We start from the raw sequence: 243,793 nt of genomic DNA on the forward strand, positions 1-243,793 counted from the left end.
ACACATACTGTAGATCCTGGAACATTAATGGGTTTACTATACCAGACATTTAGTGGAATTCAGGTGTTCACAGTAATTAGAATGGCTTGTTAATTTCTGTGGTTGAAAGTGTTCACCTTCAGCTCCAAGATTGAACAAAATCAAGGAGGAGGAGTTTCTGGAATGGACATAAGATGTCTGTGAGCATCAAAGGGTGTTCCTTTTGTCTATACCCTGAGCCTCACAATTGTACATACCATTAAGATATTTGTAATCCATTCTTACACTAACTACCCTCCTGCTCTTTCTGATCAATTGCTTAATAATTGGCCATGGAGGCAAGCTAGTCTGCCTCATAATACTGAGTCATTCAAACTTTTAGATATGTAATGTTTCAAAGTAACAAACAACTTTAAAGTTCCAAGCTTGTTTGTGGAAAGTTTCAAGGTACCTGCAGATGTACTGTATATGCAATACTCCTTGACTCTCTGATAATTGACTTATCTATACTAATAAAAGACAAAGCCCTCACTGACTGACTGACTCATCACTAATTCTCCAACTTCCCATGTAGGTAGAAGGCTGACCCCTTCTTCACGAAATTTGGTAGGCAGCTTCCCTGCGCTAACCGAAACCAATGTATGTACTTATTTTGACGGTATGACGCCACTGTTGGCCGCCATATTGAACTTTCCAACGTCACTAATTCTCCAACTTCCTGTGTAGGTAGAAGGCTGAAATTTGGCAGGCTCATTCCTTACAGCTTACTTACAAAAGTTAAGCAGGTTTCATTTCGAAATTCTACGCATAACGGTCATAACGGTCGACAAAGTCCGCCATGTTGAACTTTCTTATTTATGGCCCCATCTTCATGAAATTTGGTAGGCGGCTTCCCTGCGCTAACCGAAACCAATGTACGTATTTATTTCGGTGGTATGACGCCACTGTCGGCCGCCATATTGAACTTTCCAACGGTCTTTGTTACTTATGGGCCCATCTTTAAGAAATTTTGTATTCGGGTTCCCAACGCTAACTGAATCCTACTTATGTACATATATACGTCCATAGCCTGCAGCTCGGTCACCATGTGAGGCAGTGTTGGATCCTCCATCCCAACGCCTCCCACGTTATTGGCTGCCTGCCTATATAAGGGCGTCCATCGCTTCGGTCTCTACATTCCCTTCCTTGCTTCGCCACAGGATTCACATCTCCCTGCTGATAACTACAGCCTTTTTATTTAATCCACGGCTTCTCTGCTGTTTTAATGTTCGTTTATTATGATTATAGTTATTGTGTAGGTATTTTAGACTTCCTTTACATTGTTCATGTACCCATTTCCTTTATCATTCCAACCGTACATCCATTAACATGTCTATCAAGGTGATCATTATCGATCAAAGAACTGTCACTTACCGAGTGGTCTCCATGCTCAGAGATGGCACCTGCCTTTTCCATTCTTTTTTTTTTGTATCAGTATACTGCTGCTGGATTATTTGAATATCCCTTTGGGATTAATAAAGTATCTATCTATCTATCTATCTATCTCTTTGTTACATATTGCACGGACATATCAGGCTCACTCTTGATATCCGGAGGAACATTGTGTCGTATGTATTGAATGACTGGGACAGGTTCAAGGTGTGGACTGATGACGGTACAGGAGATAATTATACTACACAGGAGCACTATAAGAGTGAAATGCTTAAGCCCTTCACCTATGGTTCTGCATGCGAGTTGATGGCTGTCGCTGAATTGTTCGGTTGTCGCTTTCAAGTGTATTGAAATGGCCAAATATTTTACACCTTTTAATAACCGCCAATGCCTCTTACTGGCCAACTGTAAGTTGCATGCTCAAGAGTAAGCTCAGCGCACAGCTTGGTCATATTACAACCGGAGGGCCGAAATGACAATGTGGTACACAAAGAGATCCTTAACAAGTAATTATTGGCATATTTTCCCTCAGTTTAAAAAGGTTTAATTTTCTTCTTAATAAAAATTTTAAGGCAGTACTTTTCCGCTGCGAATAATATATAAAGCTGTCATAACACTGACAGAATTTTACCTCTTTGTTCTTGAGGCTTTAGATTCATCACAAAGATACAAAGTTTTAATCTGAAATACACAACGAGATAAGTTTTCTGGTGAGGTGGCAGAGTGGTACCATATTTATTGTTGCTTCCTAGCTGGATTCTGACGTGGTCATTGTCTGTGTATGGTCTGTAGGTTGAAGTGTTTTCTCAGAGTGATGCACAGCTTTTTGCCTTCATTGAAATGCTGTCCATGTTAGGTTAATTTGTAAATTCGAAATTGGCTCAGTATGAGTGTATTGGCTGTGTATTCAATTGCGTATGCTCTGTGATGAATTGGCTTCCCTTCCTGGATTGGTACCTGATGCACACTCTGTGCTACTGGGACTGGTTCCAGCTCCCTGCAATCCACCAATGCAAAACCAGTTTCAGAAAATAGATAGATGGAATTTCCCTGAATATGAACTCTTGCTTTTGTTCATGCTTAACCTTGACCAGATAATTTGCTGCTAAATTACTGAGATAGCCTGCATGTGTGAAAGTCTCAGTCTTTCTTGTTCTGCGTCTCATGCCATGGTTCATGCTTTGTGAACACTCACGTCAAATGGTGCCAGGGAGTGACATGTTGCACCTTGGCTAGACATGCAAATAAGAATTTCACGGTATGTTGTACATGTGACAATACACTTGAACCTGAACTTGAATAACATACCATGAGAGACTACAAATTATTCATTCAATGCACATTATGAAAGAAAAAAATGTTCAGTTCTTGTTAAAAGAGGCTTAATAACCTGATGTTTTAGTATTTGTCCAGTGCTATAGGTAACTTCTCACTTTAATATAAAAATAGCAACATCCTAGAATAATCAACACGATTCTTAATTTAACTGTTTATCCTTGTTTTTTCATCTTCATTTATAATTCAATATTAATTAGTGAGCTATTAAGATGAATAGAGCTCTAAGGTTGCTCCCAATAAACAGTTGCAAGAAAGAATTTGATTGTGCCTTAAAAGTTTTATTAACACACACAAATGAAACATACAGTACTGACTTCTGAAGTGAAAACGTATGCACTGTGTACTAGGAAATTAATAATAGAAGCTCCTTAGTAGTGTTTTTCAACTAAACATTGGTGTAAAGATGTAAAAGCGATGTTTGCATATGTGAGTAGTTGTGAAGTTGTGAGTATTTGATGATCTGTGTGTTTATCTGCCTACATTTCTCTGTTGTTGTTGTTCTTGCATTCTGTAGCATAGAGAATGTCCGTCATTTGGATGAGTCAAAGTATTAACAAGGTGCTGAATGGCTCTGTATTCAGGCTTACCTTTATCTTTGTTATATGCTTCAGTGTTTTTTTTTTATTGTTTTCTTGTTCTTTGTCACTGATGCACCTCCTGTACTTGGCTTGACGGTCAGGAAATGTCGCCACTGGAGTTCTTCGATGTGTAGTACTGTATTTTGTGATTATAATGATCACTTTTGTGTGAGGACATGAGTACAGGTCAGTTTGCACAGACATTTGTCTGTCTTTGTAATGCATTTATTCTGTTCTCCTGTACTTGATGTTCAGTAGACACCCATTTTATTCTTTTTTTTTCCTCAGTCCATGAGCAGCTTCAGCAATGCATTTCGCGCTCAGAAGATGTTGCCACTGTTCTTTTACTTTTCTATCATGCCACCCTTGTCAGCAGTTTGCTATAAGAAAGACACAAAACCCTGATCATTTCATGGAGGTTGCCACTAGCCACATTTTTTGCTTTGCCGGCATACTGTATATCACATCATATTCATTTGACTAAGACCAAGATCAAAATTTTGGTTCATGAGTAATTGTGTGACAAATGAACACAACCCTTAGAATATTATATATATAGATACTAGCTGACAATAATGTAAAGTATTGCACTAGTACACAAAGTACCAAAAATGTGTACAAATGTACAAGCAAAAAGAAAAAAATAAGAAAGCAATGCAAAATTGATAGACCCTTCCAAAATACCTTAAACTAGCTCTCAGTAATACCATGTTTCCATGGCCACTGTGCTGAAACATTTTTAACTAAATTTGGTGCTTCTCAAATTTGTAAAAAAAAAATAAAAAAAAAATAGGGTAACAGCTTGAAGAGTTACTTAAAGAGAAGTTTCTTTTATAGTAATTGTCTTTTACTGGGTGTAGAGGAGAAAACACTCAGAAGAACAATTAGAACAATTAGAACAATCTAGACGAGAACAGGCCATTCAGCCCAACAAAGCTCGCCAGTCCTATTCACTTGCTTCCTCCAAGAAAACATCAAGTCGAGTTTTGAAAGTCCCTAACGTCTTACTGTCTACCACACTACTTGGTAACTTATTCCAAGTGTCTATCGTTCTTTGTGTAAAGAAAAACTTCCTAATGTTTGTGCGAAATTTACCCTTAACAAGTTTCCAACTGTGTCCCGTGTTCTTGATGAGCTCATTTTAAAATACAAGTCTCGATCCACTGTACTAATTCCCTTCATAATTTTAAACACTTCAATCATGTCACCTCTTAATCTTCTTTTGCTTAAACTGTAAAGGCCCAGCTCTTTTAATCTTTCCTCATAATTCAACCCCTGTAGACCTGGAATCAGCCTAGTCGCTCTTCTCTGGACCTTTTCTAGTGCTGCTATGTCCTTTTTGTAGCCTGGAGACCAAAACTGCACACAGTACTCAAGATGAGGCCTCACCAGTGCATTATAAAGGTTGAGCATAACCTCCTTGGACTTGTACTCCACAGATCGTGCTATATAACCTAACATTCTGTTAGCCTTCTTAATGGCTTCTGAACACTGTTTGGAAGTTGATAGCTTGGAGTCCACTATGACTCCTAAATCCTTCTCATAAGGTGTACTCTCGATTTTTCGACCGCCCATTGTGTATTCAAACCTAATATTTTTACTTCCTATGTGTAATACTTTACATTTACTGACATTAAATTTCATCTGCCACAAATCTGCCCAAGCCTGTATGCTATCCAAGTCCTTCTGTAATGATATAACGGATTCCAAATTATCTGCTAATCCACCTATCTTGGTATCATCTGCAAACTTAACCAGCTTGTTACTTATATTCCTATCTAAATCATTTATATATATTAAAAATAGCAGCGGCCCTAGCACTGACCCCTGTGGAACACCACTCTTAACATCGCCAGTTCTGATGAGGTTCCTCGCACCATCACCCTCTGCTTCCTGTGTCTGAGCCAATTCTGCACCCATCTAAAAACATCACCCTGAATTCCCACTTCTTTTAACTTGATGCCCAACCTCTCATGTGGCACCTTATCAAATGCTTTCTGAAAGTCCAGATAAATAATATCATAAGCTCCACTTTGATCGTATCCTTTTGTTGCCTCCTCATAGAATTCCAACATGTTAGTAAAACACGACCTCCCCCTTCTGAACCCATGCTGACTGTTCAGAATAACTCCTGTCCTTGTCATGTGTTGCTCAATCTTATCCTTAATAATTCCTTCCATTAATTTTCCTGTGATGCTTGTTAAGCTTACTGGCCTATAGTTGCTTGGATCTGCCCTGTCACCCTTTTTATATAATGGGATGATATTTGCCATTTTCCAGTCCTTTGGAATCTCTCCAGTGCACAGTGACTTCCTAAAAATATGTGTCAAGGGTTTATATATGTACTCACTAGCCTCCTTAAGAACACGAGGATAAATATTATCTGGGCCTGGTGATTTGTTTGATTTCATCTTATTTAATCTGAGCAGCACTTCTCCCTCTACAATTTCCAAATCCCTCAGTACCTCCTTAGTAGTTGTGTTTACCTCTGGCAGGTTATCCACTTGCTCACTTGTAAACACCTCAGAAAAATGTAAGTTTAGGGCATCTGCTATTTCATTGTCTGTATCTTTTAATTCCCTTTACTATTCCTGATGAACTTGACCTCCTCCTTAACTGTTCTTTTACTACTAAAATACTGAAAGAATCTCTTGGGGTCTTCTTTCGCCTTATCTGCTATATTCCTCTCCAACTGTCTTTTAGCCTCTCTGATATCCTTCTTAATGGTTGCCCTCATGTTCTCATACGCTACGGTTCTCTTTGCAGTCATTAGTCTTATATGCCTTATACAGCAGTTTTTCCTTTGCAACTTCTTTTTAAATCTTTATTAATCCATCGTGGAGATTTTTTAGTTTCCTATTACTTCCAAATTTAGGTATGTATCTGTCCTGCATTACATGTAAAACATTTTAAACCTGTTCCACTGCTCCTCGACTGTCTCCACATTTAAAAGCTTATCCCAGTCTATCCTACTTAGACTTTGTCGCATCTGCTCAAAATTAGCCCTACTAAAGTTCAACTTAACAATTTTAGTCTTTGCATCTGTACTCTTACAAAATACTGAGAATTGTATTACATTATGGTCACTTGACCCTAGTGGTTCAATCACCTCTACACCCTCAATTCTATCCTGATTATTACAGAATACTAAATCCAGATAGGCTTCACCCCTTGTTGGTGCTTTAACATGCTGTGTTAAAAACAGTCGCGATTACTTCTAAAACTCCTGCTCTTGTGCTCCTCCATCTGTAAGGTTATCCCAGTTAATATTTGGATAATTAAAGTCCCCATGACTATAATATCCCCTGTAAACTTGCCTTTTGATATTACTAAAAGATGTGTGTTGAAATTACTGTCTGAATTGGGTGGTCTATAACACACTCCTAAAATGAGACCTTTTCCCTAATATTTTCCAGGCGAAGCCACATGTCCTCACTAAGATGGGGCTCATCATCCAACTGAAGATGACTTACATTTAATTCCTGTTTGGCATAAACAGCAACCCCACCTCCTTTTCTGTTCTGTCTATCCTTCCTAAAAATGTGTATCCCTCTATGTTACACTCATCCCCATCTTTGTTATTTAGCCAGGTTTCCGTTATTGCTATAATATCATAATTGTGCTCTGCTACATACAACTCCAACTCACTTACCTTATTTTTGATACTTCTAGCATTAAGGCAAGCTATTTTTAATGTGTTAATCCTTCTATCTTTACGTGTTTGCTTAAAATTTACATTACTATGCATTTTTATTTCTACACCATTGTTTGTTCTTCCATGTATAGATCTAAATCTGGCCTGTCCTAAACTCCCTGCCCCCATTCCCTAGTTTAAACAATCCTCGACTAGCCTACACATACGCCTCCCCAATACATTGGTGCCCCTCCGGTTCAGATGTAACCCGTCACGCGGAACAGGTCCCATCTGTTCCAAAAGGAGTCCCAATGCCCCATAAACCTATACCCTTCTACCCTGCACCAAGATTTGAGCCACGCGTTAAGCCTTCTAATCTCCTCAATCTTACCTGGACTGGCGTGGCACAGGCAGAACTTCGGAGAAGACTACCTTGTCAGTTCTGCTCCTCAGCTTGGTACCTAACTCTTTGAATTTGGATCGCAGAACTGACAGACTACCCTTATGTATGTCATTTGTTCCAACGTGGACAATGACAACTGGATCCACCCGCTCTGGCCAAGAGCCTATCCACCCTTCCAGGAGGTCTCCCACCTGTGCTCCCGGAAGGCAACACACCGTCGAGACTCTCTCTCTCTGAAGCACACATGCGCTTCAATCCCCCTAATGATTGAGTCCCCAACTATCACTACCTCTCTCTTTTTGGGAACTGGTTTTGAGGTGGCCCGTTGGGGCTCCTCAACCCTGCCTACCACCTCAGAATTATCAGAGTCACCGTCCAGCTCCGCCAGGACATGATAACGGTTAGACACTTCTAATTCTGGGGTTGATGCCGGACAGTGTGCACCCTTTACCTTACGCCTTGCGACCGTGACCCACCTATTCCTACCTGTCTGGTCTGGAATCTCCTCAGCGCCACCTTAGGGGTGCACACTATCTCTAAAGGACACCTGGGCCAAGTCCGCCAATTCTCTATTACAACGCAGGTCAGCCAACTCCTCCTCCAGTTCAGCGACCCTGAGCTCGAGGTGCTGGATCAGCTGGCATCTCTTGCAGATGTAGCCCTCATAGACAACTGGCTCTTCCAAACCATCATCTAAAAGTCCAACATCCAACAGGACTTGCATTGCACTGGCCTCATTATTAAAATTTGATTTGGGATTACTAAGCTGCCTTAACTATATATTTTTTTTTCTTAAAATTAAATTTCTTCTTCTTTCAGCTGCTCCTTAACTTAAATGGTAACACTAAGATCTGCTACAGATATTTTACACCTTTTCCCCCTTAAGCTCCTGTACTGTTCTCCCTCTCAGCTGCCTGCCTTTCTATGAGGTTAACTTTACTTTTCTCTGTCTCTTCTAGCTTTGCGCTCTTCTTACTTATAAGCTCTTCACTCGCACTGTTTGTATTCCCCCGTATTAATGAACCAATACACTGTCGCCCACTTAACTGTTCTGCCTCTGGACCGCTAAGGACTGTTTAATCTAAAATAAACAAATAAATAAAACTTTACTACCTTATTTGCTCCTACTGCTCCTTGTGCCTGAACGGTGTCTTAACGCAGGCCGCTTACCTGCGCACTACTAAGTTTCCACCTTTTACTGCTTTGAAGTCAGCCGCGGCCTTTTTTTCTTTTCCTTTAAACTAAGGAATCGCTGTTACGACGACGCGGTTATTTATTTACAAATGCCGATATCAGTTACTGCTGCTTTCTACCCTGCCGCCTCGATGCTAATTCAAATACAGATAACAAGAAAAAGAACAAGTACAAATAACTTTTCCAAGCGCACTTCCAAACACCCAGCTACTTTTGCTCTTGTGCGGCGAAAAAAGCAAAAAACCCTTCTAAAGGGAAAAAGCTTTAAAAATTCCCACACGGTTCCTTAGAGGCAACCAAAACCCAAGTTTTTAAGAGCAAAATGTATTTTTTTAATGTAAATCTCACACCACAGAACAAACCAACACTCTCAACAGACTCTAGCGTTTGCAAAGCACACGTCAGCACAAAGCACACGTGACTCTCAGCTCTGAGAAGAGGGGGACTTTCAATTTAAGATGAATAATGTCAGTGTAATGGACAAAGAGCTTTGAAGATAATCTGTCTCCATGTCGTATCTATCTGAGGAAGGGATCTATGCAACCACATTGTCCCAAACATATATTTCTTTAGATAAGTTTTTAGTGCTTATATTCTAAAATGTACGTTGCAATTACAAAATGCAGGCCTTCTTCGATCTGTCCTTTTAGATTTAGGTCTGCTGCCCAAGTTTGTCATGTTGTTCAAACAGCTTTTTATTATTTTAGAAATATTGACAAGATTCACCCTTTTCTTTGTCAGTCTGCATGTTTTTATATTTAGGAGGCTTGACTGGTGCAGTTCTTTCCTGGTTGGCCTATCCAGGAAAGTTAAACTGCAAGTTGTTCAGAATTTTGCTGATCACCTGCTTGTTAGGTCTTCTAAGATGGACCATACACTGGTATTAAAGTTGGCACTTTGGTAATTCTTTATTGGATCCTTTTTAGTGTTTTCAAATCTTTAAAAAGGCTTGCTCCTGGTTATATTTCAGACCTGTCTTTAAGGTGCACCCCTAAAAGATCTCTCAGATCTGCTGCTTTGGGCCTTTTGTCTGTTCATAGGGACAGGACTAAAATTTAAGACAGGCAACTTTAAGTTTTTATACTGTCCGTTTCTGGATGAACACCTGAAGGAAACACAATCAGTGAACATTTTTAAAAGCAATCTCAAAACATACCTAATTAATCTTTCATTTTTTACTGGCATTTACTGTTTTTGTGATTTTATTGTTTTGGTTATTGTTGTTATTAACAATATTTCTAAATGTTTTATTGATTATACTTTTGCTTACTTTACTAATATATTGTTCGTTTCAAATGTATTTTATTATAAAGCACAATGAATTGCAAGCTCTGTATGAAGGGTGCTTTATAAATAGAGTTTGATTTGATTTTGATTTAATTCTTACAAAATCAGTATTAAATGAAACTGCTATAAAAGGAACAGCCTTTTAGTACAAAGCTCCAAAATTTTGAATGATCCTTTATTAATTATCCAAAGCAACTTACAAACACATGTGTGTGTCTTTCTAAATGATGTCCAATAAATTCCATTTGCATAGGTGGACTCCAATCAAGTTCTAAACGCATCGCAAGGATAATTATAGCTAACAGGTGAGCCACAGCAAAGGGCCTGAATACTTAAATAAATTAAAGATTTCAGTTTTTGAATTTTAATAAATTTTCAGACCTTTCTAAAAAAAATGCTGTCACTTTGCCATTGTGGGTTTATTGAGTGTATATTGATGAGCAAGGATGGCAAATGTATCCATTCAAAATGAAATGTACTTGTTTGGCTGATGCATTTGTTTGGAACAGCATTTGAGATACAATGGGTTATGTTTCTTTTTGTTTTTCCAAATGGAGCACAGGCAGGTGAAGTGACTTGCTTGTGGTCGCAGAGTGTCAATAGCTGAATTTGAACCCAAAGCCTCAGGGCAATCGTTTTGCCAGTACTGGAGATGTGCTGTTGGATTTAACATATAAAACAAGGAAAAGGATTCCTTACTTTACTTACTTTAATACAGTTAAATGTGCTGCTGAGGCTATAGTTATAGTAATTATTTGTTCTTAATTGTAATTATAGCAATCAAGTCTCTTCAATTCTATTTCACTTCTTGGTGACCCGTGGTTGTTCTTTGACCAGCTTACTTCCTCCACCACTCTAAAGACCCTATCACAGTTCTCCAATGATTTCTTTTACATAACTTTAGCGAGTTAGGGGACAGTCACATCATACTCCCATGAACACAGTCATGTAGCCTGATATAAGTCGGGGCTTGAAACACGAAAAATCGATCATAAAATCATACCCCGACTTATACGCCTTTCAAAAACGCAACACCTATTTTTTTTTTTATTTACATCTTGCCTCCTCCAAACTCGCATCCGTTTCTCAGATGCATCGAATTTTGTTGCAGCAGCTCAGTTACCAATTTCTTTCGCTACTTCAACGACGTTTAATTTAAAATCATCTATATATCTTCTTCTGATTGAACGCTCCATCATAGATAAGACATGCTCTTAAGATAAAGGTGTATGAGGATGTGAGATACAAAAAACACAAAACAGAGCAAACGTCACTTTGGCATAGTTCGAGTATTACCGTGTGGTCATGTATGCACAATAGAAGAGAGAGAGAGAGAGGTTAGGAGCACACGCTGATACAGCGCATTGCTGCACCCACATAGAAAAAATGGCGGTGTGCTCCGTGGTTACTCTGTCAAGTGGGCACTAGCATATCATAATCTCTTGTACCAATAGCAGGAGTTTTCCACATTCAACGTATATGACCGACATTATAAAATACCGGGAGAACTTATCCGTGAGTATATACGGTAATACAGCTGTATACAAAATAGGAATTTTGGGTGAGAAATTGGTGTTTTCAGCCTCACAAACAGAAGAGAGGCTTGTCTGCCTGATATCTTGAGTTTTATGTACCATGACAGAATGGAAAAAAAAACTCGCCATACCTGTAAAACCTTTGTACAACACCAGCTCTGTCAGGCAGAATGTTATTAAATAATTTGGAAATATGAAACTTCACTGGAAATTTGTCACAGAGCATTAATTTGTCATGCCTTATGATATCTTCTTGTGTAATCTGACATCCTTAGGTGACGAGATCAGCAGCTGCATTCTTAAAGTTCAACATCCCTTCTGACTTGAAGTCATGTATTGTGACCTCGGCATAAGGTGAATGGAAACAATGGCATCACTAGGTCCAAAACTGCTGTCTAGTAATCTATAGAAGAAATGGACTCTACATTTTATGAGTGAACCAACACTGAAGGAATGCCAGATTCAGAAAATGTATAATTTATTCCAAAACAGCTGTTTATGTGAGGCTAGTTTGTTTAAAGTGTAACCAATTACACAATATTAGAATGCATGTGCAGTATAAGCAACTGCTGTTTTCATCTCATGCAGGGCAGTCTTGCTTTATATTATTATTATGCCAAATGATGACTGCATGGTGAGCTGACTTTCATTAAGTCTACTGGATGTTTATTTTATGTAAGAAATAGGGATAGGGGTTTGTCTGTCTTCTGGGCTTGTACTATTCTAACATTTTCCGTTTGCTTGACTAAATTGCCACTTGAGTTTTGCCATATGATGTGCGCTCACAAACCGATACTTTTATGTGTGACTGGGACTTTCATTTGTGCTGCAGTGTTTAATCATCTAACAATGTTAAAAGAGCCATTTAAAACTGAAAGACTTATTTTTGTTGTTCTTCCTAGTTTGATCTCAGCATAAACTCATTTGTACAGTCCCATATATTCTTGTATTATAGTTTTGTAGCATTTTTCTCTGCAGGATATCACATCACTGGACTTATTTGACACACCATGAGCCTTTCTGAGCATTTTGCCTTCAATTTCCCTTAAGAATGACAGAACTAGAACACTTGCGCATTGAGGAGAGCCAGATTAGAGATGTGTAGCTAATGCTTTGTCTTTGTGGGTGTTTTGCCTATAAAAGAATTACAAATGAGCAAACCCTAAGCTCAATGCCTCTTTAAACCAGAAACAGGTCTTTGCATGTGAGAAGTGAGCTAGATGGGGTGGTCATGTACTGACAGAATGGCTTGTCACTTTAATAACAAGCTGATTAATCTTAATATTCTCTAATGCATTTTATACTGCTGTTTAAGGAACCTTTAACAAAGCTGCGGTGAATAAATGCCTAATTTGTAATGATTAAACAATCCACACCCTCTTGTAAGAATTGTGTCAGTTGCATTAATATACTGAGTATTGAATGATTTGATAGATACTTTTGTTGCTCACCTAAAGCGTTAGATTTTACAGGCCAGTACTAAAGTGTGGATAGTTCTGGTACCTTTCAAGGCACCATCTCCACACTTCCTTTCTTGTGGACTGCTGCAGAGATGCCCATGGAGAAGCCTTCAAATAATGGTCCTCTAGATATTTAAACTGCTTCTGGCAATCATAAGTGCAAAGTGAGCTTGGAACACCCAGAAAGGCCAGCAATTAGAGGAGGTGAGTGGTCTTTTGGGGTGACTCCTGCCCTGAGATGTTACTCTACAATGGAGTCAATGACCACTTATTATATGAGATACACATACGCACTTGGAGAAAGCTGATAGCTCCTTAATATTTAGAAGAGAGACCACAGAAGACAGAGAGTTACAAAAACAGTGAGAAAAGATTAAAGGGAGTAAGGGCAAAGCAGCATCATTTGTTCCAGATTTAGACATATTCTTCTACAATTACAATTGCCACAAAGGTTTAATTACTTTTACTTAACTATGTATATTTAAATACTACTGTAGTGTGGATAAGAGGGAGTACTCCTTAGCCATACCGAAACCCAGAATAGTGTTAAGGAGGTCAAAAAAATCCAAAATTAAATTATTATTTGATCAGTAATATGAGGGATAGATAAACACATGGAATATATACAAAACAAGAAAAAATACCTGCTTTCTAGTCCTAACTAAGCATTTAACCCTTGTCTTCTTATTGGAATGCCTGCTTGCATATCCAAATTATGATCTCTCAATATCACCTTCATCTTTTTCTTTCCAAATTCTGTTTACTCCTCCACACTCCAGAGCTCTTGAATAAATTCAACTCCTGACTTATATTCAGCTCCAAAATAACTGTAAGGAGAGTTTTAGCCTGATATTTATTGGCACATATATATAAACTGCTCAAAAAAATTAAAGGAACACTTTGAAAACACATCAGATCTCAATGGGAAAAAGAAATCCTCCTGGATATCTATACTGACATAGACTGGGTAATGTGTTAGGAACGAAAGGATGCCACATTGTTTGATGGAAATGAAATGATCAACCTACAGAGCCCTGAATTCAAAGACGCCCCAAAAATCAGAGTGAAAAAATGATGTGGCAGGCTAGTCCATTTTGCCAAAATTTAATTGCAGCAACTCAAAATTGTACGCAGCACTTTGTATGGCCCCTGTGTTCTTGTATACATGCCTGACAAAATCGGTGCATGCTTCTAATGAGATGACAGATGGTGTTGTGGGGGATCTCCTCCCAGATCTGGACCAGGGCATCACTGAGCTCCTGGACAGTCTGAGGTGCAACCTGGTGGCATTGGATGGACCAAAACATAATGTCCCAGAGGTGTTCTATTGGATTTAGGTCAGGAAAGTGTGGTGGCCAGTCAATGGTATCAATTCCTTCATCCTCCAGGAACTGCCTGCATACTCTCACCACATGAGGCCAGGAATTGTCGTGCACCAGGAGCCACTGTACCAGCATAGGGTCTGACAATGGGTCCAAGGATTTCATCCTGATACCTAATGGCAGCCAAGGTGCCTTTGTCAAGCCTGTAGCGGTCTGTGTGACCCTCCATGGATATGCCTCCCCAGACAATCATTAACCCACCACCAAACTGCTCATGCTGAATGATGTTACAGGCAGCATAATGTTCTCCATGGCTTCTCCAGACCCTTTCACTTCTGTCACGTGCTCAGGGTGAACCTGCTGTCATCTGTGAAAAGCACAGGGCACCAGTGGTGCATCTGCCAATTCTGGTATTCTATGGCGAATGCCAATCGAGCTGCATGCTGCTGGGCAGTGAGCTCAGGGCCCATTAGAGGACATGGGGCCCTTGGGTCACCCTCATGAAGTCTTTCTGGTTGTTTGGTCAGAGACATTCACACCAGTGGCCTGCTGGAGGTCATTTTGTAGGGCTCTGGCAGTGCTCATCCTGTTCCACCTTGCCCAAAGGAGCAGATACTGGTCCTGCTGATGGGTTATGGACCTTCTATGGCCCTCTCCAGCTCTCCTAGAGTAACTTGCTTGTCTCCTAGAATCTCCTCCATGCCCTTGAGACTGTGCAGGGAGACACAGCAAACCTTCTGGCAATGACACGTATTGATGTGCCATCCTGGAGAAGTTGGACTACCTGTGCAACCTCTGTAGGGTCCAGGTATCGCCTCATGCTACCAGTAGTGACACTGACTGTAGCCAAATGCAAAACTAGTGAAGAAACAGTCAGAAAAGATGAGGAGGGAAAAATGTCAGTGGCCTCCACCTGTTAAACCATTCCTGTTTTGGGGGTCATCTCATTGTTGCCCCTCTAGTGCATCTGTTGTTAATTTCATTAACACCACAGCAGCTGAAACTGATTAACAACCCCCTCTGCTACTTAACTGACCAGATTAATATCCCATAAGTTTCATTGACTTTATGCTATACTCTGATTAAAAAGTGTTCCTTTAATTCTTTTGAGCAGTATATGTGTATTTTATTGTTTATTGTTTGCATTTGTTAATGTTGAGTTATTATTTTTCGTGTCTTTATATTACATCTGTTGGTTTAATTTTTAAATTCTATGATTATGTTCGGTCTCTTAAAATGTTCTGCTGTTTCTTGTTCTTTGTGGGTGAAGCTCCAGGAGGCAGGGCTACCCTAATGTCACTGCACCTGTGCCCTCAATTTGGGTGTAAACATGTGAGCTAAGAAGGCTCCAGAGCAATAGATCATTCATTTATAAGGCAGGTCATTGCTAATTTCATTGGATATGCTTATTTATGTTAGTTTTTGTGACTGTTTTTAGGATTCAGATTTTTGGGTTGTGTAATTCAACTTGTTTGCTACAGAAATGTCTTTTTAAGCATTTTTTTTTATTATTATTTTTTAGCACTTCCCTGCATTTTTCTGTTTTTGATAAATAAGTATTCAATTTTAAAGTTCCTTTATTTACCCTTTTATTAACAAGCTGGGGGTTGATGGTCACAATCCCTCTTATGGGGCATTTTAACTATTTTTAGGGCCTGCTCTGGTTTGATTTTGTCTTAAATCGTAGGGATGGGCTCATTTATATGTGAGCGGACTACAAATAAGCATTTATCCAAAAGTTGAATGTAGTCCCAAGGAAAGAAGGAAAGCTGTTGTTTTGAATTGCAAAAACAGAAAAGAAGTCTCATCTACCTGATGTCTCATGTTTTTCACACCACAACAGAATTGCAAAAGATTGTGGCTGAAGTCGCCATAATTGCAAAGCCTTCACCGAGCCACAACCACTGTCAGGCAGTAAGTTATTGAAAGCTTTGGAAATTTGAATCTGTATTGAAATCTGATCACACAGAAATATAATTTGTCAACCCCTATGATTCCTAGTCATGCAATCCAACATCATCAAGGTGACAAAATCCAGAAACTGCAGTCATTAAGCAATGCAGTGAACTTACCATATTTACTTAATCACCATTTATCAAAAAATCATTTGAAAATGTAATATCTCTGGCTCTGTGCTTTACACGTATTTTACACCTTATGGTTATTAACACCTGATTGCTGTGAGATACCTATGTATTGAAATAACTGTCCATCCATTTTGCAAACTGCTATTTTGGAAAATATCCTATATATACATATATATACTTTCTGGAGATTTGCCCAGCATTGTCTTTCCTACCAGATGGTAGAGCCTAGTGTTCTGATAAATATAAACATCAAAAGCCTGAAATACCAAGGGAATTCCCTCCATCTGAGTACAGCGCAGTCGCTTAATTACTGATCCTCTGTTTAATCATCACTCAAACAGGCACACCAGTCTGGAATGTGTCTTTGCTGTGATAAGGTTTGACAGGCAGTTCACACTCCAAAATAAAAGACAACTGGCGTACATTACAAAACCTCTGAACTATTTTCGACAATATCAGGTAGGATTTTAGGATTAGAGGAGTCAGAGGATTTAGATGATGGGTCATCTCTCTTTTATTATGTGCCTAAAAAGCAAAGAAGGAAAGAAAACAGCCTACCACAATTATTATATAGACAGACATTTAAAGAGCCATTATGCTTGAAGTAATTTTAGCAAACACTGCTTATGTACCATTTTTGAAGGCATGTAAAATTATTGTAGCTGTCAATATGAGGAGTCAAATAGTAAGTAATTTAATATATGGCTTTAATATATGGCTAAAGTTATTACATTCTTATATATAAAAAAATCTACTTGGATTCTTGTTATTCTAGAAAATATCCTATATCATAACGGATAATAGATTAGGTGTTTTGTAGCCATGCATCTCTTTTGCTCATTCAGACTACACTGGAGAATAGGTTGCTTTAACATAAGTCTCCAAAAAAGAGAGAAATGTCTATCATAGTGGGAATCAACACATGATGATGTTCTCCACAAGAACAGCCTTGTCATGCTTGGCACTATACTCTACTTTATTTGCATTTAGGGTATTTTAGGAGCAGTAATTTTAGGAGGTTTATTGAATTGTACTTTTGTGCTGAATAATGGATTCTTGTTGCCTCTTCTTTTTTAAACAAAGTTCCGCAACTTTATTCAACCCTTGCACACACTTTCTTAGTAGCTCCATGCAGGTATCCTTTCAAATCACCATCTATTTACGTTTAGCATGATAAACTATCTTCTGAGAATATTTTGATTGAACAATGGTCTCTTTCATATACACATACACTATGGAATGACTAAAAAGGAAGACAATTTAAAAAGAAAGAAAACTTCTGACTTGGCAGTCACAGTCAAAGTGAGGCATTATACAGGCATATTGTTTTTTGGTAAAAAGTATGTTGAAATACTGGCAGACCCAAGCTCATGGTCAGCAACATGTCTTCATTTTTAAGACCTGGTTAAACTGTCCTCCATTCAAAAAATAACAAGTCTTTGAAAATCATAGAACTACAAAGATCTGACTAGGAAGTTTTACCTTCTATTTGGTCTTGTTCACAATAACTCATGATGTCAAATGGAGAGTTAGTTATTTGAAGGTAACTTTCATAGCAGCATTGATTTTTAATTAATTTTTTTTTAATTAATTTTTAATTACTGAAACAAATTTCAGTGCTGTGATTTCTGCACAGAAGTACAAAATATGAGACCTAACCTCTTAAATAGACACTTAGGCTTTCCTGCTTGCAAACTCTAAACTCAAAAAAGGTCAGAATGAGGCCTTGCCTCCAAAATTAGCTCCAAGCTTTACTGATGCCTGTTTCTATATATAGGCTTCTCCAAAAATTAATGCACAAAAATGGGAAGCCCAAATTTAACACAATCCTTAAGAATCTTCTGTTTCAGAAACATTTTCAATGTAGCAGTTTGCAGAAAATTTAAGCTTTTATTAACAAAAAAAAAAGAAGATCAAAAGAAACACAAATGCAATGTCCAGGGATGTGGAAATCAAATTTTTTTCTACTTGTCCACGGACAAGTAAACTTAGAAAATCCACTTGTCCGCCAGTTAAATTCATGTGCCCATAAGTAAATAACAAAAGTGAAAAATAGTTTATTTTTTCTTATCTCTTTTACTGATACCAAAACTGCCTTCCATTTTAAAACTGAAGAAAGTTCTTTCAGGGAGTAGTATTTTGCCACCTTGCTCTAGAATATTAAACTGCACAAATTGTAGGAGATGCTGAATCATATTACTCTGTTATAAATTTTCAGAACACTTTTCATTTTCCAGAGTATACTCAGCTCTCTGCATTCTGACAGTCAATTAAAATGTTGTCTGACTGCACCAATGCCTGTCCAAATGATTTCCAAGTATGGAGAGTTCAGCCACAATCTCAGCCCTTTTTCTTTTTCTATTCTGTGATGGTATGACAAACATGAGACATCAGACAGACAAGGCTCTTTTCTTTTGCGCATTGTATGTGTTGTATTTCCAGCCGAGCGCTTATTGCTTGTCAGCTATCACACACATAAAACCTGCCTGTAGGACAAAGGTTTGACTTTGTGGGGGTCAAGCTGCAGACCAGTCTCATTGTGTTGTTGCTCTGCCAAGGATTTTTACCTGGTTTAAATTTATATTTAGTTATGTTATATTAGTTATGTGTTTAAAATATATATTTTGAACTTCCGAAGCCAAATCACCTTTTTAGGGCCTGCTTAGGCCAAAGCCTGACTGTTGAGTTTGGATGGGTTTTGATTTTCTCAAATCATAACATGCTGGGGATGTCAAACTAACTGACCAGTTGTCACGGGAGCACATTCCAACCCCCACCTAACTCTCTAAGATTATGGCAAGTGAAGTCAACGACTGAAAGACGCTGTGAAGACATGTAGTAGAACACCGGCTTAATGAAAAGCAGAGTAGACACTAACAGGGCAAACAACACTGAATACTAAATGACAGCAGCTACAGAACTTCAGCAGGGTTATTAGTAAATACAAATGTAAATACCTATAATATTAAAAACAAAAGAAAATATTGAAAAGCAAAGTAAAAGAATAAATTCTTACACATGATATATATATATATAGTTTGGTAAAAAGAAACTAGCATAGCCAGTGTAAGGATTGCTGCAGCACCCAAATGAAGAGACCTTCAAAAATGCAGGCCAGAATCTTAACTGGACACCCCACAAACAGGTCACACCTATGGAAAGCCTGATCCTAGGAAATTGGGAGGGTTCAGGCCTGTCTAGGCCTCAAAATGGAAAACAGGCTTTTAAAGTTCAAAATGCAAAAGACAGTTTTAAACCATCTCAAAATATGTCTCATAAAAGAAAGTAGAAAAGACACTCGCAAGTCTTACTCTGTAAAAATGAAAATTTATTAACAAAAATTGCAAAAATAACAAAATACTCACAAATATGAAAAATGGACATAAAAGGATACTGTCTAAATTGCAATCCTCAGCGAAGAAGTCCCAACACAAAAACCATAAATTAGAATCTTTAAAACAGTAGCCGCAGTCACAAAAAACAGTAAATACAAAGAAGCAAATAATGAAAATTAGAGCTCACCAAACCACTACGCACATTCACAACGAACAACCACATTTCTCATAAGGCTTTTTAAGGCCAGAAGCAGCTCCTCAGTGATGTGTGGCCTCACCTCTTGGGGAAACACCTACAAAAGACAAGAAACATCAGGGAACATATTCACACACATGTAAACTGCAAAAAAAAAAAGCTAAATGGAATAAAATTAACAGATATTACATAAATGGCCAAGTAATGAACGAACAGAACAATATTATATAACAAAACAGAAAGAAATAAAGAATAAGGAAAATTATACAAATGAGAAAAAAAGCAGGAGCCAGTGAGAAAACCCTGTCTTGAATATAACAATTAGTTGGTAATTTCTAGTTTGACACAAGAAAACATAAAAACTAGGAAATAACAGCTTGCTTAATTAAGACAAGTTAAATCAACAGAAGAAATTGAATAGGGGCCCTGGGACGGAACTGAGAACCACTGGGATAATCTAAAGAGGGCAATTAATATCACCAAAACATGTGTTAAGTGCAGATGAAATAAGGCAATTTGATTTTACATCTGGTAAAAAGTAGAGTTTAAAATTGGAACCCAAGCACAGAAGTTTGGCACCCTTTCCCTGGCCTCTGTAAAATTACAGGCATGACCAGACACACTCACATGTTGGCACTGTACAACTTAAGAGAGTACAACATCTCATTAGATGTTTTTTTTAACTTTTGCTTATATTCACAATATAAACTGCAGAGAGTTCTTGACTGATCCATTAGGATGTGCAGTTCCTTATGTTATTCACTGGAAGGAACCTAGTCTAGAGGAATTACAGTCTTTGCCTTGCATTAGCCAGTTTTCTATTACAGTTTTATAGGCCGTTTCTTGACAAATCTGATTGACATGGCGAAGACTTAGAGGTTTAGTAAGGAGCTACTACATCAATGAGCAGCATGTAGAATGGCTTGTTATGTGTTACAATGATAAGTTTGCATTTTTTTACTTAAAAAATTATTGAACACTGAGCATTATCATAATTTATTAAATAATGGGTAAAGGAAAAAAAAGCAAGGGAGAAGAGGAGAATAAACCTAAAGATAAAGGTACTGTGCATAATCACAGAATATCATCTTAAATATGTTTATGGTAGGTTTTTGGCTTAGTATTGACTAGTTATCATTATCTAATGTTAGATAAGATATTATTACATATAATACAGCTGAACTATATTTCTTTTAAAACATTATCAGACGGCTGCCTCAAAAGGGCTAAGCTATAAAGTTATTGGTTTTGTTTGTTTCCATCTTGATTACCTTGATCCAACAGATGAAATCAGTTTGATGTCTATAGGCACATAGCTAATTTACCTGATTTACCTCCGATTCCAGATTAGGGTGATATGTTTCATTATTCACATGAAAGATTGGCTGGCATGATAAAGTTATGCAATTACCTAAGTGCTGGCTGAAGCAACTATGCCAACTGAAAAGAGATTGTCTTTTCATATAAATTCTGATGCACTTCTTCTTAAATGTTCTTAGTTATTTGAGAGCTACCACTTCAGTACTTTTTCTTTCTGATCACCTTCTCTTTTTAGTCTCCTGTGACACTAGTATAAATATCATCCTTTACTCCAATATGTTGGATCTTTCCTCCTAACAATGAAATAAATAATGAAGGTACTACAGTGGACCAATTGTGACTCTAAAAATCCAATCTGTAAAAAGTCTCATCGACTTAAAAGCCATTTGTTTAAGAAGGCATTCGGCTTACACCGGATATTCTGACCCTCTTTGCTACCTTTACTTTCTCTGATCAGGTCTTTGTCATCCCATGTTATACCTAAAACTGTGATTTTATCTTTTTTAAGAATATTTTACAGATTTATGCTTGTGAAGTAATTGTTTATTGGATCATGTACCATTATTTCAATTTTTATTACTCTAAGATGAATAATCTATTAAAAACTTTAGAGATAGAAGACACACTTTGTAAATAAAATGTATTTTTATTAATATAATGTTAGCAAGTGGACATCAGAAAATATTTTAACTTATGCTACTAGAAGGCAGTTGAGCCTCCCTTCTATGGTCACGTTTAGCTAATAACAAAGGAGTTGCAGCCAAACAGCAGTCTAGACATTGGCAGGAAATTATTGGAAAATTTGGACATTTTTCTTCAGTGTAAGCAGTTCAAGAAGAGATCTATACCTTTTTTAAATAAGTTAATCATTCTTTTCTTTTTGCGACCAAATTAGTCACACTAGGCCTTGAATTAGTGCTCAGATTTTGCATCTGATCATTGGTTTCTGCATGTTGGTAATAAATAAAAATTATTGAAAGGGAAGTTCATGGCCCTGCTTCTGGCTAAGTTCCTTTTCAGCAGCGTGACTTGGAGAAGTCAGTTAACCTGTTTAATGTCAAAACAAAAACCTCTTGTGTGTGTCTTTAGATGTTATTTTGTGTAAGATTTTCTGCTAGAAATGGCATACAAATGCCATTTATCTTTGATAATGTCAGTAGAATGTTTTTGTAATTCTAATAACACTACATATTTTATTTATGCTTTATGACCATGTTTACACCAACCAGCACCCAAATTCTATAAATACATCTATCTACTATGTAATAAAATGCTACTATCTGTTGTGTGGTTTTGATGTCTCAGTGGCAGGGATGATGGCATGTTATGTAAGGAATGCAAAGATCCATTCCTGATTGTGGCATTTTTTAAATTTTTTTACAAAAAAGGATTTAAAATTGAGAATTTTAACATCTGAAAAAGATATAACAAACTGAGAGATGTTCAATAAAAACTAACAGGATTCGCCTTCAAAGGACGGAAGTATTCTCAAGAATATGAATAATGTTTTCACAGTGGGTAATGGTGGCCCATCTATCCTTGGTGGCAGTCAAAAAACAGTCAGGAGGCAAGCAGGGTGCCTTGAAATGACAGAGTCTGAGAAACAGGTTTTATAGGAATGTAATTGAGAGAAGAAGTGCAGACAAGAGAGACTGAGACACATAAGGATACAGAGGAAAGATGTAGAAGGAACACTGAGTGCACACATAGGGCATAGAGGTTGAGGCATGCTTGAGACACACAAGGATACAGAGAAGAGGTACAGAAGGAATGCTGTTTTTCTTAATTTACTCTATTATCTGCATTGCTGAATAAGTATAATTAGTATGTGCAAGACAGCCCGTCTTCTAGGTTTTACCAGAATCCCAGACCTTTGTCTGTTAGCCCATACAGCAGCCCTCTCAGGTCAATAATGATTTCCTTGTTTTTTCTTTGATTTTTTCTTCTTCAGTGTTAGTTGTCGGGGATAGGAAATCTCTGTTGGGCACCCAGTATGGTTTAGGATGTACATCTTCTAGCTTGTGGTGCAAGAAAGTATAATGCTGAACCTTTGAGCTGAGCTCATTTTATATGCAATGAGGGAGTTACCTGACCAGAGGTGACAGTCTATTCTTTTATTGATCTTCTTGGGCCAGACAACATCTTGTATAGTTCCTTTGACTACACTGGGTGTAGGAATGGAATACTATGTGTGTTTGGGTTCAACTGAATTGTAATTACCACAATGCAATATCTGGAATTCTGTGACTGGCTCCCTTCAAAAAGTGATGGTTCTCTTGTTTTTATACATTTTCTGGTAATGTTTTGTCAAAAGCTATCTGACTTCCAAATTCTGCTTTGTTTATAAATCATCAAGAAATACAGGAATATTAGACTAACAGGCAGCTCTAACTTAGCCCCATATGAGTAAGTATGAGAGCGTACATGTAATCAATCTGAGCACCATTCATTGTGCATTCCTAGTTTGTTTTGGACATTGTCAGAATGGGTTTAGACTCCAATACTGACTGAAGTTGCCCAGCAGACAAAGCAAGGCATGATACTGTAGATTGGCACAAGGCAGAGATAGGGCCAAAAAGGTAACATTGAGGCAAATATGTACTGGCAGTTGTGAACACACAACTCCCCAGCACAAAAAGAAGGCCATTACAATAGGGCAGTAGCTGCTGTAGATTTGCTAAGATTCCTAGAAAAGCAACAGTCCATAGTGAATTATTTTCATCTAGTCCATTAGGAGGCATCAAACAATCTTCAAGTTATATTTTTAAGGAGAACGTTAAGAAGCCACCTAAGGCTACAGAATGCTCAGTATTGCAGTGGTGTCAAAGGCTACCAGGGGGCAATGTAGCTCGTTAATTCGGGTGCCTGGCTCTTTCAAACGTACTAATGCCCAATTACTGTCCTTCCTTTTCTTTCTCCAAGTAACCAATTGCCACACAATCAGCTCAGTAATAGACGTCAAGCCATCTGTAAGTTTAGAACTCAGATTCTTCAAAACTTTTAAGGAACATTGAAATATACAATAGTACATGTTTAATTATTCTATCCATCTATCCTTCCAGTGTTGCGCCAGCCCCAGCAAGAATACAACGCAAGGCAGGAACAATCCCTGAACTAGTTAGCTCTGCAACACCGTGTCCTCACATGTTTAATTATTAAAAATACAGATTATTTAAATGAGGTTAACATTTTATCTGTATAATGTAATAAACATGTTTTGTTGCATTTCATCTTTAAAATGATATTGTCATCATATGTAAATACGCGCTTTATAAAGTGCCTCAGGTTGTGCAATATTATAACTGTATCGCAAGTTTACAGTGAGGTAATTGTATGTATCAGTACAAACAGTTCTACAAGGAGCACTTGATGGACTGATTAATTGCATTTATAATTCTTGGGATGAAACTGTTTTTGAACCACAAAGTCCATACAGGAAAGCCTCTGAAGCGTTTCTCACATAAGAGCAGTTCAAATAGGCAGCATGGCTGAGGCAGCGTGCTTTAGATGCTGTATACCAATAATTCTCTTTCCGATCAGCTGCTGTAGAGCTGTGATTCCACATTCAGATACAGTGATATAAATACTCAGAGTGGTGCAGTGAGAGTAATATGGAAAAAGATGATCCTCTGTGGCAACCACTAACGGGAGCAGCTGAAAGAAGAAGAAGAAGGTGCAGTGAGAGTAACAACGCTAAAGCAGCTATGGTATTTGAAATAGTTTGGCAATTCTGTGGACCATTATATTGTTACAGGTTAATTACAATCAGATGCCTTAAACTAATAAACAATATGCTGTTAATTTCAGTGTATTTGATAAAGCCGTGTCAGGGATGTGGAGTTTAAAAAGAAAGGGAAACCACACTGGAACAAAAGCACTGCTTTGACGCTGGGTGCCGCCAGTTTACAAAACCGAGTGGAGTACTTGCGTATGCCAAGCATTTAGCTGGCGTGAAAATGTGAGAGGCTATATGCCAAGTTTAGGTTTTATACATTGCGATGTGAGTGTGGAAACGGGAGTACGCAACATTTATACATGAGGCCCCAGGTGAAGTATTGTAAACTATGACCAATGTCCACCTCCTTTATGTTCTGCTCATGTGGGACTCCTTTACTGAGTCTTGCAAGTATTTAAATTGACCAAGGCAATTTACGACGCTTGCGACTTGTGCTGTACCCAGGGCTTGAAGTGTACTGGTATGCTGTACTGGCAGTTCTCTGCTTTGAGAACTGGAGCATAACAGCGTATAGCTGTCTGACCTTGAAGTGGACACCCCAGTCCTCTGTAATATTGCACTTATAACAATAAGGGTGCCCCTCAACTTCCAATAAATAAAATAATCTTTGAAGTTTATATATGCTGTATGTAAATACACTTGACAATACAATTCAGCTTGAATTTGTATGTATTTTATACTGTATCATGTGGAGTAAGAAGAATCTGACGGTCTACAGCATTATTACCAAGAAATATCAACAAAGAAAAAAACATGGGTCTGCTTCTCTTCACTTTTTTCTATGACATCACCAATTTTCAATCAAATCAGTAAAAGCATTTTGAAATTTTGGGCTATTTAGTTTTACTGTTGGGGTGGAGGGTTACCCCTAAATATTGATATATTGAAATGTTCTTTCTTAGCAAATACCTACGGGCCTACATGTACCATCCCGCCAAATGTCAGCTTTTTAACTAGATGGGAAAAAGTGTTTTTGTTGATAAGTGACTGACTGAGTTCTTCAATCAGTCTTCATTTTTAAATCAAGCCAGTGGTATGAACTACACTTCTGTTTTATTTCTTATGTGTAATCCTACACCTTTTTGTGAGGTTTGGACTTGATTTAATCACCTTGATCACAAATTTGTCAGTTTGATGACTGGTGGCATGATTTTGACGGGAAAAATGGACATGGACTGAGAGGAGCAAAACACTTCCGGGTCAAGGACTATAAAGGACTCGGAAATCCCAGACAAACAAGCTGAGCTGGGTGAAAGGGTGGCAACGCGTCTGGGAGAGAGGAGGATTATTGATTATTGGGAATTGTGTTTATTTGTATGAGTATTGTGGAGAGGAGGGTGCTTTGTGTACATTATTATTATAATAAATCCAAATTTTGGACTTTTACCTGGTGTCTGACGTTTTGTTTGAGGGTTTAAGGGAGCAATACCGCCCCCTATCTGTCACTGCTCTGCTGGAGACTTGGTTTAGTTTTATTTAATTAGGAAAGTTTATTTAATTTATTTGCTAATCTATCATTTAATTGACAGTAGTTGCTATACTTTGTCATTATCTGCCAGTGTTTCGTTTTTGTTTGTTTTAACTATATATAATACATCAGTGTTTATCTGGCAGCTGACTACCTGCCTTCTCCAGATGGAAACTTTCCACAATGTGGATTAACATACTGCTTCTTTGGAGCATGTTTACCTGGATTATCCTTTTTTTATACTTCATCCAGTAACATTCATAGTCCAATACACTCCAGCAAAATTTCTTCAATTTGGGTGTCACCCCTCTAAGCCACCGTTGGCACTGTATCAGCACTGGGAAATTCTCTGTCATTCTTACTGGAAATATTTTCACTGCAGGTCTCGATGGAATTTCAACTATCATGGCCAAAAGCCAATGCAATCTTTTTGGTCTACTTTTCTTCATCCTTCATGGAGATCTGGATGGACTACTGACCATAGTATGCTAGCAAACCTGGTGAGGTCTGCTACCACAACACATGGGAAAAGCTTACTTTTGGTCTATTTAACATCCATTCCCTCACTAGTAACAGTCCTATACTTTATGATCAGCTAACTGACCGTAAGTTAGATTTTCTTAGTTAGACTGAACCCCGGCAGCAACCCAATGATTTTTTACAGCTAAATTAATCTATCCTTCCTGGTTTTGTTTACATCTTCCAACCCTGTTCCTCTGGTTGGGGTGGCAGCCTCACGATACTACAATGCAAAGTGGTAAACTATCCCTCAGGATGCTTACTTTGAGTCTATTGTATTACAAATCAATGGACCTACTCCCACTATACTTGCTACTGTTTTATCAATCACCCAAACTGAATAAGGATGTTTTACATGAGTTGTCTGAATTTACAAATGCACTTTATTCTATGTCCTCTAATGTAATTTTGCTGGGTGATTCTAATATACATATGGACACTGTTATTAATACTTTTATGAGGGATTTTTACATCATGTCTTGATAGTATTTGATCTGCAGCAATTTATAGATTTTCCTACTCACAGTAAGGCCATATTTTTCATCTTATCTGCTCCTCTGTTGTTATTCCCCATAATTGTACAGCATTTGATCTGTCTATATCTGACCACAAACTAGTGTCCTTTAAGTATGAACAAAAAATCCAGATGCATAAATCTGTGTGTACGCCAACTTCAACGTTCTTCCACTACATAAATCTTGGTCAGCGTGAAATGTAATGCATGTGCACACGCCTGCTGCCCCACCCAAACTCCTCACAGAATTATACCTCTTTGAATATGCAAATAAATATAAATAGCTTCTTAAGTTCAGTGTTCTGTGAAAAGATGATGGCAAAAGCACAGGAAAAAAAAGAATTTCAGTGAATACCAAGTGGAGGCATGGAAAAATATACTATTTGTTGGTTTAAGCAGTGGTATAAGCGACAAAAGAAAGTTGATTGAGTGACAAAGAGTGACGGTGAAACTTGAAAAACACAAGTTGTAGTGCACTGTAAGAGTGTCATATGGAAGTGTATTAGGGTACAGAAAAAAGAAAAAAAAATAGGGACACAGGGACACAGTGGAAAAAAAGTTCGAAATTTCGACTTTAATCACATAGTTTATTTTGTCATTAAAATAGAACATCATAAACTTCATCTGAAAATCATTTACTAGTTTCTCAAATCCCATCATAATTAAGGCAACACATTAAATGCTACATATTCTATGTGTTCTTCTATGTGCTCTATGTGTGTGTGAATCACTATGTGCTTCTTAAATGGGCTTTCTCTTATGCCGAAAGGACACAGAATATATTACATTCATGATATTACAGCTCTCTGAACAATTTTAATACTAAGATGTATACTTGATATCATTTTCATGATGAAATGAATTAAAGTATGTATTAAACATGGGGACACATTAGTGCAGTGGTAGAGACGAGCTGGCGCCCCATCCAGAGATTGTTCCTGCCTCCCGCAAGATGCTTGCTGCACTGTGCATGACCCTGTGCATGTGGGTTAAAATAGTCTGAGTGGTGCACTGAAAGCAGCTGTGTTATTTGGAATAGTTTGACCATTCTTTGCACCATTTTGTGGTTACAGGTTGATTACAATCAGATACCTTAAATTAAAAAATGATAAGCAGTTAATTTCAGTGTATTTGATAAAGCTGTGTCAGGGATGTGAATCTAAAAAATAAAGGGTAATCACACAGGAACAGTAGCACTGCTTTGACGCTGGGTGCTGTCAGTTTGCAGAACCGAGCCGTAAATTTGCATACACAATGGTTTGAGCTGGTGTGAGAATTTGCATGGCTTTACACTGTTTAGTTTTTATACATTGCGATGTGAGCGTGCAAATGGGCTTACGCAACGTTTTTGTGTGTACACACCATTTATACATGAGGACTGTCTCTTTCAGCCACTCTGCTCTCTTGTTTCCCTTGAATGATGCCAACTTAAAGTTAAAGATCGCCGCTTGGAATGCCTTTTTACAAAGATGAGCCTGGTTGTTCATAAGAATATGTATGATGAACACATGTGCTATTATAAGGATGCTTTGTCTGTAGCAAAAACTACATACTGTATTATGCAACACTAATTAGATCGAGTAAATTAAATAGTAGGTTTTTATTTTCTACTGCAAACAACATCCTACGGCCACCTGACAATCTTCCACTTCAATTTTACTGCACTGAACAATGTAACTTTTTTATGACCTTTTTAAAAATAAAGTTGGAAATATCCACCAGCAGCTGACCTCTTTAGGAAACTCTGCACATGGAAAATTTTATGATCTCCCTCTTCTTTTCTTTCTAGTTTTAAACTCCCAACTGTGGAGGAATATCTGCTATTATTAGAAAATCGAAACTCTCTATCTGTCAATTGACCGACTTTCTATTCATTTGGTTAAATCCTGTTTGCCTTCTCTTTCTTCTTTAATTAACATTGTACATTCTTCCATTATCTCTGGTCGTGTTCCTTTATCTTTCAAAACAGCCATGATAATTCTGATTCTTAAGAAATCTGGTGCAGATCCCAACAACCTAAATAATTATCTGAATTGAAATTACCATTTTAAAAATACTTGAAAAAACTGTTGCCATGCAGGTTCACACTCATCTTACTGAAAACCATTTGTTTGAACAGTTTCAGTCCGTTTTTTTCCGTTTCACACTACAGAAACGGCCCTTGTTAAAATCACCAAAGACCTGCCAATGGCAGATGATTCTGAGCTGTTAACAGGGCTAGCGCCACCATTAAGCCGAATTAGGCATTTGCCTAGAGGGAAGGGAAAACCTTGCCACATACCGGTATGTTAGTTACCGAACAGTCAGTTGCTGCTTTAATAACCTTGTCCTAGTGTGCAAAATAACCTAGCACCAGTACTGGCTATTAATCATACTTGTGATCCTTGATCTCAGCTCTGCCTTTGACACAATCTCTTACAATATTCTCCTACAGAAATTAAAATCAATTGGTATCTTTGGAATTCACCATGCCGGTATAAATCTCATCTCTCAGATCATACTCATTTTGTACAGTTAAAAAATTCCAGATCACAAGTTTGCCCAGTGGTCTTCCCCAGGGCTCTGTTTTAGGCCCCATTCTATTTATTATTTATCTTCTGCCTCTTGGTCATATTTTTAGGAAATCTGATAATCATTTCAACTGTTATCCTGATGACACCCAGCTTTATCTGTCTATTAAGCCCGATTCCACTCTTCTACCCTCTTCCCTCACTGACTGCATGAAGGAAGTTAAATCATGGCTGCCTGCTAACTTTCTCAGATTAAACAATGATAGAACAGAGGTTCTTCTGGTAGGTACCAAAACTGTTTTGTCCAAATGTGGTAATATTTCTTTAACTATTATTAATTCTTTAATCACTTCTTCCTCTCAGTTTAAGAGTTTAATTGTTATTTTCAATAGTATCTTAAAGTTTGAAGCTCATATTAATAATATAATTCAGTCTGCAAATTTCAATCTACGTAACATTAGCCATCTACGCCCATTTCTTACAGCTAATAGAACTTATTGTTGCACATGATCTGGTTACATCTTGCATTGATTATTGTAATTCTGTCCTTTCTAGTCTTCCTCACAAATTCCTCCACAAACTCCAAATGGTTCAGAAGTCTGCTGGTTGTATCATTACCAGAACCCCTTCCAAAGAACATATTACTCCTGTCCTTTAGGAGCCTCAATGGCTCCCTGTTAAATACCACATTGTTTTTAAGATTTTGTTGTTACTTTGAAGACCATCCACAATTTGGCACCTCCATATCCCTTTGATCTTCTTCATATCTCTAATCTTCCTGTATTCTAAGGTCCCCCCCATTAATCATATTATACCTCCTGCTTGCCTAACTATTATGGGGTTTAGACCCGAGTCACCCCTTGTCTCTGGAACTCTCTCCCACAAGACATCTGTAACTTTGACTTTCTTGACGCCATGATACTAAGTCTGAACAGCATTAAATCTCAGTCTAGACTTTGCATACTTTAAGCTGTAAGGGCTAATGTCACAGTGCCTGAAGATGATTTAATTATCCCTCAGGTAACTGCTATCCTAATGACTATAACACTTAAGCATTTTGTCCTAGTTGGTGAAATGAGGTGCTCACCTTCATTTGTCATCCAAACTGATGCTTACTCAATTAGGTTGACCTCTGTTGTAATTTGCTTTAAATAAAAACATCTGCTAAGCCAATAAATGCAAATGCAAATACAATGTGTTTCCTACTGTACTGGGTGCTCCTCAACCTATTCCTAGTGATGGTGTGATATTGTCAGTGATGAACATAAGCTCATCCACAGAAAGCTTCAAAACATCATGTGGACAGGGATGCAATGTACAAGGGACATTAGCAAGGGGTGGTTTGGTTCTTGTATGCGAAGAGTGTGTCACATATGAAAGACTGGAAGTTCTTTATCTAATTAAAGGTGTGATTCAATCACTCAAACTAAATCTGTTATATCCTAGTAAATATCAGAAAGTGCTTTATAAAAACGAAGTCGCAGCTGTACCAGGCCAAAAGTTTTAACTGAACTCTTTTTTTTGGTACAATGGGAGCTGGAATCTTCACTAGTAGCATTAGGCCGACTATGGGACCCATTAATTTCTACTGGACCCTGCATGTCCAATCACTCATTGTCTAGCTCTTGTGTTTTTTCTTGCACCACATTTGCAGATTTACTTTGTTTATTCCTCAGACCCTTGGTGACAACATTTCAGATTTACTCTACTCATGAGACTCTATTAAACCCATATCTGCCTCGCATCTTGCTGACAATCAAATTTTCAACACATAATGACCACATTGTACCAGCAGCTGGTTAGCTTCTTTCAAAATTTCTAGAAGTGACTGGCATGGTGCTTAGGTGTTGGTGAGACTGAAGTTGTACAAGTTAAAAGTAATCAACAATATCATAGATTTGTAGCAATAGTCCTTGTTACTTGTATATTCTTATGCTTGAGTTAAGGAATAAATAATTTAAACTCTTATCTTTTATTTTGCTCACAGCATGCAGGGGTGTTAAAATTTCCATGCTTATAGTAAGCCCTAAACATTTTGAAATAAAGTTTTTCCTTTTAGCATTTTGTGACATCCCCAAGTGATTACATTTATGTTCTTTCTCTATGAATGATCATTCCAATCTAAAAACACTTAAAAAATGGCTAAGTAAAACATGTGCCTGATATTATCCATATTAAAGGAGGTTTATTTTCAAAAAACAAAATTTCAACATTATTATTACTTCAATCTTCAGTGCATGCAATTTTTAATTCAATACAATAAGAAAAGTTTTGAAAATGTAATTGTCTGCAGATGTAGCAAACAATATTCTAAAGCAGTTCTTAAACTTGCCAGCTAATTCTATCTGATTGTAGTCGCTGCCAACAGACAGCCGCCAGCCACAATCACATTTAGATATTTTCCATGTGACAAATGAGAAAACTAATGAAAGCAGCTGCAGGAGCCATTCTAAGGAACTGTGATTCAAGGCCTCTTCTCAGGCTATGACATTTAATCCTGGTGAAGTACAGGGGACATGTATGTTGTTTATTTATATAAATATACATATAAGTATACATACTTATATTTATGGTAAAAGATCTTTGGTAAATTTAAAAGGGTATTTCAAATATGACTAGTTATTGTTTCTCAAATACATAAACACTTCATAATAGTTAGATGCATGAAATTATAGTACTTACCAATGCTTTGAATTTGTTCACAAATTTTCACAGTTTATTTTTATTACAATATTAAATATTAATAACCAGTGGATTCAAAAAGTATTCAGGCCCATTCACTTTCTAGATTTAATATTAAATTGATGCATAGGCCATTTTTGGCCAGCAATCTACACACAATAACCCATAATGATAAAGTAAAAACATGCTTTCAGAAAGGTTTGCAAATTTATTAAAAATCAAAAACTGAAATCTCTTATTTATATAAGTACTTAGACCCTTTACTATGGCACTACAAATTGTGGTCAGATGTATCCTGTTTGATTTAATTATCCTTCAGATGTGTCTAGAACTTGAGTGGAGCCCACCTGTGGCAAACTGAATTGATTGGACATCGTTTAGAAAGGCACACACTTTTGTATATGAGGTCCCTCAATTCACTCTACACGTCAAGACAAAGACCAAGCCATGAAGTCCAAGGAAATCTCTGTAGACCTTTGTGATCAAACTGTGGTGAGGCAAGGGTATTAAACCATTTTGAAAGCCCTGAGTGTTCCCAGAAGCATTTTGGTTCTCAATAATTATGAAATAGAAGAAGTTCTGAACTACAAGGACTATTCCTAAAGTTAGCCATCTGGACAAATTGAGTAACTGGGCAAGAAATTCCATGGTCAGGGATGTGTCCAAGAACCCAATGGTCACTTTAACAGAACCTCAGAAGTCATCTGCTGAGATAGTAGAACCTATCAGAAAGACAACCATTTATCACATATTTATGGTAGCTAACTCCTGGTTGGCATTTCCCAAATGGCATTTAAAAGACTCTGAGAACATAAGGAAAATGATTCTGTGGTCTGATGAGGCAAAAACTGAACTCTTTAAACACAATTTCAAGCACTATTTTTGACAAAGACCAGGCACTGCTCATCACCTGCCTAATACCATCACGATGATGAAGTATGGTGTTGGGAACATCATGCTAATGGTGGTGCTTCTCTGCAGCAAGAACAGGGAGATTGGTCAGAATAGAGGGAAAAATGAATGCAGTCAAATACAGAAAGGTCCTTAAAGAAACTTGCTCCACAGTGCATGCAACCTCAGACTAGGGTGATGTTTCACTTGAAGCACACGGCCAAGATAATGCTGGAGTAGCTTTGTAATAAGTCCATTGCTGTCCTTGAATAGCTCAGGCAAAGCCCAAGTTGTAACCCCATAGAGCATCTATGGAGAGATGTATGGATGGCACTTTACAGACAGTTCCCATCTAGTCTAGCATAGCTTGAGATGACCTGCCAGGAAGAATTGGATAAACTGCCCAAATCCAAGTGTGCAAAGCTTACAAAGACTTAGCCAGGAAGACTGAAAGTTGTAATTGCTGCCAAAAGTGCTTCTACAAAGTACTGAATTAAGGATCTTAAGACTTATGTGAATGAGAGGTTTTCAGAGTTTGATTTTTTGCAAACCTTTTTCACTTTGCAACTGTTTTCATTTTGTCTTTATGGGTTGAACGTAGATTGATGGGCAAAAATGGTAAATGTGTCCATTAAAAATGAAATCTACAATACCATAAAGTGTGCAGAAAGTGAAGGAGTCAGAATACTTTCTAACTCCACCGTATACTGTATACAGTGATTAGGATTTTTTTCACTGATCAACACCAAATAGTATAACATCTAAGTAAAAAAAATCTAAAGACCCTTATAAATTAATTAATATATAAAAAAAACTACTTAAATAATGTTTCCACATCTTTTTCTTATTTGTTTGTAGCACTTCTGCAAAAACAATTATGGCCATGACTCATTTTAAACAAGTCTCTATAAGCTTTATGTTATGTTTTGTGTCATTGCAATTCATTTGACCATTCTTTATCTTTTGTTAAACTGGCCAGACTTTGTGAACTCTGATGAGAACTACTGGTGACTAGTGTTGCTTGGCAAAATTCGTCAAAGTGTTTTTTTCAGAGAATATGCTGTATTTGCCACTACCCTTCTTCGCCTAAAATTTTCCTAGAAATTCACTGTGCAGCCGGCTTAGATGAACATTGTTTTTCCATCGCCCCATGATGTTTTGCAAGGCCAGCGTGATATCAAATAGTTGTATGAGCTATGTGTAGAACTTTCATATGTGCATACTGTGAGATTGTTGCCACTCTGCTTCAGGCACAAATGTCAGGACCTACTCAATTCTCCAGCTTTCCACACAGCATGCATTAAAAAAAAAGAAAAAAAAAACTTGCAGTATTTTAATTTGATGGGTACATTAGCTGACTATAATGAGAATATTTTGAGTACAGGTATCCATCGACTTGTGTACGGGTTTTGTTTTGTCACTGGGAACAGAACTCAATGTGGGCTTATCTCAGTAACAGGGGAAAGGTCAAATATGCTGTACAGCATAAGATACAAAAATATCACTCGTTTTTAAGTAAACCTCTTTGTTTTTCAAAATTGTTATCATAGAGTAGGACTAGTCAAAGTTTCATGTGATAACACTGACTGCTTTGCTACTTTCATATTGTTTGATAACTTTTAAGCTTGTGTTGCAAGTTGACCTGTGTTGCAGGTATAAGTCTCTGCAGAGGCCATGTGGTGTGAAAACTCATGGTGACAGCGAACCCTCCCTGAAGACGAAGAAGATGAGCAGTGGACTGACACAACGACATGCTGTTAAGCAGCTGTTTAATGGTCCTTGAAAGGTCAATTAATTGTCTCATTAAGAAAGGAACCTGGTCATCTGTTAACTTTGCCGCTCATCCTCTTTGTCTTCAAGGGGGGAATGAGTGTACTCATGAGTCATCACACCACTTTCTTTCTTTTGCCAGCCTGGCGTGCTGTTCATCGCATCTCTTTTTAAGTTTAAGGCATTTAAGGGCCATGATGCACTTGTTTTTTTTTTATGGAAATATAGCAGCTACAAAATACAATATGGACACAGGAGATGCAAGTGGACAAGATTGACACAAGGAACTGGTCCCTAAAACAGGTAGCAAAAATGTGTACAGTAGAGTGTTCTGTTTTCTTTGTAAATTGAGAAAGTACAAATTAACATATTATAATAAGAAGTACATGCATATATATCTGTAAATTACTTGTTTATCATAGATGTTAAATATGTATACAGGGGTGAGCAAAAGTAGGTATACAGTAGGTTTACATACACATAGTTTATGAATATTACAATATCTTTATTAACACAATAGCTTTAAGAAGAAGATAAATAATATGAATACATAATATAATAATTAATGAATACATTATAATACAAGAGTAAACTCTGTGTTTCGGTACTTACAACTGTAAACCTACTTTTGCCCTGTATGTATTATGAGTTAGATATGTATTGCACCTTTTGGTGCTGGGCGATATGACGATATATATCGTGGGGACGATAGAAAAGTGTCTATCGTCCTATTTCTCTTCTATCGTTTCTATCGTTTCTAACCTAATTTTATCAATTACTAAAGAAAATATTGCATTAAATAGGCTATGACAAATGAATGATAATGTCTTGTCGCTATGCAATGCATACTCTATTCATCTCTTATATAAGTGATAATCAAGAATAAAAATGAACTTCAAAATAAAGTTGCAAAAAAAAGTATGCAATGATATTTTTGTCAAACTTTTCAGAGAATAACTGGAAACGTACTTTATTGTGGGTGGTATATCGTGATATATATCGTTATTGTGATATAAAATAATCCATATCGTGATATATGATTTTTCCATATTGCCCAGCACTAGCACCTTTATAGAGCTGGTAACATAATCGATTTTGTTTGGATTACACGTGATGTGTTAGGGCAGAAATAAGATAAGACAGCAGCTATAGAGAATGGACATAAGTAAGAATTGGACGTTACAAGTCATCCGTTGATTGATACCTATGCTGCCACTGAATATATAATTCTGATTTCTGTGCACTGGTAGCTCAGCTCTACATGGCTAATATATGTAATTATTAATATATATTATTAATATATATAATAATTATTAATATGGGTAATTAGCCTTGTGCTGTAGCTGCCATACAAAACAAGCCTTAAAGGAGCCCTTCCACTCTCCCTCTCCTGATCACAAAATACAGGACATGCTGTGAAATAATAAAAAGTAAAGATTTATTACTATTTATAAGGTGTTTATTTCTTCCTGATGGAAGAAGAAAATGCAAAGTACTTCCACAGACACAAGAGAAACAAAAAAGACGTGCCCGCTTCACAGAGTCAAACAATGAAATGACACAGTCCCAGCCCACTGTTTCGTTGCATGGCCAAAGTGTGCACCCCAGATTCTATATTGTGATTTTTTGTTATAAGTTATTCTATGTGTGACTTTGGATGAATGTTTTATGTCACTAAGATACAACAAGATTTGGATTCTCATAACTGTCTGCTCTTTTTTTTGCATTTTGATGCCTTAACCTTGCCTGCTGGTTACTTCCTATATTTCCTGCCACAATCCCTTACTTTGTAGTAGCACCAATTTAGGATTACTTTTGGAAAATGTATTTCTCCCTTATTTTAGGTTCTACATTTTTTTTATTACAGACAGTCTGCATGTTTAATCACTAATTAAATCAGTTCTATTCAAAACTGTGATTCTGAAGCTCATATTAAAGCATTTTCCAGCATGATAAGGATGCTTTAGTCATGTAAAATATTACTTCAAGCAAAAAATGCAGCTCTCAGACAGCGTTCAAGCAGCCTAGCACCTCTGGTTGTGGTTTAGTGGATTGCGTTCTGTAAAGTTGCATTTTTCTTTTTGTTATTGTTAGTTTGACATATTCATTTGTTGGCAGTACACTAATAAAGTAGTATGTATGATTTCAGCAGCTGTATAGGTCCTCCTTCTAATTTCCAGGAATTTCCATATGTGACAGCAATATTAACACTGGAAAATGATACTGGTGCGCTTTAGCAATGCTGGCACTGAACTAGAAATCTTTAAAAAATGCATTAAAACATATGAGTCAATATTTTTAATCCTGATGGTAAGGGTAAATAAATTTTATGACGTCACCAGGAAAAGAAATAAGGTTGTTATACCAAGCTAAAGTGTAAACTCAAAATTACTCACTCCTATCTTTCAACAAAACCCAAAGGATAAATAAAATCATGGAAAGAAAAATAAAGCTTAATGCACCAACAAGATAACCAGGAAGTGTGTAGTGCTGATTTCATAATGTCACAGAACTTACAAAATAGTGGCTCACATGAAAAATAAAATAGTGTTGGAACAAATTAAATTATTGCAAAAAAGCAATTTACCTAACTTTAGTTTGTAACAAAATTATTTTGTGGACACCAGGGGGCGCTGCAGCACCCCAAACACCCAATACAAACAGGCACGGGCACCAGGTAAAATCACAAAGAGTCCTTTATTCTGGGTAAACTCTTTCAACCAAACGTTTCCCTCCACCACTGCAACAAGTACAATTTTATCTTCTTTTTCTAGATCTCTCTTCCACTGACTCCTCCACTCCTCCTCACAAGCTTTGTCCACTTTCCACCTGACTCTGGCTCGTCGTTGTGAGGCAGGCAGCTTCTTTTATTTTCCGCCTGGAAATACTTCCGGTCTTTCATATGCATGGTCCAAAAGCACTTCTGGTTGAAGTGAAGTTGGCCTCCCTAGTCCCTGCAACACTCATTGGCAGCACCAAATCCAATGATGCCCTGTGAATCACAGGGGGGTGTCATCTTATCATTATGGGGGAGGTACAGTCTGGAAGAGAACAAGGTGATGAAACAAAGTCAAAACTGTAATCAAAGTCAGAGGGAAAAACAGTAAGATCAGAAACCAGAAACTAGAGTATATTTGCACTACGTTTCAATTGTGTTTATATCCAAATATGGATACCGAATGAATTGTTGCACCAGTATTTAATAGGTTGTGCTGATGAGATAAGATGCAGCCACATCCAAAACCACATTCTTTGGTAACTGAGGACAATATACTGAATATACTGGTAAGAGAAACCATAACATGGTGGCAATCAAATGCAAAACAAAATAATGATCTGGCACTGAGAAATAAATACCCACAATTCTCTAGAAGCACTGTAATGCAAAGTAACCATGCAGACATGTTCTCAAGACACAGAAATCCATATTTGCATGATCTTAGAAAAATGTATTCTAAAACAAATACATTTTTAAAGTGAACAACTCATAACAAGGGGTGGTTGATCAATATACGAGATGGGACATATCAGTCTTCCCCAGTGAAGTGGAAATTATTGTTGTTCAGATATTATAATCGTTAATGAGGATTTTTTTCTACAGGAACTGTGGGATAATAACTTTAATAAGGTGGACTTTTATGGAGACATAACTCTTTAGCATCTGTGGTACCAGGTTAACAAATGCTGAAGAGATAGAAGTCACATCTTCTTCAGGGATTATCCCTCAAACAGCCAGCCAATCAGACTATCCTACAATCACATCTTGCAAAACCCCCCGGTAGAATTTTATAAAAAATATGCCTCATCTGAAGAGCGACATAGGAGGCAGGAAGAAGAGACAAAGACATCAGGAGAAGAGAACAGGGCGACATCAGAAGAGGGCACCGGCAACATGCTGCCGTTTCCATCTGATCTTTAGAAATGCATATAATGAACAACTACGAGTGCTAGATCACAAGCCGCCTGTGATATTCATCCTTGTCATCTTTACTTTTTCGTAAGCTTTTTCTAAAGACTATATATATCCAGACTTTACTATCAGTACAATTTTCTATTATTCTTTATTCTACAGGTATTATTATTATTCCTGTAATAAATACCATGCTCCTTTTAACTTTCTATGCTTTGTCTTAATGTCTAGAGTGATTGAAGTAATAAGGTAGATTTCTTTGAGCACCTAGTGCAGCTGGAGATTTTCCATTACCTCCGAGCCTCGAGGTTTATTAAGGGCCAAGGGTGAGAGCTTCACCCAAAAGTAGGGAACAGTACGTAAAGTAAGGCATTCTTGGCTGATAAATGGCCTATAGTCAAGAATGCTGAGCCTTTGTATGTTTAAATGTATTCTTGCATACCAAAAGTAATATTTAATTTAATTAATATTATATTAAATTATATTTTATTTAAGTAATATTCTGAGATATCTTTAAAACATTTTATGTTGTTCATGCTGATAATAAGTAAGTCTCTTGAAGTGCTGAGAGAGTGACAGGCTGTGTTATTCCTAAGGCACTTGTGTGGTTTAAAGTGCCAGAGGTTAACCAGCTGTGTGTTTGTCATTCATAGTGCACTGTTGTGATTAGGGTCTGTGTGTATGCAAGTCTCATGAAGTCCTAGGAGAGTGACAAGTTGTGTTATTCATAAGGCACTTGTGTGGTTTAAAGTGCTAGTGATTAACCAGCTGTGTATTTGTCATTCATAGGGTACTGTTGAGTTTCTGTGTGTATGCGTACAGCTATGTATGCTTGTGTTAATCTTAAGGTGTAACTGTAGATCAACCGGTAACAAATCTGATGAGTACACTTAGGTAAAGGATATGTAGAGGAGAATATCATGATAATACACTGTGTAAAAGTGTATTTTTCCTTTTCTGTGGCAGAGGATGGTGACTAGCCAGGATTGTATGAAATAAAGTCAGCTCTGTACCTTTTTTAGGCATCTTTTTTGAGTCTTTTTCTGTAGTGACTGGGAGTTGGGATCATTACAAGTTTTTAATTCTGAAAGCTCTGTAACTTGATTACTTGAACCTAAATGTTGTAGTTTGTAATCACTATAGTTGGACAATATTCTCAAACTCACTTAATCAAATTGCTGTAGCCTATTCCAGCAACACAAGTTGGGAAGCAACCATGAACAGGGAATCCATACCTTGCAGCTACCAAATACACACAATAACAATTTAGAATCACCAATTAACCTTATTTGTCAATGTTGGACTACAATACACACAGCTACATTTATAATAATAACTCCCAACAGCTTAAATGGACTAAGTTCTTCTGATGATGGACGGGTGGATTTTGTATTTACAAGATTTGTTTGTCTTTTACCATTTAACAGTTTTGAAAAGATTACACAGTTTATCTTTAAAATTTTCTTAGATCACATTGACTTCCACTGAGCTTGACTTATTTCTCTCAGGTGTTTTTGCTTTTGATAATGCATTATCAATTCTGAGTTCATGTCTTTATTATACGTACTTTGTTTCTGGTGAAGCTATTTCATTGTATCTAACTACACCATGTAACCAAATTCCATCAATATATCTTTTCTGTACCTATTAGTACTTACTATGAATGCATTTGAAGTACCATGCATCTCTTCTCACAATTCATTGAACCATTTAATTTCTCAACCTGCTTTTAATTTCCGAGATTAAAAAGAGTTTTGAATAAACAACAGGAGCCAATACCAAAGGTAATGCCAGCCACTCATTTGCAGGGCACATTTACATTCACAAATTTCCAGCCAGTTAACTTGTAGCCAACAAAAGATGAAAATATACAAAAACATAGATTATACTTTAATCTATACTAATAAAAGGCAACGCCCTCACTGACTGACTGACTCACTGATTGACTGACTGACTGACTCGCTCATCACTAATTATCCAACTACCCGTGTAAGTAGAAGGCTGAAATTTGTTAGGCTCATTCCTTACAGGTTACTTACAAAAGTTAAGCAGGTTTCATTTCGAAATTCTACGCGTAACGGTCATAACTGAGTCCTACTTACAAACATATATACAGTACATCCATAGCCTGCAGCTCGGTCGCCGTGTGAGGCGGCGTTATGTCCCCCATCACCATGCCCCCCACGTAGTTGGCTGCCTGCCTATATTGCGTCCCCCATCCCCACGCCTCCCACGTAATTGAATGCCTACCCATATAAGGCCATCCTTCGCTCGTCTCTCTCCATTTCCTTCCTTGGTTCGCCACGATATTCACGTCTCCCTGCTGATAACTGCAGCCTTTTTATTTAATCTACAGCTTCTCCGCTGTTTTAATGTTCGTTTATTACAATTTTAGTTATTGTGTAGGTATTTTAGACTTAGTTTACTGTTCAGGTACCCATTTCCTTTATCGTTCCAACCGTACCCCCATTAACATGTCTATTGAGGCCATTAACATGTCTATCGAGGTGATCACCATCGATCAAAGGACTATCACTCACTGAGTGGTTTCCATGCCTGGAGATGGCGCCTGCCTTTTCCATTCCGCGTGTTACATATTGCACGGACATATCAGGCTCACTCTTGATATCCGGAGGAACATTGTGTCTTATGTATTGAATGACTGGGACAGGTTCAAAGTGTGGGCTGATGATGGTACAGGAGATAATTATACTACACATGAGCACTATAAGAGTGAAATGCTTAAGCCCTTCACCTATGGTTCTGCATGTGAGTTGATGGCTGCCGCTGAATTGTTCAGTTGTCGCTTTCAAGTGTACCGAAATGGCCAAATATTTTACACCTTTGGAGAACCGCCAATGCCTGTTAAACATCTTAGATTCACAGGTGACAATTTGAGTAGTGGACACTTTGATGTTTATGAATGTTTCAACTCTCAAAAGTTGGATAGGAAGTTATTGATAAAACCGGTTGTATGCTTACATTGCTTGACAGATGCCTCAATTACAACTAATGTAATTGAAACAAACCATGAAACTCAAACCGATTATGACAGCAGCAATCCAAGCTGTGAGAAAACAGTAAAAAGGAGGCGTGTCAGACGTTGTGGTGCATTTTCTGATGCAGCTAGACGGAAACAACTTCGTGCCACTGCCGCCAAATACTTACAGAAAAATCCACAAGTTAATAGACACGCTGTTGCGAAATACTCACAGGCAAATCCACAAGTTCATAGATATGCTGTCGCTATATACTTGCAGGCAAATTCACAAGTTCATAGAGACGCTGCCACTAAATACTCGCAGCGAAATCCACAAGTTCATAGAGACGCTGTCGCTAAATATTCCCAGGCAAATCCACAAGGTAATAGAGCTTCTGTTTCTAGGTACGATCCCAATAATGAAAAGCGGCTCAAACGAAAACAAGCAAACGTTTGAGAATAGGGATATTGTCTTTAAAAGCAGAGACAATAAACTGCAACGCATTAAGGAAACCCACAGATCCTATTATGCACTTCAATATCCCCTCATGTTCTGCTATGGTGAAGACGGCTATTCTGTGTCTATACCTCAAGTTCATGCTGCCAGTAAGTTACCTATGAAGAAAACCGTCTCTGCAGCAAACTTCTATTCATACCGGCATATGATCAGACAACATCATAATAATACTATCCTTTTCTTCCGAACTTTATTAAATAAGTTTTTAGTTGATATGTACACAAAAATTGAATCCGAAAGACTAAATTATATCAGACTAAATCAGAAGAAACTACGAGCTGAAAATTACGTCCACTTGAAAGATGCTATTGACAAAAACGACACTCATTTAAGGGAACTTGGTCAAGCTTTGATATTACCATTTTCGTTCACTGGAGGACCTTGCTATATGCACGAGTGTACACAAGACGCAATGACATATGTATGTCAAGACTGAACTTCTCCTTCCATGTCAAAAACCTCACGATCGCCACGACCTTATCAGTCGTGTATTTCATCTCAAGATTCGCAAAATGATAGACTTGCTCATGAACACCATAGAGTGGCAAAAGTGAGGTATTCCCATGCACACATTCTGTTGTGGCTAAAGGATAGGATTAAACCAGCTGTCATCGATCAAGTCATCCGTGCGGAAATTCCTGATCCACAAACTGACCCTGCCCTCCACAAAATAGTAAAATCCACCATGATTCATGGCCCATGTGGACCTCATAATATCAACTCACCCTGCATGATCAACGGAATATGCAGTAGGAAGTACCCGCGTCCCTTCATCTCAGAAACTCAGACCGGAGAAGATGGTTACCCTCAGTACAGCCGGCGCGCACCTGCTGATGGAGGTCATACAATTAACATCAAAGGAGTACATATCGACAACAGATGGGTGGTCCCTTATAGTCCTGTGCTGTCCCGCTTCTTCAATGCTCACATCAATGTTGAATTTTGCAATTCAGTAAAGTCGATCAAATACATCTGCAAGTATGTTAACAAGGGAAGTGACCAGGCAGTATTTACAATACAAAATCAAAATGACAAAGTATCTTGATACGAAGCTGGGCGTTACATTAGTAGCTCTGAAACAGCATGGCGCATTTTCTGTTTTCCCATTAACGAACGTTACCCTCCGGTCGTTCATCTTGCTGTGCATCTTGAGAACGGATAAAGAATTTATTTCACAGAAGGCAAAGTTGCCGATAAAGTACATAATCCACCACAGACGACCCTTTGCAAAACAACTTCATTATAATGAAATTACATCATATTATGTGTGAGCAAACAACATGTTTCCTCGGAGGAAACAGTGGAACCCTGTACTAGGACATTCGGGAGTGAAAAAAGATAATGTGCTGGGACGGGTCTACACTGTGCACCCGAATAACTGTGAATGCTACTATCTTCGACTGCTGCTCAATGAAATCACAGGTCCCACGTCTTTCAAATCTCTCAGAACAGTTGATGGTGTCCTACATCCAACGTATAAGTTGGCCTGCAGGGCACTTGGTTTTTTACAGGACGATATCAACTGGGGTGAGACTCTACAGCAAGGCAATTCAAATGGCGGCCCGCAGGCCACATGCTGCCCAGAAGCAACCTCCAAGTGGCCCAGTCCATGGTTCTTCCATGGCTCCAGACTACAACTAAAATGCAACCAAAAATAAGCTTTGGCGGTTATCATTTACACTTAGTTCATCAGTCATCATCGAAACTTTAAACTAATTATATCGTTAAGCGGATGTGCTGTTAACAATGTGTCAGTACAGGCTCCACCTTGCATATATCTGAGCAGTATAAAGGCTAGTTTATATCCCGCACTGGGTGCGAGGAAGTCCCGGTGAAAATGACATCAGACTTGGAGACGTGCACGGGAAAATATTTCTAAGTACATGGTGCTGCTGAGGGGTCGGCTGTGAATTTCAACGACAGGCTGGTTATGCTTGTGCCGGAATAATAAATAAATGGATAAATATGATGCAACCAGTCATCAAAACAAAAGATAGCCATGCAGAACATTTGAAATTCATCTGCCCACCACATAGGCCCCCTGTTATGAATATCTGTGCTCTGTGGAATTCAGTTGTCGTTCTGATTTGGTGCAGCACAATAAGGTATGATTGTCCCAATCACCTTGTGTTTGCACATCTTTGCATGCTGTTTTTTTTTTTGATTAAACCTTACTCCATGCAAAATGCTGGCCTGTCTGTTAGTAAACATGTACGAGCAGTTGCCTGCCCGCTGTTTCTTCACCCACAGATGTGATGAAGTCTGCATTTTAAGGTTAAAGGTGTATTAAAGTCGTTTTATCAGGATGCTCTGTGATTGATGGCAGACAGTAGACTTTGTTAAAATTCCACTTTTTTAGTTGTTACTTCAGTCATTTTGGCAACAAATTCTTCAACGGGAGCTCTTCAACAAAGAAACAGGGAAAATAAGATTTATTAAAAAAACAATACTACCAATAATTATAATTAACCTGTAACGGCACACTGCATGATAGCATGCAGTGAATACACTTGACTTGACTTGCCCGCTGCCAAGAGTTGATTCTACAATAAAATAAAATAAAAATATAAAGAGTAATAATTCCAAAGCCCTTTGTTTTTAAAATAAAGCTATAGTGCAGAGTTTCAGAGTAGTATATGTGTGCCAGATTTCAGGCTACAGGTTATTTAATTTTGACCTTGACCTTCCTGGGTTGATCTTTGACGTTGGAGGTCAATCATCACCCCAAAAGTAGACAGCAGACATCACGTAGTATATGTGTACCAAATTTCACGTCAATAGGTCAAACAGTTTGCAAGCTACAGGTGATTTAAAATCCTGGACAGAAAAACGGACAGCCATGGTACCATATTATATAAGAAGATAATGCATTACTTTACACCCAAGAACTCTGCACAAAGACATTTTAAAGACAAATTATTAAAATAAATGTACTAATCTATTTTCATGTCATATGTGGTGCCTTGCATTTACTGAGGTAGTTTTATTCTGGGGGGTGTGGAAACAATTTCAACAGGAAAGGCTTTGTGATGGAACTTAAATTTAATCTCTGTCATATGACTGATTAAAACTGTGTGAATGAAATAGTTCTATGAAAAAAAGAAAAAACCCTTGCCTGTCATGACCACCCATTTAATACTAGAATTCCTGAAGCCAACGAAAAAACTTGTAATCCCGGCCCACCTTAAATCCATTTGCAAATCTCCATCAGCATCTTTTATTTTGTAAATATGTCTATCAGCACAAGCAGCAAACCATCCCATCCCCCCACCGCTGGAGATCATCTTGGGCAAAAAGTTCTCCCAGCTCAAGTCAAGGCTCCTTATATGCGCGTGTGGTGCCTGGAGTTGTATAGGGTAAATAAGATATCGTCATTTGGAATGCATACATTTCATGTGTGTTCCATGTCTACAATGATCTGTGTAAATTGTAGGATGAACTGCAAGGCAGGAATAATTGAACACATGGCTAAAAGAGAAACGGTTTTCATATTTTAGTAATAATTGACAAAATGTACACATGAAGTGTATAATGTGTGAAGACTGAAGTCCAAATATCAAATAAACAATTTCACAACAGGTACAAATATAGTAAAACAAGTGCACTTTTACTCAAGAATATTACCGTAGAAAAAGAAATTGGTTTAGGGTACAACACTGACATAATATAGCTTTGTTGACACAGTGGTAAGAACTGCTGAATGGCAATCAAAAGGTCGCTGGTTCGATTCAGAGTGCACCCATTTTGAGTAGTGAGCTGCTCTTATTCTTACTGGTATACAATAAAAACATACATTTGATTTGTGACCAAATGTAAAAGGGAAACAATGAATAAACAATACTAGTTTTTAAATACATTTATTTGTGTTGATTTAAAATTTGTCATTAACTGCTGCTGAAAATTTCTTGGTTTGAAAATCTGGCCCAACTTAAATTATAATTAAATAGCCCTGCTCTACAGGAAGCTGCTCTGTCTCGGTCATCTCAAAAGATCCTCTCTTTGCTGTCATGCTGGTGTTCTGCCAAATGGCAAACCCCTTAAACCTATGGGAAAAACATAAAGATAGCACAGCAGAAGATTTTAGGAGACAGACTGAAAGAGATCATATACGAACAGAGGTCCACCAGTGGTTACATTTGATCAATAACAAGTGTCTACAGTTGCTTGAAAACTACATAATTGCTATTGGAGGTCAATCTCTTGATCATTACGGTTTGCCTTCACCTTTCAGAGAACTGGCAGAACTTATGTCAAATCCTGTGTACTTGAAAGAGACATCCTACAACACCTCACAATTGGCCAATATAGTTACAAATAACAAGCTGTTGCTAAATAGTGACCAAAAGTCCGTTTATGAGCAAGTCATGAGGAGCGTTGTCTTGGCCAGTCTTGACACAGTGTTTTTTCTTGATGCTCCAGGAGGAACTGGTAAGACATTCCTCATAAACCTTCTCCTTATGAAAATCCAAGCAAAAGGTAACATTGCCATAGCTGTGCCTTCTTCTAGCATTGCTGCAACTCTTCTTGAGAGTGGCAGAACTGCCACTGCCACAAGCTGCCTCTGAACCTCAGCCATACTGAATCCCCCATGTGTAACATATCAAAGCAGAGCAACATGGCTGAAGTGCTGCGACATTGTCAGCTTATTGTCTGGGATGAATGCACTATGGCATACAGAGGAGGTGTTGAGGCTTTAGACAGGACCCTCCAAGACATGCGAAACACCAACAAACTTATGGGAGGCTTGACAGTGTTACTGGCTGGAGACTTCCAGCAAGCCCTACCAGTCCTGCCCAGAGGAACGCACGCTTGCGAAATTAAAGCATGTCTGAATTCTTCATACCTATGGCCAAAATCAATGTTGTTACCTTAAGAATAAACATGAGGGTTCATTTGAAAGGCGACAAAAAAGCCAGGGAGTTCTATGCTCTTCTGATGAGTATAGGTGATGGCACCCTCATTCAAGAAAATTGTAAAATAAATATTCCTACAAAGCTCTGTCTCCTCGTGAATACCTTACAAAGCCTTCTTCAAAATGTTTATCCCAATCTACAAAATCTCCACGAAAACAACGTGTCATGGTTGAGGGAGAGAGCTATCCTGACACCAAGAAATACTAGTTTCTCCACACTCTGAATCCTCCAGGCACTCTTGAGCATAATCTAATTTTGAAGGTTGGGACACCAATAATGTTACTGAGAAACTTACAGCCACCGAAACTTTTTAACGGCACGAGACTTCAGGTCACGTGTCTGCAAAAGAACCTAATTGAGGCAACTATTTTTACTGGCAGTGGCTCAGGTGAGAGAGTTTTTATTCCTCGCATCCCCGTTATACCCTCTGATCTCCCATTTCAATTCAAATGCCTTCAATTTCCAGTAAGGCTCTGCTTCGCAGTGACAATTAATAAGTCTCAGGGACAGACCCTACAAAAGGTTGCCATTGATTTGAGACAGGATTGCTTTTCACATGGCCAACTGTATGTTGCGTGCTCAAGAGTAAGCTCAGGGCACAGCTTGGTCATATTACAACTGGAGGGCCGAACTGACAACGTGGTATACAAAGAGATCCTTAACAAATAATTATTTGTATATTTTCCCTCAGTTTAAAAATGTTTACTTTTTTTCTTAATAAAAATTTTAAGGCAGTACTTCGCTGCTGCAAAGTGCAGGTATTTTGCTAGTATCCTTTATATAAGTGTATACAGTCATATGAAAAACTTTGGGAACCCCTCTCAGCCTTCATAATAATTTACTCTACTTTCAACAAAAAGATAACAGTGGTAAGTGTTTAATTTCCTAGGAACATCTGAGTACTGGGGTGTTTTCCAAACAAAGATTTTTAGCGAAGCAGTATTTAGTTGTATGAAATTAAATCAAATGTGAAAAACTGGCTGTGCAAAAATTTATGTCCCCTTGTAATTTTGCTGATTTGAATACATGTAACTGCTCAATACTGATTACTTGCAACACCAAATTGGTTGGATTAGCTTGTTAATACTTGAACTTCATAGACAGGTGTGTCCAATCATAAGAAAAGCTATTTAAGGTGGTCAATTAAAGGAAAATTAATGGAAGGAATTATTAAGGATAAGATTGAGCAACACATGACAAGGACAGGAGTTATTCTGAACAGTCAGCATGGGTTGAGAAGGGGGAGGTCGTGTTTTACTAACATGTTGGAATTCTATGAGGAGGCAACAAAAGGATACGATCAAAGTGGAGCTTATGATATTATTTATCTGGACTTTCAGAAAGCATTTGATAAGGTGCCACATGAGAGGTTGGGCATCAAGTTAAAAGAAGTGGGAATTCAGGGTGATGTTTTTAGATGGGTGCAGAATTGGCTCAGACACAGGAAGCAGAGGGTGATGGTGCGAGGAACCTCATCAGAACTGGCTGATGTTAAGAGTGGTGTTCCACAGGGGTCAGTGCTAGGGCCGCTGCTATTTTTAATATATATAAATGATTTAGATAGGAATATAAGTAACAAGCTGGTTAAGTTTGCAGATGATACCAAGATAGGTGGATTAGCAGATAATTTGGAATCCGTTATATCATTACAGAAGGACTTGGATAGCATACAGGCTTGGGCAGATCTGTGGCAGATGAAATTTAATGTCAGTAAATGTAAAGTATTACACATAGGAAGTAAAAATATTAGGTTTGAATACACAATGGGCGGTCGAAAAATCGAGAGTACACCTTATGAGAAGGATTTAGGAGTCATAGTGGACTCCAAGCTATCAACTTCCAAACAGTGTTCAGAAGCCATTAAGAAGGCTAACAGAATGTTAGGTTATATAGCACGATCTGTGGAGTACAAGTCCAAGGAGGTTATGCTCAACCTTTATAATGCACTGGTGAGGCCTCATCTTGAGTACTGTGTGCAGTTTTGGTCTCCAGGCTACAAAAGGACATAGCAGCACTAGAAAAGGTCCAGAGAAGAGCGACTAGGCTGATTCCAGGTCTACAGGGGTTGAATTATGAGGAAAGATTAAAAGACCTGGGCCTTTACAGTTTAAGCAAAAGAAGATTAAGAGGTGACATGATTGAAGTGTTTAAAATTATGAAGGGAATTAGTACAGTGGATCGAGACTTGTATTTTAAAATGAGCTCATCAAGAACACGGGGACACAGTTGGAAACTTGTTAAGGGTAAATTTCGCACAAACATTAGGAAGTTTTTCTTTACACAAAGAACGATAGACACTTGGAATAAGTTACCAAGTAGTGTGGTAGACAGTAAGACGTTAGGGACTTTCAAAACTCGACTTGATGTTTTCTTGGAGGAAGCAAGTGGATAGGACTGGCGAGCTTTGTTGGGCTGAATGGCCTGTTCTCGTCTAGATTGTTCTAATTGTTCTAATTGTTCTAATTCTAATTGTAAGTTGTGCTTCCCTTTGACTCCCCACTGAAGAGTGACAGCAAAGGATCCTCAAAGTAACTCTCAAAAGATCTGAAAACAAAGATTGTTCAGTATCATGGGTTAGGAGAAGGCTTCAAAAAGCTATCTCAGAGGTTTAAACTGTCAGTTTCAACTGTAAGGAATGGAATCAGTAAATGGAAGGCCACAGGCACTGTTGCTGTTAAACCCAGGTCTGGCAGGCCAAGAAAAATACAGGAGTGGCATATGCGCAGGATTGTGAGAATGGTTACAGACAACCCACAGATCACCTCCAAAGACCTGTAAGATCATCTTGCTGCAGATGGTGTTTCTGTACATCGTTCTACAATTCAGCACAATTTGCACAAAGAACATCTGTATGGCAGAGTGATGAGAAAGAAGCCCTTTCTGAACATTCACACCACAAACAGAGTCGCTTGTTGTATGCAAATGCTCATTTAGACAAGCCAGATTCATTCTGGAACAAAGTACTTTGGACTGATGAAACAAAAATTGAGTTATTTGGTCATAACAAAAAGCACTTTGCATGGCGGAAGAAGAACACTACATTCCAAGAAAAACACCTGATACCTACTGTCAAATTTGGTTTAGTTTCCATCATCCTGTGGGGCTGTGTGGCTAGTTCAGGGACTGGGGCCCTTGTTAAAGTTGAGGGTCGGATGAGTTCAACCAAATATCAACAAATTCTTCAGGATAATGTTCAAGCATCAGTCACAGTTAAGTTACGCAGGGGTTAGATATTCCAACAAGACAATGACCCAAAACACAGTTCAAAATCTACAAAGGCATTCATGCAGAGGGAGAAGTACAATGTCCTGGAATGGCCATCACAATCCCCTGACTTGAATATCATTGAAAATCTATGGGATGATTTGAAGCAGGCTGTCTATGGTCGGCAGCCATCAAACTTAACTGAACTGGAGAGATTTTGTATGGATGAATGGTAACAAAATACCTCCATCCAGAATCCAGACACTCATCAAAGGCTATAGGAGGCATCTAGAGGCTGTTATATTAGCAAAAGGTGGCTCAACTAAGTATTGATGTAATATCTCTTTGGGGTGCCGAAATTTATTCACCTGTCTAATTTTGTTATGATGCATATTGCATATTTTCTGTTAATCCAATAAACTTAATGTCACTGCTGAAATACTACTGTTTACATAAGGCATGTCATATATTTAAAGGAAGTTGCTACTTTGAAAGCTCAGCCAATGATAAACAAAACTACCAAAGAATTAAGAGGGCTTCTCAAACATTTTCATATGACTGTAAATAACTTCAATATACTAAAGATTTCAACACGAAAGGAGGGCAGGACAACAGCAAAATAAAACAACAAAAGAGCAGAACTGTGGGAGCCAAGCATTAAATATTCCTTTAAAAAGTTATTTTGTAAATGTGCTGTGATCCTGTTGAATTTTAAATGCCAAAGTAAACGTTTTCTTTTCTGCTGCCAACAAAATCACACTTGAGTCTTTAGAACAGGAACCATTATTTGAAAAGCAAAGGAGCAAGATATTGAGCATTGGTATCTCAATTTAAATTATGTGTGAGGTTTGAAATTGTAGTACTATGGTCATCAAGATGATTTTGTTGATGGGAAATGAAAATGTTACATAACTTCATAAATGACTGCAAACATGGACAGTAAAATATGGGTGTGTTGCGAAGGGTACAATTTGAATGTGGACAGGTCAGGTCGTGGAGCTTGCTCACCACATGACAAAACATCCTGGGATCCTGGTTGGCAACCCCTCAGGCAGATACACGGTCCAGTCCCACCAGGAAAAAATCACAATCTAATTATCTATCTGCTGCAGCCAGGTGTTGTGCGGGCATCCCCTTGGCCTGGTCCAGCCACTCAGGTTCACAACAATGAGGATCTTGTGAACCGGATCACCATCTGGGAATAATGCCACATGGCCATAGTGCTGTAAATGATGCTCCCTCACAATGAAGGCAATGAGCATCATTTGGAACTCTGTGAGCAACCATTTTTTGACACAAAGTCAAACCAGCAGTACTAATGGATTTTCCAAAGAAATACAGTACCAAATGATTGCAAAACAGGCAACATCAGGACTCTAAAAACTTGGACATTCATTCTTTTGCAGAGATATCTGGAGCGCAGCACACTCCTTTCCAGCAACCTGATGACCAAAGCTGCCCCAGTCCATCTACTTACTTTTTAGGAAGAGTCACCAGAGACATGAATGTCACTGCTGATGCAAGTAAAGCTTTCAACAAGGTCAACGTTCCCTCCGTAGACAGACACACTGCTGGCGGCTGTGCCCAAGAAGACATTAAAGGCATGGAAGTTGGTTTTTATCCAGGATGCTTGCAAGTCCAGACACTCAGACTCCTCACTCAGTTTCTCAACAGCCCAGATCAAAGCCTCCATTGACTCTGCAAAAATCATAGCATCATCGGCAAAGTCAAGATCAGTGAATCTCTCTTCACCAATAGATGTCCCCCAGCTGCTGGAATTCATGATCCTGCCCAACATCCAGTCCATGCAAGCACTGAACAGATTCCCAAAATTAACTTAAATTAAAGGCTGGCCATAATATCCAGCAACTTTGGGGGGGGGATCCTTCGAAGTCTCAGGATGTCCCACAGGGCAGTTTGATCAACTGAGTCAAATGCTTTATGAAAATCAACAAAGGCTGCAAAGAAACTCTGCCAATATTTGCATTTGCACTTGATAAGAACCCTCAGTGCCAAGATATGGTCAATGGTAGACTTCTTAGGCGTAAAACCAGACTGCTTTGATTGCTGGTAGGTGAGTAGGTGATCACGGATTCTATTGAAGATGACCTTAGCAAGAACCTTACCAGAGCAGTGTTATTCCCCGGATCTTCAAAGTAGCAACAACAAGTCTGCATTCAGAAATATCAAACTGGGCACTTCTGTAGACACTGCAGTTCTGTAGGAGCCTCCAGGATCTGCCCACGAGGATGTGATCGATCTCCATCACCACATCACCAGTATTGAAGTACCAAGTCCAATGGTGTTGCTCAGAGCACTGGAACCAGGATCTAGTGATCTGCAGGCCCTGACCTTTTGCAAAGTCAAGGAACATGGAGCCACTTTCACCATGGTTACCAGACCCATGGAGACCGACACAATCCTCATAGTCACACTGAAGTCACACTTGACCAGAGGAGTGTCACCTTGCAGACACCCATCAACCACCAAGTGAAGTTGCAAATAAAAACTGATTGTGCATAGCTACGTTGTTAACTAAAGGTGATACATTCACTGTTGTGTGAAAGCATTAAGATTCTGTGGTCTTTATCTTGGTAAGTTTTACACATTCTTATTGTGTGAATAAAATATTTGTTAAAGGGGTCTGAATGAAGTATATGTGCATTGTTACAATTTAAGATTTGAGTAAAATATTATAACAGTACATTAGAACATTAGAACACTCTAAATGAGAACAAGCCATTCAGCCCAACAAAGTTCGCCAGTCCTATCTACTTATTTCTTCCAAGAAAACATCAAGTCGAGTTTTGAAAGTCCCTAACGTCTTACTGTCTACCACACTATTTGATAGCTTATTCCAAGTGTCTATCGTTCTTTGTGTAAAGAAAAACTTCCTAATGTTTGTGTGAAATTTACCCTTAACAAGTTTCCAACTGTGTCCCCGTGTTCTTGATGAACTCATTTTAAAATAACAGTCTCGATCCACTGTACTAATTCCCTTCATAATTTTAAACACTTCAATCATGTCACCTCTTAATCTTCTTTTGCTTAAACTGTAAAGGCTTAGCTCTTTTAATCTTTCCTCATAATTCAACCCCTGTAGCCCTGGAATCAGCCTAGTCGCTCTTCTCTGGACCTTTTCTAGCGCTCCTATATAGGAACACATATGAATAACCTTCCATTCCACACCCAGAATGGAAGCAATGAAAATAAATATACAGTATTAGAGTTTAATATACTGTATATATAAGGTGATAAACATGAAAGTGAGAATAAATTAGAAATGAAATCATAAGTCAAACAAAATCAAACAAAAAACTGTATAGCCACCTAAACTGGTGGTAAAGAGTCTATAATTTCTGTGGACTGGCCTCCCTACTTGTCCACCTCAAAATGAACAGAAGATAGTGGCCAGGAAATGAAAAGACAAAAGTAGTAAACAGAGGCATAGTCACAAAACAGGTGAAGGTCATACAACAACAACAACATTTATTTATATAGCACATTTTCATACAAACAGTAGCTCAAAGTGCTTTACATAATAAAGAATCTATATAATAAAAGCCCAACGTGGTGTCCGTGTCCGGAACCGCGTTCCTTTTGGCTGTATAGCCGCCCTGTAGAAAAGCCCCAGTCCGTCCCCTCTCAGAATTCCTGCTTACCCCACTCCGGTCTTTCCCCTTTGCTTTTATTTTTCCTGTTCCCGAAAATCTTTTCAAAACAAAAGTAAAGAAATAGACAGAGCGTCACAGTAACGTCTTCTCCCCTCTACCTATTAAATAATCAATAAAATAAAATAAAAAAATCAAGAAAGAAACAGAAACCACAACCTACCCTTACAGCGTCCACCTTACTTCTGGCGTTACAGCCAAACACATGGTGTATGCAGGTTATGAGGTGTGACGCTAATTAACGCCCGTACTACAACAGATTATATTGTTCATATACTATTAACTATTTACAGGGATCAACTCTTTTGGGGAAGTTCATAACAAAAAAAAAATTAAATTATAAATAACATGTGCACTTGAGTATTTCGAGCCCCGCGTCTGAGTCGGATGGTTCCCCTGGTCACCAATTCGTGTGTTTCACTATGCCCACTATGCCACACCATGTGCACTTGTACAGAGGAGACCTTACGGAACAATGCCGAAATGAAATGCAACTAAACCTGCTGCTGCGAGAGAAGACACATTACAGCGTGATCACGAAGCAAAGAGGCAAAGGCGTGACAGTCGCTCGCAAGAAACGGAAACTCAGCATTCACACAGATTAGCTCAACGATGCGTCTCTGCCGCAGGCCACCACCACAAAGAAACCGGAAAAAGAAACAGAAGAGAGAGTAAGGGTCAGTACGGATTTTAGAGCCACCATGAATAGTTTATTATGAAGAATTGAACATACAGAGTATCAGGATTAAGTTATAGAAAGGCCATGTTAAAGTAATATGTTTTCAGCAGTGTTTTAAAGTGCTCTACTGTATCAGTCTGGCAAATTCCTATTGGCAGGCTATTCTAGATTTTAGGTGCATAGCAGCAGAAGGCTGCCTCACCACTTCTTTTAAGTTTTGTTCTTGGAATTCTAAGGAGACACTCATTTGAGGATCTGAGGTTACGATTTGGAATATAAGGTGTCAGACTTCCGATATATAAGATTATTTAAGGCTTTATAAATCATTAGCAGAATTTTAAATTCAATTCTGAGTGACACAGGTAACCAGTGTAGTGACATTAAAACTGGAGAAATGTGTTCGGATTTTCTTTTCCTAGTTAGGATTCTAGCAGCTGCATTCTGCACTCGTTGCAAACGATTTATGTCTTTTTTGGGTAGTCCTGAGAGGAGTGCGTTACAGTAATCTAGTCGACTGAAAACAAATGCGTGAACTAATTTCTCATCATCTTTCAAAGATATAAGAGGTCTAAATTTTGCTATGTTTCTTAAGTGGAAAAAATGCTATCCTAGTGATCTGATTAATATGCGATTTAAAATTCAGACAATCAAAAGCAGTCACAGAATCACTTGTCTAGCCCCAAAATTGAAAACAAGAATCACAGTCAAAAAAGATTAACAGAAAGTCCTAACACTCATATCTTCTTTAAGGTGCATTTTATCTTCAACTAACACTAACAAGAAAATATTGAGAAAGGGAACCAATCATGGAAATCAAAAGGTTTGCACTACCATCTTTTATAGGTGGCACAAGATGACACAATTTGTAGTGTGACCCGAGGCCACACAAAGACACAAAATGAAGGCAACCACCCAAAAAACAGAACATAAAATATCTCAGTGTGGAAAATTATATGTAAATGTAAAATTTACAAAAAAATGACAAGTATCGATGATGTTCAACACTTCAAATTCCTATTCCCCATCAACAGTTGAGCTAGCTGTTTGCTTTAATTTACTGTAGGGAATTGGTTTCAAATATGGAAAGTTGGTTGATGACTCAGAACACCAAAACTGAAAGAAACTGAACCTACATGTTTGAAGTTAGCATTAGGTCCTACAAAGGAGATAGCATACAGATGGAATTCTCTGCCTCACATTATATTGAGGAGTCACTTTTATACTGCATTTAATCTCTACCAATCTCTACTCCAATGTAAGTGTGATAGGCATTGTGTCAAACTAGAAGCTTAATTAGTGACATGATCACCCATGAATGAAAATAGTTAAAACCCATGTACACATTCAAATCGTGACATCTCAATAGATAAATTAAACAAAATGTTTCTAGGTAGTTAAGCAAGAGGAAATAGTTTGTTTCAATTTGCCTGGAAAGCATTTATTGTGTATCTTTGAAACATTTCCAATTCCTGACATGTTCCGTCTGTTTTTTACTCTTAGAGGGTTGTCTTTATCCCATTACCCCAACTTTATGGCAAAACACCCGGATAGTCTGGAAGTAAACTAAGAAATATGCTCCAAAATATGAGTTAAGGGTTATATAGAGGGGAGTTTCTTTAGGGGAATGAAATGACCAGGATTATTACATTAACTAGTACTATAGTGAAAACCTGTGATAGTGGAAGGTATGATACAAGGTCTGTGCTACTTTACTCCTTTACACAGTCTGCTAAGTTGTGGGCTGTACATTAAGGAACTATCAGAACCAGCCTTAGCCTAAACATGTACCTTATTAACCAAATTCACTTGTGTCTTTCAAAAATAACATTTTGTTAGTTTCAGGATAAATGCTGTCCCACAGATAAAGAAAAGCCCCAAGGCAAAAGTTCATTTCTATGTAGTCTGGAGACAAAAAGAACACCTTTAGTCACTGCATCTGTGCTGAGGAATGCTCAGTATGCAACAGCCTAAGTAGTTCTACTAAGTCAGTGGGTGGCTGCTCACAGGAAATGGCAGCTAAAAAACAATCTTAAAGCAGAATGTTTTCTTGTTCAGTTCATATGTAATACACTATAAACTGTGGAAGGAAGACAGTGCATATAAAGTGTTGGAGTCCACAGAGGATACCTTGTTTAATTTAACTAATTAAAAAAGATAATGTTAGAACTCCAAATATAAGATTGTTTAGTTGTAGCATTGTGATTTCCTGAGGAAGGTATTGTTTCTCTTGGGTAGCTGGGTCCCGATTGAACACCTCCTCCCACAGATTTACTTCTAAAGTAGTGGATCGGGCAGAAAAGGTGGGTCTCCAGGAGGTGGGGTGGCAGTGATAATAATGGTCCACCAAGACGTTCTCCTCCACTTAAGGGGGGTGTAAATGAAAGATGTTACTGAATGTGTGACACCTAAACTCTTCACCCTAGTTGATTAATAATAATAAATAATAATTATTTACATTTATATACAGTAGACACTCTCTAAGCCCTCATGTGTAACAATATCATATATAATATGTATAGTGTATATCAGGAAACTACTACTTAACAATACAGTACAAATTATGAAAGTAAAGTACAAGGTGACCTGAGTATATATAATCAGCAAAAAAAGAAACGTTCCTTTTTCAGGACTGTGTATTTCAACAATAATGTTTTAAAAATCCAAATAACTTTACAGATCTTCATTGTAAAGGGTTTAAACAAAGTTTTCCATGCATGTTCAATTAACCATAATCAATTAATTAACATGCACCTGTGGAATGGTCGTTAAGACCTTAACAGCTTACAGAAAGTAGGCATTTAAGGTCACAGTTCTAAAAAGGCAGGCCACTAAAGAGACTTGTCTACCGACTGTGAAAAACACCCAAAGAAAGATGCCCAGGGTCCCTGCTCATCTGTGTGAACGTGCATTAGGCATGCTGCAGAGAGGCATGAGGACTGCTGATGTGGCTAGGGCATAAATTGCCATGTCCACACTGTGAGACGCCTAAGACAGCGCTACAGGGAGACAGGAAGGACAGCTGATCATCCTCGCAGTGGAAGACCACGTGTAATAACACCTGCACAGGGTCGGTACATCCGAATATCACACCTGCGTGACAGGTACAGGATGGCCACAACAATTGCCTGAGTCACACCAGGAACACACAATCCCTCCATCAGTGCTCAGACTGTCCGCAATAGGCTGAGAGAGGCTGGACTGAGGGCTTGTAAGCCTGTTGTAAGGCAGGTCCTTACCAGACATCACCAGCAACAACGCCACTTATGGGCACAAACCCACCTTCGCTGGACGAGACAGGAGTGGCAAAAAGTGCTCTTCACTGATGAGTCACGGTTTTGTCTCACCAGGGGTGATGGACGGATTTGTGTTTATCGTCGAAGGAATGAGCGTTACACCGAGGCCTGTACCCTGGAGCGGGATCGATTTGGATCGATGTCTAGGGCCATTCCGTCCAGAAATGTCCAGGAACTTGCAGGTGCCTTGGTGGAAGAGTGGGGTAACATCTCACAGCAAGAACTGACAAATCTGGTCCAGTCCATGAGGAGGAGATGCACTGCAGTACTTCAAGCAGCTGGTGGCCACACCAGATACTGACTGGTACTTTTGATTTTGAGCCTCCCTTCATTCAGGGACACATTGTGAAACATTTTTAGTTTATATCTTATGGTGTTGACTCTTTTAGTGTTCATACAAATATTTACACATTAAGTTTACTGAAAGTAAAAACAGTTGAAAGTCAGAGGACGTTTCTTATTATTTTTATATTGTGCGTCATTTTTTTAGACAATGAGTGTAAAGTCAATAGCCAGCTGTGGCGCAGACTACATGTGAAACAGCAGGTTGGCTGAGCTAACTAGAATGAGTATTGTTGATATTGAAAAGGATCTTCAAAATGGTGCTTTTATAGCTATTATAATAACAATAATAAAAAAATCCTTAACTTGATATAATGGATGATTAACAGTTCAAGTATAAAACTGTAGTAAGTCATGGATCACATGTTCAACAGTAACTTTGAAGGTAATACAGAATTGTAAAAAAATTTGTCATTTCTACAAGTATAGACACAAGAACTGAGAACAAAGATAGAAAAATCTGTTCCAAAATGTGTTGTGAAGGTTTTTTTTTGTTTTTTTTTTTTTTAATGAGCCTGTCTGTTTTAGTAATTATACAAGTTTAAAAAATATGAATAGGCGGAGCAAAACCAGACCTGCAAGATACTTAATACTGTATAGCATGTCTGGAGTAACACAGATGGAAGATTTAGTACAAGGTAAAACAAACACCCATTTGCTTACATTCTAATTTCAGTTATTTCCTTCGAATACAGTTTTTTAAAACAACTGAATTATATCTAAATAGTGCCATCTGATCATAAAGCCCAACAAGAAATGACATGCATCACAGAGAAAGGTAAGCACCAATATCAAAATAACAGGAAATATGAAATACTGTAAGAATAGCTGAGATTCTGAAAACTGGAACTAAAAGATAAGCCAATGTCAAGCAATAAGTATTAGAATTTTGGTCTTTTAAAGCATGAAGAATTTGGTTTGGCGCATATTTAGTTATTTTCTGTTCATTTATAGTCGAAGACAGTGTTCATAGGTCTTATAGCGTCATTATTGTCATATGTACAGAATATTGTGAAATTCTTACTTACATGTGCTAATCAACATGCAACTTGTTGCCACTCTAAAATGTGTTATTAATTTTTAACATTTAATTATTTAGTTTTCTTTTTGCTATTTATGTTTAGTTTCATTTACAGTCACTGGCATTTTATTTGTTTTTCTGCATCATTGGCACAACATAGCAGCCAAAAGTTGTGACAACCACTATTTAAGATAGTGACACACAATAAGCATCATAAGTTTCTGATTATTCAAAAACTATTTTGTGTGAGGTTGATATTTCAGATCTAATTAAGGAATTTCTGAGTGTTTATTTTTCCCCATTGATTTTTTGTTAACACTTTGGGCATTGCCAATCCATATTTTTTGTCTATCTAGCTTTTGAGACGCGCTTCGTTTTTTGACTATGTTTTTTTTTCTGCCTCTCTTGTCTCCTGTTCTGAAATTATTTTGCTACTTCTTTCTTGTGTTATGTCCACCAATCAGTAGGATGTGTAAGTGAAAAAAGCTTAGTGACACCATCAGCTAAGCTAGCAAGCCCTGCACCTCCATACTGGGAAGACAAAGGAAATCCCAAAGTGGGACTTTGGAAGGTGTTGCCTTGTAAAATATGCTGTCATCATTGTCACAACCAGGTTAAACAAATTTGTTACAATATAAAGAAAATAAATGGACACTTTCATGTATAATTCCTAATGCTATGGTCATTTGTGTTATTTACTGTACAATTATGAACTTCCGCCAAATTAGTTCAAGTTTGCATTTTATACCTTTACCAAAAATGAGATAAAGGAAAAATAAAGATTTTGTATATTATACAGTATACTGTATATAGTAAGGTAGTATGTTATACATTATATAACATTCTCAAAACTGCTTAATCCAATTAAGGGGTGCATGGAGTAAGGCCAAATCTGGCAGTGTTGAGCATAAGGCAGCAGTCCATTGCAATAAATGAGCATTTGCTCTTGGATAGCATTGACATTACAACTTTGCTTTTTTAGCTTTCTAAAACAATCAACTTTTATTATTTTTCATAGGCAGTATTATCCCAAAGCATTTAAAAGAAGAATACAATATTCAATGCAATCTCTCACTCTCTTTTTATTAAAAAATAATGAAAAATAATCCAGCCAAAACTTTAATGTAAACTCAGAACCAGGATACAGAGTGCACTGCTTCCTCCAGAAGCCAAAGTGAAAATGCTTAACAGTAATATGCATGTCTCTGGGGTCGCTAAACATATTCAAAGAAAGAAAATCTGTAATCTCTGAGGCACTGAGCAACGTCAGCTGGAAGGCCAGAGTGTGGTGGTGATGAGTGCCAATTTGTTTTGCTGGAGTATATTTAGCTTTAAACCATAAAGGGGCCGTGGGCCACCTTTAGATACCAGATGCAGGTCAAGAAGTGGCATTTAAAGATGGCACATTGTTACTGTTCTTAAATACCAAAAATGGCAAATGGCAAGTTTATCAGTTGTTGAAGATCCAGTGCTGAGTGTCTGGATATGTATGTTGCCAAGCTTCTCGCTTATGTGGCTTTGGTTGCCCAGGTTAAAGTTTAATTTTCTACAGCAATTATCTACCTAATAGACGGTGCCTACTACTGAACATCTGGTTCCATTTTACACTCTTTTGGGAGGCAAAACAAATAATAGCAATATTCAGAAACTAGAAAAGTTGCACATCACATAAAAATATATGCAGTGTCAGAAATCACAAATATAAATACAGTTAAATATGTAAATAGCTAGGCACAAGCAGGAAGACAGAATGGAAAAATGAGATATAAATGTAGAAATCAAAGAACAAATATAGTGCTACTTTGACGACACATGCATAAAGCCTTATGTGACTCATGAAGCTTCCAGATTTGGATTAAGCAGGTCTGAGCATATTTTATTGACCTTAACGTTACAGCCATGACCAACATCTTTACATATTTGTTTCAACACTTGGACTACTGAGTACAGAATAGTCTATTCTTGCTGACAAACATCTAAGTTCTTAATTGAACTAAAATGAAAATGAAAGATTTTGTACCCAAATTATGCCAATTTACATTAAATTTGGTGTTATTTGAAACCAGAGTATACTCACATTTTTCCATTTAAAAGAATGTTAACTATTTTTCTCATTTTGAAACTAACCTTATGAAAGGGGTTTCAGGAATGGATTAGCATTGCAAAGTATGCACAATAAACTTCACAGGACAATACAATCATACTACAAATTGCCTTGGTAAAACAAACAACAGGTCCTCCTCATGTGTGGACAGTTGCTCAGATGTTTTGTACAGTCAGTTTGAACTGAACATTTCACTTTGACATTCTAATATATTAATAAACAAGCACACATATGTTTACTGATAATGCATATTTCTATAGTACACTGCGTAAAAAGAAAATTAATTGAAAAGTAGTTTTGCTGCTTCTACAAATGCCACATTGATGTCTAAAGAAACTGTTATTATTTTGTATATAATATTAATGTAATGTCCTGACCTTCTGTAGTCATTAAAACTTCTATGTTCAAAAAGAGTAGGGTGTTTTTCCCAGGTGTACTACCTAAATTCCCCATTGGCCCACCTAACAGTATCTTCTATCATTCATCTGCCTTTGTAACTACTTAAAAGTGCTTTGTAGTCATTTGCAGTCATGCCTTTGGTGGCTGCCCCGGTTCATTACAAATATATAAAAAGGTGAAAAGTATCTTATTGGCAAATCAAATAAATTTACTATATTGAGGGTGCACTGTTGTTACATCTTTTTATTTTCTAAACTACTAGACTACAGTCCTAGGACCCAGTGTGGCTGCAGGTTTTTGTTTCACCCTGCTTCTGTTTTTCATTGGACTCCTGGGCTAATTAACTGAACTGTTATTGCCCAGATTCTGTGTTTTTGGAAAAATACAGAAATTATAAATTTATGTTTTTAAAATATATATATATATTTTGAAATGTACCAAGCAGTCATGGGAATAATGTTTTTTTTAACAATATTTTCATCTTGCTTTTCATTCTACTTTTCCAGGTTTTCTAATTGTTTAATTAATTCATTATTTACTAATTAGTGAGTCTGATGCTATAGTAGTTGCAGTCTTTGATTATTCAGTGTTGTTTGTCCGGGTGTCTGCTCTGCTAACTTTTTAATTGTCCATAAATAAGATATGATGAAGTGGGAAAACTGCACAGAGAAAGGGCAAACTACTGTATAATGAAATCAACACAAGATAGTTAAGCATCGCCAAAGCAGAAATATATCTAAATGTCTTAGAAATGTAAAAATGATGCCGCTGTGCTTTTCTGAATTTAGAATAAGTAAAAAAAAAAACCAGCTAATTAAATGAGCTCAGTGTTATCAGGTGTTGTCAATGATTATGAATCTGATTGAAACAAAAACCTGCAGCCACAGTGGGTCCCCAGGATCGAGTTTGGAAAGCACTGTACTAGACCACACTACCTAGAGATAGTCTGACCTGCTATGTGTAGTAAAAGTTCAAACTCTAAGGAAAACGGAATCATTTTACATGTCAGGTTGGATGCCATGATTAGTACTTTTTTTAAAAAAGTCAGTTCTAACCTGGGTTGTCTAAAGTGTTGTGTTTGCTAGTTTTCTTTCTGTTTATCTAAGTTTTCTCCAGGAACTCCAAGGTTTAAATCCAAGACAAAATCATATTAACTGTTGAGTGCCTTGGGGCTGTCAGTCATAACCATTAGCCACTAACTGCCTAAGATCAATGGAGTCATGAAAATCTGAGAAGTGATTTTCCTGCACAATTATGTTTATGAATGAATCAAAAGGATCCCTACTAATATTATTAATACATCAGGAAGTCCTGGGTAGTGAGATTTCCCAAAAGTACAGATCTTTTAAATCTGCAAAAAAAAAAAGCATATAGGCGGCAAACCTTATGAACAAACATCTTGCCTAAACAATGAGAGCAAAGTTTTGGCTAAAGCCACCCATTTTAAAAAGCATCACATTTTATTATTTCATAGGAATGGACCAGGCTCATCAAGAGCAGATACTCATTTTCCAGTCTTCAACACTTTTGATAGACAGATATGAAAGGCACTATATGATAGATGGATACCTTATTAATCATTCAAAATTTATTAACAAGGTACAGATAAATGAACAAAATGTTGACATTTACTAAGAATAAAGTGATTAAATTACCCATACTTGCCAGTTAGACTTTTACAGTACAGGATGTCAGTCATTACCACAGTATATTGGTAGATAGTACCATATGGTAGATATGCATGTGAGCAAAAATAATGCAAATGAGCATCGTTACCATCAAAGAGCAGTATTTCCACCACACATAATAAGTAGCCTGTATGGATAGGAAGCACTCACCAGTCAATAAAATAGAGATTTATGACATATAGGAAACAAGCATTTAATAGTTTGCTTTGAAGTCAGGGGTCAGGTAACTTGACACAGTAGAATGTTGAACTCATTTAAAGTTCCCACACAAGCAGAGCTCCAGTGACTGTGAAGTTGAGTGGAGAGAGAAGAGCAAACAATTAATTGGCAGATGAAGAAAACACCAGCATGTATACAGTGAGAGAGGAAGGAGAGGTGAGATAAAGGAGTTTTAGGTAGGGAAATGGACAAGCTACTCCACTTATAAAAAGGGGTTCAACATCAATAAAGGCAGGCCAAGAGAGGCTACAAGGTTATTATTTCCTTCTATTTGTGATGTTTCCACTTTCCTATTTTGCATCTGTTTTATTTGACTAATGAACATCCCCTTTTTACATTTCTGCATCCTTTCTTTTATTTATTTTACCCATCTGATTAACAGCACTTACTTATGTTAGAGGACATCAGCTGACAAAGAAAAAATGCTTGATAGAAGAATTATTTTACTATATTGTGTAGATTTCAGGTTAGTAGTTTATTGTTCGGAATAAATGTTCATGAATGTTATTTTCAAAATGAACAGCTTCTTTACCTGTTTCACACCAGCTCTAATAGTATATTAATACTAGCTGTCTCCTGCGGCTCTGCCCATGTAGTAGTGAAACAGGACAAACTTTAAAAATCAATTAAAAAAAAATTTAATTCTGGTCAAATGGAAGGTAGGAACGCTGCAACGCCAAATGTTGGCACTGTATCTGATTGTGGAGAAAAGCACGTGGCCGTGATATCTGTGGCAATCAGCAGCTACCCTCTAAAACAACAACATTTATTTATATAGCACATTTTCATACAAAAAAATGTAGCTCAAAGTGCATTACATAATGAATAGAAGAATAAAAGACACAGTAAGAAAATAAAATAAGTCAACATTAATTAACATAGAATAAAAGTAAGGTCCGATGGCCAGAGTGGGGAGAAAAAACAAAAAAAACTCCAGACTGCTGGAGAAAAAAAATAAAATCTGTAGTGATTCCAGACCATTAGACTGCCCAGTCCCCTCTGAACATTCTACCTAACATAAATTAAATATTCCTCTTTGGATTTAGGGTTCTCACGGAAGGACTTGATGATGATGGTCACGTAAAACACATGTAGCTCTGATCTCTCTCTCAAAAACGTCAAACGTTACTCCTTAACAATCTGTAGATGATAATGCCTGTTGAACAAACAGCTAAGTGGAGGCAAGGTACGCTTCAATATGTGGCAAGAGGTAGATCGACTTGAACGAAGGATGGCGCATAAGTTAGGAGGGCCCTGTCCCACTCCCTTTGGCCTGTAGCCGCTCTCTTGGATTCGCGCAAATAAATCAATACTGCAAGCGAACTATGATACTTGGTGCGATGAGAGAAGTTGCAAAATCAATCGGAATGTTCAAGCAAATTATAGAAAAAACCTGCCTGATCTAAAGCTGTTCAGCACTTCTCTTGTGAAAGCGGACAGACAGACAGACAGACAGCCATTGGTTTTTACATATATACAACTGAGTACCCAAAAATAACTGGAATCTGTACCTGGTGCAGAATTTCGCTGCTAGGTGTAGCATACTTACAGTAATCTGTGGCAGTCTGCCAAGTGGCCATGTTGATTTTTCTTAGTGCTTATTGCACATGTTCTGTGATTTTTGTGATGGGCGATCATAAAGGACAGCGAGTCTATGTTAAATTTTGTTTCTCTAAGGGAAAACAGCTGCTGACACTGTAGTGATGCTTGAAACTGCTTTTAATGAGGAAGCTTTAAGTAAAACATAGGTCTTCGAATAGTTTTCGCGTTGAGGGGAAATGTCTTTTTCTTTTTCCCGCATATGAAAAAAGAATTCAAAGGAAAGCGTTTTTGTACCATGGAGGTAGTCAAAGAAAAATCACTGCAGGCCTTGGACAACGTTCCTCTTCAGCAATTCCAAAAATGTTTCCACCAGTGGGAAAACCGTTGGGACAAGTGCATTCATGAAGAGTACTTTGAAGGAAACTAAAGTTTTAGTAAGTAAAAATTATTAAAACTTTTTTTTCAATTATGGTTATTTTTGGGTACCCCCTCGTATACAGATATAGTGTAGCAGCCTTTCTTTAAGATAGCTGTAACAGCAAAACGCTTACAAAAATGTGTTTTGCCTTATGACCCAATGGCATTTTTGGATAATGGTCATGAATGTACTTTAAACAGAACATTCATCGATTTTATGCCTTCCATACTGTTAATCCCTTAGTTTATTATTTAACTAGCAAAATACCTGCGATTCACAGCGGCGAAGTACTGCCTTAAAATTTTTATTAAGAAGGAAAGTAAACCTTTTTAAACTGAGGGAAAATATACCAATAATTATTTGTTAAGGAACTCTTTGTATACCACATTGTGAGTTCGGCCCTCCGGTTGTAATATGACCAAGCTGTGCGCTGAGCTTACTCTTGAGCATGCAACTTACAGTTGGCCATGTGAACAGTAATCTTGTTTCAAATCTCACAGCTTGGATTGCTGCTGTCATAATCGGTTTGAGTTTCATGGTTTGTTTCAATTACAACAGTATTTGTAGGACTTGTGTTGAAGTGACGTTCGTCATCTATCAAGCATTGTAAGTATACAACCAGTTTCATCGAGAACTTCAAATCCAGCTTTTGAGAGTTTAAACATTCATAAACATTAAAGTGTCCACTACTGAAATCGTCACCTGTGAATCTAAGATGTTTAAGAGGCATTGGCAGTTGTCCAAAGGTGTAAAATATTTGGCCATTTCGGTACACTTGAAAGCGACAAACGAACAAATCAGCAGCAGCCATCAACTCACATGCAGAACGATAGGTGAAGGGCTTAAGCATATCACTCTTATAATACTCCTGTGTAGTATAATTATCTCCTGTACCGTCATCAGTCCACACCTTGAACCTGTCCCAGTCATTCAATACATACGACACAATGTTTCTCCAGATATCAAGAGTGAGCCTGATATGGTCGTGCAATATGTAACAAAGAGAATGATAAAGGTAGGTGCCATCTCTGGGCATGGAAACCACTCGGTAAGAGACAGTTCTTTGATCGATGGTGATCACCTCGATAGATATGTTAATGGGGGTACGGTTGGAATGATAAAGGAAATGGGTACCTGAACAATGTAAAGTAAGTCTAAAATACCTACACAATAACTATAATCGTAATAAATGAACAATAAAACAGCGGAGAAGCCGTGGATTAAATAAAAAGGCTGCAGTTATCAGCAGGGAGACATGAATCCTGTGGCGAAGCAATGAAGGGAATGAAGAGACTGGAGAGACGGACGACCTTATACAGGCAGGCAGCCAACAACGTGGGAGGCATGGGGGACCCAACGCCGCCTCACACGGCGACCGAGCTGCAGGCTATGGACGTATATATGTACATAAATAGGATTCAGTTAGCGTTGGGAACCCGCGTACCAAATTTCTTGAAGATGGGCCCATAAGTAACAAAGACAGTTTGAAAGTTCAATATGGCAGCTGAAAGTGGCGTCATACCACCGAAATAAGTATGTACATCGGTTTCGGTTAGCCGCCTACCAAATTTCGTGAAGATGGGGCCAAAAATAAGAAAGTTCAACATGGCGGACGTTGTCGACTGTTATGAGCGTTACGCGTAGAATTTTGAAATGAAACCTGCTTAACTTTTGTAAGTAAGCTGTAAGGAATGAGCCTGCCAAATTTCAGCCTTCTACCTTCATGGGAAGTTGGAGAATTAGTGATGAGTCAGTGAGTCAGTCAGTCAGTCAGTCAGTGAGGGCTTTGCCTTTTATTAGTATAGATTTAATTTATTTGAATTGACATTATTTCAATCTTTTATGTTCATGGGTAATGCAGTATATAAGTGTGTTCAAGAAAACTTTCAGTATGAATTTACAAAGTAACTCTGACTCTGCCTACCTGTACCATTTGTACGTAGCACATTACAAAGGGAATGATAAGATAACAATACTTTTTATGTAGTTCTTTAGAGGTGTGCTAAAAACCTTTAACCTATTTAACTATTTTGGAACTTTTAGATATACAAAGCAGATACAGTAAGTGTGTTAAAGATTATACAATTTATCTGTATGTTGATTGATTTAAACTGTTACATCTTTGGACTGTGTTAAGCAAATGAACCTAACTTACTTAAGACCATTGCTTTGTTATATTCTTATCATGCTGAACTGATTGGTGCTCTTGGCAGGCTCCCTTAAGCATGTTGTAATAAAGGACGTGATCTTTGGTATTCTTTATTTACAGGGTTATTCCCTAACAAAGGGGAAAATGTTATTTGTTCTTATTCTTATCATAAAGTGTGTTTAAGGTGTTCAATGTGAAAAGAACTCTTCATGTTGCCTCTCCTATTAGTTCCCTTTTCACTACAGATTATAACTCATTTTTACCCATTTGCATTCTGGCATTTGGTATAAATACATCTGATGAAGCTGTAGTGCATGTGAGAAGCTTGCATCACCAACCATTTCCTTCTTAACTCTAAAATGTTTTATTGTGAAGTCTACGGTTCAGATCAGAGAAAGACATGTTGTTCAAGTATCCGTGGACTATCAGAATAGCTGGAACAACCTGGACAATGCAGCCATAAAAGTAGCCTCTGCATGGTGTGGAAAGTGGAGTTCAGATAAATAGTACTTACCCACAAGAACTGTTGATGTATTTCTCCACTGTTACAGTCCACTGGCCTTGGTGTGTAGCTTGATGACTCCTAAGTAAATTCCTCAATTTGAATCAGCTCGTGGAGTTCCGGAAAGTGTGCTGGAAGGTGTTGCTTCTGACCCCACGTAAGCACTGCGAGATGGAGCTGGTGGCATTAATGTGCAAGCACTGGATAAGACAGCCAAGAGCCATGAAGCCACATGGAAGAAAATAAGAAAGATTGGAGGCATGCATGTGACTGAAGAAAGAGTTGGAAAGGGGGAAGCAGATAGACAGCACTGCAAGCAAGTTGGAGGTGTTTCTGTCCTACTAAAGTCCTTTGTCTTGGATACAGGGCCACTGGACACGTGCAGGATCCTTGCATTGGGTTAGCTCTTGTTTGGAAAAGTATGCCAGATGATGTTGCCTCTGACAGAAGAGCTCAGGACAATTTGGATTACCACGGAAGGAGACAGCAGCATCTATCCTAAAGTGCTCATTCCATTCCTCTGTCTTTACAATATGATGTTTCTTATGTGGTGTCAGCATGTTTTACCAGGAAAGACTTTTGCATGCACACAATGCAATGCTAGATCAGTATCTGGTAAAAATCAAGGTGTGATTAAAGGCTTAGCATGTCTAGAATAAACATGTGCAATAAATGTGACTGCTATTAATGAGAAACTGTCATATTATCCACAGTTTATTATACAATTACGGTATCTAAATCATACAAATAGCTATAATAGCCATCGGCCTTTTGTACATCTTAAGTGCATGTGATTTTATACATCTTGAACATAGTCAGGAAGAGGAGATGACAAAATTTGATAGCTCCTCAAATTGTTTTATTATGCAAATTATAAACAGAAGAAATGTGTTTACATGTGAGAGCCTTCTTCCCTGTTTAAATTCTCATTTCTCAGACTAAACAAGTCCTCGAAAGCCTATTATTTGGCTCAAAATGCTGTGGCATTTTAAAAGAAATGTTTCAAAACATGAAACAAAGAAGCAGAAAATTTTGATTTAATCCTATGTAGTTGCATGGTTATTATTGATGAACGTCAGAAAATGAATACAGCATATTGCAATGTTTAATACTACATGCCACAAAATACTACATGTCTGGCATGGTATATATGCTCTTTGATTAACAAACATGTCTATCATTATTACTTTTTTTATATCATTAATCATGTGACTGCAATTCAATATATCTATCAAGCCAACGTGCTCAAAGGGTTCAGTTGATGTTTGGACAAACACCTTTAATCTTAGTGACTTTCACTGTGATTTCATGAAAAGTGCTCAAACTGGCACAGCAGTCCTCTTGGGATTTTCACACGCTACATTCTATAATGTATAAAGAGGATGTGGAGATGAATAGAAAACATCCAGTTTTCAAAACAAACTTATAAATGAGAGAGGTCAGCAGCCAATGGTCAGACTTGTTTATGTTAACATTAATGCCACAAATATTCAAATAACTGCGGTTTACAACAGTGGTGTGGAGAGGAGCATTTTCGAACACAACACTTTAAACCTTGAAACAGCTGACCTGCAGCAGCTAGAAACTATACTAGGTTAATTTATATAGTGCACTCCCATTAATAAGACCAGTGCACTGAACATATTTATAATTATGTTATAACTAAAATAAACAATTACAAATATGTACATAGTACATGGGTGTTGTACCGTGTTACCCATTATGAACGTAGAGAAAAGAAAAGCAAAATGTCACCTTTTATTGGCTAACTAAAAAGATTACAATATGCAAGCTTTCGAGGCAACTCAGGCCTCTTCTTCAGGCAAGATCTTTGCTTGGCTCTAAATATGTACATAGAAATATGGAAATATATATATATATATATGTATTTCTATATATATAAAAGTTTTTCATGCAACTAAATATTATTAAATAAATGGCAAACAACGAATATATTCTGATAAGACTACAAAATGTATAAAGGAAACACAAGTGCAATGTTCACTGATTAGGTATCTGGTCCCCCAGCACCTTCCTGGCCTTCCACAAAGTAATACAGTACTAGGAAACACTGATGAGAATAGAAAATTCTACAATGACTACAATTCTGCATATTGGATCCACTCACAAAGCACACAAGATTTAAAATTTGGTATCAATATATACTGTATTCTATTCAGTACAGAAATAAAAAATAATAGATAGAGATGCAAATAAGCACAGAAAACCTATGAAGGTAGTCAAAGAATACGAACCCCACAGATGAACGAGCATTTGCCATGAACAATGCAAAATGATAAAAATAGTGAAACAGGGCCTTGGAAAGACCTGAAACAATAGGAGGGTAAGTATCAGAATATATTAATGGTTTAATTGGTATAGCAATCATTTTTATAAGTCAGTAGACGATCTGATATGTGAAAATAACCAAATGTCGATGAGCTAAGTTAAGGGCTAATGTGGGCAGAACATTTGGTTTAAGTTAACAATCAGATTTCAGCATTTTGAACCTTTTGTAACCTGACAATACTCTGCACTAGAAGACAGGTAAAAAAAGGACAATGTGTAGTTTAAACAAAAACAGATAAAAGTATGAAAAATGATTTAAAACTACAACTCAGTGAGGTAGTGCCAGACTCTGTGACTTGTAGGTCAAAAAAATGAATCTTTACTGCATTAGAGATATACGATTTGTAGATAAAGCTACCGTTTGACTCCAAAGATGGTCACAGAAGAAGACGGGTTAATTTAATCAACCAATCAGACAGCACACTGTTACTTGACATTTTATTCATAATGAACAATTTTAAAGTGAGTAAGAACTCATTTAAACATTTTATATCAAATCTCAAAATTAACTGGTTTTGTTTTATTTCTTTTCCTTGAATACGACTGTAAAAATCTTACCTTTACAAATGAATTAAAAGACAGCTTTTAAAGTAGCATTAATTAAAAGCATGTGCTTCAGCACTATTTGGAGTGTCAATGGATCAACTAGAACTACACAGTGACGCCACCACGTAACGTGCAAAACTCCTGACAAATAGTCAAACGAAAACTTTGAGTTCAAGGCAGTGAGAGCAGACCCATACAGTTCTTACTGCCCAGTACCCTGATTGGAATGTTTACACCCCTGCATATTGAAAGAAATGGGGCAGAATATGCTCAGATGTAGGACTGCTCACCAGTGATGTTGTTTACTCCATATATATATGCCCTTCTCTTAAAAATGCAAAAAGTATGTATTAACAGACAAAAGAGAGGATTTTCTAATCCTGTTCTCATCATTTACTCAAAGATAACATAACTGCAAAGAGTTAATGGCTACATTCAGGATTAATAGACAAGTTAATTTTTTATATGTGCCTGAATATGTTTAGATGCTTAAAAATGTACTTATCCCTAGATGCCATTTTTTGTCTTAAATTTTTAAGTAGTATTGTCCTGTGTATCTCTCAAAGACCACATGTCAGGCAAAAAATGCAATGTGCTGCTGATCAACCATTATTCATTTGGTTTATTTAGATATTAATTATACATTTTAATTAGTAGTTTTTGTTTTACATCAGCATTTTGATGAAGCAGACCTTGTATAATAAATGGATCAAAAAATAAAATTAGCTTTCCTCATTTCTATATAAAGGCAGGATACAGAAAGCAAACACTGAATATCTTGCTCTCCTTGTCATTTGTATTCTATAACCTACATAATTAAGGAGGTTACCAGATGTATAAAAGCAATGAGCCAACCCATTAATAACCAACCATTTTCTTTTTTTTTTTTTGAAATTTTATTAATTTTATTACAATCATTCCATACAAATCAATCAATTTTTACAAGAAGTAAAAGAGAGAGCAAGGCAAACGGCGTAAAATTTAAGGCTTGTTAACATACCTAAATTAATAAGTTTGATAAGCCAATAGAAATGAATGCAGAAGACAATGAAATACATAAATAATTTCTTCCTCTGTGCTTTAAGAGCTTATTTTAAAATATTACTGATCAGATTCTGCCATGTTTTGAAAAAAGTCTGTACGGATCCTCTAACTGAGTATTTGATTTTTTCCAATTTCAAATTATATAACACATTGGTTTCCCACTGACTTAAAAGAGGAGAGTTTGGGTTCTTCCAGTTTATCAGAATAAGTCTGCGTGCCAAAAGTGTAGTGAATGCAATCACAGTTTGTTTGTCTTTCTCCACTTTAAGACCCTCTGGAAGAACACCAAACACAGCTGTTAATGGGTTAGGAGGGATTGTGAGTCCAAGGCTGTCTGAGAGGTAATTAAGAATTTTGTCCAGAATAATGTTAATTTGGAGCAGGCCCAGAACATGTGACCTAGTGAGGCTGGGGCTTGGTTGCAACGTTCGCAGGTTAGATCATGCCCTGGAAACATTTTGGAGAGTTTTAGTCGAGACAGATGTGCTCGATATATAATTTTGAGTTGTATAATTGTATGCTTTGCGCATATGGAGCTTGAGTGAATTCTCTGCATTGCTACTTTCCACTCCTTTTCTGATATATTAATTGAGAGATCTTTTTCCCAGTGTCCTCTTGGATCTTTCAAAGGGAGGGACTGTAAAATGATTTTATATATTGCAGAGGTGGTGTCTGTGTCCTTGAGATTGAGCAATATTTTTTACAGCATGGATGAGGGTGCAAGATGAGGAAAATCGGGAAGGTTCTGTTTAACAAAGTTCCTGATTTGAAGATAGTGAAAGAAATTTGTAGCTGGAATGTTAAATTTGGATTGTAATTGTTCATAGGATGCAAAGACGTTGTCTATATAAAGATCTCTAAGCAAGTTAATCCCAAATTTTTTCCAGATATTAAAAAACTGCATATGTTCGCGAAGGTTGAAAGAGGTGGTTCTCTTGCAGGGGTGCCACAGATAAAAACTTCTCCGTCTTAAAATGCTTTCTACATTGGTTCCAGATTTTAAGTGAGCGGAGCACAATTGGGTTATTTGTGTATTGCCGATAACGTGTGTTTATTGGAGCACAGAGCAGGGAATATAAAGAAGTACTGCAGGATTTTACTTCTATTGCGGTCCAAGCCTGTGTATGTTCTTCTATTTGTGTCCAGGTTCTTATCGCCTGTATATATGCCGCCCAGTAATAAAACTGGAAGTTAGGTAGAGCCATGCCGCCTTCTGCCTTTTGTCTTTGTAGGGTCGCTCTTTTGATGCGTGGATGTTTTGAGTTCCAAATAAATGAGGTTATTGTTGAATCCAATTGCTTAAAGAATGATTTATCAATGTATATTGGGATGTTTTGAAATAAAAAAGGAGTTTAGGAAGAATATTCATCTTAACGGTGTTAATTCTTCCAGCTAGATTGAGATGAAGAGTTGACCATCTATGCAAGTCTTGCTTAATTTTTTCCATGCAGATGGAGAAATTTTGTTGATAAAGAGCTTCATGTTTACTTGTGATGTTTGCCCCGAGGTATTTAAACTGTTCTGCAATGATAAAAGGAAGGGTGTCTAATCTAATATTATATGCTTGAGAATTCACTAGAAAGAATACACTTTTATTCAAATTAATTCTGAGACCAGAGATCTTTTGAAATTCTGTAAGTGCTGTTAAGACTGCAGGCACAGAATTTTCTGGGTCCGATATATACAGTACCATGTCATCTGCATATAGTGCAATTTTCTGTTCCAGTCCTTCTCTGGTAATCCCCTTTATCTGATCAGTGACCAACCAATTTGGAATTTTCCAAATTCAGTTTTTAAATACAGGACTGTACAGAGCTGAAGGCTACTCTAAGGCAAAAGGAACTGAACCTGGGAATAGCGCCAATCCATAGCAGAACAGACTCACACACGCATTCATATTCTAACTCATACCAAGCCAACTAAAGAATATGTGAGTATCTCATGCTGACATGGGAAGACAGTTTTAACAAGATATTGCTGCTATTAATTTACTTTAGCTTTTAGTAAATTTACATTACTCAGATAGAGGCACTGCAAAGTATACTGTATCATAATATTCTCATTTCCACTTAATGCAATTCAAGGTAATGAAGGGCCTTAGCTTATACTGGTAGCACTGGATGGAAGGCAAGAATGAACTCTGTATAGGTCACTAGTCCATCACAGGGCCCACTCATACTCTAACAGAGGACCAAGTAACTTAATGCATACAACTTTGAGAAGTGAGATAGATGGATAGATAGATAGATAACCTAGAAAAAATCCTCTCACTTGTCTATTAATACATACTTTTTGCATTTTTAGAGGAAAACTGAGAAAATTCCCTGCAGACCAGATGAGAATATGGATGGGAAGGATGTGGGATTTGAAACCACACCTGTGAGACAACACTGTTAACCACTGTGCCACCTTATACTTTATCAACAACGAATAGTGATAATTCTAGGCTGCTTAAAAATACTTGCATTCTGATATAGATAAAAAAAAAACAATTTGTAATAATTGATGGGTGATATCTTATATGCATTTTTTGTTAGTGGTATTGTATAGCAATTTAAAAATCTGATATTATAAATGTACACTTCTCCAGTACCACAGAAAAAGCTTATTTACAGTCATAATATACTGTATGGGGGTAATAATGGAAGCCAGCTGGCTATCTAGTATTGTCTGACAGTTTAACATTTACAACAGTTCTGCTTTTAAACCATTAGTCTAGATGTCCTTGAAGTCCAAGAACAGGAGGATATGGTTTCTGGGATGAGGCTAAAGACTTTCCATTCATGGTTTGCTTGGACTACAATGTGAAGCCTTAAAAGGCCACTTGTGCAGAGTGAGAGTGGTCTTATCTCTGCTGGATGACGGGTGCTTTAGAGCTATTGTATTTATAGCTCAGGGGGATAAAGAATGCCTGTCCATCCAATTACCAGATTCATAGGTTCAGTAATCCAATAAAGCAATAAGTAAGCCAGCAGCTCTCTCGTGGTGTCATTCTCTGACTGGGAGTCAGAGGCAACACAGCTCTCAGCTAAGAAGGTAAGTGCTTCCTGTCTACTTCTGAAGACACTGGCTTTGCTTTCATGAACGTCTTGTACTATACTGTCAGAAAAAGTACCATGTATAACTAAAAGCAAACTTATTTGTAAAATGATGTACACAGTAATTTAACTCTCCTAATGTCTTCAGTATCTATGGAGGTTCATTAATCTGTATTTAAATTTGCACTTAGACATAAGTATACTGTTAGGCACAGGTTTTTAATACTAATAATAAATAAAAAATAGATGATGCATTTTTTAATATTTTGATAACTTAAATTTTGAATGAATGAATTTGCTGTTTCCTGTTTACTCTTAAAATGTTTAAAGTGTGCTAATTAAAAGTGGCTCTTTGAAACAAAATAGTACTGTATAACTATTTTAACTATTGCATTGTTAATGAGAGTCAATAGCATACTCCGTGAAATTAAATTTAGACCATTAGATTTTTTTTTTTTTAAATTAATTATCATTACATAAATGTCATACCAACAACTTGTTATCGAGTAAAGACAGAGATACAGCAGGGACTTTAAAAGTTGTGATTAATATTTGGATTGGGGTTAATGGAATCCTACAACATAGCTCATCAACTCTGACATTTTCTTTCTAGAATAGCAAAAAGCTGTTGCAACACATTTAAGCAACACATGTGTGTATATTGTATTGTATTGTAATAACAAAGTATGAAAATCTGAAACACTTCAGTGGTTAAATAGTTTTTTTTCCACATTTACTGGAACTGTGGCTCTTGCACAAGTCCGATTTAATACACCACTTTCTACTTTTTAAATGTTCCCTCTCTTTCCTGAAATAAAGCTCTATGGTTTTTAAGTTCAAAAAAGTAAAAACGATATTCTGTTCTTAATTGGGAGCACATTTCTTTTAAAGTAAAATTGCTTTAAATTTCAGGAGCAGAACCATGTGATGTAAATGAAATACATTTTTCTTTCTTGCTTTAAATGAAAAAAATCATGCGCATTATCTTTTCAAACAAGTGCATTTATTAAGTTGTCTGAGTTACGTTTAAGTAGCTGCTCTCACCAGTATGCTCAACACAGGCATTTATCTTTATTAGAATGAATCCTGGGTCCCACTCACATATGTTGCATAGCCTTCTGTCTCATCTTTTTGGCAGGCGCCATGTCAGTCATAAAACAAGCATTCTCTGGAGACAACACAAAAAGTCAGACTGTTTTTCCCCATTTGAAACAACTGTTATTGTTCAACTTGGCTTGTCTTCTCAGATCATTTTTTTGGAAGGAACTTAAATAAGGTAGTCTTGCATTGGTTTTACAATAGATAGATAGATAGATAGATAGATATTGCTATAAAATTATAATATGAATGTTACATTAAGAATTCTAAATATTTTTTTATAAATGCTATGATGTATTACAATTAATGGAAACTTTAAGACTGGGCAAAGAGGCAGACTGGGAGGTGTTGCTGTCAAATGAGCATAGATTATGCAGTGCCCCAATTAATTAATTAATTACACAGATTTTGTATCAATCCTCTGACATCTTCTGACATCAAAAATGGATTGGTGTAAATGAGCTTGTGTCCAAAAGGGAGTGCCCTGAAATGGGCAGACATCCCAACCAGGTTTCCACCTAATGCTTCTGCATAGGCTTCTCCTCGTAACCATGTGCTTAAAATAGATTTAGAAACAATATATTGATAGACTTATTTAGGGCAGTGAAGCTCTTCGAATGATATTTGATGCCTAGTTAACTTGTGGTTGAATATTAGTGCCCAACATTATGCTTCCATTTCATAACAAGCTGATTCATGCCTTGTTTTTATTGTTGGTGGTTTAGACTCCTTGAAATAATCACTAGGAAAACAAAGGTATGGATAATGGTAAAAAGACATGTATGGTATGTATATTCTGTGTAACACTTCTTAATAAAATAATACTATCAAAATATATATTCAATAATTGTTTTCCAGTTTCACTTGGGGTTGCTGGATACCTAAAGCATATAATTACTCAAGAACTGGAAAAGTGCATTTGACTTTAAGGTTGACATAGAGACCTCTGAAGCTATTCAATACATCTTATTTATAATCTTCATAATTTATTCTGTAAAAGTATTCTCAGACAAATGCACCTATAAACCGATGGTTAACTACGTTTATTTAGGAAAAATTTATGAAAACAAGAAAAAACAGTATACATAGACAACACTTATTTTACACTTCCAAAGACATCTGGTTTCTGAACTCATGGCTGCTCATATGAAATCCAGGTGCTTTAGTGTCTTCACACTGCTCAAACATGTGAATAGTAGGTTGATCAGTGACTCTTAACAGGTCCAGCAGGGGTGTGTATACCCTGGAATGGAATTTCTTCAATACAAGGATTATTCTCGCTTTGCGCTTAGGATAGTGCTGTAACCCTTTTATATGCTGGTTGTACATCCATCCATTTTCTAACCCGCATACAGGGTCACGGGGGTCTGCTGGAGCTAATCCCAGCCAACACAGGAACCAATCCTGGGCAGGGTGCCAACCCACCGCAGGACACACACAAACACCAAGCACACACTAGGTAACCTAACCTGCATGTCTTTGGATTGTGGGAGGAAACGGAGCACCCGGAGGAAACCCACGCAAACACGGGGAGAACATGCAAACTCCACGCAGGGAGGACCCGGGAAGCGAACCCGGGTCTCCTAACTGCGAGGCAGCAGCGCTACCACTGCGCCACCCCTGGTTGTACATGTTACTGAGAAAACTGAGTTCTTTTGGAGATAATTGCCAGAAGAGACAAGCACGGGTGGTGAAAGGTCTTTTTTGAGGCTTAAGCAAAAGCTACCCACAGCTGTTAATAAAGTTTATACAGGGTGCAGACATGTAGACTGAGGTGTTTGATTTCAGAGATTTATTTGTGACAACTTGGTTTTTGCAGAGGATTCTGATAATATAGTTGAACAAATGTGAAATTAACTTAAGAAAACCACTTACATAATAAATATGGCAGTTAAGTCAAGTTTATAAAAAAAAAGTTGTCACTCACAAGAGATGACTAAAATTGTTAATGTTCATATCCTGAAAAAAATTTAAATGAGGATTATTTTTAGGGTGGTATGGCAGGGTAAAATGATGCTTTACCACTTGTAGTACTAATTCCAATCATATGAGATGTATTTTGCTTGGAATTTTCATGTTCACGTGGGTTTCCTTCCACATACCAAAAACTTACCTTTAAATGGGCTGGCGAGTATAAATTGGCCCATTGTGAGTAATTGTGCAGAATATTTTTCTACACAACAGTATGTGTGATACATTTGGATAGTTTACTATTCAGAGATGACACTTCTAGTTTGATACAACTGTTCAAAAAGACATATATGCACATTAAATCATATCCATTTACTAAATCTTCTTAATTCAGTTTTCGAGTTGCAGGAAGCTGAAGCCTTTTTCAGCAGTATCACATCTGTTTGCAAGATGAGAACCAAACCTGTTCAGCTGCCAGTCCATCATAGGGCAGACTTACATACACCTATGCTCACTTATGCCATGCCATTTTAATATTTCTAAATAACTTAACACATACTGTATGTCTTTGGTATGTGGGGAAAAAAATTAAGGACCTCAAATAAAACTGGGAAAACCCAAAAGAAAACTAATTCATGCACAAGGAAAACAAAGGAGTGTGCAGGAACCATTCATGCAGACATATATACTCACGTAAGGTCAATTTAGAAAATATCATTTAACCCACTCATGTGTATAGTCAGTAACATGGTAAGCAAACTGGAAGGCTGGAAAACAAGTTCATGAAAGTACAAAGAGAATATGCAAACTCCACAGAAAGAAAACGGGGTGCAAGATCTCTAAGCCAGTAGTGCTAACCTCTGCACCCCATATCACCACTCCCAGTGCATAAAATAAAAAAAAAGATTTTCATTTTCCAAAGCAAACCAGAAAAAAGACTGGAACTTTCAGTAACCTTGGGTCTCTTAGCCAAAATACCTCACAATTCTGCATCCAGTAACTGATGAGTTCTAACTGGCACAATTTTATATAAATTGATGTTAGGATATAGCGGGTGGGACAATGACTGACTGATGTGTCCCTTTTAATTTGCAGAGCAAATTTAAAATGCCTGCGATACCTCGTGCTCTGACCCCCCAAAGGTCATACAAAAAGACAATTTCACCTTGGGGATTAACAAAGTATATCCAAAAAACAAAATCAAAATACTTAAACTAAGAGAATTCATCCAATATAAAAGTGATATACACAACACTTTAAAGAAGCTGGAAAGTGTTAATGGTAAGTAGAAATCCAGCAAACCTGCCTTCTGGTGTCTGGTGTGTATTTAATTTGATGATAAACTAGGGTTACTATTGACACAACCCCCAGATGACTTCAGTCATCTGTTATCATTAGTTATTCATATTTTATCATTTGTCATTAGTTAACCTATTTTTAAGCCATCAAATACTATACAGTACTCCTAGCTGGCGTACTGCTGGGCAAATATAATCCACCCCAGCATCTGGAGTTAGGAGTCTGGTCTGGTCCTTAGTATGGGATATGCCAGCAGTTCCCCATGGCTATAATGACTCTATCATTACAATAATAATTATGATTGCACATTGTAATACCTACTTACTTAGAAGTAAAAGACAAAGAAGCTGAGCACTTTATTGCCTGGGAAGCTACAGTCACTCTTCTTCAGTGCCGAATGGTAAATTCAATATGGAGTACTGCCTAAATCACCACCTAACTCTGTTAGACTATAAACCACCTATTAAGTACAGTTCAATGTGCATATTTAAGAGGAACCCTTCAATTATTTATCTTCCATTTATTGCTTCCATTTCCTTCAGAAATTAAAATGATTCAGTATATGTTCCCACATTCTTCCATTTTAGGTTTGCATTATGTACCACCCTAGATGAGATTCCAGTCCATCACAGGGCATATTTACATACTCCTCCCTAAACTCATTCAAACTAGCATAATTTAAAGATTTAACATAACTGTGTCTTTGAGATTAAGAATATCAGATAACACAGATAACAACTAACAAATTAAGGTTGTAATTCTAGTTCCTGGTGCCATGATTCAACAGTACTACCTACTACACTACATTCATCTTGGGTTTTCCTAATGCCTTTAAAGGGAGATATTTTAACAGCCTTGTGTTTTGTTCTTACTGTGAATATAGAAATGTGAAAACTATAATTAAATATGTTATTTTATTTATTACTTTAACTCAAATTCACTAGATGAACTGTTCAACTAAACCAACTCCTTTTTAATTATAATTCTTTCAAAACTAGGGTTGTTCAAATGTGCCCTTGTTTTTTCATACAATATTTGTTATCACACACAGGCCTTTTTTGTGCCTTTCATATGTGACATACATTTAAAATCCTCTTTTTTTGCCTCCAGTTAAGGATGAATTAAAAAGCTTTCAGAGTACTATTTCACAAATTCAGTGAAATAGAGTCAATGGAGGTTCCGATCGGGGCTCTTTAGAAACCAAGCGAGGAGTTGGAATGTCTGGGGTTGTGAGTGTCCTGGATAAAAATCAAGATTCAGGCCTTTAATGACCTCTTGGGCACAGCCACCAGCAGTGTGTCTGTCTGCGGAGAGAATGTTGACTGTGTTGAGAGGTTAACTTACCTCGGCAGCAACATTCATGTCTCTGATGACTATTCGTATGAAGTCAGTATACTTTGGGAGAGCATGGGAGGTTGTGGTGTCGCTGGAAAGGGGCGTGTGGCACTCTTGATATCTCTGCAAAAGGACGAAGGTCCAAGTCTTTAGAGTCCTGGTGCTTCCTGTTTTGCTACATGGTTGCGAGACATGGACACTATCCAGTGACCTGAGATGAAGACTGGAGTCCTCCAGTCAATGAATCCTTGGGAATTACTGGTTTGAATTTGTGTCAAATGAGCGGTTGCTCACATTACCTGCATTGAGATAGAGCATCAGTGACAGAACTATGGCCATTTGGCACAATTCCCTGAGGGTGACTGTGGCTGGACCAGGCTGCGGCAGGTTGATGTTCAATTCCGGAAGGTGGGACTGGACCACATGTCTGCCTGGGTGTTGCAAACCAGAATCCTAAGCTGTTTCTTCGTGTTGTGGGTGTGGCAAGGCACTATATAAATGCATGCTGCCCAAACTGACCTGAATTTTCATCATTTACTCATAAAATTAGAATCTATTAATAAAGTCATAAATCTAAACTCACAAATGATAGTTTTTTTTAAATTCACAACCTTATAATAATAAATGATTTTAAGTATGGTCTCTTGTCCTGTTTTAAATAAAAAGTACCACTTTTTTTCCAGGATTATAGAATGCAACTGTGTAATATAATACAGCAGCTCCAGTAGACATTACTTTACAAAATGTGGCTTCTATTGTATTGCTTTCTGTACCCACTTTTAAAGTTTAGTGCCATGGAAGTTGAAACATCAGCAGTATTAAATCACAAGGCAGGAGACCAACCATGGACAGGGTAGTCAGTCCACTGCAGACAATGGTTTTATTATTATAATACTTTATTACACATTTTTTTGTTTTATTTAACAAATTGTTATAAATTCTTAAAATAAAAGGATAAAAGGGAATGGTATGTGTTCTATATCAGAAAACAGTGAGATTAACTGTGGAGTTTACTGATGCAGTCAGAAATCTGCTTTTTTGATTAACAATTTCCTGTAATGCTACAGTCTATGTGGTAGGCTTACACCTTCATTGGGTAGCTTACTATGGGGACACTACCACTGCCTCATTTGCAGGATGTTAAATGTCATAAATTGCTTTTATATCGGGTCATGTGAGTCCTGCTGCTTTACGAAGTGTCTGGTCTTCTCTAATACATGCAATGTCATACTTTCTTAGAGGAGCACAAATAACTGCTGTCTACACCGACAGATCCTGAACTTCTCTGATAACTGTGCGCTTTGGTCACATGGGGTTCACGGAGTCATGGTGAAAACAGGAAAAAGTCATCTAACGATCTAAGGATATCAAGAAATATTAAAAAGCTAGAGAATATTCATCACATTGAGATCGCTTGCATAGCTAGGTTGTCCCTATACAGAATCTGCACCAGGTTCCCTTTCATCTACCTGACTTATTAGTTTTTGGACGGATTCCGAAAATCCCATTGTTGGCAGACGTGACTGGACTGGCAGTTCACTTTTTGTTTCTGTGTGCGCAGGGTCTGACAGAGGGTCCAAGAGTGTGTGTCTGCAGCTAGACCGCCTTGGACAGGTGTGAAAATTAGATAGGTGAAAACTCCGGTAAACAGAAAAAGGAAGAAAACAAGTCAAAAAGGTACCTGCGACACAAGGTGTGACTAAAATGCAAACCTAACGTGTGTTAAAATATGTAAATTATAAAAACGATAGAAAACACTTCGCATTTTTTCATGGTGAAAAAGGTTGAAATGTCTCAATCATGCCTTACCTTATATAGTATAATAATGAATTGGGTGGCGACTATAAACAATCCGATGAGCGTTCTCTCTCTACCCCCTCTCCCCCCAGACCCCCCTTCCCCATTTAGTCGGGGCTCCATCCTCCTCCTCCTCCCTCCCTCCTACCGTTGCCGTCTGCTGCCCAGCGCAGGCTACACATGTGGATTGTGCAGGAAGACAAAGTCAAGTGAGTCATATTTCACGTAGCCTCTCTATTTAAAGCAATCGTTATGACAGAAAGCGACACTCAGCAGTACCCCCGAATAGCTAGACTGGACAACTCAGTCAGTGAAGGCGCGTTTACCGACGCAGCTTTTTTTATTACAGGTCGGCGCGCGTGTCCGCGGAGGCGCGTTACCACAAGGCGCTTTTTTCGAGCCGCTGAACAAAACGAAGGGACTTTATACGTTATATAGTAGTCAAGTGTGCATATTCGTGATTCGTGTTTTAAATGAGATCTTAAAAACTGCAACACTCTTCTAAAACAGAAAAAGACGGCAACACGGTGGACGAACAGCCAGGTGATTGCGCACGCGTCAGGTAACGGAGTGTTTTTTTAAGCTGAATAAATTAATTTACGTCAGATTCGGTCAGGTATGTTAGAGTGCGGGTGTACAGTAAACCACAGGCATTCATGCCGTCAGCTTTGCCCCATTCTGGATTGCTTTAAGAGAAATGAACTGATGGATGGATGAATGGATGGATAAATCATCTTGTACCACGCACAGTATAAAATAACTGAAAGGAAAATAATTCGTCTTTTATTTGTCATATTCTAAAAGTATGAGAAGCATAATGAAATAAATCTGAGCTTCATTTTATCTGTTCAAAGGGTCATTATTCTTTACCATGTTGCAATGTATAAATGTATCATACTGTCAGTTCGTGTCTTAAAATATTCCGCGTCAGGTTTGTAAGAATTAAAAGGTTCGGCTTTCGACGACAGCGCGACAAGATCAAGAACAACTTGCTCATATATGGGGTACTTAGCATTATGGGTGAAAGAGCCAAACGCAGCCCGATTTTGCAGATGGTTGAGCCACTTGTTCTGTCATTAAAACATACTGAATTGCATAGCCATTTTGCAAACTAGAATATTATGATTCAGGGTCTTAAGGAGATACAACTACATCTCAGAAGCTCAGGGCAAGGATACAGCCCTGGACTGGATGGAAGTCTACAACAACAAATATACGGGGCAAAATGAGATTTACCAATCATCCTAATTTGCAAGACTTTGCTAATACTTATATATTTATGAGAACGGCTTCCAATTGTGTGTGTATATATATATGTATATACACACATATACACACACACAATTGCAAACCATTCTCACCTTTGCATACAGTATAATATGTTTATCTTGTATAGAAGAATTTCTTTTAAATTTTACAGATGAACGTAATTTTGATGCTTCAAGCAATGTCTTAAACTCTGCGTCCTCTTATGTGACATGTCGCTATTTTATTTATTTATTTACTTATTTGACTGGCAATTTTAACCAACATGACTTACACTGGAGGTACAAATGGTTATATTTCTTTATTGTTATTCCAGTTGGAGCATAGGCTGGTCAAGTGACTTGCTTATGGTCACACAGTATTAGCAGCAGGATCTGAAGCCACAAACTCAGGATTTGAAGTTCTAAGCCTTAACTACAATGTAAAAAGTAACAATACAAGAGAAATCAGTTTAATTATTTTCTAGCATTTTGGCATTAAATAAAGTTTATGGTGCTGCAGAATCTAAGGCACTAGCCTGCTACTACCACTAATATTAAACTACAAGGTTAAGGGTTCAGTTTCTGTCTCCATCTCTCTGTTTGTCCTTAAGTCTGCATGTCACTTAACTCACCTCCAGTTATAAAAATTAATGTAAACAGTCAAGTGTTTTCTGGTTATGTAGGTTACCTTACATAAAAACACCAGTAAAAATGTACTGTACATAAAAAATAATAATACATTTTGCTAGCAGATAGACTGGCACTCGTTCCAGGGGTTGTCTCTGCTTTGCCCCCAGTGATTGCTGAGAAATGCTCCAATTGCCCCGTGACCCTGCCCTAGATAAGTGGGGTAAGGTAATGGATAGATGGATGGAAATTCAAATGTTTTATAGAGTTTATGTTTAACGTTTTAACATTTACAACCAAAAAAAAAAAAAACACCATTGGTACAGATAGTTAGTCATGATACAAGGTGAAAAATAAGGTATTTATTAAAGTACTTTTTTAAATCTCCACCTAAGATAAAATTCAGCAAATATAAGTTCTCTATTCACTTTCTATTTACTGAAATTAGAAAAATGTCACTTTCCAATTCGCTTAACAGCTACATCCAGGGATAGGCAACAGAAGATGAATGACAAAGTTCATTAATGTCTCAAAGGTCAATGAAATATCTGCTTAGCTTCACAGCAGCCAAAAGGTATGAACTGAATTTGTTTTCAAAAAATCCTATGACCTAAAAGGAGTAAACAGCTGACAGTGTCATCCTTTCATCCACTTTCTACACACATCTTTTGTATTACAGGTTTGGTAGTAGCTAAGGCAGCTTGAGACTGAAGGCAGAAAGTTTGATTTGGTTTTGTGTATGTCCTGATTATCTGAGTTTTCCTGTGAAAACCACATGCTTAGTTTTTCTAACTTTCTTATCAGGTGAGAGATAACTCGCAGCAGCCAAAATGAATGAGCGTTTTGATTGCCACTACTGTAAAGAGTCCCTGTTTGGGAAGAAGTACATCCTGAGGGAGGAGAACCCCTATTGTGTCAAGTGCTATGAGAGCCTTTACTCCAACGCCTGTGAAGAGTGCAAAAAGCCTATTGGGTGTAATAGTAAAGTAAGTTGTGACCCCCCACCCCTGTAGCAGCAATTGTACCTTTTTAAAATAATTTTGCTTGGACATGTTACATTATATTGAAATTGTTACAATGTTAAGAAAAGCCAAGCAAAATTACACCTTTTATTGGCTAACTAAAAAGATTGCAATATGCAAGCTTTCGAGGCAACTCAGGCCCCTTCTTCAGGCAAGATTACATTGCCTGAAGAAGGGGCCTGAGTTGCCTCGAAAACTTGCATATTGCAATCTTTTTAGTTAGCCAATAAAAGGTGTCATTTTGCTTGGATTTTCTCTACATTCATAATGGCTAACACGGTACAACAACCTAGTACTACAATGTTAATAAATTGATTAATTTGTGCTGCTGTGAAGACCACACCATCTGATACATCTGAATGATCAGAATTACAGCCATTCAAGTCATTTAAATTTTGTATGGAATTGAAAATTTCAGAGACCATGAGGAACAGATTGTTAAATGAGGTTGATTAATTTTTTTTTTAACAAGGAGTTCAAATAATTAATAATGAAAATAATTAAATTACTTTTTATTTTTTGTATTAATTACCATATTTTTTCCTGAATAAATTAGTGATGTAAAAAGAAACTGCTTTCTAAATTTAATACACCTCTTAATTAAAAATGACATGTGACACAATATATGATTTCAGTGAATAAACTATCTTTTCGACTGTTTTAAACCAGTCTAAACACTATCTTGTAGGTATAAACCTTGTGTATGCTATAAATATTTATTGCTTTAAAATTTTTGCATTTTTGATGTCTGTATTACTTATAGATTGTTGTGGAAAATATTTTTGGATTAGCCATAAAAGGTTTTGAGTGGCAGAATGCTTCTGCTTCATGGATCCAGCATCCTGTATTTGAATCCTTGTCGTTGACTGTGCGGAGGTTAGATGTTCTTTTCGTGTTTTTCCTTTCAACTTCACCAATGATATATATTTATGTAGGTTAATTATCAACGCTAAATTGTCCAAGTATGTGTACCTTGTATTGGGCTGGCACCATGTCGTTTACTATTGTTTTCTGCCTTGTACCAAGTGTTGCCAGAATCTGCTTTGGCCCCCACAATTAAATTAAGAAGATTTGACCATGTATGCAAGTATATAGGTAACATTTTTCTTAACAGTTTTCAATGCATATATATATATGCTGACGACTGCCGAATTTATTTCTCCCTCAAGCCAACTGACTCCACCAAACCTCTTCTTGACTGCCTATCTGACATTAAGGACTGGCTGGCTGTAAACTTTCTTCACCTGAACGATTCAAAAACCGAGGTCATTGTTTTTAGCCCCAACTGCAAACGGACCTCACCCCTTGGCCTCGACTCTCTTCCCATTCCAGTAACTTCGTCTGTCTCCAATCTTGGAATCAAAATGGATACGGTCCTGAAAATGGATGCTCAAGTCAACAGCACAGTAAAATCCTGCTTTTTCCATCTCAGGCGAATCGCCAAACTCAAGCCTATTCTGTCTAACCACCTCCTGGAATCAGTAATCCATGCATTCATTACGTCCCGGCTCGACTACTCAAATTCCTGCCTTTATGGTATCAGTAAAGCCACTCTTTCTAGACTCCAACTGGCTCAGAATGCGGCTGCAAGGCTTCTAACTGGAAGTAGCAGAAGCCAACACATTACACCGATTTTAAAAACCCTACACTGGCTGCCGATTAGATTCAGAATCGATTTTAAGATATTCCTCTTAACCTATAAGGCACTAAACGGTCTAGCCCCTGAATATTAATAAAGTATCTATCTATCTATCTATCTATCTATCTATCTATCTATCTATCTATCTATCTATCTATCTATCTATCTATTTGAGTGTCTTGCTCCATCGTCACAATCCTCTTCGTGCTCTTAGATCCGCAGATCAGCTGCTCCTAACCGTTCCCAAGGCACGTTTTAAAGCTCGTGGTGAAAGGGCTTTTTCCGTCTGTGCCCCCAGGCTCTGGAACTCCCTGCCCTTAGTGGTTAGGCAAGCCGCTTCAGTCGCCACATTTAAATCATGCCTAAAAACGCACTTCTTCACATTGGCTTTTAATTCTTAACCTGTCTCATTTCCACTTGCTTCTTCCTATTTCTCAATTTTATTGGGTTCTCTGACCTGTTTTTAGTATCTCTGTTTTAATTCTCTCTTTAATGTTTGTTTTTAATATTTTGTTTTTAGTCCTGCTTCTTTTTTAACTGTACAGCGCTTCGGTCAGTTGTAATGCTGTGCTTTTAAGCGCTCAACAAATAAAATGTATGGTATGGTATGGTAATATAAATGATGAGATTTCTAGTTATTTTTCCTTAAGAGAATGGCCAGAGTATAAAAGGTATCAAAATGGATTTTGTTTTTTGTAAGAGTACCACTCAGCTGCAGTAAGAAGATTACCAGTAAGCCAATGTAAAGAAGATCCTCTTATTGAGGCTGTTGTGCAGATTGAACACATTAAGATTAAAGAAATCATTAAAGCTAATAGTCCTATTAAAATTGCAGCTCAGAGGAATGCACTATGCCAATTGTTAAAAGAAAATGGACTTGAAGTCTTGCACTCTATTTTGAATATATGGTGCTTTCTCAATGCTGACCATATATCCTATAGGCAGAGTGGTGGCTCTGAGTATAGGGATCTGCACTGGCAATTGGAAGGTTGCTGGTTCGAATCCTGTAAATGCCAAAAGGGACTCTGCTCTGATGGGCCCTTGAGCAAGACCCTTAACCTGCAATTGCTGAGCGCTTTGAGTAGTGAGAAAAGCGCTATATAAATGCAAAGAATTATTATCTTGGGTATTCCATTTCTCTCCTTTCAAGCCTAAGAAGTTATTCATCTACAGAGGTTAAGACAACAACATAAGGAGAGAGACCTTTAACCCTGTTTAGAAATAAATAACACATATGACTAATAGAATAAATGTATCCATTCATCCACTTTTATGAACATACTTTATTCAGTGCAAGGCAAAAGTGATTATCGTTATGATCCGAATACACTGCTGATTTTTCACCACACTTAACCGATTAATATTTTTTTTCCTGAGATCATTAAGAAAAAATAAAGCTATGAGGTAGCCATCAAAACTCACCTAAACTTGACGTTTGTTTATTTGAGATAGCAGTAGCAAGCATGACGACCCACTGAAGTTAACTGCTTCTTTGCCGCCATGAGGTGGCATTAAACCTTCAGCTGTCTTTTGGATGGTGAGGTACCCAGTTAGCAGGTATTGCAGAACAGAAGACAGAAAAAATATTTATGCATTTAGGAAATTTTCCATATGGTAAATAAGCCTTCCTGCTGGATAGCTGAGTCATCATAATGGAATTTAAAACAAATCAAGTCTGTGTAACTGTTCCAGGAACATATCACAGCTTAAATGCATCTGCTTAGATTCTAAAAAAAATAATTGTAACACATGGTGTTAATCATAGTATTGGCTTTCACTGGGTAATTCATTGTAAACCTTGTTTAAAGGGTCTGCTTATGAACTTCTTTGCTGGGTTTCTGGTTTCATGTAGATAAATAACAGCAGAGTCTGTCTTTTTAACATAAATAGTTTTCTCTCTGCCAATTTAGTCTTGTCTAAGGCCTCTTAAACCACACAATATTTTCTTGTTTTATTAAACCTCTTGAATCATCTAATATCGTTGTCTCCCTGCTCAGGGACAGTTTAGGCTGGGCACTTAATGCTGGCAAGAAAGGTTTAGGGTACCAGTGAAAATGTTCTAGAATAATCAGGGTCGACACTAAGTGGATATATAATCACTTGTTGTACAATTTAATTCCAAAAAGGGGATTAGAGAGCTGAATTTTGGATGTTAGTGGGCTACCAAAAGGTGTCTTGACTTCTGTACTGCAGTCTTTTTCTTATTCCCTTTTCTTAACTTATCATCCTTCAGATTTCAAAGTTCCATCTTGGTTTTCTTGCAGGCAAATGTGATGTGAAGCCATTGAATTAATTTGGCATTCTGAGATGTCACTGCACAGTAGAAGGACACCTGCATTCGTTGGCAGACATTTCTTCAGTGTTACTTATGCACAAATACAAAGAGTGAATGAGTGTATTCACAATGACTCATCCTTTGTGACGTTACCAATTGATACCCCTAGTATCTGAATAAAATGGTGAAATTAGAAATTCTACCAGATCAAACAAGACAGTTGGTAGAAAAGGAGAAACTGGGCATAGGCATTCTTGCCCCCTATATGAAGTTTAATCCTCTCATTTCCTTTAGGATTTCCTACTTTGTGCCAAAGAACTACTGCTCCTTTCTCCCACTTTCAGCATGTACAGTGCGTATGGCTTTGATGGAATGTTGATATTTTATACCACTTGCTGGAATCGCTCCTTAAACTGCCAGCATTACCTCCTGGCAACTCCTGGGCTTATTACACCCCAGCTAGATTAACTCTCTTTCTATGTGCAAGAAGATATGGTGTCAGCGTCAGTGACTGATTCTTATACGTGTGTCACAATAATGTATCTTATGCACACCCATTAAAAAGTTTATGCAGGGTGTGCAAAAATAGAAACAATCAGCATATAAAGACAGATCCACACAAAATGCAACAGTTTACAAAAAGTGCTTGTGTATTAAGTTGTAATATATTTCTTATAGTATTGTGATAGTTTTTTAAAAGATATCTGTCAATTTAAATTTTTCTTTTTAAGATGAACATTTCTGTTTTAGCTTCTTTGGTTTTTGAAAATGGACAAAGAGTGCAAATTGTAGAGCTTTTAAAAAACAAAACTATTTTCAGTCCTCTCCAAGATACATAATAAAAGGAGTAAAAATGAGGTGAAGTGATTTCCTGGAAGTCTGTCAGTAATGGTGCTAGAGTGCCAGGACTGCAATGAGAACCTTCTGTTTGTAACTTTTGCATTCCTCTAGAATACAGAGATCAAATAGAATTACTGAGCCCACCAAGACTTCTTAATGGCCTGCCAGCTCTAACCATAACTTGTAAATAAATACAAGGATTACTTAGGAAGAAATCAGATTTTCACTGATACTGATTTACTTGCAATAAGAAATGTCAAAGAATATTTGCAGAAATAAAGACAATTTCTCATAAGATAAACACATTTCCTTTTGGAGGAAAAGGGAAATGAAGAAGGTGACAGCACTAAATGACTTATGCTAGCTAAAAGAATACATTGTAGAAACACATATAACAGCTCCAAAGCAAACAAAACAATAAAGTTAATAAAAATCATTAATACGTCCATTTTCTGAGCACACTTTTTCAAATAAAGAGTTGTGATGATCGGCAATGGGCAAAAGACATGAACCTGTCCTTGAGATGTGGGGAATAGTCACATGTGCATCCCTAGAAATAAATTGTGATTCAACCTACAACTCTGCTTTATGTCCAATTCTGCAATATTATCTGACTCTAAAATCATATTAGAAAGATTTGACAAAAGAGGAATTTACTATCTCCTATATTATCTACTCAATGGAATGATGTAATATAACAAGTTTGTATGCTGAGGAAGTTATATTCAGTGATAGGTTTTGCCAAGCTATCTTTCCTAGGTCTGTGATGGTTTTGTAGGACGCAGGAGTCCATAGTGATATAAAATGGCACAAGGCAGAAATAAGCTCTGAAAAAAAACACCATTTAAAGTCATTTAAAAAAATGTTCAACCACCCACAAAAATTCACTCCCACAGTATACTGTACCTGAGTTATTAACTGTGTATTTTATCCGGATTTTGATTGGGGCCATTGATCACAAACATATTCAAGTTGACCATGTCTGTTAGTTTTTTGGAATACTAAATGCTGCCTCTCAGGCTCACTAGAAGGCAAAAGATGGTGTCGTTTTCAGCATGTCATCTGGGCCTGCTAATACTTGTCATGGTCACCGATAGATCTGATTAACATGTATAGTAGGTACACAACTTATTTGGAACTCATATCTTAACCCATTATTTGACTATACAGTACTTGCAGCATCAGTGATTGTGATGTGTTTCTTTTATATTTCATGAATCTTCACTAACTTTATGATAGTTGATAGTCAAGATGTATGGTTCTTTGTCATACAAACATGTGTATAGTGCTTTTGCTTGAAAACAATCAGTTACAGTGCATCCGGAAAGTATTCACAGTGCAACACTTTTTCCACATTTTGATATGTTACAGCCTTATTCCAAAATGGATTAAATTCATTTTTTTCCTCAGAATTCTACACACAACACCCCGTAATGACAACATGAAAAGTTTACTTGAGGTTTTTGCAAATGTATTAAAAATAGAAAAACTGAGAAATCACATGTACGTAAGTATTCACAGCCTTTGCTCAATACTTTGTTGATGCACCTTTGGCAGCAATTACAGCCTCAAGTCTTTTTGAATATGATGCCACAAGCTTGGCACACCTATCCTTGGCCAATTTCGCCCATTCCTCTTTGCAGCACCTCTCTAGCTCCATCAGATTGGATGGGAAGCGTCGGTGCACAGCCATTTTAAGATCTCTCCAGAGATGTTCAATCCGATTCAAGTCTGGGCTCTGGCTGGGCCACTCAAGGACATTCACAAAGTTGTCCTGAAGCCACTCCTTTGATATCTTGGCTGTGTGCTTAGGGTCGTTGTCCTGCTGGAAGATGAACTGTCGCCCCAGTCTGAGGTCAAGAGCGCTCTGGAGCAGGTTTTCATCCAGGATGTCTCTGTACATTGCTGTAGTCATCTTTCCCTTTATCCTGACTAGTCTCCCAGTTCCTGCTGCTGACAAACATCCCCACAGCATGATGCTGCCACCACCATGCTTCACTGTAGGGATGGTATTGGCCTGGTGATGAGCGGTGCCTCGTTTCCTCCAAATGTGACGCCTGGCATTTACACCAAAGAGTTCAATCTTTGTCTCTGTGACCAGAGAATTTTGTTTCTCATGGTCTGAGAGTCCTTCAGGTGCCTTTTGGGAAACTCCAGACGGGCTGTCATGTGCCTTTTACTAAGGAGTGGCTTCCGTCTGGCCACTCTACCATACAGGCATGATTGGTGGATTGCTGCAGAGATGGCTGTCCTTCTGGAAGGTTCTCCTCTCTCCACAGAGGACCTCTGGAGCTCTGACAAAGTGACCATCGGGTTCTTGGTCACCTCCCTGACTAAGGACCTTCTCCCCCGATCGCTCAGTTTAGATGGCCGGCTAGCTCTAGGAAGAGTCCTGGTGGTTTCGAACTTCTTCCACTTACAGATGATGGAGGCCACTGTGCTCATTGGGACCTTCAAAGCAGCAGAAATTTTTCTGTAACCTTCCCCAGATTTGTGCCTCAAGACAATTCTGTCTCGGAGGTCTACAGACAATTCCTTTGACTTCATGCTTGGTTTGTGCTCTGACATGAACTGTCAACTGTGGGACCTTATATAGACAGGTGTGTGCCTTTCCAAATCATGTCCAGTCAACTGAATTTACCACAGGTGGACTCCAATTAAGCTGCAGAAACATCTCAAGGATGATCAGGGGAAACAGGATGCACCTGAGCTCAATTTTGAGCTTCATGGCCAAGGCTGTGAATACTTATGTACATGTGCTTTCTCAATTTTTTTATTTTTAATAAATTTGCAAAAATCTCAAGTAAACTTTTTTCACGTTGTCATTATGAGGTGTTGTGTGTAGAATTCTGAGGGAAAAAATTAATTTAATCCATTTTGGAATAAGGCTGTAACATAACAAAATGTGGAAAAAGTGATGCGCTGTGAATACTTTCCGGATGCACTGTAGTTGAAAGGTACTGATATGTTAATGTTTGGAATCCATGGGAATGATGAAAAGGTGTGTTAATATACAGTATTCGTTAACTCTGCAGCCAAGCCTAGGATTCCAGAGTATATCTGTGCAACTACTCCATTTTAGCACACATAGTCACAATTTTGAGTCTTCAATCCAAAATTCCTTTGGGCAAAATGTACTGACTTTACATAGAAGAAACACTCAGGCCCATAATCTTAATGGGCACCAAGTGCTATCAGAGGACTGACTGCTGTTCTCCCCAATTTTTCAAATTATATACTGTATGTATACTATTTATATAGTACATTCTCAAATATGCTTAAATCAATTTAGGGCTGCAGGGGACCATTACCTATCCCAGCAGCATTAAGTGCATGACAACAAAACCTATTGTCCATCATAGGACACACATTAATACACACACCATTGAGACAACTTACAGTGGTTAATAAACTTCCTCTGTCAATCTTTGAAATATGGGACCAATCCAGAGCTTACAGGGATAACCATCATAGACATGGGGAGAATGTGTAAACTCCACACAGACCGTTTTGGATATCTGATATCAGGACATAGGAGCTGTGAGTCAACAGAAGTATTTACTGAACCACATTACCATCCCATCACAAACATTTGGTTATATAGTTCCATTGACTCCGTTTGTTAGATTTTTAATGTCTGTATTGTTTTGTTAACAAATATTCAAAGTTACATTATTTTTGACATTAACCTCTGTTTTTGGTAACACTTGATGGACAGGCTCAATTTTCAGGAAAGTATAAACAGCTGGTTACAGTTGATTTCACAGATATTTGGCTCAAAGACCAAAAGACATCTGTTACAGTATGAGGGTGGTCACTTAATGTCATTTTATTTGTGGCTTGTCATCACATCACTTGTAACATGTCAAACCTGTCTGCTACATTTACAGTAGTTAAATATCATTGCACTGCTACTCACTTTAGGCTTGGATGCAAAGTCTTCTGAACATTTGGAGAATTGTATTGCATGCATGGTTGGCATGAATCTGTTGTGCCAAGACTATATATAAAAAGCAGAATTCAGGAGCTTGAACAATGTGCAGTATGCTTTTATTAGATGTCTTTTGTCATCTGCCTTTCCTGTAGCACTGTGCAGCTGTCCACTGTAGAAGGACACACCCGCTATTAATTCATTGTTTGATCATGAAGTGAAGACAGCCTTTGACATCACGCCAAAAGTCATTCAAAGCAGCCCTACATTATTTTGGCACATTCCTACAGTGTACAGTTTCATTTGATTTTTCATTATTTTCCATCCATCTGTCCATGAATCCAAAGCAAAATGGGTCAGAATGAGCTGGGTGAAAACAAGGTGAAGACTGCCTACTGTTGGCAAGCAACACACAGTAAAATGGGCTTGTAAACAGCAAAACTTGCTCATTTCCAGACATGTGCCTTTAAGACGTTATACAGTAGTGCCTTGTTTCCTTTTTGCTGAGACTATACTCAAAAACAACATACCTATATTTCATCTCTAGTTCCAGCTAGTGTACATTATGTTGCTGCTGGAATATGTGTATTTCCTATGCAGATTAATAAAATATGAATCTATCTATATGTATACATATACAGTATACTGTATATCTTCATAGTAGGCACCATCACATCACACATTAAATTATATAAGAAAACACGTCCTCTCAGGATGAATGTTCCAGATCCAGTAGGTTGTCATTCTTCTCCTTCCCATCACATAGTTGACTTCTGCAATTTATCTGTCCTTTCTCTTCTTTTTCTCTCTGCCATGTCACCTTCTTGAACAGTTTGCCTATGCAGTTTGTTGTAAGAAAGATGCAAACCCTGATAACTTTTACAGAGGTTGCCTCCATCCATATCATGTCATAGGCTTTTAGTTAAGACCAAGATCAAGGTTCTAGCCCAAGTGGTTCATGAATAATCACATGACAGAAGGCAGACACAATCCTTAGTATTTTATACGTACAGATGTATTGCATGTACTACAATCCATTTATTTTTGAAACTGCTTAATCTAGTTCAGCAAATTCCGTTATGATTGAACAGAACTTAGAAACCAAAATAATTGTTGTGTTAGTCCAAAGCATACTCAACAACCACACCACTCAACCCTCACCTGCACGCTTTTGCATGGTGGGAAGAAAGCCACACAAAATACAAAGAGAATGGACAAACTGAACATGGTGAATGGGGTGGGATTCAAACCCATGCTTTTGAAGCTCAGTTTAGGAGAAATTATTCATGGCACCACCCACATTAAGTTATAGCACATGTCAAATCAAAGCTCATATTGTGTCTGTGTAATAGTGGACACACAAAACACGGTATACAGAAAATTAAATGCAAGTGGTGAAGGAGACTAATCCTTCAATTTTCTGAACACATACATTCTGTTATAGGATGATGATGAACTGCAGCCTATCACAAAAGCATCAAGCTTAAGGCAGTCTCATGATAGGACATATTCACAGTCAGAAAAAAACACTGACACCAAGTCCTAACAATATTGGATGTAGAATAAAACCAACATTATCTTAAATAATCCATCTGTCCATTTTGTTAATCCACTTACTTTGTTGCTGGCTTATATGCAGCCAAGCAAGACAGGACGCCAGTCCATCATAGGACATTCTCATATTGAATCATTCTGAGCTGTAATTTAAAACCAAATTATTGAGATTTTTAACAGTTAAGAGATCTGAGAAATGTTTAGGCAGTCTCTGGTAAGACCAGTGGCTTGTTACACAAAATATTTGGTAGGCCACAGAGTGGTCAGAGTATGAATTTCCGCAGTGTGATTCTAAAATCCATGTCCAAAACATGAGAAGGGCAGCCTCCTTATCACAAAGGCCTCTTGTTATTAGTGTCTCACTATACTGCTCAAGGGTTATTCACGTTCTATAATTTTGCAGTATCCATGACAGATGTACCTTCCCTCTGGCACCCTTTTCAGCAGCTAAGGGAAGCCATGGTAAGTGGCTTGACCAGCCTGGCTCCAATGGCTTTTTAGGATTGTTGTCTGTGGTGTTCATGAAGGTGGAAGACCTGTCCTGTGCATACCAGTTTTAGGCTCACAAAGTGTCTGAAGATGTGCTTAATTGAGCTTTCTCTTTCCAAGGATCTGCAAGTCTGCTTGATCATAAAACTCAATGTGCACAGTTCACACAAATGTCAGCTCATCTGCTCTGTTTGATGTATGAATTATTTTAGGAGAAAGCTCATGTACATTTCTAAGTAACTGATGAGGTTTCTTTCTGTTTCAAGTAAAAATTCTCCTTTTTCTGTTTTTTTCCAGGATCTCTCCTATAAAGACCGGCACTGGCATGAAGACTGTTTCCACTGCTTCCAATGCAAGCGTTCCCTTGTGGACAAGCCTTTTTCTGCTAAAGAAGACCAGCTGCTGTGCACTGAGTGCTATTCTAATGAGTATTCCTCAAAATGCCATGAGTGCAAGAAGACAATCATGCCTGGTATGCACTTGTATAACAGACATGCCTGGGTGGTTTTAGACATTTATGTTTGAGTGAAAGGAAAAATTGAGTGGCAGGTAGAATGGCCTATTGTAGGTGGTGTGGTGTAATGTCTACTGGTCACTCAAAATGAAAGGTTGCTAGTTCCATTTCTATCTCTGACCCATTATGTGACCCAGAGAAAATACTCACCTATAAAAAATTAACATACAAATATAGTTAAATAATTTATCTGTACTTGCAAAGTGCCTTGAGATGGTAATTCTTATAGAGGAGCACTACAAATAATAAAGGCTGACTATGTGTTAATAGCTGATATAAAAGATAGCTCGGCCACAGTCAAACACGACACCAGATGTCTACAACACACACGGTTTATTTACAATATTTACAGTGCACAATCCAGTTCCGCTAACTCTCACACAGTACTCAGCCCTTTCTTTCAGCCACCTCCACTCCTCTCTGGCAAGTTCCATCCTCTTCCACCCGACTCCGGCTCCCCGAAAGGTGTGAGGTGGCCCCTTTTATAACGCACCCAGATGTGCTCCAGGTGCTCCCGATGATGTCCCTGCAGCACTTCCTTGCATGCATCATCCAGTTCTATAATCACAAGTTATTTTCTGCCTTCAGTGAATATATTTACCTAGTCAAATTAGGTATTGTTTCTGCATCTTATGTTCTCCATATCTGCATGTGCTTTCCTCGCAGTTTTACCACATCTCAGTGATGTGTTTGGTTAATTGGTGAGACTTGATCAGGGTTGGATGCTGCCATTTCACTTGATACTGCTGATAGACTCCACCATTTAGAATCACTTATTGGGCTTGGAAATGTTATATTTCTGTGCCTACATTTAATTTTGAAATTCAGAGAATACACAAATTATTTACTTTGCTTTTCTGGGAAAGAGAAGTCTATAATTATTTCACTTAATTTAATTAGGTTTTGATCCCCTTAACTGTTGTGGAATTGTTTATCTGCACTGCAAACTAACCACTCCATAAATACAACCATTCTGCTATGCTCGGAACACTGACTTTTGAAATTGAGCTAGCTTTAGCATAGAGCATATCTAAGTGCTTACATTTCTGAACCTCAATGTTAGCTATTTTCTTGCAAACATGAATGTATTTTGGATCATATAAGTGAAAAAAAAATCCAAATTATTCAGTTAAATTCATCACTTTTCTTTTTACAAGACTTCTACTTCAAAGGTATCTTAAGTTGTTTGTTGTGAACTACAAAAAAAACTTCAAAGGCTCAAATAAAATTATGAATGATAATAAACATGTCAAAAAATCTTGATAAAAATGTAGCTATCTATCAGATAGTGAGTGATTAATCAATCACTAAAATTACTTCAGTATTAAATGTTCAGTATTCAGTTGAGAACAGATATGAAGTCCACATGTATATTCATTTTCAAGGGTGTTTAATCTCATTCAGAGTTGGAGCTGGATTGTGTCAATCTATTACAGGGAACACTCATTCATACGGAGCATAATAAGAAGTTGCAGCTAACTTAAAATGTACATTTTTGTAATGTGGGAGCAAAATCTGCACACGTTTCACAAAGAGAGCTTTGATGCATCATTAGCCACTGTCCCACATACAACAGATACAAAAGAAAGAACAATTGTGTTCGCAAAGAGGTGAAGATGTAAATGTGAAAATAATAAAAATGTTTAATGTTTTTTTTGTCAGATTCAGGGGATGAAAAGAATCCTTAATTTCCATATGTTATTTTCAATTTCCTGTACAGGTACACGTAAGATGGAACACAAGGGCAATAGCTGGCATGAGACTTGCTTCACCTGTCACCGCTGTCAGCAGCCTATAGGAACAAAGAGCTTCATCCCAAAAGATAACCAGAACTACTGTGTACCCTGTTATGAGAAGCAGTTTGCTATGCAATGTGTGCAGTGCAAGAAGGTAAGTCACTTCATCTTCTACAGCTTGGGTAATGTCATCTAACAACATACAACTCTTAATGTGCTTATTTATTTCACTATACTATGTACCATTTAAATGTGTCCATCATATGACCTTTATTCTGCCTTTCATGATGATAGAAATTTTTTTATGGTGTAATTAAACAAGAAACACATCAAAATATCTCATACTAAGTTTATTTATACATCTGATGCTTTTATATTCCACAATTTGGCCGCTGCCAGACTGAATAACTTGATCAGTCAGGGAGTGGTAGTAATTGAACCAGAAATATTAAAGTTACCTTAGTCAGTAGCCTATACTCAGTGTCTACAGGTAATCACATAAAAAAAAGCATTTTTCAACAAGCCACTGGGTATGTTACACTATTTACTGTTAACTGTAAGAAAAATGTGTTTTGGAATTAAAAAAAAAAAGAATAAAAACATAACTCTATTATAGCATAGCAGCTAATACTGTTACCGCATAGGGTCTGGACCCTAGTTTTACATATTCAGTGTTCTACCCATGCTTGTGTGTCCATTTGTAACACAAAGCAGCAATATTATTTTTTATATGCTGTAGAGCACTTGATGATATTCTTTTTCAAAAGCACAATAATGGTTGGCTGATACATATTAAGAAGATTATACACACTGCCTTATCACTTTGGTCTTGCTGCAGACTGTAGACCTTAACTGCATCGGACATTTTCTTAAAAGCCTTAACTGGTACATAATGTGATGCTATGCAATTATGACTGCTTCCAACCAATAAACAATTATTACACAGGATATTGCAATAATGTTGGGTAAAACAATTTCAGCAATCTATCCGTCATGTGAAACTGCTTGAGCTAATGTCAGGTTGATCACATCCCAAAAGAGCTCCAATATGGTCATTTTATTAGAATTAAATTGCAGATTAATAACTGCAGCTCTAGAAGTGGCAAATGTAATACTAACCTAAGTAAATCAAATGACCCCTAGTACTTCTTGAAGACTTTCATTTTTCCTTTATTTTAGTAATTGCTAAATGAAATAAGTACAAATTACCAAAAATTTTCACATCTTGTGATGCACAGTTTGTATACCAATTATCAGAAGCTGATGATAATAATACAATTTCAGACTCCTGTGAAAGCTCAGAATTTGGCCAATAGAGAGATAATTTCTAAGAATTCCTTCCGTATTATCCTCATATTCCAGAAGTTATGTTTCTGGAAGTATCTCATCGCTGATAGAGAGGGCATGGTTTAAGGCCAGATATAGTATCCCCAACTAGCCATCACATCTGCAGTGCTACTTCGGCACAGGCAAAGACAGAGTCAGGAAACGCAATTGGATATGCAGAGGAATTCAGCAGATTTATACAATTTTTGAGTTGTGATTAATTTAAAGATTATACCTTGTTTTAGAGGTCTTAATGTAGAAACTGCTTTAATACATTCACTTAAAAAAGAATAAGTCCTTATTACATAGAATTAATAACACCGCATACATGGCTTTATAGTAGCATATGTATTACACTTACCAGATGTTCTGCCCTTCAAATAACATACTCCATAGCTTCTAGAACTCAGGAATATGTTTGACAACAAGTGTTAGTGGCACAGTGTTATTCCTATTTCTAAAAATGGTTATAATATAATGAATACATTTCCTACTGTCCCTTGGTTTACCAGCCATTTTACAGGTTCATCAAGGCTGTCCAACTGCCTTTCAAATCCTAGGGGTATTTGAGCAGATACTTTTGCAGTTGGATATTCTTCATGATACCAATGTCCTGTACTCACCTTTTATGACATGCAAGAGGGACAGTGACCTTATTCTGACCCAGGTCACAGGGTGGTCAACAATCTCAACAAATAAATTCCAACAATATTATATCAAAATATAAAATTATTTTATTGTCATTATATTTTTAAAAATTTGGCAATTGAGAAATAATTATAAACTATTATCAATACCAAAATGTGTCCAGTCATGTGCTACAGATATACACTACTTTATGGATATGATACAACCTGCAAGAAACAAAACAATGAGGAGAAGAAGACCTATTCAGCAGGAGATAAAGTGAGCAGGGCGGTCCTCCCAGTATTTATTTTTTACATTTTATTCTAAGAAACACCAGAAGTTCAGGTGCCAAAGAGTTTATTGTTTTTAGCCCATGTGTATCTCATTTTGGCAGTCTCACTCCTCTTTCAGGGTTTAATGCAGATGCTTCAGTCATCTCTAGCAGACTCTAAGGGACGATTTATACTTCACGCTCAGAACACGTATGCACCCGCATCATGGCTGCCACGCGCTCCCAGCGTTCATTTCACGCGTTCTCTGAGCAGGTCCTCAGAAATTAACGCGACGCGTGCGCGAGTTGCAGTACCAGCAAAAAGTCGGGGGGCACAGTGTGCTAAAAGTCGGAACGTGACGTCAGTGTCTCTGTTTACTATCTACATGTGACAGAAAGCCTCTATGCAGATCCTACGGGATGAATGCTTCGATGTGGTAAAGCAAAATGCCGACATACAGATGTATTCGTGGTGCTTTTATATTCAAGCGTCGCATATTCCCGAACGTAATGATATGATACATTTTAAAAGTCACACATACCATCTTTTGTGCCTTCTTTTTTATTTTTTTATTTTGGCAACTAAAAAACAGCAACATAATGTATAGCATTATATTTGAGCCACTGATAAAAAAATAAAGGACACAGTGAAAACGTGTATTTTGTGATTAAAGTGGAAATTTCGGCTTTAATCTTGAAATGTCCACTTTAACCTCGTAGTTTACTTTATCATTAATGCAGACCATCGAAAACATCATCCCAGTTTTTAATTGCTACGAGCTTCTTGGACCTGACAGCAGCGGAAAGCAGCAATAGATCGCCACACAGAACAAATTAAATGTATGATATTCCAACTCTCTGCACATTTAGAATCTTTAGATTTATACTTGATATCACTTTCATGATGAAATGCATTAAAGTGTGTATGTTACATTTTACATATAATTTCGTTTAAATAATGAATACTGTTAATAATTACACACATGGGGGTGTCACGGTGGTGGAACGCAGCACTGCTGTCTCGCAGGGAGTTATGTTGCTGGTATTTCCTGCTTGTATTCCACACTGTGCTCCAGTTTCCTTCCAAAGATATGCAGATTTGGGGATTTGGTGCCGCTAAAATGACGCTAGTGTATGTGAGTGCTTGTATTCACCTTGCGATGAGCTGAGGCCTTGTCAAGGGACTGTATCTCAATCGTGCCCAATGCTTGCTAGAATGGGCACATCCCTGGATTTATGGATTTAATCAATAAACATCCTTTTCAGAGATATTGCGGTAAGGTGTCATCGGAATTTAATAGGCATTCTAGGCAGTTCACAACACAAAGAACTCGAACATGTTCTCACCGTGATAATATCTCACACTGCCACCTGGTGGATTCCTCCAGATTTACGTAAAATTTGCGCGCAAGTATTAACACTACAATGCTTGCGTAGCAGGAGCGTCCGCTGCAGCATGCGTAGCATCGCGTGAAGTATAACTCCGGCCTTAGAATACATAGCTGTCTATTGACCTCCCACTATAACTAGTCTGACATCTCAGAACATTTATGTAACATCAAATGTGGTTACAAACTAGACAATTCTGCATGAAAACAGGATAATATAATAAATATACTTTATTAGGAAAACACTTTAGCTGGTATCAACAATGATAGAGCACCCGAAAGAGAGAAACAGCATCTGTTGCAGATGCCAAGTATCAAACAAACGAATAACATAGCAATGAAAAGTGCATCTCTTGAAGTCAAAATATTATGAATACACTATATTATTTCATATTATACATTTAGAATTATCACATTTTATTTATACTTTGAAATACAAGATTGAAGCTCAGGTTTATATACACTGCTTAAGCGACATAAAGGAATTAATGATAGTGTATAACATTATTCACCAATCAGAAAAATGCTATCTTGAGATTTGCTCCACTCACTCATGTTTAATTAAGAAAGATGTGGCCAGGGTTTCTTGTGTGGAAAGTCCATGTTAGCCCATTCACTCCAAAAAATGAGTGTTTCTTCACATTTGCTTCAATAACATAATTTTATACATGCACTGCTAGTGTAGCTTAATAATAATAATAATAATAATAATAATAATAATTAGATTTATATAGTGCTTTTCTTGCTACCCCATCAATGCCAAAAAGGAACTCTGCTCTGTTGGGCCCTTGAGCAAGGCCCTTGACCTGCAATTGCTCCATCCTGGGTATGATGTTAATCTCCATCCATCCCTGCATGAAGGCCCTCCAACCTGCAGGGAAAACACCTGGGGGTTGGTGGCAGAATTAACACTCCAGCCACCATAATAAAACCTCACACTGTTCCCACTCCATTTGAACTGGTGTGGTGGTGAGGTGTCACCCATTGCATGGCTGCACTCAGGTCCCAATCTGGGATCCTGAGATGGTTTGTCATGTGGTGGGTGCATCAATGCACTGTATCAGTGCATGCTTCTAACCTCTCTCTCTCTCTGTCTTTCTCACTACTCAAAGTGCTCTCCATGCAGGGAGGACCCAGGAGGCGAATGCACAATCTCCTTACTGCAAAGCAGCAGCACTACCACAGCTGGCATTTATGTGAAGTATAAACATGCTTTAAGAGAGACTGAATAAAGGCCTGAAATCACAGAGCACCTGAAGTCATTAGATATTTGGTAGACGGACCCAGCCTTGTGGCTATAACTGATATTCTCCTGGTTAGCAGTATAACTGTGATTATCCTCATATATGCATACAGTACAGGAGGCTCCACTAATTCTGGTTTTGTAAATGGTTAACACCTAACATGATTCAGCATGTAAAAAATACCAAATAAAACGGTCTCAAAAATACAACATACCGCTTTTTCCTTAAGCAGTGTAGAAGCCACACAGAGGTGAAGACAAAAAGGAGAACACCGCATGGCATTAATAAAAAGAAACTTGTAATAAGCCCTGAAAGATACAATTTTAAAAGATTACTTACAGGTAAATGCAGTTCCTATAGTTTAGACTACAATAGCTTCTTTGTCTACCTATTACTATGTAGATAGGATCTGCCCAGTACTGTATAACTAAAGCTGATATTAGTCAGATATCAGGCTTGACGACAGCAATTGCTGGACTTGTCATATTACATAACCAGAAATCACAGGGTATGTCAACTGTGTAATGAAATATAATTAATTGGGAAATGTACTCCTACTTAGACTAACAAGTGTACTTTGAAAACTATATGTGCAGGATTCTTTACATTCTGTATATTTTGACAGAAGTGCTTTCCCTTGTTAACAAAACAAAGTGACTGCTTGATATAGGAGTGCACCATGACTGCCCTCAACTTATTAAAACTATGTAAATGAAGTCTATGACTGAAAATTGCTTTATAACATAATGTGACATGTTCTTATCTTCTGCTGAGCACAAAAACACCACAGTGCTAAAACAAAAGGAAACAAACAAAAATAGACCAGAAAAATAAATAAAAAATACCAAAACACAGTGTGCAACAGCACAACCAAAACATGTTTTTTTTTTTTTACCTAGCATAAAAATGATGGCTGACTGTTTTCAAAAGTCAAACAATATCTGAAGAGCGTAAGCATGGCTAATGGCATGGTTTTTTTTTTTTTTGGGAAAACACTACAGCCATTTCGGATCCTAGAATGACAGTGGGAAATAAACATATTTAAAAGCACAAATCTTTGAAAACACACCCACAGAGCTAACAGCATGCTTGGTAATTGTTGAATGAAGAATGAATAGATGCAGGGTTATGCTGCTGCTATTAGTATATAAAATAACACACTTAAATCCAGAACCATACTGTACATGTTCATCTGCCATCTTTAAGAAGCAGGTTTGTCTATTACAGGGCTACAAGCACATAATATGGGGATCAAGGCTGGAACCAACTCCCAACACCATGCTAGTCCATCTCAGGGCTACACATTGAGTTGCTGTTTTTCAGCAGACCAATTCTAGCTTTATACCTGTGGTAACATTCAATGGCATTCTTGGGGGAATTACGGATCATACATCACAAGATTTTGTTTCTTGCTTTAGGCAAAAATGACTTGCTGATGTTGTCTTTTCTCGCAGTCTATCACTACAGGAGGAGTCACTTATCGTGATCAACCTTGGCACAAGGATTGTTTCCTCTGCACCGGATGCAAGAAGCAGCTATCTGGCCAGCGCTTTACTTCTCGGGATGAGTTCCCTTACTGCCTAAACTGCTTCTGCAGTCTGTATGCCAAAAAATGTGCAGGATGCACAAATCCTATCAGTGGTACGTGCACTTTGGTTTATTTGCTTCAAGGAAGAGAGAGAGAGAGAGAGAAACAACAGCTTTGATGTTTATCTTCAGAAACTCATTTTTAGAACAGGGTTGAGAATCGTGAAAAGGCAATGCCATACTTAGAATGTGGCAACATGCATTAGATAGAAAAATTACATATGAAATAAAAAGAGCCTATGATTATTTTAAAGCAGACAGCTTGTATTTGGAGCCATGTGCAAACAACACACCACAGCAACAAGGCTGTAATGCTGCATTTTTCATATTTATTTTTAATTTAAAAAGGTCAGAAAAAATTACGGTGTTTGTTAGTGATAAAGTTTCTGGGGATATCTAATCTAATCTAAATTCCATACATTAATGACTATGCAAACTTCAAAAGGACATGGATGATATTCTTCCTCTTAGATTGCTAAAAATAGCAGAGAAATGTGAAATGTAACAGCTGGTACATGCCTTGTTGCTTACACACATAAACTGTTACTGACAGAGGAGTAAAAGACTTACATTAATTAAAAATTAATTTAGTGTAGGGCAAGGCAGGACAAGACAGTGAGCGAAGTCAAACCCTCATCTTCACAATGATACCCCACTAAAAATGTACGAGGGCATATTTGTGTTTTTTTTCTCTTTCCCATTGGAATGCCACATTTCTTATATTTCTCATTGTCTCAACAGGACTGGGAGGAAGTAAATATATCTCTTTTGAGGAACGCCAATGGCATAATGATTGCTTCAATTGCAAGAAATGTTCAGTTTCCCTTGTGGGCCGAGGATTCCTCACAGAAAGAGATGACATCCTTTGCCCTGAATGTGGAAAAGATATTTGAAAGGCATTTTCTTACTGAGAGAGGGAGGGGGTGACAACAGTGAAACATAAATCATTGACAAATGTACTACTAGTTAGACTAACAAGTGTACTTTGAAATGCATATGTGCTAGATTTTTTTATATTAACCCTTTAAGTCCAGATGCTGTCAGGGTGCATGCACTGATTCAGGATTTTCTGTGTGAGTTTAGTTGGTAGTTAGGAGATGGACGTTTCATAACCAAACATTATACTGATGCAGCTCTCTTGGTTTCTTTTAAAGCAAGCTTAGAAAAATCAAGATGTTTTGACAGAAGTGCTTTGTGCTTTCACTTGTTCACATAGCATAAAGTGGATCATGCAAAGAAAATAGCTAAAAAGTGTTCATTGGTATGAGACAAGAAACACCCAACTCCATTTCTTTCTTTTATTTTTTTTTTTTACAAAACTGGTTGAAAGAGTACCTCACCAGCCATACTGCTCTTGAAGAAATCTGTTGTGGCACACCAGATCCAGTGAAGTAAGATGGTTTTGGTGACCCTCTTTGTTCCGTCTTCTTTCTTCCTCCAGACCATATGAAACAACAGATGCAGCATTAAAAATTCCATCCTATGATTTTGTGTCTTTTGGCATCCCAGACAAATATTTCCCTGCAACAAAACCTTGTTGAACACTTCTATGAAGACAGATAAAAAAAGGAAAGAAAATTAGGCATGTGTCTCATAGTCAGACAGATCTAAGAAAAAAAAATAATCAATTGGTATTACCATTTGATCATTAGCCTTATGAGTATAGTCACAAGTCAAGTCACATTTATATCTATATTTTTGTATGATTATATATATATCCATTAAGACATTGTCAAACTTGTTTAATATACTTCTGGGTGAGACAGATGGGAATTTATCTTGTTACAAGTCAGGAAGTTCAATAATTCCTCGAAGAGCATATTCATTCATGCACCGATACACATGTACACGTATACTGGGCCAATTTAGAGACTCCATTTAACTTGACACATCTTTTGGATGTGGCCACATACCCAGTGTGGTTGTATACACAGTATGTTACATGCATTCATTTCACACTCATATGAAGCTGAACCAATCAATTCTATGAAGTGTAATGATGAATGTATCACTAAAAACATCTAGAGAAACGTCTTCCTTGGTCAATTTCATGAACCGGCAATTTCTTTTACAAGGGCACAGGAAGACAAAGCCTATGACTAGATTAGATGAGAAAAGAATAAGTCCTGGAAATGACACCAAGTCATCATTCATTCTAGATCCATTTACAATGGAACAAGTGCGCAGTAGACCAGACTGCAGTAAAACAGTCTTTGTGGCGACATTGAGGGCTGAACCAGATGAGTAGTATTTGTAGTGATCAAGAAACTGATTTGGAATTCTGGGTGAAAAGGCTTTCTAAGTCAGTAAATATAATGCTCTTCACTGTGAGGCCGCATACAGTGCACATGAGATATGTTTCCTCAAAATCGATGGGGAGAAAAAATATTACAATACAGTCCTGCTTTGGACCCAGTGCTGTCAGGATGTTTATCTGTCTGCTACCATAAAATGGTAGAAAACAATTTGCAGTAAATACCCAAACAATAAATGCTTGTAAATAAGTCAATAACTAAATAAGATAATATACTTCAGTTTACTTTAATAACCAAAAACATTATCTTTTTAATGAAAATTCTTTTAGGTCAAACTTCACGGATGGTGATTGTTCATGTAAATGTGAGTAAAAAGTAACAAAATAATGAGAACTATGGTTTTTATCCATATTGTAAACAGTTTACTCCCCAAACTAACAATATATGTTCTTTAACAGTAGGGCAAAGTGCTAATATAAGGAGAAATAAAATATTAAAATAAGAAAAAAGCAATGTAGTGAGAAATGACGTACTTTATCTGAATGACAAGCTACAAAGGATGAACCGGCATTATGGCAGTAGGACATTTTTCATTTGTATTTAACTATATGTATTACTGCTTTAATTATTATTATCAATAAAATGAAATGCTGTGCTACAACTATGTTACACTATACTTGTTATAATTTATTTATGTTTGAATTTAAAAATGCCTCTTTATTGAATTGTTGATGAATCACTTAGCTTCACACTTCACTATGTTGCAGGCAGATTGTTTTAACAACACTACAAAATATTGTCACACTTTGTTCAGGTGAATTTATTGCACGGTGGTCCTAGTTTTTTTTTTTTTTTTTCTTAATTCAGATGTTGGAAGTTTCTTTCAAAATTCCCAGTGTATCAAATGCTTACCCATTACTTGACTTCCACCACTGTTGGCTCCTCATATATGTTAACTGCCTTTCCGTGATCCATATTTTTCTCTTGTGTAAAAGTAGCCTTTCATTCTTTATCTGTTTAAGTGAAGATATGTGCTGAGTAAAGTCTTGCAGGGGATCAAGCAGTTCATTCCTGGTGGTGAACATAAAAAACTTTGGGATTTTTGAAACAAAAGACTTTGTAAGGCTGTGTTGTTATGATTTTGATTGGGTCACAGCAGTGGCCTCTTCTTGCTTTTTTCCCCCTGCTAACTATCCACCCGCTTATCAGAGATCAGTCTTCTGTGGTTTTCATTTCACCAGGGCACCAGACACTTCTGTAAGCACTCGCACAGGTGCACCTTTTGGACTTCCCATCCTGAATCAGCATCTACATACACAAACACACTACACCCAGGAGAGAACAATGCCAGCTGTCATGTACTGTAACTATGGTGTTATTAAGCACTACAGATCTTATACAATGCAAAAGTGCTCTAAACATCACCAGCAAGGACACACACGAGTGTATGACGACATCTTCAATGCTTTACTGAGGCAAAAACACCACTCAACCATGGTGAGGTAACGTAGTTGTGAACTCCCCCGCCCATCTACAGAACTGAAAAGGAGGCACGACAGGACATCTGACGTCACTTTCAGGAGAAGCTTGGTGGTCCTCCACCCTCTCACTCAACAAGTATTTAGGACTGAAATCTGGCGGTCACTCATGTCTTGCTGCAGTGGGCTGGCGCCCTGCCCAGGGTTTGTTTCCTGCCTTGCGCCCTGTGTTGGCTGGGATTGGTTCCAGCAGACCCCCGTGACCCTGTAGTTAGGATATAGCGGGTTGGATAATGGATGGATGGACTCATGTCTTAGCAGATCTAACTTAATACCCTCACAAACACTTTTGCTAGACACATAGCAAAAACAAAGGAAGAATGATACCATTTAAGCTTTTCATTTTGCCTTAGGTATTAAAGAGTGTAACAGGGTGGTTCCCCAGCACTCCACTTTTAAGGTTATTTTCTTGAAGGAAAACCACAAGAAACACTGGCTCCAGGTAGCACCACATATGCACCAGATCTTGGCTGACATTGGACACAGGATACATTTTTTCCATTAAATCATTTTCGGCATCTGGTGATTAAGCTGACAGAGTAGTTGACGTTGATCAGGTAAACTGTCGTCTTATGCTTATTATGCATTTTACTTCGTTCTTGGTCAATCATGGCTGATTACAGGACTGTTTAGGATGAGTTATAAGGAAAGTTTAAAAGTGCTGAGCCTTTTCAATTTTAAACAAAATAAGATTCAGAGGAGACAGGATTGAAGCGTTTAAAATTTATGAAGGGAATTACTGCAGTGGATCAAGACTGTTACTTTAATATCAGTTTAACAAGAACACAGGGACAAAGTTGGAAAATTGTTAAGGGTAAATATTGCACAAACACTAGGAAGTTTTTCTTTACAAGAAAACAACAGACACATGGAATAAGTTACCAAGTAGTGGGGTAGACAGTAAGACTTTAGGGACCATCAAAAGTTAATTTTAATGTTTTTTAGAAGAATTAAGTGGACAGGACCGGTGGGTTTTGGTTTAGCCTGTTCTAGTCTAAAGTCTTCTCATATTGTAACAATCAATTTAGAGTTTTGGCAAAGCAAACAAGTTCAGTTTGTATTACTTTATTGTCCTATCACAACAAAGGCACACTGAATACTGTGCTTTTCAAAGTGACACTAGATAAATTCTACATTTTTGTGTTTCTAAAGCTGGAGCTCAGTTAGAGAGGGAGATTGGACTACCAGTTTCACACCTTAAAATTTTCTTTGTCACTAAGCTATGAAGTAGCTATTTAAAAGGACATGTACATTTATGCTGCTAGGTTCATACTGAAATTGTGTGAACTGTTCCAAAGTTTGGTACAATTGGGGACGGAAAGTCCACTGCAATGCAGTAGCCAATGTTTCAATGCAAAACAAACACATTCTGACTTGGGACGGATCTCCCGCCATAGTACAAGAAGATCCAGTGGGTCCATTTTGGTAGCCCTTGTTCAGTCTTATATGCTCAAGCTGAACCGACTCGCTATACTTAATAAAGGTCCAGAAGACTACACTCTTCACATCTGTTCACACAGCAGTGATTGTACAGCATATCACTGGTCTTCATAAAATAATTAGACTTAAAAAAAATTCTGACAGCTATAAACATGCCAATAAGCCACTTAGGTTAATTAGTAATGCAGAGTCTAAGAAAAAAAAACAGCCCAAGGTGGAGCCTTTAGATGAATCTACAAAGTCTTAACTTCACTCACTTGATGTTGTGCAGTCCATGCAAGGATCTGCCTATTGAAATTAACTGATAAAGCATACTAAACAAAAATAAAACATAAATAAATTATGGTAGAGGCACTACATGCAAAAAATAGAATCACCAAGCTAACAAGAAAATGGTTAAAAAAACCCTCAAATAGTATGATAAGAAGAGCTGAACCCTATCCCGGCCACCTTTTCACAGGGGGAAAAATCAGTAGCATAGCATACATGTCCACTTCATTACACAACATTGCAACCATTTTGGATCCTGAAATGGGTTAGTGCCCCACCTGGGGTTGTTCAACGCTGCTAGGAGAGGCTCCAGTTTCCATAACCATGGATAGGACTGAGTAGGTCTGAGGAGATTAGAATTCTCCACACATGTATGATTCTCTGAAGTCTTGTGTTGATTCTTTTCTTTTGGCTTTTTGCTTTAGTAAAATTGTGTAGGCCTTATAATTAATGTTACTATTTATTAAATATGTTACTTACCCCATGTAGTTTGTAGTGGTGACTAAGTTTTTCATCTCATGTTTTCATGAAGGACAAAGTTTCTGATAAAATGGTGACCAACGCTAGACCAATATCAAAAATGGCCATGAAAAAAAATCTCATGTTACCCATGTCACATAATCTAAATGTCCAGTTATATGCTCACAGCGTGTAAAAATACATACAGTACATTTTGCTAAAATATTGCTTAATAATTTTGAAAAAAAAAGTTAACAAAACCTTTAACACAGAGTTTCCCCCCCTTTTTCACTGTGCAAGAGTCCTGTCTTCGGTTCAAAAACATGACACAGTGTGGAGTTTGCAAATTCTTGGCATCTCTGAATGGGCCCTCCACCCATGTGTGATATTGTAACTAGTGACACTGTACTGCCCCAGGAATCACTTGGGAGAGGCTGAAATATGAGGATTAGAAAATTCAAATGATGCCACCACAAACCTTGCTGAGTACAAAACAATAAATGGACAAAAAACGAGTTGCAAGACAACCTAGCTAAGAAGTGGCAGCACATGATTAATTCAAGGCAAACTCGGTAAGAATCTGACAGGAGGACAGGACTCTTCCATCCAACCATTATTGTCCACTTCAGCTGGGCAAGGGAAATAAGAGTTCTTTACTTTATGCTGATAGCATTGTACCAAAATGTTTTTGTGAAAGCTCCTTAATCAAGTGATTTAGTGGCACTGACCTTTTGACCACCTTTAGGTTCTGCTTCTATCAGGTGTTTCAGGAATTCTCAACCTTTACTTCACCCAGGTCCCCCAGTGAATAACGAGAAAATGAAAGGACCCTCAGAGTCCATGATATTTACACTCTTATACTTGCACTGTGGTCTTGACAGAGATACTTGCTTTCGAACCTATATTTATTAACAAAATCATATTTATTGCTAGTGCTATTGCATGGAAGGTGTTTGTTTTTGGTTCGTCTTACACATAATACAAAATTAAGAAGCTATTTCAAAAACAGCCCGTGTGTTTTTATTAAACAAAAGTTAGTTTTACTAGGACATGGAATTATTAATCGTAAAATGAGTTGACAATTTTTTAGGAAAAAATAATAGGTAAATAGGAAAATGCAAAATTTGTCACGCCAGATCATTTTGGTAACAAATCTGTTAATTTGGCTTAAGTACTCCTTTTAAAAATTATGAATAAAATAATTATGTATTTCAAAAAATAAAAAGTAATTTTTAAAATACACAATTAATCGTTGCAGATTTTTTTATAATTCGATTGCAGAAGCTACTTTTTAATCCTCTGGATTCTGCAATGGAGCATTTCCATTATTGATAGCCACACTAAACATCAATGCAAAAGCTTTTTTTCCTCCACATACAATAATCAAGTCAGCAGAAAAGACAAATGCATTGTGCAGGATGGAAGAGGTGGGTGCAACCAGCTAAGCTGTGGAAAGGTGCCCAGCTTTAAAAAGTAAGGCCACTGGGTGAAATTAGAGTTCCCATCTCCTTTGTCAGACTGTCACGTCTTTGCCATCATACTGACACTCTATTCCTTTATGGCAGTGTGGCATGTCTCCTTTTCATTTTATCTAGTTGGGTCATCACAAGTATGAAATTTGCATCCTAACTACAAACTACTAAGCTGTGGTCCACGTGCTGCAAATATTAATTTGAGCAAACACTGGAGATACATTTTAATAGCAGGTGTAAATGTACAGACTAGATACGGTCAATGGTAGACTTCTTAGATGTAAAACCAGACTTTTCCGGTCGCTGGCAGATGAGCAAGTGATCACGGATCCTATTGAGGACGACCCTAGCAAGGACCTTACCCGGCACTGAGAGCAGTGTTATCACCCTGTACTTGTTGCAATCCAGGCGATCACCCTTCCCTTTCCAGATAGGGACAAGAAGTCCCATTTTCCAGTCAGCTGGGATGACACCCTCCCAAATGGAAGCAAAGATTGTTTGAAATGCCAGAAACACAGCTTTACCATCAGCTTGGAGAAGTTCACCCCGGATATCACAGATCCCTGCAGCCTTTCAACCGAGCTGGTTCACCACCTGTGCAATCTCAGTGAGATTGGGTGGTTCACAACTAATTGGAGGATCAGCCTCAAGAATCGTGGACCCAGAGATATCCAACATCCTAGCCGGAGGATCAGCTTTGAACAACTGCTCAAAGTAGCCAGCCCAGCGGGTCACAACTGCAGTGTCATCCGTAAGGACCATTCAATCGTGGAGTCAATGAAGGCTCAGATTGGGGATCTTGAGAGCCTAAGTGTCTGGGCTTGCAAGGTTCAGGCCTTTACTGACCTCTTAGGCACAGCCATCAGCAGTGTGTCTGTGCGGAGAGAACTTTGACCTTGTCTAGAGGTTTACATACCTTGGCAGTGATATTCATGTCTCTGGTGACTCTTCCTATGAAGTCAGTAGACACATTGGGAGAGCATGGGGGTCATGAGGTCGCTGGAAAGGGGTGTGTGGCACTCCTGATATCTCTGCAAAAGGACGAAGGTCCAAGTCATTCGAGTCCTGGTACTTACTGTCTTGGTATATGGTTGGGAGACATGGACGTTATCCAGTGACCTGAAATGAAGATGGGACTCCTTTGGTACTGCGTCTCTCCAGAGACTCCTAGGGTACCACTCATTTGACTTTATGTCAAATGAATGGTTGCTCATGGACTCCAGAATGAGGCACATTACCTGCATCGTGAGGTAGTGTCAGTTACGGCACTATGGCCGTGTGGCGCAATTCCCTGAGGGTGATCCAGCTTGTAGGATCCTCATTGTTGGGGACCAGAGTGGCTGGAGCAGGCAAAGGGGTCACCCACGTAATACCTGGCTGCGGCAGATAGATGGTCATTTCTGGAGAGTGGGACTAATTGTCTGCCTGGGGTTGTTGCTAAATGGGATCCCGAGTGGTTTCATCGTGTGGTGGGTGCAGCAACGCATTGTACCAGTGCATGCTCCCCAACTTGACCTGATTTGGTGTAAAATGTATTCGGGCTCAATCATATACAGATAAAACCTCTGAAACAGATGTCAAATGGAGTCTTTGAGAAAACAGATTGTCCTTGTATTTAACATTCTGGATATTTATGCAGCTCTCCGCTTTAAGAAGATCAGTTTGACACCCTTACTGTAGCATAATTTGTAGTGACCTAAGTACTTTGCTGCAATTATGTAATTATTTTCAGTCATGTTGTAGGTCCCCCTAGACATATACCAAGGCCCCTACTGTTTTGACCAAGTCACACAGATAGTGTAGCTTTATCTCATCACATTCATCAATCAACATATGCTAGGGGCATCTTTGGCATACATTCAAATTCAAGCATTTTATAGGTTTCTGTTTTTTTGTTTTTGAGCAAGAGAAAATTGGTAAATTAAATCAAGTTGAATCATGGACCTGCTGTCAACCATGACTTAATCATCAAAATAGGGCCTTTCCACTTGCTGATAGTATGCGCTGGTAGACACACACCGAGCCATGCAGCTAACAGTTCTTAACAGAACAAGGCTGTAACAAGAGAACATCCAGACAGAGACAGTAACAAGGTCAGGGTTCTACCATTGGGAAGCTATAAGAAGTTTGGCTACTACTGTAGCTATTGAAATAATGTGCTGGAGAAAGAGTAGAGAAAACTAAAAGCAGTAGAGTAATAAGAGAGCAAGGAAGATAGATAAAATGGAGGAGAGTGCAAAAGCAATTGAGACCCAAAGAACAGCAACAGAAGAACATTCCCAGAATTCTGAATATACTGTATACACATTTTTAGTTTTAATGATCAACAATGAACAAAATTTCCAGCTTATGTCACAGTTTCCCAACTGGATTTGGACTCATGATTTGACCTGACAATTCCTAAATATTGACCTTACTTGTTTTAAACCCCAATACTGAAATTCTTCCAGACTATAGCATGTTTTCTTCCATGAGTCCACTTTGTCACATCCACTTTTTCCTGGTGTTTTCATTATTATCTACACTTCAATACAGATGTTAATTCCAAAAGTATGTTGCCCTTGAAACAATTTACATAAGGCAAGATGTTCTTGGAAATATGCTACACTTGCATCAAATAAAGTGATTGTATTAAGGTCCAATGAGACCATTTTGATCTCAAACAATCAAATTTTCTTCCACTGCATTTAAGACACTCTTGGCCTGCTCTCAGACAGATTTGTTACATGTTTCACCTGTGTCTTACATTTTTCATGTCTCAAATAAAGCTCAAATCTGTTAAACATCTAGTCAGTGGCTGCTGAATACACCATTTCTCCAAGCTCAGTCATGTGAAGACTCCATAACATGTAGTTGCTATAAGCCTCTTGGATGGCCTCCTTAACTAGTGTCCCTCTTTGCCCCAATCCAGTGTTGGAGGCTGCCCAATTATACACAGATTTACACTGGACTTTTCCTTGAACTTTAATAACAGACTGTGGACTTACCAAATATATCCTAAGTGTAATTAACCTGTACAGATGACAAAGACACTACTGCACACAAATGATTCATTTCAAAGAATTGGTGACACTGAGACACTTAGATGCATCAGAGACAGTGTTGTGTCACTGCAAAGAGATGAGAACTTACAAAGTCAGTCTGTTTTTGGTTTTTCCTCCCATAACTGTATTAGATCAGACTGAAAAGAACTTTTTCATATTTACGTTAGTTTTTTTTTGCTCTGATGTCTTCATATATATTGAATAATAATTCTATACTGTAAAACAAACAAAATAAACATTTTGATTATTTGCTAAAACACAATAAAATGTCCTCAGGGTGAGGCATTTTTCATTTTTTAAAAACTCACTGTACACACTACCTGCTACCAAGATGTTTTGGAAACCAACTCTAAACTACCTTGTATCTAACAACATGTCTAGCAAAAAGTTTGTTCCAAATATATGCTATGACACAGGTATATTGAAAGCTATTTTTTCTGCGATTCTAAATATATATACTCATCAATAATTGGTGTGACATATGACTGAGGCTCATTTCCAGCCAGGAGGCCGTCATAAAGGAAGGACCAGGGGAGCAGATGTGCATAGCGCACTGCACCCAGCCCTGCCGGAGAGCTAGATGGCATCTCCCTAAGTTGCAGGGAGACCTCAGATTCTTGCAGGGTCCATGGGAGTTGGAGTTTGGCACAGCCCTGCTGGGCTCTGTGGGGGCTGCAATGTCCTACTTCCACCACACCTGGGAGTACATTCAGATAATGCTGATGGGCCACCTGAAGTGCTCCCAGGTGCAACATAAAAGGGGCTGTCTCACTTTACTAGTCGGGAGGAATGGAGACTAAGCTTGCTGGAGGGGTAGTGGAGGCAGAAGCGACAAAGACGAAGAGGAAAAAAGTGCCTTTGTTGTGCTTCAGTGTGCTTGGTGCTTGTGCACTGTGCTGTGCAGCTGAAGAATGAAGGAAAGGGCTTCTCAAAGTGAAAAAATAAAACGTGTGCTGCTGGACTTGTGCCCAGTGTCTGTAACAGGTTTGGGGAGCTGGTTTGCCCCCTGGTGGCCACATTAATTTTCTTGGCACTGTTCAGTATAAGCATTAAACGTAATGCAACATAACATTCTCAGATCTACTTAAACCAGTTCAACACAAGGATTTCATATATGAAATTGTAAATCATTCATACAGTATTAAATTGCTGCCATTTTCAAAACATGATGAAATGGAAAGAGGGTCAGGGTGTAAATAGCCTCTTGAAAAAGTCTACCTGGGAATTAGAAATATTTAAGTGGCTGACAATCTCCAACTGCTGCACAGTCAGCTGTGAACACATCTCTGATCACTCAAATGGACAAATAGCAGCACAATGAGCAATAACAGAACTTCAGAAGCATAGCACCCCTTTATTTGTTAATAAAGTGAATCAAGTTGCACATTACGGTTTCTAATTTGCAAAGGATAATTTGTTACAACAAAACATATGATGTGGCTTTATTTGAAATTGCCACCTCTTATAAAGAATAAAAGGAAATGTTATTTTAATGTGAAATATAAAATTATAATTTGTTTTGGTTGACCAAAATACTTAGCATTATTCCATTTTCTGAATATCTCCCTAGCAGTGCTGGTAGGCAATGAAGCCTAACCCACAACATTACTAGAACTAACTAACTTTTAAATTAACATTTTAAACTGAATAAGAGGCTCACACAACTCTCAGTGCAGACCCATCAAAATGAAATGCCTAAGTGACTTCAGCCCCATCTGCAACTATAGCCATATCGTGTGTGTGTGTGTGTGTGCAACAAAGTATGATACACACCAATATATATATATATATATATATATATATATACACAGTATATAAAAGGATTTTAAGATTTACTATGTGGCAACTCTGAAAGCACTAGGTATTACTTGCACTTCAAAAATTTGTTGAGAGAAATTTCAAATATATTGTACTTTTATTGAAATAATTAACCAATCTGTAAAAAAGTGACAATTTTTGTTCTTCAAAAAAAGAACACTGATCACTTTAAAAAATATGCAACACTTTAAAAAGTGAATATACATGATCACAATAAAAGTGTCCTACAGCCAGTAATTATTTCATGTATTAAAACTTCTCTGCACCAAAACAAAAAACATTCCTTTAAAATGTAGAGAATTTAAAAACAACATTTGATTAGTTCTCTGCTATACAGGTGTAAAGTACACATAGACAAAAACTGCTGCTCTTTGTCTGTCTGAGGCAAATACACCCTTAGTGACACAGTAAATCATTAATTTGGAAAGAACTCCAAAACAAAAATCCTCAGTGCACATTTTATTACTACTACTCGATTAGTAATAGCAAGAATTTGATTTAATAAATCAAAATGATGATATTCTATGCATTTTCACACGTAACTATTAGAAATGATAGGTTTATAACATAATATTTATTAAGTTGGGGATAAAAAACTAAAGTTACATGACTGAATGTCCTAGATCTATGAATATGCATAAAAGTAAAATAATCTAACAAATCCAAAACGGTAGCATGATTATGGTAATCACCACTAGAAATAGCAACAACGTATGAACAGAGAAAATAATCTTTCAGCAAATCTTTAAGGAATGGCACATCCAGTGTGTGGACAGGCAATTGAAGGCAGCTGAATGTTAAAAGGTGTGTATGCTTAAAAAAAAAAATGCATATTTCATTACATGTTCATTCTGAATTAAAACTCAACCAGGACAAATGAGGCGTTTTGCAGTGACCAGAACTATAAAATGCAAATAGTACAGCAGTTCATCATAGAAAAATATTGAGAAAATGACCAGTTTATGATAATAAAAACACACATACACACACAAACACATTAGAATGAACACTATTATTATACATCTTAGTGTACAAAAAATAGCAATTTACATACAGTCTGATAATAAATACTATATACTTTATAAAGACTTTACTGAAAAATGAGTTTAAAACATTCTGCTGATAATATACTAAAATTCATCAACAATAAGGTTTCATGGATTTACACGTGTGCAAGTTAATTGCATCTTGTGCTACTGCAGAAGCCAAATGGTTCTACTATTACCTATGTCTGTTTTGTGCGAAGACTGGTTGTATTGAACCTGGTTAAAAACATGGGATGGTCAAATTTCTGTAACTTCATTAGATTCTCCATCTCTTTAAAATTCTTATTTTCATGGCCAGGTAACATGCTGAATTCTCTTCTTGGGCTCCAGAGATTTTATTTCACCCTAAAAAAAATAAAATAAAAATTGAATACATGCATTTGTCTTTCAACAAGCTCCTTAGAATCCATAAGCTGCATAGACAACTTGCATTCAACTTTATATTCATCATCTAAGGCTGTTAAATGTATCCCAGTAATTTATAAAGATGCATGTATTAGGGAACAAACTTGGGTGAGTAATCAGAGGAAAGTTAATTAATAAAAATCCTAGGCACATACCTACTTTAATTTGGAAATTACACAAGTTGATACATGTGAACAAAGCCAGGCAGAGTATGTAAGCCATCATGACTCTTGTGCGTGCTGATATTCATGTGAGCAAATTAATCATACAAGACTTGTGTGTTAATTTTTTTTAACATACTATTAGGTAATTCATTTAAAAGGTGCCTGGGAATTGGACAGTTTTTGAACTATGAGTTTTCTCTTTTTTTTTTTTTTAAGAGAATGATTGCTAGGCCCAGGAATCACCAGATGTAGCTATTTGCTTAATCTTTTACAGACACTTTTTCCTTTAGCAAAATGAGCAGCATTCTTCACTAGCAGCAAAGCATAGCTTCTCACAAATTCAATGCTTTCTTTTGTTGATATGAATACAAATGATATTATTTTGCAAATAGCTAAATAATGTAAATGGACAAAATTTATTCCATTTATCTGTGGCTGACCATGTAAAGAAAAAAAATTGTAAATTCAGTGAAAAATGTATAACTAATAGGCAGTGCTCCTGTATTTAAGTACTGCAATCCTACTGGTCTTAATTTTAAACACTTCTATTGTCATCCTCACATTATTTAAACTAAAAATATTCAGTCATTCTTCCAACCTCATGTCCTGGAATCAACCTATTAGCTCTTGTCTAGATTCCTGGCTAGAGCTAGAGACCCAAACCATACACAGTATTATACCAAAATCCTACTGGCATATTTATTCATTCTCTACACCTTCCAAGACTGTCTGTCGTTTATGCAAATCTGCGTTTCTATCCCCCTAACAGCTCCTCTCTTCCTTCTGGGATTTTATTTAGAGTTTATCTAATGGTGTGCTCCTACAGATTTTATTTTATTTTCTCCAGCCTTTGAAGTTTTTTTTTTTTGTTTTTTCTGTCCATCCTGGCCATCGGACCTTACTTATTCTATGTTAATTAATGTTGACTTATGTTTATTTTTTATTGTGTCTTCTATTTTTCTATTCATTTTGTAAAGCACTTTGAGCTAATTTTTTTGTATGAATATGTGCTATATAAATAAATATTGATTGATTTCTGGAGAGAAACTTAAATTACCAATTCAAAATAAAGAAAATTTAAATACAAGTTTAAAAGAAGTGTTTGTTTTACCTTCATAGACCCAATGAAGTGCTGTTAACCTATATATATATATATATATATATATATATATATATATATATATATATATATATATATATATGGTTTTGATCCACTTTTAGTCTGCTGAAAAAAACGGGTCTAGACCGATCTGTTATGTCAAACTTTAAGCTTATTTCCAAAATACCTTTTTTGTCCAAACTCTTGGAAAAAATCATCTACACCCAATTGAAGTCCTTACTGGATGAATATGCAATTCTGGAAGTGTTCAAGTCTGGGTTTAAACCTCACCAAAGCGCTATGTCCACTCTGTTAAGTGTTTTTAATATTCTTTTAATAGTGGACTCTGTTGACTGTGTACTACTTATGCTTCTGGATTCAATAGCTTCCTTTGACACTATAGACCAGGAGATCCGCATCTCCAGGCTGGAGCAGTGGGTGGGCATCAAAGGTTCTGCTCTCCAATGGTTTAGACCTATCTCTCAGATAGGTTTTGTATCAGCATTGATGATTTTACCTCCACCTCCATTGCCCTCCCCTGGGGGGTACCACAGGGCTCCATCTTGGGACCTCTTCTGTTCTCCTTGTACCTCCTGCTTCTCTGCGCCATTTTCTGGAAACACAGTATTTCCTTTCATCTTTATGTGGACATCTGTCTGGTTTATTTCCATCTGACGTGCCCTGGTCCATGCTCTGTCCAGCCCCTGCTTGATTGCCTTATTGACATGAGTTGGCTGGCATTAAATTTTCAAAATTTTAATGAGAACAAGACAGAAGTCATTCTATTTAGACCCAATGGCACCAGCAGGACCCCCTGCATCGACCTGCACTGTGGCTCAATATGAGAAATCCATGATCACAAATTTAGGTGTGAAAATGGATTCTACTTTAAAACTTGATAGCCATGTGAACGCAGTGGCAAAATCTTGATTTTTCCAGTTGAGGTGGCTGTCAAAAATCAAGCCTGTTTTGTCTAAACGCAACCTTGAAACAGTGATACAAGCTTTTATAACCTCTTGTCTAGATTACTACAATGCGGTTCTTTTTGGAATTAGCCAGGTCTCCATTGCTCACCTACAGCTGATGCAAAATGCTGCTGCTCGATTTTTGGCTGGTACACGCAAGCATAAATATGTTACCCCGATTTTGGCTTCCAGTTCATTTTCGAAATCATTTAAGATCCTTGTATTTGTTTTTAAATCCTTTAATGGTTGTGCTCCATTTTATTTGTCAGAACTGCTGCACCCTTATATACCATCTCGCTCTCTTTGGTCAGCAGACCAAATGCTTTTATGTGTTCCTAAGACATGATGCAAACTCAGAGGTGATTGGACTTCTTCAGTTGCAGCTCCAAAACTCTGGAACGATTTGCCATTGCACATTAGGCAGGCTCCTTCACTTGCTGTCTTTAAATCCTATTTAAAAACACACTTTTACTCCACAGCCTTTAACCCAGTATGGTATGTTGACTATCTGTGTACTTTTTATGCGTTTTGTGTGTTTCTGTTTCTTTTACCCTTTGGTTACTGTGTGTCTGATATGTTGGGTTTTAATGTACAGCACTTTGGTCAGCCTTGATGTTGTTTTTAAAGTCCTTTATAAACAAATATGCGTAATTGCTGCCTGGAGTGTGACCATTTAAGTAGATTTGAAATGCCTCTTGTTCCTTTTGCCAGCATGTTTCTCTATATCACTGTTTCTTCAGACCCAATATTTTCTTCTGTTGTGTTTTTTTTCTAGATTATATGGAAACTATTTTGTTCATGAATTAAAACATGTTCTGTTCTCAATCCCACTCAGAGCAATATTAAACTGATTAAACTGGTGGCACGCTTTCTTATAAACTATTCTTTCCAGTGTGTGTGCGGTTTTACTTTAGAGCAAATAGCCAACTACTTAATATATAGTCTCTCCTGTCATCTCTGCCAATTACCGCACATATTTCTTAGTAGTCACAGGCACCTTTATTTGTTCAACCCTAGATAAAAGATGAAACAGCAGCAAAATTCCTTTTGGTAAGAAGGGAAAAGCTATAAAAGTGTTGTACTGCACTACCCCCAACTTCAGGAAAAAACACTAAAAATAAAACTATGCTTGTATACCAATGAAACAATCATGCTTCATCAAAAAGAAAGAGTAACATCTGCAAATCAAAAAACTGGATAACTGGATTTGATTGTAATTTGGTAACATTTTAGAAAAAGAAAATTAGCCAGCCTATGTTTTATTATTTATGAATAATTCTCTGTAATAATGTTGTGGACTAGTGGGAAAATTATAGGCACCACATCCTTTTTTTGACTCCGCACTGAAAAGGAAAAATCAGGTTTGAAGTTAATATGAAAGAATTTCACAAGCAGAAGAGCATCACTGAAGTGCTACTAACTGCGTAGAGAAATGCGGCTGCAAGCAAATCAACGAGGGCAAGTGACAACAACTTGGCATTCTGTATGGAAAATGAGATGTGAAGTGGCTGTAGGAAAGTAAGGCAAAGCTCAAAGACGAAGTGCTTAGTAAGTGTCCTCCTTTGCTACACACAGTACTCCTTCTTATTCCTCAGAATGTGGTATAAGATACATAAATTGATACTCAAACTGGACAGGACTGTCATGTACTTATATACATACACTTCAAAGAATGGGTTTGGGGGAAGTGGGTCTTGGTGGTGACAGACTGCATTGTGCTTCTATGCTTTGCTTCACAAAGTTCAACTTCAAGTCCTGAGTACAACACAAACCACATGCCTTGGTCACTTTAAACACTTGCACAGGTCAGTTACAGGGTTCACTAATGGGCAGAAAAATGAGGAGATGGTCATTTTTTTTGTAGTTCACTATATTAACGCAAGGAACTTTATTTTGCCTTCATGACCTAATCAGACAGCTGATGAACTGTTTGCTGCCCTCCAGAGCAAAATGGGATGCATACACAAGCTACTAGTGTGTTCATTTTGTTCACTCAAGTCTTTTGTTAATGCTGACACAAATGATATGTGCAAATGCGTGAATGACTGATTTTGCGTTAGTTAGAGGTTACTTTTACTGTACTGTACATAAGAATGTGAACCGTCAAGATAGGAAAACATGATATGAGCAAAAAAAAAAAAAAAATTTGAGCAATGAGACTTGTGATATGAACATAACTTGGGAAAAACAAAAATTCATCTACAGCAGAAAAGTTTTACTCATAGGCAAAATGAATGTAACACGTTCAACAGTAATAGACTCCAGTGAACTATTATCCTCTGTATTAAAAAAAAAAAAAAAAGAAATGAAAAGTATACAGAAAAGTACTTCACTACTTACAGCTCTTCTGACACACAGCTAGTAAATAAATCGGTAATAATGATTTGAAAAATTAATAAATAAAATTGCTAGAAGAAACAATAATGTCAGAAGAGTCAAGATCTAGCTTAGTTAAATCAGCAACCTGTTAATATAACCAAAATGTGATTCCAACTTTGCATCATTTGGATTATTTGCAATCTCTTATCTGTTATGAAAATGTTATGTATCTCTACTATTTATATTTTAAGCAAGGGATGCATTTCAAAACTATATTGTAATTATACTTCATAAACCCACTTAATCATCGTCATGTTGTTTGTGCAGTCTCTTTCCTTTAGTTATTTATTATGTATGTGCTACTAATATAGCAGTTGCCCTACTAAATACAGTACATTTAACAAATTTGGGCAAGCTACTTTGAATAATAAGGACCATAATATATAAATGCTACAAATGGAACAATAAAAATCATTACAATGCAACATTTCCTATATTGTTTCTTTTCCCATTAGTAAAACAGGTAAAGATAATGCTATAATTAACAGTAAAAATAAGTATGGAAAACTATGTTGTCTGGCCTCAAGGAGCCAAAAGAATAGCTGGTTAAAAGAAAACTGATTAACTGAATTCAATGTGTTTGAGCAATCTCAAGTCACTTTTTCTTAGTTTATGATGTGCATTACACATTTTATTTGTACAGCCCTGATTTTTCTTTGGTTTCATCACTTTGCACTCAGTGAACCCAGTATTTATGAAGGACTGTGTTTTCAAGTGTTGCATTCATTCAAAGGCTGCAGTTTACACATGAATCATTTAATAAATTGTGGATTAAAAGCATTTTAGGCTTTATAGATGCACACTAAAAAAATAAAGCTAATAATAAAATTAACAACACAGTACATACAATACAAATGTACACGTAATACCCAGAATTAAACTACATTTGAATAGAAAACCATTTGCTTTGCACCCTCCACCTCCATAACTTATCGTTTATGGGGGAGGAGCAAAAGCTTTAAATTTGTCAAAAATTGCGATCTTCGGTTTCAAAGGAGGGTTCCCTGACACTGAAAACTTCGATATCTTGATGATGGATATGTCTGTGTGTCAGTTTCTTGAGGACGTCTAAAGCTAAAACGGCTGGATGGAAAAATATCAAACTTAAGCCTGGTTACTTTTTGAGTCAGATCATGCATAAGAAAGAGGCACTCAAATACCACAATTCTACAATTAATTATGAATACTTATCATCAATTGCTATCATGATGACCTATTTTATGATCAGAAAGATCAGCATTATAGTAGTAAATAATTACTGAAATGTTATAGAATAGTTCAGGTAACCTGTTTCCTAAGGAACAAAACCTAATGATGGTCTCATCCGATTTTTTTTTTTTTTAATCAGAATATTTAAACCTATATTTCTGGCTAATTTGACTGCATTAATGAGCATACAAAAAAAATAAAATAAACCAAGATCTTTGAGTCGCAAGTCCTTCATCCATTGGATACCACTTTGTATGTCTGTCATTGCCCTCCTTATAATGAAATCCATGACAAGGAGGAACAGAAACGGGGAAATAATGTAGCCTTGCTGTACACCGGTTTCGAATGGCAAAGTCATAGGTAAAATCACATACTCACATACATACATACTCACATACACACATACATACATAAAAAATGTCCAAATTGTGCCCAATTAGCCATTTTCCCTCCCTGGTGTCATGTGATTCGTTAGTGTTACAAGGTCTCAGGTGTGAATGGGGAGCAGGTGTGTTAAATTTGGTGTTATCGCTCTCACACTCTCTCATACTGGTCACTGGAAGTTCACATGATAATGACCCCAAACACACCTCCAAGAAGACCACTGCCTTGCTAAAGAAACTGAGGGTTAAGGTGCTGGACTGGGCAAGTATGTCTCCAGACCTAAATCCTATTGAGCATCTGTGGGGCATCCTCAAATGGAAGGTGGAGGAGTGCCATGCATGCATACAGTATATACATACATACAGTATATACACATATACATACACACACACACAACCCAACTCATTTTTATTTTTTTAATGTTTGTACAGTTTGTACTTTTAGATTTTTTTAAAGTAATGTCCAGTAAAATTAATTATAATGTTATTTAGTGAGTTTATTACAATGACATTAAATACTAAGAATATCTCAAATTAAATAAAAGCAAATTCTCTTTCTGGAAATCATTTTTTGTCTGGTTCAATTTTGAAATAGTGTGTAGAGTTTCTATAACATCTTGACAGAGTACTGGTGCTCTGTAAGCACAGTTGTATTATCTTTATTAACATACTGTATATATTTATATAGATGAACATTCTGATATCGTGATATACTGTACTGGGTAAATACTGTGATGCAGAATTTTGTCAATATCACCCAGTACTTCTCACAGCTATAAATAACTGAACACAGGTAACGACAGCACAGGTAATTTTCTAATTTTGGATCGATACACAAGTAACAAGAAAACAAATGTGATCGCTCATGTAATACATATTGAAAACAGCACAACAAAAGTTGTTATACAGTAATTCTCAAATAATGGAGAATGTAAAACCGACAAGTCTGATTTCACACTGGAAATTTTAAAATTGGGACAAATGTAAAAAAGGAGGGAAATTAAAGCACCAGGGGCCTCATTTATAAAACTTTGCATGGATTCAGCTAACAGTGTCATTCTCTGACAACCACATTTTTAAGGCTATTTTTGCAGCAATATGCTTTAAGTTTTTTGTTTAAATGGAAATAATCTGAATTATCTTGGAATTCAAAAAATTCAACAGTATAGACATAACAGTTGTTATTTTTAGTGCTGATGCCAAGCAGTATGTTTCAGTGACTTAAGAGAAAATGTCATAGAATAAAATAAATCAGTTAGTTCATGATGATATTATTCTCTATAAATCCTATGCTGAAATCCCACCAAGATAATAAAACACCCATTTATTATTACACTGAGGGATCCCCATCTCTACTACACATTAAAGTTAAACTCTGCATAATATTTTGATAATTGTGAATGCCAACACTAGTCTACTTAAATGACAGTTGGGTAACTACTTTAATGAATATACCAGTAAGCTACTAGTGCTGCTAGTATTCATATATTTTATATGTTATCACATAAAAGGGCTTGAAACGGAGAAACTTTAATAAAAAGCCACTGAACAGAAATTCTATTTTGCCATGATACATGTTACTGGTATTAGTACCAAATACAAAAATTCTGGTATTGTGATATCCTCTGAACCCCAACTCTTTATTTGCTCACATTATTTGTTTTATGCTTGCGTGTGTATTTTATTTATATATAACAATGCAAGCAATTATACAAGCCAATTTGGAATTAGCACTTAAAATACTCTGGTTTTCAATCTGTAACATAAAAAAGAAAACCAAAGCTGGACTTTAATATCTTCATAATATAGGATGAGATGATGATGGAAACAACAATATAGGCAAAGCAGCACACTGAAAAATTTTAACTTCCATATACCACCATACTTTCATTAGAAGATCACTATGCTTTTCATTTTCAAATAAGCAGGGGTAACTTGTTTATAGCAAGAAGGAAAAAAAAAAACTCTCATGCAAGGAAACTTAAGTGGTAATTTTAAACATGAATGTCTGTTTATGAAAGGCATCAAGTAAAAATTCTTTCTTTTAAAGCATGCACAATCAGTTCCTACATCCTTATAGTCAAGAGTTCATTCCCTTTAGTGAAATACTATGTGATATACAAAGATCTACCAAGTTAAGTACTCCGATTAAAAAGAAGGGAAATTTACCACTTGAGTTAGTGTGGCAGTGTCAAAGTGCCCTCAGCAAAAGTTTAAATAAAATCATACTTACGGCAACATCAGATTCACCATCTTTGGGAGCAGCTCGTTTTAATTTCACACAGCCAGTTCCTACTGTGGCTGGGGGAGACTTGCAGTTACCAGATAAGTTCTGATTATTAGGGACCACATTTTTGTCCAATTCTCCATCCCTGTGGATTGTTGAATTGCTTTGTACACTTGGAGAAGAACAACTTAATGGGCTAGACAACCTACGAATGGTGTTGGTTAGGTTTCCTGAAGGTGGAGGCTTTAAACGATTTGATTCTCCAAGCTCAGTTTTCTTAATTTTTATTGTGGTACTTGTGGAGCTGCCATCAAATACAATCAGAGGCCTCTTTCTTGATCCATCAGCAACACAACTAGAGAAAAAAAGGAAAAACAAAATAGGTATGGCAACACAGAAAACAGTATTTTAGTCCCTATTGACATTAACATTAGGTTAGCATGTTGCCTTACATTGGATTAAACAGTGAACAGTCTGCATTTTTTTAAACATAAAAAAAGTTAAGTTAAATGGTATGAAGTAAGGTTTCAAAGAATTCTGGGAGGATGCCTCTACAAGTGCAAACTGAAGGGTATGTTTAAATATAACAAAGTAAAGCTCTCCAACAACCATGTTTTATCTGCTTTCAAATAAAAGTTGCATAAATAAGTAATTAAAACAGTTCTTATAGTCCAACCTTCATATCCCCCTACTATGCCAATGTCTGGGTTATACATTAGCAACATGCCCTCTTTGTAAAATACACAAAGTAATAGGCAAAAACTATCCCCTGCCATAATCAATCAAGTAACCCGCAAACCGCAAAACAAACCTACAGCTTCTGTGGATTATTATTTCAGTTAGTTAAAACCAAATATAAAATCTCTGGGAATGTCCTTATGTTTTTCACACACACTGAGTAATCAGCACACAGCATACAGTTTCAACATGGCGAACACAGAGTGGAAAGAACAAGCTGTGAGTGACAAGCATTGGATGGCAGCACATTTACACCATTTTCAAAGACACAGGATCTGTACGTGATTAAGTATAAGTGACAATATTACACATGAAAAATTGAGTACTCCAGCTATGAATAGGTACAGTCACAATGGTCTGGTGGCAGAAGCACATTCATATCAGATATTGCATGAAATATTGTCACTGTATCACTTGGTACACACTTGTGCAGAACACAACCACTGATGAAAAATAATTGGAGAAACAAAAAAGGAAAGTTATGCAGCCAGTTGGTGAATGGTGTTGCACTTGTGATAAATGTGAAAACTCCACCAGCAATGGCTACTGTAAGCAGATAAGCCAACAGGAAACATATCCAACCTCAGTAAAAAATAACACCAAATTTCTGTGACAAATTGTATTACTTTTAGTTTCCTTTTATTGTTGCAAACATGCCTCAGAAATGCAGAAGTCATGTTTCCTTAAATCAAAACATTTTGCTTCTTCAAAATGGGCATATTCAGTAAGATTTAAGGCTTTTGTTTTCACGTTTGGACAGGTGTCCCTTAATGCCAGTTTAAACTGAAAGAGTAAATGAAAAGAAACATTTAAAATGTGAAAAAAAGAACACAGACACTGAATGGTGGACTTCAGGGTTTTTCCAAACTTTACACATTTTAACATTTCCTTTTGTTTGCTATTTTTAGATAATGGATTTTTCTTTGAAACTCTGCCTGTAAGGCCAACATTCCAAAGCCATCTTTTCACTGTTGCAGATGACATTAATGTTAACTGTGTATTCTTTAATAAAGCAGTCAACTGAGGACCTTAAGGCATCTGTTCCTCAAATTACAGACTCTAATATACTAGCCTATTGTGCAGTTGTGCATCTGAGGCCTCCAATTCTTTTTCTGTCTTGGTTAGATCCAGCTTGCCATATAACTTTGTATAAAATCTTTAGTTTTTGGTAATCTGCCATGTAGAATAGCCTTCATTTCACAAATCAGCTTTTTTCAAGAAAACTGTTTTTTTGCCACTTCAAAACTTAACTTTAGGAATGCGAGTACCATGAAACCTATGGAAAGACAATTTACTTGCTTTACTAGACAGAATACAAGTAGAAACGCATTGTACTGAAATTCATTGGACTATATAATTTTGTTATAATGATTATGGGGAAAATATGTATACTATTGTGACTGGGGTTGCCGCTGATTCACCATCTCTAATGGCAGCGGCGCCAGGACAGATGCTCTCCTGCATCTGGTAAACACTAAACCAAGAGCAAAGTAATTGGTTGTCCTCTGCAGTTTCAGGCTTACCATGTAACAAGCTTGACACACAATGTTTAGAACCAGGCTTTGACCTGCCTTTCCTCACACTTTCCTGGTGTGCCATAGCAGTGATTCCGAGCCACTGGTGTTCTTCTAATCTAAAGATGAGAGCTAAAGTATGATGACTGCATGTGTCACAGCTCCTATCTTGACTACTGAAGTAACAGCTCCTAATTTAAATAAAGTCTTGAGACGGTACCCGTCTTTTCTATATAGTAATAAGAACCTGTACTTTCCTTGGAAACCTGGACTCACCTTCCTGTCTCTCGTGCAACTCTGTGCCCCAAGCTTGAAAATACCTGCATAAAAAAATAGCGCTTCTTAAACTACAAAAAATATTTTATTTGTAAATGAGACATTTTTTTTTGTAATTAAAATACAGTTATGAATATAGAACAGCACTGACTCAGAATTCGGCTATAAATATGACATTACGCCTACTCTTTCACTGAAACTGCCTAAGATCAGAAAATTTGCAACAGACTGTCGCCTTCTTTTGGACTAACAAGAAAGATACAGCCTGGTGCAGGGTTCCTGGGACTCTTGGGGGGTGGAGCAGGGGTGGGGTTGGGGGTTTGGGGTGAAGAATAGGTGCGGCATTAAGTATTTTTTTTTTACATCATCTTATTATATATGGCAGCCATTTAATTTAAAGGGGTTTTGCAGTCATATGTGAATATGTCAAAATATCAGTAAATATTAGATTTTAACATTATCAAAATTGTTTCAATACTCGTTTTCATGTTAATGATTCTACAGGCTACGTTATGAATGTATGTATTTCTAAATTGCAGAACCATTAATAAGCATGCACCTGTTTAATTTGAAGCAGGGATGTGATGCTTGTTTTTTTTTTCTCTCTACAGGTCAAAATATTGTTTTGCAATCAGATAAACCTTTTAATGCATTAAGATAGGGGTCTACAATAATTTTACCTGTGGGTCAGTTTAATTCTACACTGTTTTCTCAGGGGCAACACTAGGGGTCCATCACTCCTTTGATTTTTAAACCCTCAAAGGGCTTTGATGTAAGACATTACTTTCTTTAATTTTATTGCATGCATATTTTTCTTTAACATTTTATTAAACTTATTAAAAATCTAATTAATTCCATAAAAGCAAGTCAACTTTAATAAAACTAGGTTTAAACAAACCAAACCCCACCCATGAGAAAAAGAGAGCTGGGCTAGCAGAGTAAAACTTTAATAATAGTAAACATATGAAAATAAATAAATGAATCAAAAGAAATAGAATAAAAAAAAGAGGGGAGAGGATCTGCTTCCTCAATTTAAATGCTTATTCTAAAATGTTATTGATCATATCCTTCAAAGTCTGGAAAACATTTTGTACAGATTCTCTAAGTGAGAATTAGATTTTTTCCAATTTTAGATAATATATAGCATCAGTTACCCACTGACTTAAAGCATTCTTTCAGTTGAGCAAGATACGTCTATATGCCAATAGTGAAGAAAAGGCAATTACAGTTTTTGCTTCTCCACTTTAAGCCCATCTGGAAGTACACCAAACACAGCTGTTTAGTGGATTAGGAGGGTTTGAGACACCAAGGCTGTATGAAATGCATTTTAAGATTTTGGTCGAAAACAAAGTTAATTTGGTGAAGGCCCAAAACATACAGCCCAATGAGGCTGGAACTTGACTGCAATGTTAGCAGGATGGATGTTGCCCTGGAAACATTTTGGAAAATTTTAATGAGATAGAGGCGCTCAATATAATATTTTAAGTTGAATTATTGTATGCTTTGCGTACATGGAGCTCAAGTGAATTCTTTGCATTGTTACCTTTCACTCCTTTTCTGAGAGGTTGAGTGAGAGGTCCTTTTCCCACTGTACTTGGGATCTTTGAAAAGGAGGAACTTTAAAATGTTTCTATACATTACAGAAATGCTGTCCGAGTCCTCAAGACTGATCAATACTTTTTCCGGCATAGAGGTTGGTGGGAGGCGAGGGAAATTGGGCAAGTTTTGGTTAGCAAAGTTTCTAATTTGAAGGTAGTGAAAGAAATGGGCTGCTGGAAAGTTACATTTGGAATGTAATTGTTCGTAGGATGCGTTAGTATATCGGCGATGACTTGTACTTATTGGGGTACAAAGCAAGGCATATAAACAAATACTACGCGATTTTATTTCTATTGCAGACCAAGCCTGTGTCTGTTCATCTATCTGTGTCAATGCCCAGGTTTTTACAGCTTGTATAATCGCCGCCCAGTAATAAAACTAAAAGTAAGGTAGAGCTATGCCACCGTCTACCTTAGGTCTTTGTAGGGTCGCCCTTTGGATACATGGATGTTTTGAATTTCAAATAAATAAGGTTATGGTTGAATCCAATTTCTTAAAAAAATATTTATTGATGTATATTGGAATGTTTTGAAATAGAAAAAGCAATTACGAAGAACATTCATCTTGACGATGTTGATTGTTCCAGGTAAAGTGAGATGAGGGGTAGACCATCTATGCAGGTCTTACTTATTTTTTTCCATGCAGACAACAAAATTTTGTTGATAAAGAACTTTATGTTTATTTGTGATATTTACCCCTAGGTATTTAAACTGATCTGCGATGATAAAGGGAAGGTGTCCAGTCTAATATTGTGCGCTTGAGAATTCAGTGGAAAGAGCACACTTTTGCTCAAATTAATTCTGAGACCAGAAATTTTTTTAAATTCTGTTAGTGCTATTAGGACTGCAGGCACAGTATTTTGTGGACCAGATATATACAGTACCATATCATCTGCATATAGATACATTTTCTGTTCCATTTCTTCTCTGATAATCCCCTTTATGTCATAAGCATTTCAGCAGTGAGCTGCCAGTGGCTCAATGGCGATTGCAAAAAGCAGTGGTGACAAGGGACATCCTTGTCTAGTACCACATTCTAGTTTGAAGTAGTCTGAATTAATGTTGTTAATACAAACTGAAGCTTCTGGATTGGTATGCAGTAGTTTGATCCATGCACAAATGTTCTGGCCAAACCCAAATTTCTCCAATATGGTGAAAAGGTAGTTCCATTCAACAATATCAAATGCTTCATGCATCATCTCTAGGGTGTTAGACTTTGTGGGTGAATATATTACATTTAACAGGCATCGAAGTTTGAAAGCCAAGTGTCTGCCTTTAATAAATCCAGTTTGGTCTTGTGATACTACTGAAGGAAGCACTTTCTTAATCTTTCCAGCTAGGACTAGTAGAGTATCTTAACATCATTATTCAAAAGTGAGATTGGTCTGTATGATGCAGACTGTAATAAGTCCTTATTTTGCTTAGGAAAGATGGTAATTATAGCTTGGCTAAAATTTTAAGGTACATTTTTACTGTCTCTAGCTTCTGTAAATATTGCTAATAAAAGGTGAGCTAGCTTAATTGAGAATTTGTTTTATAAAATTTGGCAGGGTAGCCATCAGGGCCTGCTGATTTCCCACTCTGAAGTCAGTTTCTAGCATCTAGTAATTCTCATAGTACTAGAGGTTTATCCAAATTCTCTGCACCGAGATTATCTAATTGTGGAATCTGTAATGCATCCAGAAATGCATTAGGTTGTGTCTTGTCTTCTTTAAACTCAGTAGAATATAAGGACTTATAGCAGTCTCTAAATATGTGCATTATATTTTCATGGTCAATGATTTTTGTCTATGTTGGTAATTGCTGGGATTGCATTGTGAACTTTCTGCTTGTAGATTTGTTAATCTAAAACTTTATTAACTTTCTCTCTGTGTTCATAGTAATGTCTTGTTTTAAAAATGAGTTGTTTGTTTCTTTAGTTGTCAAGAGGTTGAGTTCTGAATGCAAAGCCTGTCTTTTCCTATGAAGTGCTTCATTTGGACACCTGGCATGTTCTTGATCTACTCTTGTAATTTCACTGATTAGCTCTAATACCTTCTTGGTTTCCAATTTATTTTTGTGGGTAAAATATGGGATAATCTGTGCTCATAAGAAAGCCTTCAGAGTTTCATAGAGTATTCCTGCAGAAACCTCTCAGGATGTATTTGTCTCTTTGTAAAGCTAGAATGGAATACTTGGCCAGTCCAGTGTCTGTGAAGCCAGGGCCGTTTGAAGGAATTTGGGGGCCCCAAGCAAAATGGACATGGAGGCCCCCCGCACACAAAGGAACCACAGCATAGCCATACAGTTTAAATTCGCTCACACTTTATATAAATAAAAAAGGTTTACAGTGCAAATACTGCTGTTGCATATACTGTGCATAAATAAAAAAATGTTTAGAGTGCAAATACTGCTGTTGCATATAAAGTGCATAAAATTTGAACATTTTCAACAATTGAACATTTGCAAAAAACACCACTGTACAAATAAACAATCATTAATAGAAGGTAAATTGACATTTAATTAATCTTTAGTCTTTAGCTATGCATTTACTGAATGAGCACTGTGCAGCTGTTCGTCCGACTGTACTGTATTTTATTTTATTTTTCTAAACTGTTTTAATTATTCTTATTCCTTTTTATTATTTTAATTTCTTCTATGTAAAGCACTTTGAATTGCCATTGTGTATGAAATGTGCTATATAAATAAACTTTTTACTGTTAACAAACAGTGAAATTATAATTAAATGTTTACTAATTATTAGTAGTGCTGTGAGTCGACTACCAATGCTTAAAAACATCCCAAGCTAATGTTTGATGCACAGAATTTATTGTGTTGTTTTCCTAAATAGATTATCACAGACGTGGAATAGTTAGTATAGCATGCTATGCCACTTTCATCAAAACCTATTACAAAGCTATAGCTATGTCATGTCATTTATGTATGATACATACAGTAATCCCTCGCTATATCGCGCTTCGACTTTCACGGCTTCACTCTATCGCGGATTTTAAATGTAAGAATATCTAAATACATATGACGGATTTTTCGCTGGTTCGCGGATTTCTGCGGACAATGGGTCTTTTAATTTATGGTACATGCTTCCTCGGTTTGCTTGCCCTGTTGATTTCATACAAGGGACACTATTGGCGGATGGCTTAGAAGCTACCAAATCAGAACATGTATTACATATTAAATAAAACTCCTCAATGCTATAAGATATGCTTCCCGCGCGGAACTTGATTGTTTGCTTGTCTCTGCCTCTCTCTCACCCTCTCTGACATTCTCTGCGCCTGACGGAGGGGCTGCTTGCACAGAAGCTGTTTGCCTAGTGGATACGAAGGCACCTCTAAGAAATGCTGCTTTATCACGGTGCTTCCAAAAACACACTTATTGATTTTTGGATTGTTTGCTTTAATCTCGCTCTCTCTCTCTCTCTCTCTGACCTTCTCTGCGCCTGACGGAGGAGATGTGAGCAGAGAGGCTAAAGGCAAACTTTAAAGCACAAGTATTGATTTTTGATTGTTTGCTTTTCTTTGCGAGCTCTCTCTCTCCCTCTGAAATTCTCTGCTCCTAAAGAGAAGATCTATTTGCATTCTTTTAATTGTGAGAAAAAACTGTCATCTCTGTGTTGTCATGGAGGACAGTTTAAACTTTTGACTAAAATGTGTTATTTCATGTCTAGAGGGCTCTAATAATGTTAACAGTGTGGGAGAGTTTCTAAGGGCTTAAAATATATAAAAATAACCATACAAACATATGGTTTGTACTTCACGGATTTTCATCTATCGCGGGGGGTTCTGGAACGCAAACCCCGATCGAGGAGGATTACTGTAAACATATTTCTGCTAGCCTACCTGCTGCAAAATTGCACCATTTGTACAAGACAAGTAGAGCTATTTTATGTGTGTAATTTATCACTTACCACTGTCTTGTTTTTTCTTATCCTCCTCTTCCTTTCTCTTCTTTCTTTTTTGGCTTCCTGAAGCATAATTCCGCTTCATGACTGCCGAGGAAGTTTTGTATTTTGCCGGCAGCAGAGATCGCGTGGTTGGCTGGCTGCTGTCAGCGAGGGGCCCCCTTGAGGGGGATCCTGATAACAGTGTCATTGCACTTTACTGCATTCACTATCAATGGGGCGCTCACACAGTTTGTCGCTGCATTTTATTCTTAACCAGTCGTTGTCTTGGGGCCCCAGGCCAGCTCGGGGCCCCAAGCAATTGCTTGGTTTGCCTGCCTTGTCGTGACGGGCCTGTGTGCAGCTAAGACTGATCCTTGCTTAATAAGTCTCCTGTAAAAATACTATTTTAGCATTTAGACCTGTGAGGTGAGAGAATACTTTCTCTTTAATTCAGCCCTTTAACATTCCAGCTGACAAAGTTAACTGTTTGGTCATGAAGATATTGCTTTTAAACTTTTATTGTCATTTTGTAGCCTTAACTTAAGATAAGACGGCTTTGAGTTGAAATTAAAGTTTTCCCAGGAGTTAAAGTCAAATATTACACTGGGACGCAAGAGTTAAAAGGATAGATTAGAAATAACCTGGGGCCTCATGTATAATGCCGTGCGTAGAACTCGCACTATAACATGGCGTAAGCACAAAAGCCGAAATGTGCTTACGCACAGAAAAATCCAGATGCAGGAATCTGTGCGTACTCCAACTTCCACGTTCTTCCGCTACATAAATCCCGATCAGCGTGAAAACTATCGCTCGTGCACGCGCATTATGTAACGCCCCAACTCCTCCCAGAATTATGCCTCTTTGAATATGCAAATCAATATAAATCGCCCTTAAGCTCAGCCTTCTGTGAAAAGACAATGGGACAAGCACGGGGGAAAATATAAGAATTTCAGCGAATACCAAGTGGAGGCAAAGGAAAAACATACTATTTGTTCAAATAAGCCGTGGTATAATCAACAAAAGGAAGTTGATCGAGTGACATAGCGTGTTGGAGAAACTTGAAAGCTCACATTCACAAAATCGCACAGTGCCGGAAATAAAAAGAAGTCACATATCAAAGTCGCCGTGAGAAGCCGAGTTGTAAGCCTACTGTCTGATGTCACTGTCATATGAAAGCTTATTAGGGTACAGAGAAAAAAGGCACACGGTGGGGAAAAAGCACGAAATGTCAACTTCAATCTCAACATTTCCACTTTAATCACGTAGTTTATTTTGTCATTAAAGTAGAACATCATAAACTTAATCTTAAAATCGTTTAATTAACCAGTTTCTCAAATCACATCGTAATTAAAGTAGCACGTAAATGCTTTGTTTTGTATTTGATCTTCTATGTGCTCTGTGTGTGTGAATCACTACTTGCTTCTTAAACCGGCTCTCTTCCTTCAACTGGACACAGAGTCCATTACATTCGTGATATTACAGCTCTCTGAATAACTAAAATACTGAGATGTATACGTGATGTCATTTTCATGATGATAGGAGTTAAAGCACGTTATTAAACATGTGTTTCACTTCGATTAAATAATTTATTGCAGCAGTACTCAGGGGCGGCTCATGGCTTGTGGTGACACTGGGCAGAGAAAGAATCGGTGGCTCCTTCGTCCGTCAGTGTCAGTAAGGCAGCATATGCACGGTGGATGGCCAAGTCCATTGCAGACACTGCATAGCCACCTCGTGCTCATGACACAAGCATTTAACGTTTGCCGAAATATGTCGCTGCGTTTTTAGCTATGTTGTTATTTTCTCTTTATGTTTTATATTCAATATATATTGAGTGGCCGTCACTGCAGTCAGTGCTTTTCTTTCCCCAAGTAACCGATCGCCACACAATCAGCTCTGTAATAGAAGTTGAGCCACCTGTAAGCTTAGCGCCGATTCTTCAAAACGTTTAAAAAACATTGAAATATCTTCGTAGTACATGTTTAATTATTCTATCCTTAACGACACGCCCAGTGAAGAATATAGATTATTTAAACGAAGTTAAAGTTTTATCTGTATAATTTAACAAACATATTTTGCTGCATTTCACCTTAAAAATGATATCGTCATCATATGTAAATACATTATAATTATAACTATAGTGCAAGTTTATAGTGGGGTGATTGTACTTATAAGTACAAACAGTTCTACAAGGAGCAATTGATTGAGTACATTTAAAGTTCTTGGGATTAAACTGTTTCTGAACCGCGAGGTCCGTACAGGAAAGGCTTTAAAACGTTTTGCAGTGGCTGAGACAGCGTGTCCTTGAAGCTGTATACCGATAATTCTCTTTCCGATCAGTTGCTGCTGTGATTCACACTCAGATACCGTGATATAAATACTCCGAGTCGTGCAGTGAGAGTAATATGGAAAAAGATGATCCGCTGTGGCAACTCCTAACGGGAGCAGTTGAAAGAAGAGTGAGAGTAACAATGCTAAATCAGTTATGGTATTTGGAATACTATGGCTGTTCCCTGGACCATTATATTGTTAAGAGTTAATTACAATCAGATGCGTTACACTAATAAACAATATGCTGTTAGTTTTGGTGTATTTATAAAGCTGCGTCATGAAAATAATGAGTAACCACACAGGAACAGTAGCACTGCTTTGACGCTGGGTGCCGCCAGTCTGCAAAACCGAGCGGACAACTTGCGTACGACAAGGCATGAGGTACCGTGGAAAAGTGCGTGGCTTTACGCCAAGTGTAGGTTTTATACATCGCGATTTGAACGTGGAAAAGTTCTTACGCAACATTTCTGTGCGTACGCACCATTTATACATGAGGCCCCTGGTCTTTTCTCTCCCCAGTCCCCACACCCCCCATACTTCAAAGTCCCAGTCCTATGACATACCTAGAGACACAGCATGTCCAAAACACCACAAGCTCCCCAGCAGCAGCATACAAGGATTAAAATAGAGATATCTATTTACAATACAGTCCAAATACTATAAGCATAAAATATAATCTTGAACAATCTTAAGTAATCCCCGGGAATGATGTTAAACAGTGGCCCTGGATAAGCATAGTAAGCCTTAATACAATAAACCAAGAGTATGATGTTAAACAGCCTCCTTAAAAAAAACAAACAAAAAAAAAAAACACACATAAATATATGCATATAATTGTAATTAAAACATAAACAAAGAGTGGCCGAGAAGTAAATAGGATATATAATTATGGTACCAGTATCATTGTAAGCGGATCCAACGATCGTCTTTGCCATGCCACGACAGAATGTGACCTACGATTGTATTTCAAAAAAGTCTCAGGATCAGTGTTTTTTAGCTCTTTTTCTGCTTAGTCCATAAAAATAAAAATGTAGAGCTTGCCTTGAATGTCCACTTCAGTTTGGCAGGATACGAGAGGCTGTATTTATGCTTTCTGTAAGCGCTGTTAAATATTGTAAAATGCGGCATGTTTAGCAGCTGTTGAGGATGAAAAAAATCAGGGAAAATACGAATGTGGTTATTTTCAAATATAATCATGTTTCTGTATGAGAAGTAACATTATGTATAATTTAAATTGTAATTTTTCAAAACGTACGATCAGAGTCCTAGGTTTAGAGGTATTTGATCCCCATATGTGGTAAACTGTCTGATTTGAAGTCCTTTCCAATTATTTTAGAGAATAGTTCAGCTACGAATTTCCCTGCGTTTGGACTTTCACGATTCTTAGGGAGACCTTCAATTCTAATATTATTCCTTCTGCACCCATCTTCCAGTGCAGCTAGTCTGTCTCCGAGTGCTTTGCATTCAGAATTTGCAGCAGCTGCTTTTCCATCAGTGGTAGATCCCAGTTGTTCAACTGTTTCAATACGAGTTGTGAATGTCTGCTTAAAGTCCTCCTTGAGTGCTGAGTACTCTAAGTTAATTCTCAAATTTGGATGCATTTTTTTGTATTTGTTCATCATTTTTTCTAGCATACCTTTTAAAGTTACCTCAAAGTGATTATTTAAACGTTTTTCTTGGTTTTTAATATCCTGAAGCAGCTTCTTGTTTGTCTTGTATATGTCCTTTATTTCTCTCCTTATATCATTTGTTTGCTCCTTTATGTCTTGAGTAGTGGCCACTGCAGTGATCATTACCTTCAGCTTGGACAGACCATTTTGGTTTTCTCTGTACTCTGCTTATGAAGTGCTAAGCCCAGTTGAAGTCAATGTTTTCCGGCTCGTGAGGAATAGTTCACACTGCAGAAGGTAAGGCCATTTTCAGTTTCAGTGAATCATCTGGAATCAACAAGCTATCTTGGCCCAATTCACTTGTACAATCGCTTCCAGTTTTGCTCTCGAATGGAGATGACGCCGCAGCGTCAGGTCCCAGGAAATCTGTGCTTTCGCCTATCTGTTCCAGGTCAGTCTCTGAAAGGCCATATATTTGAGCTTGGACCTGATGCCTGCCTAGGCTTGGATGAGGCTTTAGCTGTCTTTTCTGTTTCTTTGAGGCTTTTTTCTGCCAGTCATGTTTACACATGCTTGCATATACTGTAATTAAGCCTCCTCAGGTTGAGTAAATACAGGATACCTCTGGATAATTTACAAAAAGCTTCTGCTAATGGAATTCTGCTTCAGACGTCCATCTCCCGTAACGGATGAGATTAATCATGTATTATTTTTCTGAACAATTGTTTACAAAGGAATACATTAATGTTCTTGACCTGAATGTATGTTTAATGTTAGTTTCAATATTTTTATTTATACGGTTTACAAAAGATCACACTACTTATTCAATTAACATTTAATGACATGAATAACATTTCATTGTGCTAAATGAGTAACAGAATTTGTTTTCATCATTGTAAAATAACTGTTGACCGAATTTAAACTTGCTTAACTTTTTTTTTGTTTGAAGAACTTTACTTCTGCATTTTACAAAAGATTGCACTATTTTGAAGTATTTGCATTCATTGATTGAAATTTCTATTATTTTTTCCATCAATGAGATGAAAAGATTTGAATTTATACAGAATTGCAATTTATTTAAATACATGTTGCCCTTAGTTAGAGTTGGCGGGCAGGGCTCTGTGAGTTGGTGATCGTAGCTCTCTCTCTTACGTGCGGTGTAAAGTCAACGTGGCTCAGAGGTGCATGTGGACTTTTGCACAGACGAAAGCGACTGAGGCTGTGTTTGGTGAGTTGTTGCGTGCCTCGAGAGCGACGCTGGGCTTGGGAGAACGGTTACAGTTGACGTGCGTGGCTCTGTCATGTGTATCCCATGACGCGGTAGGAGGGATAAAGTTGGCGGGCGGGGCTCTGTCTTGCATGCCCTTAGTGAATTTTATATATATATATATATATATATATATATATATATATATATATATATATATATATATATATATATATATATCTCTATATATCACTACCACCAAAAATGTTTTTTGGATAGGAGATAAATGCCTCTATTACTTCAAAAACACAGTCATATATAGTATACTGTATTTGTACACAACATTCCTATTATAAGAAGCTCTATATTACCTGTTTCTCTGTGTATTTGATGCTGGCTGCTTCTCTCTCTTCTTTTCCATCTTCTTTCCCCATCGACTGTTTGGCAGCTCTCGCCGAGGTAAAGGAATGATGTGCTGAAGGTATAAGTTGGTAAGACTGTCCTTGTCTGAACTGCTTCCACTGTCAACTGGAATATTTTTCTAAAGAGAATGTGATATTAGATAATAAATATGTATACATTACGTCCCTAGATAAAATTGCATGTAGAAAAATGTTGTAGACAATAATCAGTTCACCAGGTTTACCATACCAATTTTGTACTTTAAGAAGGAAAGGAATAGGTAACAGCAAAAACACCTGTGATTCATTATTACTATTTAACTTAAGGGAGGTTGGTTTCTGAAGTATAAACAACAAAATGAAAGTAAATATGTAATTGTCAACAATATAACAAATGTGTCACAATTCACACTCATTTTTTCCAGTATATATAATAGACAAAGCAAAAGAAGTGATAAGATTGAATCTTAACATTTAAAGTTCACTAACAAATCTGAATGTGTAACTGCTGAAAGCATTCTCTCTGTATATAAAAAAAATAGGTACAGTGGAACCTCGGTTCACGAACGTCTCTGAACACGTACTAATCGGTTTACGAGCAAAAAGTTTGCCAAACTTTTGCATCTGTTCACGACCACACACTCGGTATACGAACAAGCCAGTTTCCCTTTCAGTTTGTGTGAGCCAATGATTTCCGCACGTGTTCAGTCACTCCCTGTGTGTATTCCATGTGCAGCGAGAGAGAGCGACACACACATGCGCGCAAGAGAACGAGAGAGAGAGAGAGAGAGAGAGAGAGGGCTGGACGCATAAGGCAGAGAAGGCAGTTAAAGAATGCATCGGGCTTGCTTTTGTCTTCACTTCTGTTTACAGCAATCGGTTCGTAATGTGCATTGTTGCAATGTTACTTTTCTTGGTGGTTTATTAAATTACGGATTTTTCAAAAGTTCATTTTTTCCCAGTGCTTAAAACTCATTTAAAAAAAAAGTGTTTTTAGCGAGCGGTTCGTAGCGCTATAAGGCGAACTCTTGCAGTGTTAGTTTTCTCAGTGTTATTCAATGTTTTTACATTTAGTTTACTATTACGCTGTGCATTCTATGGTATAATTAACTACATTTGTGCTTAAAAACTAAAAAAAAAAATATTTACATACAGTTCGTATGGTCTGGAACGGATTAATTGTATTTACATACAATCCTATGGCGGAAAATTACTTCGGTTATGACCAGAGTTTTGGAATGAATTATGGTTGTGAACCGAGGTTCCACTGTAATTATAAACCTGTAAACATCAACAGCAGCCAGCATCATTCTGCTCAAAGAACCATAAATAATGAGAAGCCATTAATTACTGGCAAACAAATTTGTGTCAAAACAGATTTAAATCCGTTAAGTAGTTCTCTCGCTAGCTATGCAGAGGTAAGGTACACCCTGAGGCTGCAGTGCAAGTGAGGAGGGCTAAAACCTTTGCATGCTGCATCTCTATCGCAGCATAAAAAAATATGCAAAAAAATTGGTAGCGCAAGCAAACTAAGACACTTGGCGCAATGAAAGAAGTTACAAAAATCAACCGAATGTTCATCCAAATTATAGAAAAAATCCTGTTCTAAATCTGTTAAGTAGTTCTCTCATGAAAAGCGGACAGACATACAGAGAAATGCTGGATTTTATATATCTGGAGATGTTTTATCCATTCTAGTTATTACCAATGGAAACAGCTATTGTAATTCTAATATCCAAATTTCGTTATATCTGTTTAAATCCTCAATTTTAAAAGTTTAAAGAGTTTTTTTGATTGTCAGCAATGCATGTTTAGTTATGTCATCCAGTACATGGTATCACACATTACTCTCTTATGCTCCCAACCTCTCTCTCATGTGGCTGCTGGCTTCACCCATAACAAGGCATAATTAAAAATGGCCACATTTATTACATTTTTGCTGCATCTGTTAAGGAGAAAAACCCCACTAACTTTAATCTTACCTACCTTCCACACTTAACTGGCATCCCGTGCCGCAAACTTTGCAAGTCAGGTCCACCCACACCCTCGGTTTTCTTTCCATGGTGTATCTAACTTGATTATATGCCCATTATGTTATAATGATTTTTTTTATTTTTACTGTATGTTAACATAGTAGCTTCCTGGTAAACACTCAAACATCATTAATAGGATTTTTAAGTTATTGTGAATGAAAATCTCAACTTTCCTTGAAAATGTCAGGATATATAAAAGAAAACCTGACAGGAAAACTTATATATATATTTATATAGTTGTATATTTATGGCAACTCTGACCCATTTGTATGAAACATTTCAGAGAAAGTGGGAAATGACGACACCATCAAGTAGGAAAATGCAGTCAAACCAGCTAAATGACAACTCACTAGGGCAGTCAGATTAACCTTCATAATTTGTATTTAATTCATATTTACTTAAAAAAGGTACTATTCTAAAATAAAAGTTGGGAAATTAATTGTAAAAGAACAGCTATTTGGTTTACCTCTCACTAAATGTTCTCATTTTGTTACTCCAGAGATGCTTTTCAAGGTTGCAGTAGTTTGCAAATCTTTTTTCAACATATAAGTTTTTACATAATAGTGTTATCATAAGCTTGTTATCTTTATTAGTAATACATCTACCCCACCTCACAACATAGTCCGAGAGTTTTATCTATCCCATTGCTCTGCTTTTTGATTAACTGAAGATTTATTTCTAAACACATCTCTGGTACACTGAAAGCATCATTTGGATTGCAACACTGTCCTGTTACAGTCTTAACACTAGAATTACCAGAGCCTACGAAAAAAACTCATAGATCAGGCCACCTTAAATCCATTCTCTGTCAGCATCTTTTGTCCTACAAATATGCCAATAAAGACAATTAGCAAGCAGCCTACTATTCTATTCTATCCCATCACAGCCGTAGAACGTGCACAAAGTTCTCCCAGCTCATGCCTTGATTGATTATCTGGAAGTGAAGTGCTGGAGTTTTGGAATGGAAATAATAGATCGTTATTTGGAGCACATGTTTGTTCCATTTCTACAATCTGTGTAATCACATTTTTTGAAAAAGAAACATTTTTTCATATTTCAGTAATAAATGACAAAATGTTGGCATAAACTATATAATGTGTGAAGCCTGAAGTCCAAAGATCAATAAAAATTTAATTCACAAAAGGTTCAAGGATAAAACAGCTTCCGTGGCAAAACGAGCAGTGAGGTTTGCTGACTTGTAATCAAGAGTCCCCTGTTCAATCCCGACTGCCTCCTATATTTGCCGTTTTCAGTAGTGAGCTGCTCTTATCTATACTAATAAAAGGCAAAGCCCTCACTGACTGACTGACTCACTCACTAATTCTCCAACTTCCCGTGTAGGTAGAAGGGTGAAATCTGGCAGGCTCATTCCTTATAGCTTACTTACAAAAGTTAAGCAGGTTTCATTTCAAAATTCTACACGCAACGGTCATAATGGTCAACAACGTCCACCATGTTGAACTTTCTTATTTATGGCCCCATCTTCACGAAATTTGGTAGGCGGCTTCCCTGCGCTAACTGAAACCCGTATGCGTACTTATTTCGGTGGTATGATGCCACTGTCGGCCACCATATTGAACTTTTCAACGTCACTAATTCTCCAACTTCCTGTGTAGGTAGAAGGCTGAAATTTGGCAGGCTCATTCCTTACAGCTTACTTACAAAAGTTAAGCAGGTTTCATTTTGAAATTCTATGCGTAACGGTCATAACAGTCGACAACGTCCGCCATGTTGAACTTTTTTATTTATGGCCCCATCTTCACGAAATTTGGTAGTCGGCTTCCCTACGCTAACCAAAACCAATGTACACACTTATTTCGGTGGTATGACACCACTGTTGGCCGCCATATTGAACTTTCCAACGGTCTTTGTTACTTATGGGCCCATCTTCAAGAATTTTGGTATGCGGCTTCCCACCGCTAACTGAATCCTACTTACGAACATATATACGTCCATAGCTTGCAGCTCGGTCGCTATGTGAGGCTGTGTTGGGTCCCCCATCCCAATGCCTCCCACGTTGTTGGCTGCCTGCCTGTATAAGGTCGTCCGTCGCTCCGGTCTCTACATTCCCTTCTTTGCTTCTCCACGGGATTCACGTCTCCCTGCTGATAATTGCAGCCTTTTTATTTAATCCACGGCTTCTCTGTTGTTTTATTGTTCGTTTATTACGATTATAGTTATTGTGTAGGTATTTTAGACTTCCTTTACATTGTTCAGGTACCCATTTCCTTTATCGTTCCAGCCATACCCCTATTAACATGTCTATTGAGGTGATCACCATCGATCAAAGAACTGTCACTTACCGAGTGGTTTCCATGCCCGGAGATGGCGCCTGCCTTTTCCATTCTCTGTGTTACATATTGCACAGCCATATCAGGCTCACTCTTGATATCCAAAGGACCATTGTGTCTTATGTATTGAATGACTGGGACAGGTTCAAGGTGTGGACTGATTATGGTACAGGAGATAATTATACTACACAGGAGCACTATAAGAGTGGAATGCTTAAGCCCTTCACTTATGGTTCTGCATGTAAGTTGATGGCTGCCGCTAATATGTTCGGCTGTCGCTTTCAAGTGTACCGAAATAGCCAAAAATTTTACACTTTTGGACAACCGCCAATGCCTCTTAAACATCTTAGATTCACAGGTGACGATTTCAGTAGTGGACACTTTGATGTTTATGAATGTTTAAACTCTCAAAAGCTGGATGTGAAGTTATCGATGAAACCGGTTGTATGCTTACAACGCTTGACAGATGCCGAATGTCATTTCAACACAAGTCCTGCAAATACTGTCGTAATTGAAACAAACCATGAAACTCAAACCGTTTATGACAGCAGCAATCCAAGCTGTGAGATTTGAAACAAGATTACTTTTCACATGGCCAACTGTATGTTGCATGCTCAAGAGTAAGCTGAGCAGGCCGAAATGACAATGTGGTATACAAAGAGATCCTTAACAAATAATTATTGGTATATTTTCCCTCAGTTTAAAAAGGTTTAATTTTCTTCTTAATAAAAATTTTAAGGCAGTAATTTGCCACTGCGAAGCGCGGGTATTTTGCTAGTTATTATACAGTACATACACACATTTGGTTTGTGTCTGTAACAGACGGTGTAAATTTATAGTACTTGTGAAAGTTACTGTTTTTTTTCTCACTTTTTTCTCTAAGCATTGAGAGAAGTGTGCGCATTGCAACAAGTACACATGCCGTAAATGTAGGAAGGACAGCGAGATACAAAGAAGGCAGATTCACCAGCGTTTGTGTGTCAGCTTGTATCCCTCCAGATCAGAGAATGTCCATTTCCATTGCCTCAAAACACCACTCACATCTACAGCTATTCCCAGTTTCAAATAAAAACTATCAGTGTCAGATCCCTGGGTGGGGGGGCCGTAATATGTATCGTGATCGTGACTGAGAGAATAAAAGTGAAAATAAAATGGTAACTTTCACAAGTACTATAAATGTACACGCAAACCAAATGTATGTGTGTACTGTATAATATTAACAATAAAAGCAGCTCACTACTGAAAACAGTAAATATAGGAGGCAGTCGGGATCGAACCGCGGACTCTTGATTACAAGTCAGCAAACCTTACCACTACACCACGGAAGCTGTTGTTTTATCCTTGAACCTTTTGTGAAAGTGTTTATTTGATCTTTGGACTTCAGGCTTCACACATTATATAGTTTATACCAACATTTTTTCATTTACTACTAAACTATAAAAAAATGTTTCTGTTTTAACAATGTGTTTACACAGATTTTTGTAGAAACGGAACACACATGAAATGTCATGTGTTCCAAATATCGCTCTATTATTTCCACTCTAAAACTCCAGCACTTCACTCCCAGATAATCAATCAAGGCATGAGCTGGGAAAACTTTGTGCACGTTCTGCAGCTGTGGGGGGATGGAATATTAGGCTGCTTGCTGCTTGTCTTTATTGGCACATTTACAGGACAAAAGACGCTGACGGATAGGTGCGAACAGATTTAAGTTGGGCAGGATCTAGGAGTTTTTTCGTAGGCTCTGGTAATTCTAGTGTTAAACCTGTGATCCAGACTGTTTGTTTAATGTTATGACGTAAACATTAATGCAAATGAAAAATAACAATAGTAATAACAAGTATAGATAACATTATCTAGGTTTAAAGCCAGTGCCCTGGCCAGGAGTCTGCAGCCTGGACAGACATACTAATGGATTAACTTTGATTGGCTTGTGGGGGGAGCAACAATTTAAGAAAGTCCAATTTCTTTCCTTTTATAATGGCAGCAACTGCCAGAGCACAGGGTCGATCGATCCAAAGAGTAGAGAAGGACTGCTTCATGTGAGCAGATATTCAAATGAAGAGCAGTGCGGTGACTCTACAGTTGGCTGCTGAATGCAGGCTACTTTACTCCTATAAGAGATTTTACTCAGCTCCTATGATGGGAGGCTACAACAGGGTACACCTACTGATCACTTCATTCGTGTGGATTCGGCATAATGCACAGAATGTGACAAGTTCAAATTTTGATTTTTGGAAATTTTTTCCCTGGAATATTTTCAATATGCAGCTGACTGAATCTGTGGATACAGATGCCTGATTATATTCATACAGTCAAGTCAAATATACTCATAATTATTTATACAGTGGTACCTCGGTATACGTCTGCTTTGGAATAAGTCCAACTTGGTATATTTCCTGTTTGGACACGAAAAATTTTGCTTGGTATACGACCTTTGTTTGGAATACGACTCGCGTGCTAACCTTGTTTACCTCACTCGAGACAAAGCCACGACTGCCCACGAGCGTTAGTGCACCAGTTGCTAGCATTCAGTGAACAACCTGCGCTATAACTCTCTGTGAACTTTCACGTGTGTGGTATAGCGGGTCCACAGCTCCTGTCAAAGTCCAGCTTTAAAATAAATCACTGCGCTTGCAGCTTTATGAGGGGCGTGGTGGTTATGTGGCTGAAGGATGTCAGGGCGATTAGCGATGTGGGCGTTTCTCACCAAAGTGCACTTGTGAGGGACCGTCCGCATTCATGATTGTTCCTGGGGCTGCTTATCTTGATAAACAGAAGCGCAATTCGGCTAGAAGGGGAGGAAAAAGAAAGAATGGACGGGAGGTTGAGTGAGTGAGTGAGTGAGTGAGAGAGAGAGAGAGAGAGAGAGAGCAAGCGAGCGAAGTAGCTGAAGTAGGCAGAGTTAACGTCAGCTGCAAGTAGGGCGACTCCCTTGTTGGGAAGCAGGGAGGCCGCCAGTTAAAAAAGGCACCGGGCTTCTTCTTGGTTTTTTTTTTTTTATTTTTTTTTAAAGAATGCTTAATGCTCTATTTTAACTTTGTTGTTTTTAAGAAGACTTTTTTCTATTGTTTTTAACCTCCACGTTTCACTTCTGATTTTATGGATTATTTATTGGAACTTTGGAGACTGCACTTTAATTTGAACACCTTGTTTTGTTAATTGTTTTAATAAAAGCACTTTGCACTTTTTCACCATCTCCTTGCTTTGTTGTTACCGATGAGGTTAGGAGTAAGGCACATTACCGACGGTGTAGGGTTCAAGGGCTCCCCGGCAACAGATGGGAGCATACAGCAAACCCGCATCGTCACAACGTGATTTTGTGTTTTTTTCATGTAAATTTGAATTGATTGTTGAAAAGTATGAAGATGGCACGCGTATCCGGGACATGGCTGTTGCATACCGTTTGCCGAGAACGACGGTATCTACGATTGTGAAAAACAAAGATGTTATTAAAAAGTAAAGTGAGGTAAAAATTTCATTTATTTCATCTAATTGCTTTTGTTTTTATGTATTTTACGATTAAGCAGTGTTTAAATTATTTTATACAACCCCATCAATGTATAATATGCCAATTAGCAATAGGATTTTTTTTTTTTCATGGGAACGGATCAATCATTTTCCTATTATTTCTTATGGGAAAAATTTGTTTGGTATACGTCCTGCTTGGTATAAGTCAAAGGGTCTGGAACGAATTAAGGACGTATACCGATGTCCCACTGTATTAATTTGAATATTTTAACCTTAGTTTATTGGTAATTTGACAGTCCATTCTACAGAATTGTGACTGTATGCATAATAATCTTCCAACCCTGACAGCATTGATATTGAGCCAGATGATCTTGTTCTTCACGCACCTACTGAAAACTGTATATATTGCACTAGCCTATGTATATTCTGGCATAATGCCGTATAAGGTATCTCTGGTTACTGATATTATTCACAGATCAAAATCAGAAATCGTGTGTTTTTGAATAGGATGCTCAAGCTTATTGTTCTATAGCCTGTGAAAGAGTAACATCATTCTGAAGAGCCAAACAACTTATTCTTAGAGGAGAAAAGCAAAGATTTTTGATCAGTCCTCCAACATGTTGATTCCACCCTTTGCATTTTCTGTCACATATATTCTTTGCAGGATTATATAAAATGCCTAATCTGTTACGAATATTGTTAATTAATTTCCAGCTATACAAGTTATCAAGCCATGCAAGATAATTACATGCACTGACCTAATCACCAGGGGCCTCATGTATAAACGGTGCATACTCACATAAATGTTGCGTTAAGAACGTTTCCACGTTCAAATCGTGATGTATAAAACCTATACTTGGCATAAAGCCACGCACATTTCCACAGTACCTCATACCCTGTCGTACGCAAGTTCTGCGCTCGGTTTTTCAGACTGGTGACACCAAGCATCAAAGCAGTGCAACTGTTCCTGTGTGGTTTATCTTTCTTTTTCAGATCCATGTCCCTGACGCAGCTTTATAAATACAATGAAATTAACTGCATATTGTTTAATAGTTTAATGCATCTGATTGTAATTAACCTGTAACAATATAATGGTCCACGGAATGGTCAAACTATTCCAAATACCATAACTGCTTTAACGTTGTTACTCTCATTGCACCTTCTTCTTCTTTCAGCTGCTCCAGTTAGGGGTTGCCACAGCAGATCATCTTTTTTCATATTACTCTCACTGCACCACTCGGAGCAGCTAACCAGAAAGAGAATTATCGGTATACAGCATCAAGCACATGCTGCCTCAGCCATGCTTCCTATTTGAACTGCTTCTCACATGGCAAATGCTTCAAATCTTTCCTGTACGGACCTTGCAGTTCAGATAGAGTTTCATCCTAAGAGCTCTAAACACAATCACTCCATCAATTGCTCCTTGTAGAACTGTTTGTACTTATTCACCTCACTGTAAACTTGCACTACAGTTATAATATTGCACAACCTGAGCCACTTTATAAAGCGCGTATTTACATATGACGACGATATCATTTTTAAGATGGAAATGCAGCAAAATATGTTTATTATATTATACAGATAACACTAACTTCATTTAAATAATCTATATTGTTAATAATTAAATGACACAGTGTTGCTACACTAGTAAGGATCTGGTGCTCCGCTCACGGATTGTTCCGGCCTCGCACTGTATGCTTCACTGGGACTAGGTGAAGGACAGAATAATTAAACATGTACTACGAAGATATTTCAGTGTTCCTTAAAAGTTTTGAACGCCTATTACAGAGCTGATTGTGTGCCGATCGGTTACTTGGAGAAAGAAAAAGATTGACAGGAATTGAGGTTAGTACGTTTGAAAGAGACAGTACTGCAGGGGCGGCCTTAGGTATGTGCAAACTGTGCACCTGCACAGGGCCGCAAAGCTAATATATATCTGTACTAATAAAAGGCAACGCCCTCACTGACTGACCAACTGCCTGACTGACTGACTCATCACTAATTCTCCAACTTCCCGTATAGGTAGAAGGATGAAATTTGGCAGGCTCATTCCTTACAGTTTACTTACAAAAGTTAAGCAGGTTTCATTTCGAAATTCTACACGTAACGGTCATAACTGAATCCTACTTACGTACATATATACTGCCATAGCCTGCAGCTCGGTCGCCGTGTGAGGCGGAGTTGCGTCCCCCATCACCACTAGTGGTGGGCAATTTGATCCAAGTATCGATAATAATGTGGGTATTGTTATTGATCAATACCATCAATACTTTAGTTTCAATATGCACTGTGGCTGTCTGGGTAAGCAATGCTGCTCTCACGGCTGTCACAGCACAGAGCAGACTTTGCTCCTCCTCTCTCGTGTTTTGATGATGTACCGTCACGTGACTCAGCAGCGCCAGGCAAGCAAATAGCCTCACTAGCACATACACAAACACGATACAGAGCGTAAGATATTATGGCAGAGAGAAAGAGAAGTGGTGTGTGGCTTTATTTTCAAGCCAAAGACCAATCAATGGCAAGTTGTATTATTTGTAAAAAGGCTGTCAAATACAGTGGTAATACAGTAATCCCTCCTCGATCGCGGGGATTGCGTTCCAGAACCCCCAGCGATAGACGAAAATCCGCGAAGTAGAAACCATATGTTTGTGTAGTTATTTTATATATTTTAAGCCCTTATAAACTCTCCCACACTGTTAACATTATTAGAGCCCTCTAGACATGAAATAACACCCTTTAGTCAAAAGTTTAAACTGTCCTCCATGACAAGACAGAGATGACAGTTCTTTCTCACAATTAAAAGAATGCAAATAGATCTTCTCTTCAGGAGCAGAGAATTTCAGAGGGAGAGAGAGAGAGCGCAAAGAAAAGCAAACAATCAAAAAATCAATACGTGTGCTTTTAAGTTTGCCGGCATTTTTTAGAGGAGCGTTAGTATCTTCTAAGCAAACAGCCTCTGTGCAAACAGCCCCTCTGCTCACATCTCCTCCGTCAGGCGCAGAGAACGTCAGAGAGAGAGAGCGAGATTAAAGCAACAATCAAAAAATCAATACGTGTGCTTTTGTGCTTTTAAATATGCCGAGCACCGCAATAAAGCGGCATTTTTTTAGAGGAGCGTCAGTATCTTTTAAGCAAACAGCCTCTGTGCAAACAGCCCTCCGTCAGGCAGAGAATGTCAGAGAGGGTGAGAGAGAGGCAGAGACAAGCAAACAATCAAGCTCCGCGAGGGATGCATATCTTATAGCATTGAGGAGTTTTAGTTAATATGTAATACATGCTCTGATTGGGTAGCTTCTAAGCCATCCGCCAATAGTGTCCCTTGTATGAAATCAACAGGGCAAACAAACTGAGGAAGCGTGTAGCATAAATTAAAAGACCCACTGTCTGCAGAAATCCGCGAACCAGCGAAAAATCTGTGATATATATTTAGATGTGCTTACATTTAAAATCCGCGATAGAGTGAAACCGCGAAAGTCGAAGCGCGATACAGCGAGGGATTACTGTACAACTAATTTATACAAGCATATGAGAAATAATTCAAAAGAAAATGCAGAGCTACAGAAACGGAGAGAGGAGGTGATAAATCCAACACAACCTGGCCCCGACAGAAGCAGACCCCTAACCTCGAGGCCACGGACATTGGCAGAGAATATCCAGGTAGATTATAGTGGTGAAAGTTATATTTTAGTCATCCTCTGCATTAGTTAATTTTAAATTTTCAAAGTGCAAGTGGTTAAAACTCAAAAAGTATAAATTATGCTAAGACCTTTATATTATGGATGCTAGTGCCAGCATTAGGGTCAAACAGGTAAATAGTTTGTGTTTAAATGACCATTTTTCAAAATCACCGTGAACAGAACCACGGTTTTAATTCATTATATTTTCTGTGATTAATGAATCAAAATTAATGTGTTATTTGATACAATATTATCCCATAGATAGATAGATAGATACTTTATTAATCCCAAGGGGAAATTCACAAAAGTAGTAAAAAGTGTCCAGAGAATGAGTCCACATAAAAGAAAGTGGTAGGAGTTAACAGTGAAATAGATAAAAATAGAGAAAAAAGGTAGAAAGATAAAGTCATACACGGAGCTGCTGGAAAGGCTGCCACTCGCGTCAGCACCCAAGTCATATATCGATTGCCACATGTTATAAAAGTGAATACATTTACTGAAACTGAAACAAATATACTGAATAACATAGCTCACATTTGATTGAATACAATTACCCTTTTGTGCTAACTGTGATGAGTACTATACTTAAGCTACAAGATGTGCTACACACTTAATTATTTTATTATTTCACCTAGCCGATTCCCCAAGAGCAAAGGAGATTATGAGGGGCCTTGCAGAAATTATAGTGAAGGATTTGCAACCTCTTTCCATGGAGGAAGATGACGGCTTTAGAAATTTTGTGAGGACACTTGACCCGCGATACAAAATTCCAAATAGAATATCTTTAATGGAGGGGAAACTAAAACCTCTTTATGAAGAATGCTGCTCTAAGGTCAGAAAGGAATTGAGTGGTGTGGACAATGTTGTGCTTACAACTGATACGTGGACATCAAGAGCCACAGAGTCATATTTAACAGTCTCATGCCACATCATAGATGAAACTGGCAAATGCTGGCATATGTGCTAGAAACATGTGTTCCTGGACAACACACTGCAGACAATATTTGTTCACAGTTAACCAGAATCATGGAAGAATGGGGCATAACAGACAAGATTCTGGCTGTTGTAAACGATAATGGCGCCAACATGGTTGCTGCTGTGCGCAAAGCAGGTTGGGCACACTACCCATGTTTTGCACACACTTTGAATTTGGTGGTGAAAGACTCTTACAAGGCTCACCCTGGCTTGTTTGAGATTCAGCAAAAAGCCAGTGCTATTGTTGCTTTATTTCACCACAGCACTAAAGCTGCAGACAAGCTCAAATAAATTCAGAAGCAGCAGAAGTTCCCTGAACACAAACTAATTCAAGCAGTTGAGACAAGGTGGAACTCTGTATTCTACATGTGGGAGAGATTGTCTGAGCAAAAGGAGGCAGTTACCACAGTCCTCTGTCTCCTTGGAAAGAGCTCACTTTGCTTAAATGAGCAAGAATGGTCTGCCATCAGTCTCTCCATCAATGCACTGAGACCATTTGAGGAAGCAACCAGGGAGATATCAACTGAAAAACAGGTTTCACTTTCAAAGGTGATTCCACTGGTGTCACTGCTTTACAGGGCCACTGCAACTACTGAGTGCAAAGGTAGCAAGCTAGCTGCTGAGCTGTCAGTGCAGTGTCACCATCACTTCAAGGCTATTGAAACATTTTATGGTCTTGCTGTCAGCACCTACCTGGACATTTAGATTTTAAAACCTGGGATTCCGTGACTCTGCAAATGTTGAACCTGTAAAAGCTTGACTTGTCACCGAAATGCAGTCAGTGTGTCAGACCTCGGCACCTTCATCTACACCAGGCTCAAGCTTTGCCGGCAGCTCTGCCCCAGCCCTGCAACTACTTCAAGCTCATCTACAGGGGCTGCTGCATCCCCACCTGCAGCAAAAGGTGGGATATGGACAGCTCCATAGTCCTTGCATCTCAGCAGCATCGGACAACTGGCACTGATGTCCTAATTGAAATGCGCAGGTACTCAGAAGAGAGGCCAATTCCTCAGGATCAGGATCCACTATGTTGGTGGAAAAAAATTCAACATTCCCCTCTTTGAGCAAACTTGCCAAGAAGTACCTGGGAGTGGTTGCAACCTCAGTGCCAGCTGAGAGGATTTTTTCAATGGCAAGACAGTTAATAAGTACCAGGCGAAGTGCAATAAAATCAAAAAATGTGAATATGATACTGTTCCTGAACAAAAACCTTTAATCTGTTCTGCACAGGGGGGTAGGGGATATTTCTTTGAGCGTGTTTACACTTTATTTATTGTATTCCCACTAATTATTTTTTATTTTTTTTCAAAGGCGGTTCTCTAATTTTGGGCACTTTATTTAAGAAAATACATTTTGTGTTACTTGTGTTTTATAATAAAGTATTTATTTACTATGCCCAAATTCTTTCCTGGGTTTTAACTAATAAAAAAAAAAATAAAAAAAAAATCACAAAACATTCAGCTTTAGCAATTTGATGATGCGTCCACCTTAATTATTAAAAAGTATCACTATCGGTATCGGAGATACTGCCCCTGTATTTACTTGGTATCGGATCGATACCAAATCTTGTAATATCGTACACCACTAATCATCACGCCTCCCATGTAGTTGGCTGCCTGCCTACATTGCATCCCCCATACCCACGCCTCCCACGTAATTGAGTGCCTGCCCATATAAGGCCGTCCGTCAGCAGCAATCCAATAGACACGATGCCGCTAATTATTCGCAGGCAAATCAAAAAGTTAATACTGGGAATGCCTGTTAAACATCTTAGATTCACTAGTAGCGATTTGGGTGGTGAGATGTCTATCGAGGTGATCACTGTAATATTTATGTCATTGAAATGTATTATTTGAGGCATGGTTTAGGCACCAATGTCATCAGGAAGGCACCAGAAAAAGGCACCTCAAGGTTACTATTATGGAAGTTAATTTAGAGCACGGATGCTGTGAATGTAAGAGCTGTAATAAATAAAGTTCCCCTGCATACTTTAAAATAAAGTCTCGCCATCACTTTATTTTTCACAATTAGTGAAAACAAGACATGGTGTCAGAATAGAGGACAGTCATGGATTTTGTTGGAGTCCCCTCGTTACGAATTGACTGGGATTCTCTTAACCTGCCGGGAGAATGGAAAAAGTTCCGACAGCACGTGGAGCTGATGTTTTCTGGCCCGCTAAAAGACAAAGACGAGAGTGAAAAATGCAACTACCTGCACATGTGGACTGGGGAAAAAGGAAGAGACCTCTTTAACACATGTACTCACCTAGGAGAAAGCCAAGGTACTGAAAACTTATTATGACCGTTTTGAGATGTTTGTCATGCCTAAGACGAATACGATACTTGCGAGATACAAGTTTAATGAGAAGACGCAAGGTATAAACGAGACTTTTGATCACTTTGTAACAGAGTTAAAATTGCTGGTGAAGGACTGTGATTATTCAAACGAAGATAAGATGGTCAGGGATAGACTAGTGTTTGGCACAAACTCAGTGAAAATGCGAGAGAAACTTAAGTGCCGGGTCTTAGCTAACATTAAATAAAGCCGTGGACATCACAAGATCGCACGAGGTAGCACAAGCACAGCTGAGAACCTTCGATACATGTACTCAGAGCGGCTCACGTGAACTGACTGTGAATGCAATACGCAGACAACAAGCAAGAGCTCCAAAGAGCACTGAACAAAAAAATGCATTACACAATTGAGAAGGCAGGAAAAGAATATGAAGCGAGTGACGCATACAAGCATATTCATAAGTGCAGCTACTACGGGAAAAAAAGCACACGGTGGAAAAAGTCAATGACCAGCTAAAGGAAGACAGTGTAAAAAAAATATAGTAAATTGAACCACTTCGCTAAAGTTTGCAGGACTGGGAAAGGTAAACCCGTGCATGCAGTGTGTGATGTCTCAAATAAAGAGGAAGACGAGCTGTTTATTGATGCAGTAAGAAAGGAACAACCCTCTAAAGCTGAACAAGCCTTTGTAGACATATCAATAGGAAAGCAAGGTGTAAAGCTTAAGTTTAAATTAAGTTCATAGACACGCTGCCACTAAATATTCGCAGGCAAATCCACAACTTAATACCGGGAATGCCTGTTAAACATCTTAGATTCACGAGTACCGATTTGGGTAGTGAACACTTCGATGAATGAAACCTGTTATCTTTACAACGGTTGACAAGCACGGAATGTAACTTGAACACAACACATCCTACAAATACGAACCTGATTGAAAGAAATAATGATAATCAAATCCTTGATGACAGCAACACTCATAACAGTCACAAAACAATTACATTGACAATCATGTTACGTTATTTTTAAAATGTTTCCTTTTCATAACTTCTTTAACACACTACTTCTCCGCTGCGAAGCCCAGGTATTTTGCTAGTTGAACATAAAACAGAAAGAGAAAATAACGACACAGCTAAAAAAGCAGCGGCAAATTTCGGCAAAGGTTAAACGCTTGTGTCATGAGCACGAGGCGGCTATGTAGTGTCCGCAATGGACGTGGCCATACGCCGTGCATAAGATACCATATTGACACTGGCAGGCAAAGGGGCCACCGATTCTCTCTCTGCCCAAGGCCGCCACAAGCCTAGAGCCACCCCTGAGTACTGCTGCAATAAATTATTTCATCGAAGGTCGCGCACAATCACTGCACTACCGTGTTCCCATGTTTAATAACATCCTTTAACTCATATCATCATGAAAATGATATCACGTATACATCTCAGTATTTTAGTTATTCAGAGAACTGTAATATCAGGAATGTAATGGATTCTGTGTCCTGTCGGAGGAAGAGAAAGCCGGTTTAAGAAGCACGTAGTGATTCACACACATACAGCACATAGAAGAACACATACAAAACAAAGCATTTAGCGTGCTACTTTAACTATCATCTAATTACGATGTGATTTGAGAAACTGGTTAATTAAACGATTTTAAGATGGAAGTTTATGATGTTCTACTTTAATGACAAAATAAAGTACATGATTAAAGTGGGAATTTCGAGACTGAAGTTGACATTTCATGCTTTTTCCCCACTGTGCCTTTTTTTTTTCTCTGTACCCTAATAAGCTTTCATATGACACTCAGATGGTGAGCTACGACTCGCCTTTTCATGGCGACTTTGATATCCGACAACTTTTTTTTTTTATTTCGGGCACTGTGCGACTTTGAACTTGAGCTTTCGAATTTCTCTGACACGCTACAGTATGTCAGTCAATCAGCTTCTTTTTGTTGCTTATACCATTGTTTAAACCAACAAATAGTATGTTTCTTCTTCTTGCCTCCACTTGGAAAATGGAAGAATTTCAGCGAATACCCTCTTGCTTTTCCAATTGTCTTTTCACAGAACACTGAACTTAAGGGCTATTTATATTGATGTGCATATTCAAAGAGACGTAATTCTGGGAGGAGTTGGGGTGGGACAACAGGCGCATGCACAAGCGTTACTTTTCACGCTGACCAGGATTTATGTAGTGGAAGAACGCAGAAGTTGGCGAATGCACAGATTTATGCATCTGGATTTCTGTGTGTAAGCACATTTTGGCTTTTGTGCTTATGTCATGTTATAGTGCGAGTTCTACGCACAACGTTATGCATGAGGCCCCAGAACTCTAAAACTTAGGCACTAAATCAATAACAAATATATACAATATTACACAATTTCTTAAAAAAAGGAAACTGCTGCAAAAATGTAACGCTCCTACGTTGTGAAGTCATCACTAATTTTCTGTTCTCGATTCCTGTGTTGGTTGGGTATATAGAATGGCCCTCAAGTGCAATGTGCAAAAACAAGTTAAATCATGCAAAAACAAATCAGAAACCACAAAAACAAAATTAGAAACACAAAAAAATGAAAATGTGCAAAAAACAAATTGAACACACAAGGGCAAATAAGGAAACAAAAACAAACTGAATGCCCAAGAGCAAATAAGAATACACAAAAATCAAGAGAATGTGCAAAAATAAATTGAGAATTTACAAAAAAACAAATCAGGAAAGGCAAAAATAAATCAGAAACAACAAATGCAAATGGAGCAGTACGCAAAAAACGACTTTGCAAACAAATTTGGAAGCATGAAAATAATAAAACACGATTCAATTCAAGCTTTTCATCGACTAGCGTGGTGGAAGCAGGAACGCCAACAGGTAAAAGATCTCTTACCTCTTTTAGTATTTTTAATATATTTTAGAAGAAAGATAATGTTTGCATAACTTCCAGCATTCTCTGCCAGAGCAGTGTTTAAACTATTACAAACATATTTCAGTATTTTTAAATTGGTACTGTAGCTATAATGTAGTGCCGGAAGAAGTCGTCATTGAAAATGATTGATATTGGCATTATTTTTATTGCATTAGTATACACGCTGCTGACATGTATTATTTAACATGCGCAATGAATTCCTAGTTTTATCAATACTGAAACGGTGTTGATGTGAAAAGTTAAGTGTCAATCTAAAATGTATTGTAACGATTCGGGGGTGAGACAGTAGAAGAAATGGAATCTGCGCTTTAAGCCGGACTGCTGGGATCTGTACCTAAAAATTACCTTTAGCTTCTTCAGCTCATACCCGGCTCCGAGCCAATCCATACGCCACAGTTTCCCCCAATTCCGTGAGCTGACCCAAGGCCAGGAAACACATATGACGTTCTCCGGTGGCCAAGCATCAGTTTAGCTGCCAGCAGACTCGCGGTCGAAAGTGCTGGGTCTGCACCCTTGCACACTCACGGGGCTGCTTTTATATACGGCTCCTCCAGGTATTTCCACTCTTTCGGAAAGTGCACGTCCACAACTCGAATGTCCCTCTCATATTCGGATCCAGGGTGCTATAGCATTGTTATTACTGTTTATTATTCGTGGATGAAACAGAAAACTAAAGGTGCTGGTCATAAAATTAGAATATCATGACAAAGTTGATTTATTTCAGTAATTCCATTCAAAAAGTGAAACTTGTATATTAGATTCATTCATTACACACAGACTGATGTATTTCAAATGTTTATTTCTTTTAATTTTGATGATAACTGACAACTAATGAAAGTCCCAAATTCAGTATCTCAGTAAAATTTGAATATTATGAAAAGGTTCAATATTAAAGACACCTGGTGCCACACTCTGATCAGCTAATTAACTCAAAACACCTGCAAAAACCTTTAAATAGTCTCTCAATTTAGTTCTGTAGGCTACACAATCATGGGGAAGACTGCTGACTTGACAGTTGTCCAAAAGATGACCATTGGCACAAGGAGGGCAAGACACAAAAGGTCATTGCTAAAGAGGCTGGCTGTTCACAGAGCTCTGTGTCCAAGCACATTAATAGAGAGGCAAAAGGAAAGGACATGATGTGGTAGAAAAAGTGTACAAACAATAGGGATAACCGCACCCTGGAGAGGATTGTGAAACAAAACCCATTCAAAACTGTGGGGGAGATTCACAAAGAGTGGACTGCAGCTGGAGTCAGTGCTTCAAGAACCACCACGCACAGACGTATGCAAGACATGGGTTTCAGCTGTCGCATTCCTTGTGTCAAGCCACTCTTGAACAAGAGACAGCGTCAGAAGCGTCTCGCCTGGGCTAAAGACAAAAAGGACTGGACTGCTGCCAAGTTATGTTCTCTGATGAAAGTAAATTTTGCATTTCCTTTGGAAATCAAGGTCCCAGAGTCTGGAAAGAGAGGAGAGGCACAGAATCCACGTTACTTGAGGTCCAGTGTAAAGTTTCCACAGTCAGTGATGGTTTGGGGTGCCATGTCATCTGCTGGTGTTGGTCCATTGTGTTTTCTGAGGTCCAAGGTCAACGCAGCCATCTACCAGGAAGTTTTAGAGCACTTCATGCTTCCTGCTGCTGACGAACTTTATGGAGATGCAGATTTCATTTTCCAACAGGACCTGGCACCTGCAGAAAGTGCAAAAAACTACCAGTACCTGGTTTAAGGACCATGGTATCCCTGTTCTTGATTGGCCAGCAAACTCACCTGACCTTAACCCCATAGAAAATCTATGGGGTATTGTGAAGAGGAAGATGCAATACGCCAGACCCAACAATTCAGAAGAGCTGAAGGCCACTATCAGAGCAACATGGGCTCTCATAACACCTGAGCAGTGCCACAGACTGATCGACTCCATGCCACGCCACATTGCTGCAGTAATCCAGGCCAAAGGAGCCCCAACTAAATATTGAGTGCTGTACATGCTCATACTTTTCATGTTCATACCTTTCAGTTGGCCAACATTTCTAAAAATCCTTTTTGCACTAGTCTTAATTGATATTCTAATTTTCCGAGATACTGAATTTGGGACTTTCATTAGTTGTCAGTTATAATCATCAAAATTAAAAGAAATAAACATTTGAAATACATCGGTCTGTGTGTAATAAATGAATCTAATATACAAGTTTCACTTTTTGAATGGAATTACTGAAATAAATCAACTTTGTCATGATATTCTAATTTTATGACCAGCACCTGTATTTCTCTTTGTGGAGTTTCCCATGGCAGTTTGTTGTAACAGCACTTTTGACCGTTTCGGTCCCAGATCCAGTGTGATTCAAGCACTTTGTCTCTGTATACTTAGTCATATTTCATTTTCAGTATTTCATATCACCATATTTAGAAAGTGTGCATGGAAAGAGACAGACTTTCGTTTCAGTGTATGACAGATTTTGTTTAATCGCAATGTCTTTCATGTCTTCCTCTATATTTTTGTCTGGTCACTCTTTTAATCTCTCACAAATGCGGAGGTTAAAAAGAAAAAAAAAGGCGACAGTACATAACTAAATCGGTTACGGGGTCTTAACAGGTGGTGTAATGGAAGCAGTGACGTAGAATGCCTCCTGTCTATTTAGGTATTCTTTAAGAATTTAAAATAACCTTTTACATGGCTGTTTGAGATTCATTTGATGTTTTACACAAATAAGTTTGTCAGTCCTGTACTGGCTGTCAGAAAACCATAACATGATGCCGAGAGCGTGACTGCAAGCAGCTGTTCATACGAAGAGTTTTGCATGAACAAATAGCAATCTTCTGTGACACATGCGAGAATTGATTTTTTAATTGAGATTTGTTAGTTGGCTGACTTTAGACGAAACTATTACAGATATATCTGATATCAAGGCATTAAATTCGTTGTTTGTAGTACAGATGAGATTTTTTCTACTGGGTACAAGCTCATTTACTGGTGAAACCCCAGTCGGTGAGTGCTCGAAGTTAAGCAAACGTTATATTGTTTTTGCCAAAAAATACCTAAAACAAGATAAGATCTCTTTTACTTTTCATAGTTCTCGCTTCCACCACACCATTCATTGAACAACTGGGATTGAATCGTGACGTACGTTTACCTTTCACGGTTTTTTTTGCTTTGATTTGGGTTATGCGCAGCTCTTTTTGTTTTCATGCTTCCCAATGTGTTTGCTGCTCATTTGGCATTTGTTGTTTATTTATTTGTGCGTTTCCAATTTGGCTTTGCGTATTCAACTTGATTCATGTTTTCTCATTTGTTTGTGCACTTTCTGATTTGTATTTCCAGATTTGTTTTTGCATTTTTCATTTTTATTTTTCGCATTACACTTCAGAGCCACCGTAGGTATACTTAAATTGCATAAAACATGAGCCCGATCTATAACGTGACCCTTAAAGGCTGCTTTAAGTAATTTTTATGAAACGCCTAACATGATTTACCTTTTTGCAATAAATATGGAAGGACGTTTCACACAACTTTAATTCTACAAGGTTAAACACGAATAGTACACACTTTATACGCTAAATCCTAAAGTCTGTGACAACTTGCTACGTCCAGCCGTGCTATACATTCCAAAGATCTGGATAACAACAAAACACATAAGTTTGTACAAAAACGTCCACACTTACCTCCTGCAGAGTGAGTAGAATAAAATCTCTTGAAAGCAGTTCAGGGTGTAGCAGCACTTCGGAGCTATTAGCTTTAGCAGCATTTACCCCAGTGCCCGCTACCGCACCGGCCGCCGCCATCTTTCCTCCCTCGAGTAATTTCCTACCCCATAATCCTTTCGAGTCGCGCGCACGTCGAGCTCCCTGAACAGGCGAGCACGAGCTTGTAGGGGAGTACTCGCTACTTTAGGAATGCGGGTTAGATTTGGCGTTGAATGTCGCGCGCAATCCCTATATTCACTTTCAACTCATTTCCTCCATTCGCTGCTGTCAGCACGATGCTGAATCTGCTACAGCACGAAGAAGAAGTACAATTATTGTGTTTTGTCTCCGTTTTATCCTTGCAACATCGTTTATGTACAAAGCTGTAAAGTTTTTTTTTATTATTCCGTTTCCAAAAGGACTACAATTTATACCAAGAAAGCTATAATCCAATTAGTTTCCTTTTAATTTGTACTGCAATTTAAAAATACGTATCAGCAATGTAAAGGTGTTTAATATTCCTTTCAAATGAATGCCTTCTGGTTGACTTTCTGATAATGGATAATCGTGGAGATGCCTGTCTTTCGCCAGAGTTCTCGCATTTTTTTCGATGTTGTTCTTGTCCGCACCACCACCTACAATGGACATTTTGGGTGTACCTGTCCTGGAACATGAGGGCCCTAGTAGGGGTGGCACTCAAAGCCTGGCATGAAAAGTCTGTGTTCAAGAGATAGTGGCCCAGAGAGACTGGTTATGTTCAGGTCACAGAGTTCTGTGGTACACCCCTGCCTGGCAAGGTGACAAAAACACCCCCAGCTGCAGTGCAGAGGTGTGTCTGCTAATTTTTACTGGGTACACAAGTATAATCCCTTAGACTCTCATTCGCAAGGGAAGTTCAATAAAATAGAGGAGTCCACACAATCATTATGTTATTTTAACATTTAACATACATTAAGACAGAGGAGGAGGATTTTGTGAGTACATTAACAAATAACAGGTATCCACTGATCACTATAATATCAAGCATTAATTGAATTTATGTTCATTATCCATATTGTGATGGGTCTGATCCCATCCACACTTGGTGAGGACAAGAAGCAAGAGCAGCAGTAGTTTCAAATCCAGAAATGATAAACACATGCATTTGCAAAATATTATTTTAGTGAGCAGCTTTAGTACCAGCTGCAGGTGGAGCCTATAAAAATGTTCAATCCACTGCAGCCACACTGTCACCATCATAGTCTGGCACAGTTAGCAGTCTGTTTCAGGACAATTACTACAGTACTACAGTATATTGGTGTCAGAATGAAGTTGTATCATTAAGTGGATGTTATGTTAGTTTGCTGGGTTTAGCAAGGGAGACAAGCAACCTCACCATTTCACTTGACGGGACTGAATGATTCTGGATGGGTGCTGTTACTTTATTAGTTTTGGGAAGAATCTCATGAGGCTGGATTTGTTACACTAAACTATTCATTGTGACCCAACAAAGACATTCTGTATTGATGCAACAGCTAGTACTATTTACTGAACTTAAAAGTCGTGGGTTTCTTGTAGCACCATGAAGAATTATTCCCTATGGTCCGTCTCTCACTGCCACTGTTATGTTTTAAAATTATGATGTAACCTAATAAATGCCTTGAAAAGGTTTTTCAGCAATGTCAGCAAAAGCAAAAAAAACAAAAAAGGGCCTATAAAAATGAAATATTCTTGCCCTTAATGACTTGGGCTTGAAATACTATGTAATTATGGTTAAGTCTGAGTCAAACTCAGGGTGATGTGTGATTTGATTACAGTGTTAAATTCATACTCTCGGGAGAGTATTCGGCTATCATCTAGATCAGTGATGGCGAACCATTTCGAAACCAAGTGCCCAAACTGCAATCCAAAACCCACTTATTTATCGCAAAGTGCCAACATGGCAATTTAACCTGAATACCACCTAAAAGTGAACACCAGCATAACCAAGGAGCTGATGGTGGATTTTAGGAGGACCAGGCCCCTCATGGACCCCGTGATCATCAGAGGTGAGTGTGTGCAGAGGGTACAGACCTGTAAATACCTGGGAGTGCAGCTGGATGATAAATTGGACTGAACTGCCAATACTGATGGTCTGTCTGTCTGTCTATCTACTGAGCTTTTAGTTTAAAAAAGCAACTCATACATTAACATCTTTTGTCTTAAAAGAAAAACATAATAGCAGAGCTTTCAATGATACAAACAACTTTTTGTTGAAAGGTAAAAGTTTGCATTTGGCGTGCTTTTGAACAATTAATGTGCTTTTTGCTGTTGTATGCATGCTGATAATTTGTCTAACCTTGGCTCATACTTTGTAAGTTTGAGAGCAACACATGCAGCACTCAGGTCATCTGTTAGTCTGTTTCTGGTGTCAGATTTGATTTAATTCAAAGCTGAAAACAGCTGCGCACAAGCATAAGATGTTCCAAACAAAGTAAGGAAAGCAATCTCAAGTGCCTTCATTGACTTAAGATTATTTGGCAGAGAATTCCACACTTTAAGGATTTCATTTTCATAACTAACTGTGTTGTCCTTTGTCATCCCTTTGATCCTCTCAAGTGTTTCACGCAGGTCTTCCCTATTAAGCTCCGCCAACCCCCCACCCCCCGCTTCTATTATATATTACGGGGTCGTGGATCAGGTGTGGCGATTAGCAACTCCCGGCAATAATTACAGATGCGGACGACTCCTCACCTGTGCGCTTAAGCGAGGACTGCCCGCGTCACAAAGCTTCCGGAAACCGCCCGCCACTCTACCATAACCCCCTTTAAGCCGCGAGTGTGGCAATTATCTGTTAAAACTGGCCTTTTCAATTTTGAGCTGTGGACCCGCTATACCACATCCCCTCCAACCCCACCACGGGAATCACAGACTCAAAAGGCTGCAGTCCGTGCCGCACCCTCAAGCAGCATGTGTGTCGCCCGCCTTACCCCAGACAGGAGAGGAAGGACGCGCTCCCATTGGGCTGCTGGGCAGAGGGGCGGGTGATGTGAGAAAAGTCCTCCGGCGTGAAGAGGGGGAGCGGTGAGGGGAGCAGCCCGGCCCCGCATTCCTCTGGCTTTATAGTAACGAACTCTGTGTTCGGGCGACGGCGCGCGTGCCCACTGAGAGGGCTCTGAGTGCCCCCTTTGGCACGCGTGCCATAGGTTCGCCACCACTGATCTAGATGATAAAATAACATTATGCTCCAAAAAAGCATTACTTTTTCTATGTGTTTTGCCAAGTTAAGGTAACTAATCAATATTCATGAGTATGGAGAAGGATTCAATCAAAACACAATGGCGTGTAAACAAGAAGCTGTAAAGTTAGTTTTAAAACAAACTGAAACTGTACTATTAGTTGAACCATTTAGTTAAATCAAGAGGTAGTGATGATAATATGAATTGGTTGTCAGATATTGACACAAACTGATGCATATGGTATCATACGGCCAAACCAGCATAATATGCCTGGTGAATTTGGTCCTGTGAAGCTTCACTATAGTGCAAATTGGTACAAAAAGGTGAAATTATTGCAATGAAGAAAGACAAGGAAGACATTGGCACCCTAAGCACTGCTTACAATGCAGCAACTGTTTTACATGTCAGAAGAATTGTGGAAGTCATTGAGTCTAGTGCTGTAGTAGCCTAAAACAACATGTTGATCATGCACATCAGGCAGTGACATTCTACCCTCTCATTCTCAAGCAACAGAAAACATATGATAAGAAAAGTGTGAAAAGAAACATGCTTCTGCTGTGGCCATTGTGACATCGAGCTGTTAGACAAAAACAAGAGTGGAGGATGCAAGTATCTATCTATGCCGCCAGGGTTATTCTTACCTGGACAAAGCTGGCAGCACTGAGGATTTTCTTTTCTCCAGTGCCTTCAGTACCATCCAGCTATCTCTGTTAAGGGGTAGGCTCATAGAACCAACATACCCCTAGGGAGAAATAAAGATCTATCTGTCTATAAAACCTTTGGCACTGTGTCAGTCCAGTGCAGGGAACGTTCTTATCCAGCTCACTCATAATTGTTTGATTTAGATATGTCAAATAATTACATACACGCCCCCCAGTCACAGAAGTAGTGCCCCAGGGAGAAATTTCAAAGGCTAAAGAGATGTAACCGAAAAGATAATGCACGCCATTTCCTTATGTCATCTATAGTACTTAGAAATAATCATTTTTGGGAAACTTTGGAGTCATGAGACGCCAAGGTCAATGCCGGCAACCTCGGGCACAAGCCAGGAATAAACTCAGCAAGTTCGAATTTAATGGATGGAAAAGAGGCAACGATAACGCTGAATATAATATAATATACCCTGTTTCTGATGGCGTGCATTCTATAAAATAAACTGAACTAAGCGTAGAGACGGTTATTCATTGCTGCAAAGCAACCTGCAGCGGTCTTTTATTCTTTTTACGAGTTTAATCACTGGGATTTACACAAGAAAAGGTGCCAGTGTTATTACAGTTTACTAAAGGAATGACGTCAAAAAGAAAGGGGTTCTCTTTTTGGAGTCTCCGGAACTATAAATGTGAATGAAACGCAGAATTATAAATACTATCCATCCGTCATATAAAAACGGATTAATTATTACTAGTACTAGGTAGATAGTTATTTTTTATAAAACATATCAAAAATAAAATAAAATTAGAACGAGCCGACAAACCAATCGAAAGACTTTTGCTTCTCTTGTGAAAGTGAAATCTTGCAGCTTCAAATTGTCCCGCGTAAGATTTTTGCGACAGTGATGGTCGCATTGTTATGACGTACACGAGTGGCTCCATTGTCCTACACGTCAACTGATGAACTTGAGAGAACATGAACCGTGCAAGGGTTAAGCACTTTTGTCCTTCGGTTTTGCGATAATGACTTGTTCCCGGTAGAGCTACTGGCAGGGATTTTCCATTGAGCTTTTAACCAACCGGTCAAGAGGAGAGGCTCTGATATTTTCCTAGAGCTGCGATCCATGTCAGCTGACAGGATGTAGGTGGAAACAGGAGCAGGAAACCGGGCCGAGGGTTTGAGTCTGGCAGGGAACGGGTGAAAGGGAGATGAAGAAGATGAAGTAAAGAAGTGAATCTGCTTCACTTGCACATGACACTGCAGTTTGTGTAGGTAAGGCACGTATGTCTTGTGACGCAGCGAATGTACTCCTCTGTCCGATCCGGGTCAGCGCTAGTCTTGTCCTTTTCCGAATGCGTAGCCTGATCCAGCTTCTATAGCAGGTTCAACCCGTGTGGATTCCGACACGATTTGCTGGTGATGATGTATCAAAATCATTATAACTAGTGGATTTTTTTTCAATAAGCCACGTGGAGCCAGTGGTTATGAAGAACATTGTCTCATTCAGTTTTACATGCGGAACGGCGTCTCTTTGTCATGATCCGAAGATAGAACTGAATGGTGTTCTGTAATACTGGAGCGCTCAACTTGTTTTTCCCACACCATTCGTGGTTTTTCCATTGTTAACTGTAATCATCTGTACCCTTATGATGGCTTACAGGGTAAACGACGCAATATAAACTTAAACCATCGTACTGAAGTAATGCTGTTATACTTGGGGCATTAACTCTGCAATTATTTAATTTATTTTTAATGAAAGATTCTTCAATGCCAGTGATATTTATCAATGCACCACAATTCCTGCAGTGCCTGCAGGTAGTAAATTTGCATTTCAGCAGTTTAATAAACTTTTAATCATTAACTTTGCAGTTAGTAGAAAGATCTGTAAATTAAGTAGAGTCTTGTTGAAATTTGTGTTTTGTTTATCTACCAATGATTTTTTTTTCTGTCCATTTTGTAATCTCCTATTTTCCCAAAGAATTTAGTACTTTGATTGAAAGGCAGAAATGAGTGTAAAACAGTAACCATGAGATGAGAGGCTGTTGTTGTAAGGCACATTGTCTTGCACACCCTCAATTAGTTGTACAGGGACATTTCAGATTTCAAAAGTCAGAATTAATACCACATTCTGTAGTTAGACAGTGGTAGAAGTGGTATATACAGAAGCAACTGTAGACTGGCCCCAAATTGGAGCCAACATGTTATGAGTTGGAAACACTTGATTCTATGCATCCTTGCAGCCTATGCCTTTTGACTTGTTTGGATATATGTTCATTGTTTCGTAACAGTAGAAAATAAGTGCATGCATTGTCTGCAGAGTGCAAAGCTTTGAACTATGAATCAGCACGAGCATTTCAGGCATGCTTGCAACAGGACTTTTAGTCACAAGGAAAGGGTGTTGCACAGAGGGCAGGATTTCTCATAGAGTGGTGCAGTTACTTCAGATAATGAGAGGCGCCATCACTGTAAGCAGTTGGTCCACTCAGCTAGTTATTTGATTTTTAAAGATAGCTGCTTGCATTGACTATTTAAAAAGTCAAACTAATGTGAGATGTGGATGGAAACACTGAATAACTGGAAGTCACTGTTCTCGTGGATGGGCCATTAGTCTGCTGTTTACCTCCTCACATTTATATCAGATCAAGTTTGAGTCCCCAAGCTGTGAGGTAGCAGTGTTCCTGGCCGTGAAAATATTATTGATAAAAAGTAATACCAATCTTTTTGTAATTTGACCAGTGTATCAGCTGTTTAATTGTTTGCTGCATGAACAAAGTAGCATTCTTATCATTTTTAAGGATACATTAAAACAATTTTGTGGATGACTGGAAACATGCAAAAAATATATGCATTGTTTTTGCAGTAATCTTTAACCGATGTTTGGTTAGTTATTTTGGATCAGTTAGATTTTGCTATTGTAGTGCTGTATTGGGACAAGACTGAATTTAAGCCTATAGTCCAATGTGGTGGAAAGTAGTTTTCATAATCATTGTGCTAAAGAAAAGTGAGTGGGCTCTTTGCATGGTATATTTTCTGTGAAAGTGTACCAACAGGCTGCCCCAGAAATGTTGCAAACAATTTACATACCTTAAAAAAAAAGAAATCCCATTTTAATCTCATTTAACATGATATTGTACTTTCCTGGCCTCTGTTGTGTTATGTTTTGCCCTGGGAAAACAAGTCAGAAAGTTGTTTTTTTTCGATATGAAAAAATTTTACAACGTTTCACAGAACCTTGTAAATACCAAAATGTTAACATAAATACAGTTAGAATATGTTTGGTTTCCAGTGCTCCAGACCTCACAGTTGAGACAGTAGAAGAGTGTTTCTTTGCACACTTTTGTCATAATATTTTTTTCTTTTGTTTGAGTGTGAGAGGCTAGAATGTCAGTGCCTGATCCACATGATTGACAGGCCCCTTGTATTATTTTAGGCTACCACTGCTCAGGGTTTCGTGGCTTCTACATTTCCCCAACACGAATGACAGTTGCTGCATTGTGAACAGTGCTTAGGGGCTAACCTCTTTCTCGTCCTTCTATTTGATTACAGTTGTTTTTCCTTTTTATCACACATGTACTTGCACCATGGTGAACCATTAGGTGACCAAATTTATCAGGCATACAGTACTGTCCAAAAGTTTGGATACACCTCCTCATTCAATGTGTTTTCTTTATTTTCATGACCATTTACATTTGTAGATTCTCACTGAAGGCATCAAAACTATGAATGAACACACGTGGAGTTATATACTTAACAAAAAAAGTGAAATAACTGAAAACATGTTTTATATTCTAGTTTCTTCAAAATAGCCACCCTTTGCTCTGATTACTGCTTTGCACACTCTTGGCATTCTCTCGATGAGCTTCAACTTATTGATCTTGGCTTTGCCAATGATGCTGTGATCTTTCTCTACTCGATGGAGGATCTGATCAGGGCTTTCAAGAGATTGAGCCAGGTGTCTGAGCTTGTGAATGTCCTGGCATTTAATGACCTCTTGGGCGCAGCCAGCAGTATGTCTGTCTGTGGAGGGAGTGTCAACCTTGTCGAGAGGTTCACTTACCTCTGCAGCGACATTCATGTCTCTGGTGACTCTTCCTATGAAGTCAGTAGACAGATTGGGAGAGCAAGGGGGTCATGAGGTCGCTGGAATAAGGTGTGTGGTGCTCCCGATATCTTTCCAAAGGTATGAAGATCCAAGTCATTAGAGTCCTGGTGCTTCCTGTTTTGCTATATAGTTGCAAGACATGGACTCTATACAGTGACCTGAGACAGTCTGGACTCCTTCGATACTGTGTCTCTTCAAAGAATCCCTGGAGTCCTGAATGAGGCACATTACAACAACAACAACATTTATTTATGTAGCACATTTTCATACAAAAAGTAGCTCAAAGTGCTTTACATAATGAAGAAAAGAAAAATAAAAGACACAATAAGAAATTAAAATAAGACAACATTAGTTAACATAGAAAAGGAGTAAGGTCTGATGGCCAGGGTGGACAGAAAAAAACAAAAAAAAAAACTCCAGACAGCTGGAGAAAAAATGAAATCTGCAGGGGTTCCAGGCCACAGGACCGCCCAGTCCCCTCTGGGCATTTTACCTAACATACTGTAAATGAAATAGTCCTCTTTGTAGTTAGGGTTCTCATGGAGTCACTTGATGTTGATGGTCATACAGACTTCTGGGTTTTTAGTCCATCCATCATTTTTGGAACATCACGTGCTTTGAGCCATCACCAAAAGGACACCGGAAAAGGAAACAGAAGAGAGAGTAGGGGTTAGTACAGATTTTAGAGCCACTATGAATAGTTTATTATAATGAGTTGGATATACAGAGTATCAGGATTTTAATTACAGTGAAGTTATGAGAAGGCCATGTGAAAGTAATGTGTTTTCACTATGCTCCACTGTATTATCCTGGCGAATTCCTATTGGCAGGCTATTCTAGATTTTAGGTGCATAACAGCAGAAGGCGGCCTCACCACTTCTTGAATTTTCTCCCTGCCAGGTAGGATTCAAACCAATTTAAGACACTGCCAGAGAGGCCCACCCATTGACTATGGCGATTTCTAAGAATATTATGATCAATTGTATCAAATGCGGCACTCAGATCTAAGAGGATGAGAACAGATTAATGGCCTCTGTCTACATTTACCCGCAAATCATTTACTACTTTAACGAGTGCAGTTTCTGTGCCGTGATTTGTTCTAAAACCCAACTGAAATTTATCAAGAATAGCATGTTTATTTAGGTGGTCATTTAACTGCATAATGACTGCCTTCTCCAGAATTTTACTTAAGAAAGGCAGGTTAGAGATGGGTCTAAAATTTTCAAGAGCCGAGGGGTCGAGATTATGTTTCTTAAGTAGGGGTTTAACTACAGCAGTCTTAAGACAGTCTGGGAAGACCCCCGTATCTAATGACAAATTTACTATGTCAAGAACATTATCAATTTGCACGCCCGATACTTCTTTGAAAAAATTTGTTGGTATTGGGTCAATGACGCAGATGGAGGGTTTCAGTTGAGAAATTATTTTATGTAAATCAGGTAAATCTATCCTAGTGAAAGAGTTTAATTTGTTTATAACGGAATGCTGGGGTTTAGGAGGATCCTTAGTGTTGGGGAGTTATACTATGTTATTTCTAATATCATTAATTTTTTGTTGAAAAATACAGCAATAGCCTCACAGGTTTTACTGGAAGTACTTAGGAGGCATTCCTTTGAGTTACCTGGGTTTAGCAGGCGATCAATCGTAGAGGATAAGACTCTGGGATTACTAGCATTGTTATTTATAATCTTAGAGAAATAGCAGCTCCTCTCAAGATGAACTGTGTTATTGTATTCTGTTATTTTAACTTTTAATATTTCATAGTGGATAGTTAGTTTAGTCTTCCTCCATTTATGCTCAGCATCTATGGCATGTTCTCTTTAAATCAGACACTCTTTGGGTCTTCCATGGTATAACAATGCTAGAAGATTTTTTAACTGTCTTTTCAGGTGTAACTATGTCAACAGCAGCTCTCACTTTAGTATTAAATCTTTCCACCTTACTATTTACATTATCCCCGCTATTATAGTTGGCACTATAAACGGACTGATTGCTTAGAATGTTTGTAAGTTTTAAAGCTACTGATGAGTCAAAAAAGCTTTTTTTAACAGTATGCTTCTCATGAGTGTTTTCTATCATTGTTTCTATATTAAAAAGTAGAAGAAAATGGTCTGATAGACCAATATCAATGACCTGCTTTATATCAACTTTTAGTCCTTTAGTAATCACTAAGTCTAACGTATGACCTGCCTTATGTTTAGGCTGATTAACGAGCTGTCTCAAATCAAGAGTCCAGGAGGTTCATAAATTCTTTTACTTTTTGGTCACACTGATTATCTATATGAAAATTAAAGTCACCGACTATTAAGAGTGTGTCATAGTTCGTAATTAAAATTAACATTAAGTCAGAGAATTTCTCAAAAAATGACGCATTGAACTTTGGAGGTCTATACACGGATAATACTAGAACGTGAGAATCTCCATGGATAACAACGGCGAGATACTCAAAGGACTTGAATTTACCAAAACTGACATCTTTACATTTTAACCGGCTCGAGTAAATGTTTGCCAAGCCACCGCCTCTTTTTCCTGCATTGTGAGGGAGCATCAGTTACTGCACCATGGCCATGTGGCACGATCTCCTCAGGATTATCTGGTTCGCAGGATCCTAATTGTTCAGGACCTGAGCGACTGGACCAGGCCAAGGGGACGCCCATGTAACACCTGGCTATGGCAGATAGATGGTCATTTCCTGTGTATGAGACTGGACCACGTGTCTGTCTGGGGGGTTGCCAGCCAGGATCCTGAGCTATTTCGTTGTCTGGTGGGTGAGGCAATGCACTGTACCACTGCATGCTCTGTGACCTGAACTGACCTTGTAAGTAATCATAAATAAAATAAATTCATAGACAATTGCTAACATTCCCCACACAATGAGCTTAGGAAATTAAAGAAGAGTGGATGTACATCTATAGATTTATATACCTGGTGCTGATGTGCTTTAGAACTGCACATGGTTGACTGGTAACTCATATGGTGGTGTAGTGGTTAGGGCAGCTGCCCTATAGCTCTGGAGTCCTGAGTTGGAAGTTTTTATGTGCAGTATGCACATTCTTTCAGTATATTTCTGTGTGAGTTTTTTTTTTATTTTTCCCAGTTTTCCTCCAGTATCAGAAAGATGGCAATGTGAGGCTTATAGCTGGTTTTTGATACATGTGAGTATGTGTGTACATGAGAATGCATGTGATAAATTGGTATTTTGTCCATTAATTGTTCCTGCCTTGTGCCCAGTGCTCCTGGGATAGGCTCCAGCTTTGTGCAACCTGAATTTGGATTAAACATGTTAAGGGATAAATGTCATAATTGCCTCATGTAAATCCTAGAAAACGTTTCCATTGTATACCATTTACTTATTTAGTGAGTTTGAAAACAAGACCTCTAAGACACTTGATGAGCTGAAGTTTAAAATGCAATTAAAAAAAATGTAAACAATACCTTTTTTTAAGGTTTTGCTACCTGATGCCTTAAGCTAAATTTTAGGTTGCTGGAAACCATGCCAACTTCTAAGCTAGTATAAGAAATTCATCAAGCACAATTAGTACTATTGCTGACTTTAAATTGCTTTCATTTTCTTATTATCCTCAAAGTGACTTCTGTTAAATAGGCAGCCAACATTTTTAAACAGGCATAAATAATTGAAATTGTCTCAATTAACATTCCTGGATCAAAACTGGTTTAATATGTAATTGAAAAATTATTCAACATGGTTGAATGTGCTTGAATTTGAATAATACAGTTTGATCAATTTAAGTTTTTTTTTTTCTTAATTCTCCTTCCATTTTATGCTCCCAAGTACTTTTTTGGTTCTTGCAGTGATGGTTAAAAGACAATCAAGTCTCTCTCTTTTCTTAATTTGTGGCCTAGGTAACTGAGTCTCATCCATCTTTGTCTTGTCTTCTTCTTGTATTTTTGGTTTTGGGGAAATAATGACAATTTTGATTTGATTTGTTTTTGGTGCAGTATGATGAAAGGTAGATTAGGAGTTCATATTGGTCTTGTTTGCTCTCAGATTTTCAAAGCTGTATAGAGGAATAGATTTAAGATTGTTGATGCATTCACACACTTCTTCAGTTTGTAAACTGTATTGAAAAAATGTTTCTAAGTTTCTAGAATGTGTATCATGCTTTCTGTTTTCTTTATTTAGTCGCTTTTTCAAGGCATGCTATAATGGTTTTTGTTTGATCTTTCTGCTGTGTTGGTACTTTGGCTGTTTGAACACTTCGTCATTTATTTAAGGCCTTATTGGTCTACATACTGTCTCAATCACATTGTCCTCTCCTTAATGAGGTGTATGTGTGAGAGGGCAAAAATCTGTTTTCAAAGCTGAGATGGTCTGACACTGAAATTGGGGTAATTTGCATGTGTGTTGACTCGTTAAGATTAATATTTAAAAATACCAAATGTTTCCTATTGTATTATTTTAATTTTTTTGTTTTTCTTCTTCTTCTAGATGCCTCCTTCAATACCAGAATGAGCATTAAGGCTTTTGAACTTTGTCTTGCTGTAGAGCGAGATCTCTTAATGGGAGACAAAGCCCGTATCAATATTGAATGTATAGAATGCTGCGGCAAAAATCTTTACATAGGCACTAATGACTGCTTCATCTTCCATTTTGTACTTGAAGAAAGGAGTTTGGCAAATGGAAAACAGACCTTTTCTGTTCAGCGGCAACCACACAAATACTTGGGTTTAAAAAAGCCAGTTAATGAACTTAAAGCAGCTTCCGCCCTCAATAGACTAATAGTTTTGTGTGACAATACCATTATGTTGGTTAATATGCTCAGCTTGGACCTCATACCTTCTGGATCTAAAATCAAAGGTGTTGTCACTTTCACTGTGAATGAGAATCCTGTAAGTGGCGATCCATTTTGTGTAGAAATCTGTGTTATTTCTATCAAGAAAAGGACTATACAAATCTATATGGTGTATGAAGATAAAGTGCAAATTGTCAAGGAGCTATCAACACCAGAACAGCCTTCTGCAGTCAGTTTAGATGGGTATTTTCTCTGTCTGGCCTTCACCACACAATATATAATTTTGAATTATAACACTGGAACTTCACAAGATCTTTTTCCATATGACAGCGAGGAGAAGAAGCCCATAGTGAAGAGAGTTGGCCGAGAGGAGTTTCTTTTAGCTGGTCCTGGTGGTTTAGGTAAGATGATCATTTATCAGTGCACCAAATAACATATTACTCTTCTTTCAAGAGCAGTCCCAGTGGAGGGGCACAAATAACCCAGGGATAGGCATGAGCTGGGTAACCAATATTCTGTGACTATATAAAAATATGAAATGTGTGACTACAAAAAGTAACTGGAAAAAATGTACCAATACAGAAGATATTCTGTGTAGGTATATACTGTAAATAGCCCAAGAACTGCTTATTTTGAATGCTTTTACTGCTAAATTAATTTATTGAGCATTAATTCTGTGAAGAATGCTAAATGCATAATGTCAAGATTTGCTTCATATCTAACCTAGGTGTTGTATCACCCATTTTGTCATGTTGCTTAGAAACATTAATTATTCATAAGTCACGTGATTGAATGGGTGTTATTTAATTCAAATCGTGTTCTTCAGTCTTTGTTCTAGCAGCAAGACACCTCTGGCCTGAATTTACGTATTGGGTATATTTCAGTTACTTTTTTGATTATACAGCTTAATATTTTGGGTATTACCTAGCATAAATCTCTAAAATCCTCTAGCAGAAGGAAAGTTACACAGATGAACTATCCATCCATCCATCCATCCATTTTCCAACCCGCTGAATCCGAACACAGGGTCATGGGGGTCCGCTGGAGCCAATCCCAGCCAGCACAAGGCAGGAACCAGTCCTGAGCAGGGTGCCAAACCACCGCAACAGATGAACTTACATGATCTTTGTTTGTCATGATTTCTAAGAGATTTTAAATGAAGCATACAATTATGTGTGATATGTGTTTTTTTTATTTCTTTTGGAGTGGCTTACTTTTGTTGTTGTTGCCAGGCAGTTAATATCTTCTAAAAGGTGCTGCTAATGTGTAAATGTGGTTCATTTCATAAACCAAACTTTTTTGCTTTTAAATACCAAAGGGGAGCCTTCCTCATATTTTGTTCTGATCAAATATTGTCTGTGAGTAATAATACCTTTAATATCTTTTGCAAAAGAATATATCTGCATACTCCCTGCTAGGTAGTTAGGATTGTTAGTTTGTTTTGAAAGCTCTGATCAAACTCCATCTGCATTTTATTTCTTTTTAAATATCTTGCTTTCTGACTAATTGCAATGCAGTTAGTGTGCATTGAAAGAAGCCAGCTGTATGCCCTCCATCTGTTGTTCTTTTTACAGTATTGAGTATTGATAGGACGATCCCCCACAACATTTATCGCAGTTTAACAAAAATGTTCTGAAATGCTGACTGGTTTCTAGAAGGTAGTATTAAAATAAATTCCATGGTCATTTTGTGTGAATGCTTGTGAAATAGGATATCCCCTGTCTCACTGATTGTAGTTTTCATAGCCTTATTTTCTAATATACAATGATTAGAAAAAGTTTGGCTAGTTTGAATCTTTAAAATATCATCTCTTGATAGTAACATGCTTAAACTAGAAAATGGTAGACGACCTTGATCATGACCAAAGGCAGTACAGGTCCAGGTAATCATAATTAATTACCCGATGCAAAAAAAAGTTTATATTTTAAACTTTAGGTACAAACTAACTGTGTTAATTTTATAAGACAATGTGATAATGTTATTGTCGGGCAGAATGTTGTTGTGGTAAAGGCTTTAGGCCTAAGACTTCAGACCCTAACAAATTCCACTACTGACACTGTGTGACCATGAGCAAGTCACTTCATCTACCTGTGTTCCAGTTGCAAAAGCTAAAGAAATGTATCTTGTTGTATTTTGAATGTTGCAAATTGCCATGGATAAAGGCATCAGTCACATAATCTCTCTATTATAAAAAAAATCCTAGAGAGAAACAGTAGGGTGACAATACATGATCTTATAAGATCACGGAAGACACTTAAAAGACCCACGAGACTAAAGAGATTGGCCACGGAGCGTCTTTCGGGGACCTTAAACATGAGACTTTGTGCTAAGAGATTGACCCAGGACCGTCTCGCGATGACATAGAACATGAGATAGAACATGAGATGTAATGTCACAAAATTTCTTTATTGTAGGGGTGCTTTCAACCCCTAAATATTTATATATTGAAATGTACTTTTTTTTTTAGTGGATATCTACTGGCTTAGATGTACCATCCTGCCATACACTATATACTATGTATGTATGTGTATTTGTATATAAGCATTTGTCAGAGGAAAATGATTAGACAAACAGGAATTCAGAGGGTGTCGGTCATCCATGAACTACTGAATACTTTACTTTCTGTATTTTCATCCATAGTATGTAAAGTATAAAAAAGTTTTGCAAAACACAGAGTTGTCACAGAATTCAAGCTTTTTTTCAGTAAATACAAACAGATATATGGGAGGTATTTTCTGCAAAAATTAAAATGAAAATTATAAAATCAAAATGCAATGTCTCTTTTGCAATTTCATTTCAAGTCTGCCCAGAGTTGCCCAGTTGTCAGTCTCTCAGCTGTCTCTAACCCTGTACTGCTGCTGCAAGTGACACTCCAGGTTACAGATCTGAGTCTCAAGGATCTCATGCACCTCCGCCGAAAAGCCATTGCGGTGCTTGGTGTTAACGGTACAATATACTACAAAAATACAGTGTCCTGTTTCCACTTAAATGCAAATAAATCTAAACTATGATACAATAAAGGCTAATTTCTGTCATGTTAAATATTGTAATTAAATTGCACATTAACATGGTCTTCAGATTTTGTGAGATGATTTTGCTGTGAAGTTTGCAGTATAGGGGTGAAAAGGTCAAAATTGTGTATTAAACACAGTCAAAGTGAGATGTATTCTATTGATCAAAGTGGCTCTACAGCTACAAAATACAAAAAATGGTGAGAAATCAATGTACAAAGCCTCGCCCATTAACCTGTGCTGTTTGCATGTGGAGAACTTGCAAATGAAAATGCAAAGTGGAAATGTTTTTTACTTTTCTTTTTTGCACCTTCATTGCAGTTCAGGCTCAAAATGAAATTGCAAATGGGGTTATTTCATTTTTAATTTTAATTTGTGCAGCATTTTTGCATGCAGAATTTGAAAATGAAATTGTGAATGGGGTTATTTCATGTTCATTTTTGCAGCCTTTTGCATGCAGAGTTTGAAAGTGAAATTGCGAACGAGAAATTGCATTTTCGTTTTATAATCATTTTCATTTTTGCAGAAAATACCTCCTATAGGAATCAAGGTGCTTTTTTATTTCATAATTATACTCCTCTGAAGTTTAAGAAATGTAGTTGTAAGTTCTTAACAAATAATAGGCAAGATCTTTCTTCTTTTTAGGCAAAATAAACAAGCATTCAAAGATTGAAAAAGCAACCTTCCAAAAAAGACCAAACACGTAAATATATTTGTTTTTTCTTGCTGTTCACAAATTTCGAAAAATAAGTTCTAAGAACATGTAACTCAATAGCTTATGATTTAAGATGTTCAAACTCTTAGTTACACTATTATAGGTAGTGGGAAGGCACACAGATTCCTTTAACTAAAATGTGTGTTCTTCAATCGGCTACACGCAGCATGATTCCCCATTGTTCCTCATTCCGAAGTGAGCTCAGAATGCAAAACAAAATCTAAACTCTTACTATCAGTTATACTCATTAACTAAATTATTTTACATTACAAATTTCCTTGAAATAGTGATTTTTTTTTTGTGTGCACAGAAATTAAAGTTACTAAAAGCAAACTGCTTTGATAAATCTCTATTTGGAAAATAAAACTAAAAAGTTACTTAATCCCCATAATATATTAAAAAAAAATGGGTGAGTCTAACTTTCCAGCACATCGTTGTCGCTAGTTGGACCCTGGTTGCTCCTGCTTATTTTGCCTATTTCTTCTGCTTCAGTGTTTCTATAAAGTGCACCTTCTCCTGTGATTACGGTTCTTATGATCATTCAGCAGGGGGCAATTATTCACAATTCTTATTAGAAATTCATTTTTTATGCTGCATTGCCTTCTCTGCCCAGCCAAAATACAGAACAATTGCATGATGACCACATGAACCAAAATAGGAATATTTTTAATAAATGCAAATGAATGTATGCATTGTTATACAGTTTTATTATTTTTTGCCACTATTGGTTGTAGTTAACTATAAAGTTTCAAGTTTATAGTGTCAAAAATATTTTATGGATTTAAGCTTAATAAACAGTGACAGTATAGAATCAGTGGTGTGCTTGGACTTATGGCTTATTTGTTTAAGTGTGTTTGTTATTTCATTATCAATATATTTTATTTCCCCTCACCCATTACTTTGCAGCAACTGTTGACTGTTTTGTGACCATAGGCTTTTATATCTAATGCTGCTTCCTGTGTTTTATAGACATGTTTTCTTTGATACATTATTTTTTTTTTTGCATGTAGACAGGTCCTTGATTTTCTTATCATTTACCTTCCTTTTGACATTCTTTCTGCCTTCCATGTGACCATTTTCCCTCAAATCTCCAATTAATGATATCTCCTAGCATTCCTTTCGTGCCTTAACCACATATCCCAGCCAATTTCTCTGTCTCGTTTGAATTGTTCTAATCAGTGTCCTTTCAAAATGTTATTGAATCTGTTAAATACAAATTGAATGCCAGAAGAATGCCACACAGTTTTATTCTTTACATGGATTCGTAACACCTTAACATCAACTGTTGCTTTTAGAATTTCTAAAATTTGTCACTGCTGATCCATGATATACAGTACTTTAATAAACCACTACCAAAAACAAAGTTACATATGAGCACTTATCTAATGTCCATACACTAATTTAATCCAGTTATCTGGTTCTGGATCTTGGAAAGCTGTTGTCCACCAAAACATTGTGGGTATATGGCTGCAACCAACCTGGGGTAGGGCACTAGTCCATCAATTAGCATACTCATACACTGATACTCACACCAGACCAATAGCCAAACATATGCATCTTTGGAAGGCGGAAAACTTGTCTACTTGGAGGTTCACTGTTTGTGTGGAGGGCAGCTAGTCCATGGCTGCTTACATTCATTTATACACTCACACTTATATCAGCTGAGTCACAAGTTAATGTGCACATTTTTGGAATATATGGTGTAATGGGGGGTAACCTTCACAGGGAGAATATGCAAGCCACCTGCCTCAACAGGTAGTTCTCATTTTGCGATTCATATTTAATATGAACATTGTTTATTTTAAAAACACAAAATGTTTCTGATCATCAAACACATTTAACCTTTAGTCAAATATAACACAAGTAAACACAAAATGCAGTTTTTAAATGATGGTTTTAATTATTTAGGGAGAAAAAATCCAAACCTACATGGCCCTGTGTGAAAAAGTAATTGCCCCCTGAACCTAATAACTGGTTGGGCCACCCTTAGCAGCAATAACTGCAATCAAGCGTTTGCAATAACTTGCAATGAGTCTTTTACAGCGCTCTGGAGGAATTTTGGCCCACTCATCTTTGCAGAATTGTTGTAATTCAGCTTTATTTGAGGGTTTTCTAGCATGAACCGCCTTTTTAAGGTCATGCCATAGCATCTCAATTGGATTCAGGTCAGGACTTTGACTAGGCCACTCCAAAGTCTTCATTTTGTTTTTCTTCAGCCATTCAGACGTAGATTTGCTGGTGTGTTTTGGGTCATTGTCCTGTTGCAGCACCCAAGATCGCTTCAGCTTGAGTTGACGAACAGATGGCCGGACATTCTCCTTCAGGATTTTTTGGTAGACAGTAGAATTCATGGTTCCATCTATCACAGCAAGCCTTCCAGGTCCTGAAGCAGCAAAACAACCCCAGACCATCACACTACCACCACCATATTTTACTGTTGGTATGATGTTCTTTTTCTGAAATGCTGTGTTCCTTTTACGCCAGATGTAACGGGACATTTGCCTTCCAAAAAGTTCAACTTTTGTCTCATCAGTCCACAAGGTATTTTCCCAAAAGTCTTGGGAATCATTGAGATGTTTCTTAGCAAAATTGAGACGAGCCCTAATGTTCTTTTTGCTTAACAGTGGTTTGCGTCTTGGAAATCTGCCATGCAGGCCGTTTTGCCCAGTCTCTTTCTTATGGTGGAGTCGTGAACACTGACCTTAATTGAGGCAAGTGAGGCCTGCAGTTCTTTAGACGTTGTCCTGGGGTCTTTTGTGACCTCTCGGATGAGTCGTCTCTGCGCTCTTGGGGTAATTTTGGTCGGCCGGTCACTCCTGGGAAGGTTCACCACTGTTCCATGTTTTTGCCATTTGTGGATAATGGCTCTCACTGTGGTTCGCTGGAGTCCCAAAGCTTTAGAAATGGCTTTATAACCTTTACCAGACTGATAGATCTCAATTACTTCTGTTCTCATTTGTTCCTGAATTTCTTTGGATCTTGGTATGATGTCTAGCTTTTGAGGTGCTTTTGGTCTACTTCTCTGTGTCAGGCAGCTCCTATTTAAGTGATTTCTTGATTGAAACAGGTGTGGCAGTAATCAGGCCTGGGGGTGGCTACGAAATTGAACTCAGGTGTGATACACCACAGTTAGGTTATTTTATAACAAGGGGGCAATTACTTTTTCACACAGGGCCATGTAGGTTTGGATTTATTTTCTACCTATATAATAAAAACCATCATTTAAAAACTGCATTTTGTGTTTACTTGTGTTATATTTGACTAATGGTTAAATGTGTTTGATGATCAGAAACATTTTGTGTGACAAACATGCAAAAGAATAAGAAATCAGGAAGAGGGCAAATAGTTTTTCACACCACTGTATATTTAATCACAATATCCAGAAGTTTTCAGCTTCAGGTTTTGGGGTCAGATGACAGTAAAACTGAAATTCTTATGTGGCAGGGAAACTGGAAATATAAAGAAATGTATTGTTTTGAATTTGATAGTAGTTGCACTAGGTGTTAATTGTTTGTAAATAAACTGCTCAAAAAAATTAAAGAAACCCTTTGAAAACACATCAGATCTCAATGGGGAAAAAATCCTGCTGGATGTCTATACTGATATGGACTGGGTAATATGTTACAAATGAAAGGATGCCACATTGTTTGATGGAAATGAAAATTATCAACCTACAGAGGGCTGAATTCGAAGCCCCCCCCCCAAAAAATCTAAGTGAAAAAATGATGTGGCAGGCTAGTCCATTTTGCCGAAAATTCATTGCAGCAACTGTAGTACTAGGTTGTTGTACCGTGTTAGCCATTATGAATGTAGAGAAAAGCCAAGCAAAATGACACCTTTTATTGGCTAACTAAAAAGATTACAATATGCAAGCTTTCGAGGCAACTCAGGCCCCTTCTTCAGGCAAACATTGCAGCAACTCAAAATCGTACTCGGTAGTTTGTATGGACCCCACGTGCTTGTATGCATGCCCGACAATGTTGGGGCATGCTCCTAATGAGACGACGGAGGGTGTCCTGGGGGATCTCCTCCCAGATCTGGACCAGGGCATCACTGAACTCCTGGACAGTCTGAGGTACAACCATTGCTTTGTCAGATGGACTGAAACATAATGTCCCAGAGGTGTTCTATTAATGGTATCAATTTCTTCATCCTCCAGGGCCTGCCTGCATACTCTTGCCACATGAGCCCGGGAGTTGTCGTGCACCAGGAGGATCCCAGGACCCACTGCACCGGCATAGGGTCTGACAATGGATCCAAGGATTTCATCCTAATACCTAATGGCAGTCAAGGTGCCGTTGTCTAGCCTGTAGAGGTCTGTGCGTCCCTCCATGGATATGTCTCCCCCAGACCATCATTGATCCACCACCAAACCGGTCACGCTGAAGGATGTTACAGACAGCATAATGTTCTCCACAGCTTCTCCAGACTCATTCAGTCGGAGGTCGGGCCCTCTGGCCACCCTCATGAAGTCTGTTTCTGATTGTTTGGTCAGAGACATTCACACCTGTGGCCTGCTGGAGGTCATTTTATAGGGCTCTGGCAGTGCTCATCCTGTTACTCCTTGCCCAAAGGAGCAGATACCGGTCCTACTGATGGGTTAAGGACCTTCTATGGTCCAGCTCTCCTAGAGTAACTGCCTGTCTCCTGGAATCTAATCCATGCCCTTGAGACTGAGCTGGGAGACACCACAGACCTGGCAATGGCACGTATTGATGTGCCATCCCAGAGAAGTTGCACTACCTGTTCAACTTCTGTAGGTTCCAGGTATCGCCTCATGCTACCAGTAGTGATACTGACTGTAGCCAAATGCCAAACTAGTTAAAAATGGTCAGAAAAGATGAGGAGGGAAAAATGTCAGTGGGCTCCACCTGTTAAACCATTCCTGTTTTGGGGGTCATCTCATTGTTGCCCCTCTAGTGCACCTGTTGCTTATTTCATTAACACCAAAGCAGCTGAAAGTGATTAATAACCCACTCTGCTACTTAACTGACCAGATCAATATCCCAGAAGTTTCATTGACTTGATGCTATACTCTGATTAAAAAGTGTTCTTTTAATTTTTTTGAGCAGTATATATCGCACAATTTATTGTAATTGTGTTTTTTTTGGTTTTGCACATATTTGTTCATGTGTTGGGAGGACACATGAACTGAAGAGTAAAATGCTCCCAGAATAATTTCTTTTCTGGTTAAACTTTTGATCACTTTGCTCAAGGGGCTTTATAGGAGGGGTATATAAGAAATGTTTTAGTAGGTTAGTCCTGCAATCTTTACTCACTGCCTGGATTCCTGGAGGGATGGCCATACACTGCCATCATTTGCTTTGTGCTTAATTTCTTTAGTTAATTGGTGTTCTCTATTTCCCTCACTAAATCTTAATGTCTATTCTGTCAGAAGCCTCTTGGAACATTCAGGGCTTGGGTCAAATATTAAGAGGAGTGTCTTTCATTATATATGGTACAGAAGAGTGGATGTTTAATTTTTTACAAGAATCCAAGTTGCTCTTTATCAGTGTGTCCAGTTCCAAGAAGAGGTGGCTGATAATCCTTATGCCCCATAAGTTACAAGTTTAAAAAATTGAGTGTGGTCTTATCGATAACACATGTGTGAACTGAGTTCAGAATAACACGATTCAACATACTGTCCAAGTCCTTATCAATCAAGCTTCCTAATGTTCATAACGAGAGAGTCTTTAACAGATTATTATATAATACTGGGCATCATGGGATTGATAAACTCCCTCCTCTATTTGCCACCGTGTTCTTCATTCAATGAGGTGTCACCCGTTGCATGGCTGCACTCGGATCCTAATCTGGGATCCTGAGGTGGTTTGTCATGTGGTGGGTGCAGCAATGCGTAGTATCAGTGCATGCTCCTAACCACCACCACCACCTCCTCCTCCTCCTCCTCCTCATTCAACCCATTTGTTGTGCAAGTTTGCCTCTGATCTAAATTTTGTCAATTTCCTTTATCCCTCAGCCAAGACATTTTTGTTCTTTTCTCCTCATGATTGTACTTATTGTAGGGTTTACTCTATTTTTATTTCAGAATCATTGATTAAATTCCCCTTTAACAGAAGTTTGGGATCACTGTGTCATGCTGTATGTCACTTTAAACTGCAGCTGCCTCCTTTACAATGCTGGTCACTGACATTTTAATATTTCTTCAGAATTCTGAGTTTTGCACAAAGTTACTCCGGTATTTTGGAAGAGGTCATAGAAATAAATTCAGATTGTGTTTGGGATCCTATATATGTATGGCTTTAAAAGGAATTGTACGTAATTTTGTAAACACAGGCAAAGAGTACGGGAGCTAGTCTAATTTTATGTCTTTCAGAGAAGTAAGCCCTCTTGTGGTGGACCTGGTAGATGAATTAATGAAATCTAATACTTCGTCTGAATTAAATTCCCTGCTGCTTAATAAGATTGAATTTGAAATTCACTGCACCAGGACGCAATATTATATCTATAGTGTTAAGACTAGTAATGGTTAACATTAAAGATAAAAGATATGAAGCATTCATATGTATGTATTTATATGTATACACTTAACAAGGCGCAGCACGGTGGCACAGTGGTAGTGCTGCTGCCTCGCAATAGGGAGACCTGAGTTTGCTTCCTAAATCCTCCCTTCGGGGAGTTTGTATGTTCTCCCCATGTCTGCGTGGGTTTCCTCCGGGTGCTCCGGTTTCCTCCCACAGTCCAAAGACATGCAGGTTAGGTGAATTGGCGATCCTAAATTGTCCCTAGTGTGTGCTTGGTGTGTGAGTGTGTGCCCTGTGGTGGGCTGGTGCCCTGCCCGGGATTTGTTCCTGCCTTGAGCCCTGTGCTGGATGTGATTGGCTCCAGCAAGCCCCCGTGGCCGTGTGTTAGGATATAGTGGGTTGGAAAATGACTGACCGACTGACACTTAACTTACAACTTTTTTTGAAAATTATCACTTTTTTTCTGAAATTGTACATTTTTCTACATCCTCTAATAATCCACTCAGTGAGATTAATTCTATTCTAGATATACTGCCTCTCCCCTCCTAAATGGATGATGCTGTTAAAGCTAAAGGACACTTTTGAGTAAATGTCTCCAAAGATGGTGCAAAGTGTGGACGGTTTGCTCCACAGTGCTATTCTCTGCTTTTCAGAAGCAGCTGGCACCACCTTATCACCAACTAATGAACTGTGGTACTTCATCATCTAAAATGAAGTGATTTGCCCTGATTACACTCCTTAATACTGGGCAAAGATACCACAAACTGCTATAGCTCCTAATTTCATGGATGAATTCTTATTCTAATTTTCTAGAAAATCTTTTAGCTATACATCTACTGTATAACAGATTATTTTTAAGTTAATTGTTGCTGATCAGTCTTTTTTTATCTGATCCTGTCCGTCTGCAAACAAATTTAAACTTCTGCTGCATATTCACTCGCTCAATATATAGATAGTTTTTGACTATGCATGGTATGGACTTGAATTTCATTTAGCAGATTATGAACATAATAGGATTTGTTGAAAACTTTATACTCTTTCTCCACAGCTGTAATCTTTACTACTTCAAATAACTTCTGTCTCTTCTAGGTATTCAGGATTGCCTATTCTGTTGCTTTTTAATCTTAATCTTAAACTCTCATTCGTCATCCTTCTCAAGACTTGATTCCTCCTTTTATAGCCAATGGCTGTCAGTTAAAATTTTGCTTTACACTGGTGATAGTTTGCTCTTTCTTGGGAATGCCCCATCTGATCTCCCATATGTGCATAGCTTGTTTATTTAATTTGAAAATGTATGGAGTTATACAAAAAATTGATCTAAATCTGCTCTTCTTTCGTCTAGGTCCTCTCTCCTGTTACCATTTCACTCTAGACTAGCAATCATTACAATGGTTCCTTGTTTTAATTTTTTTAGTGCAATGTTTCCCTTTCCTCGCCTCTTAGGTACTAACTAGACTTTATATTCTGTTTCTTGTGGAGTTATAAAAGGCCTTACATTAAACACCAGTCTTTCATTCATATCTGATCTGAGGGAGGTATATTTTTAGTGTACTACTACTGCATTAACACTATGCATAAACAAGGTCTATAATATAACATGATTGCAAAATGTCATTTTACTATTCTGTAATGCTAAATTGTCAGTTTTTTGTCTGTTTTTACAGGAATGTTTGCTACAGCAGCAGGAGTTTCACAGCGTGCACCAGTCCATTGGTCAGAGAATGTAATTGGAGCAGCAGTGTGCTATCCTTATGTTCTGGCTCTGGATGATGGATTTGTTACCATTCATAGCATGTTGGACCAGCAGCTAAAGCAGACAGTGTCTTTTCGGGATGGGCACATTCTACAGGATTTTGAAGGTATTTTTATAACTTCAAAGGCATACTGAATTCAGATGCCAAAAACTATAAGGTCAATTTGAAAAGTTGGTAATCAAGTAGAAAGCTGTAGGCCTGTATTACTATTTGCAAACATAGCTACTGATAACATAGTTTGTTGAAGTATTTAATGCTTTGTAAGAGTTTTTCTCACTTCCTTTTGTGTTTATGTGCAGAATTATCTTAACATTCTACAAACTGAATGCATTCCCTGGTAGGTTTTTTTGTAATTCGTGTCCCCAGAGTTTTGTCTGTCTGTGTTCTTCTCATAGATTGATAACAAGAAATACTAACTCTTTTGCTATGTCCTTTTTGACTCAGATTTATGGTTCATGTTTTGAGCCCAGTTTAATATGCTAAATTTCTTATTTATTGGCTTTGACCTACGTTTGCTTTTCTGTCTTCATCTTTTGAACCTTAATTGTTTCTTCCTGTGCAGTTATTGCAGAAAAATTGAGTTCCTGATATGGAGAGTGTTAATATCTGACTTGAAAAACTAGAAGCCATACAAGAATGTCAGGCCCAACAAGTAAATGGCCTTCACCATGTTTGGTTCTTTTATTGACGAATTTATAGGTCTAGTCAAGTGAAAGAAATCGGAGTGCTTATGAAATAGTTAATGAACAATAACACAAAGGGAAATTTCAATGAAAGCGGTGATTTAAAGAGACTAATACATTTCATTATTCTACTGGGAGGGGGATATAAATATAAATCCTTGTTTAAAGAACTCTATGGTGAATTCAGTAACACTTAATAGACCAGAGTAACAGGCCATAATTGATTCTGGTGCAGCAGACATTAATGGATACTTTAAAAATATCTCTGATTCTGTTCAAGATCAAACTACACATTTTGACAAGTGGTAGCACTCCAAATGAGGATGGAGCTTTGAGATATGTTACTCCTTACACTGGGGTCTGTACTGAGATATTGCATGAAGAAAAAATTACATTATTTTGTTTTTAAATCAGATAGAATAAATATACCTTAGATATGACTTCACAGAACCACAGTTAACTAGCATACAAAGAATAGTGTTCTCTCTTGGTCAGATGTCTTAATGTTAAGTCACAGCAACTCAGTCAGATCCCCCAAGAAGAAAGAATTTCACAGTGCTCTGTACATGTGACAGTATTGAATCTATGAACCATATGTACATTCCTTGCCAGTCAGTTCTACCTAATCTTTATTAAATTCTGGTCATGTTTACATCCCAGTCATAATTTAGTTTGAAGTGTTAAAATAACATTTTTACTGTCAAAGGCTGCTACATCCAGATCCATTTCACTTATGTCTTATCACTAAGCTTGCTTTGATTGAAATCCTTATCCCTTGCCTTTTAGGTTTTAGGCCCTCATGGCAGCCCCATGTAGCTTTTTCAGATTAAGCCCGATCTGCCACCAAGCACTCATAATGGTGGCTGTTTTATGTACATTATACTGGGTAATAGCAGTGAAAAGAAAACTAAGTCCTTGGACAAAGCTTCTAATTTGCCAGTCAGTCTGCATATCCATCCTTGCCCATAGTGGTGGAAGTAAGGTTTCTGCTCAAGCTTTCTGTGTTCATTTTCTGCAAAAGGGTGAAATTCAGTAATACACTACATACTCAGATAAGAATTGCTGCTTCTCTAGTTTAAGAAGAGTCAGTTAAAGTGGTATAGGCATATAGTTATGATGCCTCCAGGTACTTCTTTGAGGGGTTTACAAGGTGTGGCCGACCTGGGAGAAGTCCAAGGGGCAGAAACATAACACAGTGAAGGTATTATATCTCTGAACTGGCCTGGGAGTGTATGAGAATTCCTCAGTTGGGCTGGAGGAAGTTTCTTGTCAACATGTTGCCATCATAGCCCTCGTCAAGATAAGTAGTATGAAAACAGAAATGGGTGCCTGTAATATTCTTTAAAGATTTATAATAGTAACTGCAAAATGAAACGTTTGTTTTGCCAATGGCATCCCTTGATCCAAACAATTAATGCTGCCAAATCAGCGATGCATGAAAATAAATATCCTGAACATAATATTCTCATGCTACTTAATTCCATATCAGGGTAGGAGGGAACTGAAGATGATCTCAGCAGCTTTGCGTGTAAGGCAGGAACCAGCCCTAGATGAGAAGAGGGAATCCATTCCCGGGCTCCCGGATTCTCAGACATTTTTTATTCCCACATTCCAGGGAATGAAACTGCTATAACTCCCAGGAAACCGGGATCGGCCAAGCTTGCATATATAGCGTGTAAAAATCATTAAGGAAATAACAGAGTTATAGTTGAAAATGATTAAGTGGCACGGTTTTTTGGCCCATGGTGTAGTGTGTTGCCGATTAATTCAGTCAACAACATACCAGCAGCAGTCAGTCAGTCTGCCGGCTCCGACTAAGACTGAGCATAGTGGACTGGGAAGAGTCTGCACCCTGTAGCTCATGAATGCCGGGACGGGGCAGACTTCACTGATGTCTGTCAGACAACAGCTTTGAATAGCAACTTGTAATTGCAATGCATCAGTCTGTTGCATCCGCATTATCTGTGCCAAGAAACTTGCCATCACAGAATGATGACAAGAAACTGGATGCATCAGTAAAAGCTGAGATGGTGGTGTTTCAGAGTAACGGCAAGTGTAGGCGTTGTTTAGAACAAGTGTATCAGTATCTGATGACTGTGCCGCCTACTTCAGTGGAGGCAGAGCGTGCTTTCTCTGTGGCTGGTGTACTCTGCATGAAGTGCACTCTCGTCTGGATGACCGCACGCTGGACACATTGTGCTTTCTACACTCTTATTACTGCAACTAACTAGATAATTGTACTTATATGACAGCATGAACTGCTTGTAGATAAGGTTAGTCTTTTGTTGGTGTCAACATATTGCAGTAGTTTTATTATAAATAAGTGTCGGTCGTTCTAAAACCGTTCACGTGTGAGATGCCCGTGCACTGTGTCATCCCCGGGAGCTATGGATTCCTGGGAATGACATGCAGGATTCCCAAATTCCCGGGAATGGATTCCCTAAATGAGACTCCAGTTAATGACAGGCCTGACTTTTTCATATGCACACTTGGCTAGTTTAGACATTTCTTCTCTCTTTTTTTTTATTTTTTTTATTATTAATTTTATTGCAACCCATACAAATCAATAAAAAATTTACAAAAAGAAAAATTGAGTTAAGAACAAATCGATAAACCCCTCCCCTGAGAGAGAGAGAGCAAGCCAAACGTCATGAAATTTAAGACCTGTAAACATACCTAAATTAATAAATTCTCTGTGCTTTATGAGATTATTTTAAAATATTACTGATTAGATCCTGCCATGTTTTGAAAAAAGTCTGTATGGATCCTCTAACTGAGTATTTGATTTTTTCCAATTTCAAATAATATAACACATCAGTTTCCCACTGACTTAAAAGAGGAGAGTTTGGGTTCTTCCAGTTTATCAGAATAAGTCTGCGTGCAAGTGTAGTGAATGCAATTACAGTTTGTTTGTCTTTCTCCACCTTAAACCCATCTGGAAGAACCCCAAACACAGCTGTTAATGGGTTAGGAGGGATTGTGAGTCCAAGGCTGTCTGAAAGGTAATTAAAAATTTTCGTCCAGAATGATGTTAATTTGGTGCAGGCCCAGAACATGTGACCCAGTGAGGCTGGAACTAGTTTGCAGCGTTCGCAGGTTGGATCATGCCCTGGAAACATTTTGGAGAGTTTTAGTGAGACAGATGTGCTCGATATATAATTTTAAGTTGTATAATTGTATGCTTTGCGCATATGGAGCTCGAGTGAATTCTCTGCATTGCTACTTTCCACTCCTTTTCTGATATATTAATTGAGAGATCTTTTTCCCAGTGACCTCTTGGATCTTTGAAAGGGAGGGATTGTAAAATGATTTTATATATTGTAGAGATGGAGTCTAAGTCCTTGAGATTGAGCAATATTTTTTCCAGCATGGATGTGGGTGCAAGATGAGGAAAATCTGGAAGGTTCTGTTTAACAAAGTTCCTGATTTGAAGATAGTGAAAAAAATGTGTAGCTGGAATGTTAAATTTGGAATGTAATTGTTCATAGGATGCAAAGACGTTGTCTATATAAAGATCTCTAAGCAAGTTAATTCCAAATTTTTCCAGATATTAAAACTGCATATGTTTGTGAAGGTTGAAAGAGGTGGTTCTCTTGCAGAGGTGCCACAGATAGAAGCTTCTCCGTCTTAAAATGCTTTCTACATTGGTTCCAGATTCTAAGTGAGTGGAGCACAATTGGGTTATTAGTTTATTGCCAATAACGTGTGTTTATTGGAGCACAGAGCAAGGAATACAAAGAAGTACTGCAGGATTTTACTTCTATTGCGGACCAAGCCTGTGTATGTTCTTCTATTTGTGTCCAGGTTCTTATTGTCTGTATATTTGCTGCCCAGTAATAAAACTGGAAGTTAGGTAGAGCCATGCTGCCTTCTGCCTTTTGTCTTTGTAGGGTCGCTCTTTGGATGCGTGGATGTTTTGAATTCCAAATAAATGAGGTTATTGTTGAATCTAATTGCTTAAAGAATGATTTATTAATGTATATTGGAATGTTTTGAAATAAAAAAGGAGCTTAGGAAGAATATTCATCTTAACAGTGTTAATTCTTCCAGCTAGTGTGAGATGAAGGGTTGACCATCTATGCAAATCTTGCTTGATTTTTTCCATGTAGACGGCGAAATTTTGTTGATAAAGAGCTTTATGTTTACTTGTGATGTTTACCCCTAGGTATTTAAACTGTTCTGCAATGATAAAAGCTAGGGTATCTAATCTAATATTATATGCTTGAGAATTCACTGGAAGAGTACACTTTTATTCAGATTAATTCTGAGATCAGAGATCTTTTGAAATTCTGTGAGTGCTGTTAAGACTGCAGGCACAGAATTTTCTGGGTCCGATTATTACAGTACCATATTATCTGCATATAAAGGTTGGGCGGTATCCAAATTTTGATACCGTCAAACCTCCTCCCTATTTTACCTCGGTATACGGTATTACCGTGAATAATAAAAAAATTGTGATATAAGGCTCAGACAGCGTCACCAAACTGTTGGTTTGTGCCTAAACCATTCAGAAACTGAATATCAAACACTAATACTGAAAAAATAACAAAATAACCTGCAGAACAATATTAACAACTTTTATTAGTAACAAATAGCAGTTTATAAAAAAGTGCAAATACAACAGTCAAACAGAATTAAATTAACATAAACATCCAGAACAGTTTTTGCGTGGAGACGCGCATACAAATCAATTAAATTAAATCACACAGCCTGAACAATTTTTAATAACAAAGAAGAGCAGCTTATAAAAAAGTGCAAATAGACCCACAACAGTCAACCAGAGTTGAATTAACATAAACATCATGCATATTATAAAAAGTATTGCAAAGCAATAGTCCTAAACAAAAACTTCTTTCCAGTCTTCTTTCCAATATTGTTTTTAACGTAAACCAAATAAAAAACCTGAATCAATTAAATAAATAAAAATAAACACAGTGCAAATAGGAACGAATGGCAAGTGGCATCAATCTAGTCAAGATTTTTCGCTAGAAAAACCAGCATGTTTACTTTTTCCGGCTTTAACAGGGCACGTTGTGGATCGACAACTTTACCTGTGGTGCTGAAAACCCGCTCCGATGGTGTGCTTGTGGCACAGACGAACAGGTACTTTTGTGCCACTCGCGTCATATGGGGAAAACGCCCGGCCGCATTTTTCCACCAGAGAAGTGGGTCCTCGTCTCCTTGAGTAACTGGCTCCAAACAGTAGGCTGTTATTTCAGCTCCGACTCGGTCCTCTACGGTGCCGATGCCGACGGGACCTGCCATTGCATCAGATTTTTTTTGCAGCATACTTCCCAGAGTTATCTTTTTTCGTGAGGGTGCAGGTTGCGCCTCTCTCTCTTCCACTCTGATGGCCACTGGACCTGCTGCCTCTAAGCTCACGATCTCAGCCTGTAATTCAGCCTTGGTCTCAGCCAATGCGTTGTCCTCCGTCTCATATTCTCCACGGTAATGAGGGTCGAGGAAAGTGCATTTTCGCAATATTTTACGCACTGAATTGGATTCATACTTGGCCTCCAGCTTTGTTAGAATTCCAGTTTTGATTGACTTTGTTAGGTGTAGGTCATTTTCTAATGCAGCCAACACATTGTCCCTGCAGAGCTGTAGTATGGGGAGGATACAGGAACTGGTCACATAATTTTCTCCTGACAAAATATCAGTGAAGTCACCGACTGGTTTCAGTGCTTCGTAAACAGCTTTCAAGACGTCCATGTCCTGCCAGGTCAGGGACAGGCTGCTCCTTCTGTCATCAGACAGGATGTGTCTGATCGCTTGGGCGTGCTCGAGGATGCGCTCCACCATTGCCAGTTTGGAGCCCCAGCAAGTTGCGCAGTCCTGCCGACGGATGGATGGATGAATTAATTAATGAATGATGAATAAACAATTAAATGAATGAATAAATAGGCCTAAATAAAGGAATGAATAAATAGGCCTAAATAAATGAATGAATGAATGAATAAATAGGCATAAATAAACGAAATTCATTTATTTAGGCCTATTTGTTCATTCATTCGTTTAAATTACAATTTAAGAAATGGTTTTGTATTTTAATATAGGCTACTTTTCAATATAATTTATGTGATGCAAAGCATATATATATATAGCCAATACAGCCAAGCTTAGATTGTGACCGAAGCAGTATAGCCACGGCCAATGCAGGGACCTGATTGCGGCATGAATGTTGGCAGCGTTGTCAGTGGTTATGGCTGAAAGTTTTTTCTCGTCAAGTTGCCATTCCTGAAGTGCAGCTCTGAGCGCAGCAGCAAGATTGTCCGCTGTATGACTCTCAGGAAAATACGTAGTTTGGAGGCATTTGGATTCAAGTTTCCAGTCAGGTGTAATAGTATGGACAGTCAGAGACATATATGGTGTCATGTTAACTGACGACCACATGTCAGTTGTTAAGGAATAACTGTCTGCATAACTGACAGCAGCACTTGAACATTGTCTCTAACTTTACTATATAAATGTGGGACGGCTGTTTGTGAGAAATATTTCCGTCCAGGCAGCTCGTACTGGGCATCTAGGACCTTTAGCATGTTCGTAAAGGACTTTTTTTCCACTGTGTGGAAAGAGACCATTTCCTTCGCCAAGTATTTTGTCACTGCATCAGTACAGGTTTTCCAACGGACACTGTCCCTTTTGTACTTTGTTGCTTTCCCGAAGGCCCCCATTATCGGTGTCTGCGTACTGGCAGTGGACCTAGATGTTGTTGGTCCTGCATCGGGAGGCGTTGAAGCTGTTGCACTGAGTGAACTCGGGTCCATCCTCGCAGCAGTGAGTGGATGGTGGTTTCGTATATGCGACCTTAGGTTCGAGGTATTTCCATCTCTCGCGGTCACCTTTTTGTTGCACAATTTGCAAATTGCCTCGTCCGTATTTACCGCCTCTCCCTTCTCGTTCGGTCGAAACCCGAAATACTGCCAAACTGCAGAAGTTGTGTTCTTTTTCGAGACCAAGTCACATGGTGCATGACTCGCCATCTTTCCCCACCTCCCTCTTTCTCCTCCACGCTGTCACGTGATGACAACCACGCATACGCATTTTTAGGCATTAAATAAGTTATATTTAATATTTAATCCTTGTCTCCTATATAAGTGCATTGTTTTTATGACGGTATAATGGTATTGAAACTAATACCGTTGCTATTTTTAGATCCCGCGGGATACCATATTACCGTATTACCGCCCAAGCCTACTGCATGTAATGAAATTTTCTGTTCCAGTCCTTCTCTGCTAATCCCCTTTATCTGATCAGTATTTCAACAATGTATTGCCAGTGGTTCAATTGCAATTGCAAACAGCAGCGGTGACAAGGGGCATCCTTGTCTAGTACCACGTTCTAGTTTAAAGTAGTCTGAGCAAATGTTGTTGATGCAAACTGAAGCTTCTGGGTTAGTATACAGTAATTTAATCCATGCACAAATGTCCGGGCCAAACCCAAACTTCTCCAATGTAGTAAAAAGGTATTTCCATTCAATCATGTCGAATGTTTTTTCTGCATCCAATGATAATAATATTTCTGGGGTGTTTGATTTAGTTGGTGAGTATATTACATTAAACAGGCATCGAAGATTTGAAGATAAGTGTCAGCCCCTAATAAATCCAGTTTGATCTTATGATATTACCAAGGGAAGCACTTTCTCCATCCTTCTAGCTATGATTTTAGAGAGTATTTTAACGTCGTTATTCAGAAGTGAAATTGGTCTGTATGATGCACATTGTAATAAGTCCTTATTTTGTTTTGGAAAAACGATGATTAGTGCTTGGCGAAAGGTTTGAGGAAGAGATTGGTTATCTCTGGCTTCTGTAAATGTTGCTAATAGGAGAGGAGCTAGCTGAGCGGAGAATTTCTTGTAAAATTGTGCAGGGTAGCCATCAGGGCCTGCTGCTTTCCCACCTTGGAGTAACTTTATAGCATTTAGTAATTTCTGATGACGCCAGAGGTTTCTTAATTTCCTCCGAACTAAAAGTGTCTATTTGTGGTATTTGTAATGTATCCAGAAATGTATTAGATTGTGTATTGTCTTCTTTAAACTCAGTAGTATATAGGGATTTATAGTAGTCTCTGAAAGTGTGCATTATATTTTTGTGGTCGACGATTTTAACTCTGTTCGTGTTGGTGATTACTGAGATTGCGTTGCACACTTCTTGCTTGTGAATTTGTTGAGCTAAAAGCTTATTAGCTTTCTCTCCATGTTCATAGTAATGATGTCTGGATTTATAAATTAGTTGTTCAGTTTCTTTAGTTGTCAAGAGATTTAGTTCTGAATGTAGAACCTGCCTTTTTCTATGTAGAGTCTCGCTTGGTAGTCTGGCATGTTCTTCATCTATTCTAGTAATTTTGCTTTTTATCTCTGCTACTTTCTTGGCTTCGAATTTATTTCTGTGGGAAAATTATGAGATAATCTGTCCTCTTAAGAAGGCCTTAAGGGTTTCCCAGAGTATTCCTGCAGAGATCTCGGAGGATGTATTTGTCTCTAGACATTGCTTCTCTTTAATTCAGTTAACAGATTTCTAAAAACTACTTTGTTTTTAAATGAAAGCTTCAAAATTCTTTTTCACAAATGTAAATAAATATTATGCTTATGGATAAAAGTACAGCTGAGAGTTAGTTAATCCCTCCTTGCACCATTTTATATACTGCAAATATTGCCATTGATAAAGTGGGAAAACACAAAGAAGTACATTAAATGGCTGTAGTCTTTAGTGCTAGAATTGACCTTTAATCTTCTGTAGTGCAAGTGATAACTGAATCTGTCTGGATAGTTTTTCTGTTAAAGGTAATATCCGTGAATACTCAGTAGTGTTCACTTTCGCGTGAGAGCACATGCATGCAGGAAGAAGGTAGTAAAGTCAACTTTCAAGCCTTTTTAATACAAGAAGGAGTTATTTTTATTAATCATTTTTAAAATGAGTTGGGCTACTTTGTCTTTCTGTATGCTGTTGGTGACCTGAACCCCTACTAGAGTTCTAGGGGATTCTTCGTAGAAAAATGTTAAGAGATAATTTAGTTGCACTCTCACAATCTTCTTTCTTGAAGAATGTCCAAGTCATGGCACTCATTCAGGACATGTGGGATTTCCTTTAGTCCAGAATTAAATGAGCTTGAAGCAGTTATATTAATTCCTGTCTACACTGTGTGAATATCTCATTTGAGACACCATAAGGGTCTGCTGTTGGTATATAGTTTATTTGTGTTGTAGTACTCCTTATTTATAGGTGGCTGAAGTCTTGTGCTGATTTCTAGTTGGGCATGAGGGATGAAATTATAAATATTGGTGATTCACATTTGAAGAGGTGTTTAAAATGCATCGTTCAATTGTTATTTATGGCTCCTGTTTATATGTTTTCCTCTTATCATTGTCCTTAGTAGGCGAGGATATTGTCACATATTTTCAAATTTGATTCAGTTCTGATTCACATAGGCTCAAGTTGATTTTATTTCTACGTGATTCAATGTTGATTCTGTTAATGCATAATGTCACGAACTTGAATTAGGGTGATGTGTTTGTGTTTTATATTAATAGTTACCATTATTTATACAGGTAATCCACAAAAATGTACTTGGTTTAATAATAAATGAACAACATGACCCAGTGCATTTCATTTCAGTTTTTATTTACCAGCTCTTCAATTGCCATAAAAGACAATTATAAATGGCGAACACTAGTTTCCAATCTTATTTGCATTAAAATAAAACACATTGTTATCTGTATCTGTATAAGTTATTAAAAGTGAAAACTGAAGTATAGCTTGGCTTCGAATTCTTATTTTGTAGCACTTTGAGATTGTTAAATATAAAGCGCGATATAAATAAAATCTATTATTATTATTATTATTATTATTATTAGTATTATTATTATTATTAGTATAAACCATAAATCAATATTGTACATAGACATGGAGGTAAGCCTTGAACTCTAGACCTTTTACCTTAACTTAAAGTAACTTCCCAGTATCTCACAATTTCCTCCTTTGCTCTGTGAGCTACCGTTTTGTTTCAAACTGGGACTGCTGGTGTGTAGACTGTCCCTAGGAACTCCATTAATGCAGATGACCCATTTGCTATTTTAAGTAGAGTGTAGGGCTGCCATCTCAGGGACTAAGGGGGTGTTTTGCTTCTATTCTTGACCAGTGCTTTCTGCTCCAGCACCATCACTGTCCTGCTGAAGCTGATATTGTAAAGGAGTAAACATAAACCTGCAAGCCTGATTCGAATGTTTTCAGTTAGTATTAAGTGTAATATTGTCATCATAAAGAAAACTCTATTGATCTATTAGCAAAAACCAGAATGACAAAAAAGTGTACAACTTAGAGCTCACCTTCTCCATCCCTACAGTCTTGAGAAATTCAAATCACAGTCATGCTCAACCAAGAAAGAGAGGGCTTTAAATCAAGGATCTAATGCTGATGCTAAATAGAACTTGCCCTTTATCTTCATATACCTTAACATGAATTAGCATATGTAAAATACTTTTGTTTACATTGGACATGTACGCACACCCACATAAATTAACAAATGTGTTTAAATCAATTTATTGATGTTTTTATATACATAGTTTATTAAATGAATTTGTAATATAACATTGGTATTTCAGTTTTTGCTTTTATCCATGAAACCTCTAGCTAAATTAATTTAAATTTATATGCCACTGTATGTTAGTAGTGTCTCAGTCTTGCATGGGCCTATTCAAATGGCAGCCCATGTGCCACATGCAGCTCAGAAGAAACCTTCAAGTGGCCTACCCCACGGTCCTGCCAGAAATACATAGAAAAACGCATTTTGCAGGCCTTCTGAAATTCCTGCATAAGTTCATACAGTAGTACAGACCATGAATGCAACACTCGACCCGCAATGCAACGTGTTGTTGTGTGTCTAGAAAAGGTGGTAATAGCCTATGATACTTTTTGGTTTATTTTTTCTTCTTTGCGACGGTATGTTACCCCGAAAGCTGGTCATGGCATCGACTACATTTTAAATAATTCTATAATCAGTTGTGCGCTGAGTCTTAGTTTATTCCAGTTTTGTCAAGTGTGTGCAAACTTGGGTTTTCACAAATTAATCTGATTGTTACTCCAGTGGGAGCCTTGTTTCTGAAAAGAATCATCTCCTTCTCTTCATATGATTGGTTGTCCTTCCACTCACATGCTTTGATCCTGTGGATTCATGGCTGTTACAAGGATGACAATCAGCCATTGACACTCAAAGCAAAGAATAAATTAGAGAAACTGAATTTAATGAAAACATGCAAAACATTTAGAATTTTCTGTAAAATTTTATCAAATTAAGCACTGATTACTTTGTGGGACTACATAACTTTTTTGTAGGATGTAGAGCTTGTTATTAACCTGCGGTGATTAGTCTTCAAGTTCAGAAATTCTGTGTTTGTAAATTTATGAAGCACAATATTATGCAATACAGTACACCTACACAGGTGATTTAATGGTAGCGCTGCTGCGTTGCAATAAAGAGCTTGTGGGTTCACATCCTGGGTCCTCTTTGTCTGGAGTTTGCAAAGGGGTTTACTCACTACTCATAACTGTATGAATGTAAAGAGTAGTTATTATACTTGATGATTTGTCAAATTCAAATTTTTAACGCTATGTATTTTCACCAAATAAACAAAACATGTAGCTTTACGACTTTCTGCCTCTATGTACCTTCATAGTGCCTCTAACTTGATCCATAAAGCAACATATGTGTACTGCCACCTTTTTGTTTACAAAAAATGCACTGGTAATCACACATGTTGTTGTGATTTAAAAGAAACCCATGTTCCCTCAGTGTATGGTAGACATTGTATTCATGTGTGTTGGTTGCTGTTGTCAATTGTTGTGGTTTTGTGCACTGATAGTTTTGATAGCATTGATAGTTCTTATTTATTATGTTAAAATCACTTTGTGATGTGGTTGGGTTATATATGACCAAAATATTTATTTTTCTTCAAAAGGTAAACAAATTTTATTACTGATACTGTGCACTATATTGTTTTTAGGCACTTTGAGATGTTCCTAGGTTAGATATGATCAAAATGTATGTATTTTTTTATTTCAAAAGTGGAAGAAAGTATTGCTACTAACTCAGATTCTGTTCAGTTATAGCTTTTTGTTTTATATTGTAGTTTTTATGCATTTTTTGATGTGCCTCTCTCAGATGTGACCAAATTTAAAATGGAAACAATAATAAGCATTACTTGTTTTTCAATACATTCATGCTTCTTTAACATTTGTTAGTACCTGCTACTTATCGACCTCTGAAAATGTCTGGCCCTGCTAAATTTCTTTTTTGGAAAATCTGGCTCAATTGAATTTGTAATTGAGTAGCCTTGATCTAGCATGCCTTTATTTTAACAATATTATAGTATGTAAAAAATGCTCAAGCTATGGCAAGATCCATAACTATATGTTTACTGACACCTTTTTCATATTTTTTGTACTGTATACCACTGCAATGGATTTGAAACAATGCAATCAAGATGGGATTGAAATGTAGACTCTCAGCTTAAATGCAAGGGGTTTAACAAAATATTGTGTGAGTTGTTTAGGAATTTTTATACACAATCTCCCTCTGGCTTGTTTGTCTTGCATGGACAGCTCTTTGCACCTCATATTGAGAGTTCACAGCAACATCTTCCAAATGCAAATTCCACACTTGCAATCAATTCTGGACTTTTTACCTGCTACAGTGCATCCGGAAAGTATTCACAGCGCATCACTTTTTCCACATTTTGTTATGTTACAGCCTTATTCCAAAATGGATTAAATTCATTTTTTTTTCTTAGAATTATACACACAACACCCCATAATGACAATGTGAAAAAAGTTTACTTGAGGTTTTTGCAAATTTTTAAAAAATAAAAAAACTGAGAAATCACATGTACATAAGTATTCACAGCCTTTGCCATGAAGCTCAAAATTGAGCTCAGGTGCATCCTGTTTTTTCCTGATCATCCTTGAGATGTTTCTGCAGCCTAATTGGAGTCCACCTGTGGTAAATTCAGTTGATTGGACATGATTTGGAAAGGCACACACCTGTCTATATAAGGTCCCACAGTTGACAGTTCATGTCAGAGCACAAACCAAGCATGAAGTCAAAGGAATTGTCTGTAGACCTCCGAGACAGGATTGTCTCGAGGCACAAATCTGGGGAAGGTTACAGAAAAATTTCTGCTGCTTTGTAGGTCCCAATGAGCTCAGTGGCCTCCATCATCCGTAAGTGGAAGAAGTTCAAAACCACCAGGACTCTTCCTAGAGCTGGCCGGCCATCTCAACTGAGTGATCAGGAGAGAAGGGCCTTAGTCAGGGAGGTGACCAGGAACCCGATGGTCACTCTCTCAGAGCTCCAAAGGTCCTCTGTGAAGAGAGGAGAACCTTCCAGAAGGACAACCATCCTGCAGCAATCCACCAATCAGGCCTGTATGGTAGAGTGGCCAGACGGAAGCCACTCCTTAGTAAAAGGTACATGGCAGCCCGCCTGAAGTTTGCCAAAAGGCACCTGAAGGACTCTCAGACCATGAGAAAGAAAATTCTCTGGTCTGATGAGACAAAGATTGAACTATTTTTGGTGTGAATGCCAGGCATCATGTTTGGAGGAAACCAGGCACCGCTCATCTCCAGGCCAATACCGTCCCTACAGTGAAGCATGGTGGTGGCAGCATCATGCTGTGGGGATGTTTTTCAGTGGCAGGAACTGGGAGACTAGTCAGGATAAAGGGAAAGATGACTGCAGCAATGTACAGAGACATCGTGGATGAAAACCTACTCCAGAGCGCTCTTGACCTCAAACTGGGGGAGATGGTTCATCTTTCAGCAGGACAACGACTCTAGGCACACAGCCAAGATATCAAAGGAGTGGCTTCAGGACAACTCTGTGAATGTCCTTGAGTGGCCCAAGCAGAGCCCAGACTTGAATCCGATTGAACATCTCTGGAGAGATCTTAAAATGGCCGTGCACCGACGCTTCCCATCCAACCTGATGGAGCTTGAGAGGTGCTGCAAAGAGGAATGGGCGAAACTGGCCAAGGATAGGTGTGCCAAGCTTGTGGCATCATATTCAAAAAGACTTGAGGCTGTAATTGCTGCCAAAGGTGCATCGACAAAGTATTGAGCAAAGGCTGTGAATACTTATGTACATGTGATTTCTCAGTTTTTTTTATTTTTAATACATTTGCAAAAACCTCAAGTAAACTTTTCTCACATTTTCATTATGGGGTGTTGTATGTAGAATTCTGAGTAAAAAAATGAATTTAATCCATTTTGGAATAAGGCTGTAACATAACAAAATGTGGAAAAAGTGATGCGCTGTGAATACTTCCCGGATGCACTGTAAATAGTTAATGACATAATGATGGCTTCTCAGTCAATTGTCCAAATACTTTTAAGTCCTTGAAAATAGTGGGACCATGTATTAAATGTCTGTCTTTTCTAAACAGCCTATACAATATTTTTGTTAAACCCCTTGAATTAAAGCTGAAAGACTATACTTCAATCATATCTTGATTGCTTTGTTTCATATCCATTGTGGTGGTGTACAGAGTCAAAATGATGTAAATTGTGCCATTGTCTAAATACTTATGGGCCAGACTGAAAGTAAACTTACCTTGACTTCAAGTTGTCATGCACAGTAGATTTTAACTCTTGAATAATGGTGGATTCATTGGATTCACTGCAGCTCTTCTCCTCCTACAGATGTGCATGTAAAGGCCTAATCACAGACAGTGCTGGGAAGCCCTCCTCAGGCATGACCAATGTGGCGGCTTTCATTGGTCTCAGTGCCTTTACATCATCTTCTGCAATGGTTATATCATTCGCAGTCATGATGCAAATATCCTTTACTTGGCAGAACACCTCAAGTGACAACAGCGCTACAGAAATTGCTGGCTGCTGCTCCAAAAACCAGTCTAGCATTTCCAGCACACTGTTCCATTGCATCACTGCATCACTCACTAACTTAGGTGTAAGTACTGTATGTCTAACAGCTTTTGCTTCATTTTAAGCACATGACTAGCCGTAGTGCTATAGTGACAAAACACTGCAATATGTCAGACTCGGCCAAGATATTGTGTGACATATTGAATTTGAGTCATGTTTTCTGTGTTATCTGTCACAAAAACTGGATATTTAAGGTCCAACTCATTTAAGCATCAGTCAGCAATGCAGCAAGATTAATCCTTGTGTGGTTGATGTACAATGCCCTAGTCTGCAAAGTATGCAAAATGAGTTGCCAGAAATCATTTACATAGTGGCAAGTAATTTTCACCTATGAATCTGTTTAAGGCCACAATCTTGGCTGACTTAAGTAAAGTGACAATGGTGCATTTCACATTTTCATAAACCTTTTGGGCAGCCATTTCACTTAATTGTTTGCATGTTGGTAACACATACCTTGGCTCTTCACAAGCAGTATATTTCTGAATCTATCATTTTCAACATTATATGGCCATATATCTTTACAAATAAAAGTCATAATAGACATAATCATGTGGATTTGTTTGAGCTTTGGGCTCTGCTTACTGATGAGCTTATTTTTATGCTCAGTTGCAGTAGTGGTTTGGTTGTTTATGAATTTGAGGAGAAGAATGCTGTTGGACTGGACATTCTCCATGGTTTGAGTAGGAATGACAATTATGCTATTGTGTATTGCAGAAAGATGTTCCTTCAGAACGTGGTAATCCAGACAAGAGGAGGTGAGGCATGTTATGGTGCCAATATTTGTCCCTGTTCCCACAGTTAAAGCAACTGAGAAATTATTTTGAATCATTCAGATGCATCTTGCAACTTCCATCATAGGTTGTGTTCTAACATGGAACATTTATCAGTATTTGAAAAATGAATTTCTACTTGTCTAACATCAGTTCTTCAAACTAGAGAATGAAACATAATAGAACATTTTGAAACCAGGTTAATCCATTCAGTGTCACTGTATTAAGTTTTTAAAAGTGATTTATTGTGAAAAGTATAAATTAATGGTTACCTTGCTGTCATATGCCCTATATGAGAATGTGCGTGTACGCAGTCTCCATAATTTTAAACTCAAGTTGGAATATATTCATACAAATTTGCATTTTAAACATTAAACTGTTGCATCTTAACTATTGGGAAAATTGTTTCCAGTCTCACTGCAGGGACCTTGAAATACATTTCCACAGTGTTAAGGGGGATAATTCACTAAAGGGCTTTTGGATTTGTTTGATACTCTTTCCCTTAGCAATTGAAGTTTCAACTTCAACCAAATAAAAAAGTCATAATAAATAGATAACCAAGAAATTACAGTGTATTGTAGAATCAAATCATATATAATACAGTGCAGTCTTGTCTTCATACACACGCATGTGCATTGTCAGCTTTACTTGAAGGGTCCTATGGAGGGGAGTTTGGTGTCTAGTAGTAATATGCAAAATGGACATCCTTACATAAATAATGCTTCTAAATGCAATTCATTTAAGTTAAACTAGCTAATAAGCCAAAATGAACCTTCTCCTTTGTGACTTGCGCTTAGATATCCCCAGACCTCTTTGCTTTTTCACAGTTGCTTAATTTGCAATGACTCCAAAGCAGAACACACTGATGGATCTTAGAAGAAATGCATGTCATGAACACACACTTACTGCACAGAACACAATTTGTGTGGGAACTCTAGAAAATGAATACACACGTTGATTAAGCATATTCCCCAAATGTTTGTCTGTATTGCAAGTCTTAACTTTGCAATGCTTTTTCCCCAAGTAAAGCCGAAGTAACCAGAATGTCCATCTTGCTAAAAGACACACTTCTTGCAATCAGTCAAAAATAGCCATCTTTATATTGTTCTAAGTAGTATGGAGCAGATTGTGCCATGTGAAGTTTAAGCAGTCAGAGTATGCTTTTTTCCTGTAAATTTTGTTAAAATGTTGAAGTGCAATGCAGTAACAGAAAGTGTAATAGGTAGAGAAAATGTAAGCATATTACTATTATGTATTATGAGTGTAAAATGTGTATCACTTTATTTTTTTCATTGCATGTTTCTTATTTAATTTTTGGTTTTAAGCACGAATCATTTGCTATAAGTGTGCTTCTTTACTGTTAATGCAAGCTTATGGCAGCCTGTCCCACAATGTTTAGACAATAAAGCGTTTTAAGTAAGGTTTTTGGCATTATCTATTTTATCAGTTCTTCCGATCCCTTTGTAAATTGAGACTCCACCTATATATTTTCTAAAAGCAATTTATGCCCAAAAATTAATATGTCGTGGCCTGAGCCATCTTATGACTGAAGACAAGTGATGTAAGTACCCACATAGATTAATTAGAATTATAGTGATGTATGTGTATTATGTGCATGTGTATGTTCTTTGAAAAGTAAGAATGTACTTTTTTCTTTTGTTTTAATGTAGGAAAAGTCATTTTAGCAACAACAAAGGAAGTATACATGCTGGTACCTTTACCTCTGGAAAGACAAATTCAGGACCTCCTTGCTAGCCAGAGAGTAGAAGAAGCCATTGTATTAGCAGAAGGTGCACGCAGGACTATTCCTAAAGATAAATTCCAGGTACACATATTTTATACATTTTCTGTTTTGTTCTTAATCTTGTGATTTTACCTTATGGACAGTTTTATAAGAGAGGATTTAAAATTGTATCCAAAGTTGATTCTTGTTTCATGCCTGTTGAGGTTGCTACTTCAGTTACTTGTATATGATGGTATAAAAACTAGTGAATTTATTTATATAAGTAATTCATATGAGGAACAATTTATAATAAACATAATTAAGTTGATATAAATAATATAGATAGATACTTTATTAATCCCAAGGGGAAATTAACATACTCCAGCAGCAGTATACTGTTAAAAAACAATATTAAATTAAAGAGTGATAAAAATGCAGGTAAAAACCGACAATAACTCTGTATAATGTTAACGTTTACCAAGGGTGGAATTGAAGAGTCGCATAGTGTGTGGGAGGAACGATCTCCTCAGTCTGTCAGTGGAGAAGGACAGTGACAGCAGTCTGTCACTGAAGCTGCTCCTCTGTCTGGAGATGATCCTGTTCAGTGGATGCAGTGGATTCTCCATGATTGACAGGAGCCTGCTCAGCGTCCGTCACTCTGCCACGAATGTCAAACTGTCCAGCTCCATGCCTACAATACAGCCTGCCTTCCTCACTAGTTTGTCCAGGCGTGGGACATCCCTCTTCTTTAAGCTGCCTCCCCAGCACACAACTGTGTAGAAGAGGGCGCTCGCCACAACCGTCTGATAGAACATCTGCAGCATCTTATTGCAGATGTTGAAGGACGCCAGTCTTCTAAGGAAGTATATTCGGCTCTGTCCTCTATTGCACAGAGCATCAGTGTATTATTATCAGTAATACATGTGATATACTACTATTACATATGTATTTTTAATACATAGACTTGTTTTTTTCCCATGGTTATGTGAATTAAGTTGTAAATTGCACTGATAGTTATCAGTTTGGGTTTGTTTACCCAATTTTCCCAGTAGCAGCAATAAAAAATAAAAACTTAATTATGGTCAAAATCCACTTTTTTATTTAATTTGAGTCTAGCAGTCTGAAGTGATGTTGTTTTGTGGACATCTTTGAATAGAGAAGTGCAACAAAATAGTTAAATGTCTATCAACATTGTTATAAAATATACCGTTCCATATTTAATCATAATTGAATTTTGGATTCATATAGGATTCAATCAGTAAACTATATTATTCCAACACACAGTTTGTCACTCCTGTAGTATGAAACAGTGAAGAATTAATGCCAAACATGGCAAATACAATCATTGTAACAAACTGTGGCCTTAATGTCTGTAAATTACTTTGAATTCTTCTATTTTCTGATTGCATTAATAACTCTTTTATTAAATCCTAAAATACTAAAACTCTTTGAATGCCAAGTATCACTATTATGCAATCAGCAAGAAAAGCTGTAAAATAGAGATTCTCATTCAGAGTTACTGCTGTGCCATTGAGTGAAAGTCTGATGTATAATAATTCCAGTATGGCAGGTTTAAACATTTGTGTGCTGTATATTTATTATTTTACACAAGTATAAGATTGTTAACTGATCTCAGGCCTTTTACAGCCCCAGGTACTCCTAGACTTTCATAATGTACCTAGGGCCGGAGGGTATGCAGACACAAGAGTCCTTCCCACTGACTTCCAGCATATTGTATTGGGATGCCAGCCTTCCCCACAGCATCTTGGAGAACTTCTAACATACCAGCAGGAGTTCCCCTAAAAATAATTTGGTAACTTCAGGTTTTGTATAGCCTTGTACTGGCCCTTTAGCACCCTCTGATCCCTATACACCATGTCTCTGTTGACCTTATTACCACAAATCTAACACCAGCTTGTTGGTGTTGAACTTGTGCAAGGGTTTCACTCATGGCACCCTCCTTGAAGTTTTTCTTATCTATAAATCATCTCTCCAATTTTCTTACCAATGCAATGAAGTTTTATGAAAAGAGTCAGAAATGCACAAGAAAACTATTGTTTTATAATTTTCCATGTAGTAGAGGTAAGGTTTATGATAGTCTTTTACTGCTTAATTACATAAGCATGACATTTGATGTATAATGTATTTTCAGAAAGAAACCTTGTGCTACAACAGTAATAGAAGTGCATGATTTTGTTTGTCATTGTGCATCAATTTAAAATTTTATGACATTCATCTCAAGAAAATGATAAAATTCCATAGTTAAAACATAAGCACCCTTCCTTATTATATTTTCATTCTTATCTTTAGGTTTTGCACAGAAGAATTCTGCAACAGTCAGGGTTTATTCTCTTTGGCCAGCTTCAGTTTTTAGAAGCTAAAGAATATTTCAGGTAAAGTGTGGTCTTAGGGTCTACATAATGTGTCTTTTTGGTTATGTTTGTGGAAAGGTCTGTAGATATGCAAGTCAAGTATTGGGGGTTAAATATAAGGGCAGTTTTTTAGGAGCAATCTGCAGAGTTAATTTTGACCAACAGATATATTATCTGTATGTTTTTAGAATATACAATATAAAAATATGGTTTTAGTGTATAGTATATAAAAATGTATATTTGCCTCATTTCCAGCCTGCTTAAGTTAATGAGCTACTTTATTGTTTTATTATCTGTGAAATCAACTGCAAATTTTATGTCATTTTTTGTCATTTTATTAGACATACCACCCCTTCATTCATAACTGATTATTTATTTGGTTATGTATCTTATTTGCAGACAGTGCTGTTTTATGTAGGCAGTTAAATATTCATATATTGTGTAACTGTACAATTCAAGGGAATATAGAGTAAATTTTATAAACTAAAGTTTTAAGAGGCTTTAAAGGCAGCAATATAATATGCTTAAAATATGCCTGAATGAATATATCAGGACTTGCAACCAAGAGTGCCACAGGAGTGTTGAGAATGGGCCACCAGTTTAGAACATTTTGGATCCAATCACTGATGGTGTCCTGTTTAAAAGTAGTTAGCTGATGAAAGAAGCTGAATGATAATGACAGAATTTATACATATAGGCTACAGTATGTCAGCTACTGGTGGTTATAACATTGTTGCTAGAAGAGGCTTACTAAAATTCATAGATTGTCACATCTTGTCATAAATTTAGTATTACAGATGACAATGTGTGGTGTTATGGGTCCACAGCTCGTTGAGCAAAAGGCCATTCATTTTTAATAAATAATCGATGTGCTCGCGGCTTAGCGAGGGGACGTTGGGCCATAGTGGGCCGCGGGACGATCCGTAGGGTGTGGGCGTTTCTCACCTAGTGGACAGGTGAGGAACTGCCCACATTCATGATTGTCCCGTGGCTAATGCTGCAGCTGCTGTGGCCCTCGTCATTTTAAAAAGAAGCGCAAGTCGGTTTTAAAGGGAAGAAACGATCAGAGAGTGAAAGGAAAGGAGAGGACGGAGGTTATCGGGAGCAGTAGAGGAAGCAGGTCGGTGAGAGAGAGCCGCGAAGAGCGAGCGGACGGGCGAGCGAATGAGCGCTCGTGGACAGCTGTATGGAAGCTGGGTGTTAGGCCAACACCTAGATGTTTGAGTTGAGGTTGCTCCCGCTGAGTGAGCAGGTAGTGGGAGTGCCTAGAGGAAAGCGACTGGCCGCATGAAGGCCGTGGAAAGGCAGCGGAAGTCGGGAGACTTGGTGCTGGAATCCCCAACGTGGGCGACCTGGCCGTTGGTTGGAAGCCAAGTTCTCCGAGACTGGGATGAGTGCCATACCGAAGCCAGGGATCGGGAGGTCTCCAGTCTCATGCGTGTGTTGTAGGAGGGCAGCTGCAGAGAGCGTCTTGCCTGCTGCTTGGCCCAAACGGGATTAGCAGGTGAGACGCTAACAGAAGAGCACCGGATTTGTTTGATGGTTTTTAAGACTGCTTCCTGATCATTTTAACCTCTGGTTTTAAAGGATTGTTTTTCTATTGATTTTAACCTCCTCGTTTTCATTTAATGGATTATTTATTTATTTATTGAAGAACTTGGAGTACTGCACTATTTATGAACACTGTTTTTGTTTTGTTGATTTTTAATAAAAGCACTGTTGCACTTTTTGCACCACCCCTTGCTCAATTGTTTATTTGCCTTCACTGACTAGCTCACTCGGCAACATTATCGACGGTGTTGGGTTCAAGTGCTTCCAATAGCAATGGGAGTGTGGAGCCAGAACCCACATCGTCACACAATGGTCTAAAAGTTCAAATTGTTTTAAAACATCTAAATGTTTTCAATTTAGATTTAAAACAATAGATTGAACGAGCAGCTCTAATTTCATAATGCAAAGTATTCCGAGCCTTGGGGCCACTGCTGCAAAAGCATGGTCACTCATGGCAGTTCTTTGAAATAATATCAGAAATATATTTCTCTCTTGCTGTTTTTACAGCTTCCTGAAAATTACCCAAGCAGTCCTTCAGAATATCATAAGATATCTGCAGTTTCTCCTACTTCTTTTTTCGCTCTGCTCTCCTATATATTTTCCTAAGAGAGCAGATGGTATCATTAATCCAAGGCTTAATCTTCACCAAAATGCCTCCCCACTTACCCCATTTTCTCCAGCGCCTACACTGGCGTAGTGTAAAAGACAAGACACATGCACCAGTCTGCAATGGCCAGAGGAGCCAGAAAATCGTGGAAGTTCATCTAAGATAACATTCAAACAATATGTCATTATATTAGTCAGCAGCAGACAGATGTTGAAGAGTTTGATGATCATAGCATATTGTACAAACACAGTAAACAGGTGTAATCCACACAGAAAAAATAAACAATCCTGAAGCACACAGGAGACGGCTAACCAACCAACACAGTGACGCCATCTTCACAAAGTAGGAAGTTCCTGAATGTCATCAAGAAGCACTAAGTCCATATGTGGGTGAATTTAGGCTTTTTTGTGGGAAGAAGTCTCAATTCATTAGATACAGTTAGTGCAACCTAATAAAGTGGCCAATTACTGGGATTTAAAGTCCTGAATCTTAATATGTGCAGGAATGTGGTAAAGTCATTGTCAGTTCTATGTTATAAATAATTTTAAAACTGCATATTTTCTTGTTTTATGAAACTAATTTTCAAATTTGTTTTCCACAGAAAAGGACGTCTTGATGTCAGAGAGCTGATTTCTCTCTATCCTCTACTTCTACCTTCGACATCTACTTTTACACGTTCCCATCCACCTTTGCATGCTTTTGCTGACCTGAACCACCTCACCCAGGGTGACCACAATAAGATCATAAAATGCAAGCAATTTCTTATTAGCTACTTGAATGAGATCCGCACAACAGAGGTAGCCAATGGCTGTAAAGAGGATGTTGACACTGCACTTTTGAAACTGTATGCAGAAACAGGCCACGAGAGCTTGTTGGATTTAGTGGCATCTGAGAACTCCTGTCTCCTGGTGGATTGTGTTCCATGGTTGGAAAAGTACCATAAGTACGTGGAGGGTTTTGAGATTTAGGTTGCATTATAAATTAGATTTTATTGACAATGTTTTTTTTTTATATTTGTTAAGTAAAATCTAAAATTTGATACATCGTACACTGAGTATCTGATTATTAGAAAAAGCTCAGTGGTTTAATATGCATAATAGGGATTCTCAGGTTTTTTTTTACACTGATACCGATCACTGATTTCATGTTACTTGATCAGCCGATTCTGATACAGATTCTGATTTTTTTTTTCCCCTTATCCCTTTGCACTGCTCTCTTGCATAACCAGTCAAATAGAAGTTTTATGTCCTATATTAAAGTGAATTTTTAAGTTAAACTGTAGACCACAGGTGTTAACTGTTTATTTTTTATTAACAAAATGAAATTCTGTAGGCTTATTGTTCAGTGACCATAAAATACTATTTATTAAAATACATACTTTAACTAATAAAATATTTACAAAAACATTTATCCGTAATACATATGGCATAAAAGAAAATGAAATTCAACTCATAATTACAAGCTGTCATATTGTTTAGGTTTTTTTTTGTTGTGTATCTATTTTAAACAAGGTTTCATTAAAAATGGTAGTTTTCACGATTTCTCCAACAACAAAAAATATATATATTCTCACACAATCAGTTGTTTGATATTGGAAATTAAGCACTGCTTAAATGTAAATATACATGCATTTATATGTTTTAAACATTTTAATTTATTAATTGTACTACAGCTTTTTGCTGTTAATATATACATTTATTATATTTATACTAGTGTGTCTTTTTTCCTTCAGTGTATCAACTAAACATTCATATTTCTTGAGGTGTATTTATAAAAAATGGATTATCATTTTAAATATTTAGCACGTTTCTTAGCAAAGCTTATGCTATATGATGCACAGCAACAAATAATAAACACAGCACAAATCTGTAAAGTGTATTGCTTACTAAGCAGCAATTTCAAATTCATCTTTATGTTTTCCAATTAAAAGTGTAAGCTGCTGCATAAGCAAGCTCACTGTCCAAACTCAGGCAGTGTCTGTTTTAATTTAAAGGACAAAATAAGTAGCTTTTCTTGCCATTAGTCTAGTTGCACTGGATGACTTCTATGATTACTTTTTTTTTCAGTTTATTACTCCATTTTCTTTAACATAGAGGCTAATATATCAATCGCCTCTCCTTCACTGGTAAAACAAGCTTCCACTCGCTGCTCATTGTTTACACTGAAAGAAATTTGCTGCAAAAAAAAAAATGGTCACGTGCTGCCTCAAGTACACTTTTTGTGAACTGCCTTTTTACCGTTCACTGATCAAGTCTTTTTTTAGTGAAAATCAGCCGATTTCGATCAGGGTATTCCAAATTCATAATACAAATAAATACAAATAAAACATTAGTGAGCATATCTACTTATCTGATCTGAACACAAGCATTTGAACAAACTAACAGAGAGAATTCACTACATGAGGATCTTTTAATAAACTAATAGTTAAGTCTTCCCAATATATTATCCAGATACTTTCAAAAGAAGCCAAAATGTTTGCACATTTTAAGGCTTTGCATAAATATAAATGGTGCACATTGCATTTCTATGTAAATAAGCTATGATATTTTTTTAACCTCCACATTTTTTGCAATAAAGACTGGCATGTCGATGTGCTCTTAAGAGAGGCGTGCTCTTGTTAGGCTGCAAATGAGTGCTGACATACTAAATACAAGCTCTGAAGCACAGCTGAAAGTATGTGAGCACACCAAGGAGTTGTGCCACTTTTTATGCAGTTGAGCACTCAAAAGTTATAGCACCTTAGATTATATAGCAAATGTGACGAAATATAATTTTAAAATCACATGTAATAATGTAAAAGAAAGTAATGTGCTACAGCAGCACACTTTGCAGTGACAGTTTGGGGAGCATAGGAGCCCAGGTGCTAAAGACTGTTGCCCCTGAATGAACAGCACAAAACAAATCTGGCCTGCACATGAATGTAATTGCATACCCATGTCTTGATGCATTAAACATTGTACTGACTACTAATAACAACCTGTAGAAAAAAATTGTCAACCCATATTAGGTGACGTAGGTGGCTTCCAAGGGATGCTGTTTAGTTAAGTCAGGGGATGTGAGCCACAGACACTGAGGTAGACTATTCCCCCAAGCGCTCGTCAATGTGTCATAGTACTGACTGCTCGCTCTAGATGCTGAGGAGCTCTAACACCTGTGAGTGGATGGAAATAGGACTGCTGCTCAAGACGTGAAATGGAAGTGCATTTGTAATGCAGGCTACAGAATCTAAGCCATTCAAAATTTGTATTAAAATAGTTTTAAAATATTAACATCTATTTAATTAAAGTATTTTTACTCGATCGGCTTTATCATAGCTTTTTAGAATATTAAAGACTTGGAATTGGTCCCTACAAAGCCTTCTCCGCTCATGACTAAGGAGGTTTTTAAAGAATCGGCAGAAGGCAAGAAACAAGAATTGCTCATACATCTTTGATATCATAGAAAACCATACAATGCAAATTCCATACAGACAGGTTCCAGTTTCCTGGATTTGGAAGACAGCAGCACTGTTCACTTCACTACCATAGTGTCTATATTAAGTAGCATTTTTATACCATTATTTTGTTCATATGCTTTTGTGGTCTGTGCAGAGTTTGCAGGTTTTTACCATTTTAATGGGTTTTCCCACAACAACTTCAAAGGTATGTAGATTCTAAAAGTAAAGACCTTGTAGCATGGTGTTTCAATGTCATTGTTGAGACCATTGTTAAGAATACTGTTTTAACTCCGGTTTCCTCCCACAGTCCAAAGACATGCGGGTTAGGTGCATTGGCGATTCTAAATTGTCCCTAGTGTGTATATGTGTGTGTGTGTGGGCTGGCTCCCTGCCCAGGGTTGTTTCCTGCCTTGCGCCCTGTGTTGGTTGGGATTGACTCCAGCAAACCCTCGTTACCCTGTCGTTAGGATATAGCGGGTTGGATGATGGATGGATAGATGATTTATAATGATCTGTTTCCAGTTTTATTTTTGTTCAGGAGATTTTATTGACAATTCAACATTATAAAAAGTCTAATTGCTTTTTGATTTTTTTTTTTTTAATTAGAAAGCAGTTTCAAGAAAGATTTTTTATTCTTTATCCTTGTAAAATTCAAAGTACTTAATTGTTTTCTCAAACCTTCTATGTATTAGCTATTAAGAGATAAAAACCAAATCAATAATACACATATTATAATATATCTATACATTACATTACAATATTAGGAATCTTAGTCTGACTGCTAAAATAAACAAGTCTCCTGCATTGGTATTTTTGCATTTATATTTGTTCAGTGATTGTTCTCTGTTTTGGCTGTATTGCATTTTAATGTGTACAGTACTATGAAACTGTCAAATGGAAGGTATGATATGTAAATACATTTTATGAAAGTTTCAGCATTTTCCCCACATATGTAATATGCTTTCCCTCCTTAAGACTATATACTCTTATGTGTGTTAGTAATTTAGAGAGAAGTTAGCTTTTGTATTTTACTGATTATTCATTTACTTTACTTTTAGATATTTTGCACTGGGACTTCTTTATCACTATAATAGACAGGACGATACAGCAGTTCAGGTAAAAAAGAATCCATCTTTTATTGTTTTTATTACTATACTAGCTGAAATACCCGGCAGTGCCCGGGAGGAAAATAAAGTTTTTATTTTAATTGTTTGAGAAAAATATAATTATAGAGCAAACCAGAAACGTTCCGAGCGTTAACTGGATGATAAAAAATATAATTAAAAAAATTACAACGTGACAGATTATTTTTTGTTTTGTGGTGTAGTAATAAGTTTTTACATGCAGAATTTTTGACTACACAAAAAGTCAATTAAATTAATTCATATTAGGTTGATTTAATTCTATTACGACTACAACATTGTTATAATAAGAATAATGCAAGATGAAAATATAATTAACAAAAACAAATATTAAATGAGGGCGGCACAGTGGGTAGGCTGCTGCCTCGTAGTTAGGGGACCCAGGTTCACTTCCCGGGTCCTTCCTGCGTGGAGTTTGCATGTTCTCCCCGTTTCTGCGTGGGTTTCCTCTGGGTGCTCCGGGTTAGGTCCATTGGTGATCCTAAATTGTGCTTAGTGTGTGTGTGCCCTACGGTGGGCTTGCGCCCTGCCCAGGGTTTGTTTCCTGCCTTGCGCCCTGTGTTGGCTGGGATTGGCTCCAGCAGATCCCCCGTGACCCTGTAGTTGGGATGTAGCGAGTTGGATAATGGATGGATGAAATATTAAACGACAAATACTACGGATTTTTCGTGATAAAACTCCGAGCGTCAATGGATAACATACAAGACTGCAATATTGTTACAGTGCGCATTATATACAAGATTGTGGCTAAGTGTTGGAGAGGTGTTTATTGGAAAGTGCTTTGTGGAATGAAAACTTTATTGTATTTATATTCTTATACTAGCAAAATACCCGTGCTTCGCAGCGGAGAAGTAGTGTGTTAAAGAAGTAATGAAAAATTAAAGGAAACATTTTGAAAATAACGTAACGTGATTGTCAATGTCACTGTTATGAGTGTTGCTGTCATATATATATATATATATATATATATATATATATATATATATATATATATATATATATATATATATATATATACACACACATACATACATACATACATACATACACACACATTATATATACAGTATATATATATATATATATATATATATATATCTGGAAGAGGAGGTCTGTGATACGGTTTGCATATTAGCAGTTGGAGATCCACAAAGGGAGAAAATGAATCACATATCATAAAGTAGTTTTTATTCCTGAGCTTTCATCCCCTACCAGGGGTCTTCATCAGAGGATAATGCTTAGACTTACAAGAATCAAAGGCAATATATAGCAATACCTTACAGGGGTTTTGGCTAGGTCCGTGTGAAGGGTGAGGTTGTTGGGAGTAAAGTCTTGTTTATTAAGAATAAGTTCTTCTTAAGTTTGTATATGCTGGATTTATGTCCAAGTGTCTGTTGATGGCGTTCTCATTTGATAACCAGGATTCAGCCAGCTCTCTAGCACTTTTATTATTGGCTTTAAATTTTACTTGTACATCGTCACAATTAAATGTATGTCCTGTTGATTTAGTATGCTTATAGATCAATTGACAGTGCGTCCTTTCTTCTGACGGTGTTGCGGTGTTCCTGTATACGTGTTGCGATTCTTTTTGAAGTTTGTCCTATGTATACTGCTGAGCACGAACTGCATAGAATGCTGTATACTGCGTTTAGTGTTTCTGCTGTCGATTTCTTGTTTTTGGCATTAAAGAGGACCGTGCGCAGATTGTTCATGGGTTTGTGTGCTATTCTGACACCTGACTTGGCCAGGATGCGTGCAGCACCTTCAGACACATTGTGGTGATAAGGGAGTGAGTGCCAGGTTGGCTGGGGGTTATGATTCGAATCAATTGTTTGTTGAGTTTTTTGGCGTCTTCTGTGTAGGCTTCGATTAATGAATGTTTTCGATTATCCGTTTGAAGTGAAAATTTGAAAGAGATAGCGTCCCTCTTTCATTTTTGTTTCCTTCGTATTACAATGGGTGTGGACTCTTTTGAATAGAGTTTTAACACAGCTCCATTTATGAGATATCGGGTGGTTGCTGGCGAATTGTAATACGCTTAAAAGATTTATCCGTCGCCGAGGATGAAATCATGGTCTCTTTTGACGTTGTGTCGCTATACACCATGATACCGATTCATCTAGCCACAGAAACACTTTTAATGAAACTGGAAAGTGACCCCACTATAGAAACAAGAACTAAGCTATCGATTAAAGACATACCACACCTAATATCACTCTGCCAAAAAACTCACTTTCATTTTAACGGCAAATACTATACTCAGAAAGAAGGCATGCCAATGGGATCGCCGTTATCAGGACTTCTAGCAGAACTGGTAATGCAACGATTTGAAAACATGGCTCTATCTCAGTTCACACCCAAAATTTGGATACGCTATGTGGACGACACATTCGTCATAATAAAAAATGATCAGCTGAATGAATTCTACAAGCACATCAACTCAATATTCCCGGCAATCCAATTCACAATGGAGAAAGAAATTAACCGACACATCAGCTTCCTGGACATCTACATTGAAAGAAATAATGACGCCACCCTGACTACTAGTGTTTACCGTAAGAATGCTATGCAGACAAGATATTACACTTCGCCAGCAACCACCCGATATCTCATAAACGGAGCTGTGTTAAAACTCTATTCAGAAGAGTCCACACCCATTGTAATACGAAGGAAACAAAAATGAAAGAGAGACGCTGTCTCTTCCACCTTTTCACTTCAAACGGATACTCGAAAACATTCATTAATCGAAGCCTACACAGAAGATGCCAAAAAACTCAACAAACAATTGACTCGAATCATAACCCCCAGCCAACCTGGCACTCACTCCCTTATCACCACAATGTGTCTGAAGGTGCTGCACGCATCCTGGCCAAGTCAGGTGTCAGAATAGCACACAAACCCATGAACAATCTGCGCACGGTCCTCTTTAATGCCAAAAACAAGAAATCGACAGCAGAAACACTAAACGCAGTATACAGCATTTCATGCAGTTCGTGCTCAGCGGTATACATAGGACAAACTTCAAAAGAATCGCAACACGTATACAGGAACACGCAACGCCGTCAGAAGAAAGGACGCACTGTCATTGATCTATAAGCATACTAAATCAACAGGACATACATTTAATTGGGACGATGTACAAGTAAAATTTAAAGCCAATGATAAAAGTGCTAGAGAGCTGGCTGAATCCTGGTTATCAAATGAGAACGCCATCAACAGACACTTGGACATAAATCCAGCATATACAAACTTAAGAAGAACTTATTCTTAATAAACAAGACTTTACTCCCAACAACCTCACATCACCTCACCTCACACACGGACCTAGACCCCCCCCCCACATACTGTACATACATACACACACACACAATCTATATATATATATATATATTATATTATATATATATTATATATATATTACATATATATACACATACACACACATTTTATATATATATATATATATATATATATATATATACAACAAAATACCCGTGCTTTGCAGCGGCGAAGTACTGCCTTAAAAGTTTTATTAAGAAGAAAATTAAACCTTTTTAAACTGAGGGAAAATATACCAATAATTATTTGTTAAGGATCTTTTGTATACCACATTGTGAGTTCGGCCCTCCGGTTGTAATATGACCAAGCTGTGCGCTGAGCTTACTCTTGAGCATGCAACGTACAGTTGGCCATGTGAACAGTAATCTTGTTTCAAATCTCACAGCTTGGATTGCTGCTGTCATAATCGGTTTGAGTTTCATGGTTAGTGTCAATTACGACAGTATTTGTAGGACTTGTGTTGAAGTGACATTCTGTCAAGCGTTGTAAGTATACAACCAGTTTCATCGAGAACTTCAAATCCAGCTTTTGAGAGTTTAAACATTCATAAACATCAAAGTGTCCACTACTGAAATCGTCACCTGTGAATCTAAGATGTTTAAGAGGTATTGGCGGTTGTCCAAAGGTGTAAAATATTTGGCCATTTCGGTACACTTGAAAGCAACAACCGAACAATTCAGCGGCACCCATCAACTCACATGCAGAACCATAGGTGAAGGGCTTAAGCATTTCACTCTTATAGTGCTCCTGTGTAGTATAATTATCTCCTGTACCGTCCACACCTTGAACCTGTCCCAGTCATTCAATACATAAGACACAATGTTTCTCCAGATATCAAGAGTGAGCCTGATATGGCCGTGCAATATGTAACACAGAGAATGGAAAAGATAGGTGCCATCTCCGGGCATGTTAACCACTCAGTAAGTGACAGTTCTTTGATCGATGGTGATCACCTCGATAGACATTTTAATGCGGGTACGGTTGGAATGATAAAGGAAATGGGTACCTGAACAATGTAAAGTAAGTCTAAAATACCTACACAATAACTATAATCGCAATAAATGAACAATAAAACAGCGGAGAAGCCGTGGATTAAATAAAAAGGCTGTAGTTATCAGCAGGGAGACGTGAATCCCGTGGCAAAGCAAGGAAGGGAATGAAGAGACTGGAGAGACGGACGGCCTTATATAGGCAGGCAGCCAACAACGTGGGAGGCGTTGGGATGGGGGACCCAATGCCGCCTCACACGGTGACTGAGCTGCAGGCTATGGACATATATATGTATGTAAGTAGGATTCAGTTAGCGTTGGGAACCCGCGTACCAAAGTTCTTGAAGATGGGCCCATAAGTAACACAGACTGTTGAAAAGTTCAATATGGCGGCCGACAGTGGCATCATACCACCGAAATAAGTACCAAATTTCAGCCTTCTACCTACACGGGAAGTTGGAGAATTAGTGACGTTGGAAAGTTCAGTATGGCGGCTGACAGTGGCGTTATACCACCGAAATAAGTATGTACATTGGTTTCGTTTAGCGCAGGGAAGCCGCCTACCAAATTTCGTGAAGATGGGGCCATGAATAAGAAAGTTCAACATGGCGGACGTTGTTGACTGTTATGCGTAGAATTTCTAAATGAAACCTGCTAAACTTTTGTAAGTAAGCTGTAAGGAATGAGCCTGCGAAATTTCAGCCTTCTACCTACACGGGAAGTTGGAGAATTAGTGACGTTTGGAAAATTCAATATGGCAGCCAACAGTGGCGTCATACCACCGAAATAAGTACGTACATCGGTTTCGGTTAGCGCAGGGAAGCCGCCTACCAAATTTCGTGAAGATGGGGCCATAAATAAGAAAGTTCAACATGGTGGACGTTGTCGACCGTTATCGACCATTATGACCGTTACGAGTAGAATTTCGAAATAAAACATGCTTAACGTTTTTAAGTAAGCTGTAAGGAATAAGCCTGCCAAATTTCAGCCTTCTACCTACACGGGAAGTTGGAGAATTAGTGATGAGTCAGTGAGTGAGTCAGTCAGTAAGGGCTTTGCCTTTTATTAGTATAGATTTGTTTAACATTATGCAGTCACCTGTGAATAGGTACAGTATATCACTGGGTGAATCAGCCTGTTATTATAGCACTTGTTACTAATTACTACATGATAATTCATTGATGGATATACTTTGCTAATTGTATGTGTAATATTTTGCTTTGAACGCTCTTTTTTGGTTCATGCTTCAGTTTGCACATAAAATCAAAAGCTGAATGGCTGTAATAAAAATAATTTTTTAAACCTTATATTAAAGTATTTAAGAAAGATGAAAGACAGATTCGAGTGTTTACACTTAACACTTTCCCGGTGCAGAACCTGGACTCTCTTATATGTTAAAGAACAGGAAAATCAGAGACACGGCTTCTAAAATATTGAGTTCATTTGTGATATCAGGCACATTAAAATGAAGAGATTAAAATTAATTTAGTTTCTTTGGAAAAGGAACATATGTTAAAAAAGTGAAATAATTTCTTCTGTTCATATGCATTGCCCATTTACTCGATATCTCCTCAGGCAAAGCTACTTTTTCTTATTGTACCACAGTATTATATCTACTACTCAACATAGACAGTCTGTTATTTCTCTTAACATGTTTCACTATCCAGGCCTTCTTTTTAGATATACAGTGTAATAATTGAATGTAAGGGTAATGATCATACAGTAACTGCATGTGTCTATTCTTCATCATCTGAACCTTGAATGCTCAAATGTGTTTCAAATAGCAACAACACGATTACTGTAAAGAGTCCTCAGTTTATAACAGAACCCAGTCCACTTCAGACTTTGCCTGTTTTCAGGGCAGTTTCATAAGGTGTGACCAATTGTATTATATTATGGTAAGAAAAACTCAGTGATGCTAAAAAATAAATTTAAATGCCTTAATTCAGCTTTAACTTTAGTTTAGAGCAGAAAATATACAAATAAAGATGATTAAGTATCACCTTTTGTTTAATATTTATTCAAATGTCCCAGAATAAAACTAAAGGGCATCAAGAAAGTTGTTTTTAAAATAACTGACAGTCCAAATAATATTCACCACCAATTTAACTGTATTAGCTTTGGAAAAAGTGTAAGCAAGCCTGCTTTTGTTTTACAAGACCATAAATAGAGAAATATTTTACATCTCTTATTTTCATCTCTCTGTAACTGTATTTTGCTTTTTCTTCTCTCTATCAGTCTGTTTTTCTGTCTCTTTTGGTTTCCTGTTTTATTTTACTTTCACTAATCTCAGTCTTTACAATTTTAAATGCTGATGAACTTTCACACTTCATATAAGGCAAGATATGCTCCTAACCCTGAGTGTTTGCAGCCTATAATATTTAAACAAAGCGTTACTCCCCTCTTTCTCTGCTTATACTGGATAGTTATTTGGTCATATTTATTACTTTTTATCAAGCACAAAATCTTGTAGTAGCATTTGCTTAATTTAAGCATTTTAAATTATATGCTTTAGCTAACAAAGCTTATCTATCTATCTATCTATCTATCTATCTATCTATCTATCTATCTATCTATCTATCTATCTATCTATCTATCTATCTATCTATCTAATGCAAAGTTGATGGACTCACTCGTTCATCAACTAAACACTATTTCTTATTTAGTTAAAAAGATTAAATTTAGCAAGATGGTACTTTTAATGCAGTTGGTATCCACCAAGACAGGACTTTTCAATATATCAATATTTAGGTGTAAAACCATTCCTAAAATAGAAATCCGAATAGCCAAAAAACTCAAAAATGGATTTTGATGGATTTGATTGAAATTTGGTGAAGTTATAGAAAAAATAAAAATGTGATTTTTTTGTCGATATTTAATAATAATAATAATATGCTAGCGTTTTAAATAATATGCTAAACTAACCAATAAGCTAGAAGGACAACTGATGAAGTGAGCAGTTTCCTAGACAAGGAAAAAGAGTGTTGATCATGTGTAGTGAACAAAAGTTGAAGGAAAAAGCAAAGCTAAATGGTTAGCAAGCGTTGTTTTTTGCTGTTGACTGCCAGCACAATTAAATGTGTACGGGCTCCCATCTTATTTATCCATTTTGCTCTGTTGACTTCCAGCCCCTGGTCCCAGTGCTGAAATCTACAATGTCACAACTCTTAAATAGCTGAATAACTCAAACTCGGTCTTAGATAGTGGTGCTTGAATTTCTAATGAAGAACTACTGCTCTGTGCTTTGTACTCCTCGCTTTAATACGTCAGTGTAACACACAGGCACTTGTGTTGCCTACATCCACTTCCAGCAGTGCTTTGTATCTGCATTCATATTTGTGTACTTTAAAGGGGGACTACCTACAGCTAATGAAAAAAGATTTTAAAAAATACTGCACTTGAGTGAATGGCATAAACAAATGAAAAGCATGAATATCTAATAATGCAAATAGTATATTTTCAACTTTTATGTTATTCCTACTGGTTACTCTTTCAATTCAGTTGAATACACGTTTATATAAAATTGTACTTTGCAATGTCCATTAACAAAAGCCAAGTCACTAGGAAAAGCAGAAATTGATTTTGTGCAGGAAAGCTTTACTCATAGGCAGTTGTGTATAGAATGCTGTATTTAAGCAGTTCCAGTGACCTAATAATATTATTAATATTTGAGTGATGCTTTTATTCACCGTTGGTGTCAAAAGCATGATTTGAGTCCATAACCTCAGGGTTTTTTCAGTCTTAGGCTCAAAACCTTAACCATTACACCACACTGCCTGCCAATAATATTAGCCCTTGGTGAAAAAGCTAACGAATATTGTGTACAGAAAACCACCTACTTTGAAAGGTACATACTACTCCTGATACAATTGATAAACTGATGGCACTATAATTAATGCCCGTTTTCTTGTGAAATTTAGCTAATCTCTTACATTATAGCAAAATAAACAGGGAATACTTTTCATATGCTATACAATCAAACCATTAATATGTACTGTATAATCTATTTGCCAAGTCAAGTTTACTATCATGTGTAGATAACACAGTGAAGTTCTTACTTGCATGATTCTTCAGAACAATTGAAAAAGAATACAATATTAAAGGAATATAAGTATAGAATGTGTCATACAGGTATACACAATATGTACTTGTAAGTATTATTTTTATGACATTCTGGTGATATTTTGGATAGACATTCCTTAGATTTGCTTTGTTTAAATCCCCAGCAACAATAAATAATCCCTCGAGATATAAATGTTAACATTCTTTAATAATGTTGTACAGATCATTTTAAATATGCTGTACAGATCGTTCAGCACATTGCTCAAGCTGGCATGTAGAGGAATATGAACATTAACCAGAAACCACCCAAATCCGGTGAACAACTTTTTGAGGTAATTCTAATATTTTACTGCCATGCATTGTTCCCCATACAACACATACCTTCTCCTTTGTTTTTGTCTGAAAGTTCAGTCCCATCCCCACAAAAGACAATAAACCCATTTGACTGAATTGCAACATCTGCTGTTTCTACAAAGCAATACATAGCAGTCTGTGATGTTCTTTGTCTTACCTGGATGTCCTCTAGTTTAATATCCTGTGACTGCACATTGACCAGAAAAGTATTTGGCTATGTAGATATTTTCTATGGTGTTTTGCTGTCACTTCGACTCCACCTGTTCTGGCTGTGCTTGTCCCGTTTTTGTTAGTTTAATTATGATGATTGTGTGTCTCAGTGTAACTGAAGGCAGTAGCTTCATATTTAATAGGCTAAAAGTCGAATTCTTATTACGTTCTCCCATGTTTATAAAGGTTTCTTGATCATAATTAATAATAATTTTAAAACATTTGAGTAAATAATAAAAAGATATACTGAATCTAGAATGAAATGAGAGACTGGTTGTGCATTTGTGTACGATGTATGTCAGCACACAATATCTGAAACGTCATTATAAATTTTTTGCTTAGGCTGCATAATATATTAAAAAATAACCTATATCCCAAACTAAAAAAACATGAATACAAAGGTAAATGATTGTATATATAGTATATTGTATATGTATTAATCACTTACCGCCATTCTTACATTTCTCCATGCAGTGGTGACAATGCATGTAAATCTGACCCTGACATGTGAAAATTCTCTAAATTTAGTGATGAAATTATTTTCCAGTTTTTCATTTTCTGTTTTGAACAGTTTCTTGGCTATTGTAGTTCCTTATTTGCAGTATTCATGTGGTTTTTTGCTGTCTCAGTGAGATTAAAAAAAAAACAATTTCATTACTTTACTAATTTCATGCAAGTTTTCCAATTTCTTGAGTATGACACTGTAATGGTTCCTACTTTATGTAAATCCAGAACTCTTGTCCTTGTCAAAAGATCATAGTACTGAAATAATATGTTTTCTGATGTGTTACGAAATCATGAATCTTTTAATGTTTGAGTGATCAGAATCACTATTATCCACCTTTTCTTGTGAATATTTTTCAGATATGGATTAAAATAGTCAATCGGGATCTTCAAGACAACACTCGAGCAGATTTGTTTGAATACATAGTGGATTTTCTCAGCTTCTGCTCCAATCAGGAACTTGTTTGGAAATATGCAGACTGGGTGTTACAGCAAAATGAAAAGGTATCTATCATTATTTCATCATAAAAGAAATTGTTAACATTAATTTTGGTTCTCATTTATTATGTCATTTGTTCTAGATATGATATGTAAAGCAACCCTTTTTGCCACAGTGCTTATTTATACTGTGGTAGTCATACATTTACATGAGTTAATATTTTTACATTTTTGTTCAGTGTATAATTCATAGAATATGAGTTGGCTCAATTTAACTGTATATGTTTGATTTGTTAGATTGGTGTTCATATTTTCACAAGACGGCCAGCAAATGAAGATAAAGTTAAACTAAATCCAGATGTTGTAATCAAATACCTTCACAAATACCCTCAAGCAGTTGTTTTCTATCTTGAACATTTAGTGCTTGACCGAAACATTCAGGTAAGCATTTAAATACATTTGAATGGAACTAAAAATATAAGGAAAGCAAGTGAAAGAGAGTAAAAATTGTCTTGATCCAAGCTGATGCTATTTTTTAAATTTAATCCCCAGTCTCTTCAATCTGCTTGCACTCTTGAATGCATTTTGGGAAAAATTTGATTTTTAATATTGTTATTTTAATATGGAAATCTAAATGTAAAATATGAAGGCTTTCATCAGATGTTGATTGATAAAGAAATGGAGAAAATGTAAATTAAGAATTTTTTTTTCAATTTTTAGAGGTTTTGAGATTAGACTTCCGCACATTTTAAAGTAATTTCTTATGTTACCTGATTTTGATTAGAAAGAGGCATTTCATACTCATCTGGCAGTCTTATACCTTGAAAGATTTTTGGATCTATATTCTCAAAAGAAACATTCATCCGACGAACTAAGCTATGTCAGAGGCAAACTTCGAAAGTTTCTTCAGCAGTCCAGTCTATACAGGGTTCACTTCATTCTTGGTAAGATTATATATTTAGGTTTTTATCTTTTTAGTTAATTTCAAAGTGATAACAGCCTTTGGTAAAAAATTGTTTATGTACACCATACATAGTAACTATGAATGCTGACAGTGTGATAAGTAATCGGTTGAAGAATATTTGGTGACGCAGCTCTGCCTTTTGTTTATTGGTGAGTGTTTGGCTAAATAAATGGGGAAAATGAAACCTTTCGGATGCTGGTTGCTATTCAGTTACTTTATTGTGTGCTTTTATATGTAATATTTTTAAAGTCTTTGTGAAGTTTATTTATGTTATTTGATACACATTCTGTCTAGTCCTTGCTAAGCCTGCAAGACTCCAGATGTTATTTGTCATCCCATCCTATTTAAAGTTCTTTTACAGTACTTGACATTGTTCTTTAGACTATCCAAAAACTGCTCTGAAGCCTTTGGACTATTTCTGTCCAGTGACACACTTGACTGGTCTAGTAACACATAGGAACTGTACAGGGAATGATGAAGACCATTTTTTTGCTTAGTGAAGTTTTTTACACTGGCATGTTGGGACATTAGTATCAATTGAAGAGAGGCCTACCAAATCAACAGGCTAAGTAAGAAGGCAGGCACAGTTATGGGGGTTACTCTTGACATGCAGAAGGTAGTAATGAAAAACAGAAAGACAACAAAACTGACAGCTATTATGAACAAAGTTGCACATTTGCTATATTCCACACTATTATTGAATAGTTTTAGCCAAATAATGAGGCAAAAGTGTGTCAAGAAATGCTACTGTTGCTCCATATACCTTTGGCAATGTACCTTTATAATGCCTTCTTGTGACTGCTCTCTTATGTTTAGCCCAAGTCATTTTTTGTTTTTCATTTTTAAAGTCATGTTAGTTGTTGTTTGTTTGTTATAATATTTATTTGTTTCTTGAGATTCTGTAAAAGTTCAATTTCTCCCACAACAAAAAAACAATCTTGTCTGTCTGTCTGTCACTCTATTATCCCATCCCTCCATTGTGCATGTGGGTTAGTGAATCAATCAAAATGAAATAAAGAATTTGGTTTATATGTTTCCTTTAATTTATTAACAGGTAAAATTAAGGACACACAACTTGATTTGGAGTGTGCAATTCTTTATGGAAAGTTGGAAGAACATGACAAAGCAATGAATATTCTTGTTCACCAACTGAAAGATTTCAAGGCAGCAGAAGACTATTGTATATGGAACTCCAAAAACAGGGACTTCTCCTATAGACAGAAGCTATTTCACATGCTGCTGTCAACATATATGGACCCTCTTTTAACTAGCAGTGAATTATCAGTTGCTGCCGTTGACCTTTTAAATAGCCATGCAGAAGTATTTGATGCTACTTGGGTTTTAAGGCTTGTACCAGATAACTGGTCTATGCAGCTATTATGTCCCTTTCTGATTGAAGCAATGAGAAAAAGCATGCATTCCACGCGAATGTCTCAAGTTGCCTTGGCACTGGCACACTCAGAGAATCTGATCTATAAACATGAGAAGGTAAGCCCTTATTATGGATGTGCATATTTGTCTGTGAATGTATTTTCACCTTTTCAATAGCATGAACAAGTAGACATCACAAAATGTCTTCAGACAATATTGGAATAAAGCAGATGTGCATGTAAATTGCAGGTTATCTAAAAATTATAAATGAGCAAACTACTGCAAAAGTCAAGGTTTACTTGATTTGAATCATATTTATTAAAATTATTATTTTTTGTTTCATTAAATTTATGACATATTTCCATAGATACACTCTATGGAACTCTGAACTCATCCAGGAAAACTTATTTACTTTAGCCTCTTGTAGTAGTAGCTGATAAATGTGTGTTTTATAAAGTCACTGAGTATTTCACTCTTTCGCCTATCTGGTAGTCAAGTATTATTTTTAACTAGGGAAATAAAGGAGGTTTTAGGGTAACCATGGATTGCGCTGGAATGTTACTGACTGAATATACAGTATGATGGTGGTATAATTAATTTTGATTTCACATGTACATGTAGCATACAGGTTGTTTATTTTTACAAAATAAAATATTTTAAGTCACAAAATCCAGAATATACTACAATACCACATGGACTGAACAGCTAATGTAATGAAGCAGTGAAACCGTCAATTAACCTAGTCTGACACTTACTGACTGAAGCAGTGAGTGATAATGCTCCATGTATCCATCTGAACAAATAAATTGAGTCTAGGGTTCCATTCTGTTCAAATGTAAATAATAAAAAGATGGTTTGTGAGCAATAAGGCCAGGTTCAGGCCTAGAAAATAAAAGAAAGATACAAAACTTTGGCAATCCTGAGCAGCTAGAATACTAGCATCTTTGATAACACATACAGGTTTGTACCAAAGAATACCAGCGAGCAATCCTGTTCGGTTCTTCAGAATCCTAGCACAGACTTGCTCAATGTTATTGCCGTTAATGGGTGTGGATGAGCATCCTGCTCTTTCTTAACACTATGTACACCCATTTTTGAACTTCTCAATCTATTCGTAAACACTCTGCTGTAGTAAAACACTCTCTCAATATTGTCCAGAAATCCTTATATAAATTTTGGCCCCTGTACCTTTTTAGTCCATAAAAAGTGATTTACTGCACATTCTCTCTCTCTTTTTTTTTTTTTGGTGCAATCGGAAATGAGGGTGGCCATGTTTACTCCTAGAAAACAACAAGAGAAATTTACTGATCAACATTGAAACTTTACCAATTTGACCATAGACGCACCATTTTTCCACATTTTCATGGGGAGAGTTGTACAGCCAATGCGTACAAAATTCACAAAAGTACAGATAATTATTGACCTTCATATTTACAAGGGGAGACCCAAAAATAACGAGACTTTTTTTTATTGCATATTTCTCTGAACATTTCTAAAATGTAATCACCATCAAAATACTCTCCCTGAGACACAGTACACTTGTCTCACCACCTTTTCAATTTTTCAAAACTGTTCTGAAACTCTTGCAAAGTGATAGCCTTCAGTGCCTCCGTCACTTGCTTCTTGACCTCCTGTACATCCTGAAAACGCTTTCCTTTAAGGTCCCTCCTTATTCTTGGAAATGAGAAAAAATTTGTCTGTGCAAGATCCGGGGTTTGGGGGGACTGTTATCGTCCCATCTTTTGTGAGAAACTGGCACACACTCGATGCTGTGTGGGCAGAAGCATTGTCGTGATGCAGAAGCCTCTTGCCTGATAGCCGCAATTTTAGTCGTTTTCTCTGCAAAGCATCACGCAGTCGCTAGAGCACCTTTAAGGTAAAAAGTCTTGCCTTCGCTGAAAGCTTCTACTTTGAAAGCCTCTCGAAGCATTGCGACAGCTTCTGCTTCTGTTTTCACCAAAAGGAAACGGAACTTTATGCAGTTTGCCATCGCAAAATTGACAAAGACGGTAACAGAGCTTCAAGAAAAAACTACACTGACCTTACAGACCTTTTCCCAAGGATGCTGCTTGGCCAAATGATGCAGAGGGCAGTCTAGTACATGTACCTAACCGGCAAATGTCAGAACTAACACCCCTCCAGCCTCCAAAAAAAAATTCTAATTATTTTTGGGTTACCCATCGTATATTTTATTTTCATTTATACATTTAGTGACCAAAACATTCTCAGTTCTAAAACACGATGTCAAAGTTGTATTCTTTTAGCTAACATATGCAATAGACTGCTATTTTTCTTTAGCATCATTTACTAAAAATTGTGAAATGTATTAAAACAAACACATTCCTATAGTCCACATAAATGCATACATGAATGTAAATATATAAATCAGTTCATAATCCATTTAAAACACTAAATTGAGAGCAAAATGTTGTATAGGTAAAGTAATATTAAAGGGTACAATAGCAATAATGCTACATGACATAATCATTTCATGAAAGGGGTCGTAAATAGGGAATCCATTCCTGGGAATTCGGGAATCCCGCATGTCATTCCCGGGAATCCCGGGCTTCCAGGGATGACACAGTGCACAGGCATCTCACATGTGAACGGTCTTAGAACGACCGACACTTATTTTTAATAAAACTACTGCAATATGTTGACACCAATAAAAGACTAACCTTATCTACAAGCAGTTCATGCTGTCATATAAGTACATGTATCTAGTTAGTTGCAGTAATAAGAGCATAGAAAGCATAACTTGTCCAGCGTGCGGTCATCCAGGCGAGAGCGTACTTCGTGCAGAGTACGCCAGCCGCTGATAAAGCACGCTTTACCTCCACTGAAGTAGGCAGCACAGTCATCAGAAACAGATACACTTGTTCTAAACAACGCCCGCGCTTGCCATTGCTGTGAAACACCGCCATTTCAGCTTTTACTGATACATTCAGTTTCTTGTCATCATTCTGTGATGGCAAGTTTTTTGGCACAGATAATGAGGATGCAATTGCAATTTCAAGTTGCTGTTCAAAGCTGTTGTCTGACAGACGTCAATGAAGTCTTCAGTTTTCAACTATAACTCTGTTATTTCTTGATCGATGTTTACACTGTTACACGCTATATATGCGAGCTTGGCAGTTCCCGGTTTCCCGGGAATTACAGCAGTTTCCCAATGGATTCCCTAGTTGTAAGTAGGACTGGGAAACATGGCTTAAAATATACAGTATTTCTCAATATTTTTAGGTCATGTGATGATATTCGGTATGTATCAACATTTTATTTTCTCTACAACCCCAAATTAGAAAAAATTTGGAAAGTACAGAAAATGCAAAAACAAACAAAAAGAAATGCAGTGATTCTTAAATGTACTTTATTTTAGTGCAGACAGTATGAACCAAAGATATTTCATGTTTTGTCTGGTCAGCTTCATTACATTTGTTAATATTTGTATTTCAGGCCTGTAACAGGTTCCAAAAAAAGGTTGGGATGGTAAACCATTCACCACTTTGTAATGTCGCCATTCCTTCTTACAACACTTAAAAGATGTTTTGGTACTAAGGATACCAAGCAATGAAGTGTTTCAGGTGTTGTTTTGTCCTATTCTTCCTGCAAAAACGTTTTAAGTTGTACAACCGTATGGAATTATCATTGTATTTTTTGTTTTTTCAAAATTCTCCACGTATACTGTATTGGGGACAGGTCAGATCTTAAGGCAGGATACTTCAGTACTCGTCACTCTTTTTCTGCAGCCGTGCCTTTGTAATGTGTGCAGAGTGTACTTTTACATTGGCTAAACAGTTCATGGACATCGATGGAAAGGATGTGATCTTGAAGGCAGTATATGTTGCTCTAATATCTCAATCCAGTTTTCTGCATGAATGCTGCCATCAAAGAGGTATAAATTACCTTTGCCAAGGGCACTGACACAACCTCATAGTATAACAGACCCTGGCTTTTGATCTTGTTGCTGAAAACAGTCTGGATGGTTCTTTTCATCTTTGGTCTGGAGCATGCAGCGTCCATTTCTTCCAAAAAAAGATCTAGAATACTGATTTGTCTGACCGCAGTACACATTTCCACTATGTGATGGTCCTTCCCAGATGCCTACGAGCCCAGAGAAGTGGACGCCACTTCTGGACTTGGTTAACACAGGGCTTCTTTTTTGCACAGTAAAGTTTTAAGTGGCATTTATGAATGTAACTCACTCCGTATTGTAGTGCTTGACAAAGTTTTGCCGAAGTAATACCTTGCCCATGTGGTTATGTCAGCTGTTGATGAATGGCGGCACTTGATGCAGTGCCGTTTGAGGGACTGGAGATTACAGGTATTCATCTTAGGTTTGCACCCTTGCCCTTTATGTACTGCAAGTCCTCCAGATTCCCTGAATTGTTTAATAGTATTATGCAATGTAGAGGGAGAAATATGCAAATTCCTTTTAATCTTTCTTTGAGGTACATTGTTTTTAAACATTTGAATAATTTGCTCATTTCACTCAGCCTTTCGTGGATACTGCTTTTGTACCAAATCATGATTAGAGTCACCTGTTTCATATCACATTATTATTTAATTATTTTATGTTATTGCGGCCCTAATTTGCCCTTGTCCCAACATTTTTTGGAATGTGTTGCAGGCCTGAAATGCAGGGATGGACGTATATTAACAAGCGAAATCAAGTTGACCAGACAAAACATGAAATATCTTGAGGTCATACTGTCTGCAATGAAATAAAAGTCCAAATAAATTCTATTTTTGTATTTTCCATACTTTTGCATTTTCCAACTTTTTCTGATTTGGGGTTGTAAAATATAAAATTGCATAAGTTTCTATTAAAGTCAGAACAATGTCAAAATGAACAGTGCTTTTATTTGTCACATCAGCATTTTTTGGCTATAAGTTGAACAAACACAGATAATTTAGATAAAGCAGTGGGTTCCTGGTTGTTACTGTCTTGGAACACAAAGAAAACTGAACAAAAAAATGGTTAATAAACCAGAAATATAACCAAATCCCTGCATGCATAACTAAATAAAGGATGCATTGTTAGATGCAAGTAAGTGGAAAACAGCAAAATTTCCCGTGTCTTTGTTGCCCTTCACTTAGTAGGTTTATTATAGATCAATCGTTTAATGAACATTACCTATTATAGCCAGCAGTATTTAAATTAAATAGAGCTTTTTAAGTCTGTTTTAATTTTTGTTTTGTGGACAGGTGTTATAACAGGAGTGGCTGCTATCTTATGAAGCTTAATATGCTGAGGAATGTTCAGGTTTTGTTTGGCAATTTGAAATGTTGCACTTTAAAGTGTGCTGCTTGTGCTCATTGTTCATAAAGGCATTTTTCCCAATACTGGCAGCTCATCCAGGGTTGATGCCGGTTTTGCCTGATGTTATAGTGCTCCCAGAGCCCAAAGCGAATAAGGTTGGGTTGGAAATGGCTAAATAATTCACAACAACTGAAACCAAAAAGATGCGTGACTGTTATATGCACACAAAACTGGGAGGGATTGTTTCCTTTATGGTTAGCACTTTTGTTTTTTCTTTTAAGTGCACAGCATGTACTCGGTCAGGGATGTCAAACTCGTATCCTGGCAGGCCACAGTGGGTGCAGATGTTTGTTGTAGTTGTTTTCTGGATTAGCAACCTATTACTGTTGCTACTGGAACATCCTTCTTTTGTGGTATTACTAATGAAGTTATTCACTAGGATTTGCAACCTTTTAATTGTTGTTTTTTTTTTTGTTTGTTTGGAAGCCAAACAATAATAAGATGCAATGTGAGCCAACAGATGACCAGCTAACCCAGAGGTCTCAAACTCAGTTCATATATGAGCCACCATTTTTGACTCCAACCAATTAGTTCATTGAAAGTGAATTCTCTGTGTTAATGAAATGTATTAAATTCTTTGGCTCGTTAATGTTCTTATTCTGCCACATTCGACATTTTCAACTGTTGATTTTCATTTTTCTGGGGGCATTATCAAAGTATCTGGTGGACCAGAGCAGATCAGAATTTATTAGATCCTTTTTTCTCTTGCAAATTTTTTATTGCAACAGATTTTGTATGATGAACTGGTACGTGCAGATAGGATGAGCTTTGCTGGTAATCTGTTGACTCTCTTTATAACTCTCATTGTTGTTTGGGTGCCAGTTAAGGAAAAAGAAATAATTAAGGTGTCTGAATCTTAGAAAAACAAGTGAATTAAAATTAAGCCAAAGGAAATCCTATCCATTAACAACAGTAATTGAATTTAAATTAAGAAAATGACTGGAACAGAAACTTGTAGCCACTATGGCCTTCCATGATTTATGTCTGACACCACCTATCCTAGGGCATTTAAAAAAATGTAGAAAATGTTGTGCATATACTAAATCTAGGTAATGCTGAAGGAATTTTTCAGTTATTTCATGATAAACAGAGTTATGGTTTTATCTGTAGGGATCAGCATAGAACCAGCTGCACTCCAGAGTTATACCTTTATCAAGTTTTAAAAAATCTCCTGGGAAGTATACATTATTGCATATGATTTACTCATGAATGGAGAGGCTGACAGTGCAGATAGACTGACAAAAGATCACAATGTGAAGCTTAAGGAACTTCTGTAAAGGTCCACACAAACCTCATTTTGAATATGCTAAACATTTTGACTCTTTCTCAAATCAGAAAAACGACATAAACTGTAAGAGAACTGTTATAGTCAAAAGAGTTCAGAGGATTAAAAAATACAGAAATACCATGGGTTCACACGTGTGAGGTTCTCAGAAGGCTCACACATAACAGCATCAACTAGGAATAGTTTGTGCAATAGAATTAATTTAGTAAACTGAAAGCGATGATTGCCACATTGTTGGCCATTAAAATACTTCAACCCAGATGAAAAGCACATTTGGGTTTTTAAAGACATCACAGATGGAAATGGTGCACCAGCAGAGAGATGATGCATCCATATGAAGAGCATTTCCATCCCTGTATCCATGGCAGACATAGTAAGTTACAGTCTGCCCATCGTGCCAGTAGACAGTATAGTATTGTCAAATGACCTCTATTTAGTGCACTCTGATGAGTGCTGCTCAGGTCATAAAATCTGGCACAACTTTTATTTATATTCAAGGAAAACGTGCATCTCAATGATGCTTTCAGAAGAATTTGATTTCTTTGAAGCTATAATGTTAAATGTAATGCAAAGTAATGTTATCAGAAGTTGATACCATCAGTATAATCATTTGCTTTGTATATTTTGGAAAGGGCACTAAGAGAAATTGATATTGATGAGAAACCATTGAAAAATTAATAGATGAAGAAATAGTTAAGCAAAAGCCCGTGTACTGAATGGAACTGCCCAAGAGCAGGGACGGAATGCATTGTCAAGGGCACTCCCAATAGGGAGTATAATTTTCCCCGTTTGTAAATGTTGGCAGGGACTTGCACTTCATAGGGGACCAGGAGCACTGGCAGATGAAATGAGCAGTCAGTACTTGGTGCTGTGCAAGAACAAAGTATTTTGCACTATTCCATTGTATTTCTGAGGTGGTAATGTTAGATAGAGTAGATGAGCGTCCTACTTACAGTCTCCAAACAGCCCACTGACAGGAAGAAGTAGTCAGAGGAACCATATCCACTAGATTACAGGTGACATGATAACAGTTAGGTATACCTGAACCTCCATTAGGAAAGAATGAAGACTCCAGGGAAAAACATAAATAGAAGGCATATGGCACTAAGTAGGGGGATACATTGGGTCCTGCTATTCCTAAAATGGCATAGGCAGTCTGAGGACGTCCAGTGACAGGTACCCCATAAGTACCTCAGACATTCCAAAGGAAAGTGACAGTATACTCCACTTGTGTGACCTCTTTCCTGGTGTCCTTGTTGCCTTCACACCCAAAGTGAATTTGGAGAGAATCGCGATTTGTATCTTGGGAAAGGACTACTGTATATAGCCACCTTGATGGTAGAGGAGAGAGATGAGTGTAGAGTTAAGAGGAGAGAAGCAACAATCGCACACTGGAAGGAGGAGAGCCCCCCCAAAAAAACACAATGCTGAGTAAGGATATAAGAAGGGAACTCTCACAGAGCTGATGGAACATATTGTTAAAAGATCTAGCAATACTAGAGAGTTAAATTATAATATTAGAAACAAAGTTGGACTGAAAGATGAACTGTTAAATTTCCTCTGCATTTCCGGGAACAAATGTACTTAATTTAGGGAGATAAATTTCATTATCCTTATTAATGTTCATATTCCTCCCTCCACAAATAGGTATTTAGCGGAAATGATTCATTCTATTAACCAAACTTTAAAGATGATTTATGTCCCTGCAGTTATAATATGTGGTGACTTCAACCAAGTGACTGGAAGGAACAATGACAAATTTCTATCAGTTCATGACCAGTTCCACTCCATGAGGAAATGGCTGTACATTGAATACATTTGCTGTTAAAGATGCCTTTAAGTGCAATCTACTTGCTCCCTTAAGGCAAATCTTACCACAATCTGATTCATCTTATTCCCAGCCATAAGCCTGTGATTAGAGAGCAAATTGATACCACCAGAATAGTGAGAATTGGAGTCTGGAGGCTGAAATGGCTTTGAATGACTGCTTCCAAATGACAGAATGGGAAATGATATGCAAGCCACACAGGTACAATACTGAGGGACTCTGTCACTGCATCATTGACTATATTAACTTCTGTGTCGACATAGTGGTAATCATAAATTGCATTGCTCTCCAAACAACAGACCCTGGATTACTAAGTAGGTTAAAGGTCTCCTGAATGAGAAAAAGAGAGCATTCAAATCCGGTGACAGGCTCTGAAGGACATACAGTGTGTGCTAAAGAAAAAGCTGAATGAAGGAAAGGAAGCTTACAAAGTTAAAATAGAAAACAAACTCACTCAGAATAACATGAAAGATGTCTGGAATGGAATGTACATAATTACTGGGCTCAAACAAACCAGGGCTGAGGTGGTAGCTGAACCAATGTTTTAATAAATCTTCCCTTCCACTATCACCTTCTTCCAATAACCAGTCTCCCTACATCATCTCTATTACATTAACAACTCCAATGACCTCATCTGAAATGGACAATGACAATTCCACCTCTGAAAATCAGTGTGGATTGTCCATAACTGAAGATGAAGTAAGGAGAAAATGGAAGAAGCTAAACGCAGGAAAAACTGCAGGACCAGATTAAGTCAGTCCTCGAGTTCTTAAGCCAACTTTGTGGTGTCCTCTGTCACCTGTTCAGTCTGCCCCTAAGGCTGCAGAAAGTGACACTGCTGTGGAAAACATCCTGCATTGTTCCTGTTCCAAACAAGATAGATGCCTCTTCACCTGATGACTACAGACCAGTGGCACTAATGTCTCATATCATGAAGACCTTTGAGAGACTGATCCTGGACTATATGAGTCCTCTTGTTGCAGACCACCTGGACCCACTGCAGGTTGCCTATTGGACAAAGATGGAGTGTAGAATGCAATTATCTATGTGCTCCATAAAGCTTATCCTCACCTGGACAAAGCTGGCAACACTGTGAGGATTACGTTTTTGATTTCTCGAGCGCATTCGGTACATTCCAGCCAGTCCTGTTAAGAGGTAACCTCAGAGATATGCAGGTGATTAAGCCTGTGGTGTCCTGGACAATGGCCTGTCGGTCAGGCGGACCACAGTCTGTGAGGTCAAGGTCTGTGTTTCTGATACAGATGTGAGCAACACCAGGAGCACCACAAGGAACAGTCCTGTCTCTGTTTCTCATCACTCTGTACGCCTCAAACTATAAATATAATGCCAGGCCATGTCACTTGCAGAAATTCTCAGATGATTCTGCACTTGTTGGGTGTATTAATAAAGAGGATTAGACAGAGTCAGGTGGTGAACATTGTTCCTTGAAGCAGAGAATTGTCTGCATCTTAACATCCGCCAAACCGAGATTGGTCATGTCACTTGCAGAAATTCTCTAGTGATTCTGCACTTTTTGGGATAAGGAGACAGAATGTAGGGGTCAGATGGAAAACCTTGTTTCTTGGTACAAACAGAATTGTCTACAACTTAACATCAGCAAAACCCAGGAACTGGTTATTGACGTTCACCACACCAAAGAGCCTCTACGCCCAGTCACTATTCAGGGAGTGGATGTAGAGGTGGTCCACTCCTTCAAATACTTGGGGATCCACATTAATGACCAGTTGGACTGGTCTTGGAACACAGAGGGACTATATAAAAGATGTCAGATCGGGCTCTTTTTACTTATGAGACTAATTCCTTTAATATGAGAGTGACACCTTCCACATCTTCTATAACTCTGTGATGGCCAGTGCGATTTTTCTGTGCTGTTTTGTGCTGGGCAGGTAACATCACTTCAAGACAGGCCAACCAAATCAACAGACTAATTCAAAATGCACTCTGGACCCCCTTGGAGGTCGTAGCAAAGGAGAGGATTAAAAAACTGAGTGCCATTATGAACAATTCTGTACATCCTCTCTCTGACACACTCTGACAGTCGCATTTTGAATGTGCTTAGACTCCCACTGTGTACTGCACTACTTGGTATTTTATTCCATGTACATAGTTCTCTGTATGGAGAAAAACATCAATGTCAATTTATTTATATAGCATTATTTAAAACAACATAGTAATGCTGTGGCCAAAGTGCTTTACAATAATAGAATAAAAGAAAAACAAAACAATTAACATAAAAACATAAATAGAAATAAAATATATGAACATAAAATGAGATACATAATAAATAGAAATAATGTTATATAATCACAAAGAGTAAACCTTCAGTATTACTGAAGGTCACAGAATGCAAGTGAATAGAAATGAGTCTAATCTTGTTTTGAACAGTTCAATTGTAGACGACTCCTTTTATATGATGAGGTAAAGAGTTCCACAGGCGAGGAGCAGCAGCTGTAAAGGCCCTGTCCCCCTTGGTTTTACAGTTGGTACGAGAGACAACAGGAGACAACTGACCAGAAGATCTAAGCACTCTAGATGGCTGGTGTAAAACACACAATTCAGATAAATAGGCAGGAACAAGCTCATAGATTTAAAAACTAGCAGCAAGATTTTAAAGTCAATTCTAAAACTGACAGGCAGCCAGTGTAAAGAAGCTAAAATAGGAGAAACAGAGTCATACTTTCTTGCCCCAACCAGAAAGAAACATCCTTATGTTTGTGTGAAATGTTTCCTTAACAAGTTTCCAACTGCGCCCCTGAGTTCTTGTGGCACTAATTTTAAAGTAACAGTGTTGCTCCACTGTAATATTAATCCATTTACCACCAGTGCTGTGACTATTGAGTGTATGTATAGTTAATAAATAACTTTTAGTGTTAATAGCACCATTAGGTTCTAGTTGGTTGATTACTTTATGTACAGTGGTGTGAAAAACTATTTGCCCCCTTCCTGATTTCTTATTCTTTTGCATGTTTGTCACACAAAATGTTTCTGATCATCAAACACATTTAACCAGTAGTCAAATATAACACAAGTAAACACAAAATGCAGTTTTTAAATGATGGTTTTTATTATTTAGGGAGAAAAAATCCAAACCTACATGGCCCTGTGTGAAAAAGTAATTGCCCCCTGAACCTAATAACTGGTTGGGCCACCCTTAGCAGCAATAACTGCAATCAAGCGTTTGCGATAACTTGCAATGAGTCTTTTACAGCGCTCTGGAGGAATTTTGGCCCACTCATCTTTGCAGAATTGTTGTAATTCAGCTTTATTTGAGGGTTTTCTAGCATGAACCGCCTTTTTAAGGTCATGGCATAGCATCTCAATTGGATTCAGGTCAGGACTTTGACTAGGCCACTCCAAAGTCTTCATTTTGTTTTTCTTCAGCCATTCAGAGGTGGATTTGCTGGTGTGTTTTGGGTCATTGTCCTGTTGCAGCACCCAAGATCACTTCAGCTTGAGTTGACGAACAGATGGCCGGACATTCTCCTTCAGGATTTTTTGGTAGACAGTAGAATTCATGGTTCCATCTATCACAGCAAGCCTTCCAGGTCCTGAAGCAGCAAAACAACCCCAGACCATCACACTACCACCACCATATTTTACTGTTGGTATGATGTTCTTTTTCTGAAATACTGTGTTCCTTTTATGCCAGATGTAACGGACATTTGCCTTCCAAAAAGTTCAACTTTTGTCTCATCAGTCCACAAGGTATTTTCCCAAAAGTCTTGGCAATCATTGAGATGTTTCTAGGCAAAATTGAGACGAGCCCTAATGTTCTTTTTGCTTAACAGTGGTTTGCGTCTTGGAAATCTGCCATGCAGGCCGTTTTTGCCCAGTCTCTTTCTTATGGTGGAGTCGTGAACACTGACCTTAATTGAGGCAAGTGAGGCCTGCAGTTCTTTAGAGCGTTGTCCTGGGGTCTTTTGTGACCTCTCGGATGAGTCGTCTCTGCGCTCTTGGGGTAATTTTGGTCGGCCGGCCACTCCTGGGAAGGTTCACCACTGTTCCATGTTTTTGCCATTTGTGGATAATGGCTCTCACTGTGGTTCGCTGGAGTCCCAAAGCTTTAGAAATGGCTTTATAACCTTTACCAGACTGATAGATCTCAATTACTCCTGTTCTCATTTGTTCCTGAATTTCTTTGGATCTTGGCATGATGTCTAGCTTTTGAGGTGCTTTTGGTCTATTTCTCTGTGTCAGGCAGCTCCTATTTAAGTGATTTCTTGATTGAAACAGGTGTGGCAGTAATCAGACCTGGGGGTGGCTACGGAAATTAAACTCAGGTGTGATACACCACAGTTAGGTTATTTTTTAACATGGGGGCAATTACTTTTTCACACAGGGCCATGTAGGTTTGGATTTTTTTTCTCCCTAAATAATAAAAACCATCATTTAAAAACTGCACTTTGTGTTTACTTGTGTTATATTTGACTAATGGTTAAATGTGTTTGATGATCAGAAACATTTTGTGTGACAAACATGCAAAAGAATAAGAAATCAGGAAGGGGGCAAATAGTTTTTCACACCACTGTAGTTCATATAGGAATCTATGTGTAGGTTCTTTCGAACCTTTGACTGTTAAACATTTAAAATTATTCGTCTAGATGACAGTTGTGCTTCTCACCAGCTTTTGACTTCAGTCCTTCACTTTTCTTTTCCAAATTAGTAATTTAATTACCTGTATACAGTGACTATTATCATATGTCCAATATGCGACAGTGATGAATTTGTGTCATATTTAAAATATACACATTCACATTAATTTTATTTTAATATCATTTCATTTCCATCAATATAACCAATTTCCAATTTTACCTATTTCACAGACTTGGCATGTGTTGGTGGGAAGGGGGGCTCTGTATGGTCCTCTTAGCTTTTGCTGGGTGTTGTATAGGGTTGGAGGAAAGGAAGCTTTCTAATAACCTGTTTTTTCTAAATGTTTGTTATTAATGAATAAAAAACTGACCACAGGAAAGAAACACAGTAATAGAAGAAGCTTTTGATGATCAGCAGTCTATGGTCAAAATTAGTACATAATTCAGGATTTTTTGACTCTTATTTATTTATTTTTTAGTTAAAATGCCAAGCGGAGAAAGTGATGCTTTCCGAAAAAAAGGGCTGCCAACTATGTCACAACACGTTCAATGATCCGGAGTTTGTGTGGTACTCCAGTGGTGTTCCTGTTCATACTCATTGTGCAATGAAAAGAAATAAGAATCTCACAGATATGAAGCACTTGACAGATGCCAGCAATCATACCTGATGGACACACAGTGAATGATTGCACTTATTCATCAGAAAAGACAAAGAACCGCCGTATCGAGAAAGGAGGCCAAATGAGAAACACAATTATGGCTTGAAAAAAATGCCGAAAGAAGCACTGGACTATAATAACACTGAAAAGGTGGCAACAAATCTGTACGGTATGAGAACGTGCAAAGAAATGGAAGAACTGTGCTGGAACAGAGTTTTTCTACTCAATCTGTTATGTTTTTTAGATAACACACTGTAAGAAGAGCTACATTCTACTCTGCCAATTTCATGTACTGGTTATATCAATCAATACTATCCTGTTTTGTACATTGAAATAAAAAAATTATGGTTTGGTTATAGCAGACGTAACCCAATAAGTGAGTGCTTTAAAATGAGCGATGCATGATGGAGGTGGCATTCCTTGGTTGAGGCATTTTATCATTTCTAATCATTCTTAGTATTAGCAAGGCAGAAAAACCTCAAACCTTTGAAATGAAGCACAATTACTTGCAGCCTGATAAGGCAGACAGCCATTTTGTCTAGGACAGGATCCAGTTTAGCACTCCTTCATGTCAGGGTAGGTTTAGACTGTCCACTGTCTCAAATCGGGGCAAGACTGAGATGAAAATAGAACTAAAGAATGTGAATTAAATTAAAAAATATATAAATGTATATCCTTGGCTTCTGTGGGCATGATTACTGGCATCCTAGTGCACTAGTGATCTGTTCAGTCAATCCATTGCTATTTTTAGTATTGTTAAAGGTACCTTCTGTCAACTTTTAGGAATGGCATTCTTAAATATTAGTAGCTGAAGCTTTATGCTGTGATCATTCAACAGACCACTCCTCAGTAGCACTTACAATCAGGCAGCCTGGTAGTGTATTTGTTTATTCGTTGTAAGAATTAAGCTGTCCACTTACCTTTTAAGTAGCAGATTCTAAGAGAGCAGAGTCAGTGCTATAGGGTTGGTTCACCTTCATTAAAACTACAACAGAAAAACCCACAAGTGATGGAGTTAAAATACTAAATTCTAAACCACGTGGCAATGCTTACACGTCAATACACATTCAAAATGTATGCTATCCCTTTGTGTACTGTAAATACTAAGAGAACACTTCAAAAATGTTCTGTGTCCTTCATTTTTGTAAACTCCTACAGCGTACCTCCGAAACAAATAGAAGGTTTCTATGTTTTTTGTGACAAAATATTCTCCAGATTTACTGTATATAGCAATGTCTGCTTGTTGAATCCATTGAGAATACCTTTTCTAATCGTTAAATCAGTACAGCAAAGTTTACAACATTTGAAATTCTCTCTTCCAGTCAATTTTATTTAGTGTAACGGCTGTTTTACGTTAGTCTTTTGCCATCAGATTTAAAAGTTGTCATTTTTTATGAACATTTTTGGACCACAGGATATGAGTAGAGTGACTGCAATGATGTTTTAGCTCATAACGGTTTTAAAATAGTTCCTGAAGAAGAAGTTAAAAAAACCTATGATTACGCACACTCTGACAGTATGGAAATCTTGCATCAGATCATAAGTGTTATAATTACTGATATTTGTTTTTTTCTTAACAAAATTGAACATGTTTTCTACAAATGCAGAGCAAAACCTACAGGTTAATGCAAAATGTTAAGCAACTCTAACAAAACGAAACCCTTTCCAAAAGCATATTGGAGATCAATTTGTTGCCATGTGCCAGAATCATGTAAAGTAACACCGCGGAAAATAATATAACAATGACAAGCTATTATTATTTTTGACAAAATCAAGAAAGCCTAGGAAAAAATATTTAGTTTGTGTCATTTTAATCAACACTTTTTTTGCTGCCATCACTTTCTTGCCACATGAATATTAATTTATGTGGAGAATTACTAAAGACACAGTTTGATTTCCACACATCAATGCTGCAGTATTTAGCATAGCTAAGAATGTCCAGTCGTAAAATGTTTTTTGCGTTGTTGTCTTTGTTCCATGACAGTCAAAATTGATCCTTGCATAACCTATAATCTTCAAAACAAAGTGGCAGCTAGCTGCATACGGTTTATTAGAACGATTTTGTCATGTCCCAGAGGTTTACCCTTCTACTGGATCCATTCTGTTTTGGTTCTTGGTGTACTCGAGCAAAATCAAAAATTGGCTTGCACTTGAATCTAATTGGTATGAAACTGTAAATGCCTTTCATTTGATTGATTGAGACCATGCTTATAATCCAGTCTTTCTTCACCCTTAATAAATACTACTCTATAAATATATATAAATATATATATACTGTATATACATCTATTTATATATATATATATCATTTGTTGCTTTGTAAATGGATGCAAAAAGAATGTGAAATGTACAGCTGTAAAGACGTCAATTTTAATAAACTCAACTACATTTATTTGATTTGAATAGTGTATTTTAAATATTTTGAAATGAAAGTGCAGTCTAGGCAGTGTTTAATGCAATTTTTATGAATTTTGAATAGAAATTTCCCAACGGCCATACACTTCCATACCAGACAACAATTTCTGCCTCTGTTTTTTCAAAATGGGCTCCGTACAAGTTAGTTTGAGTGAATATGTGAGCGGGTCCAGTGATGGAATGGCAAACTGCCTCATCCTAGAAGTCTCTCCGGCTACTGCTTGCCTCATCTGGAGTATCTAATCGTCAGATGTCATCCTCACTATCTGCCTCGTGAGTTTACCTCGGTCATTGCCACGACGGTCTACATCCCACCCCACACGGACGCAGGCGCAGCTTTGTCTGAACTGCACGATGTTCTGTGTACGACTCAAAACAAACACCCAGATGCAGCATTCATCGTGGCAGGGGGCTTTAAAAAGGCAAACCTCAGACAAATAATGCCGAACTTCCACCAACATGTTACGTGTCCAACTAGGGCAACCAGGATTCTGGATCACTGCTACACCCCGTACAAGCAGGGCTACAAAGCTGTTTCACATCCAGTATTTGGGAAGTCTGACCATAACGCCATTTTCCTCATGCCAGAATATAAACAAAGTTTCATTTGTGAAGCTCCGGTCACAAGGGAGGTGATGCGCTGGTCTGCCCAATCAGAAGCCATGCTGCAGGACATGCTCGATAACGTAGACTGGGACATGTTCCGAACATGCGCAGATGACATCAGCAAATTTGCGGAAGCAGTAGTTAGCTTTGTTAGTATGCTTGCTGATGAAGTTTCCCCACGGCGAGAGTTCAATCTTTTCCCAACCAGAAACCGATGTGCGTGCAGCACTGAACCGAGTAAACATCAGGAAGGTGGAAGGACCAGACGGCATCTCTGGACGCCTGCTGCGTTGTTGCGCTGAACAAATAGCTGGAGTACTCACCACCATCTTCAACGAGTCTGTAGCGTAGTCTGTGGTTCCTATGTGCTTCAAAAGATCCACAATCGTTCCTGTTCAAAAGAACCAT

At 37.6% G+C, this 243,793-nt stretch overlaps 3 protein-coding genes and 1 long non-coding RNA gene across 5 annotated transcripts; 2 read left to right on the plus strand and 2 right to left on the minus strand.

The window, feature by feature from the left end:
* Nucleotides 1-37,870: 37,870 nt before the first annotated feature.
* On the minus strand, nucleotides 37,871-89,255 carry LOC120522991. Its single transcript, XR_005632545.1, has 2 exons — nucleotides 89,115-89,255; nucleotides 37,871-38,230 (listed from the first exon to the last, which is right to left on the minus strand). It is a non-coding gene; the product is annotated as an uncharacterized LOC120522991 (long non-coding RNA).
* Nucleotides 75,560-108,403, plus strand: LOC120522990 (four and a half LIM domains protein 2). Its single transcript, XM_039743875.1, has 6 exons — nucleotides 75,560-75,715; nucleotides 85,836-86,017; nucleotides 97,079-97,253; nucleotides 99,016-99,185; nucleotides 105,342-105,528; nucleotides 106,216-108,403. The coding sequence occupies exons 2-6, from the start codon at nucleotides 85,862-85,864 to the stop codon at nucleotides 106,365-106,367; spliced, it is 840 nt and encodes a 279-aa protein (XP_039599809.1). The 5' UTR covers nucleotides 75,560-75,715; nucleotides 85,836-85,861; the 3' UTR covers nucleotides 106,368-108,403.
* Nucleotides 108,404-117,286: 8,883 nt separating this feature from the next.
* Nucleotides 117,287-162,688, minus strand: c2h2orf49 (chromosome 2 C2orf49 homolog). Its single transcript, XM_039743878.1, has 4 exons — nucleotides 162,522-162,688; nucleotides 141,173-141,342; nucleotides 127,654-128,002; nucleotides 117,287-119,161 (listed from the first exon to the last, which is right to left on the minus strand). Exons 1-4 carry the CDS (start codon nucleotides 162,639-162,641, stop codon nucleotides 119,105-119,107), a joined length of 696 nt encoding a protein of 231 aa, XP_039599812.1. The 5' UTR covers nucleotides 162,642-162,688; the 3' UTR covers nucleotides 117,287-119,104.
* A 4,611-nt stretch (nucleotides 162,689-167,299) lies between these two features.
* Nucleotides 167,300-242,761, plus strand: tgfbrap1 (transforming growth factor, beta receptor associated protein 1). Of its 2 annotated transcripts, none has more exons than XM_039743876.1 (12): nucleotides 167,300-167,662; nucleotides 174,943-175,647; nucleotides 187,122-187,316; nucleotides 205,268-205,422; nucleotides 207,631-207,713; nucleotides 210,452-210,793; nucleotides 214,345-214,402; nucleotides 224,247-224,390; nucleotides 224,622-224,765; nucleotides 225,109-225,268; nucleotides 226,343-226,776; nucleotides 240,185-242,761. In XM_039743876.1, the coding sequence occupies exons 2-12, from the start codon at nucleotides 174,963-174,965 to the stop codon at nucleotides 240,371-240,373; spliced, it is 2,589 nt and encodes an 862-aa protein (XP_039599810.1). In that variant the 5' UTR covers nucleotides 167,300-167,662; nucleotides 174,943-174,962; the 3' UTR covers nucleotides 240,374-242,761. The 2 variants fall into 2 exon arrangements, with proteins under 2 accessions (XP_039599810.1, XP_039599811.1); XM_039743877.1 differs by having other exon boundaries at nucleotides 167,300-167,658.
* Nucleotides 242,762-243,793: the final 1,032 nt, after the last annotated feature.

Source organism: Polypterus senegalus, chromosome 2 (genome assembly GCF_016835505.1).
Source record: "Polypterus senegalus isolate Bchr_013 chromosome 2, ASM1683550v1, whole genome shotgun sequence".
NCBI classification, from domain to species: Eukaryota; Metazoa; Chordata; class Cladistia; order Polypteriformes; family Polypteridae; genus Polypterus; species Polypterus senegalus.

Excerpts from the sequence above, each read along its gene's own strand:
- LOC120522990 (XM_039743875.1), top strand. The coding sequence starts at position 85,862 with ATGAATGAGCGTTTTGATTGCCACTACTGTAAAGAGTCCCTGTTTGGG. Across the intron at positions 86,018-97,078 it reads CTATTGGGTGTAATAGTAAA|GATCTCTCCTATAAAGACCG; the intron begins GTAAGTTGTGAC and ends GTTTTTTTCCAG. Across the intron at positions 99,186-105,341 it reads AATGTGTGCAGTGCAAGAAG|TCTATCACTACAGGAGGAGT; the intron begins GTAAGTCACTTC and ends CTTTTCTCGCAG.
- c2h2orf49 (XM_039743878.1), bottom strand. The coding sequence starts at position 162,641 with ATGGCGGCGGCCGGTGCGGTAGCGGGCACTGGGGTAAATGCTGCTAAA. Across the intron at positions 141,343-162,521 it reads TTCTACTCACTCTGCAGGAG|AAAAATATTCCAGTTGACAG; the intron begins GTAAGTGTGGAC and ends CATTCTCTTTAG. Across the intron at positions 119,162-127,653 it reads ATGGTGAATCTGATGTTGCC|GGTGAAATAAAATCTCTGGA; the intron begins GTAAGTATGATT and ends TATTTTTTTTAG.
- tgfbrap1 (XM_039743876.1), top strand. The coding sequence starts at position 174,963 with ATGAGCATTAAGGCTTTTGAACTTTGTCTTGCTGTAGAGCGAGATCTC. Across the intron at positions 214,403-224,246 it reads AGGACGATACAGCAGTTCAG|ATATGGATTAAAATAGTCAA; the intron begins GTAAAAAAGAAT and ends AATATTTTTCAG. Across the intron at positions 225,269-226,342 it reads CAGGGTTCACTTCATTCTTG|GTAAAATTAAGGACACACAA; the intron begins GTAAGATTATAT and ends ATTTATTAACAG.